General features: G+C 35.4%; 3 long non-coding RNA genes and 1 other non-coding gene across 5 annotated transcripts; 3 read left to right on the forward strand and 1 right to left on the reverse strand.

The window, feature by feature from the left end:
• Positions 1 to 16410: 16410 nt before the first annotated feature.
• LOC132682011 (uncharacterized) lies at positions 16411 to 190581 on the reverse strand. Its single transcript, XR_009611400.3, has 4 exons — positions 190429 to 190581; positions 180432 to 180547; positions 133594 to 134404; positions 16411 to 16569 (listed from the first exon to the last, which is right to left on the reverse strand). It is a non-coding gene; the product is annotated as an uncharacterized LOC132682011 (long non-coding RNA).
• Positions 21508 to 21615, forward strand: LOC132682491 (U6 spliceosomal RNA). The gene has a single exon (XR_009611680.2). It is a non-coding gene; the product is annotated as a U6 spliceosomal RNA (small nuclear RNA).
• On the forward strand, positions 143670 to 166689 carry LOC132682010 (uncharacterized). Of its 2 annotated transcripts, XR_009611399.2 has the most exons (4): positions 143670 to 143797; positions 147482 to 147634; positions 147706 to 147813; positions 166546 to 166689. It is a non-coding gene; the product is annotated as an uncharacterized LOC132682010 (long non-coding RNA). The 2 variants fall into 2 exon arrangements; XR_009611398.2 differs by having other exon boundaries at positions 147482 to 147813.
• A 124-nt stretch (positions 190582 to 190705) lies between the features above and the next one.
• LOC144615760 (uncharacterized) lies at positions 190706 to 210347 on the forward strand. The gene is made up of 3 exons (XR_013554367.1): positions 190706 to 190804; positions 197572 to 197630; positions 209739 to 210347. It is a non-coding gene; the product is annotated as an uncharacterized LOC144615760 (long non-coding RNA).
• Positions 210348 to 232449: the final 22102 nt, after the last annotated feature.

Here is a 232449-nt window from a genome sequence, read left to right on the forward strand (position 1 = left end):
TAGAAGTTCTGATTGTTTTCTGACTTGGTACAAACTAATGATTTACCAGATTAAAATGAAATATTACAATAGAGTCACTGAGGCAAACCTTCTGGTATCTCATTTGAGAGAATGTGGATGGTAGTTATTTTTTAAAAAATTCCATTGTATTGAACTAAAAGGTAAAATAATTGATATGTATATCTGACTGAAAACTGTCAACTTCTGGGGGTCAAGGTGGAGTCTTTGATTATCAGTGCCAGGAACAATCAATAATTTAAACAGCAGTACATAACTATAATTGGAATTTCCAGTTTTGTGAAAACTTAGCTTATTATGTAAAGAACTCACCTCTAAAATATTTACCCGTGTTTGTCTTTTTTGTTGAGTACTAAGCTATTTTGAACAAATAAATTTCAATCGTTCAAACATAATTCTGCATTTTATAAAATAGATACAGGATATAAAATGATGTTAGATTAGGGGCGCCTGGGTGGCTCAGTCGGTTAAGCGGCCGACTTCGGCTCAGGTCATGATCTTGCGGTCTGTGAGTTCGAGCCCCTCATCGGGCTCTGTGCTGACAGCTCAGAGCCTGGAGCCTGTTTCAATTCTGTGTCTCCCTCTCTGACCCTCCCCCGTTCATGCTCTGTCTCTCTCTGTGTCAAAAATAAGTAAACGTTAAAAAAAATTAAAAAATAAATAAATAAATAAAATGATGTTAGATCAAAGGCAAAAAATAATAGATGATTGGACAAATAAAGCTGGTGGTAAAAATACCAGCACATAAAAAAGTAATAGCTAAATGTAAGAAAAGTTTTCACTTAGGAGCTAGTGAAGGGACGTAACTTATTTTAGAATCATAATAATGTAATGTTAAGCAGTATTCTAGAATTATGAAAATAAATGACTCCAAAACTACACATTTTTCCAGAAACAAAAATCTTGCAATTATGTAATGTGTTTTACAAGCAACACTTAAATACAAGAATGACTAATGTAAGAGAAATATGTGGAAAGCAATTGTTCATAACAGACATTTAAAAACTGATGAAAATAATAATGATCAAGCATGAGAATTTTGGTACACAATTATTTTTAAGAAGAAAAAACAATGGCATTGTAAAAATGCAGTTTCGTTTTTTAAATAGGTTTTTCCAGAGGTATTCGCTTTGCTTCAGAAAAATCTAAGTGTGTGTGTCTGATAAAGAGAGATTATTCTAATTTAGGCAGGGATATTTGGTAATTTGTAGAAAGCAAAATACTTTCTGTTTAAATTATTGTTGAGAACTTAAAACAAACTGAGAACTTCAGCAAACACAAAGATGATACACAAGCTTTCATTTTGAACAACCAGTACTGTCTCATTATATACTTTGAGAATAGCTAAAGGAATACGGGTAAGATTTGTATAAAAACTATTGCAATTAATCTTGACATCTCTGGAATATTTTGAAAAGCACTGATACTCAAGCATGTCTGTGACTTGAAGAAGTTAAAAATAACTTTAGGTGTTTTTCACTATCCCATTGCTAACACATACACACAAACACACATACTTTCTTTTATTTCCACTGAGAGTGACCCAACAATGATTAAGTGGAAGAGAATAAGAAGGAAGTAAACATTTGGGGGTGAGAATTTTAATATGTAATAAATCATTTTATGTTTAAAGTAATAGCTACATGTATGTCCTGTATCATAATATAATTTTTCGCCAAGAGGAATTTATAGATTTGGAAGTTAGAGAAATTCCCCAAGGTAGGCATCCATCTATGGACATCTATAAACTTACACAGTCTTCCCATTATATCAGATTGCCTTACCATTAGCCTTACACTAAAAGAATAATTCGATTTTCTTTTTGTTTAACAATACTAACTTTTTTTAAAGTTATTTAAATTATTTTTAAATACACCCATTATATAAGCTCAAATCACAGAGTAATGGATTGTGTGAACTAAAAAGTGAAAAGCCCTATAATTCTATCATCATGAAATATATTTTAGAGAAAAGTTTTGACATTTTTTTACATATGTATGATTATATATTTGCATATTCACACACAGAGAATCACTATTTTTAAAACTCAGATTAAATTATAGTCTAACGTGTCTTGTTTTCTTAGTAAAACAATATATAAAGCACTTATCTCTAAGACACTGCATGCAGGAACAACTCATTCTTTCTTATCTTTAGTGATATCGTTGTAAGACTCAACAACAAGTGAAATCACCTGTCACTTTCTGTTGCTTGTTTTTTTGCTCGATTTTACTTACCTATCAAATCTATCAAGTGTAAGTACAAAATAGATTAGGTTTTACAAAGAGATACCATCCTATAACAACTACCAAACTCATGAGATAGAATGCTTTCAAAACTCAAAAAAGTTTCCTCTTGCTTTTTTGAGTCCTCTCCTCGTACTACTTGGCCTGTGATAACACTGCTCTACCACCTATCATTAAAATTTTGTCTTTCCTTGAATGCCTGATAAATGGTATTATATACCATATGGTCTTTTGTAATTGGCTTCTTTCACTTAGTACGATGTTTTTGAGATGTACCCATGTTTTTGGAGAATCAGTAATTTATTCCCTTAAATTTCTGAATGGTATTCCATTGTATGGGCAGTCTATACATTGGTTCTGTAGCATAAAAATTCCAGCTACTTTACAACTTTAACCCTAACAAAACTTGGTATTGTTAGTGTTTTTAATTGTAGTCATTCTAGCAAAAGTGTAGTGGTATTTCACTGTGGTTTCAATTTTTATTTTCCTAAAGATTAATGATTGGAGGAGCTTTTTAGTGATTATGCCTTCTACATATCTTCCGTAGAATGTCTTGTCAAACGTTCCCCTATTTATATTTATTGAATTGTTTTCCTTATTATTGATTTGTAGTTCTTTACATATTCTCGATACAACTCATTATCAAATATGTGTTTTTCAAATACATTCTTCCAATATGTGGCTGAATTTTTCATGTTCAAAACATTGTCTTTTGAAAAGAAAATAGTTTTTAATTTTTCTGAATTTCCATGTACACATTTATTTATTATCCAATTATACTGGTTAGGATTAGAAGTATTGTGTGTGGCTCTCTTCTCCCTTTTTCCAATCTTTAAGAGAATGTGTTCAGTTTTTCACTATTAAGAATGATGGTGGGTGCCCGAGTGGCTCAATCTGTTGAGCGTGGGACTTCGACTTAGGTCATGATCTCACGGTTTATGAGTTCAAACCCCAATGAGCCTCTCTGCACAGAGCCCTCTTTGGAACCTCTGTCTCCCTCTCTCTCTGCCCCTACCCTGCTTGTGCTCTCTCTCAAAAACAAACAAACAAACAAACAAACAAACAAACAGAATGATGTTAATTGTAAGCTTTTGTAGATGGTCTTTACTTGGTTGAGAAATTTCTTTTCTATTTTTAGGTAGCTGAAATTTTTAGTCAAAATGAATGAGGGGCACCTGGGTGGCTGAGTCAGTTAAGTGTCTGACTTTAGTTTCGGCTCAGGTTGTGGTCTCATGGTTCGCGAGTTCAAGCCTCACATCAGGCTCTGTGCTGATAGCTGCTTGGGATTCTCTCTCTCCTTCTCTGTCTGCCCCTCCTCCTCTTGCTTTCTTTGTCTTTCTCTATCAAAAATAAATAAAAACAATTTTTTTAAAGTAAAAGAAATGGATGAAATTTTTTCAAATGCTCTTTCTGCATCCACTGGGATGATTGTTTTGTTGTTGTTGTTTTGTTTTGTTTTTTAGTTTCCAGTTTTTTTGTGTGTAGCTTCATAATATAGCAGCAGAATGATGCCAGTCTTATGGATAGAATTGGGCATTGTTCTCTCATCTTTGAGATTTTGAAATGTTTTGTGTAAAATTGGTATGGTTTATTCCAAAATTTTGTAGAATTCACAAGTGAAGCTCTCTAGACATGTGCGTATTTAATAGATGGCATTCACTTCTTGAGTAATCTTTGTTAATTTGTATATTTTAGGGAATTCACCATTTTACCTAGTTTGTGGGATATATTGACATAAGTTTTTTATAATATACCATTACACTTTTAATACCTGTAGGATCTGCAGTGAAGTAATCTCTCTTATTCCTTACATGGCAATTTGTGTTTTGCCTGCCTGCCTACCATCTCTTTTGCTTTCATTCCTCCCTTCCTTCCTTCCTACCTTCCTTCTTTCCTTCCTTCCTTCCTTCCTTCCTTCCTTCTTTTCTTCCCATATCTTCTCCTCGTTCCCTCTTGTTTCATCTGTCTGGCCAGAGTTTTGTCAATTTTTTTTTTTTTTTGTAACTTTCAGAAAATTGTCTTTTGAATTCATTGATTTCTCTCTTTTCCTCTTTTCTATTTCTGATTTTCTGCTATTTTCATTATTTACTGCCTTCTCCTTGTTTTGGATTTAATTGGCACTTCTTTTTTAAGTATATTAAGATAGAAGCTTAGATAAGATGAGACCTTTCCTTGTTAATATATCTTTTCCAAAGCTCTGCTTTAGTTGCTTTTCATATACGATTAATTAATATAATATAGTTTTTAGTATAATTACAGAGTTCACAGAGATGTGCAATCATCGTATAATCTATGTTTAGAACGTTTCTTCACAGAAAGAAACCCCATACTCATTTGGAGTGACTCCACATTATCCATGTACCCCAGCTGTAAGCAACAGCTAATCTATTTCCTAATCCCTTTAGATTTGCGTATTCTGGAAATATCATGTAAATGTAACCATGTGAGTATGACTTCTTTAATTTTGCAAAATGTTTTCAATGTTCATCTGCATTTTAACCTATAACAATATCTCACTCCATTTTATTGCCAAATAATATTCCATCCTATGGTATACTCCAAAACTCCTTACAGTTGCTTTGTCTGCTCAGGCACCACTAGTCAGTTATGCCAGTCAGAAATCACTGGGCAATTTTCTGACAGATACTTGCCAAACTAATTGGTTCTCATCCATGGAGTATCGTGCTATGGCTGGAACTGGGTATCAGAGTTCAGAAAGGAAGTTACAACCAAACGAAAACTCTGATCATGCTTTTCGTCTGTAATAGTGGGTCTGTTGGTTACTTTAATTCATATATTGTCTGTATGAATAAGGATGGGTAAATTAGAGCTATACTCATCTTTCGTCATGTTAAGAAATTTTAAAATAATTATGGAACGTGTTACTGATCATGATTTGTTTTTACTTGTATTTTTCTGCTTCTTAGATGAATATATGCTCATTAGAAATATATATATTCATGTATATGTATTTTTTTGATCAAAAGTCACAACTTTATTTAAGGCTACCTCAACCTGTGTTTGCTAAATAGGGGAGATGTATTTTTTGTCCAGATGCCACTGAAATGTCAAGTTCTCTTGAAGCACGTAGAGTGTTGCATAACTAAAGAGTTAAAAATATTAAGTATGATATTTATTATAAACTTCTCACAATATGGATCTCTAAATGATTAATAAATAATTTTTACATCTGACTATTCCACTGAGAAAATCCAAAACTCAGAATTATTTTTATAATTGTCATGAGTCATGGTAAAAGTTTATCTTAAAAGATACTAGCTGCAATGGGTCTAAATGGCCTTAAAGGACATAATATCTAGTTGCAGTATACACATTGATTTGGGTCCCAATTCACACATACCACTATCAAAGGAACAAACAAATAAATGAATGGCTAAAAACATTTATGAGACACTCAAAGACATGTAGGTACATAAGGACTTACTGAGTAGTTGATAACATTAAGAAATGATTATTGATTTTCAGATGTGATAATAGTATTGTAGTTATGTAGTATTTTATAAAGTGTCCATGATTTTAGGAATCTATGTAAGAACTTTTATAGGTAAAATGCTGTGATGTCTAGTATTGCTTCAAATACTTTGAAATGGAAGAAGATTGGGTTATAGGTAAAACAAATTGACCATATATTAATTATAGAAAGGAGATGATGGGTATGTCCAGTTAGTTCTTTTATCCTCTCTATTTTTTTTAAAATATTTTTAAACATTTCCTAAGTAAACAGATATTTTTTAAAAAAAAAAAAAACATTTCTAAAAGTGTGAGGTTCAAATGAATATAATGTCAACATTTACCTATTAAGAGTTGAAATTCATAATGTTTGGGTGCCGGGGTGGCTCAGTCAGTTAAACATGACTCTTGGCTTTGGCTCAGGTCACAATCTCATGGTTCATGAGTCTGAGCCTCTCCGTGGACTCTGCACTGACAGTGCAGGGCCTGCTTGAGATTCCCTCCCCCACCCCCTCTCTCTCTATCTCAAAATAAATAAATAAACTTTAATAAAAATAAAATAAAATGGAGATTATGAAATTCCTAATGCTGGACAGAAAATATGTTCTAATTATATATGTACTATATAATCATATAAGCTATTCCTGAAGTCTGTATTATGAATAAATCTCCTATAGTGAATATATATATGTTTACTGAATCTGATCTGAATTCTACTCTTTAACTTCATTCTTAGTATATCCTTTAATTTACTATATATTGTTGACCCTTGAAAAACATGAGTTCAAAGTGTGTTGGCCCACTTATAGGTAGATTTTTTTCAATAAATACATTACAGAACTATGGATGTATTTTCTCTTCTTTATAACTTTCTTAATATATTTTCTCTAACTTACTTTATTGCAAAAATATTGTAATAATACATATAACATACAGAACATATGTTTATGGACTGTTTATGTTACCAGTAAGGCTTCTGGTCAACAGTAGGCTATTAGTAGTTAAGTGTGTAGGGAGTCAAAAGTTATAGGTAGGTTTTCAACCATGTTGGGGGTTGGTGCCCCTAACACCTGTGTTGTTCGAGGGTGAACAAAAACAGTAAGTGATCTACTGTGAGGGTAAAGAGAGATTGAAGTGAGTGTATTAATCCACTCTGTCCTGACTAGCACAAGAAACACAGTGTTTCTGAAGATTTCAGTGATCCAAATGATAAGCATAACTATCATACTTTTTAGCTGCAACTCACAGACAGGTAAGTGACAGTGAACATCATCCCTTCCCTATACGGCTGCTCTTTTAAAAGATCTACCATTGCCTGCCTGGCTCAGTCAGTAGAATAGGCAACTCTTGATCTCAGGGTCATGAGTTCAAGTCCCACATAGGGCATGGAGCCTACTTAAAAAATAACAATTAAATAAATAAAATAAAGATCTGCCATTACATGTCTCCTTCCTTAATATGTAATAATACCAGTCAATCAATCATTTGAAATAATTTGATTTACAAAACAGCAAACAGTGGGAACAAACTGCCAGAAGTATGGTCTGGTTACTTTGGAGCATTGTTTTTTTTGTTGTTGGATTTTTTTTTAAACTAATGTTGACTGTTTTGTGCATGAAAGAAAGACATTTCATGTACAACTAACAACTGAAAGTGCATCAATTTAACTATAGTGTTAAATTTTGTAGTTTTCTACCATATCTGAAACCTTTCAAAAATACAGTAAAAGCTTCTGCGAGTGTTCTGCAAGACGAGCAAACATTTCTAATAAATTTTAACTTGGTAAATGAGTGATGTCTTGCAATCTGAGTAGTGGGTGACCCTGAACATCACATGATCACAACTGAGCCAATGGTTCTTGAAATTCTCTTTGATATACAAGTTATTTGGATTATAAGCATATTTCTGGAATGAATTATGCTCATGAACCAAGGTTTTACTGTATAAGATTGTTTATTGAGTCTGTTGAGTGCAAACATTTGCTCCTGGGTCTGTTGAATCACAGGTCTTGGAGCATGTTGTATTTACTGTAAAAGAAAGCCTAGACTCCTCTGCTTTCAACTCTGAGTAGTACAGCTGTATTGTAGGGAGAGTTCTTAGTTTGCTGTTAGCAGTGTGGTGTGGGCAGTGGCACTTCTCCTGACAAACTCAATGTCATTAGGTACATAACTCTTAATTACAAAAAATCATCGTGGAGCTAAAAACCTATAGGGAAATTAAAAGATCTATAGCAGAAAACGCTGAGAGGGAGCTACTTTACACAAATTAAATTGACTTATGTTACCCAAACAGTCCTGATGATTTGGAAAGTCTGTCTTTTTAGCCTTGCAGACTAGTTGTAACTTTATAGTTCATTAGCTTACGAGGTATAGGCATGTCCAAACTCAAAAATGCAAAGAGCGACTGATTAAGAGATTGAAGAAAATCATGGTGGATTGACTTAATTTTAAGTAGACTGGATTTCTTGAAAAAAAAAAAAAAAAAAAAAACTTCACAAATGTACACACTTTCTCTTCCCAACTTGTTCTCAGATTTTCTTTGCCGTTCAAATTTCAAGTATTTTTGAATATTTAGAACTAAAATTTTCCCTCAACTCAAAGAATAAAGTTTATTTTTTAAAAAATTTATTTATTTGGGGAGAGAGAGAGAACAAGTGGAGGCAGGGCAGAGACAGAGGGAGAGAGAGAATCCCAAGCAGGTTCCTCATTGTCAGCTCAGAGCCTGACTCGGGGTTCAGACCCATAAACCGTGAAATCTCGACCTGAGCAGAAACCAAGAGTCGGACGCTTAACCAATGAGCCACCCAGGAACCCCAAAGAATTAAGTTTCTGTTTGACATCAAAAGAGTCCTGCAAATAATATTTTGTTTTAAAGTCAGAAAATAAAGTGAAAAGTTAGTAGTTTTTGAGATGCATTTTCTTCATGCTATCAAATTTAGTTTTATGGACCTGCATACAATTATAATACCATTCTTGATCACTTGCCACACTGGAGAGGGATGTATAAATCTAAGTGATAGTCTACTCTTTAAGAAAAAAGCACATATGTAGCACATTTATCCATGATAGGAAAATTGAACTATTAGGGGAAAGAGAGAAAAAGTGGTATGAGCCCTAGGGCTTAGGACAAGGAAGGGTATGAAAATTTAATTCTAAAAGTGTATAAGGGAAACATGAACGAAATAAATATGATTCAAGGTTTATGGAAAGAATAATTATGTATTTATGGGGCTCTGTGAAATTTGTGAACAGTCCTTTGCCAAGTGTTTTGGGCATTCAAGGGACCCACAATGGAAAGATGAGCTCCTGATATTAATAGGTAATAAAATATATATTTAAAAATACACTAGGTCACCTGAGTGGCTCAGTCAGTAAAGCTTCTGACTTCGGCTCAGGTCATGATCTGATGTCAGCTCTGAGCTGACAGCTCAGAGCCTGGAGCCGGCTTCGTATTCTGTGTCTCCCTGTCTCTCTGTCCTTCCCCACTCATGCCCTGTCTCTCTCTCTCTCTCTCTCTCTCTCTCAAAAATAAACATTAAAAAAATTTAAAAATACATAAATGACTGAAGTAGAAGAGTGAACTAGTTTTAAAAAGATGGATTCAAGTCCTGAAAAGTTCTAGGTCTTGGTCTTAAGAGTCAACTCCACCAAGCTACTTGTAGAAACTACTGGCACTACCCATCATTAAAAGAGAGAACATATGAGTGAATAGCATAACATAGTTGAGAATCAAGTTGTTTGCGAAAAGTGGTAGAGATGGGTTGGAAGTTTCCGGAAATGTCTGAAATGCTTTTCTTAGCAATGTCTACTCAGTGCCATAATCATTCTTAAAGTCCAGCTCAAGTATCACCATATCTGGCACCTGGGTTGCTCAGTCCGTTAAGCATCCGACTTCAGTTCAGGTCATGATCTCCCTGTTCGTGAGTTTGAGCCCCACTTCGGGCTCTGTGCTGACAGCTCAGAGCCTGGAGCCTGCTTCTGATTCTGTGTGTGTGTGTCTCTCTCTGCCCCTCCCCAGCTTGCACTCTGTTTCTCTTTCTCTTTCAAAAACAAATAAAACCTTAAAAAAATTATCACCACATCTATGAAGCATTTGCTTTTTCACCAGAGGCTTGTTTTTTGCTCACCCTTCAGTATTTCCATCACTCTTTTCCCCTTTGGGATACCATTCGTTCACATCTTTTCTTTGCCCTGGACTATGAACTCTTCAAGATTGGAAACATCTATTTAATCACCCCACAACAAATTCACACACATAATCAATAGCATATCTAGGAAAGACTAATTCCTAGCAACATAGATATTTGCCAAATGAATTTAAAAAATAAATAAATTGTATGTTTGAAAAATTTAACATTAAAAGATAAAGTCAAAGTTCAGGTTACTTATACCTGATTTTTATAGCTTACACAATTATGGAGTTTGGAGGCCTTCTCTTAATATTTCCCCCAAACATCCCTGCACCCCCGAGAATATTAGTTGCCCACCATAATTACAAATAGTAAAAATAGTGTATCCTTATCCATACTGTAAATTAATGCTATTCACCTGCAACTGAACAATGTGGAGAAAAATTAGAGTTAGGTGATTTCTTTTTTTTTTTTAATGTTTATTTATTTAGTTTGGAAGGGGATGGAGAGGGACAGAAGGAGTGGGAGAGAGAGAGGATTCCAAGTAGGCTCCATGCTGAGCTTGCCACAGGCTGGAGCTTAACCCCTGAGATCATGATGTGACCCGAAATCAAGAGTTGGACGCTTACCAACTGAGCCACCCAGGCGCCCCTAAGAGTTTGATAGTTTCTAAGACTGTTTGGATATGCACATAGTGACAGCCACATTACAAATTATGAGAGATAATAAAATGTTGAACTCTTTTTGTGTGTAGGAACTAAAGATTCCTTCAGTTAAAAGAAGTCCTGTATGATCTCTGACTCAACTCTCTTTACTAAGTGCACTTTTGAGATTAAGTTATATAAGTATTCATCTTTTTTTCTCACAATATTATAAATTCCTCAACAGCAGGAGATGTGTTTAATATGTACAACCACCACCTATGTTAGTATTATATACCCTAAATTCAATCATATTTTTTTTAAATTGTTGCCCCTTCTTTTTTCATGATTTCTAGTTGATTTGAAACAATGCTTATAAACTCAAATGGGTCTTTGGAGTCAAATCACATTCAGCTTCTCTAGGCCCATCAAGACCGACATTTAATAACATTTCTCTCATTTTCAACAAGGTCCTCTTACAAATATGCCCATTTTACGCATCACCTAGTTCCACTGCCATTTCCCTTTAGAAGTCTTTCTCACTGGTTTTCCTTACATTAAAACTCTATATATTTGCATTACTTGTACTAAAAAATGTAGAACATAATTTTTAGTATGTTCAGTTATCTGCCCTCATTATTGACCATATGAAACTATCATTCCTCCCCACAAAAAGCAGATACAAACTAAGAGCAGTACCCTCAGCATATAGATTGGCTACAACAGCTGACAAACAGGCTCTGGGAAGGTTTCGTAGAGGAGGTCAAAGCACATTACTATGGTAGAATCGCTGGCTGGGAAAGTTGATGCTAAAAACTATCTGTTAAGTCCTGTCTTCTTTCACTAGATCATAAGTACTTCAGGGACAAGGAGAACAAGGGCTATGTCTTTTTCATTTCCAGTCATCCACGAGTCACATAGTGCTTGCAATACAAAAGATGTAGAAGACAAATTTGTCGAATGAAACTGTTGAACTAAGAATAGGCAGGAGGTTGTAACATGAAGGGATTTGTCTGACATACAAAAGAGTGTGATTGAGCATGTACTGAGAGCCAGTGAAGAAAAGAGACTCACGAGAAAGGTGACAACATGGCACAGTGCTGCAGAAAATTAAAGTAAAAGGAAAATAAAAAAAGAACTGGATTTTGTCATTGCAGTTTGGGTGTATTGTTATGTGTTAATTGGCCACGTGTGTTTCCTAGTCTTTAAAATACGTGTTTATATTGCTCATCAATTTTCCTCCCCAGTCCTTTATACTGGTTTTATTGATTTGTGGAAATTCTCTAAGATACTCCTGTTACGAATCTTTTGTTGGTTTTGTCTATTTACATACCACTCCCAGTTTATAACCTATAACTTTGCTGTCTTTGAGTTTAATTTTAATATGGTCAAACTTATGACACCTTTCTTTCACATCTTACTCATGAAATTATTTCCTACAATAGGTCCAATAACTATTCACCTACATTTCCTAGCTGTTTTAAGCTATTGTTTTTGCCAGACAACACTTGATTTCATCTGGATTTGAAATTATTTATTTCTGTATCTCTATTTAAGTATCTTGGGAGTAAAATTATGGAGAGTAAAACTGAAGAAATCTATTAGTGTTTAATTAAAATAATGTTTAAGAAATACATAAACTTCATCTAAGGTAAATGAGGCTTGCACAATAAAGCAAATTCAAAATAAAAAGTGAAGTTCAGATTAACACCAACAGGTGTTTATAAGACATAACTGAAAGTAAACATTTGGTTCTTTGTATTATTTTGATCACAGAAACATATTTTCTGTACATTTGGAAGAAAATCAACTAGCCTGAGAGTTGTTACCTAGAAAGAAGTACACAGTTTCTAAGGATGATCTCTGCAGGCTAACTTGTGTTAAACTCAAGTTATAATCCCATTAATGACATGTAAATAAATGATGGAGGAATAAGACTAATTTGAGAGTGATTGTAGGCAGTTCTTTGATACAGATAGTCCCAGAAAGACTAGTTAAAAATGTAAGTGGAGGCAAAATAGGGATCTGGATATTTTGTAAATATGTATTTCTAAACATGAGTATTTTTGAAATTTTGGCAGATTCTCTAATACAATTGGTTTTTCTGTTGACTCTAGATAGATCAGTGATATTAATAAATCAAATAATTGTATATCAATTTTGTTTTATTTGCTTATCAATTAGTATGGATGCATGAGGAAAAACATGATGGGGAAAAGGCAAAGTTCACCGTCTGTCCTGAGTGAGGTTGGAGGTAGCTGGCCTGGATGGGGGAGAAGGAACCCACTTGGATGGCATGTGTCTTCGTTTGTTCTCCTGGCCATTCCCAGTCCAGAGGACAAGGATTGTTGCAAAGAGAAAAATTTTTCCTCTTTCTCTGTCTCCCTTTCTCAACCATCTCCAAATTCAAACTTTTACAGTACAACCGTCAGACTCAGGTGAGGATGAAGGTAAAAGGCAGGAACTATTAGAAAGAAAAGTGCCGTAAAGATCTGGTCTGTTTTTTGTTTTTGTTTTTTTGTTTGTTTGTTTGTTTTTGTGTTTTAATGCCTTTAATTTTTAATATTTATATTTTGATATAATATTGACTATAATTTCAAGTGTTTGTTCATTTAAGGGTAACCACTAGCATAACAGAAGGAGGCTTTCAAATGTAGAGGCAATGTAGGATACTGATTAAGACTGTGGTCTCTGAACCCTCTTGCACTGTTGGTGGGAATGCAAATTGGTGCAGCTGCTCTGGAAAGCAGTGTGGAGATTCCTCAGAAAATTAAAAATAGACCTACCCTATGACCCAGCAATAGCACTGCTAGGAATTTATCCAAGGGATACGGGAGTACTGATGCATAGGGGCACCTGTACCCCAATGTTTATAGCGGCACTCTCAACAATAGCCAAATTATGGAAAGAGCCTAAATGTCCATCAACTGATGAATGGATAAAGAAATTGTGGTTTATATACACAATGGAATACTACGTGGCAATGAGAAAAAATGAAATATGGCCTTTTGTAGCAACATGGATGGAACTGGAGAGTGTGATGCTAAGTGAAATAAGCCATACAGAGAAAGACAGATACCATATGGTTTCACTCTTATGTGGATCCTGAGAAACGTAACAGAAACCCATGGGGGAGGGGAAGGAAAAAAAAAAAAAAAAAAAAGAGGTTAGAGTGGGAGAGAGCCAAAGCATAAGAGACTGTTAAAAACTGAGAACAAACTGAGGGTTGATGGGGGGTGGGAGGGAGGGCAGGGTGGGTGATGGGTATTGAGGAGGGCACCTTTTGGGATGAGCACTGGGTGTTGTATGGAAACCAATTTGACAGTAAATTTCATATATTAAAAAATAAAAAAAAATAAAAAAAAATAAAGACTGTGGTCTCTGGAACCTCACTCTCTGATGAGGTAAGTAACTTGGACATGTTTGTGCAATGCCTTGCCTCAGGTTTCCTATCTGTATAATGTGGGTAATGACAGCCACCTCGTAGCATTATTGTGAACATCAAATGAGTTGATAAGTGCAAAGAACTCAGAACAGTGCTTGGCATTAACTAATAACTATTAGAATATCCAAACATATAACAGAATAACAAAAGGGAATGATTTGATCAATTAAACTAAAATAAAGAGAGGGGAAAGAAAGAAAAAAGATGATCACACTAATTTTAGTTAAGAAAGCAGGATGCAAACAAAATATTTTAATAAGAATGATAAATATTAATAGATTACATGTTCCTAATATTTATTTGTCTTTTGATTTATTATTTTCATAAATATTTTGTGAAATTTATATTAAGTATGAACATTTAAGCATTATGGTATAAAGGTGACCACATTACACAGAAAAATTTCTCATCATGGTGGAATTGTGGATTTAATGAAGGACACAGAATTGTGCTATCCAATATGGAAGGCACCAGTTATAAGTGGCTACTTAATTTTAAATTTAAGTGAGTTAAAATTGAAATAAAATTAATGATTTAAGTCCACAGTCCCACTTGCTACTTTCAAGGGCTCAAAAGACACATGGTTAGTGGCTATTGTATTGAACAGTGCAGATTTAGATCATTTCAATTATTGTAAAACATTCTAATGGAGAGGGCTGATATAAAAATAAACCATGACAAAAAGAAAATTTCACATACTGATATAGGCCTTGAAAGAAATAAGAAAGTGTGATATGATACAGAATGACTGGGAATTACAAAAACAGGGGCTGGCAACATGATAGAGGGCAAGATCATAGAACACTTTTGTGAAGAGAAAAATGTACAAGCTGAAACCTTAATGATTAGACCAAGCCAATGAATTTACCAGCCTATGGAATTTCTTTCTGGCAAAGGTAACACCATGCATAAATTTTAGGCATAGAACTTGGAGAAATTGAGAATAAAAAGGAGGCCCTTGAAAACATGGGCGTGATGAATGAGGACAAATATTGAGCCAATGAGGATAGACAAGTAGACAGAGAATAGATCAGGTGGGGCCAGATGGGCCAAGATAAGGGATTTGGATTTAATTCTAAGGGTGATGATTAGCCATTGAAAGCTTTTAAGCGATGGAGGTAAAACAAACAAATAAAAAAATGAACTTTACAACTGATTAAAAAAATTTTAAATACTCTATTGTTAAGAAATTTAAAAATAATGATCCAGCACCACTGAATATCATGTAATGGGTAAAGTACAAGACAAATGAATACAAAACTAAGAAGAAGACATAGGTAGCAATAGTGTTAAGATGAAGTAAAAATCAAGACAATAGAAAAAGATAAAAAGCAATCTTTTATAACGATTAATATACAATGTACAAACCATGAAGTATGCGTATGCCCTAAGATGTTCCACAGAAAGCATTACTGAGTATTGCAAAGATAACTCTTTGAATTACAAAAATTCAATATACTCATAGTCATGGTGAAGCACTTATTATGGGATGAACCCTGTCCCCCTTCCAAATTCATATGTTTAAGTTCAATGCTCAATACCTCAGAATTGTTACTGTATTTGGAGATAGGGTCTTTAAAGAGATTATTAAGTATGTGAGGTCATAACTATAGGCCCTAATATAATCTGACTGGTGTCCTTATGAAAAGAGGAGTTTAGGACACAGACACACAGAGAAAAGATCACATAAAGACACAAAGATGGCCATCTACAATCCAGGGAGAGAGGCTTCAAAAGAAATCAAGCCTGCTATAACCTTGATCTTGGACTTCTAACCTCCAGAATTGTGATAAGATAAATGTCTGTTTTTGAAGCCACTCAGTTTGTCAGTGCATTGTTTTGGCAGCCCAGGCAAACTAATGCCGTGCCTGAACATAGCTGAATTTTAAAGAAAATCAGGTGCTACCTTCCCCTAGATATCCTCCCCCAAATCATTAAGGCTACATATTGCAAATATATTTTTTAAAAATTAGAAGTTGTCAAAAAATATATGCCTTCTCAAAAGTCAACAATGACAAAAATCTTGACGTCTTTTTTAAATTAATAGTGGAAATGGTTATTTTTAAATAAATGAAGTATATATTTTAAGTTGTTCCTTCCCATTATTTCTTTGAATATACAGATTCTCAGAATAAAGACTGGTTATTACCACTTACATTGGAATTTGTTTTAATCCATATGAGTGCACCCCTTTCTCACCCACATCACTTAGTTCTTAAGCTGCCACAAATCTGTTTTAGAAAAGAGGAACATAATATATTTTCTTTTTTAGCAAAAAATTCGTGACAGACTTGATGCTAGGTATTTAAACCTATATTTCAATAATCTTATGAATATATGCATACACCCTCATTTTTACAAATTAAGCTTGGAAATACTAGATATTTTAAGCAAACCACTTACAATTGCTAAGATATAAATAAAAACAAAGCATGTATTATTCCAAAGCTCTTGTTTTTATTGAATTGTGATGCTGTCCCTGCTTTGGGTGCATTTAAGTAATAGTCAAAGGGTATTACTGAATTTTCTTAAATGGCATGTCTTCAGTTTAGAAGTCCACATGTAGATGGAATTAATGTCAAAAGGTCACGTAGGTCATCCTTCAGTCTGGACAGGAGTCTGTAAAAACCAATTCGCCAGAGATTCAGTATGAGGGAGTGGTGCCACCTTACATAAGAGATAACACACTCTGCTTCCATCCATTCATCTCTGTGAAAACATGCATGGTATCTTTTCCTAACAGAACCAAGTCATCCCAGACCGAATCTGATAACCTGACCTTTTATTGACACTTTAAATAAAGTACGTAAGTGAATTAGCCAAAAAAAGCAATAGAAAGTATCTTTACAACAGTCCAGAATTAAAAAAGAAAAAAAAAAAAGTCATTGAGAGGTCTGTCTTTACCATTCACTGAAATTTTAATTAAGATATGCATCCTCACTTGAACGATGCTCATTCACAGCTCAGGTGTCACTCGTACCAGTCCTAATTTACTCTTACTTGCCATTCATGTGATAAAAAGTATGATCACTATAAAGGAAAATAGGAAGGAAAAAAAAGCATACAAGATGAGTTCACCTTTTTGCTTTTCATGTGAGAAGAGCAAATGACTAAATCTGCAGTTGCCAAAATGTGCACATATTTGTTAGAGGAGCAGCTGGTAATGTTGTATACAAGCTGCTCTCCAGAAATTAATTGTGAATATTAAGAATAATCCTGACCTGGGTCACAGCTGAGCTGATTTATTTTTTTCTCCCAGACATTTATCAGGCCTGTCTTTTCTTCCATCGAACTGAAAAGCAGGATGTCTCAGAGTTCATGATAAAAAAGGCACCAATGTATTATGGACCTATACAAGTAGACATCTGTTTAAACTCCATGCTTTGGTCTTTTCTTGATTGTAGTATGCCAAATTATGAACACCATATGAAGCATAAAATTGTTCTGGCTCACCTTCCTGGTGCAGTTAATTTATGAGAAAAAGACTCATTTATGAAAATTTATGAAAAAGACTTTAAATATCATATTAAATAAAATTTAGTAGGATATATTCGAGTGGTATAAATAGGTCTAGTGATTTAGTGTATGAACAACAAAAAAACCTGTATGAAATATATTCGCTGACTATGGCAATAAAATCAATCCAAGAAAACTATTTCTAGGGACGTTTACCTAAATGTCTCTCTATTTTTGTTAATCTAATTTTTAAATCTTTATTTGTAATGAAGCAAGCTTTAGTACTTTTTCTAAATAATAGTAAATTTGTTAAAGGCATATAACTTTAATTTTGTTGTTTCTCTATGCAAACATACCATATATGTATGTTCACAATACAACCTTACTGACTTTCAAATTGTGAAATTCAGTGATATGTCAACATTGTCTTAATTTCATGTGTAAAATGGGAATATTTATGCCCAGCTGATAGAATCTTTGTGAAACCCAGTATAATATTTGTTATATATTTTGCATTTAAAAAACTCCATACAGTACAGATATTGGTATTAGGAGGTATTCAAGAATAATGTTTTAGAGCATGGCCATTGATTTCTTTAAACATATAAATCCTGCCCCATGATATTTTTTCTCCTATCAGTTTGCTCTCCAACTTCCTACAAAATTACTTAATGTTTATTCTCAATTTTACACATTCTCTGTTTATTCTCAGATTCTGAGTTCACAAATTTCCCCTCAGTTCAGCATACAGTGGTATCATTGTCACTATTTTTAAGATGGCATTACATGGGCTCTCTCCTTCAACCTTTTTCCATAAGTCCCCAGAAATATTTGTATTCTTACTCCGTTCATACTTCACTCCTACAATAATGGAAGATCCATCCCTGATCTTACTAAAGATCAATATTTCTACTTGAGTTATAACTTCCTCTGTTTTTTCTCTCTGATGACCCCGTATATTTGCATTAAAAATTTCAAATTCAGCTAATTTAAAAGTAATTCTCTCTAAGCCATAGTAAAATGACTGGTTGTAGCCATTAAACCTATAAAATGTATAAAATTAATCAATCATGAAAACCATGATAAGAATATTAAGACATTGACTATCAAGTGTAGTAATATAATAAACACAAATCAGACAGAGAATGGAAATAAGATGACATGTTAGTGCATATTTTTCTACACTTTTCTTGCTGAGATTTGCGGCCATAAAAAGTATCTAAAATTAAGAAAGTTAACAAACAAGAGGTAGTCTTGGAATAATTTTGTAAAGGGAACATGAGAAGCACTAAAAATAGTAATAATAATTAATATTAAGTGTTAATAGTTGTTAATAAATAAATATTGGGAAAAGAGAACTTGAAGAAGTATAAGGAAGTATTAGTAAACTAATTTGCTCATTTTTCATAGTGGAAAATAAAGAGCAAAATAGTGCAAGCAAAAGGCAATTCCTATATCAAAACAGGAACACAGTCTTCAAAAATAGCCAAAACACTTTTTAACTTCCCAAGTGAAAGATTAGTTATAGATGTTTGAGTCTGTCATCCACTGGGAAACCACACTACAATTAAAGTATATAAGTTCAGAAAGGAATAAACTCAAACAATGACAGAATAATAGAAGAAAGAGGCTGGGGAGGAAAAGAATCATTTTAATAAACTCATGGAAGATAGAAGACAAAGTAGATATATTTAGTTATGGATCTGCAGATAGTCATCTTGGAGTTAGGGGTCCCTAAATCCAATCACTGGAATCTTCCAAGGAGAAAGGAAAGGGAGATTCTGACAGAGAGATACACAGGAAGAAGGGTGCCCTGTGAAGGAGACAGATTGACATTATGCTGCCACAAATCAGGGAACATCTGGGGCTACCAGACATTGAAAAGATTGTTCCCTAGAGCCTTCAGAGGCAACATGGCCTGGCTGATACCTTGAATTCATATTGCTGTTTCCAGATCTGTGAGAAAACATTTCTCTTGTTTTAATCTACCCAGTTTTGTGGCAATTTGTTACGGCAAGCCAAGAAACTAATATATCCATGGTGTATAAATTCTCTTTCGGAAAAAGAAAAGAAAAAAAAAAATCCTCTCATGTTTCTTTTCCCTCTCTCCCCTTCCTACTTCCCATGGTGGTAGAAGCGAGGAGGTAGGTGCTGAGCATCAATGGGATAAATGACCAACTGGCAGATGGGATCTATTTCAATTCACGTTCTACAAAATGAGACCAACTTTGGCTGGCTCCACAATTTACTCTACTTCTTTGGTACGCTGCAAATTCACTCTTACATTCCCCAAGGGAATGCCTCATATCACTTTCTCTTCTCAAATCCTTTTTCCCCTTTTCGACACTTCCCTTTCATCCCAGGAGTTATCACACTGCCTTGAACAAGCAGAAGCAATCTGTATTCTTCCTCTCATTCTCTTCTCCTAGTTCAGTGAGGAGATTTGTCCTTGTTCCATGAAAACTTAGTCACTACAAATGTATACTGGATGTCATGCCCTTTTATTTTTGCAAGGACTTTTCCTCTTCAGCTAACCCATCACTGCATGGAATCATCAGACTCTCTACTTCCATTGTATCATCACTCGCAGTTCAGAAAATGCTCTTGTGTCTTTCATCCTTCAAACAAAGCAAAATATAAAAACATCAAAAATCTGCCTTCCCCCCACATCATTCTTCAACCACAGCCCATTTTTGCTATTCCTCTTCATAAGCAGTCTTCTCAAAACCCTTATCTTTTACTTCTGAATTCTCCTCAAAACCCTTTCCTCTTATTCCTGAAATCTCCTTTCTATTCACTCAGTCATCCTTCAATTCTCTCTTCTCAACTTTTCTAGATGCTTGTTATTTACCTCTCAGCCACAACAAACAGGATTAAATCCTCTTTCCTACTAGAAAGATATTTCTCTTTTGAATGAATGTCGACAATATATATCCTGATTTTTGTCCAATTACCTGATGCTCCTTCTCAGATATGTTTGAATTACTCTTCCTTCTCTATCCAAATGTGAGAGTTACTTTGGAATATTACTGTTTTTCTATCTCTTTTTTCTTCACAACTAATTCTACCCAAATGTAAACACCTAGTGCAAATTCATCATATCCTTACTCCAGAAACTCCTTTGTCAACTCCACTGGAAAATCTCACCATATCAAACTTAAATTTCTCAGAATATTTTCTGTAGAAAGGTCTCTGTTTGGTTCCTTATCATGAATTTCTAACATGCCAGAGTATAACTAGCATAGGTTTGTCACTCAATAAAATTATTTGCATGAAAAGGTGGTTTATATAATAAATACTAAATATGGACAGTAAAATGAGATTATATTTAGTAAGATTATTGGACAGGTTTTAATAGTCATTAATATGAGATATTACATAATGCTTAAATTTTAGTTCTGAGAAATTCTGGGTACTTATAAACTGATCACTAAAAACATTGTTTATTGACTCTTGAAATTGTTGATATGACTAGAGCCACTGTTTTTAGGCAACCGATTCACCACTTCTTGTATTCTTTTTGTATACCGTATATATTACTTGCTTGTTGTTTCTTACAATCTGACCTCAACTACACTCAGAAAGGTCTGTCTCTTGAATACTTCTCAAAATGATCTCTTCTCCTATGCTATTAGTCATTTATGAAAGACCCAAGTCCACTCTTACCACCAGTCAAGAATTAAGGGCCAAGTCAGAGATAAACTTTACTTCCAACTCAAATATTATCAAAGCATTAATTCCAAAATAAATTAACTCTTTCCCATCTATTTTATCATTTTCTAAATGTTAAACATTCTCAATAAAGTACTACAATCCATGATAAAAATAAAACATAGTCAAATGTAACAACCACTAAGTATTTCTTAAAGTTTGTTTAAGATCATTTTTCTTACCACCGCCTCTCTGTTTAAATGGTTTCTACTTACAGGTTTATAAATAGAGACATTAAATAACACCACAATATTGTAAAACATATTACAATGGCCAGATCATGTTATATTTATTACTCCACATTTAGCACTGGCCCTTCCACATAGCAAGCATAAAATAAAATAAATATCATCAGAAGTATTTTTTTATCCATTATCAAAAACAATGTTTGTGCTCGCTTCGGCAGCACATATACTAAAAATTGGAACGATACAGAGAAGATTAGCATGGCCCCTGCGCAAGGATGACACGCAAATTCATGAAGCGTTCCATATTTTTTTGTATGGAAACCAATTTGACAATAAATTTCATATATTAAAAAAATAAATAAATAAATAAAATAAATAAATATATTAAGAATAAAACAAAACAAAACAAAAACAATGTTTATCTTAAATGCCTGAGTATGACTGCTCTGCTATTATAATCGGCACTAAGCTTCTCAAAATAGACATTTCTTTCCATGTAAGTAAATATTTAGATGGTTACTTTAAAGCATTTGGCCCTAAGAAGGGCTGATAGTTCATCAGATCAAGAACCAGAGTCAACATTCCATGGGCCTTACCGACTTTCAATTTATTTGTATAATTCAAAGCAGCAAATAGCTTTATGTTGTGTGTGAGAGGAAAAAAAAAAATAAAGACTTGCATGGTATTGCTAAAATCTGTCAGGAGACCCATACATTAAGGATAGAAAGATTAATATCTTTTGTAAGCTGGGTTACTTACAGAGGGACAAGCTAGATGAATAAAAAGAACATAGGTTCTTATTTGTAGATTATGTATAAATCACATAAATGCTGCAAACTGATTTTTAAAGTAAATGTTAGTGACTCTCTGATTGCCTATGTGACCTGAAAAAAGACTATAAAAATAAAGTATTTTTAGGCCCCCAAATTTGCCCTATAATAGAACACACAGTGTCCATTCACTGAGGCCTACATATTCCTGACTAAAGGAGGCAAACAGAGTGCTGAGGAAAAGGCTGTCTCCTCAGATGCACACACACCCTGGCATACCTCAGGGCCATAAGCGTGGTGTCAACTCCTGAGAGATAGCACATAAAACTACCAAAACAGTCCTTTCATAGAACTGACATGAACTAAGCTCTCAACATAGTAAGGGCACATAAAGAGTAAGTAAATATAACAAATGTCTTGAATAATTTATTAATCATTTTAATAATGTTTTTTTCATCATTTACCATTTGCATATGTCCTCCATATATATAATTGCTCAGTAATACTGATGAATTCACTCAGGGACCTGTACCAACAAAGTAATCCAGGGCCTAAGATTACAAACCAAATGATTCCAGACATCATCCTGGTGCTTTATTTTCATGTTATTATGCTATTCAATATGCTGGACCCTGGTTGATAGTTCGGTATTTATTATTCAATAATCTCACAAGATACTGAAGGTATACAAATGCAGAGAGAAATGGTAGGTGTCCAAAATCTATTTAGTCTGCTCAATTTGTGATTATCTGTATGTGCTTTTAGGAATTTTAGGAATTTGGAAGTACCACAACTTTACTTGACCACGATTTGACATAATTGGTATTTAGGCTATCTCTGTTTAAGCCAGCCTTGATTTAAAAACTGTAGAGTTCTGGGGCGCCTGGATGGCTCAGTTAAGCGTCAGATTTCCGTTCAGGTCATGATGTCACAGTTCATGAGTTCGAGCCCCCTGTAGTGCTCTGTATTGACAGCGAGGAGCCTGGAGCTCATGCTTTCTTTTCATGCTCTGTCTCCTTCTCTCAAACATAAATAAACATTAAAAATTTTTTAGGGGTGCCTAGGTGGCTCAGTTGGTTGAGCGCCTGATAGCTGATAGTTGGCTACTGATAGCCCCCTTAGTTATTGATATATCTATCTTGGCCATTGTTGACTTCCTTTACATTTTTTTTTTTACATAAAGTTTATTTGTTTTGTATCTGTCTAATTTATTAATACACAGGAAGCTGGCACTTTTAGTGTTTTTGTTTCTAAACAGCAACTACAAAGACACAAAAAAGAAATCTGTTGAAAGTATCATTGAAAACTAGGACAGTTTTAATAATTAGAAGTTTCGGCTGAAGTCATAATTGGTTTATGTTTCATAATCCATCCATAATCTTAATCTTCCTAAAAAGAAACAAAGTATATTTCTGTATTAATGAAGTTTTTTTATTTTTTATGTTTATTAATACCTCATCTTATTTCATAAAAGACTATAGGTGGTTAAATGCACTCAGTTGTAAACCAAAGTAAGGCGTGAAGAAAGTATAAAACACCATTGTTCATGTGAGCATTGTAAAGTCCTGCTTAAATTCTTTAATCCATTCGATCCTAATAATAATACTCACCAACCTCCCCATGCTGAACTACAATCATTAATTATCATGTCCTTCTTTGTGGTTTTAAATGGAAAAATGGTTATCTTCTTAAATATTTGTAAAACTATAAACAAAGTGGCTTAAATACAGTATTAAGGCTATTCTTTGGCTCCTGAGGGTAAATGGATTATGGACTCAGAACAGCTATCACATTGTAAGTCGCAAATCCTGAGTTTTGGCTGCGGTTAAAATGTCCATTTGTGCTATTCACTAATTTCCCATATGAATAATGCATAGTAGGCTTCAGAAAATGAAAACAACGTTAATAATGGCAAGGGAGTGTCTGAATTCTGTCAGTCATCAAAAATCTTAATTATATCAGCACAGTACTCCATTATTACTGAAAAATATATCTGCTTCATCTATTTAGAATTTACAATAAATTAGTTTCTATTAATTAGTTATTATTTTAGAAAATTATGTGTTCCACTCCAAATAGATAACATGAACTGTGCATTTACATTGGAAAAATAATCATTAAAATATTAAAGCAGTTCAATTCACTTAGTCAAACAGTCTGAGTTTTCTATCATGGTGAATGAATGTGGTATATGTGTGGCATATGGTATGCGGTTTCAATATCAAATAGTTTACTATTAAACTAATATCATATTGGTTTTTTTTTATGCAACTAAAATTATTTGTCACCCTGGTTTTCTTCCCATACAGCCAGATTACAATCCTTGTATAGTTATATGGTTGAGGTGGATCAAAATAATTTTGTGTGTATAAACCCAATCCTAATCATGTTAGCTACTAATTAAATTAAATGTTCTGTTTAATTTAACCATTAGAGTGATGAAATACTTTTATCACTGATATTGTACCTATAAGATCTTTCTTTTTTTACATTCTTCAGCATAATATTTCTAAGTCTTCACATTAACAGTTAAAGAGCTATGAGCAATAATTAAATAGCTAATCACTATTGCAAAAGTGACAATGTGATATACTAAAATGTAATTATTGTATCTAGTGTTCACTTGAGGATCTATTTTGTATCTAGTTTTCTGTGGTTTCTTTTATCTATATTCATTCTCTTTGGTCTTGATGTCTTCTTCATGATTCTTCTCTGTATGTCTCTCTCCTTTAACTCTGGGTGTACATTTTTCTTTTCATATATCTATTGTTATCCCTTGACCATTCCCACAATCTATGTATACCTTTCCTTCGCTCATTCTCTGTCAATACTAGTTGTTAAATTTTATGCAAACAGCCAATGGATTAATAGAAATCTGTGGATACAATGACAATAATTAGGCCTATGGATTTTGAAGAAAAGGAGAGTAATCTAGCACAATCATCAATCATTTGCAATGTATAAATAACCCTGGCTTTTCTCCTGATGCCTTTTTTTTCCCCCAGTCACTTGCTATATCCTAATAGACTAATAGCTGGTTATTCCAAAAATACTTGAACTCAGCATATCAAAATTGAAACACTTTACTTCTCCATCCTATTCTTTATTACCTATACTTTTCTCTGATATCATTATACATATCCAGATACACAACTTCAGAGAATTTGGACCACCTTTAACTACTTTTTTGCTTTACTACATTTAATGGTCACCAAGATTTTAATATATCCTTCTTTCCTCCATTCCAATGGCACTGCCTTAGCTACACCAGCTCATCACTTGACTAAATTATCACACTTACATTTTCAATGTTAATTGCCTCCAATGTCTATGACTTTTCAATTTAGTCTTTACTCTAGCGTTATCATTCTAAAGTTTAGATCTTTAGCAGATGGCAGGCTCTTCTAAGTGTTTTGCATGTGTTTATATGTTTTAACCTTCAAAACATTTTACTTAACAAGTTGCTTGACATAAAAGACCTTTCCAGTTAGGCCAAACAATATTTTAAATTACTCTTTTTTTTTTTTTTTTTAATTATTGAGATGTAGCTGATACATAATATTGTGTAAGTTTAAGGAATACAATGGGTTGATTTGATATACTTATGTGGGGAATAAGCTTAGGAATTCCCTGAACTTGCACCTCTGGGTTAACAAGGCATAAAGAATTAGAAAGAACCAGGATGAACACACCAAAGAGTGGGTAAATGAGATTAGGTATTCAGGGCAGAAATGCCCTCCAATTTAGTACAATAGCAGAAAGCTGCTTTCACAGGAAGGAAGGACAAAAACAGGAAAACAGGACTTTAGATCTCAACAGAGCTAGTTGCCCAGAGGAGGGCTAATTAGCAAAAGAAAGGTGACTTGTTGACCCTGAGGTAGCATGCTCTGTCTTTCTTGTCCTTAGGCAAGTTTAGGCAAACAGAGGTGGCACCTCATGTCTGCTGTAAGCAACCTTCTGCCCAGCGCCAAAATTTTGTTTTGTATTGACTCAAACCCCCAACACCACATATCTTCAAGACCCCCTTTCCCCCAAGCCCAGGAGTTAATGTTCATGGCCTCATTGTCTCTTTGTGCATGTCCATCATGCTTGTAAGCCTTCTCATCCTAATACAAAAGGAGCAAGGACTCTTACACAGGGCTCTTGTCTCCTCCCTCTCTTGCATTTTAATCCTGTCTGCTCTCTTACTGGAAAAGAGAGAACTCCAGACCCAGAGTCTACGACACATTTATATATTGTAATATGATTAGCACCCTAGTGTTAGCTAACACCTCCCTCACATTATATAATTATCATCTTATTTTTATGGTGAGAACATTTAAGATTTAGTCTCATGGCAACTTTTGAGTATATTATAACAGAATGTTAACTATAAACACAATTCTGTACATTAGATCTCCAGAACTTATTCATCTTCTAACACAAGTGTGCACCCTTTAACCAACATCTCCCCATTCCCCACTCCCCACAACCATCACTGGTAACTACCATTCTATTCTGTTTCTATGAGTTGACCATTTCAATATTCCACATATAAGTGATATAATACAGTATTTGTCTTTCTCTGATTTATTTCATTTAGCATAATACCATCAAGTTCCATGTGGTTGCAAATGGCAGAATTTCCTTTTTTCCCATAGCTGAATAATATCTCATTGTATTTACATATATACAATGTGTACTTTATCCACTCATCTGTGACAAACACTTGGGTTGTTTTCATATCATGGCTATTGTGAATAATGCAATAATAAATATAAGAACAAAGATACATTTTTGATATCTTGTTTTTATTTCTTTTGGATATATACCCAGAAGTGGGATTGCTGGATCATATGGTAGTTCTATTTTTAATTTTTTGAGAAATCTTCACACTGTTTTCCACATTAACTATGCCAATTTACATTCCTACTAACAGTGCACAAAGGTTCCCTTTTCTCCACATCCTCACGAACACTTGTTATCTCTTGTCTTTTTTATTTTTCTGACTTCTAAATAGGATTGTTTGGGTTCTTTTCATTTTGTTTTGTTTTTAAGTTTTTGAGTTCTTTATATATTTTAGATATTAATCATTATCAGATACATTGTTTGCAAATATTTCCTCCTGTTCCATAGGTTGCCTTTTCATCTTGTTGATTGTTTCTTTGGCTGAGTAGGGTTTCTTAGTTTAATGTAGTTCATTGGTTTATTTTTCGCTTTTGTTGCTTGTGCTTTCTCTGTCATATCCAAAAAAATTGTTACCAAGACCAATGCCATGAAGCTTTTTCCCTAAGAGTTTTATGGTTTCAGATCTTATGCTTAAGCCTTTAATCAATTTCAAGTTAATTTTTGTGATTGGTATAAAATAAAGGTCCAATTTAATTTTTCTGTATGTGGTTATCTAGTTTTCCCAATACTATTTATTGAAGATACTGTTCTTTTCCCCATTATTATTCTTGGCTCTCTTGTCAGATATTGGTGACTATATACAACGGTTTATTTTTGGGCTCTTCATTCTGTTCCATTGGTCTATTTGTATATTTTATGCCAGTACCATACTGTTTTGACTACTATAGCTTTGTAGTATAGTTCAGGAAAATATGGAAATATGGAAGTCAGGAAATATGATGTCACTAGCTTTGTTTTTCTCTCTCAAAACTTTTTTTTGTCCATTCAGTGTCTTTTGTGGTTCCATACAAATTTTAGGATTATTTTTTATTTCTGTGAAAAATTCCATTTAAATTCTGATAGGTACTACACTGATCTGTTTGGGTAGTATGGATATTTTAACAATATTAATTTTTCCAATCCATTTACATGGGATATCTTTCCATTTGTTAGTGTCTCCTTCAATTTGTTTCATCAGAATCTTCTGGTTTTCATTGTATAGATCTTTTACTCCCTTGGCTAAATTTACTTATATGTATTCTACTGTTTTTCATATTATTATAAATGGAACTGGTTTTTAAATTTCCCTTTCCAATTGTTTGTTGTTAGTGTATAGAAATGCAGTGGCAAATAAAAACATTGGGTCATTAATTAAAAGCCTCCTAACAAGGAAAAACCCAGACCAGATGGTTTTACTAGTAAATTCTACCAAACCTTTAAAGAAGAGCTAATGCCAATTCTTCTCAAGCTCTTTCAAAATGTAAGGGTAGGGAACATTCCAAAACTCATTTTATGAGGCTAGACTTACCCTGATACCATGTTAGATAAGGACACTGGAAGAAAAGAAAACTACAGACCAATATCCTTGATCAATATAGATGCAAAAATTCCTTTTTTAAAGTAATTTCACTAAAAAACTTTTTCATTGTATTTATTTTAGAGGGATAGAGAAAGAGAGCACACCTGGGAGAGAGGGGCAGAAGGGGGGGGGGAGAGAGAGAGAGAGAGAGAGAGAGAGAGAGAGAATCTCATGCAGGCCCCACACTCAGTGTGGAGCCTGACACGTAGCTGATCCCATGATACTGGGATCATGACCTGTGCCAAATTCAAGAGTTGGACACATAAGCAATGGAGCCACCTAGGCACCCCTAGATGTAAAAATCTTAACACAGTATTAGAAAACCTAATTAAACAGTGTATTAAAAGAATCATATGCCATGATCAAGTAAGATTAATACCTGGGAAGCAAGGATGGCCCAAGATACACAAGTCAATAAATGAGATATACCACATTAAAAGGATAAAAGATAAAAATCATATTATCTTCATAGATGCAAAAAAAAAGCATTTGACAAATACAAAATTTATTCATAATAAAACCTTCAACAACTTGGTTATAGAAGAAACATACCTCAACATAATAAACACCATATGTGAAAAACCCACAGCTAGTATCAAAATGGTGAAACATTGAAAGATTTTCCTCTAAGATAAGGAACAAGACAAGGGTACCCAGTCTCACCACTTTTATTCAACAAAGACTTGAAGTCCTAGGTGGAACAATTAGACAAGATAAAGAAATAAAAGTCATCTAAATCAGAAAGGAAGAAGTAAAATTGTCTCTGTTTGCAGTTGACATGATTTTATATACAGAGTCTTAAAGACTCAACCAAAAAATTAATTATCAAATTATCAAATTGGAATTAATCATCAAATTCAGTAAAGTTGCAGGATATAAAATCAACATCCAGTGATTCTTAAGTGCTCAATTTAGCATATAGCAAGCTCCTAATAAATTCATGTTCAGATGATAATCATTTTGGATTTATGCTGATGGCAATCCAGAAATCTGTGATATAGTTTTGTTGCAGAACACTTTCATTTTTGTCTATAGAAATTTTTGTAATTTTTGCTCTATTAAAGGGTTACCATACATTCAGAAGAAGTAAAAAAATATATAATTGTTAAATTTTCTTACAATAAACTCTTAAATTTTGTAAGATGAAGTGTTTTAAATTATGCTAACTTCAGAGACTTTAAAAATATTATATCGTATTGATTATTTCACCATTTTATTTCAGACATATAGCCAACCATGATTGCCATGATGTTATTTCATCCAATGAAATATTTCTGAAATTATGGTGTTTTATATGTACATTAATGATTTTTGGCATCTTTATCTACGTGGATTTATATATTAATACTTTTTGAATCAACACATTTTTTGGTCAGACAAATTTGTTTTAAGTGTAAACCTGTTTATTATCATAAATAGTAAACGAGTATAATTTTATTATAAAAATATTTATATATGTAATATATAATTTTTATATATACTTACATACAAACATTATATACATATGAGCATTTACATATACATGTATATAATGTATAGGAATAGCTTGGTTTAGAAAAATTCTCTTATATTAACAATGATACATTCTGGACAGAAATTTAAAAATAAAACAACCATTTGAAAACATTGAAAAGTGACAAAATGCATATAGATACTATAGGAAATTTGGCCCATGAAATAGGACTCACACTGGGTAAGATTAAATTCTCTATGAAGATAATTTCTTGTTTATCCAGAGCTGGGTGCTTAGAATTAAAAATTGGGCTAAGGACTTGAATAGAAATTTCTACAAAGAAGGCATGCAAATGACCAACAGATATTTTAAAAGATGCTCAATGTCACTTATCGTCTTCAGAGAAATGTAAATCAAAACCACACTGAGAAATCATTTCACCCTTTTCAGGATGGCTATTATTAAAAAAAAAAAAAAAAGTATGATAAGTGTTGGCAAAGATGTGGAGAAATTGGAGCCCTTGCACACTGTTGGTGGAAATGCAAAATGACACAGCCATTGTGGAAAACAGTCCAAAGTTTTTTTCAATAAATTAAAAATATAACTGCTGTATTACTCAGCCATTCCACTTCTGGGTATTTATCCAAATAACTGAAATTAGGATCCGAAGAGATATTAGTTCTTCCATGTTCATTTCAGCACCATTTACAATAACCAATATATGGAAACAAGCAAAATGTCCATCAATGGATAAACAGTTAAAGAAAATGTGGTTTTATATTATATTCATAATGAAATATTATTCAGCCATTGAAAAGAAGGAAATTCTGCAATAAGCAACAACATGGGTGAACCTTGAAGATATTATATAAATGAAATAAGTCAGTCACAGAAAGACAAATACTGCATGCTTTCAGTTACATGAATTTTCTAAAGTTGTCAAATTCATAGAATCAAAGAGTGGAATCCTGGTGATTGCCAGGAGCTGAGGGAAAGGAGAAATGGGTATCTACTAATGAACAGGCATAAAGTTTCACTTAAGAAAAATGAATAACTTCCAAAGATCTGTACAACATTGTATCTATGGTCAAAAATAATATATTGCACTCAATTTCTTAAGAGGGTATGTTTTATATTAAGTGCTTTTATTATAATAAAATTAAAAAATGAAAGTAAATTGCCAGAATGGAAGAAAAGAAATTCAGTCCATCAATATGTACTTTAGTATTGAAGCACTTTATTAGAACGTAGCATGAAGAAACTTTCTGGGATGATGAAAGCATTCCATATGTAGGTAGAAGTGATGAATATACTTTATAAAGTCTACAAACTTTACCTTTAATATCTGTACATTCATTCTATGTAAATTCTGCCTCAAATAATATCTGTGTGTGTATATATATTTATTTATATTATATAACTATCTCTGTATGTGCAAAGAGGTGTATATATTATATATATGTTATATTTTTATACATAGGTGTAGATATACATGTAAATACAGATATATGTGAGTATAAATGCACTGCAAGGGCCTTCATTACCAATGTTCTTTCTTTCTTTTTTTTTAACCAATGTTCTTTATATGAATGTGTACATATGTGTGTATGTATGGTAGTGAAGTGGAATACAAATGTATGATGATGATCAAGACATTTATCCATAATCTTGACTGTGTAAGAACTTGGGTAATGATACTACCAGAGTACAAAGTTCATATACAGACCTCATGACAAAGACTGCATATCTCTGGGGATTTTGAACTTGGAATTAAGTCATTGAGTGAGACTTTGAATTCTACTCCCTGGAATAGGTAAATATGGTCTAGGAGTGAGAGGAAGCAAAAAGTTACCTGATGGACAGAAGAACAGACTGACAGAAACAGTACTGTCCAGTCACCAAATCTCTTTCCCTTTTTCTCTTGTGCATGCCATTAGAAAACAGTTCCCAGCAATTTTATTTTTAATTAGCTGGGGCCACATGGCTGAGATCTAACCAACGGAATATGCAGAGCCCTAATATTTCCCTGTGGCTCTCTATATTTTGTAGCTTTTCTTACTAGATGCAGATAATCTATTATAGATTCTGAGGCACAAGAAATGGCAAAGCCATACAATGGAAAAACTGTGAGCTTGGGGCACCTGGGTGGCTTAGTTGTTTAAGCATTTGACTCTTGATTTTGGCTCAGATCTTGCAGTTCGTGGGTTTTGGCCCCACATCGGGCTCTGCGCTGGTAGTGTGGAGCCTGCTTGGGATTCCCTCTCTCCCTCTCTCTCTTCTCCTGCCCTGCTCACTCTTGCTGTCTCTTTCTCAAAACAATTAAACTTTAAACAAACAAAAATTGTGAGTCTCTGAATGAATGACTGGTTGAATTGGTTATTCCAGTGATTTCTATGATCTACAGTAGACTATGAAGTCAATGAAAAATAGACATTTATTATTCATTTTGGAAGTTTATATACCAGTAACTATAAAAAAAGTAACTGATTTTATATTTTAGTTTTATCTTTGCCTTTTATTAGGATTCATACATTCCTAATAGAAGATATAATTCCTTGTTAAAAATTTTCTAGACTTTCAGGCATGAGAGAAAAAACATTATAATAAAAGTTATATACAAACATATATTTTTGGCTATATTTATATGTATATATAGTGGACCACATATATACATTATATCTGTAAACTCTGTATAGTTATGTTAAGATAAATATACTCATATATAATTTGTATTGTGCTCTTCATTGAAACAAATTAATATCAATTATTTATATATTGTGATATATATTTATATATTTATTTATTTCTCATAGATAATACTATCACATTTCTCTTATAAAATCAACATTTTACATATAAATCAATACTACCTGAAAAATCAAATAAATAATTGTTTTATGTTGAACAACAAATAGGGGGTCTATCACGGTGAATTTCCCATGGAAGACTGCGTCTTAGTGTCTATGTACAAACTTAGTCTATTTTTCTCAAATTTAAATGTATAAACTCTTACCAATTCCCCATACTCCAATTTCTATTATGTAAAAAATTCATCAAAAAGAGGTTTTACTACCACCACCATCACCATACAATTTCTAAGACAACAGTTTTCTTACTGCCCTGATGTTTTACATCAAAACTAAACTGAATTACTAATGCATGTTAACTATCATACTCTTCTGAGTTTATGAAACCACTTAGTGTCATCTCTATGGGAGCCCCAAGAATCCAAAGAAATTATAGGCATCCTACTTAGTGCCCTATGTAGTGACAGATAATTTTTTAATTAAAGAAGACTCTAATGTGACAACCTTACATTGCCACTCAAGTGGAAATGTATTCTCAGATAATATATGGAAGCTCCTTTGGGGCAAAGCATCAACCACAAAATTGCCTCTGTATCATCCTATGACTGCAGTCATGTGTGGGGTTATGGAATTTACCACCAGACACATGCGGCTATGAATGTTCCTTTGGTCATGGAAAGAAAATTATCTTGCAGTATGGTAAAAGTCTTAGGAGAAATAAGTATTGTGCCAGAGGTTTGATAAAGGTAGCAAAGTGGGAGCACCTGGGTGGCCCAGTCTGTTAAGCATCTGACTTCAACTCAGGTCATAATCTCATGGTTTCAGGAGTTCAAGCCCCACATCGGGCTCTGTGCACTAACCTTGCAGAGCCTGCTTGGGATTCTCTCTCTCTCTCTTTCTCTGCCCCTCCCCCACTCATGCTTTCTCTGTCTCTCTCAAAATAAATAAATAATAAAATAATAATAATTTTAAAAATGTAGCAAAGTGGTATTCTTGGTTCATTCTGTGAAAAAGCTCTTAGCCTTCTGAGACTCCTACCAATGCATTTTAATGAAAACTTCAGGGAACGTGTCGTATACACCACCTTCTACCATCACGGCAAGTAATGAAGTGTGTGAGTAGCCAAAATATCCATGTAACTGAAAAGAAAATGAGCACAAAATCCTAAAATTTCCATTTTAATTAGTTTTCTTGTATCATGCTGTTTGAAATATAGTGACCAAATTAGCTGATTTTGTTATCATATTCTAGCATGTATAAGAGGCCAACAACTGGAAGTATTTCAGAAGATTAAAGAAGAAAAATTTTATGTGTGAATATATATACAACTTATATTTGCTGTTGCCGTGAGCTACAGCCACTGAGATTCAGTCTGTGGTTGATTCTGACACAGTTTATGATAATAAAGTCTATGTTCCATTTCAAGCAGGAAAAAGCCAGTTCATGTAGATACTGGTCTCCAACAAAAATGCATAAATAAAGCTCTAGATTAAAGGAAAATACAATATTGGAATAAAAAAAGAGTATTTTCCACTGTCCATTTCAAAGGTGTTGGATTAATCTCAGGAAAATAATGAAGAAAACATAAGCATAGACTTTCATCAAAGTATTCTACAACTGTGGGGTCAGCATGGATAGCTAGAGTCAATTATTTTTAGGACAGAAAAGATATCAGATAATTAAAGAAAACAAAAAGAGATACATTTCAAATCAATTTTTAAAAATATCTTTCAAGTCCAAAATAGCTGTAAGAACAATAACATTTGTCTTTGTCCTACTCTTCCTCATTGCCTTTAACAGATTTCCTAACAGAAGAGTTAAATTTTTTTTCCAATTAAATGTTATGCTGAAGGACACCAGGTACATTCCATCACCCTTACCTTTACCCTAACCCTAACTCTAACACTAGCTATCCCTAACCTTAACACTAACCCTAATCTTAGAATTAAGAATGTGGGTTCCTGAATACACTATAAGAAGAGCAGAGAAACAGCCTGGCTATTATCGAGAAGAACCCAAACATATACAACTGGTAGTGTTTCTGAAAATGGACGTGAAGGCACAGATAAAAACAGAAGGAACAACTGAATATCTATTTTAAGAGTATTTAAAGCTTCAAATTGCCTTCTTGCCTCAGCTTGATTGATGACCGTCATGACTATTCTCATATATATATATATATATATATATATATATACACCTATACCTATATATATGTATATCAGGATATATGTGGTATATATGTATATCAGGATACATATATATAAGTATATATGAATATTCTGATATACATATATATAGGTATATATATATATATATACACACACACACACCTTATATATGTGTGTGTATGTGTGTGTATACATACATGTGGAATATTACTCAGCCATAAAAAATATTGCAATCTTACCATTTGCAAAGACATGGATAGAGCTAGATAGCAAGTATTAAGCAAAAAAAGTCAGAGAAAGACAAACACTATGATTTCACTCATATGTGGCATTTAAAAGACAAAACAAACAAGCAAAGGGGAAAAAATAAAGAAAGAGGGAGACAAACCAAGAAACAGACTCTTAACTATACAGAACAAATTGATAATTACCAGAAGGGAGGTCTGTGTGGGGAGGAGTTAAATAGGTCATGGGGATAAGAAGTGCACTTGTGATAAGCACCAGGTAATGTCCGGAAGTGTTGAATCACTATATTGTACACGTGAAACCAACATTACACTGTATATTAACTAACTAGAGTTTAAATAAAAACACTAAAAAAAAAAAAAAATAACTGCTATGCTGAGAAGTATTGAGATAGTTAAAGAAAAGAAATTGCAATTCACATTAAAAAAGTCGTTGTTCCTGGGTAATACTGCTTAAGTGAAAAGCACCACCTGAAATAAACCATAGGATTTGTTAAAAATCAGGGTACTTGGTTTTAATAGTCTATTCCTCCTAATCATCTCCAATTCAGAAAACTTCTAATTATTTTTTACACATACAGAACTATAGAAGATTACCTTCCCAGGTGCTTGGGTAGCTCAGTCGGTTAAGGGTACGATTTCAGCTCAGGTCATGATCTCACAGTTTGTGAGTTCGAGCCCTGCATTGAGCTCTGTGCTGACAGCTCAGGGCCTGAGGTGAGGCCTGCTTCAGATTCTGTTTCCCTCTCTCTCTGCCCCTCCCCCACTCATGCTCTGTCTCTCTCTCTCTCAAAAATAAACAAACATTAAAAAATTTATAATAAAAAATAAAAAAGATTACCTTCCAAACATATATTCTTAAGAAAACAGCCTATGCAAAGACATAAAAATATGAAATATGGTAAAGTAATATGTTAGCATTGTGACCTATATAAATATTTCAGATGAAGGGGAAATTATATTGGGATCCACGCTTCAGCACAGTGGCATATACCAGACTTAAATCATTTCCCAAACATTTTCTTATCATTCAGATTAAATCCAGAGTATGCTAGAAACTACATCACCCTGTATGCCACCCTGGCAGACTAAAGTGAAAAAACAGGTGACGTACTCAGATAAATGTGGCCCAGGAGGCTCTTTTAAATGAGAAAAAAGTTGGGTATTTGGTCTGTCTTATCCAAGAGACTGCAGATATCAATCAATCCCACGGAAGAATTGTACCATTCTCCTCCTGTCTAGGACAAGCTAGCTGTAAGTGCTACAACTGGCCTGGGACTTGCTGCTTTTTGGCTCAAAAGCTGGTAGAAAGTTTGAGCTTTTTCACACAGAGCCAAAAAAATCGATATGAACTACACAGCATAACTGCATAATATGTAAGACAGGGAATTAATAACTCACATACTCAACAGCTCTCGGTGATCCTCATTTCTGTCACTTGACGACCATCCAGGGCCTAACTTGAACATGAAAATGATAGTGAAAATGGTTCACAGTGGAGATCCCCTGATGCCAAGCACACAACATTTAGCACCACTCTTAACGTGTTTCTCTTTCTTTTTTTCTTTTTTTTTTTTTTTTTCCTTTCTGCTCCTCTTCCTCCTCCTCTTTCCAATTTTGGGTTAGGTGGAGGTACTCTCCGAAAGTATGAGTTTAAATTTAGGGAGCACATTAATCAAATGAACAAATCTAAGTCAAAGGAAAACATCACTATTATTTTAATAGATTATAAAATTACATTGCACAAAATTTTTCATGCATTCTCACATTAAAAAATAAAGTAAATCTGAAGTGGGAGAAAAAAATGTGTGTAAGGCAGTGCAACATCAGATTTTCACAGCAACATGTAATTTTATATGAAAGAGATAAATGCTGGTGGCATTCCTAGCATGCACAGTATATTTTGCCCCATTACATATTCATGATTTCAAAGTTAGCTGTTTGACAAGGTAATGAGTCCGTAATAGGCAATCTCTTTCTTTTCTTGAAACCACTATTTCAAGTCTCCACTGTTCTCCTTGAGATTACTTCTATTCAACATTTCCTACCCACTCTAAGCAGATGGCACTGCCTTTTTCTTTATAAAGGAAATAAGAGCTTCTTTGTGGGAATTCTCTCCACTTCTGTCTTAATCTGCATGTAAACCCATAATCCCATTTTTTTTATCTTCTGTGAATAATCTCACATCTGCATTCTTTCCAGGAATCTTGTTCCACAGACACCTCCTTCATATCATAAACCAATCACTCTTTTATCTTCTCCCTACTTAAAAGCATTCTGTCATTCCCCTTCTCTTTATACTAAATCTCTCACTATCTATGTGACTCACTTCTTTCATTTGTACCCAAGCTCCTCAAAAGAAGAGCTGATAATTAATTATCATATTTTCCCACCTTTTCTAAGCACTTAAATCTGATTTCTACATTGATTGGTGGATTGAATTTTTAAATATTTATTTTTAATTTTTTAATGTATATTTATTTAGAGAGAGAGAGAGAGAGAGAAACAGAGTGCAAGTGGGGGAAGGACAGAGGGAGGGAGACAGAATCTGAAGCAAGCTCTAGTCTCTGAGCCATCAGCACAGAGTTCACAATGCAGAGCTTGAACTCACAAACAGGATTATGACCTGAGGTGAAATCAGATGCCTAATCAATTGAGCCACCCAGGCGCTCCTATTTATTTATTTTTGAGAGAGAGAGTGAGAGCAAGAGTAAGGGGTGGGGATTGGAGCGCAGAGAAAGAGGGAGACAGAGAATCCCAAAAGGACTCCTCTAAGTCAGCACAAAGTGGGACTCAGGGTTCAAACTCACAAACCCTGAGACCATGACCTGAGCCGAAATCAAGATTCAGAAGCTTAACCAAGTGAACCACCCAGGCATCCTTGATTTCTAGATTTATACCTGAAAGAGCTTCTATCACGGTTGGCAGTGATATGGTAGTGCCGAAATTAATACGGTATTTTAGTTCATTCAACTGGACCATCTCTTTTTCTTGACCCTTAGGACATCACTTCTTTGTTGTATTTTCAATGCTTTTGCCTGACAAAGTGCCTGGCATCTAAATATTTGTGTTTTATTGCAGAGAGTGGAAGTGAAAGTGTCAGAGTAGACAATGTCCTGAATCTCTAGACATGAAGCTCTGCTAGGCTTTCACTGAAGATAATGGTAACAATATTTATTTCCAGGGCTACCTGGAAACCCTTCTCAGTGTAACAATATTTCAAGACCCACCAATTAAAAACCTGCATTTATGCATCCTCCCTGCTGAATCCCATCCATGCTTATTACTTTAATGACAATCTACAGCTATGACACCAATAATCACTCTCTCCTTCTTGACTCCAGATATACATATGATTTGTTTACTCTGTATTCCTCTGCACTTCAATGGGTTCCACCCATTCCCTCAAGCAAGAAATGTGGAAGTAACTTTTAGTTACTTTTAGTGATTTTTAGTGATTTTTCTCCTCTACATCTAAATCCCCATTTTCAAGTTGGCCAGCAAATCTAGTTGATATTCTCTCTTTTATATTTTACTTTTCTCTTTATCGTCACTACTATTGATCACCAACCATCAGCACCACACACCCACACTTCATATTTTTATACCAAAAAGTCATATTTTATACCAAAAGTCTATTAGTTACTAATATTCACTAGTACTGCCACCATCAAATACAATTTTTACATTGCTGTCAGCATAATATTCCTCAATGCCAATCTTATGACATATGCCTGATTAAAATCCTCAATGGCTCCTTATTCTGAACTGTAACTTTTTTTTTGCATGTACTGTATACCTATTTTTAACATATTTTCCCTATAATACGCTTTAAGAATATCATCTGACTCTGTGTAAAAAGAGAAATATGTTGTCATTTTTCTTTACCTCTTTGTTATCATCATGAAAATTTGGAAATGGTTGTTATACATAAACGATGAATTAAATGCATAGGGAATTCTTTTATAAGTGTGTATTTCTTCACAAAACCACATTAACTTTCATTTAACATTGTAAAGAAAAATACTGAGCCCAAATTGATTTTCTTAAATTATTTGTAACATGTTTTATCTAGATGCTTAAAATTTTAAATCTTCAAATTGAAAATTTGATTCCTTTCATGGCATATGTGGTCTGATTTTTTGTTTTTGTTTTTGCTTAACTGTAGTACACAATTTGTGTCTAGATTGTCAAGACACCTGTTTTTAACTCAATAAAAAAAAAATGTTTATATATTTTTGAGAGAAAGAGAGAGAGACAGAGCATGAGCAGGGGAGGGGCAGAGAGAGGGAGACACAGAATCTGAAACAGGCTCCAGGCTCTGAGATGTCAGCACAGAGCCCAATCGGGGCTCAAACTCAACAAGCCTTGAGATCATGACCTGAGCCAAAGTGGGACGCTTAACAGACTGAGCCACCCAGGCGCCCCTTAAATTATGTCTTTGATACTTGTTTCCTTTGTAGTTTTTATTTCTTCTTGAAGTAAATTTTATTTTAGTTTTCTCTTTCTTCCATATATATTCTCTGTACTTATTTTCATCATTTTCTGCATTACAGTACTCTAGTTTGATTTATTTATGATCAGTGTTCAATTTCCTATTTTCACTTCTGTTCTTATTTCTTCCAGTGTGGTATTAACTCTGCCACTGGATTTTTCGCTAATTTGCAATTCTTTATTTAGTTCAACCTTTTAATCTAACATTTTATCTTTGAAATGCATCTGTTCTGTATTTGTGTTTCACTTGTTTTATGTCTTAGTAATCACTTCTCTCTTTGTAGCAGCACTTTAATACACAATGCATGTCTTCTTGTTTTCAATTGTATATATGAGACACCTTTATAAAATTTCATTTTGCAACTTGCAAAATTATTTTTACAAATATGCCACCTCTTATGTCATCAGCACATAAAAACTTCATTTCTTCTTTCTGCAGTATTTTTCTTCAATGTCTTTTTATTTTTTATCACTTTAATAATTCTTAGATGATTGAAACTCCATTTAGTTGACTTTTGCCAAGACAATCTGTTTTTTTATAAACTAGTGCCATTACTCTCACTTCCTCAATGAGGAATTGCTTCCACTCTGCCCAGTTAACACTGTGTACTAGGAATAAAACCAATAATTATATAAGTTGAATATAAACTTTCTCTCATTATTTTTTGACATGCAGAATTAATGGACAACATGACAATTCAATCTTGGATTTTTGATGATATCATCAATTGGCTCTTCCTCTATCAGGCCAATCTTTTATTTAATTTGAGCTTCTGAAATGGACATATACAGAGAATAATAAATCATAGATTTATTCAATATCAATGCCACCTATGGTTGAGCATTTTTGGCACCATATCTACTTATGTCTCTTTCTACCTAAGTCATTATTTTACTGAGTGGAATGCACTCACGAAATATCTGAAAAATCATGTTATGTGTCTTTTATAGGATACACAATTATCTTTAAAATTTTTTTTAAATGTTTATTTATATTTTGAGACAGACAGAGAGAGAGACAGAGACAGAGACAGAGACAGAGACAGAGCACAAGCTGGAAAGGGTCAGAAAGAGACACAGTATCTGAAGCAGGCTTCAGGCTCCGAGCTGTTAGCACAGAGCCTGACACGGGGCTCAAACTCACAAGCTGTAGTCAGATGCTTAACCGACTGAGCCACCCCGGCGCCCTGTATGCACTATTATCTTAAAGTACATCTTTTTCTTTGTTTTCATAGATACTGTGGTAGAATATTGGGAAATGCTGTATCAAGAATGCCAATCAAACTCACTTTTTTTCTTCAGAAGAATTTGGTAATGCAAAGAATAAAAGAATCTCAATGCCATATATGAAATAGTTTACAAAGCTTTATGAAATTCCATGAGCTCGATCCAAAAACAAAAGCAGACAGTCATTCATTCAGCAAATGTTGTTTCATATTTTTGGCCAGATATTTATGTTTTCCCTTTAATCTTTTATTCATACATATTGACACTTTTGGGACCGAAGAGGAAAATGGTCTTTTAGTAAAAGCATAGAGCATCACCTTTCTCAGTAAAATTAAAGAAGTCTGCTAAATTCTAAAGACCGTGCAATGAAAGATGCCTAATGGGCAGGCAATTCATTTTAAGTTTATTTCAAATGTCTAAACTTTGTTTAGGTATGGCTTCAATATAAGTAGTAAAGTAAAACTATTGCCCCTTAAATATCTCTGTATGAAAGAAAAATTCAATACATTTTAAGTTCTAAAATTTGCAGAATATGACATCTTGCCACCTGCCCATAATCCTTTAAGTTAAGAGGATTCCTGTAAACTGAGATTAAAACAATAGTAGTCCTTACCTTATCATGTCGTTTTGTGGTTTCTTTTCATTGGTACAATGGAATAATTGTGTTCAACATGAATAATAAACCTGCCCTATGTGTTTTCAAACGTTTGCCATGCATTCAGTTTTGATTTTTCAATACTGTTTTTAGTTGCACCATTATCCAAGCTTGACTAAATATAATGTCTTTTGACACTAAAACTACAGGTAAGGTGTTGGTAATATAATTGTAATGCTAATACTTACACTACATGTATTGCTGTATTATAGTCAGTAATAAAAGCATGTTGAAGTGTTGTGAAAACTCCTCATGCCTGCATTATGTTATGATCTTTGATAACCTTTATTTCTAGATGAAAGTAGTTTACAATACTGTATCAGCTATAATGAGCACCAATAAACAAGCTGCTTTGCCAAGGGCGAATACAATTCCAAGCAATAAAATTGGATCTATGACACTGTATCTTCTATTCCTCATTTCAGATTCATTAACTATTATGGAGATCAATCTCTTTGACACAGTACATTTCTAACCACATTTATGCCAGAATATGTACTCATTAGCATGTTTGAACTCCAAAGCTAAAATGACAGGGTTTCCCCCTTGCTTTGTCACATTACACGTAATTTTAAAAGCAAGCCTTGAGCATTCTGACAAGCACACTGTTTAGGATACACTTTTTCTCTCTGTGCACATGCATACATTTATGCACATCCTGTACATTTTGTGATTTATGTTATATGAATGGAAAAAATGACATTATTTTTAAAACTTTTAAAAATTTAGGTAAAAGCAGTGCTCTTAATAAACTATCTTTAAATAGCAGTGTTTAGCAACATTAATATATTTTTATTTCCCAATCTAATTGTAAAGTAACTTGTACAAATGTGGATAGATAGATAGGTAGATATAGAATAAATTACTGGACTTATTGCCTAAAGGTGTTGCTATTGACAGCTTCTTGGAAAGGTCATTTATTAAAATTTATAAGGTTTCTTGTAAGTGCAGTCACCCAGTTATGATCTTTACAGCTCCAACATTATTTCCTTGACATAACATGTCACAATACATTTAATAATAAAGAACAAAGGAAGAATAAAATATCACCAAGGACATGTTGACATCGATCAAAAACTGTATTTCCCAGCAATTAAAACCACCAAATTTCATTTTTTCTCCCTCTATAGATTGTAGTAGAGTACTAAATGTCTGCTTTTAATACAAATATTAAATAGATAAACCAAAATGGTTCATATATCTTCCCAGACCTTCCTTATGATGGGATGAAGCTAATGTTTAACACTTCCTAAGAAAGGAATGGCAGTTGTGAGGGGGAGTAGGTAGTCAGATGTGACTTAAATACACGTGGGCAGTTAGGAGAAAAGGGACAAAAGAAAGGCTAGGTGACAAAAGCTTTTGTTTTGCAAACCAAGAAGGTTATTTGGCTTTTCATTCTAACAATAAAAATCCATATCAGTGATTTGATCTGGGAAGTGACATGGTGCTTTATTTAAAAAAAAAAAGAAAAAGAAAAAGAAAAAATCTGGCAACAGTGTATAGGGGCGGGGGATGCTGGCAAGGAGATTATTGAGGCAGCTGTTGCCTGATCTCAGAGATTGACTTTTAAGTGAAGTGAAAGTTAGGAAAAGATGCCTACTGTTAGATATTTTAAAAAGGGGAAAATTATCAAAGGATTTACATTTGATAATTTTGACACTTCTTGATACATATTGATACTTTTTATTGGAAATGTAGCAAGAACTTTAGACTTAAATTTATTCCTAGATCTGTGACATAATAGCTTCATCAGTATATCAAGTTAGAAACTCTGTCTTCATTTTTAATACTTAAGGTGGATTCTACTCATGCATTGTTTCTCTACTCTAGATCCAGCATTACATAATCAAAATTTGGGCCCCTGAGGGACTAATGGAACTCTACTGACTTGACCAGATACTATTGCTACTATTCAAAGAACTCCCCACTATTTGGTAGGATTCAGACCATGCAGGCAGTTATTCACTTGTTTTTCTATTGCACTGAATCTATTCAGTCAGATTGGAGTGGCATTGTCAGTGTGGTATAACTGTTTTATTTGTACATCTACTCACTTAACTCACATAATAACACTCCAAGTCATGTTGGTCAGCTATTCTCAATCCCTTATGAAGTTACCCTTCATAAGCACAAAGCCCAGATGTCCCTGTGAAGGGTAAACTAAGTTGGTGACCTGCTTCTCGTTAGGGATAGGAGAACTACAAGATGACAAGAGTAAACATTTCACTTTTAGGAGTGTCAGAAATAGAAGAGAAATTATTTAGTTCCAAGTTCCAACCAATACCTTTACTTTATCATTCTGCTGGTTCAGAGAAAGAAAGCCATGGTACTCGTTCATAAGTTTCAAAACCACGGCTTAAAGATGATCAGAAGGACAGAGGAATGGCTTTAGTTGAACAAAGACTATTCTGTCAGAAACAAAGTGAGAACAAAATGACTTGTAAATGTATAACACCAATTTCAGGCACGTAATAAATACTATAAATACTTCTGATTGGATAAAATAGAAATTATGGCTAAAATACAGTCTCCATCATCAAACCATGTAATAGTGGACATTGAGCATCACCAATGAAATATGGAAGTTGTTTCTTGGAGTTAGAAGATTACTTTACAATTAAATAATGCTCTGCCATTACAAAATGATTTTACAGAACCTTACTTTATTTGATTCCTCCCTGTTTCTTTAAAACAGATGATATCATTAACGATATTATTTTGAAAATAATAAAACTGAGTATCAAAAAGTGTTAATGAATTTGCTCTGGGTGTATGACTCACAAACATATTCATTGGTTTAAATCCTGGACCGTCGCTACTGAAATGACCCATCTATTAACAAGATGTCCACATGGGGTTGGAATTGGAACAGGCTGAAGAATCATTACAGTTGGGCAAAAATGCAGCTCAGGGCAATTAAGCAATTTGTCCAAGTTTATATATCAAGTTATTATCAAGTTCAGATTAGGATTTAATTTAACTGATTTCTACTTTCAGAGTAGCTTTAGGGCAAATAAAATAAAATGCTGCTTAATAAGTTAGTAACAACTTAGAATTCATTTAACTAAAAAACTATAGATATAGATAATTGCCTATCTATCTATCAATGTATCATCTACCTGATATGTGAATGACCAAGACAGTAAGTATAACAAGGGATATAAGAAGTATGCTAGTACCATCCTAATGTTTCAAAGTTGACCTCAAAGAAGGCAAAATGTTTCAAAGTTGACCTCAAAGAAGGCAAAATGTTTCATGTAAAATGTGCATTTTGCAACTGTTAGAAAGTACTTGGTTAGATAGTTAGCATGTGGCATTTATTGTATTAAATAATTAAGATAAACCTAGACAAAGAGTACCAGTTCTATATAAAATATTTAATTGCAAAATTAGATTACTTATACATGCCAAAATTTCAAAAATAAATAATGAAACCTGGCTTTGTTAGGAAGTTTTACAATTGACTAATAGGCTCATACAAGAAAGATCCAGAGATACCGGAGACCAAACAATAATTTACTTACAAAATCTCTGGTGAGTATTCTTGTCAGCAGAAACACCAACCATGTACAAGGTCATTATACTGTTTCCATTAGGTTAAATGCACCAATTAGTATTTTCTTTCAAATTGACCTACAGAGAAACAGAACTAGAAACTTTTAGCAAATTGGAGGTTTATAAGATTGTATTAAATGTCAAATGTCTTTTTCTACCTCCCTCCCTCCCCCCACCCCCACCCCATGTTCAGCTTCCAGTCATTTCCTCTTTGTTTTTGGTTTTGTTTCATTTTCTGGCAAATGAAACATCTTATCATTTCTGTTGAGGGGGTAATTTTTGCATCCCAGTTCTGATGTTTTATATGTGGTGGAGTATAAAGAGGATTTTCTTAATCAAACATTTCTGCCTTCTCTATCTTGCGCGTGATTTCTCCCCAAAGGTGGAAGTTGGGGGTGGGAAGGCAAAGGGCCTGAATTAGGACTTTGCAAGGAGAAGCCTTATGAGTGCTACCTGGTCCCACACTCTCTCTTTCCCTTATGAGTTTGCTGACCACAGAAAGCATGGAATCTAATCCTGGAGCTCAGTGTTATGCAATCCTTTCTTACATAGGAAAGCCATATTCCTAAATAAATCACTTCTAATTTATTGAACAACAAAACTCCTTATGCCCTGAAAAAAAACCAACAAACTACACCCATTCCAACCAGAGGCCCTTTATATTGCAGCTGCATGTGGAATGAATGCAACTCTATGTAGGCATTAAGTATCCTTCCACCTGATACTGAGCAAGGTAACAAATTGAGAAGAATGGATTTTGAACTTTGCTTTAAGTTTAAACAAATATTTTATGTTTTTTAACTTTACTTTTCCCTGGGAACTTATTAATGCGATAAAAATTAAGTTAGAGTTTTGGAATATTTTGTGTAATATCTACATGTTGACATTCAATCTTAATTTTAAGCTTTCAATGAGTTTATTCAACAGTGACACTAGGCATAATTTGGTATGGAGAACAAAATAGGAAATTAATTTCAACTTTGCATACAAACAGATCTAGGAGTTTCTTAATACACTGGTCTGATATTTCTCAGCATCTTCTTGGATCAAAGTATCTGCTAATGCAGTGGTTCCAGGAACAACCAAAGCAGTAGAAACTGACATTGCAAACTGGCTTTATGGAAGTGGTTTCAGGCCTGTCTTGATAGAATTTTAACCTCTTAAAAAGAAAATGGTAGTAACTTTGACTGACCACAACCTCAATACTTAAACACAAAATATCCTAAAAAATCATGCCTGAATAATGACATGAGTCATATGTGCCAATATTATCCTTGTTAGTAACACAGGTGATATTTTATGCAAATGTGATGTATTCCTGTCTTCTCAGTGTGTTGGAGTCATTGGTTAACAAGGCAAAGGAAAGATGCACTCAAAGTAAAACACTCTGTGTTCGTGTTTTTATTAAACTTATTAAACTTTTTATTCCAAACTAAAATAAAACTTTTAGGAAATTAGATTTAGTAAAATAACTAACTCCTAGATCCATTTACTCATGTCACCAAGGTCTAATATTTTGCCACATTTGTATTATTACCCTCTTGGTCTCTCTCTCTCTATCCCTTTATCCTTTTCTCATTCTGTGTGCATGCCTCTGTATAATAAAATACCTTTTCTATTTGTAATTAAAAAAATTTGGGGAGATACATACAGCCTGTGCATTTTTTTCTTATGTCTTGTCAAAGGAAAATTGCAGCAAAGTTAGACACATAGGAAGATTAAGCTACTGTAAAGGTTAGAGAAGTCAGAACTGAGACTGTTTTGATTTTGCCCCATTTGTCACAACATAGTTATTGATGTGATACATAGATATAGATAGTCAAATTCATATGCATGTGTGCCATTATGGATATGTGTAAAATCAATAAATCAGTTGACAAATCCAGTGGTATTTGCTCCTCCAGTTTAATGGAGAAATGTTCAAGGTATTTTTCTATGGAAAACCTTCAGAATATGTTCAGTAAAAAAGAGCAAAATCATCAGAAAATAAAAATGAAAATCTTTTAATGTGATGCAAATTACATGGAAAACAGATGATCCAGAGAGAAATGCCATCAAGTAGACCTTCATATGACAAGGCATATGATGGCATCACCAATCATCTGGATATTAATTTAAATTTACATTAATTCAATAGTAGATAGTGAACAAAAAGAACATTCGAGCTTTGCTGATGTTTTGAATGAAAATAAGAGCTGAAGAAAAAAGTTTGTGAATCAATGACCTGATTTCAATGGCTTGCCATATATCCTTAATAAATAAGACAAAGAACAGGTAAAAAAATAAGAATAAGAATAATAAAAGAAATTTCATGGGGTGCCCAAGTGGCTCAGTTGGTTAAGCATCTGACTCTTGATTTCAGCTCAGGTCATGATCTGGCAGTTTGTAAACTTGAGCCCAGCATCAGTTCTGTGCTAAGAGCAAGGAGCCTGCTTGGGATTCTCTGCCCACCCCCACTCTCCTTTTTTTCCTCTCTCTCTCTCAAAATAAAATAAACTTGAAAAAAAAAGTAATTTCATGATATGTACTTTATCCTATAGTAATAAAAGTTAAAAGGAAACTTAAAAGAAAACAAAAAAAAATTCATGAACCTTGGAGTCTTAGAATAAAAGATACGATTAGCAATAACAAATAATATTATATTGAATTTTCTACCTTATGTTCACAATTGCTTTTTAGAGTTGTAGTGAAGTAAAATGTAATAGTACTTTCTCTTTATATGCAACCTTCTAATATTCTGAAAATGTCTGGGTATATGTAAGAATAAACACCCTCAAGCCCTCCCAATTTTATAACAGCCTTAAAATAAGATATAATGGCTAAGAGCACTGATTGCCTACCATGCACCAGACACTGTGCAAAGACCTTTACTCACATTTTTCCATTTAAACCTTTCAGTAACTATGGCAAACACTACCATTTCCCCCATTTTTCAAATGAGGGAACAGAGAAATACAATTGTAGGTAACTTGCTTCAAGTTAGCAGTAGGGCAGACATTAAAACCTTAAACTATCTGGGGCGCCTGGGTGGCGCAGTCGGTTAAGCGTCCGACTTCAGCCAGGTCACGATCTCGCGGTCTGTGAGTTCGAGCCCCGCGTCAGGCTCTGGGCTGATGGCTCGGAGCCTGGAGCCTGTTTCAGATTCTGTGTCTCCCTCTCTCTCTGCCCCTCCCCCGTTCATGCTCTGTCTCTCTCTGTCCCAAAAATAAATAAAAAACGTTGAAAAAAAAAAAAATTTAAAAAAAAACCTTAAACTATCTGATTCCAGAGATCATTGAGATTAATCTCATTTTTATTTTTTTCCTCTGAATTTTTCACTTCTTGTAGGAGAATAGTTATGAAAAAGGAAAGGAAAAGAAAGGAAAGAAAAGCAAGGCAAGGCAAGAACATGCATGTTCTTGAGGTGCAAAATGAAAAGTTCTAAATTAGGTTAGAAGGCAATAAGAAATGGTTGATGATTTTGGATAAGTAAGTGAGGTGAGAAGAAATATGAGATCATTTATCAATTAGGATATATTAAAGAGAGATTGAGATTGGAAAGATGAATGAACAAGACAACTATTTTAATAATCTTATATACAACAAAAATTAAATAAAGATACTGATAATGGAAAAATTATAGATACAAACTGAACAAGAATTATGAGAGTAAATTTTAGAAGGGTTAGCAATTGATCCTGGGCAGTCGTCCAAATGGGGAAATCTTCCAAGAGGCAGATGAAATGTATAATTGGAGAGAGATATCAGTAAGGCTTAGAATCAGTTTTGTCTAAAAAAGGGTAATGAGGGGCGCCTGGGTGGCTCAGTCGGTTGAGCGCCGACTTCGGCTCAGGTCACGATCTCGCGGTTCGTGAGTTCGAGCCCCGCATCGGGCCTCTGTGCTGACAGCTCAGAGCCCGGAGCCTGTTTCAATTCTGTGTCTCCCTCTCTCTGACCCTCCCCCTTTCATGCTCTGTCTCTCCCTGTCTCAAAAATAAATAAACATTAAAAAAAAAAAAAATAAAAAAAAAAATAAAAAAGGGTAATGAGCATGGAATTGGGACATACAAAACAACAAACAACAAAATATTTATTTCAGTAAAAAGAGTAAAATAGAACAAAACCTTGGATAAAAATCATCATATATAGGAGATGAGCAGAGGAAATAAAGAAAAGTCAGTACAGGCTACAGAGAAAGAATATTACATTTGAGAAGAAAAGTAGACAAACAGGAAATTCATAAAAGACAAAAGGAGGAGCCAAAGAAGTGGGGAAGGTACAATGTAAAATTTAGAGACAGTTCAGAGAGAAATCATGTGGCTTCATTGCTTTAATGAGTCACTCATAGACTTTTAACAGAGGCAGATTATCAAATACATATATATTGGAGAGAGCCATAAACCAATGGCACAAAAATGCGTAAATGACTTTTTCTAAATTTGGAGCACATTGGAATTTAATTTTAAAAATGAAGACATTAAAAAATATTTGTGTTCATACTTTAATGGAAAAATAATCCACTGCTTACATTTGATGTTCTTGGGATCTTAAATCCACAAAGCAGAGTAGAGAGCTTCGTTTGGGCAGGGGTGGAAGGAATACTTCCCAAATATAAGAGTAGAGGGGTGCCTGGAAGGCTCAGTCAGTTAAGTATCTGGCTCTTGATTTCAGCTCAGGTCATTATCTCAGGGTTTCACAAGTTTGAGCCTTGCATAGGGCTCAGCACTGACAATGTGGAGACTGCCTGGGATTCTCTCTTCCCTCTCTCTTTGCCCCTCCCCAACTCTCGTGCATGAGCCCCCCTCCCCCAAGATAAATAAATAAACTGAAAAAAAGAATACAAGGGCAGAGAAGGCAGAAATAGGGGCATGAAAACATATTATTTTGAGATAGAGAAAAATGAGTTGAAGGAAATTGTATTGGCAACTTACATCCCAGGAAAATTAGGAGGTGAGAACACCTACAGAGTAGAAAAGGGGTTTTGAAGAAGAATGGAGCAGACTGTTTGAAAGTTCTGGAATCAATAAGTTCTCAAGAGATCAATACAAGATGAATTGGTGATTTATAGAGGATCAGAGAATGTAAATTATTATATGACTTCTCTGGGCTGCTCAGAAGCTATAATAAAAGAGAATAAAATGTGAAGGACACATTAGGAAAGACCAGGAATTAACCAGAAAAGAAAGAGAAGTTCTGTTTGGTGATACACTCGAGACTGTGAATTTACTGTTGAAATGGTTAACTATGAGTTAAAATTTGGTATGGAGGCAAGTGAAACTCACAACAGGAAATGACGAACTGAGTAAATGTTACGTGTTTGAACTTTTAAAGATATGGTAGGATGAAAAACTAAATTTATAGGAAAGACAAAAAAAGAAATAGTTTAAAAGATCAGGAGTTATATGACTGAGAAGAAACTTGATTTTGTGTTAGAAAATTTCAAATGGTAATATAGGCTCTATGACTATAATTAATCAAAGTACAATAATGGAAAAGTCAAAGGACTTAAAAATATAGGAAAACAATGAGTGTTAGAAGTGTGTTAGAAATGTCAAAAATGTGCCAGGTGAAGTTTTAAAGAATAATGATTTTAGAAAGAGAGAGTAAAGGAAAAGGTCCTAAAATACCAAAAATAATTTTGAAAAATAATAATAAAGTGGGAAGAATCCTTCTTTCTCATGTAAAGACTTAGTATAACTACTGTAACAAAGCTAATGTGGTATTGGCAGAGGGATTGATAAATGGATGAATAGAACAGAAAAGAGAACCCAGAAAATAGATTCAAACAAATATATCCAATTATTTTTTTAAAAAAACAAGCAAATGATTGACAGAGGAGGGGAACCCTTGTCAACAAATATTGTGGAACACTGAGGATTCATCAGCAAAAAAAAATAAACCCACCCTAAACCCCATATCCTATGTAAAAATAGATTTAAATGTAAAACATAAAACTATAAAACTTCTAGAACAGAATATAAGAGAAAATCTCTGGTATCTAAGACTAAGCAAAGAGTTTCTATATTTGATACCAAAAGCCTAATTCTTAAAGATGAATTGGTAAATTGGACTTCATCAAGATAAAATACTTTTTGCTCTATGAAAGATCTTGTGAAAAGGGTGAAAAGGCAAATGATAGACTGAGATAAAATACTACAAATCACATATCTGACAAAGGCTTTGTATACAAAATATATGAATAACTCTCAAAACCCAACAGACAAATCAATTAGAAATGGGGGAGGCAGGAACGCCTGGGTGACTCAGTGGTTAAGTAGCAGACTTAGGCTTAGGTCATGATCTCAAGTTGAGGAGCCCAGAATGTGCTTCAGATTCTGTGTCTCCCTCTCTCTCGGCCCCTCCCCCACTCACACTCTGTTTCTGTCTCTCTCTCTCAGAAATAAATAAATGTAAAAAAATGTAAAGGGGCGCCTGGGTGGCTCAGTCAGTTAAGCATCTGACTTCAGCTCAGGCCATGATCTCAGGGTTTGTGAGTTCGAGCCCCGCATCCTGCTCTGTGCTGATAGCTCAGAGCCTGGATCCTGTTTCAGATTCTGTGTCTCCCTCCCTCTCTCTCTCTCTCTCTCTCTCTCTCTCTCTCTCTCTCAAAATTAAATAAACAATAAGAAAATTTTTTAAATAAAAAAAAAAGAAATGGGGGAGGCAGATAAAAAACCATGCACATAGATTTCACTGAGGATATACAGATGGAAAATAAGCACATTTAAAGATGCTCAACATCATTAGCAATTAGAGAAATCGAAATTAAAACCATCATGAGATATAACTACATACTATCAGAATGGATAAAATAGAACATAGTAATTCCAAATGTGGGCAATGTTGTGGAGAAACTGGATCACTCATATATTACTAATGGAAAGGTAAAAATAGTACAATCACTCTAGCAGCTAGTATGACATCTAGTCTAGTTCATAGCAGTATCAGGAGATAAATGGTTACATGAATTACTCTATATCCATACCATGGAATATATTGAACAATTCAATTTTTTTTAACGTTTATTTATTTTTGAGACAGAGAGAGACAGAGCATGAGTGGGGGAGGGGCAGAGAGAGAGGGAGACACAGAATCTGAAGCAGGCTCCAGGCTCCGAGCTGTCAGCACAGAGCCCGACGCGGGGCTCGAACTCACGGACCGTGAGATCATGACCTGAGCTGAAGTCGGACACTGAACCGACCAAGCCACCCAGGCGCCCCTATATTGAACAATTCAAAGGAATGTACTGTCCATGCATGCGACAAATTGGATGAACCCTGAGTAAAAGTCAAACTCAAAAGGATACTTGTGGAATGATTCCATTTATGTAACATTAGCAAGATAACATAAGTATAGGGATGGATAACAGGTTAATGGGTAACAGGAAATGGTGGGGAGGTGGAGGGAATGGGTGTGGTTAAAGGGGGGTAACAAAAAGAGTCTTGTGAGTATCTTGATTGTGGTCACTGTAGTACATGAGCTAAACATGAGCTAAAATCAAATAGAGCTACACACACACACAAATGAGTGCATGTATAACTGATGAAATCTAAATCAGCTCCATAGATTACAGCAATATAAATTTCCTGGCTTTTATATCGTATTATAATTGTGTAAGAGGTTAATGGATGGATGGGAGAATGGTGCATGAGACTTCTCAGTGAATTTCTTTGCAGACTCCTGTGAGTCTACACATTTTTTCCTTCAAAATAAGAAGTTCAAACATAGCTTGTGAGAAAGAAATATTGCTAAATAATATGTTGGGAATTTTGGACAAAGCAGGTTTTTGGAAGTTGGAATTGCTTGTGAGGGAGAAGTTGGGTCGATTTTTTTAATGAGCAAGATAAATTTGGAAGAGTAGAGAGGGAATGAAGGAATTATTTAATAAAAGCAGTCGAGGAGTACCTGGGTGGCTCAGTCGGTTAAGTTTCCAACTTTGGCTCAGGTCATGATCTTGGTTCAGCCCTGCATCGCGCTCTGTGTTGACAGCTCAGAGCCTGGAGCCTGCTTCGGATTCTGTGTCTCCTTCTTTCTCTGCCCCTCCTGGCTCTCTCTCTCTCTCTCAAAATAAACATTAAATTGTTTTTTAAATAAATAAAAAATGAAAGCAGTCAATAATAGTTTTGAAGTATCTTGTTTGAAGTATGACTATGTTCATTTTTTGTTTCAGTGATAGGAATAAAGGACAACTTCCATCCTGGAAGGTAGTGATTTCAAGGGAAATTTAAAATAAAAATTATCAACATAAAGTTATATCTGTGGAAATAATGAGGATATGTAGAATGGATCTTGATAGTAACTTTAGACCTGAATATTAAATAATATGACACTTTAGTAAGCAAGTAAGTAGATTTGTGTTTCCTTATATCAATGTCCTTCAATTTGGTGAACTTTTTACTATTTAGTTCAAACTATCTAACAATCTAAAATGAAAGTACACTAAAACCTTGGATTGTGAGTAAATTGTTCTGAGTGTTCTGCAAGATGAGCAAACATTTCTAACAAATTTTAACTTGACAAACGAGCAATGTCTTGCAATATGAGTCATACATGATGCCGAATATCACATGACCACAACTGAGCCAATGGTTCTTCTCTCTCTCTCTCACTGCGGGATTGTGGGTGATCATCTCCCATGCTTGGATGCTCAGTCTCAGGCCATGGTGTTTGGCAGAAATCAGAGTGATTTTTCAGAATACTGGAAGGTGCCCACAACTGGCACTAGTGTATTTTTTGTCACTTTAGAGCACCTATGGACAGTCCTTTGCTTTTCCATTCAAGAGTAAGCCTAGGAATGCTTTGCTTCATTCTAGGTCAGACTGCCTGTAGAAATAGACCCTTTCCTCTGCTGCCTTATTGCCAGTTATATTAAATATAGCATATGACAAGAGTTTATTAATACTGTACCTTACTCAACATCTGTGCAAGCATATACAATGGCCCCCATGCAGAAAAAGATTCCACTGAGTCACAATTAGCAGTGATTCTGTTAGTGATAGTGAAAGTCATACTACACAGCAACCCTCCTCTCTCTTGTCTCCCTCACACTAGCCATGAAGGTTTTCCAAGGTTAAGTGCAGGTTAATTTATTTTTCTTTATATTTAGTATTTTCTTTATTATTTTGTATTATATTACAGTATGCAATCATTTTTATGACTATTTTTGGGTTATGGAATGAATCATTTGAGTTTCCATCATTTCTTATGGGGAAATTCTCTTTCACACACAACTGCTTTGGATTACAAGCATATTTCTGGAACAAACTATGCTCACAAACTAAGCTTTTACTGTATGTCCAAAACACTAACTCGAAAAGATATCTGTACTCAAATGTTCATTGCAGCATTATGTACAATATCCAAGATATGCAAACAACTTCAGTGTCTTGATGGATAAATGGATAAAGAAAATATGGCATGCATGTATATATATACGTGTGTGTGTGTGTGTGTGTGTATGACATAGAATATTGTTCAGCCATAAAAAAAGAGGGAAATCCTGCCATTTGTAACAACACACATGAACACATATTAACCTTGAGGGCATTATGCTAAGTAAACAAGTCAGACAGAGAAAGTCAAATACCGTATGATCTCACAGATAGGTGAAATCTACACAGAATTAAACAAAACACAACAAACTCAGATACAGAGAAGAGATTGGTGGTTGCCAGAGGCAGGGGGAGGGAGGTGGGCATAATGGCTAAAGGTGATCAAAAGGTACAAACTTCCAGTTACAAAATAAATAGGGGTGCCTGGTTGGCTCTGTCAGTTAAGCGTCAGACTTCGGCTTAGGTCATGATCTCATGGCTCATGAGTTCGAGCCCCACATTGGGATCTGTGCTTGAAGCTCAAAGCCTGGAGCCAGTTTTGGATTCTGAGTCTCTCCCTCTCTCTGCTCCTCCCCCTTTCGCACTCTGTCTCTCTCTCTCTCAAAAATAAGTAAACATTTAAAAAATTGAAAAAAAAATCATGGGTATGTAATGTACAGTATGGTGACTGTAGTTAATAATGCTATACTGTATATCTGAAAGTTGTCAGGAAAGTAAATCTTAAAATTTCTTATCACAAGGAAAATAAATTTTTAGCTCTGTATAATAGATGTTAGACTTATTGTGGTAATCATTTCACAATACAAACATCCATTGAATCATTATGTCATACACCTCAAACTAACATAAATCAATTATATCTCAATAAAAAAGTTTTAAAAAAAGTCCAGATTTTTCCTGTTTTCCTTGCAAGAAAATATTCAATATTATTTAGCTAATTAATTTGAATAAAACTGAATGTAACTAGAGGAGATTGTTATTATATGGTATGATTTTTTCATATTGTTCAATCAATGAAAATTTGTTAATAAGACATATGGAATTAAAGAAGACATAAAGATAATGAGGGACAATAACAATTATACTTTCTGACAATTGTAATCATATAAACTAAATATATAATGAATTATTTCAAATTAAACTATCTGATGACTGGTGGTTAGCTAACAGTGAAAAATTGAATATAGGTGCTTGTAGTTCAATATGTTAATTTTCTTGATTACATTGCTTTTCTAATAGAAATAACAAGTTATTAGGCAATTAATATAAGTGTAAAATGGTGTTAACTTCTAAACAAAACAGATGCTAAAATAAACATTGCAATTTATTTTATCAATCCTTATTTTTGCTTGTGAAGTTTTTTTTTAAATAAATAAACAGTGGGTTTTTCATTTAATGCACTTTTCTTAAAAGGAGTTTGTGGAAATCATCAAACTTTCACTTTTTGCTGCAAGATTATGCCTATCATTAGAAAGTTATTAGAATATTTTAGTAGACAAAAAAGCATGATATCGCCCATTTATTATAAAAAAAGCACTTTGCTAGATACACTCTTTTTCTGAATTACCAAGTGAAAAAAAGACAATTCAATTTGAATCATTTCAGAAATATCTTATTGTGATTGTATTGGGGGGGTGTGTATGAAGTACTGTTAAGATGAGCCCACCTTCATGGGTGAAGAAACAAGCATTTTATTATTTTTATAACAGAGAATTGTGTGTATCATGATAATGAGAAGTCATTTTAAAATCTTAGAATGTTTTATTCTTTGAAGATAAAGTGAGTGTATGTTAAAACACCTGTATTTAAAGGGTGGAATACATTGAATATAATTTGTCATTTGTGAAAATTATTGTTGGCATCTTTTTTAATTTCCCCAAGAGTATTTCTCAATTTATTACACACAAATTTCTTTATCAGTATAATGTTTTCAAATGATGTTAGTTACGCACAGAAGGTTGGATAGCTTTAATTAAATATGGAACAATGGTTTAATGAGAAAATGAGGGAAAAATCATAGAAATAGTGGATTTTCTGTACAGCATATACGTAACAACTAAAATTAGCTATTCATATTTTAGTCTTTGCTAGAGTCCTTATTAAGGTTTTTTTAAATCTATAATGTAAATTCAGTATTTCTATCTGAATTACAGTATAAAACAAGTTTCTAAGAGAAGGTAACTAATTTCATTTAAACTATTGGATCAGTCTGTCATCAATGACCTAAGTGAAGATTAACTCTTGTCTCATTCTTAATGGTGATTGTTAGTAAAAGAAAATTTAACCTTAGCTAATTGTAATTAAGAGAGTCACCAGAATTCCTTAAGAACATTTTACAGCATGCAAAAGATGAAGAAAATAGGGAAATACATAGATATATAAAGATTTATATGTATATTTCCAGAAAGATATGCACATATTTGTAAAACATCAGTTTATATGACATTTAAAATTATTTTAGATGATGGGACACATGTACATTTTTTTAATATCTAAAAAAATTTAATTTATTTAATATTACTGATGTGGTTTACCCCACAGTATAAGCTTTCCATTTCTTCTTCTAATCCAGGTAAAGTTTAAAAATCAATTTCAATTTTTCTGTGTTATGAAATACGTTTCATTCCCTTTGACTTTAATCCCTTCCATAGTTTCTTGGTGATATGAAGCACTCCCCCCACCCCCGCTATAAAATCCAATTTTTTACAACATACTGTCTAAACATTAAGAGTATACCCACACTAAGAGCTAATTCCAGGCAGGGTTTTCTTAGATGGAAATGAATAGCTCATTCAGTATTGTTTTTTGTGTTTTTTTTTTCAACCTGAGACATGTGTAACACTCCGGATTAGAGTTAATATTGCAATGGAGTTAATATTTACCTTGTTAAAATGTAACAAAAAGTAATGATAATGTAAACATGTATGAGTTCAGGGATCAAAACTCTGATAAAATCTCTCTGTCAATAATACCCTACCGCCATTCCATAGCCTATGATAAATTGAGAGCAAGACAGGAGAAGCAGGAAAAAAAAAGTTTATAGCCCTAGAAATTCAAGGAACTTGCAATCCTTTCCAAGCTGCTGGTTTTTATACAATCAAGTAAGGAATCAACAGATATCTTAATAATTTGCTATATATATATATATATATATATATATATATATATATATATACACACACACACATATGTATGTATACTCAGAAACATTTACACAGAATTGTTTTTTTGAAAGGAATTCCAGGTATAAATGATAACTGTTGGCACTTTGTAAAGTCTAGATATATTTTCAAATATTATTTCTTGTTCTGGAAATCTATTTGCTGTATTTTATGATATCTAATATCATTGATTATATACATAATTTTATATTGTTAAAAGCCTGTTTGTAATAGCATAATTTACTAAATCTTGTGTAAGGAAGAAACATAATATGTACATATAATATAAAGTTATTAGAAACAATAGCACCTTATTAAACTGCTCCTCTGAAATACATTTTCCAAACAATGCAAAACTTTTGCTACTAGTAAGAGTATATTAAAATTATTACAATATATTACAATACAGCCTTCCCTTTAAGCCATCTGTTTTCTAAACCATCTAAAACTTATCTTAACTACTGGTTAAACAGAAAGAACAAGTACACGTCCATAGCCAAACAAGCATTTCAATCATGCCTGTACATCAAAGAGATAAAATTAGATAACAGTCAGTGACTTTGTTATAGCAGTGTATTTCAATTTGTAAAAAAATAATCAAATATCACAATACATTTCAGGAAGAGAAGAGAAAATGAGAGAGAAATCCGTTGAGGAGCTAATATTGAGTGTTCACTAAAAGTAGCGATAGAAGTAAGCTAATGTAATCAAAGGCACTGGAAGACAAAAATTACCATTCTAGCTCCTTTCCTAACTGTTTTTGGAATCTCTGGCAAGCTATTTATATTCTGTAGCTTTCAATTTTCTTATTTATGAAATAAGAGGCTTGTCCTAGTTGGTTTCCAACAACTACTTAAAACATTGTCATTCTACCAAATAAAATGAAAACACAATTGGCTAGCCTTTCTGCTCCCCCAACTCCCTTGGAAGGAGGAACAAAACATAAAACAAGGGAAAAACCTGAAGCTAATCTGGAAACCAAAAGCAGGGTGCACTCCACATGTCATATATCGGGATTTCTGCCAGAGATAAGGCAGTTGCTCCCAGATTGAAAATAATACCCAAGTCAAGTCACAAGACATGCCTCTGACTTTTAGCAGAGCCTGGTTTCCTGGGGAATCAGAGGGAACTGACTAAAGAGCCCTAAGTTCCCCTCAGTTTGACTAAACTTCAGACAGACTTCTCTTAGACTGTTGGCCTTTGACCTCCGTTTTCTTAGAGCATTGATTTTAGAAGACTTCCAGTTATGAATTCTTTCTCTACCCCTTTAAGACACAAAACTTTCCCCAGGCTCTTGCTAGTTTTACAACCCAGCAATGTCTCCCCAAGGACCTGGGCAACACCCTTTTGAAATGCATTCATATATGCCTTACTATCTTCCAGTTTTTGTGGGAAGGTTAGGAGTCTAACTCAATTAAGTGACAATTAGGGGAAGCTTATGGCCCAATGGCATCCAACAACCCTCTTCCCCTAACATTCTACAACTCTTTTCCACTAGCTCACCCCAGAACTTAGACTCTCCTGACTTTTGTTTCAAGAGACTTGAGTTCAGTCTCTCTTCCCTCTTGTAAGTCTTGGGTAAAGCCTTCCTTGTCTGATTCACTCTGTTCAGCATTGCTTTTCTTTGAAATCTCTGACATAAAAAGTGGCCTTTCAACATTAATAATAGATACAATATAAAATATTTAATAATCAAATGATACTGAAATATATAGACAAAAACAACAATAACAAAAGTAAATACGCAAGGAAAGATTTTCAGAAACAATATTAGAGAAATGCATTAAGAAATCCCTCACAGTGTTTAGGCTGGAATAGCCAGAAGTAAAGGAGGATACAGAAAAGTTGTTCTTAAGCTATTTCAGGTTATGAATCCCTTTAAAATTCATATGAAAGTTGTACAATCCTTCCCCAAAGTATCACATATGTCCATAATAACAGAATTTGGTTCAGAGCAGTATATGGCAGAGAAGTGTATGAAACACCTAATGCTGTTGGCTAATTGTTACTGCTCCATAGTATATGAAAAATAATTTAACAAATATAAAAATAAATTGGCATAATAATATTTTTTAATGCCTCAGCACCACACTCTTGATTTCTGACACATCACATAAACGGAAAACAAACAAAAAAAAAAGGAGTTAAAATTTCCTAATATAGGGGTGACTGGGTGGCTTAGTTGGTTAAGTGTCTGACTTTGGCTCAAGTCATGATCTCATGGTTCAAGAGTTCGAGCCTCACGTCGGGCTCTATCCTGACAGCTGTTTCTCTGCCCCTCCCCCCCCCCTTTCTCAAAAATAAACAAACATTTAAAAAAATTCACAGTATGTGTTTGTGTGTGTATTATACTGGTGTATGTTATATGTATGTGTATATATATACTGTGATATTATATATACTCTTTCCAATTCCCTGAGACCAATTAAAAAAGTGATCAAATATTAGAAAAATAAAAATAAATGAAGAAAAAAAATTGCACAATACTTACCAAAATTAAAATATGAGAAACAAAGTTTCCTAACTCTCTTTTTAAAAACAGACAACAACAACAAAATCTGTAAGTTGAGAATTGTTAACACTTAAAATTAGGGAAAACAATATTAAATGTATAGGAGAGGGCAAAACTCTACAGAAAAGTAAAATTACAGCCTAAGTGTTTTCAATAATAAACAAGAAAGAAATAAAGTAAACATTAGACTAAACTTGTTAGAAATAAAATCCAAAACTTAAGAATAAACTCAAAATATGCATAGAGGGTAAACAATCAATCAATAAGTTAAAAATAATCTCTCTAATTAACAAAATCTAAAAATGGTGACAAGTGTAATCAAAAAGGAGAAAAACAAGATAAACATCAACAGTTTAAAGGAAAACATAGGAATATAACAAAGGAAATTTAAATTGCAGATAACTGATACATATACATCCTCACATTTGTAAATTTATTTTACTTTATTTTTTAAGTTTTTATTTATTTACTTTGAGAGAGAGAGAAAGCACAAGAGGGGGAGGGTAGAAAAGGGAGAGACAGGGGCACCTGGGTGGCTCAGTCGGTTAAGCGGCCGACTTCGGCTCAGGTCATGATCTCACAGTCCGTGAGTTCAAGCCCTGCATCAGGCTCTGTGCTGACAGCTCAGAGCCTGGAGCCTGTTTCAGATTCTGTGTCTCCCTCTCTCTCTGGCCCTCCCCCCGTTCATGCTCTGTCTCTCTCTGTCTCAAAAATAAATAAATGTTAAAAAAAAAAAAAAGAAAAGGGAGAGACAAAATCTTAAGCAGGTTCTGCACTGCCAGCACAGAGGCCAACATGGGGCTCAAACTCAGGAACCATGAGATCAAGAGTTGGATGCTCAACCTACTCAGCCACCAGGTGCCCCCACATTTGTAATTTTAAAAATACTGATTACGTGAAATGTTATCTATGACAAAAAATATTTTACACCTGTTCCAGAAGAGAGTACGAATGTTAACTAAGTCATCCCTACTAATTGCTGACTCATAACAGGGAAGGAGACAAGAAAGATAGTGGAGCTACCTTTGTTTGGCTTCCAGGGAAGTAAAGCCTTTGTTGTGACTCATTTACAAGTGAGCAGTTAAAAATGGGAGAGTCCTGGAAGGAAATGAAGGAAGCTGGACAGGATAGGAGGAGAAGCTAAACAAAATGCAGTTTCAGCTGAAGTCTAGCCTCAGCCTGATTCTGTTCCAAGAATGAATGGCACCTTGGAGTTATTTCCATTTGGTATAAGAGGGCCAATCTTTTTTCCTGTCAGCCATTGGCTCTAGAGAAGTTGTAACCTTCCAGGAATTTCCAGGTAAGGCTGTGCACATTGGTCCTGGGAAACCCTCCAGGGCTGAGTGCAGCTGTGACTCTCAGCAGCCAATCCAACCAGCCACTGAGGGATGCACACACCTGCACAGCAAAGGGGATCTGAGTAGAAACCAACAGCATCTACGACCGGCCTGCGCCAGAAGAGATGTTGTTAACATGTTTTTAGCAGCTATTTTAAAGTATCAGAATTATCAGGTAAAGTGTTTTTTATTTCTAAATTTCAAAATTTAACAAGCAAATATCATTTAGAATGAATATATTTTTACTACTTAATCTTAGGTGTGCTTTCTTTTAGAGTCAGAAGAGGTTAAAGGAATCCTGAAGAAGGATCATCTGAGCTTTAAAGACGGAGACTGGGAAAGTGTGAAGAAAAGCAGATGGGTTGAAAAGCAAAACAATTCATGTCACTGTGGCACCAATGACTAGAAATGAGTGAAGAAAAAGGATAGTTTTGATTATGAAAAAATGAAAGAACATTGCACCAAAGAACTTTCCAGATTGCAGAAACCAAGAGCAACATCTCTGCACTGCTCAAGGTTAAAGTAAATACTGTACTCTGAGTTTATCCATAGAGAAGAGAATCTAAATATGAGTAATTGAGGGCAATAAAAGTAACATTTTCTAAGTGGTGGGGGTAAAAAGAAAAAAAAAAATAAATGCTACTATCATAAAAGGACAAAAGACATTATCTGTTTGAAAGAAGCCTTGCCTAAGAGAGCAGGCTATATGATTCCATTATGAAGCTTTAGAACGAACAAAACTAACATATGGGAGAAAATGACACAGTGGTTTCATAGAGTGGATTGGAGGCAGGAACTTACTAGGTAGGGTCGTGAATAATCATTCAGAGCTAACAGCAACATTCCATGCTCTATGTAGGAACTTAAGTTATACAGGCTGCATGCATTATCCAGTTACATGTTGGTCAAAACTTAGCAAATTTGTCGGTTTTATTGTACATAAAATAGAATACAAACTCTTGTTAATCATGCACATAATGAAAGATTCAAGAGGAAGTATGTTAATGTCTCCAATTTTCTTTAAATTTCATCAAAAAATAAGATGCATTGTGGAGAGATAGAGGAACAGGTAAAGGGAAGTTTAAGCATGATTAAAGTGGAAGTAGAATCGTGGTGCTGGGTATGCAAGGGTTTGCAGTAAAATTCTCAACTTCTTTGTATGTTTGAAAATATTAATAAAGAAATGTTGAGAAAAATATGCTTGGAAATTGCTGAAAAACTCATTCCTAAATTAAAATTTTTTTAATGTTTGTTTTTTTTAATTTATTTTTGAGACAGAGAGACAGAGCATGAGCATGGGAGGGGCAGGGAGAGGGGGAGACACAGAATCTGAAGCAGGCTCCAGGCTCTGAGCTGTCAGCACAGAGCCCGACGCAGTGCTCGAACTCACTGAGTGTGCGATCATGACCTGAGCTGAAGTCGGATGCTCAACCGACTAGCCACCCAGGCACCCCACATTCCTAAATTTTTAAAGGGAATTTTAATCTTGGCTTAATTTTACATTCAAACATAATGTTTTGAAGAGAGAAGTGGTCATTCATCCTTGCCACATCATTTTCTAACAAGGGATGCTCAATTATTACACTAATGGATTTTTTAAAAAGAATCAGAATTCACCTATGGCTGATCTCTTTTAATGATTTAGAATATTACTAGAAGAAGAAATACATATTTAATCCTCAAGATGTTTGGCAAGTTGAACAAGGCAACTTGTGCACGTTAAGATGTCCCTCGGTGACAGCAGAACAATACAATATACTGAATTTGGCAGTTGTGAAAAGCAAACACCAGAAAGCTGATTTCATATGCTTTATTGTGTAATAGCTGAGCTTCAGAATTGGCTTCCTGCCATTTCTACAGTACTGGGAGTTAGACATACTCCAAATATCAGAAGGTATCATAATGTAGTGGAAAAGCTAAACTCCTTTATCACTAGAAAAAAAGAGTTCTTGAACTTTTACCCTGTCATCTAAGCTTTTTTTTTTTAATTCTTATTTTGAGAGGGAGAGAGACAGACAGAAAGAGTGGGGAAGCACCAGAGAGAGAGAAAGAGAGAGAGAGAGAGAGTGAGAGAGAGAGGGAGAGAGAGAATTCCAAGCAGGCTCAGCACTCTCAGCGCAGAGCCCGACATGGGGCTCGATATAAGGAACCGTGAGACAATGAAATCAAGAGTCGGTCACTTAACTGACTGAGCCACCCAGTCGCATCCATCTAAGCTTTTTGATCACCATGTTATTGATCTGTTAAAATGTGATTCACAATCTTTAATTTACATGGCCTTGTAAGTAATAAGTTAGAGTACATAAAGCTGTTGACACAGCATAGAGTTTGCTGTTTGCTTACTTCTCAATAGGTTTGCTTAGTTTTCCATTATATTAACATAAAGCAATAAAAACACACAAGGAATTAATAATTTAACCCAATATTACTTGACTAATATTTATCATAATGTTAATTAATTATAGTTTGAAAAATATACATGGACATTCCTATCTAATGATTTGAGACCTAAAGTTTGACAATGTTGTCTGTTATTCCCAATGTGGTTGCTTTGGGCAAATGGAGTTACATTTTCTGAAGATCTGACCCCATCTGAAAAACTACCATGGCAATACTTAGGAATGACAAATGACAATTTCAGCCCTTCCAAATTAAATCATAATTGACTTGATCATTATATATGAATATCATCAGGGCTTATGCCATGTCTCTCTCCTAATCTTCACAAAGGGAAAACACACACACACACACACACACACACACACACACACACACCAAATACAAAGAACAACGAACAAATGTAATAAAACACAGTGAAAAAATAATTGCTCTCAAAAGGTATTTCCAATTCAGCAAGTGTTAGTGAGGGTTTTTTTTTTCCTGTTTACCAAAGCCAAATTAAAGCACATTTTAAAGGAGACATAATTAAAAATTTATCAGCTTACATGTCCCTATTTTGGGCAAAAGACATAAAAGTGATAACCCAGTCAGCCAAGCAGTAAGAAAGTGTTTATTTGTGTAAGTGTGGAAGTAATATGATTCAGCCGCAGCTAATGTATTTAAAGTGCCTCGTGGTACTCATCTTTTCCTAATGTCAACACAAGTCAAATCTCTCAGTGACACATTTATCTCTTTCAGTAAGTCATATGCAATAGGACCAGTCTAAATTCAAAGAGTTATTTTGTTGCTTTACTAATTAAGGAGGAGAAATAAATGAAAATAGAACAATGAACGTAAATCTAGGCATAAAAATCGTTTTTCCCTAGATTAAAAGAAATAAAACATAAGTGGAAGTTAGGAGCTCTAATGGTGAAATACAGTCATTCCAAGCCAGGGAAGGAGAACACTCATGATTCTCAGCATGAGGCTCCACATTGATTTTACAAGGATTTTTCATCATGGCCAATTTTGTAGCATTCCAACCTTCTAAATCCATTATCAGAGTATTAAATATAATGGAATAACAATGAAGAAGGATAAATAGGTTCAAAATTATTCCGAGAATGTAAAATAACCCATGACTTCAAAAATAAAAATGGTCATAATAAAAAAAACTTAGGGGCGCCTGGGTGGCTAAGTCAGTTGAGCATCTGACTTTGGCTCAGCTCATGATCTCGCAGTTCGTGAGCTCCAGCCCTGCGTCGGGCTCTGTGCTGACACCTCAGATCCTGAAGCCTGCTTCGGATTCTGTGTCTCCCTCTCTCTGCCCCTTTCCAGCTCATGCTCTGTCTCTCTCTGTCTCTCAAAAAATGAATAAACGTTTAAAAAAATTTTTTTAATTTAAATAAGACCTGTTTTTTGTTTGTTTGTTTTGTTTTGTTTTGTTTTGTTTTTAGGTCTCATTTGTCATTTGCTCACTGTGCTCACTTCTTCACTATCATCCTTTTGGTCAGGAAGAAATTTCAAATTGGAATCAGTTTTCCTGTTGTTTCATTACCCACCACTACCCATTTGGCTGTGTTTATCTCAGCCAATAAACTTTCTTCTCACTTTGGAAGAATTACTTTTCATTTCAATGATCAGTACTGATGTTCTGCTTCAGCAATCCATTCTGATAGGCACATTGGGAACTTGGCATCAAGAACATCTGTCAAACTTCCACACATTTATAATCCAATGTCTAAATTTCTGACCTTGTATCCATATTTTTCTTTTTCTTCCTCATTCTTACTTCTCTTATATTTGATCTTTATCTTACCAAGAGCTCAAGTTCCTTTACTGCTGTTTCCTCTTGGCCTAGCAGCATCCTTGGCACAATTTCTTTCAATTATTGGTATAACAGCCATAGCCCTTATAACCACCTTCTCTCTAGAACCTTCAGTTTTGTCTTCATCTCTTCTCTTCCAGACACACATCCTGAAAACTATAGAACTTTAAATCTACTCTACTGACAAGTTTTTCCATTTCTAAAGTGGACAAGTATGTACTGCTAGATGAAATTATTAACATTGGCATGACTTGAAACCCATGGTTTTTAAACTCAACCAGAATATTAATGTTTATTAACCTCTTTTCTTACCTGGTCAGTCTTCGTCTCTCTGTCCACATCTGTCACCTCAGGTTCTCAACCTTACTACTTTGCTTCCTTCAAACAAACTATACCATTAATCAAGAGTTCTTTCAACTCCTTATTTCATTAACAGCTAATTAATTTATTCTGCATTTTTTCTTCCTTTCCCCTTCTGACTTATAGAAAAGAAAAAGGGTTTGTATTAGTCAGGGTTTTTCATAAAAACTGAACAAAAAGCATGTATGTATAGGGCTATATAAAATACGGATAAAGACAGAGAGAAAGATTTGTTATAAGGCATTGGCTCATGTGATTATGGAGGCTGAGAAGTCCCATAATCTGCTGTGTGCAAGCTGGAGACATAGGCAAGTTGATATTATAGTTCTGGTCTGAATCCAAAGGCCTGAGAACCAGTAGAGCTAATGGCATAAATTTCAATTCAAGTGCAGAGGCAGCTATCTCACCTCAAATGTATTCCTACAGAGAGTGAATTCTCCCATATCCCATCTTTTGTTCTATTTAGGCTACCACAGCATTGGATGAGGTCAACTCACATTGGGGAGGTCAGCTTTACCCAGTCTACTGATTCAGATGTTAATCTCATCCATAAATACCCTCACAGATACACCCAGATTAACGTTTGACCAAATGTCTGTGTACCTTGTGGTTCAGTCACCTTGACATTAAAATTAATCATCGTAAGTCCACCCTTTTTCAACTTGGAACTCCTACACATCTCCTTAAGCCACACTTCATCTTCAAATAAGACAATAACAGAGTAAAAATTCTACCTGAGACAACTATCTTGTGTACAACCAAAAATGCATTAATTTCTTCCCCCAAAAAGAAGGTGAAGTCCTTGAGTGATGTTTACTCTTCTCCTTCATATCCCATAACTTAAACTCTATGATGTAGAATTAACAATATTACATGATATGGGAATAAGGGAGGGAGGAAAACAAAATATCTTAATATATATAAATATATAGCTGCATATAAATAAATATATGGTTGTAGCTGCTAATTATAACTACCTTTTCCCATTACCCATTCTATATTCATTTTACCCTCAGAGAGCACGTCAGTTGGTTGTGGCTCTTGAACTTGTAGAGTGACCAAAACCTTCATTCCTAAAGGGTCTAGGTCATTAGTGGTACTGTCTAGACTGAGTTATTATAATTTTCAGTTGACCCGAATTACAAGGCATAGTAATACTGTCCAAACAGATCTCCTGTATCCTAGAAGTTATCTTCCTTATCTCCACTGAGAGTAGTAATCTGATTTCCTTTTGGTAGTCAAAATCACTCACCCCAGCCAGTGTGCAACTCCCTTTTTGCCTGTTGATGCAGAAGCATTAGGAGTCCAAAACGTCTAGGTGACCATCTTACTTTCCAGTTCAATGGAATCAATGTTGCATCTTTTGCTGGAAACATTATTTTCTTTGAAGATATTGAAGATAAAACTTCTGGACCAGGAGAGCATAAAGTTACTGGGACAGAAAGCACAAACTTTGCTGGTGGGTCACTAGGGGGAATAGTGGTGCCACTCCCATTTCTACCCCTTGATTGCTGGACTCATGAATCCTTGCTATGGGAGAAATAGCACCAAATGTTGGATGTTGATTCAGAGCACATAAAACTCTTGAAGAATGATGCCCTCAGCCCTGCAATGTGTTGTCACCTAGCTGACACCATAGCTAAAGCTTCAAAAGGCTGCCATTCTATCAAACCAACTGCTTCAGGATTGTGGGGAACCAGTGGGTTTGAATGCAGGAGCTTGAGCCCATTAGGTGATGAGAAGAATGGCTGAGGAAAGAGGCTGAATTGTATCCACAGAATTGGTCATTCTGTACCCTTGATTAGTAAAATCCTCTGCTGCCCTCACCCTTTGGTGAGCATTCATATAGGACACAAATATCTTCACATTTTTTGCCTACCCAGAGGAATCCATTCACATACTTCTTTCCCATATTTTCTGGTCACAGATTTTCCCATCATTTCCCCTCCAAATCCCTGACCATTGTGTCATTGGCCTGAACTCACAAATCAGTGTGTAATCACACATCTAGCCATTTCTCCATCTAATCAGGTGCACTGCTCAGAGTTCTGTTTACTGTAAGGATTTCCCTTTACCTCTGTCCTCCAAGGATATCCCTGAAAGAGACTATAGGGTTACATCTGTCCACTTTTGGGTGGCACCTGCATATTGCACAAAACCATCTGTAAACCAAGCCCAATTCTTCTCTTCTTCCATTAGGTGATCATAGGGAACCCCCCATGAAGTCATAGGTGCAAGTTAGGAGAGAGAGAGCACTATAGCAGGAGTGGAGACCATGCGCATATGGGCCACATCTTCATGTAACTTCATATGCCTTCAAGACCTGCTGGAGCCCATTCATGTATATAGCACTTCCATTTGACAATGGAGTACAGTTGTATATGCCCCATTGTATGGCTTGGTGGGTCTGATAATACCTAATTCATGATGGGCAGCTCAGATTACATAGTAACTTGGTTCAGTATCTACTAAGGCCCAGTAGAAAGCCACAGTTATTTCTCAAAATGAGAGTAGGTGTTCACAGAGGATAGGAGGGCCTTGCTATAAAATTCTAAGAGCTTGCACTATGGTTTATCTATAGAAGTCCACCAAAGGCTCCAAATAGCGTCCTTATCTGCCACTTTAAGTGCCATAGGAACTACTAGAGCAGGTTACACAGCAGCCTGGTCCTATTGCAGGGCCTTTTCCTATGCTGGTCACACTCTAAATTAGTAGGTTTTTGGGTCACTTAGTAAATAGGACAGAGTAACATACCCAAATGAGGAATATGTTATCTGTCTCCAAAATCCAACGAAGACCACTAAGTATTGTGCCTCTTTCTTTGATTGTAGGAGGATCATATACAACAACTTACCTTTTCCCTTAGAGGGGATCTCTCCACATGACACACATCACTACGCCCATGTAAGTTTTAGTGAAGTAGAAGGACCCTGAATTTTTGTTGGATTAAGTTCCTACCTTCTGAATGTCTTACCAACAAGTATACAGAAGTTGCTACTTCTTGCCTGCTACATAAAATCAACATAACATCATCAATGTAATGGACCAGTGAGATATCTTCTCAAAGGAAAAGGCAATAAATATCCCTATGTACTAAATTATGATATAAAGCTAGAGAGTTGATATAGGAATTGATATATCAAGATAGTTGATATAGGACAGTGAAGGTGTATTGTTAGCCTTGTTGACTGAAAGCAAACTGCTTCTGGTTGTCCTTATTAACACAGACAGAGAAAAAAAATCTTTTCACATCAACAGCTTCCTACCAGGACCTGGGGGTGTTTTCATTTACTCAAGCAATGAATCCATATCTAGTGCAACATCTGGAATTGGAGTCACCATCTGTTTAAGTGTATGATAGTCCACTGTCATTCTCTAAGATACATCTATCTTCTGCACAGGTAAAGTAAACGAGTTGAATGGGAATGTGATGAGAATCACCACCCCTGAATCCTCCAAGTTTCTGATGGTGGCATTAATTTCTATAATCTTACCAAGAATATGGTATTCCTTTTGGTTCACTATTTCCCTAGATAAAGGAAGTTCTACTGGCTTCCAGTTTGCTTTTTGTACCATAATAACTCTCACCTGACATATCAAAAAGCCAGTGTGTGGATTATGCATTCTGGAACTGAGGAAATAGCCAAAGGATGTTTCAGGGACCCACTGTGCCACTGTGAGATGGACTTGCACTAAAAGTCCATTGATCCTCTGACCTCCATAAGTATCTGCTCTGACTGGTATGCCCCAGTCACACATGTCTTTGGAAATTAGTGTCAGTTCAGAGCCAGTGTCCAGTAATCCCTGAAAGTTCTGATTATTCCCTTTTACCTAATGAAGAGTTACTTTTGTAAAAGACCATGAATTCCTTTGGGTAAGACTGGAAGAAAGATTAAGAGTATGTTTTGGGGAACCGCCCCTTCAATCAAGGGGTTCTGGATTTGTAAACTAGCTTAAGACTGGGAAATGACTGTGGGACTGTGACTGTCTGTTGTTATGATTCAGGTTAGACTTTTGGTCACTTGACCTAAAATCTTTCTGTTTATACAGATCAAATAAGAATTTAATAGACTATGCAGATCACATAAGAATCTAGCAGCTTCCCTATTTATTTTGCTTCTAGGAACACAATGATCAACTAGCCAACACTGTAAGTCTATGCAAGCCAGACTATTCTGATTGCTACTTTTACTCTTCTGTCCAAATGCCCCTTTTCTTTTGGTGGTTGAATACTACCACACAGTTCCTACCATCATAGGATCCAATGACTCCCACTGCATTTAGATTTCTCAATTCAGCTACCACAGTTCTCACTGTAAGGTCTGTCCTACCTACAGAGAAGAGTGATCACAGAGCTCTCCAAGGATGCTGGTGCTCCTCTCACAGATTTACTTCTCATAGTATTGGTGAAACATGTCTTCTGTATCCTCCTAGTGTGCACGAGTAGGTGTTAAATGATAAATCCACTTTAACCTTCTAATATTCCTAGAAATTCCTAGAGTTTTGAATCCCTTCCTCTACATTAAACCAGGGCAGGTCTGCCATTACCATTAGGCTCACTGTGGGCTACCTTTTGATCCATGTTTCAGCCAACCTTCCAAATAAACTATTAGAACACTTACTAACTGCTGAGTTACAACATTAAATGTAGAATCTCTGTTTAATGAGCTGAAATCAATAAATTCAATCTGATCCAACTTTATGTTTCTTTGAACATTATCCCTTACCCTTAGTATCCATTCTCACACGTGCTCTCTGGATTTCTACTTATATAAATTAGAAAACTCAAGTCGTTATTTATACTCAAGTAGTGTAGAATATCTCTTAATGGGTCACACTTTGTTCGTCACTATTAGAGGCCTGCTGGAACTGAATGTCTAGTTAAATGTCTAGAAAGAAAAAGAGGTAGTGGAAGTGGGTCATGAACCTCATCAATATTGTCTTACATGGCAACTGTCTCAGGGTGAGCTATTAGAGTTTCTTCAGGCAATGCAGAGTTAATCCTCCAGATAGATGTAGGGAAGCCACTTTCACTTGGGGTAGGGAGGTCTCTTGCACTGGAAAAGGAAACATTTGCAGCAATGTGGATGGAATTTAAGGGTGTTATGCTGAGTGAAATAGGTCAGTCAGAGAAAGACAGATATTATATGTTTTCACTCATATGTGGAACTTAAAACACTTAACAGAAGACCATGGGGAAAGAGAAGGAGAAAAAATAGTTACAAATAGAGAGGGAGGGAGGCAAACCATAAGAGACTCTTAAATACAGAGAACAAACTGAGGGTTATTGGGGGTGGGGGAGAGGGGAAAATGGGTGACCGGCATTGAGGAGGGCACTTGTTGGGATGAGCACTGGGTGTTGTATGTAAGCGATGAATCATGGGAATCTGCCCCCAAAACCAAGAGCACACACTGTATGCACTGTATGTTAGCCAACTTGACAATAAATTATATTAAAAAATAAATAAAATTTAAAAATAATAATAAAAGAATGTAAAAAAGAATTTAGGAGCTCAGTGTAACTAGCTTCATCAGAGTGTAACCATACATGCCCATCCCAACCTACAGAATCCCCTTCTATCTTAATCAATGCCCTCACTTAAACAGTAGGTCATTTATGAGGCTGGGAGTTCAATGTGCTTTGCAATTCAACCAGTTGCAGGATCAGACTCTGCATTCAATTTTTAGCAATCTCAGCCCTTCAGCTACAAGAGATATGTGTCTCCTTCAGGGCACACATGGAAGCTTTCAGATCATGTATGTGTGCTTGAGCTAGAAATCCAAATCACTAAGCTCATCCCTTTCTTTTACTGAGTTGTCCAGGGACATTAGGAGCAACCAGCCAACCTCATTATACTCATTAGTTTTGAAAAAATGGGAAGGTATCATCCAGCCCTTTGATTCTTAGAAGTGGTTGCTCAGTGGGAGTATTTATCTGAAATAAGGAATTGGGCCATATAACCCAGGAAAGCCTGTGGTATTATTCCCGTTAAGTCCAAAGGCCTGAGAAGCAAGAGAGCTGATGGTGTGGGTTCCAATTCAAGTGTGTAAGACTACTCTCCCTGCTCTAAAACAGTGAGGCAGGAAAGCAAATTCTCCCTTACTCTACCTCTCGTTCTATTCAAGCCTCCTTCAGTCTGGATAAGGCCCACCTACATTGGGCTGCTTTACTCAATCTACCAATTCAAGTACTAATTTCATCCAGAAATATCCTCACAGAAACACTTAGAATAATGTTTGACCAAAATTTTGGGCACTTCATGATGCAGTCAATTTGGCACACAAGATTAATCATCTCAGTGTTCCTCCTCCATCCAAGCATAAGCTCTTAAACTAATCCATGGATACATCTGTCCTTCCTCCTCCGGGACCTGGAACGCACACTTCTTTTCCCTCTGTCTTTAACATCTCAGTCTGACCTGTCTTCTATGACATTGCTTCCTCTGTTTTCAGTCTTTTTCTCTGGTCACTCTCCTATTTCATAGTTGTTTTCCTACCTTTTGAATTTTTATGGTTTCTAATATTAGAAATCAAATACATTTTGCTAAAGTATCAGATGACTCTATATAGAAACACTACTTGTGACACATAAGCCCACATGCAACATGCTTTTTTAGAGCTACAAAACTGTGATAAGACATATGGGATGATTGATAATACTCTGGGAGGTAGATGCAAGAGAGATACATAAGCATTTAATTAGACTCTTTATTGCAAACGGTGAGATCAATAGGTAAAAAGAGAAAGAAGAAATTTAAAGCATTTAAATTATAATTAAAAAACTGTTAAAAAAAACTTCTGGAAGGTGAGTTGAACTTAAAAAACAAAGAATATGAGTGACGCCACATAAAATAATAAAAAGTTGTCACCAAACATTCTCCTTACTTTTGTTTTAAATTATCACATCTATTAAAATAATTGGTGGTGTGGGGGTGAAATTTATACTAACAACTTTGGAAACTGTGTGCCTAAGTCAACAACTTAAAATTAAAGACCCTATGTCAACATTATACAGTGTTATGTTCAGTATAATTGAAGCTGTAAAGAATAATTATACCATGGCCTGAGATAGGTGTGAATAAGATTATAAATGTATAATAAGGAAAAAGTGCAATTATTCAGCAATACAAAATGTCTTCAATATCAACTATTCAGCTTGAACTCCTGAAAAGATTCTATTGTGATCTTGACTTCTTACTTTATCAGATTAATTCTAGAAACTCAACACTAAATATCAGGATCTGTTAATCTTTGCCAACAGAACATGCTGGCAAAACCTGCAGAGATGGTTGCTGTTATTGAGCATTTTTTGATACTAAAATTATTATGTTGAGCATTACAGAGATAGTTGGACTATAGGGTAAAGGCTGACTTGAAATTAAGTCACTGCTTATAATTTACATTTCGTTCAGTGGCAACTTGTAGTAATTGTTCAGTGACTCTCATAAATATCTGCCTCACTAGAATGTGTTATACTTTTCTTCCCTGGTACATTGACATTGTGAATAAGTTAGAGCCAATGAAAGCCCTTACTTCTTTTGACCCCTACTAAGAGTATCTAATTGGATTTTTCCCTTTATTTCATTTTCATAATGTGTTAGGCTTCCAGTTCTCACTTGCTCAGCATGAGCATCTCTGTGTTTCTAATCTTGCCCTGAAGAGACAATGGATCATTAGCTAATGACTGTAGTTGACTGTGATATTCACTCTAGAGTAACATAAGGTAATGAGGCCAGAGACTAAAAACAGAACATATAAAAAAGAATATACCTTCAACAAATATATAGCGCGAAACACTCTACAGGATGAAGCCATGTGGGTTTAAGTAACAAAAATGCATGAAATAGCCTTGTTGACATTAACAGTCAATGGAAGTTGAGATATGAAAACAAAATGGATTAAATCATTTTCAGAATTGAGGTTTCCAAGGAAACATTAAAAGGACAAATTCATTTTTTAAAATGATGCCCTTAAAATTATATTTATGTTTAAAAGACAAATGAGGAAATAAAAATGTATATGTTTTGTTATTTTTTAAAGGTTAGAGTTCTTGAACTTTCTATCTGGATGATTATAATTTGAAAACAGCAGGCGGATAAATAGTTTATTTAAAAAAGTCCTTTAGAACATACAAGCATACAATTCAAGAAGGGGTGCACATGAAGCAATTGCGTTCCTGCTTTATGTCCAAGTGACTACTGCTATTCAGGGATATGAACCATCTTCGTTTTTTAAGCACCAGGGAAGCTGGTTCATCTCACTGTTCTTCAATTTTATGAGACGTGTTTTTCACTTTCCTTCTGTTTTTATTTACTTCCTTTACTCAGTATCAGAAAGTAAGTTATGTACATTTGTAATCACTCGTTGCAATGTATAATTTTGAGATTTTATCACAAATCTGGAAGCTATAACTCTCCTGCAGTCTTCTTGTTTTTATTTTCATTTTTCTAAAGTCTCATTTTGCATCCTAAGCCACTTCTCATCATTTTAATTCTCAACAGCTCACATTCACACATAAATTGCTTTTCATGTACTAGGGTATCTGCAAGTTGGCACCTACGGTGAGCTGGTATATACAATATGAAAATTGAAGAAAACCCAGTGTAGCTTATCCACACTCATTTCTGAGACTTATTTGCATGCTTTGCCATATTGTGAAAGACAGAATTTTATTCCTAGAACACAGTTTATATACCTACCCACTTGCTCCAAGGAGGATCAGTGGTAGAAACAAGTGGCAAAGGAATTTAAATGTCAGATATGGAGAAGCATCTAAAGATGGTGAAGTATGTGGGTACTGAAATAAGAAGTTCCCTTTTTAACACAAGTGAAATCATTTTGAACTACCAATATAGACTATAATCAAACAGATAGATGGTGACAGGTAGATAGATAGATGATAGATAGATAAATAGATAGGTAGATATAAATAGAATAATAGGAACTCAGCATATAAATATTGAACTTGCTCGGACTCAGTTTTAGATGAGACCATAAATACAATTAATATTGAGTATAAACTATCAATTGACTAGCCTAGTTTTCTTGAAGATGAAGGTTAGCCCAAAACTAATTACTGACCCTCATCCACATGATAGGTGGGGAAAAAAAGGAAAAGGAAAAGAAAAGAAAAGACGCTTAAAAAAGAGAAGCTATTCTCCCAGTATTTCTTTGGAGAGATTGTGTCTTGAGGACACAGTGTTACAAAGTGGGTCGAGTGGAACTTCACTTAATGAGGAGAAGGGAAGAGCTTGTTATATCTCTTCTGGGAAAAAGGGACACAACAGACTTATGTTCCCCTCCCACCTGGGAAATCTAGAGAGAGAAGGAACAAGAATGCACTGAGGGGCTAGTTGATTTGGCAGGTGAGCAGAGAAGAGATGCTGTTATAGGAAATGGCATGTCCTCCTAGACTATGCAAAACTCAAGTGGATAGCTCTCACCAGACCGAGTATGTTTCATGTATCTGGCAGGCCCTGAAAGTGTAAAGCTTGCACACGATGCTATAAGGAGACAACTCACCTGTCACCCATAACTCCCTTCTCCCCCAGCTGCTTCAACTCTACTCTACTGGCCATAGGCTGCAGTTAAATGGATGAGGAGGTTTGAAAGAACAAGGGGAAGAATAACACTGGTCTTTCCTCCTGTAGGAGGCTAGCGAGTGGCATGTCCCAAAAGAGACAGGAACAGATCTCATTTTCAGTCGGGTGTGAGTTTTGATTACCATGAGAACTGGCAGGGTGTAACATCTGAGTGGAAAATGTGTTGTTCCTTAATACAACTATGAGACCTTTTATCATGGGGTAAGCCAAAAAGCAGAGGACTGACTGCGTTTTTAACCAAGGGTAAAGGAAGTATCATTTTTTTAAAGACATTTTTAAAAGACAACAGGAAAGAAAAATAAAGATGTTTACTGGTTAGACCCATGAATTGTGAGTGCCCAACACCATTACCGTGTACAACCCATTTGTGCTTTCAGCAACAAAAATGTAGAAATATGTACATTCAGAGGACATAAAATTTACAGGGGTCCATTATACTCAAGGGCACAATGAAAGAACTATCGCTTTATTGCTCAAATCTTATCTCTAACTCAGCCTTCACTCTCTAAATGGTGGACAGCACATTCCAGTCAATGTAATGCACTTCCTCACCCCAAGTGAGTATTGTTTCAGGCAATTCAGAATATATAATTCAGACTTTTAAAGGTAAATAGTCCCTTCTCAATCCTTTCTGCTTTGTGTGCCTTTTTCCTTGGGCTGATTTCAGTTCCTAGGAATTGAGTAGTGGGCTTGTTTGTTCTGGCTGTATTTGATGAAGTGCAGCTCACTTCTTCTCATCTTTGGGTGCATGCTTCTCACCCCCCTGCACCTACTGCTGAGGCATCTGCATGAACTAATGTCCTCTCCAGAGACCAGCTCTAAGCATCTGGCGTTCTCGCTTATTTTGTGAGTTCCCTTCAGGGTTGCATGTGTGCTGGTCCAACTCCCGGCCAAGCTCCACACCTCGATCTGTGAGACATAAGAATTCTCTGAGCGCTCTCCTCTCCATGCCAGGGCCACACGGGGTGGAGATTTGGGAGGGAAGGTCTCTCAGGCCCCCTCCAGCTGTCAGTGCTCCTACGATGAAATCCAAGTGTGGGTGAGGGGAGATGTCCATGACTTCCTTCTCTAAATCTAGGCAGAAAACTGGACACAGGTCTCAAAGTTACCCAGGGTCTCCTTGGACCCCACCTGAGGTTTCATGTTTAGAATGGGACAAAACAAATGGTTTTGTTCTTAGGTAGTCACACTAAGGGATTGCCACATGCCATTCAAGTACATTTCGGTTTCTAATCAAATCCAAATAAAAGATATGTAGCAATGATTTCTGCATGAAAGACAACATGAAATTCTATTTTAAAGTAACAAAGTAGTAAAAAGTCACACAAATCATTCAATATTTGAATATATATTCAAATATTATATATATTTGAATATTGAATATATAATTTAAGTACATTATCAAGGAGTTTAAAGTCTGCTGTAGAAAATTATGCCTGTGTATAAATGCATTCACAGATATGCATGTAATGTTACTTTAGAGAAATATGTCCTTCTGGGCACTTGAGTGACTCAGTCGGTTAAGAGTCTGACTCTTGGTTTCAGTTCAGGTCATGATCTCATGGTTTGTCATTTCAAGCCCTGCATCAGGCTCTGCTCTGCCAGGGAGGAGCCTGCTTGGGATTTTCTCTCTCCCTCTCTCTCTGTCTCTGTCTCTCAAAATAAATAAATAAACTTTAAAATTTTAAATAAAAAGGAAAATACGTCTTTAATATATCTTGCTGAATGGTCATTTCTTTCTATATGTAAGTAGGAAGTTCTGTGATTCCTATTATACATATATACATATGTACGTATATATGTATGTATTTGTATATACATGTATATATGTATATTCATATTGATTTCATATGATAGTAACCAATAAACAGATTAAATTCAGTAAAACTAAAACTCCACCACTGAGATGTAAATAAAATATTACAGCAAATGCAAGGAAAAACTACAGTCACAAAACTGACATTTTAATGAGAGGTATTTTTTTTTTTTTTTTTTTGGTTTGCAAACAACATAAAACATTAAGCAACAAATAAATCAAAATAAGTATTAACTGCTTTAATTGTGGGCATGTGTATGCGCTACATATGTATGTGTCAGTCATTTATATATGTATGTAAAATTATGGCCTATTCTACATGCAATCATAGTCAACCATATTACGGTGACAGTGCCTCTATTCTCAGCCTACTTCTGTTCCTGGATCCCACATTTTCTCCAACTCTCTATCCTGTCAGTTGATTATCTTCTCTTTTCCAGTACTGTGGAATATCTAGCTTCCTTGGCCTAGTTTTTTATTCAAACTCAAAAGCAAGGATATGGGTACACAGATCCAATATGTGCAACTGACATGGAATCTTGGAGATGGGAGATGAGCTACTGAAGAAAACATGACCAGCAACAGCTGTATAGTCCATTGTCTCAACATGAGGGAAAGAAAGAATGTAATTGGATCAAACCTCCTTGTAAACTTGCTAATGGCAGACTTCTTGGTGAACCAACTAATGATAGTTACTGTCAGAGACTCTTTAGCTACGAAAGGTTTTTAAAGAGATGTATCTGGTTTCTCTAGGATTGCTTAAATTTTGAATATGAGAGTTTAGAAGACATAGTTCCAGGAAAAAGTCAAGCTATACTACATGTAAAAAAAAATTCAAGCTGTGTTACTATGTGACATGTTAACTATGTAACTATCCGAGTACAAAATGAAGATACTTCAGGAATAAAACAACTTCTGATGTGTGAAATCCAGCCCCATATAACACTTAGAAGCCTAATATGTTTATCTGAACAGAGAACGTCCTACTGTGGCAATAAAAGACCACTGAAGTGTACCAGTGGGTAGTCTCAAACCTTCCTTTTTTCACATGTGTCTCATAGTTATGATTAGCGAAATGATTAGGAAAGTTTGGTACTGAGTAGGATAGCTGATTCATGTGAATCTGACTTGTCAATTTGATTCTTTCTGTTTTCTCAAATATCTAACTCACTTTTACTTTTCAAATATAGAAGCTATTACACAATTCGATCTCTGTGCAGATAGCATGGTTTTAAAAAAAGTCATTATAGTGTTGATTTAGATAAGATGCGATTACTTCTACCGAATAAAGAAGCTTATAAAATTTTGCAAAAGTTGAAAAGGAATGGGTTTTGCTGAGCACCTATAGAGCAGTCACACTACTCAGCAATTGTTGCATTTTGGGCTTCCCCCAGACTTTATTTCAAGAAATTTCAAGCCTACTGAAAGTTAACAGAATAGTCAATGAACACATCTATCCTTCACCTGGACTCACTAGTTGTTAACATTTTACCATTTCTCACTTATTTCTTTGCATAAATATATAATTTATTTTGCTGATCCATTTAAAAGTAAAATTTTCAGATTTTATGATGCTTTACCCCTAAGTATTTCAGCATGTATTTCCTAAAGCCATTGTTTTATACAGCCTCATTGTGATTATGATACCCAAAGAAATTTTAAACATTTATTTAATTATATCACCTAACTTAGAATTTATCCTGAAATGTCCCCCAATTTCCCAATACCTATTTTTAGTTTCGACTGGTAAATTTTTGAGGATTTTCTCACGTAGAGGCAACAGATACCTAATTCAAATGAACTAAAGTATAAAAAACAGGATAGATTTCAGGCATAGCATGATCTAGGTGTTCAATACTATCATCCAACATGTCTCTCTCTGTGTGTATATGTGTGTGTTTGTGTGTGTGTGTGTGTCTGTCTGTCTATCTCTCTCTCCCTTCCTGCCTCCCCTTCACCTTTCCATTTTACTCTTTTTTCTCTTCATGTCATTCTCAGATGGGATTTCTGTATGTTGAGCAAATATAGCTGAAATCATTCTTAAAGTTTGGAGTTCGAAAGCAAAGAATGCTTCTCATCTAACAATTCCAGAAATCATCTCAAGGATTTATTTTTACTGGCCAGTTCTACCTTTGGATCCTAAGTTCATTTCTGAAATGATCATGTTGTTCATTCCCGAGGCACAAGTTCATACTTTGAGTCAAAGGTAAAGTTAACTAAGCATATGGCATGGGACTGAGTGGGAAAAGAGTAGTTGTCCCAAAGAGAAAAACCTTCGGATCAATTTAAAAAACAATTGGAGGTATCAATACAGCCTTGAGCTGAGAATTGAGAGATGAACAAATGTTCCAAGCCAAGAAGCTCACACCACGCTGTAGGGGAGATGAACACATAAACAAATGCACACAGGAGCGCCTGGCTGGCTCAGTTTAGGTGCCCTACTTCAGCTCAGGTCATGATCTCACGGTTCATGGGTTCGAGCCCCACATTGGGCTCTCTGCTGACAGCTCCAAGCCTGGAGCCTGCTTCAGATTCTGTGTCTCCCTCTCTCTCTGCCCCTCTCCTGCTCATACTCTGTCTCTCTGTCTCTCAAAAATAAATAAACATTAAAAAAATTTTAAAATAAACACACACAGTAGTGCATACCAAGTGCACAGCGTGCAAAATGACATCTCAGCACAGAAATATTCACTTAGATGCTTCTTTTCAGTCCAAAATATCTACCTTCATGTGTATCATACTTAGTTCTGTTCTTCCTTCAAACAAAATGTAACTATATAATTACCACTTATTTTGGTTTATTTGGGAATTATTTTTTGGAGTAAGTGGCTGAAAGCCTCCAGAATAAGCTGTCTCCGGGTTAAAGGGTAAAAAGTCTTTTACTTCAATTTTATTTTTGAACACCTATTATTTCCAGCCATTCTACTAAGCATTGAACAAAAGATGGCCCTTGCTTTCAAGAAGCTTAAAGTTCAGGTGAGGCTGCGACAGAAGATTGCCTCAGTTGTGATGCCTTCCCTCGTTTATGGGTCGAAGAGCTAATTCTTCCACTTGACTTCCCCCATTTCTCATTTCCTGTCAATGCCCTGCATGTTCTTTGTATCTATTTTGTTCTGACTTTTGTGTGACATGTGTCTTCTGGGCTCCTGGCTGTCTACCGAAGTTCTGTCCTGATCACTTTGCTGACCCCAATTCTTCATGTATGTACGCTGCTCTGCTTTCCTAAACCCACTGGTTTTTGACTCCCTAGCATGAACACTTTTGTGTGATAATGTTCGTAGAGGCTCAAAGCAGAACTAATAAATGTCTTATTTTACACCTTCACAGCAATAACAACAAATTGAAAAGTAATATTATAATGCCCCTAAATACTAATTGTAACATTTCATCTATGTTAGACAATCGATTCTAGATATAATTGTTGTTCTGTCTAAATTTGGCTGATAAACCCATTATTTCAAAAATTATCATTTTTAAAGTTTTTATTGCTAGAGGTGACTTTTTTTGTCACTTTCATATATATGTCAATATTTATTTCATTGTTTGACAGTTTCATATATATATCAATGCCCAACTCTATTAGTTTCCTTGGAATAAATTATTAGAATGAAATTGATAAAATGGGATAAAATTAATAAAAATATTAAAGGTTGTTCTACTAATAATGGCAACTTGCTCTCCCAAAATGTAGGCTAATTTTCATTCTCACCAGTAGCATTTGGAAATATCCTATTCCTGACCCCTCGTTATTTTGTGATCATTTGTTTCGATCCTTTAAATGTTGAAAGGCAAAGATATGTTAACTATTTTTAATTTACAATTATTTTATTAACAGCAATAGTGAATATTTATAGATACATTGAATATGTATTTGAATTTTGTCCTATAGTAAATGTTTCTTGTTACTTTTGTCTCAACTATATATTAGGATGTTAGTGTTAATTTTACTAGTTTATATCTATACTGAGTAACATATAAATACTATCTATACTCTAACTACTATCTAATCTATTAACATATGTATATTAAATACTTCTCCATTTTACTTTGTTGACTTTTAAGTATATCATTTTGTTTAATTTTTTGGTTTAAACATAAATATATAAATCTACTGATGGTTCTAATTCCTCTTCATATCATGGTATGCTACTCATAAGAAGCATACTAATATTTTTGCATCAAACAAAAACTTAGGCACATGATGTACATGTATGTACAAATACTTCAGAAAATAATGGAAATAATTTTGATGTATGCTAAAAGTTGTTTGGATTTACCATAACTATAGCTAATGACAGACATAGAGAAGAACAAAAAAACGATGTTTCAGGACTGTAGATGTAAACTACCTCCCCTTTTAATCTAATATTAAATATTCTTATTCTGGCCAAATTGAATGACTAGAATGCTTATGTAATGTAGATGCTCACATCATTTTGAAAAAATTTACTCATTAGAATGTGAAGTTACAATTGGGCTGATATTTCTTTCATAAGTCTTTTCAATTATCTTGTGTCCTTAGCCATTAAAATCTCTTTCACCACAATCGCCCCCTGATAATTTTAAATTAGCCAGTATTATCTATGTTATTGGCATGTTAACACTGATTAGGTGGATACCTGTGGTTGTTTTCTGACTGCCAATTCAGCCATGAAATCCCATAAACAGAGTTATCAAACAGTAAGGGACTAGGAGGGCCTGGGAACTACTTTGTACTTCTAAGCACCCAACTTAGTGGTTTCCCGTGCACCTTTTAGGCCCAGTGGGATAGCTAATATATAATTAATGAGGTTGGTGACCAAAAGACACTTCTTTCCCTTAAAACTGACATTTTTATGTAAATATAAATATAACATAAAACTGTATTCCTGAATTATTGTTGGCCTTAGACCTGTCAGATTCTATTCAACTTAGCTTCATGGCAGGTAGCCACCTGTAAATTTGAATTTCATAATTTGTACTGTCCATCTCTGCTCACTCTGAGTACTAAAAGGGAAACAAGAGCAAGTGTGAAAAGAGAATCTCAGTAAATCTCAAACTTCACTAGATAAGAAGAAGAAAAATGAGGTAACCAAAATTATATTGGAGAAAATTAATGGCAGAGGAGAGCACATGAGGACAGACAAATCCCCAGGTTTCTGATGTGAAGCTTAGAGCAGGGAGTAGAAGTTGTAGAAAAGGGGAGGGCAAGGATTCTGTCAGGTAACTGAGGCCTGGACAGGTAAAGGCTATGAAGCGAGGACCTTATCCAAAGTGTGGAGAATCTTACGTATATTATTTCAGTGACTGAAAACATCAGTCCTGGTATAACAGATTGTTCTTCAGGCCAAATTGACACATTATCCTCATTGTACATCATAGAAATAGCGATATAGGTATAGGTAATCATCCAGTTGAAAGTTTAAAAAAAAAAAAGAAACATTTTTCATACATACATACAGGCTTTGGTGTAATGCCACAGAACAATTTCTCAAGAAGGCTTTGTAGAGCAGTCTTTGAAAATACCTCCAGTAATAACTAATGTATTTAGAAAACCAAATTTGCATCAAAGGAGACATTTGTTTACTATAAACTCTCCTCATGATACACTCTTAGCTGTCACCGTCTTTGTTGTCAAAGAGTCTTTGAAGTGCCAATTGTTAACAGCCAGAAGCTTTCAGGCTTTGGAAATCTGCTTTAGTGTTTCTTACCAACTGTGCTCCTTCTGAAAGATCAAAGGACCTCTTCACATAGAGAGCAAATATATTTTATATGTTAAGAAATCTATTTAGCTTGTAGCTGGTTTATTCCACAACTATTATCTAATAAGAAAAGCTATAAACTACATAAATATCAGAGTGCTCATGAAAAACGGGAAACTATATTAAGGAGAGAAATTCCAAGTATTCTTGTCCTTTGAAGAAAAATGAAACATAAATGAACACATATACAAGGTTATCAGAGATAAGAAATTGAGCTTAACTTTGATTTGGAGTGGAATTTTAAAATTGTAAAAATAGTATGCATTTAAAAACACAAAGTAGAACTCAAAATTACTTTCACTCATTAAAATGCAATCAAGATTTTGGTAGCTTTTATTGGAATGTCACTCAGGATATGTCACCTCTAAAACTATACAAGATCACTAAATGGATTTTTGCACAGATTTTAGGTACATGCTCAAGTTCATTTTCAAACACAGATTTTGGCTTCACAGTACTGACAGGAAATGTGGCTTTCATGGTTTCCTGTAGGTTGTTCAAGCTGCAAACTGTTCCAGGAGTTACCATATGTGTTGGCATCTCTCTCTAATCCAGTTTTGAAGGACAAATTAAATCTAATGTAGAACCTCTGAATATGAGATTATAGTGTCTCATAGAATAAGATAAAATAAATGAAATGAAATGAAATGAAATAAAATAAAATAAAATAAAATAGAACAAAATAAAATAACAAAGAAATTCAACAGAGCCTATTGTAGCCTCCAAAGCTAAGGAGAGACACCCAGAAAGAGACAGGGAGAGAAGCAGAGCGAATCTTAAATTCTTGATTTCCTGGATTAATAACCGTGAAATTTTGGGAATATATGAGAGTAAATATCATAATTCAATAATAGGGCAGCAACTCCAATTTCAACCATGCTTTGTTTTCTTAAACGCTGCACCATTTTACCTGTGTATTTGAGGGTGGTTAGTATGAACCGTGCTTTTTTTTATATCAATGATCATATATTCCTACATGGAAGCCCTAGATCAAGGAATATGAAACTTACTTCATTTTTATGCTTTATCTGTGGAACTTAAAATACTTTTTTTCTAAAACAATTTCAAAATCTCTGAAGAAATTCCAAAGTAATAAAGATTAAAATCCATATTGTATACCAACCATGGAACTATGTCAAATGCAGAATAAGGTCTAAATATGAATCAGCAAGACATTATTAGGCATTCAAATATGGATGAGATACTGACCTATACTATTTAACATCCACCTCCCTGCAATTCTCCTTAAATAAACAATGCTACTGTGTTGGTAATCTAAGGAAGGCAGATTAAGAGGCAGAGTGAGTCATTAATTAAGCTGAAAGGAATGTAAAACACAAGGGAACTACCAAGACACTCTAATAGCTAATCAACTGTTAAATTCTCAGTTTCTGTGTGATGAAAAGTGCTATGCTTGCCCCTCCCTTTCTCCTTGTTCTACTTCTTTGACTTTGACTCACTGCTTCTCCACATCCTAGACTAATAAAATAAAACACTGAAATCAAAATTTTTAAATCAAATCATTATAAAGGTCTGCCATTACAAAATCCCCAACATTTTTAATGCTTAGAAGCCATTTAGAGTATATATTTGACTAAGACAACAGAATTCTGAACATTTAAAAGAGAAAATTCATTGCTAATCTTATGTTTTCACTATCATCATCTTCCTAATTATACTTCTTACTTTATCATTCTTACTTGCTTTTTAGGAGATCCCCATAAAAGAATATAACCAATTTATCAAAATTTGACAAAATGATTTCAAGTTGAAAAGTACAGATCTGAATCTTCATTCAAATCCAGGCTTTTTAAATGTAACAGCTCTACATTTATAATTTTGTTTTTCCCTATTTAAAAGAGAAAAAAAATTACAATCAGTCCTGATTTAAAGTTTATATATAATAATATACTTAAGCAGTCTTTGGCAGGCTGTATTACTTTTCACAATTATTGAATGTTTCTGTGGTAATGTTTACTTCTTCTCCCCATGACACCAAGCCAATGCCATAGATTTGCTTATGTCTGTGGTAGTTGAGCAGAAATGCTGTGTATTACATTGGGCAGAAGTTTTGAGAAGCATCATGTAGTTTTCCATGATACCTCTTGTTTCTCTCTTCCACAAGATTGAGAATATTTCAGACAGAGGCGGGCCATCAGCTGGGTACCAGAGTGAAGGTGGTGCTAAGCAGAGTTGCAGCCAACTTACAGTGGACATATGACATGAGCAAGGAATAAGCCTTTGATTTTCTAAGATGGTGAGATTTTGGAGTTGGTATTGTGCCATAAGATAGGCTATTCTGAAAGATACATGCACTTAGTACCAACCTGGTACACAGTAAGCATGTAAGCATGGCAACTTTGGTTATTACTAACAAGGAACTTTAATAATCGGAATATTTCTTTCTCTGATATTTCATGACAAGGAAGTGCACCTAAAATAAAAAGGTATTGTCCAAATTACAGAAATCTGTAAAAACAAACAAGAGTTAATTCTAGGGTATGACAAAGATTCTTTGACCAAACTTGGATCAGATTTCTCTGAACCCTCTCCCTAGTAAGACTCATCCTTGTTACTTCCTTGTAGAATCTACTTTTAACAAAACTCTTGCTAAGTGAGTTTAGCAAGAATTCTCCATTCCTGATATCTGATCAAATCCTTTATCCCTACAATCCCCTAGGTGATATCTAATCACTCTGGACTGCCTTCAGCAAGATTTCTGTTAGGTTAGATTCACCGGAATCCACCCCCATGCCCAGATTTGAAGTCTCTTCTTAGTAATTTCCCATTCACTAATGTCCCCAGTCCTTTCCCCAGCCTCCTTGCTTTTTGACTGTAAATGCCCCCTGGTTCTGGTTGTATTTGGAACTGAGCCGATTTATATTCTGGAGTCTCTCTTCCCCTACTATAATACTTTTTTTTTTCCCCATGAAATCTATTCTCACTGCTTTAACTTCTATCTGGCTCTGATTTTCTTTAACAGATATATGGTGAATTCAGCATAGATAAATCCTAATATCAGACAGTAAATTTTGTAGCTGAACAGGACTTACCATTTGATTTTAAGCACTTTGCCTACTTCATTTTAGCAAGAGAAACTGATACCCCATGAAGTGAGGGATTGTCCTAATATCCCTCAACTATTAAATAAACACAGATCTAAGGGTTGCCTGGAAAGCTTAATTGGTTAACCCTCCCACTCTTGGTTTTGGCTCAGCTTATGATCTCATGGGTCATCGGGCTCTGAGCTGGCAGCACAGAGAGATTCTCTCTCCCTCTCTCTCCGCCCCTCCCTCACGACTGCTCTCTCATGCACGCCCCCTCAAAATAAATAAATAAACATTTAAAACAAACAAACAAAAACAAAAAGCCACACACACAAAAAGCCACAGATCTAGAATGAAGGTCAAATTATTTTTAGATGCAAAATGTTAGCACTGACCCACAACTAAGATATAACACTATTCACATATTTGATAGTAAAGGGGAGAAGGAGGGAGCATCAAATGCTACATATTTATGAATCATTAAGAAAAGATTATTTTTTAAATATCTACTTTCTAAGGTAGGGGTGTGGAAAAGACATTTTGGAAAGACATAGCTAATACAGATGCATTTTTGTACCTATGGAACCTTTTTTCAATGTGATTCATAAAATATGACATAATGTGTGGCTACATAACTACACATGTGAAGAAATTCAGGAGAAACAGGAAGTACATGAGGTGTTTCCGTTTTCTCCATAAACAAAACCTTGTTGAAGTCTGTCGCTGGTGTTAGGCCCTGGGTCTCATTGGAAAGATGAGACCCATGATGAACATTTGAGGTGTAGATGCAGCAACTTAATGTAAAATTATTTTCTCACTCAAAGCAAAAGGGAAGCAGGAAGTATACATTATTACACATAAATCATCGATTTAATGGCAACAGAAAACTGAGAAAACAGCAAAGACTAGATAGTTTAAAATTCCATTCCAGAACACACATGGAGAGCTGCGAAGATGATGTAAAATCAGTATTTGTGTGTGTGTGTGTGTGTGTGTGTGTGTGTGTGTGTATCGCACGCCCAGACAAATGGCGGAACACTCAGATGGCATGAGAACGAATAATTGCTTGGGGATAAAGAAGCCAGCAAAATTGGAGTGACAAGACTGAAGTACTGAGGAGCCTCAACTGGAGTATTGGCTGGTTCTGCCATGAGAATACTGTTTTGTCTGTGTCTGGTTGACATTTTTTATCCAAGATATTTATCAAAATGCTTAAAGACAGCTTATAAAGACAGTGGTGTGACTGTTTATATAGTTTCTTGCTAAAAATTTTGTCATTTCATAGAATTCAGTCTGTGATTGACTTCTATTGTAATACATTACCTGATAATAAACTTATGGATTAGGAGACAGAGATGGTAATGAAAACTGCTATAATAGATAAACCTCCAAATTTTAGTGGGTAGACACAACAGAGCTTTATTTGCAACCAAGAGCAATGGAGTTTGTACCATCTTCAATATGTGGCTTCCAAGGTTGCCATGGATACTAAACATCAAAGAAGAAGAGTTAGAATAGATCAATTTGGTCCATGCTTCATGGACCAAACATAGTGACATGACCCCAGAGAGAATCAAAGACAATAGAAATATTGTCCCTGCTGGACAAGACCACATATCACAAAGAAAAGCAAAATCCTTATTAAGATGTATCTCTGCATTGGTCCACTCCGCTGATTACCAAATATCCTTGTAGTTCCTTCTTCTGGCAGCCCCATAATACTCTCTCTTCCTCAAAAGGAAGCTTTACTTAAGACCATCTATCCTGTTTCCATTTGTGCAAGTATAGGAGGCCAAAACTCGTTTTAACAATCATTGGAGTCTTGAATAAACAGTCTTATGATTTCTGTTGTAATATAATTTCCTAGAAAACTTAGTTGTATTATTCTTAATTTTCTTCCTATTAATATAATGTGCCACTATGACCCTGAAAGTTCTTTTTGAGAAATACCTCTCAAGATTTATATATATTCCATTGCTTTCTCAACCTTAATATCTTTCTTATGAGAGAATGGTGGCTATTTTGAGATCATCTAAAACAATAGGTGGAAAAAAAAAACATGTTTTCTTTGTTTGAGAAAGTATATCTCTCCTTAATTTTTAAGCATGATTTTACAGGGTACAGAATTCTAGATTAGTGTTTTTGTTTTTGTTTTTGTTTTCTCTCACTATTTTAAATACTTCATTCTACTCTCTTTTTTGCCTGCGTGGCTTACAAGGAAAAATCAGATGTTATTCTTACTTGTGTTCCTTTACAGGTAAAGTGGTTTTTTTCCCTCTGGTTTCTTTCTTTTTCTTTTATTTTCTATAGTTTGGAAATGATTTGCCTCCATGCAGGTTTTGGACACTTTTTGGTTTATTGTTTGTTTTGTATTTTGGGGGGCATTTATTCTGCTTGTTGTTCTTTGAGCTTCCAGGACCTGTATTGGTATCTGACGGTAACTTTGGAAAACTCTCAGTCATTATTGTCTCAAATGTTTCTTCTGCTCCTTTCTTTTTGCCTTCTCCTTCTGACATTCCCACAATACATATGCTATAATTTTTGTAGTTGTCCCATAGTTCTTGGATATGGTTCTTTTTTTTTTTTTTTTGTCTTTGTTCTGTTTGCTCTTCAGTTTTCTGTGTTTTGAGCTGTGCTTTTTGCCCTCTTGACAGTCAAACATGATGTTCTGGGCAAAAGGAATTGCCGTAAATAGTGGCAAAGTGTGTGGGGGAGGATCAGGGTTCTACAGTCTGATGTCTAGGTCTCAGTCTTGTAGTCAGCCTGTGCCTCTAGACTGTGAACTTCAGAAGTGTTTCTCGGTATTTTTTTTCCACTATGGTAAAACAGCATTGCTAGAATGAACTGAAGTTGGTTATTTCCCTTCACCCAGGTAAGTTAGGCTTTGATAATACCCAGGTAGGTTACATTCTGCTTAATTATTTCTCCCAAGGGCAGAACTTGTTAAAAACAGACTGGTCTGACATATTTAACAATGGTTTCTTTCCACTTCCCCCTGACAGAAGCAGAATATTTTTCTTAAATATTTCCTGTGGGAATCTAGTCGTGCTCCTCGAGGTAAATCTCACAGTATTGTTGGGACCCTTATGACTCGGTTTCCGTGTAGTTTTTAACTTTCAGAGTTGTCCACGCTAGGCCTCCATATTTGGTCAGTTACAGTTCAAATTTCCCTGTCATGATTCTGCTTGGTATCTGATGGTAACAAACAAATTTGTTGTTTGAACAACAAGCAGAATGTTGGGAGAAGTGGTTTACCCTGTGTCCTCCCCTTTCTCATTGATCCAAGAAGAGTTGTTTCAGCTTGTTCATTATTTTAGTTGTTGTTAGGATGGACTGGTGACTTCCAAGCTTCCACATGTGGATCCCAAAAAAGGAAATCAAGAATCATCACATTCATTTAAAAATTTTTGCCACAAGACTGAGTCCTACTGGGCCTTGTAGCTTTCATACTCATAATTGACTCTGGAGATTAGAATTACTGAATACTGGAATTTCCCATTTTGCAAGTCTCCAAATTTCTGGGTAGTTTTCTATTTTGATTTATTTTGGCTTGCAAACCAGCTGATCTTTTCTTAAGCACATCTCTTTTTTCAAACATTTTGCTAAATACTACCAGTAACAATCAACAGACACTGATTTCCTGCTTTTCAATTATTCCAAAAGAGATTTGGTCTCAGTAGACACATTCTGCTTCCCAAGTAATCTTGGTCAGCTTTCCCAAATATTTTGCCACTAGATAACATGGGGCAGTTTTTGGAAATAGCAGTATCCCAGTTAAGTGACAAATTAATATAATTAAGATAATTTGATGAAACAAATATGCCCTAAAACTTCAGTGGTTTGTTACAATGGTTGGTATTTGCTATTGTAAATATCAATTGGTGTGGTGGTAAAGACAAAGCAGTGGTGGGACGCATGGGTGGCTCAGTCAGTTAAGCATCCAACTTCAGCATAGGTCATGATCTCACTATTCCCAAGTTCAAGTCCCACATCAGGCTCTTTGCTGACAGCTCAGAGCCTGGAGCCTGCTTTGGATTCTGTGTCTCCCTCTCTCTCTCTGCCCCTTCCCAACTCATGTTCTGGCTCTTTTTCTCTGTCAAAAATAAGCATTATTATTTTTTTTTTAAAGAAAGCAAGCAGTGGCTTTGTTCAGTATAGTCATTCAGGGACCCAATATGGCAGAAAATATGCTATCTTCCATGTGTAGCTCACAAAATCATCCTGAGTTTCAATATACAGCTGGCATTTAGAAGAAGAGAAAAGAAGAGGAATCACATTTGGTTCAGTCTTAACAACAGCAGATTTTATTTCTGCCCACAATTTATTGTCCTAGATACACTCCCATGGCCCCCAGGAAATACTAGGAGATAGGAAATGTAGATCAGTATAATTTTCTACTAGGGAAAGAGAGCACAGATCTTTGTTCTATAGCCAGATATTGTCCCCCAAATCTCTTCTGATCTCTTACTGTCAGAGGTTACTGATATTAGCCAAAAATACCAGATAATTTCTAATCAGTCAAAGACGAAGCTAAAGGGAAGCTAAATGCTTCAAGTGAATGCTGTGTGTTCTTACTATGTGGGCCTGACAAATGGCAAGACACAGTTGCCTAAATGCTTTCTCTGTCATTAAACAAGGGAAATATAAGAGTGGTAATGAGTCACACAGTATATAAGATAAAAACGACACATTGCTTAGAAGCACAACTCTTTCTAAATCTGAGTTCAGAGTGAAATTTTATCATAAGACTTCATACAGAATGCTCTTATGGTAAATAGGAGCTCCATTGCTTTTTTTTATACTGCCCCTCAGTGCTGGTCTTCTGTAAAATAATAATAACAATAATGATGATAATAATAATAATAATAATAATAATAATAATAATAATAAAACATTGAAAAATGCAGTAATAGAAATGTTTTTCTTCTGGCTTTGTTCAATGGTAGACATTCAACCACCTACAGTTAGAATGTAGATCTCTCAGGAATCCTCCATCCATTTTAGTTTTTCAACTTAATGTTATTAGTGGCAGTAATTTTGAGGTGACCACTCTGAGAAAGGACTGAATTACAGGCAGCCTGTCTACTTTTAAGCTGACTCTTAAAAGTCAGTTGAGTAGGGAGAGAACTACCATTTTCTTTTGGAGATTGAGGATTCTAAAATAGAGATCATTTGAATAGAAAATGCACTTTTGCATCAAGCTGAGTCAAAGAAATGCCATAATTAAAATAAATGTTTTCCAAAATTTGCTACTGTCTTCCATCCACAAAGAATAGATAAATAAGGGCCCAATACTCGTTTCCAGGGAGACTGGTAATAAAATTATTAGGCTGAAAAAAATCTCCAAGTATGTGTTATCAAGACTTACAGAAAACTATTGTTGATACTGGATTCTTGCCATTTTTGTCCATTGATTCTTCTAATTCACCAAGTCATAGAAATGTAAAATATTTGAAAATAGCAAGAGTTTTTAAATGTCCATGAATTGAGCCATAAGCTCTTTCACAGTCCAAATAAAACCATCTTTTAACACTGGTGAAACATTTAAAGGAATTGTTTGAAAAATATAGTCCTATATAACTAAAGAGCTGATTTTCTCCATGGCTGTTTTTCATTTTGTTAATTAAATATTAGAGAACATATTTCAAAGTGATGGCATTGACTATTTACTCTATAATTACATAGCAGAGGAAATTGCCTATTTAGGTTTTTGGTAGATGGTGACAGAAAAAAACATTATCATTATATAAGATTATATGTAAAACTACATATATATATATATATACATATGTATATATAATTTTATATTTTATATATATCTTTTATCACGTTAAACAAGAAAGCGAGGCAATAAGCAAAACTGGGAGAAGCTGCTGGGCAGAAGAAAAGTGTAAAGCCTTGTGGATGGCTGGGAATAGAATCCATGATCTGCATGTTGGAAATTATTACTTGATTCAACCTGGGACTCTTCATCCTGATTCTGAATATTCTGGAAGATTTTAGGTACAGTTCAGTAAAATTGTCATGTCAATATTAAGTTCTTAGAGTTTAGCCTATTAATGATTTTTGTACAATAAGTCACAGGGCATGAAAAGTCAATAAGAACTGTCAATGGCCTTATGCTTTTCTTGATAGATTTCTGCACTAGGTGACATGGAGAATAAAAATGGTCAATAGCTGAAACTGGCAAAACTCTCTGTAAGCTGTCCTTAGAACACTTCCCTAAAATGTCCTCGCAAATTGTCAAAAAAGAAAGAACTAGATGTAGACTAGACCAGATATATAGATGATATAGGTATATAGATATATAAATTCATTTTGTTTTTGCATTTGTTCATTCAGAAAAAATATTATTGAATTGAGTCCCAACAATATCTATCCACTCTAATAGGACCTGATATGTGTCAGTGTAGAACCATCTCTTGGGAAGACAACTAAAATAGCCATTTGGCTTAGCTGGTCCCCATTTGAACTCTCTAAATGTTTTCCATATGAAAATTAGAATGAGCTTTTAATAGTTAAACCAGATTCTGTCGTTTCCACCCCAAAGCCTTCCAATGATTTCCTGTCATAATTCAGACTAAAATCCAAAGCTGTAGCCATGGCCAGCATAGACCTTACATGATCTGACCACTTTCTACTTCTCTGCCTTCATCTCAGACCACTCTTTCTGACTCACTCTGCTTTAATGACATTGATCTTGCAGTTCTTAATATTTTCCAAACACATTCTTTTGTTAAGACCTTCAAAAGTGTAGTTCTTTGCCTGGAACTCTCTTCCCACATATCTTTGCATTCCATCATTTCATTCTGATTTTTGCCCTGGTGTCATCATTCTTGTGATCTTTCCCTCGCATTTCCCTGAGATAACAGAAACCCATTCTTTTCATTAGTCTTCATCCCCATACTCTTCTTCACTTTTCCAGAGCACTTACCACTGAATGGAGTTACATACATACATACATATTTCTTCTTTTCTGTTTCTTCTCTAGAACTACATTCCATGAGGGTAGGAACATCATCAGCCTTGTTTCCTGAGGAATCTGTAATTCCTACATCTCTGTCTAGAACTTAGTAAAAACTCATTTTTTTTTTTTTTTTGGTTGACCGATTGAATGAATGAATAAATGAAAATACAAAATGAACTGTCTAGTAGCAGTGGATAGAAATTAAATAAATGTGGGGCGCCTGGTGGCTCGGTTAAACATCCGACCCTGGATTTCATTCAACTCAGGTCATGATCTCACAGTTCGTGGGATCAAGCCCTGCATCTGGCTCTGTGCTGACAGCATGAAGCCTGCTGGGTATTCTTCCTCTTTCTCTCTCTCTCTCCCCCACCCTGCCCCCCCACTCCTCCCACCCCTCCCCTGCTTCTGCATGCGTACAAAAGTGCTCCCTCTCTCTCTAAAAATAAATAAACCTTAAAAAAATAAAATAAATGCCTAATGCATTAAAAAATAAATAAACGATAATATGACTAAATTTATAATTATTGAACATTACAAATGTTATACAAGTTAAAGAAATTATAATGAAGGAGGTCTGATTTATTTTATCATAAAATGTAAGGAGGAGATATTTAAATAGGAATTTGAAGAATGAATGTGAATTATTCAAGATGAGGGAATGAAGAGCATGCCAGGAAGTCACAGAAGCCTATGCAGAAGCTCTGAGTCTGGGAAAAATTTTGTTTAGGGAAGATTTTTAATGAATAGGTTAATGATTTGTGGAAAGATTAGGTTGTCAATGAAAAATAAAATGAAACTGAAGCCCACTATATTGTCAAAATAGCAAATAGTAAGAAAAGAAACTTTAGTTTTACATTCTATCAAACTATAATGTATTCCACATAAATATCTGCTGATGAGTTAGAGGACATAAACTAAAATTATATGTGGCTTCATCCTAAATGGAGTTTTAGCTTTTTTTGAGGGAGTTCATTGCCCAGTATTATTTACAGTTGAACCTTAATGCAGGGATAAGGGGCACCAGCCCCCTGCACCGTAGAAAATCCATGTGTAGCTTTTGACTCCCCCAAAACTTAACTACTAATAGCCTACTGTAGACCAGAGGCCTTAAAATAACATAAGCAGTCAATAACACATATATTCCATGTTAAATGTACTATATACTGTTTTCTTAGAATATAGTAAGCTAGAGAAAAGAAAATTTTATTAAGAAAATCATAAGGAAGAGAATATATATTTACAATGCTATACTGTAATAAATCCACATGACTGGATCCACCCAATTCAAACCTGTGTTGTTCAAGGGTCAACTGTGTTTGTGTGTATTTGTATGTGTGTGTGTGCATGTATACATATGGTATATGTATAATTTTTCTAATTGCTATGTGCCTACCATAAAATATTTGGAAAATGTTAGAAAAGCATAACGAGTGGATATTTTCTATAACTCATAATCAATTTATAATCACTGTTCAGTTAACATTTTGTATAAATCATTTCACTCTTTTTATGTAATTGTTTCAAATATCTATTGATACAATTATGCAAAACTATAAATATGCAAAAAAATATATATTACAGAATTCTATAAATTATTTCTATATGTTGAGGCCTAATTTTTATTTCAGTATGTTGCCAACATTTATTATATGAAAATATTTCACATGAAACAAAATATAATGACTATAATATCCTTTTATATTGTATCATACATCATAACTTTAACCCGTCTTTTCTTAAAGATTTGCCAGTTTTTATTTTCTCTATATCAAGCATAGGAAAATTGTGCTCAACAGTTATTTCTGAATGTATTAATTAAATTTATAATAAACTTTCTGTGTACATAGCTGATGATATCTTTAGGGAAAAACTTGGAAGCAATGAAACCAAATACATGAACAATGTAAAAACATTCGCTATAGACTTTCTCCTATACAGTAAGTTTTCATAATAAAGTAGACTATAAGTCTACTTTAAAGTTAAGCACTATAATTACTATTTAACACACAAACATAGCCTAGATCCTGTAATCATCAGAAACTAACATTGTCACAAAACAATTGCCCGCAGCATATATTGTGTATAGTAACCATTTGGGAGAAAGAGTATTAAGATCTTAAGAATGAGTATTAATTGCCTTGCCAATGATAATACTGGTGATGATAGGAAATGATAGGTTTGAATAAAAATGAAAATGTTTTTAAACTGAGGATTTGTTCAGTGGTGTTCAGAATTATAAAGAGAAATATACAATAAATATAGAAAATACATTTATTGTTGAAATTCCTAGAAGAAAAATAACTGTGCTCGTTATATTGTATTATAAAAAAAATAATAGTTTCACTGGAGAGAAAGTGGTTAGGAACTAAAAAGTCCTAAACTCTATTTATTAACCTCTTTTTACCCAATTGCTCTTTTTACATGGGAGTTTTTCATAAAAGGAAATTTCTTAGAAAAATGAGATTGTGTTATAAAAAAGCACTGTACTTATTTCCAAATTGACCTTCTAAACAGGGGAACTAAACTATAGTCTTACTAGCAGTACTGAGATGGGTGATTTATCTGCTCTCTTTGCTTATTCAAATAATAACATTTAAAAATATTAAATAATGAAAATATCTCAGTGATCTAATTTGTATTTTTTTTGCTAATGCCCAACATCTTTTTTTCTTTTTATATATTGTCCTTTGTTATCTGGGCTTTTGTAAATAAATTGTTCCATTAATAAAATATTATCCATTTTTGTGTTCATTTGTTCCTTTTTAAAATGAATCCTTTTATCTACCTCTATTACATAAACAGAAAAAATAAGAAAAGCTAGATAACTAATTATTTGTTATTGCTAAAAATCTGGAAGCATCCAATGTAAATAGTGTAGATAAAAACACAGTTTTATAGAATATGTGATTGACTTTGGATTAAGATTAGTTAGATGATAAACACATACTCTATAGCAATGTTAAGTTACAATAATGTTATGTGTATGGATATGTGTTTCTTCAGATTCAAACATGATTAAAAATGCATACTCTATGGATGCCTGGATGGTTCAGTCCTTTAAGCGACCAACTCTTGAATTCAGCTCAGGTCATGTTCCCAGGGTTGTGGGATCCAGCCCTACATCAGGCTCGGAACTGAGCCTGAAGCCTGCTTGGGATTCTCTCTCTCCCTCTCTCTCTCTCTGCACCTCCTCCCCACACATGCACACATGCCCTTGCTCTGTCTCTCTAAAATTTAAAAAAGAATTTTTTGAAAAATGCATACTGTAGCAATTACAGTGAGCAATTCTCTCCTATTAGCTCTGGTATTATCCATTAAGATTTGTTCCTTTTGCATTTGTGTATCTTTGCAAGAAAAACAAAAGGAAAAAAAAAGTTTCTTTTTTCAATGCAGTGACTTCATTTTAATGGCTCTAAAACATCAATGGCCACAACTATTTTTTCTCATTAATTGCATGTTCATATTAGTCTACAGTAACATAAATACATTTATAGACTCATTAGCTGTTGACTCATGCTTACTTTTCCCCATTCTTTCAACAGCAAGTCAAATTTCCAATTATTAAAATTCCTGGGTCTCTACAATCTTTTATTTTGTTTTTTTCTTTTTTATGTCTTTTTTCCCCACAATATCTTTCCCATGTACCACAGGTGATAAATTTCCCATTGAAATAAGTGACTTACACATACTTATCAGTACCTGAAAAAAATACATAGCTTATTTTGCAATACTGAACAGTAGTGTGAAATCTTGTAATTGTAATACTAAACTGTACTATGAAACCTTACTTTTGTAACATGTATGAAAAGAGTTTATACAGTGTGAGTGTGTGTGTGTGTGTGTGTGTGTGTGTGTAGCGATATTAAACAGAAACACGTTTTGATAGGATATTTACTGAGGGTGACAAAACACAATGTGGATAATTAATGGTTCCTAATAAAATAAAGAAAATATCCTAAGCAATGCACATATGCTTCAGACTCACGGAGAGATTCATAATTGTGTCTTAGCTGGAGGTACAGTCAAATTATGCTGGATGATTACATTCTTTTCATGCTGTATTTATACTTAGATAACAACAATTTGAAATACACACTAAAAAGAAAACGAACATGATTTCTAAAAAGTTATAATAGAAGAAAAGCCGACCTATGTTTTTCAAGGTGAGGGCTTAGGAAGAGCAAGGGTTTATCTCATACAACAAGCAGCACTTTGGCATTGCTGTTCTGACCCAGTTCCCACTAGTTCCTGAACAGGCCCTGGTTGGATGCCAGGTGTAAAAATGTCACTGAATGACAATAGGACAACCTAAAGCCCAAAGGGTTCTTTAAGGCATAGAAAAAAATGACTTAAACAAATGAAACAAAACCTAGCTCACAAAATCATTTTCTTAAAAAGAAGTTACAAAGTAGAATTATTAAGATCTCTTTTGGAGCACTGTTCCTCTCCAGCCTGAGATCCATAACTGACTCAATCCACTCTCCCCTTCTATTCCCTCAGCCCTACACATCTTTCTGCCTTGAGAGACAAGAACAACTTCTCAAGTCCTATAGAAGCTTCTCTTGTTTGACTGGAATTTTTTTTTTGGGGGGGGAGGTGTGGGGGTGGAGGCACTGCTGATGAGATTACTCGGAAAAGAAGTTTCATTGAGGAATAACTAGTAGACAATAAACTGCACATACTTATATGTTTTCTTTTTTTAATTTTTATTTAAATTCTAGTTAGTTAACATATAGTATAATATTGGTTTCAGGAGTAGAATTTAGTGATTCATCACTTACATATGACATCCTGTGTTCAACACAAGTGCCTCCTTAATACCCATCACACATTTAACACATCCTCCACTCCCCTCCCCTGCAGCCACCCTCAGTTTGTTCTCCATAGTTAAGAGTCTCTTATGGTTGCTTCCCTCTCTTTTTTCCCCCTTCCCCTATGTTCATTTATTTTGTTTCTTAAATTCCACATATGAGTGAAACCATATGGTATTTGTCTTTCTCTGACTTATTTTGCTTAGCATAAAACTTTCTAGCCCCATCCATGTCATTGCAAATAGCAAAATTTCATTCTTTTTGATGGCCGAGTAATATTCCATTATATATATATATATCTCACATATTCTTTATCCATTCATCAGTCAGTGGACACTTGGCCCTTTCCATAATTTAGCTATTATTAATAATTCTGCTATAAACATCGTGGTACCTTTGCCTCCTTTAAATCAGTATTTTTGTATGCTTGGGTAAATACTTAGTGGTTCAATTGCTGGGTCAGAGGGTAGAAATCACATATTTAAAGTGTATATGGTTTGAAATACATATTTTTATCCATGAAACCATCACCACAATTAAGATAATGAATAGTTCAATAACTCATAAATTCTCCTTTATAATTCCCCTCCACCCAGCATTCTCCCAACCATATCCTATGGCAATCACTTACATGAGTTCTGTCCCTATAGATTAGTAAACATTTTTTATAATTTAAATAAATGGAACTGTACAGTATCAGTTCTTTGTGTGTGTGTGTTTGTTTCCCTCAACGTAATTGATATAGATTCATCTATGTTGTAATGTATATTTATATTCCTTTTTATTGCAGAATGGTATTCCATTGTACAGATATAACATAGTTCTTTACCCATTGGTGGACATTTCAGTTACTTCTAGTTTGGGGCTACTACAAATAAAGGTGTTTTTCTTTTTCAGCTTTACTGAAGTATAATTGACACATAAAACTGAAAAAAATTTAAAGTGTTTATCTACCCAAAGGAAATGAAAACACTATATCAAAGAGATGTCTGCAATTTCATGTTCATTGCAGCATTATTCACATTAACCAAGAAAGATATGGGAAGGACCTAAGTTTCTGTCAACTGATGAATGGATAAAGGAGATGTGATATGTGTATATATATACACACACCATGAGACATTATTCAACTATTAGAAAGAAGGATATATATATATGTATATATATATATATATATATATATATATATGCACACACACACATATATATGTATATGTATATGATATATAATATCACACACACACACACACACACACACACACACACAATGGGATATTATTCAATTATTAGAAAGAAAGAAATCCTACCATTTGTGACAACATGGATGAACCCGGAGCCCATTATGCTAGGTAAAATAAGCCAGATAGAGGATGACGAATACTGCATGGTATCACTTATATGTGGAAACTTAAAAAAAAGTTAAACTCAACGAAACAGAGGACAAAACCCTAAATGCACCAGTCTTTGTATGGATATATAGAATGATAGGATCATGGAGTAGCTAGCTGTACATGAACTTTTTGGGCAATTTCTAAACTGGCTTTCAAGCAGTTTATATCATGATTCTGGTCAACGGTTTAGGAGACTTCTAGCTTCTCCACACCCTTTCTAACACATTGCATGGTTAATGTTTTTAATTTTAGCTACTCTAATAGTTGTGTGTTGGAATTTTATTTTGGATTTAATTAGTATACTCATAATCACTAGCAATGCTGAATAGTGTTTCATGTGCTTATCTGTATACCTTCTTTGGTGAAGTATTGGTCCAATTTTTTGCCCATTTTTAATGGAGTTGTTTCTTACTGAGTTTTGAAAGAATTTATATGTTTTGGATACAAATACTTATCAAATGTAAGAATTGCAAATAGTGTCTGTTAGTTTGTGGTGTGTTTTATCATTCTCTTTCAAAGAAGAGAACCTCTTAATTTGTTTGAAGGCTCATTTATCATTTTTTTTTTCTTTTCAGGCATGCTTTTGGTATTGTATCTAAGAAATCTTTGTACATCCCCAAGTCATAAAATGTTTTTTGCTATATTTTCTTTATTTTCATTCAGATTTATAATGAAGTTTGAGTCTTTGTGCATGAATTTAATTAATTTTAATTTTTGTAGAAGATATCCAATTGTTTCAGAATCATTTGTTGAAAGTTACATCCTTTTTCCCCTACATTGCCTTTGCACCTTTTCCAAAACTCCATTGTTCTTATTTTGTGTGTCTATTTTTCGGACCTTCTTTTCGTTTCAATGACCTATTTGTTTGACATCAAAGCTGCATTGTCTTTATTACTGCTACTTTAAAATAATTCCTAAGACCAGGTAGTTATCTAAATGTGTTTTTTTTTTTTTATTTTTTAGGCTGTATCATGACCTCTGTTTCCATGAAATTTTAGAATCAGTTTATCGATTTCTAAAAGAAAAAAAAAAACTCCTAGGATTTGTTTGGTATTGCATTAAATCTATATTTCAATTTAGAAAGACTTGACATCCTAGCAATAATGAATTTTCTGAATTATGAATGTGCTATAATCCTCCAATATATAGTTCATCTTTAATTTCTTTCAGCAGCATTTTATAGTTCTAAGTGTAAAAGGCTTGCCAATATGTTGTCATTTCCCCTTAAATGGTTCATATTTTGACACTATTTAAATGGTATTATTATTTTAATTTCTAATTGTTTGTTATAGACATGAAATTGACTTTTTATATTGATTTTGTGCCCAGCATCTTTGATAAATTCACTGGTCTCTAGCAGCTTTCTTTAGATACTAGAAACCATCATTTTCTACATAAAAGACTATATTATCTGTAAATAAAGACAGGTGTACTACTGCCTTTATAGTCAGTATGAGTTTGGTTTTTTTTTTCTGTTTGTTTTTTGTTGCTGTTGTTGTTTTTAATTTTACTTGCCTACTCCAATGGGTAGAAACATCAGATTTGAAATGATGAGTGGGTATCCTTGCCTTGTTTTCTTTTGTTTTGTTTTAATTAGCCAAAAAGCATTCATTCTTTTCCCATTAGGGAAAATATATATTGACTTACATAAATACTTTTTATCACGTTGAAAAAGTTTCCCTCAATTTATGGTTTGTTGAGAGTGTTTTTAAAATCAGGAATGGATGTTGGATTTGCCATTTTTATTCTTTCTACATCTACTGAAAATACCTTGGTTTTCCTTTTTTGGTTTGCTAATGTGGTGAATTACACTAATTGGTTTTCAAATCTCAAACTAATCATGTATTCTTGAGATGAACCACTTTTGGCCTTCTAATTAATTTCCTGTGGCTGTTGTAATAAATTACCTGAAACTAGATAGTCCAAGACAATAGAGATTTATTCTCTGAAATTTGGGTGGCCAGAAATTCAAATTAGTTTCACTCGCCCAAAATCATTATGTTGACTTGGATTTGCTTCCTCTGGAGGCTCCAGGGGAGAATCCATTTCTTGCCTCTTGCAGTTTGTTATGGAGGCTGCTGTCCCTTGTTTTGTAGCTGCATCATGCCAAACATTCCAATCTCTGATTCCTTAGTAGTGTCCTCTTTTTTTCTGTTACATCTTGCTTTGCCTTTTGTTTACAAAGATACTTATGATTGCCTTTAGGACCCACCCAGATATAATCCAAGATAATCTTACCATCTTAATTTAACCATGACTATAAATTTGTTTTGCCATACAAAGTAATGCTCAGTAGTCCCATAATTTAGGACATGGATATGTTTTGAGGAGACATTTTCCAGCTTGCCTTAGTCCACTCTCTGAACCCTAACAATTCATGTTCAACCCAATTGCAAAATACATTAACCTCAATCCCAACATCTTCAAAGTCTCAAATTATTACAGCATCAACTAAAATCCAAAATCTCATCTGAATACCATCACTCTAGAAGTCCAAAATCTCATCATCTAATTCAAGTATGGGCAACATTTTGGGTAATATCCATCTGGTGGCAAAACCCCTTTCTATCTATAGACCTATCAATCTAGAAAACAAGTTAGTTGCTTCCAAAATACAATGATGAAGCAGGCATAGGATAACAGCCATAGATTTTCCATTTCAAAAGGAAGAAAATGGAAGGGAAAATATGATTTCTAAGAAATTAAAAAATCTAGTAAGATTAATTCTATTAGGTCTCAAGGCCTAGAAATAGGACTCAGTGGCTCAATATTCTACTTTCTGCACATAAGACTTTAGGCTCTGCACTTATGGCTCTGGCTTCTGAGTCAATTCTTCCTTTTTCTTGAAAGGTACAGTGTATTTACAAATGAATAGTTTTATTTGACTATTTCTGATAGAACTTGGGAAGTCTGACAGACAGCCATATGGGCTAATAAACTCGAACTACCTTTGAACTGGATCTGGCTAGCACTGGCTCTAGAGAGCCTCTTGTCAAATAGTCAGGAATTTGGCAAGCCCATTGTTAAATCATTCATAGTTTGAAATCGATCATGTCTGGAGTTTTTATAACACAGAAGTTGGCAAATAACACAAATCAAAACTTTTTTTTTATTCTTTCAAGGGAGGTAGTTTACTAATGTACCAGCAGATATACTATAATGTGTGTAAGCAATTTATCTAATTCTAACCACAGCAAAATAAAATAGATCACATTAGTGAGATAAAAATCATATAGAAAGTTTCACAAGCTGGTGGACAATTTATGTGGCCCTTACACGGAGAAAAGGCATGGAGGACACAGTGGTCCTTGAAGTCACTTGTTTTGGTTAGCTGACCTAGAAATACAAAATTGTATGCTGGCATTCTGGTGGCAACTACAAAAACATTTATCATATGCCATCTAACAAGTAATTTAACATGGGAAATATAACAGCATTTATTCCTTGAAGCTTTCTCATTTTATTTTTTCAAGTGTTTGTTTGGATAATGAAAACATGCTTTTTAAACGCCATTGCTCAAATAAAAACCTAATTAAAATATGTAGTGTGATGCCAGAATTGTTCATTAATTAAATCAATCATTTCTTCAGTTAGTGACAGAGATTAAAAAAAATGTCCTGTGAGCATAGAAGAGAATCTTAGGCACACATGATAAAGAACTTCCACAAGGAACCAGTATTACTGATGAGATAACAGTGAATGTATAAGAAATAATTCAAGAAGATTATAAAACATACTATCAAGAAGTGAAAAAAGGAAGCCCAAACCAAATCTAAGAGTACAGAGGGTTTAGTGAGTTATATATAGATGTGCCATCATTGTTGAAAAATAGCGATCATTTTGGGCTTGAAGGTGTTTGACTGCTGTAATTTAGTGGCTGTTCTCAAAATTAGAAATTGCCAAAATAAGTGATACCAAACGTTTTGTAAACATGACCCATATGTGAAACATGCTGGCTAGAACCTCATGTACAAGTCCTTTTGAGAAATGCTATTTTTTTCCTACAGAAAAAGATATCTCAAAAGATCTTTCATAATTAATATATTCATCTTATAATTTTTAAAGTTATTTTTATGTTCTGTTGTTAAGTTTTCTATTATATGGCTGATGTAGATTTTCTGTTAGCAAACAGCATTTTTCCCTTGCTTATTTCCATAATAAATGAGAAGTCAGAAATGCCACTCACTTTTCTAGATTCAGAATTGCTGTGTAGCAAAGTTCAGGCCAACAACATCCCAGTGGAAGTCCATTTTGAGGCTTGAGAAGATACTCATTTGCTTCGTATAAATGGAAGAAGTGCTCAGTTTTTCCGTTCCTCCTGCCTCAAAAGCAGATGTGATTCTAGACCTTTGGGAGTCTATCATGAACAGCAGCAAAACATTTAAGGACAACAAGCCAATGTAAGCAGAGGAGAAAAACAGAAATAAACTAGGTCTTTGATGGCAATATTGAGCTTCTGAACAAGCCCCAGATTACCTTCATCAAGAATCCTTCGGGGCGCCTGGGTGGCGCAGTCGGTTAAGCGTCCAACTTCAGCCAGGTCACGATCTCGCGGTCCGTGAGTTCGAGCCCCGCGTCAGGCTCTGGGCTGATGGCTCGGAGCCTGGAGCCTGTTTCCGATTCTGTGTCTCCCTCTCTCTCTGCCCCTCCCCCGTTCATGCTCTGTCTCTCTCTGTCCCAAAAATAAAAAAAAAAAAAAAAAAAAAAAAGTTGAAAAAAAAAATTAAAAAAAAAAAAAAAAAAAAAAAGAATCCTTCTTGGGGCGCCTGGGTGGCTCAGTTGGTTGAGCTGAGCATCCAACTTCAGCTCAGGTCATGAGTTTGAGCCCCACATTGTGCTCACTGCTGTCAATGCACAGCCCACTTCATATCCTCTGTCCCCCTCTCTCTTTGACCCCATCCCGATCACTCTCTCTCTCTTTCTCAAATATGAATAAGCATTTAAAAACAAAAAAAAAGATAAGGAAAAAGAATCCTTAAGTAACTCTATGGCTTAAGGTACCATTGTCTGAGTCTTCTGTTCTTCCAACTGTAGCATTTCAAACTGAACAGTAATTATAGATTGTTATGCTTTGAGACATAGAGGGTGGTAAATATATCTTTAAAAAAAGCCTCATGATTCTAGTGTCCCCTTTCCTCAATCCTCTAAATTTCTTACCCTCCCTCAAAGCCAAGCTTTGGGAAAGGGTGGTTTATGTACTCTCTACTTTCCCACTTCTCACTCTTTCTACTCACTCCAATCTGGCTTACTTCTCCATATATCCTTTGGAATATGTCCTCATCTTTTGCACCTCAGTGAAGTATTCAAATATTTGATTATGTACTCATTTTTTAAGATTTATTTATTTATTTATTTATGAGAAAGCGAGAAAGAGAGAGAGCATGCATGCACAAGTGGTGGAGGAGCAGAGAGAGAAAGAGAGAGAGAATCCTAAGCAGGCTCCATCCATGGGGCTCAAACTCAATGAACTGTGAGATCATGACCTGATGCTTAACTGACTGAGCCACACAGGAACCCCATACTCATTTCTGGGAGAGTTTTCTCTTTTACAATATATGACATCCTATCTCACTGTTTGTTTGTTTTTTCTTTCACTTTTTTAAATTGCTCTTGTGCTAAAACTGAAATCTTAATATTGATGTTCCTCAAAGTTTGGCCCCAATACTTTCCTCTTTGTTCTTTATATTCTTCCCCTAAGTGATAACATACTTTCTTTGGCTATAAAAATAGCAATACACTAATGACCCATAAATTTATATCTTAAGTATCTTAAGCCCAGACATTTTCTCTGAGCTTCAGTCATATGTATCTAATCATTCATTTGATGTTTCTTTAAATTTTTTTTAAATGTTTTTATTTATTTTTGAAGGAGAGAGAGAGACAGACAGAGCATGAGCAGGGGAGGAGCAGAGAGAAAGGAAGACACAGGATCAGAAGCAGGCTCCAGGCTCTGAGCTGTCAGCACAGAGCCCAATGCGGGGCTCTAACCCACAAAGTGTGAGATCATGACCTGAGCTGAAGCCGGATGCTCAAATGACTGGGCCACCTAGGCACCCCTCATTCTATGTTTCTGCTTGACCAGCTCCCACTCTTTCAGTAATTAAGTTTTCATAAGTTGTCTTACAATTGCCGCATCTATTCCTTCCACATTCTTTTCTGTTTTATAAAACGTACCTTTATCCAATGTCCAGTTATTTGTTCAAGCTTGAAATCTGAGGTTCCTGATTCCTCCCTTTATCACAAACTTTCTATTAAGTTTATCATTAATTTTTGTGGAATTTACCAATCACTATTCTCTGGGTTACATTACTGTAGTGGCCTCTTAACATGTTTCCCTCTTTCAACCATGGTTAGCATCCAATTTATCTTCTTTTATATAGAAATCAGAAGGATTTTTTTTATTAAAAAAAAAAAAAAAAAGAAAGAACATTCAATCAGTTACTCCATAGCTTCAACTCTTTCATAGCTTCACATTATGTTTGGGATAAAATCCAAACATTACTCCATGGCTTATGAGGCCCTGAATGTTTGCATTAATCTGCCAAAGCAAATTTCCCCATTGTTACAAATAATTTTCCCCATTGTGCACTAAACACCTAACTGCTCAGAGAATTAGCTCCTGCTGTTTATTTTCCTTATAATATTTTCTTTGGGTGGCTGGCCCCAAGTATTAACTTAAATTCTTCATAGATGTTTTTCTCTGTTTAAAATTGACTTCCCTTCCATTCTCTATTCCAGCAGTTTATTACTTTATTTATTTCTGGTACACTTATTACTATTAATGGGATATATACTATTAATGGGATATATACTATTAATGGGATATAATAAGTACACTTATTACTATTAATGGGATGTATATAAAGTATATATAAAATATATATAAGTAGATATATAAAGTATATATATAGTATACAGTATATATAAAGTATATATACTTTACTTGTAATTTATTCACCAGTGCTATTTTTACTGCTACCACAAGGCATGGCAGAAAATAACCATTTATTTAATAAATAATCATTGAATAACTATTATGTGCTAGGCACAGTTAGAGGTGTTGGTTATAAGATAGAGAATAAGTTACCCACTGTTGTTAATTTTGTGCTTTGATTTTGAGAACTTCTTGCTAGAGTGCACTCAAATAAGACCTCTGTGTCACTTATATCTCAATAAAGCTGGGGGGGGGGGTTGGATAAGGCCTCTATGAGAAGATAAATTTTAAAAACAAAATTCTAGGGGAAACTGGGTGGCTCAGTTGGTTAAGAGTCTGACTTCAGCTCAGGTCATGATCTCATGGTTCATGAGTTCGAGCCCTGTCCGGCTCTGCACTGACAGCTCAGAGCCTAGAACCTGTTTCAGATTCTGTGTCTGGCTCTCTCTGCCCCTCCCCTGCTTGTACTCTGTCTTTCTTTCCAAGATAAATAAACATTAAAAAAATAAAATAAAATAAAATAAAAATTTTAGGGGAAGAATATTCAAGATGATACAAAATACAACTCTAAGTTACATGTTCAAGAGACAAAAATGGCTATGGCTAGAAATGATATTGTCAAGAGCAGTTTACAGATGATATTGTGGAATTAGGCAGAGGGCCACTTGCTTAGTGGTTATGGAAAAGTTTATGCAGGGAGTTGCACTGATTGGAGGGATGGAAGAAAGGAAGGAGAGAAAGAAGGAGGGAGCAAGTGGGTGAGGAAAGAAGGAAAGACGATAGTGGCAGTGCTGCTTATATCACCTGCTGATTGAGAATATGGCTAAAAGCTAGTGAAGGGCCTCCTGCTGCGGCCTCACATAAAGTGATTTCATAGTGTCCTGTAATTTCATTGAATCTGCTGCTTCGTGTTAATTGACATCTGACCAACCAGAAATTTCTAAACCCTGACAGTCACTTCTAACATCCTCATAGGATTCTGGAGTTGCATTTTACTAAATGTTTCAGCTAAATGAGTTCGTGAATATTCTCTCTACCTGATGATTACCTTCTCATCTCTCTTTGGGAAGAGGTCAATGTCAGACAGGTCTGAAAGGAGGGACACAGAGGCTCTGCTTGCCAGAGAGGCAGGGTTAGGATGTACCATCACGTCCAGAAGCAAAACCTGCAGGAATGCTTGCAAACCCATGGACACCAGAGATGAGGCAGGCTTAGAAAGTTCATCCTTTTGCCAGAAACCCCATGACCCCCTCCCTACTGTGTCATTTCAGCCTAAGTTAACAGAAACATCCTTTAATAGAGATTTTTGACCAACTGGGCTCTCCTATTCCCGAACATGCTGGTAACTACTTACTCTCCCATTAAAGTTCTTATCTCATTAAAGACTAGTAATTTGAGAACCAATTTTCATTTTAGGCCACTAACATACCAGTCAGTAATTTGCAAATAGGTAATCTGTTTGCTAATTCTTTAAAATGTGCTTTTTTTTTTTTTTTGGCAATCTAGACTATACATATTTCACCTTAATTGCTTTGCTAGTGAAAAATATTATATTCTTTTTAAAACTTTCTGACAAGGATAGAGGCCAAGGTTGAGGCTTAGTTAAGAAGAGAGCTTGAAGGGAGACACCTGGGTGGCTCAGTTGGTGAAGGGGCCAACTTCAGCTCAGGTCATGATGATCTCAGGGTTTGTGGGTTTGAGCCCCATATGGGGCTCCACACTGTTAGTGCAGAGGCTGCTTAGGATTCTCTCTTTCTTCCTCTCTTTCTCTGCCCCTCACTCACACTTTCTTTCTCTTTCTCTCAAAATAAATAAATAAACTTAAAAAAAAAATACAAGGACCTAAAGGAACATAACTAAAGTTTGGTCAGAGAGCATCTTATCATTTTGTTGCTGGGCGAATTGGGGAGACCCCTGATCCTGAGGCCTTGACTCCACCCATCCCAAAGATGTCGCTGAAGGCTCTTGGTATTGTCATCAGAAAGAATTCAAAGACAGACACAACACAGCAGATGAGCAAAACAAGCAGGAATGTTCATTAAAGCCAAAATAGACTCAAAATGTGAGAGTAGGAAAGAGAGTCCGAGAGTGAGAAAAAGAGATTAAGAGAACTATGCACCTTGGAGTTTTTATCTTTTATTAAGACAGTTGTTAAGTAGGGGGTGGAATATTCATTACCTGGGGCAGGCATTTCTTGGAAGCAGGGTTTTGGTGCCTCCCTTATTTGGTCAGTGGTTTGCAGCCTACTTGGTCCACTATCTTGGTCCTATCTGGTTTGACCGGGCTTCTTATGGCTCTGTTTTAGAGTGCTGGCAGGACAGACTTCTGACTTTCCCCACAGATGGCCATTACTTCTTTTTTGCTGGCCTCCAGGCAACCTGGTAGAACCTAACTAACATCCTCTAATGAATTCATCACAAGAATAATAGAATTTTATAGATGGAGAGGAGCTTAGAAATAACCTGAATCAACCCATCCTCTTTATAGAGGAAAATGCTGAACATTCATATGCAGCTGCTTGCCCAAAGTCACCTGACTGTTGGAATACATGAAACAATGACTTAGCCCTATGCTTTTGCCTTTACACTATTGTTGTCTCTTATTAGATTATTTAATATATAAGAAATTAGATACTCTAAACACAGAATGGCACAACATATAATAGATGAAATTGGCTCTAAAACTCCCAATAAAAATTGACATTATTTGTTTTAGATTGCTCTTCTCTCATCCATTTATCCTCAGTTAAAAAAAAAACTATATCCAGGTTTACTAACAAATAGCATATTTGTTGTTTAAATTGGTGTTGACTGGATAGTTATGCAGGATCTTTAAATGTCAAATGGGAGTCTGTGGAAATAGATTGGAATTCCAATCTCCCTACTAAAGGTCTTCTATGGAGCTGTAAATGGAAAACAGTGTGTGAGAACATTGTTTTAGCACCTGTTTTATTGCCTGCACTTGATGTAATTAGTGTATTTAAAGACAGCCCTATTGGTTACACCATATGGTTTGTAATCATTAGTATAATAATAGATGTACCATTTAAAATGGGGCTCAACAACTGAGTGCTATTGTTCCATTATGCCAGCCTAATAGGGGGTTCTCACAGAATTGACTGAATCCCAATTTTGAATCTGACACATTTAGGTTCTCTCAGAGAAGAAATTTCACGTGGTAAAAAGCAAGTTTGTCTACTGTTATTTGATTTAGAGATTAGTAAATATTTTATGCTTCCTTTGACATGTCTGACCCTAAAATAAGGATATTTTAAATAAACTATTATGAATGATGACAATGAATCTCATTACCATTTTCAAATGTGAAGATGTGCTACCTTCTGGTTTACTAACACTGGATTCCCATTGTGAAAGTTTAATTAGCTTTTTACTCACACTAATTTCAGTTGTTATTAAAATAAGAAACTTATTCATTATGTAAAATTTTAGCAGGAAATAACAAAAAGTGGCACGGGTCCTTATAAACTGAGGAAATAGTCCGTTTAAAACAACCTCGAAAACATCCCGTGTTTACAGGTTGCTCCTAAGTGACAACACCTAAAAGTTAATCAGTGATTCTATCTTCTCACTTCTCACTTAGTAGAAGCTACAAGAGGTGACAAACAAAACAAGAATCCCATTGGAGATAAGACTGGAAGCAAAATAAGAAGACACTGATTTCCAGTGCTGTTAACCAATACTTTCATGTGCATATATACACATTTTTAGATGTATGCATGTAAAGAATCCACAGTCGTGACTACATATTATATGGGTATTTTCAAGTATAAATTTAAATTTGAATACATACTTCTTATTTCTTCACCAAAAAGACTAATCTCCATGCTGAAATTCCAAATTTGATGTAAAAATGAAAAAAATACATGCTCAAAAAACAAAGCCTAAATGCCTATTTTCCTCTAACATATAAAATGAGTTCATGTAATTATAATTTCTAAACTAAATACACCAATATTGTTCTCTCTCTTTTTTTTTATATGAGGATCTCTTTGATTTTTTTTTTTTAACGTTCATTTATTTTTGAGACAGGGAGAGACAACATGAAAGGGGGAGGGTCAGAGAGAGAGGGAGACACAGAATCTGAAGTAGGCTCCAGGCTCTGAGCTGTCAGCACAGAACCCGATGCGGGGCTCGAACTCACGGACCATGAGATCATGACCTGAGCCGAAGTCGGCCGCTTAACCGACTGAGCCACCCAGGTGCCCCTCTTTGATTTTTTTTTAACATTTACTCATTTTTGAGAGACAGAGAAACACAGCACAAGCTGGGGAGGGCCAGAGAGAGAGGGAGACACAGAACCCCAAGCAGGCTCTAGGCTCTGAGCTGACAGCCTGATGTGGTGCTCAAACTCACAAACCTGCAAAATCTTAACTTGAGCCTAAGTTGGATGCTTAGCCGACTGAGCCACCCAGGTGCCCCTACATGAGAATCTCTTTGAAAGTAATAAAGATAACAAAATATTTGGGATTCCACTGCCCCATGGTGCCAGATACATATTGAACTTTTTCTAATCAAAGGAACTGCATGACCTTAGTACCACTATCCCTTGCCTTGCCTGCCATCTACCCCCTACCTATGAGGCTTTGCATTTCTCTCATCTATCTACTTCATGTCTCTGGAGGCCAATGTTTTCACATTGTATTTGCCAATTAATGCAGCTTGATTTACTATCCATGATGCAGCAGTCCCTTGCTCTGACTTATGTCTTCTCTGAACCATTTCCATTTGCAGCTGTTTCGCTCTTAGGTATGCCCTTGTCATTTGTCTTTAGACAACACTTCAACCACTAATAGGATGCCGGTCACATATATTAAAAACAGATCTATGCCTCCCAATAATTTCTCTGCTTAGGCAGACATCTCCAGTTGTTCCAACTGCTCCCTTTCAACTATTTTACCATTTCTCACTCTGAGCTTCACTACTCTTAGCTCATTTATGTAGGCATATTGTGGAAGGCTTGGTCTATAAGATACTAATATTCTATAAACTTCATACAACTTTGGTAGAATTAGCCACAATGAGAGCCATCTATTGCACAAAGTGCTTCCATAGTTTCCTTCATGCCTTATTATACCCTCCAATTCAGTTTCTTTACCCACAATTCTCTCTTTTACTTTTGTGTCCACTGTGCCACTTAATCTGCTCTCCATTCCACTACATGTATGTACAGAAGGGCACTACATTTTACAACAGCAATGGCTGTCAGGAATTTTCTATGTACCTCAGCTGATGTAAATATAGATGAGATGTGAAGATGGACAGGCATTTGCTAGCTTCACGAAGTTAGCTTCTACTAAGGACCAGCTAGGATATCCTGTCTGAGGGGCAGTGTTAAATGTCTAGTCTTATAGGGGAATGATTAAATAAATGTGGAAATTTAAACTAAATGGAATACTACACAGATGCTAAAATAATGAATATATATATATATATATATATATATATATATATATATATACATATAAGTTAAAAATGAAAAATAATGTAAATTTAAAACCTAACAGTTAAATATTAAAATATATTTTAAAATATTGGACAAAATGTGGTTTTAAATAAAAATCTTTAATATTTATATAGTTTTTCTTAGATTGAAGGTTAACTTACACCTAATAAAATACAGTTTTTAAACTGGTTAGATGAGATATAGCAAATATATTCATTGTATAAGCACATGCCAATTAAGTATAGAACATTTCCATCAAATCTGTAAGTTCCCTTGTAGCCTTTCAAGTCAACTACCACCATGTCCGGATCAAACCACTACACCAATTTCTAGAATTTTTGCCTGTACTAAGACTTCTAATAACTAGAATTATATTCTCTTCTCTTTGGTCTCTGGATTATTTTGCTCAACAAATTTTTTTTTTAAATTTTTTTTTAACATTTATTTATTTTTGAGACAGAGAGAGACAGAGCATGAACAGGGGAGGGTCAGAGAGAGGGAGACACAGAATCCAAAACAGGCTCCAGGCTCTGAGCTGTCAGCACAGAGCCCGATGCAGGGCTCGAACTCACAGCCCTCATGGGCCGCGAGATCATGACCTGAGCTGAAGTCGGCCGCTTAACCGACTGAGCCACCCAGGCACCCCTCAACAAATTTTTAAGAATCGTTAATGTTATTGGTTTACCAATAACTGGGTATGGGATTGCTGGGTAATCTCCCATGACTTTGGCTTTATCACAATTTAAATGTCTATTCATAGCCACTTGGTTTTTTTTCAGTTTGAGGCTATTAAGTATTAGCTGCTCTGACCATTTCTTCACAAATAATTTTTGTTGACAGTTTTTATTTCTCTAGGAAAAATACCTACAAGTGTAATTGTTCTGTCATAGAGTCAGTGAAGGACAAAATTTCTAAGAAATTACCAAATTGTTTTCTAAACTAGTTGTTTTGTTTTGTTTTATTCTTATCAGCAAATATATAATATTTTAGTTGTTCTACATCCTTACTAACTCTTGAAGTTGTCACTCTTGAATTTTTCTCCATTCAGTGAGGAACAAAGAGAAACTACAAACTAGTACTCATAATGTTTAAGCTGTTTATATGGTATTTGGAAAGCAGAAATGTTAATGTGGATGAAGCCCAATTTATTTATTTTTCTTTTACTGTTAATCACTTTTATGTCCTAGAAATCTTTGCCTACCCAAAAGTAAAAAAATATTGCCCTAGTTGTTGTTTTTTATGAAAAGCCTTATTGTTTAAGCCTTCTCATTGAAGTTTATCACCCATTGTAAATTAATGTGTGTAAATAACATGCAGGTTTATCAATATTCATATGGATATCTAGTTGGTCCAGCATCATTTGTTGAAATAATATCTTTCTCAATTGAATTGTCTTGTACCTTTCTCAAAAATCATTTGGCTGTATATTGTTTACATTTTGGGGGGCTCTTTTCTGTTGTATTATATTTCCACTTCCTGTTTATTGATGTTTATGCCAATTCTTCACAGTGTTGATTACAGTAGATTTTAAAATGAGGTAATATAAATCTTCTAATTTTGTGGCTCTTTTTCAAGATTAGTTTGGTTCTTCTATTATCCTTGTTTCATTATATAACTTTTAAAATATGCTTATCAAAATGTTATGCTTTATAAAGTTCAAGTCAGCATATAATTGGACCTTACCTATTTATCCAATATGGTAAGATTTCATTTTAATTGGCATCTTTAGTCCATTACATTCAATACAACTACTGATATGTCAGGCTTTTTGTTTAACACATCTATTACTGTTTTCCTTTGTTCCTCATTTCCTGTCTTGCATTAGTTGAGTATTTTTATTCTTCTATTCAATCTTCTGTATGAGGTTTTAGCAATACCTCTTTACTTCCTTCAAGTTCCTCTTCATATCTCAGATTACTTTTATATGTTTTGACCCGTAAGAAATTTACAACACTACATTTCCATTTATACTCCTTTTCTAGCCTTTGTGCCATTTTTAAATAATTCATATGTGTATCTCCAATACCCTGCCTTTATTTTTGCTTAAAATAGTTTTATAAATTTAATAAGAGAGAGAAAATAGCCTATTATATTTAGTATTGGCTTACAATCTTATGTAGTTCTTTCTTTCTCTCTATAAATCCAAATTTCCATCATATCATTTCCATAAATATAGGAAGGACTTAATGAAGAATCTAATTTTTTCATTTCTTTTTTAATGTAGAGATGCTGATGGCAAATTCTCTCTGTTTTCATATGCTTGGAAATGCCTTATTTTGCTTTGATTTTTGATGCCGTTTTCCCCAAACACTTTAAATATGCTATTCCACTGTGTTCTAGCTTCTTGTTCCTAAAAAGGGGTCAGCTATCTTTAATTGTCATTAAGTCACTCTTACAGTTATTTCCCCAAACATCCAGTTCTTTTTCCTTGCTGCTTTGATTTTGTTGTTGTTGTTGTTGTTGTTGTTGTTATTTTTGTGTTTTTAGCAGTTTGGACAGCATGGGCCTATGTGTTTTTCTTTTTCTTGTTTTGGTTTTTGTTTTGGTTTTTGTATTTTGGTGCCCTATTCTCTCTCTGCTCTATCTCACAGGGCACTGCCTTTCCTCATTTACTTTTTAAAATAAACTTATTTCAGAATATTTTTAGATTTACAGAAGAGCTACAAAGGCAGCACAGAGTGTTCCTGTACACCTCGCCCCATTTCCCCATTGCTAACATCTTACTTTTGTACACTTTTCAATATTGACTTATCAGTTAAAGTCCACACTTTACCTAGATTTTCTTACTTTTAAATGAATGTCTTTTTTCTCCTCCAGAATTCCATGCAAGGAATCACAGTATAGTTAAGTCTTCAGCCTCCTAGACTTCTCTAAGACTATGAGAGCTTCCAGGCTTTCCTTGTTGTTGATGCCTTAGACAGTTTTAAGAGCAGTGGTCAGATTTTTATATCCCCCAATTGGGGTTTCCTGTTGTTTTCTTATTTTCAGACTAGGGTTATGAATTTTGGGAGAAAGACCACAAAGGTGAAGTGCCACTCTCATTGTATTACATGAAAGATACATGTGATATATATGTACTTATCATGTGGCTGATAATGTTAACCTTGTTCACCATTCTCCTCACGCCCTGCTGGTACTATACTCTTTGGCTGAAAGTCATTACATTAAGTATTCATCTCAATAGTGTGAAGTTATACTCTACCACCTTTAGTGTAGAATCATTTGTTTTCATCTTTCTGTTTTAATGCAGATAACACCCATTGATCTGTTTTCAGGTTATTACTAATTGTTTCTTCTGCTGTGTCCAGGCTGCTATTAATGCATATAAAATGTTTTTAATTGCAGGTATTGTATTTTCAGTTCTACAATTTCCATTTGGTTCTTTTTGGCAGTTTTCAAATCTCTCTTGAAATTGATCATGACTTCACACACTGTATCTTTATTTCTTCTCACAGACTCTTCAATATATATTTCACTCTTGGCCTGATAATTTTTCATAACTATGGTTTATATTTTTTGCCTGCCTAATAATTTTTCTTGTGCTCTGGGCATTGCATATCATGCATTTTGTATTTGTCTCTTAATACTACTAAGGGTTTTCTCAGGCGACTAGTTAAAATATTAGCAGATCACTTTAAAATTACATTTTTTCTTTTTTTTTAATGTTTATTTTTGAGAGGGAGAGAGAGTGCGAGCGGGCACAGAGAAAGAGGGGACACAGAATGTGAAGCAGGCTCCAGGCTCCGAGCTGTCAGCATAGAACCTGACATGGGGCTTGAACCCACGAGCCATGCGATCATGACATAAGCCAAAGTCGGACGCTCAACGGACTGAGCCATCCAAGCGTCCTTACATTTTTTTTCTTTTAGTCCTTGGCCAAATCCCTTAGTATTTGAAGATGATCTTTATCTTAAAGGCAGAACTTTTGCTGTTTTCATGGTAAACCTAAGTTCTTTGTGAAGTCACTTGTACTTGGTGATACTGAATGTCTTCTCTGATTTAGCAGCAATTGAAATAGCAGCCCCGCTCTGCTCATCTCTCCCTGTACTGTCTGGAGCCCTGCCCATTCATGACCATTTCAGTGTTCACCCAAGCATTTGGGAAGAGTTATAGAAAGATCTGGGGCCTTCATCATCTCTGGCTCACTCATTTCATGGAGTCCCACTTTATACTTTCTTTCGCATCCCTGACTTACGTTTTGATTACTAGGTCAATATGATTTCCTTTTATGGTTAAAATCAGATTTAGTGAACTGTTCAAACTTGGGAGTTTCCTCAGGAACAAAGTCACTATTTTATCAAGTGAAGTGAGTTGCTTTTTGTTGTTGTTGTTGCTGTTGTTGTTTTGCTTGTTGTTCATGGTTAAATTAGTTCAGCTTCTGCCTGATTTTGGTCACTTTCGAAGACCTCAGAACTATTATTTTTTAAAATATGTGTGCCAATATTTGCAACTGTCATAGTAGGAGGATTAGTCCAATAAAAGCTATTCTGTCATATTTGGAAATAGAAGTCTGTACCTTTATTTTTTTTTCTTATAGAAAGCTTTAATTGGATAATTGTTTTCTACAACCCATTTTTGTGTTTAGTTTACAAATATATAAACTATTAAAGCCAATTTTCAATTAAGCATTATATCACTTGTTTACATTTGGGGAAACTGAGGCTCTAATATATGAAATTACTTGCCAATAAGTAACATCAGATATTAAATGCCAGAGATAGAATCATATGCGGACTTATTACATTCCAAACATTACATTTGCAAAAAGTATAAAAAGAAGACAAAGAAAAATTTGAGGAGTAAGTAACATAATTATAAAGCTAATGTTACTATATACATTTAATAAATTAAGAAAAATGAATTCACAATGAAAGCTATTTAAATGAGCTATTAAAAATTATGATTTTTCCAAATCAAAAATATTTTAAATGACTGTCATATATGTTAGACTTCAATTTTCTTAACTGATTCAATGAATGTATAATTATTCATTTTTGGAAAATTAGCTACCATGTATTTTGAAAAATGCAAATGATTTCATAGAAGAAAAGCTCCATATTTTTTATAAAAATTATCACCAAAAATAGTATTTTATAAAGATAAAGAGCATTTTGTTTCAATGTAATGATAAATTTCTTGGCCATATACTTAAAACCATGATCAGAACACAAGTGTGAAAAACAGGTATCCATAAAATATACTATAAAACATGTGAAGTGTATATTTAGCTATCAGAAGTACAAGAAAAAATTGTGTACAAATCAGGAAAAGTTTAAGTTACATATATATATATATATATATATATATATATATATATACACATATATATATTAAATGATCTATGAAAGGGCCAGACTCTGCCACTGATTATCTGTGTGAACTAGATCAATTACCTTAACCTTTCTGATCCTCAATGATTCATATGGAAACAAGTACAATGAGAAAATAAGTTATAGTGTTTACAATCTAGAGTGAAAATGGACAGGCAATTATAACAGTAGATGAAAAGAATGGCATAATGTTTACTCTAGGGTCAGAAAAACCTACCCAGAGTAAATGACATCTAAACTGATGTTGAAAAATGTATATGAATTAGCCAAACAAACAAGAAGAAAAGAGTATTATGTGCAACAGGTCACAAGAAAAATACAGTAGTGTGTTTCGAAATTGAAAGACATTTAACCTGCTGCAGTATATAGTGCAAAGGAGGTAGAGGTAAGATATGAGGCTAAAGAGAATCAGTAGCCAGACCTACATGAAATGCAAAATCCTGAACAGACTTTGTTTACAATATAAAGTGTATCCTAAATGCAATTGGATAACACTGATGGCATTAATCAGAGGTAGCACAAGATTAGATTTAACTTTAAAAATATAATTTTGACTACCATGTAGAAAATATATTGGGATCAGGGGAAAAATATGTTGCTTTATTATTTAAATAATATACGTAATTCTCTCAACCAAGCAACTATAACCGATCAACCGGAAATAAGTAAAATTCCCTTCATGATCCCATTTACTTGTTCTAAATCAGTTTATTAAAATTTAACAAGATGTAGCCTCTGCTCAAGTCAATCACATGAGCCCTGTCCATTGACAAATTCAATATATATAGGTGCTTAACTGACCTCTCTTTTTTTCTAAAAATTGGTTATTTAGTTATTTTTGCTGCTCAATTGTAAGCGTTTCTTATATATTTTGGATATTAACCCCTTACTGGCTATGTGGTTCGCAAATATTTTCTTCCATTCTATAGTCGCCTTTCATTTGGTTGTTTCCTTTGCTGTGAAGACATTTTTAGTTTGACATAGCCCTGCTTTTTTGTTTTCACTTTTGTTGCCTATGCTTTTGGTGTAAAATCCATAAAACCATTACCAAAGCCAATGTCAAGGAACTTTTGTTTTCTACAAGTTTTAGAGATTCATATCTTATTTTAAAGTCTCTAATCCATTTGGAGTTGATTTTTATGTATGAATGATAAGGGTCCAATTTCACTCTTTTGCATGATCCAGTGGTACTCTATTGAATATTCAGTTTATGCTAATTTACATGAATATGCAAACCATGGCAATCCAATATTGGATATGAAGTTCTCCAAACACCATTTATTGAAAAGATAATTGCATTCTTGGTGGCTTTCTAAAAAATTAGTTGGCCACAGATGTGTGTTTTTCTGGGCTGTCTGTTATGTTCTACTGATCTATGTGTCTGGTTTTTTGTTTTATTTTGTTTTTAAATGTTTATTTTTCAGAGAGCATATGTGAGCAGGGGAGGGCAGAGAAAGAGAGGGACAGAGGATCCGAAGCAGGCTTCACATTGACAGCAGAGAGCTCAACGGGGGGCTCAAACTCATGAACCCACCAACCCATGAACCAAGAGATCATGGCCTGAGCCAAAGTCTGATGATTAACAGACTGAGCCACCGGGCACCCCTATGTGTCTGTTTTTAGGCCAATACCTTATTGGTTAAATTAATTCCTAAGTATTTAATTATTTTAAATTATATTGTAAATAGCACTGTTTTCTTAGTTGTTTTTTTTTTTTTTTTTTTAAGAAAGTTTGTTATTACCATTTGGAAGTGCAACTTATTTTTGTGGGTTGATTTGTATCTTGAACTTTTCCTAAGTTCACTTAATAATTAGTTCTAATAGGCATTTTTTTCCCAGTCTTTGGGGTTTTCAGTATATAAGATAATGTCATCTGCAAACAGAGACAATTTTTCTTCTTTCTTTCCAATTTGAATCCTTGTTTTTTTTTTCCCCTTCCTTGATTTTTCTGGCCTGAATTTCCAGTATTGTGTTAAAGAGAAGTGATAAGATTGTACGCCTCTGTACTGTTTCTGTTTATACAGAAACAAGTTTTCAGCTTTTTACTGTTGAGTATAGTAACAGCAGTGGGCTTGCCATATATGCCTTTTATTATGTTGAGATATGTTCCCTCTACACCTAGTTTATTGAGAATTTTTATCATGAATGGATGTTGAGTTTTGCCAAATGCTTTTTTCCACATTTATTGAGATAATCATATGATTTTTATCTTTCATTTCATTGATCTTCCCTACTTCTTTTCAGTCTTTCCTTCTATTTGCTGAGAAGGACCTACTTGCCCTTTATTCTCTGTGCCTTATCTGGGTTGGGTTTTGGAGTGTAAAGGCTACATGAGGGCTTCACAGATTTAGCAGCAAACTTCTTAGTAATAAGAGGAAAGAGATCTTGTGCTCTGTTAAGCAATGAATAGTCTTGGTCTATTTTAGGCGAGGCTGGGGTTTCTCTGACATGAAAATTTCATCAAAAACCCAACCAATGTCTAGTCTGTTTGCTGTTTAGAAGTTCCACAGGAAAATCTGGCATTCAACCCTTTTGTAAAATATTTGTTTTACATTTTTAGTATCTGTATTTATTGATAATATCATAAATGTACACACAAGGTTTTGGGTGCAGAATCGATTATTATTTGCTTTAATATAAGTAATAAGTATGTGGTTCTTCTGTGCCCAAATTCTTACCCTGAGGCAATGAAAACCAGCTATCACTTTCCCTGTGTGGGTTTTATTGTAGGCACAGAACACCAATAAAATGAATCTAGGTGTTTACGTAAGAGAAAGGGTCAATTGTTCTCTCTCCCTAACTGAGAATCTTCCTGGAAACACAAATAGGGAAAACTCAGAGCTATTATTGTAAATCTTTGGATTATAAGCAAATTTTTCCTAAAGAAAGATAGACAAGTATGTCCCGCTCTGTAATCTATAGTGTCTCATAGTCCCAAATCTTATCACTTCTTGAAATCTTTCTCTAAGGAAATCTCTCTGGGGTTCCCATTTGCTAATGAGTCATAAAGTTCCAGGAAGCCCAGGCCCTAAGTTTCAGTAAAATGTGCTCCAAAAACTCTCAGTGTGCAGAAGCATAAAACATATTCTCTCTACAGGCTCACAGGTTTTAATCTTGAACATCATTATTTTCTATTATTTGCTTGTATATTTTGCTTATCCATCTAGTCTCCAAAAAAAGTGTAGCTACATTAAGACCTTTAAAGCAATAGGTTTGAATGCAAAGCTAACACAGCTACCACTTTCATTTGCAAAAGACTTATGACCTTTATATGATTGGATGTCATTGTATCTTCCAAAGCCTGTGACTGTACCTCCACCCAGAACAACACTTTTAATTTAAGAAACCAATAAGTTTTACAGCCTTTAGAATTCCAAAATACACAATATTCAGTCAACTTATTTTGTATGCTATAAGTAGGATTCTCTTAGTTTATCCATCTTTATTGAAAACCTTCTGGCTTCAGTCTGATTTTATCTAACTCATAGATTTTTACTGATAAAGAAGTGCAAACCTACACCAAATTTCATTATTTCTTCAATTATTGCTCTTAACCATAGGTATAGGGCAAGATTCCAAGGTATAGAAAGTTATCTGTAGAATGTTTTATCGCAGATTGTTAAAGCTTCCCAGATTTTTGGCCTATAATCTCCCAAAGCCTCAAATCCTTTATTTAGCCAAATTGAATTTTTAGTGTTTTTTTTTTTTTTTTTTTTTTTAACTTAAGCACTTTACTTGCAAACACAAAGTAAAGTGCCAGCTAAGATTAGGTTTGGATTAGAGTAATAGAGACTTAGAGACAGTAATATAAACATGCCAGCCAGGAAAGTAGTTCAAGGCTGGCATGGTGACTCCATAAGGTTATCTTCAGACACTACTTCCCTCTTTTTCTTTTTGGTGAGCCATCCATGACCTTCATCCTCCTGGCCACCTGCTCGGCTAAGATGGATGCTGATACTTCAGGCACTTTATTGATATTCAAAAAAAGCAGAAATGAGGAAGAAAAGACAAAGGATTCATTCTTTCTGTAATACAGAGGTTAGCTATATTTCATTGGCCTTCATAGACACTTGTCATGCCTACATTCCAGAAGATTGGTAAATGTGTTCCTATAACAGTTTGCATTATAAACCTGAAAAAAAAATTAAGGCTCCCTCATTGAGTAGAAAGAAAAGAATTCAGCAGTCTGCTATAATGAAATAAATTCCCCAAGTCCTATGGAATCCCAGAACTCTCTTCCATGTCTTTTCTTCACATCAGTCTCCATTAATAAGTGCAAGAATTTAATGAATTATGTACTTAGTTAGGAACCTGAATTTATAGTCTCAATACTACAATGTTTTAAATGGGATTTACTCCCCAAATTCATTTTGCTTATTTGGTTATTCATTTATAGTCAGTTCCAAATTTAGGCTAGATAATTCCATTTCAGAAATATTACCCATAGAGGATATTTAAAAGTCTTGACACTGAATGGAAATACAATAAAAAGAAAAGAATAATGAAGAAAAAAGGTACAAGGACTGAAGCTTGATTATTTAAAGGTCAAGAAAATGAGAGTTCAGGAGAGTGAGAATGATAGTCAAGTAAAAGGAACATGGAGAATATGACTCCTCAAAACAAAGTGAAAAATGTGTTCAAAGTAGCATTCAAATGTGTTAACTGGTGTTGAGAGGACAAAAGGTAAGTACTGAGAATTTACTAGTGGGTTTGACAAATGTGGTAATTACCCTGACAAAAGATTGTTTTAGTAGAATGTTATGGACAAACTTACCTCTTTTAGCCACTAGTTGCTCAAGGAAAAACGGGAAGAAGCAAAGCAGATAGTGGATATAGACAAAATTTTATATTAAAGGAGAGGAGAGAAGAAATATTATCTGGAAAGCAATGTGAAATCAAGAGACAGGTTTATGACTTTCTACTCCTTCTTAGGATGTATTATAGTTAAGGAGATTGGTCACACAGACAGGAAAGCTCAGTGAAAACAAGGAGACTGCTGGAACCCTGTTCTTGTGAAGACTGGGCACACTGGGGGAGCAGTGGATGGAAATATATAGTTCATCTACAAAAGATGATTAGATTCAGGTACCAAGACATCAAAAACCATACAGTGCCAAGTATACCTAATAGGTCACTGTCAGTTTCCTCGGGCTGCTATATCAAATTACCACATTTTGGTGGTTTACAACAAGTGAAATTTATTCTCTCACACTTCTGGAGGCTGGAAGTCTGAAATCCAGGTATTAGAACAGCTGTGCTCCCCATGAAGGCTCTAGGGAAGAATCCTTCCTGGAAGAATACTTCCTTGCCTCTGCCTAGCTTCTTACAGGCCCCCAGCAATCTTCCGTTTGTGGCTGCATCACTTTATAATCTTTGCCTCCATATAGTCTTTGTTTCTGTGTATCCTTTTCTCTGTTATGAGAGCACTGACATTAGATTTAGGGCCCAGACTAAACCTCACTTTCATTATATCTGCAAAGACCCTATATACAAATAAGGTCATGTCTGAAGTTCAGAGTAAGACATGAATTTGGAGAAACATTGTTCAATCCACTCAGGTACTTATAACCAACTATCATCTTTACCATTGTTTTGATAAAAGATGTTTTCTCCATATCAAATTTGATTTAAAAAAAAGGTATCTGCCAGGCCCAGGTAGGATGTATGTAAGGAAATAATATTCATTCCTTGGAGCTAACATCTTGCCAGTTATATTAATTATAGGAGTTACATGAGAAAGATTGTCTTTTAATTTTTGTGAGTTTAGGAGTAAATAGCAATTGCCAACAATAGAAATGGAGCAAATTTTATGAAATTCATGAGCCTGATACAATTGAATAGATCATTCAGACTTGGCTTATTCTTGGTACAAAATCCAGTGAAATAATTTCAGTAGTGAGGCACATTGAAATGTCCTCTTTAGATGACATATTTTTCCAACCAATATATATCAACCAGGATAAATAAAGTAATAAGAATTCTTTGCAAATTATATTTTCAATAATAGGTAATACATACAAGACACCCACACATACTATATGTTATATGATGTATGATGTATAATATAGAATATACAATACATACATGTAAATTAAATGCATTTAAACAAAAAATTTTTTACATTTATTTTTGAGACAGAGAGAGACAGAGCATGAGCAGGGGAGGGGCAGAGAGAGAGGGAGACACAGAATCCAAAGTAGGCTCCAGGCTCTGAACTGTCAGCGCAGAGTCTGATGCAGGGCTCGACTGAGCCACCCAGGTGCCCCTAAATTAAATGCATTTATACAAAGATTTGAAAAAATCAAATATCTGTTAATTTTTATAACCCTTTAACTAACAGCAAATACCTCCAGTAATTTATCACAAAAAAACTATGACAAACTACATAGCTAACATTAAACGTACACTATTTTATTAGAGTTAAAGCTCAGAGCAATTGCCCATTAACCAAGATCATCTCATATTTTCTTTGCTAGGAGTGATCTCCCCTTCCTTATATAGAAAATACAACCCATTTTGTAAATATATAATATTAAATATACTCTAATATTTATTTTTTGCAATCTTTTATAACATTTTCAATATATTATTTAGACTATTCACATGCAGTAATAAGGCGGGAAGATCTAGAGAATAGTGTTTTGTATTTAATGTATCCCTTTAGTTCCCAATGCTCTACAGACATATAGCAAATAATAACAAAAACAAAAACAAAACAAACAATAAAATTCTTATTTCTAAAAGTGTTAGGAAGGGAGTAAATCACTTAACAAACCTACCTAATATCCAATATAATGTACTATATTTCACTGAACTCAGAAATGGTCTATCTACTTCTGTAATATCAAGATAGTAATAATGCATATGGCTCAGATTGACATACTACTTGTTAAACTAATTTAATGTAAATTAATGAAACAAGATACCCCTCTAAGCTATTAAATAACCTGGAATAATTAATTACGGGGGAAAACTGCTTAAATATGTTAACATAAATTCCCTTTCAGGAATGTTTTGAAACTGAAACGTAGGACTTAGTTGGGGCTACTTGTCAAGAAACCAATATATTAGAGATTTTACTGCTAATAATATTTTTAATTAGTTGACATAAATGTTTCTTTGAGAATTCTAAAAATAAATACATATACTGAAAGATTAAAAGGAAACATATTGTAGTCAGTAAAATCAGGCAACGAGCCTAAAAGAGATATAATGTGCTTTTCCTCACCATTTGCTTTGCTCTTATTATGTAGTCAATTTAGTCAGAGATACATAGGGTGTTTGTTTGCAGCAGGATAGTTTGTTCTTTCCACCAAATAGTATGTTTTATTCTTTCCACAGCGTTATTGACACTTTGAAGACAGAGAGAGATGCAGATTGTATGGGCCAAAAGACAAGAGCAAGAACTCTGGGATACACTACATTCTTTTAAAGGGCAACTTTTTCTTACTTCTCAATCTCTATCTCCTTAAAGCCAGGGAATTCTTTCTCTACCAGCCAATGAATTATCTTGACTGAGACCACTTCTGGCATTTTCTCAGGTACCCGCAGTGCTCATTCTGGCTCTACTATATCCCACAGTGAGGGCAGATGGCTCCAAAAAATTGACTAATGCAGACAGCAGTGGTCTCTTTTGACACGTTGTGAATGGGTGATATTTCAGACCAAAAATAATGCTTTTTCTTTTCCCAATCTCAAATGTGAGGAGTTCTTATCAAGTGTTCTTCGCAGAGAATGATATCTTACCCTTCTCAGAAATTCTGCCTCTTTTCAGAATTGGTGATGTTATGCAGAGGAAAAAAACTCGTTTGAGCACTATATCCTCAGGATACAAAGAGGCTACAAAGACAAGGTACAGGGAAGTAATTATATGTTAAAATCTGCATTTGTATTCATATGGTGTATGGATCAAGGGTATGACAACTTTCAGTAGTTAAAAAGCAAATAAGCTAGGAAAAAAATACTTTTCCTGAAGAAAACTAAGTCCTGAAAAACTAAAATGTGCTGTATGATTCTCCACCTTGAAAGTGTGTATCAATAGCAGTATAATTGACACAAATTAACTTTGACAGGTAGCTCAAAGAATGCTTAAAAATACACTCTTCTGCTTTCATAGAGTGTACTAGGGTGTGCATACAATCACAATAAAATAATCTCTAAACTGCATCCCATTTATTTCTTTAATCTCCAAAATTCACTGTGGGACAAAGAGATTAAGGAATGTCACATCTATGCAGACATGGTATGGCAAAAGCAGAGTTATATAGTTAGTATTTATGAGACAAGTTGGGGAGAGCAAATGAGGTTGAAGATTGTATTATTTCAAAATAAACTCACAGAAAAAGACTCCAAGAAGTCAGACAAAACAAATATCTAAGGCCTGTTCTTCAATAGCTCTCTATGTATTTGAATTTGAGAAAATAAATTATACACACACATGCACACACACACACACATTCTTTGGTAAGAAAATAGTCTAATTTCTCTTTTATTTTCACATTTTAAAAAGTCTACATTTTATAGAATAATTTAAAGAATATCCAAAGGCATAGCCTGAACTGTGTTCAGATTGTGTAAGTGTTGTATCCCTCAGAAGCATGAGCATTGTTCAGAGCCTCTGTATTTAAATATAATTCAAATAAATGATTAAGAAAGAGTTACACAATAATTATCATAAGTAACACACCTCAGAAGTCTGCATCCCTGTATGAGAGAGATGTCTTTTGAAAGATGGTTATCAAGCTCAAACAAAATATATTCAAGAAGTACACTTTTGAGTTACTACATCGGAGAAATTTATACTATTTAAACCTATATTTTCAAGAAAAGTGTCAGGCCTTTGAGATCACAGTAAATTAGTTGAATGAATAAAAAAAGCCCATTCTTCTGATAAGTGGACTTTAGAAATAAATGAACCTTACTTAAGACTTAATTCAACACTTCTTTAAAAAAAATATATTTATCTTGAGAGAGAGAATATGTGAGCATGAGCTGGGGAGGGGCAGAGAGAGAAAATCCCAAGCAGGCTCAGCACTGACAGTGCAAAGCCCAATGCTGGGCTGGATCTCACAAACCCTGAGATGATGGCCTGAGGGGAAATCAAGAGATGCTTAACCGAACTGAGACACCCAGGTGCCCCAAATTCAACACTCTAATTGAATTAACTTTGAGATGAAGCAGTAAGTAATTGGGACCCTCTGAAAATCAGTGAAGAAAGATGAGAAGTACTAAAATAGAGGTCAGTTGCTGATCCACAAACTTCTGTTGAGATAAACTCCTGAGATCTACCCCCATACATCAACATTCTACCTGCCCATTACCATTCAAGCCCCCACTACTCCCTAATGAGAGCTGAAGAGACTTGAAGATAGTCAATACAGCAGAGCCTGAATGCAGAAGGAATGATTAACTATCTGACACATAAATCCAGCTACATCTTGGGAGACATTAAATTTTGCAAATTCTCACCAAGGTGCTCCTCCCTTATACTCTTTTACAGCACCACCATCATCCCCAAAAATTTCCTCTTTTAAAAGTCTGAGAATTAGGACTTCTCAGTTATGTCTATTTCCCATACTACCAATTTGAATCCAATATTTGAAACTTTGTAAGTAGTCTATTAATATTTCATTCTTATAAACAATGTTGCTATAAAATTTTTTGTACAAGTAATTTTATGTTACTATGAAAAGTTTCATTAGGATATATAAAGAACATATATCCTATTTCCTGGGACTTGCAGCATCATAGGGCATATGTTGGCAATTTAATAGATAAAGCAAAATTGTCTTTTCAAAGTAGTAGTACAAAACCATATGCTTACCAATAGAGTTTGTGATTCCCCAATGCTCAGGATAATTATCAGTACTGTTTTAACTTTTTACTGTTTGGTCAATCAAATGGATGGAAAATTAGAAATTTTAAGAAGTCATAAAGTGTCTATGCATATAATCCTCCCCCAAAAAGCTCTTACACATTTGTAACAATTTTCACATAGATAAGCTATGTAAGCTTTTTGAATGGCTTGTTACTTATTTTGTGCTCTTCATTTATCTATACTGTGTCTATGAATATATAGGGAGAGATATATGTATACATGTAATATTTTATATTTGAACTAAAACTAACTTGATAATTATTTATATCCCCCAGGTAGTCCAGTTCTTACATATTATCTAAAACAAACTCAATACATATCTCTTAATCAAGATATCAACTCAGAAGTCCTGACACAAATATTACTTTCAATTTCATGAAAATCTACAGAAATTTGTTTATGTTTTTCCAAGATAAATAAAAGGTTCAGGAATAAATTCATCCCACAAGAAATTTAAACATGTAAGTGACAACACAAGACTATTTTTATGGTATGTTGGTCAAATATAATAATAGCTTAAACTTTTTGTAGGTAGGTATCACAATTTGCAAAGCATATTTGCATAAATTTTTAACTATAATGACACTTAAGCCTCTGAGTTAACAGAAGGCATTAATGTTTCCACTTTACAGCAAAGGAAACTGAATTTCAGGCAGGTTGAGTTTCAGAATTCTGAAGTTCATAAATGTTAGTCTATCATCTACCTCTATCTTTCTCTTTCTTTCTTTTTCTTTCTTTTCTCTCTTTCCTTTCTTTTTCTTTCTTTCTCTTTTTTCTTTCTTTCTTTCTTTTTTTCTTTTTCTTCTTTCTTTTCTTTCTTCTTTCTTTCTTTCTTTCTTTCTTTCTTTCTTTCTTTCTTATTGAGATACAGTTTATATACCATAAAATACACCCCTTTGATTTGTACAATTCACTGTTTTTAGAATATTCACAGAGTTGTGAATTCATCATCATTACCTAACTTTAAAACACTTTCATCAACCAAAAAAGAAATCCCATGCCCATCAGCAGTTATTCCCTATTCCCACCACAACTAGTCCCTGGAAAACATTAATTAGTTAGGGGGTGTGTTGTTTAATGTCCACTATGAGTTTCCTGAATTTCTTTTTCTTACAGATTTCCTACCTAGTTATGTTTTTGTCAGAGAACATACTTTGTATAATTTCGATCTTTGTATAATTATTTGGGCTTGTTGTATGGCCTAACATATGGTCTATTCTGGAGAATGTTTCATGTACTCTCGAGATGAATGTGTATTCTGTTGTTGACTGATGCATTATAGACACCTATCATGTTAAGTTAGTTGATAGTGTTGTTCAAGCCTTCTCTTTCCTTATTTACCTTTTGTCTAGTTATTTTTCCATTATTGGAAGAGGTGTATTGAATTCTTCAACTATTATTGTTGAATGATATCTTTCTCATTTCAATTGTCAGGTTTTGATTCGTGAATTTAGGGGTTGTATTGATAAGTGAATATGTCTTTATAATTATTATATTTTAGGATGGATTGATTTTTATTACTATAAACTGTCCTTCTTTAGCTCTAGTAACAATTTTTTGTATTAAAGTCTACTTTCCCTGATATTGGCACAGCAACTCATGCTTTATTTTCATTACTGTTTCCATGGTTAGTTCTTTTTTCCAACCATTCACTGTTTGTTCTGTTTTGTTTTGTTTTTTAATTTATCTTAAATGTCTTAATTTACCCTTCCTGTTTGAAAGATAGTTTTGCTCTATACAAACATTTTGGTTGATAGTCCTTTTATTTCAGCACTTTGAATAGTTATCTCACTGCCTCTGGCTTTTGTAATTTCTGATGATAAGTCAGTGTATATTCTTACTGGAGATACCTTTTGATAAATTGTTTACCACTTGCTGCCTTTAAGATTCTGTCTTTGTTTTTGGCTATTGAGAGTTTATGATGTGGGTAGTTATGGATCTCTTTGAGTTTTTTACTTGAAGTTTATTGAGCTTCTTGGATGTGTAGATTAATGGTTTCCATTAAATTTAAGAAGTTTTGGGCCACTATTTCTTTAAATATTCTGTCCACATTTTTGTCTCTCTTCCTTCTGAAGCTCCCATTATGATGTACATACATTTAGTCATGCTTCACTTTTCTTGAGGGTTATGTGCATTTTTTTTTCTTTTTTCTGTTTTTTTCTTTTATGCGGATTCTTACGCTTTTGTTATGCAGGTTTTCAGACTGAATAACAAAAATTAAACTATCTTCAAGTATTCTAAATGTTTTTCTGTCATTTCAAATCTACTTTTCAACTCCAGAATATCTATTTCATAAGATTTTTATCTCTATAGATATTCTCTATTTATCATGCCATAGTATTCTACCTAATGTAATTATTTAGATATGGTTTCCTTTAATTATTTGAACACACTTATAGTACTGATTTAAAATATTTGTCTAGCAAATCCAACATCCGAGTTTCCTCAATGTCAGTTTCTATTGACTGCACTTTTTTTTTTCTGGATCATCATACTTTTCTATTTAAGTTCTCATAATTTTTTTTTTCTGTTAAACACTGGACATTTTAAACAAAATAATCTGACAGTTCTGGAGATCACATTTTACCCTATCCAAGGTTAGCTGTTTTTCCCATTTGTTAATTTTATTTGTTTGTTTATTGCCTTTTGCAGACTCATTTTCTACAGTGTGTTCTTGTTTTAGGGTGACCACTACAGTCCCTGCTCAGTTAGCTTACTTGTCCACTAATGATTGGACAGTTTCTTTTACATTCCCGGAACCGGTAAGTCTCCCACTGTGTGCTGAGGGGTTCTGTGTGTGTGTTGGAGCATATTTTCAATGCTCAGGCAGGCAGTTTACAACCCTGCCTTAGCCATGACTTTCTGCTTGCACGAGTCAGTGGTAAGCAGCTCTGGCATTCTCCAGTCTTGCCCAAGAATATGAACAGCCCTGCACTTGTACATGGCCTTATATATCCTTGGATTGAACTGGAACTTTTCAAAGCCTTCTATGGATATTTCATTTCCAAGATTTTCCTTTTATGATTTTGACCAGGAGATGGTTAAATGCTTGTCCCTACTGGTTGTGCAGTGTCAGGCACACACTGCAGTGTTAAGCAATTTCTACCGATTGTTTTTCTTACAAATGCCCTGGGGATAGATTTTCTTCACTTCACCTCAAAGAATGAAAAACCTTGTGAATGGGGCTTTTCCAGGGGATTGCCAGACACATCAAATAGTGACAAATTTAGAGGATTAGGCTTTTGGGGGAACTCCAAAACATTCTGTCCATTTAGGGGTTGCCAGGCTGCTGGTTTTAACAGGTATCATGTTTCTCAGGCTGCAGGTTTTATGAGGCTGCCACAGAGTCCCTGGGGAGCAGGGGAGATGGCAGTAGGGAGAACATGAATGCCATAGCACTTAAATTCTTACCCTAATTTAACTGTTTTTTCTTAGATAGATTGTCCAAGAATTGTTGCAAACTTTTGGTTAAATAAGTGAGTTTTGGAAATGTTAATTTTCACTATTTTTGCCAGTGTTGTCATTGCTTTTATTGAGGTACAGACATTCACACATCTTGATTTCACCATTCTCGAACTACTTCGTGCCAACACTCTAACTTTTTATTTTTAATCCAACTTTAAAGTTTTTTGCTATATCACATCAATATGGAAAAATGTCAGTAAGATGGGTTGGGGAAACTGGAATAATACATACGGAGAGAAAACTAAATGTGCTTGAGAAAGTCATTGTGTTCTGGAAATAGCATATTGCATGGGAATTAAACTATCTTTGGTTCAAATTTCAGTTATTAACTCTAAGACTTTGAAATTTTCTTTGTAATAATTGACGCACATAGGTTTTCTCTTACCTAATGGGGTTAGTAATACCTTCTAAAAAATGCTGCAAACCTTAAATAATGTGTATTGGAACTTTCATTTTTGATTTGTCAAATAAATAAACTGATTAATACTAAGATATGATGGAACAATTTGTCATTAGAATCTTAAAAAGAACTCTGTTTTCTGCATCGAGATTCTATATTTCTTAAAATGGAAGACTTTGACTCACTTCAGCAGGCTTTAGTAAAAATAGGAGAGGCAAAGGATCAAAGGCTTTAATTTATACGGTAATCTGTTTTTTTTCAGCCAAATATTTTCATCCATAAAATATTTATTTAAAGATGTTAATATAAAAATTAATATTCACCTATTGTTAATTAAAATACTAAAAACCTTCAGGATTTTGTAAAGTTCTATAAGCTCAGAGACAGAAAAATGACTTATCCTGATATTTCCAATCTGAGCTTTTCTGAATCTGCTTATGGATTCTTTGATATTGATGTGACTTGTCTAGAAGCTGGACTTCAAAGAGAAACCAATGTCATTAGGAAAAAAAAATAATTTTTTCCTTCTTCCCCCCATCTTATGATCAGGTAAACTTTAAACTTAACTCTGAAAAAAAAAAAAGTGTGTTTGAACTATTTTTCTTTCTCTTTAAAGAAAGATTGAAGAAAGACTTCAAAGAACCTGTCACAAAAGGCATCATACCTTGGGTTGAAGGTATGATTTCTATAGACCTCAGTTCAGCCCTCAGGATACATATAGATCTATCTCCGAATGGATACAGGACTGCCTTAGATCTAATCATTTCTTAAAAGTAAAGTAGACTTGCAAAGACAGGATATAGAAAGTAGAATTTAAAGAACCCAGTGCCACTACACAGACTATCAATATTGATTTAAATTGTGTTCCTTCTATGAAACATAACCTCAGTGTCTCATTTGTATTCATTTTCTGCCTTAAAAAAAAATCTCTAGAGAAGCCAGAGTCTCTGTTGCAATTTGGACAATACCAGGAAATTTACTTAATTCATTTTGGTTCTGAATTACCAAGCTCAGGAAGAAAGGGATGAGGAAAGAAGAGATAAAGAGAAAAAATACCCATAAAATTACCCAGCAACCTATAGAGATTTGTTAAAATATCTGGGCATTTTTGAACAACTTAAAGTATCCAGATCTCCATTATGTGAAATGTTTTGTTTGGGAATCTCTCATTTAAAAAAATGTTCATTTATTTATTTTGAGAGAGAGAGAGAGAGAGAGAGAGAGAGAGAACACAGGGGAGAGGCAAAGAGAGAGGGAGAGAGAGAATGCCAGCAGGCTTCACACTGTCACCTCATACACCAACGCGAGGCTCCAACTCAGGGACCAAGACATTATGACCTGAGCTGGAATCTAGAGTCAGATGCTTACCCAACTGAGCCACCAAGGCATCCCAGGAATCTGTCACTTTTAAAACTAGCATTCAAGATTTGGCCTGTTAGACTGCAGATAGCTATTAGACTGCATTTTTATTCACTTCCTCTTTTTTAGTTAGAAATTTGATCTTATCACAAACCAGCTCCTCTGGCATATAGATGCCTCATCCTAGTCTGACCATCTGTTGCTCAATCCATAGCAATAGCCATCACTCAAAATACACCCAAATGTTCCAAATGTTTTCAATTTTTTTAAATGTAAAAATGTGTAAAAATGTTGTAAGAAGGAAAAATACATTCCTGCATCTCTGTATCTTCTTTTTTTTTTTTTTTTTTTTTAAATTTTTTTTTTCAACGTTTTTTATTTATTTTTGGGACAGAGAGAGACAGAGCATGAACGGGGGAGGGGCAGAGAGAGAGGGAGACACAGAATCGGAAACAGGCTCCAGGCTCCGAGCCATCAGCCCAGAGCCTGACGCGGGGCTCGAACTCACGGACCGCGAGATCGTGACCTGGCTGAAGTCGGATGCTTAACCGACTGCGCCACCCAGGCGCCCCTGTATCTTCTTTACCAATACTTGTCTAATTCAGCCAATAACTATCTGTAGCAAGTCAAACTTTCCACAACCAGTTCCTTCTCTCATTCTTTCTACTCCTGTGAAAGGCAAACAAGGGCTCACTCATCCTAATAAATAAATCCTAAAGAATGAGTGTCAAGAACTCATCGCTTATCTCAATAGTATACACTATAGACGCATGGAGTACTATCCATCTTGTTTGCACTCTTGGTCATAGTTTAACACACACTGATGGGATTTCATCATCAAAACCATCAGTAACATTAACAGAATTTTTGCCACAAACAACAGTAAATACCTGGGGCTTTAATACAGATTTACAGTAAGTAATCCAAAGACACAGTAAGTTTAGAAATCAGAGAGCAAATGGTATCACCTACATGAATTAAAATGGGAACGACAGCTATGAAAAGGACAAGACAAAAATAGGTCGCCTTTAAAGAACGTGTTTGGGCAAAGTGATTCTTAACCTGGATATTAAAAGAAAGGGAAGGCTAAATAGTTGTTAATAACGACATTAATAATAAATTAAGCTGGGAAGACTTAGAAACTGTGCACTAGGAAAGGTAGACTCATTTTTCTTAAAAGTCTGGGGAGGAGCCAAGCTGGCCGAACAGCATGGAAGTTTTTTCATGTCCATGAAATACAGCCATATCAACACTAAACCATCCTGCACACCTAGAAAACTGATCTGGGGATTAACACAACAATCTGCACAGCCTGAACCACAGAATTCAGCAAGTACGCGACGCAGTGAGGTGAACTGGGGGAGAGAGAAGCCGTGGAGGGCAGGGAGCCACTTTTGCATGTGGAGAGAGGATGGAGACGAGGGGAGAGTACGGGAAAAGCAGCCCCCACCTCAAAGCAGCTGGAGAGAAAGTGGAAGAGTGGAAACAGGTTCAGGGACTGAACTAAAAAGGGAAAAAGGAGAAAGAAGGTTTAAAATCCATTAAGACTCTATAAAGAGGGAAGTGCAGAGTCTGAAACTCCGCAGCTCGTTACCTGGTGGAGCACTGGTGAGAAGGGCGAATCCCCAGAAGCACAGTGAAGTCCAGGGTCTTTAGGCCACACGGAGGAGGCGGTACCCCTGCTGGGAGGACACCTGGTAAAGGCTGTGTGGATCCCCCAAAGTCAAAGGCCCCAGAGGACCTGGGGAGAACAACCATATTCACTGGTGCTGGAACAAGGTTGCTGGGGGTGAAGCCTGGTGCCAGATGTGTGTTGTGATTTTCCATATCCCTGAAACACCGCTGCTACAGGATCATGTGAACTTTTTCTGGGGCGGCCTGGCATCCAGCTGCAGTCTCTGGGTGTTGGCAGCAGCATGATCCCACGAACATACCTGGGTGCGGCCAGCACCTGGCCATTGCTCAGTGAGACCCTCCCCAGAGGGCAGAATGGGTCAATGCCGCAGTTCCTCAGAAATAAGGGGTCAGAAAAAACAGCCATATCTGAGATAAAACTCTAGAGTAAGGTGCTGCCTGGAGCTTGGTCACAGACCATGTAAAAGCAGGGAGTGGACATAAGGTGAAGACAAAGGACGGGTGCATGATTGCTGATCAGGGAGAAGAGAGTTCCGATTCTAGAGACTGCATAGCTGGGTGACGCCATTACACTAAGCCCTGTGTAACTGGGCCAGTCTCACTCTTCAGGAACATGAGTCTCTCCTCTTGCTTAGTTTATGGACTATCAAGCACTTCATAGTCTGACATCTAGGGGAAAACGAAGTAATTTCTGTCATATTTCAGTCTGTTCGCAGGTCCATCTATTCAAATTTTTTTTCTTTTTCTCTTTTTTCATTTCTTTTCTTTTTCTAGAATACAGAAAGAAAAACTTTATTTTTATTTTCAATTTTTCTTAAAAATATTTTCTTTAATTTTTTCTACTATATTTTTTTACTTTTGTGTAAATTTTCTCAAATTGTATTTTACTTACATCATTTCATTTTATTCTACTTCAGTGTATTCATTTTTCATTTTTTCAAATTTTCAAATGATTTCCTTTTTTTTTCTTTCCCCTTTTTTCACTAATCTATCATGCCCTTTTTTCACTAATCTATCACTAATCTTTCAACACCCAGACCAAAACACACCTAGGATCTAGCATCATTTGATTATTTTGTGTGTTTGTTTTTAATTTTTTAATCTTAATATTTTTTTAATTTTCATTTTTTTTACCTCATTAATTCGTTTTCTCCTTTCAAAATGATGAAATGAAGGAATTCACCCCAAGAGAAATAGCAGGAAGAAACGACAGCCAGGGACTTAATTAACACAGATACAAGCAAGATGTCTGAAACAGTTTAGAATCACGGTAATAAGAATACTAGCTGGAGTCGAAAATAGATTAGAATCTCTTTCTGTGGATTAAAGAAGTAAAAGCTAGTCAGGATGAAATAAAAAGTTATAACTGAGCTTCAAACTCGAATGGATGCCATGGTGGCAAGGATGGATGAGGCAGAACAGGAAATCAGTGATAAAGAGGACAAACTTACGGAGAATAATGAAACAAAAAAAAAGAGGGAGACTAAGGCAAAAGAGCACGATTTAAGAATTAGAGAAATCAGTGACTCATTAAAAAGGAACAACATCAGAATCACAGGGGTCCCAGAAGAGGAAGAGAGAGAAATAGGGGTAGAAGGGATATGTGAGCAAATCATAGCAGAAAACTTTCCTAACCTGGGGAAAGACACAGGCATCAAAATCCAGGAAGCACAGAGAACCCCCATTAGATTCAACAAAAACCAACCATCAGCAAGGCATATCATAGTCAAATTCACAAAATACTCAAGCAAGGAAAGAATCATGAAAGCAGCAAGGGAAAAAAAAGTCCTTACCCTATAAGGGAAGACAGATCAGGTTCAGAGCAGACTTATCCAGAGAAACTTGGCAGGCCAGAAAGGAGTGGCAGGATATATACAATATGCTGAATCAGAAAAATATGCAACCAAGAATTTTTTATCCAGCAAGCCTGTCATTCAAAATAGAAGGAGAGATTAAAAGGTTCCCAGACAAATAAAAATCAAAGGAGTTCTTGACCAATAAACCAGCCCTGCAAGAAATTTTAAGGGGGACTCTCTGAGGGGAGAAAAGACTAAATAAATAAATAAATAAATAAATACCAAAAGCAACAAAGACTAGAAAGACCAGAGAACACCACCAGAAACTCGAACTCTTCAAGTAACATAATGGTAATAAATTCATATCTTTCAGTACTCACTCTAACCATCATTGGACTCACTGCTCCAATCAAAAGACATAGGGTAACAGAATGTATAAGAAAACAAGATCCATCTGTATTCTGTTTACAAGAGACTCACTTTAGACCTAAAGACACCTTCAGATTGAAAGTAAGGGGATGGAGAACCATCTTTCATGATAATGATCAACAAAAGAAAGCCAGAGTAGCCATACTTATATCAGACAATCTAGACTTTAAAATAAAGACTGTATCAAGAGATGCAGAAGGGCATTATATCATAATTAAGGGGTCTATTCACCATGAAGACCTAACAATTGTAAACATTTATGTGCCAAATGTGAAAGCACCCAAATGCATAAATCAATTAATCACAGGGGCGCCTGGGTGGCGCAGTCGGTTAAGCGTCCGACTTCAGCCAGGTCACGATCTCGCGGTCTGTGAGTTCGCGGTCCATGAGTTCGAGCCCCGTGTCGGGCTCCGGGCTGATGGCTCAGAGCCTGGAGCCTGTTTCCGATTCTGTGTCTCCCTCTCTCTGCCCCTCCCCCGTTCGTGCTCTGTCTGTCTCTCTCTGTCCCAAAAATAAATAAAAAACGTTGAAAAAAATTAAAAAAAAAAAAATCAATTAATCACAAACATAAAGAAACTCATTGATAATAATACCATAACAGTAGGGGATTTCAACACCACACTCACAGCAATGGACAGATTATCTAATTAAAAAATCAACAAGGAGACAATGGCTTTGAATGACACATTGGACCAGATGGACTTATCAAATATATTCAGAACATTTCATCCTAGAGCAGCAGAATATACATTCTTCTCCAGTGCATATGGAACGTTCTCCAGAATATACCACATACAGGGACACAAATCAGCCATCAACAAGTACAAAAGGATCAAGATCATACCATGCATATTTTCAGACCACAACGCTATGAAACTCAAAATAAACCACAAGAAAAAATTTGGAAAGGTAACAAATACTTGGAGACTAAAGAACATCCTACTAAAGAATGAATGGGCTAACCAAGAAGTTAAAAAAAAAGTAAGAAGTTCATGGAAGCCAATGAAAATGATAACACCACAACCCAAAACCTCTGGGACGCAGCAAAGGCAGTCATAAGAGGAAAGTATATAGCAATCCAGGACTTCCTAAAGAAGGAAGAAAGATCTCAGATACATAACCTAACCTTACACCTTAAAGAGCTGGAAAAAGAACAGCAAATAAAATCCAAAACCAGCAGAAGACAATAAATAATAAAGAATAGAGCAGAAATTAATGCTATCGAAACCAGCCAAACAAACAAACAAACAAAAAAAAAACAATAGAACAGATCAATGAAACCAGAAGCTGGTTCCTTGAAAGAATTAACAAAATTGATAAACCACTATCCAGTTTGATAAAAAAAAAGTACCCAAGTAAATAAAATTGAGAATGAAAGAGGAGAGATCACAACCAACACAGCAGAAATAAAAACAATAATAAGAGAGTATTATGAGCAGTTATATACCAATAAAATGGGAAATCTGGAAGAAATGGACAAATTCCTCGAAACATATACACTACCAAAACTGAAACAGGAAGAAATAGAAAATTTGAACAGACCCATAACTAGTAAAGAAATCGAATTAGTAATCAAAAATCTCCCAAAAAACAAGAGTGCAGGGCCAGATGGCTTTCCAGGGGAATTCTACCAAACATTTAAGGAAGATTTAACACCTATTCTCTTGAAGCTGTTCCAAAAAACAGAAATGGAAGGAAAACTTCTAAACTCTTTCTATGAACCCAGCATTACCTTAATTCCAAAACCAGACAGAGACCCCACTAAAAAGGAGAACTATAGACCAATTTTCCTGATGAACATGGATGCAAAAATCCTCAACAAGATATTTGCCAACTGGATCCAACAATACATTAAACAAATTGTTCACCACGACCAAGTGGGATTTATACCCGGGATGTAGGGCTGGTTCATTATCCACAAAACAATCAGTGTGATTCATCACATCAATAAAAGAAAGAACAAGAACTATATGATCCTCTCAATAGATGCAGAGAAAGCATTTGACACAATACAGCATCCTTTCTTGACAAAAACCCTCAAAAAATTAGGGACAGAAGGATCATACCTTGAGATCATAAAAGCCATATATGAAAGACCCAACACTAATGTCATCCTCAATGGGGAAAAATTGAGAGCTTTCCCCCTAAAGTCAGGAACAAGACAGGGGTGTCCACTCTCACCACTGTTATTCAACATAGCATTGGAAGTCTTAGCCTCTGCAATCAGTCAACACAAAGAAATAAAAGGCACCCAAATAGGTCAGGAGGAGGTCAAACTTTCACTCTTTGCAGATGACATGATACTCTATATGGAAAACCCAAAATATTCCACCACAAAACTGCTAGAACTGATTCATGAATTCAGCAAAGTTGCAGGATATAAAATCAATGCACAGAAATCTGTTGCATTCCTATACACCAATAATGAAGCAACAGAAAGAGAAATCAAGGAATCAATCCCATTTACAATTGCACCAAAAAACCATAAAATACCGAGGAATAGATCTAACAAAAGAGGTGAAAAATCTATACACTGAAAACTACAGGAAGCTTATGAAAGAAGTTGAAGAAGACACAAAAAAATGGAAAAATATTTCATGCACCTGCATAGGAAGAACAAATATTGTTAAAATGTCAATACTACCCCAAACAATCTACATATTCAATTAAATCCCTATCAAAATAACACCACATTCTTCACAGAGCTAGAACAAACAATCCTAAAATTTGTACGGAACCAGAAAAGACCCTGAAGAGCCAAAGGATTCTTTAAAAAGAAACCAAAGCTGGAGGCATCACAATCCCGGACTTCAAGCTGTATTACAAAGTTGTAATCATCAAGACAGTCTGGTGCTGGCACAAAAACAGACATTCAGATCAATGGAACAGAATAGAGAACACAGAAATGGACCCACAAACATATGGCCAACTAATCTTTGACAAAGCGGGAAAGAATATCCAATGGAATAAAGAAAGCCTCTTCAGCAAGTGGTGCTGGGAAAACTGAACAGCGACATGTAGAAGAATGAACCTGGACCACTTTCTTACATCATACACAAAAATAAAGTAAAAATGGATGAAACACCTCAATGTAAGATAGGAAGCCATCAAAATACTCGAGGAGAAAGCAGGCAAAAACCTCTTCGATCTTGGAAACTTCTTACTCGACACATCTCCACATATAAGGAAGACAAAAGCAAAAATGAATTACTGGGACCTCATCAAAATAAAAAGCTTCTGCACAGCGAAAGAAACAATCAGCAAAACTAAAAGGCAGCCTACAGAATGGGAGAAAATATTCACAAACAACATACCAGATAAAGGTTTGTCCAAAATCTATAAAGAACTTATCAAACTCAGCACCCCAAAAACAAATAATCCAGTGAAGAAATGGGCAAAAGACATGAATAGACACTTCTCCAAGGAAGACATCCAGATGGCCAACCGACACATGAAAAAATGCTCAACATCACTCATCATCAGGGAAATACAAATCAAAACCACAATGAGATACCACATCACACCTGTCAGAATGGCTAACATTAACAATTCAGGCAACAACAGATGTTGGTGAGGATGCAGAGAAATAGGATCTCTTCTGCACTGCTGGTGGGAATGCAAGCTGGTGCGGCCACTCTGGAAAAAAGTATGGAGCAATCAGAAAGAATGAAATGTTGACATTTGCAACTGTGTGTGGAACTAGAGGGTATTATGCTAAGCAAAATTAGTCAGAGAAAGACAAATATCATATGACTTCACTCACAGAACAGGTGAACATAAGGGAAGGGAAGCAAAAATAGTATAAAAACAAGGAGTGGACAAAACATAAAAAACTCTTAAATACAGAGAATAAACAGAGGGTTTCTGGAGGGTTTGTGGGAGGGGGGATGGGCTAAATGCATAAAAGGCATTAAGAAATCTACTTCTGAAATCACTGTTGCATTATATGCTAACTAATTTGGATGTAAATTTAAAAAAAAAGTCTGGCTAATGCCTGGGTTGCATTATAAACTATACTAAAGCTTGATTCAAAATTCTCTCCTTCTGCATAATTGATTTTCCTTACTAACTCAAAACATGTGAGTCTGAAGATGTCTCTCTCCTTTTCCCCTTCCTCCCCATAATTTTCCAATGTCACTCTTTTATGTCATCACACTTTAGAAATTACACTTCTTATAAAATTCCTCTTTAAAAGAGTTCTAGGATTTAAAAATCTAGTATTAAGGATGTGTTAGAATCCAAGCAACAAATGAAATTACCAACATTTTCTTTTATAATGAGGGCTCTATGTGAAATTAATATATATGATGCAGTGTAAAAACTTATGAGTTTATACTGTACCAAAACCTATTAAGAAACACATTCAAGCTAATTTTACACCTTTTAGTCAATGTTCTAAATAATTTTGTATAGTTGTCACAAGTAGTTTCAATATAGGTGGCCAATTCTCTCTATCCAGCTTCAAGTGGTATATAACAAAAATTGTTACATTTAGATTAATATTGACCTAAATTGCTTTTCTCATGGTGTTCTGTTTTTTGTTTAGTTGTGTTTTGGGCACATTTCCAGTTACCATTTGTCAAAGGTCCTGGCTCAGCAGGTTGATGTAGAAAAATCCAACACCTATAGCTTCCCAGACTTTCCTAATAAAGTGGCATATCTTTGTCAATTTCTCTATCTCAACACAAAATTCATTTCTTCATAGCTTCTATGACTATCTGAAATAATCTCATTTATTTCTTTGCATTATGGCAGGAACTGTTCTGCTTTTCCATTCATGTGTCCCCATATAAAGTACATAGCTTATAGTAACTTTTTAATGAATATGCTTTGAATTAATTAACAATGAGTGAATGAATGAATGAATGAATGAGTGGATAGATGGAGAATGAGTCAATGAATCAACCAAATTTAATTAAAATGAATTTCTATTATAGTAAATTAGGAAGTAAGACGCAGCTTAACTTTCAACATAATCTTATACAAAATGTTGACTTGTGGCTTAATAACATTTGCCAAATCACAACATTTCAATAAATCATTCCTCCATTCCCTGTTGCATGCCATGATCTACGGACTCATGTTTAATTTATTTCATTTTCTTCCAGCCGCATCTGTATGATCTAGTCCACTTTGTATCACTTCTGTTTATACCACTGTTGCCCATGGATGTTTCTCTGTTCTTTGTTCATTCACAGCTACAGAATTGAAAACAATAATCACATAAGCTCATTTCTTGTAAAAGTCCACATGTTATTGTCCTTATCTTTAGCTTGGGTTTTGCAGAGTATGGCTTAGTTGATGCCAGTTTCTTTAAAAATGTATTTTGTACTGTTCTATTATGGTCAAAAGCAATGCACAGAAAAAAAAAAAAGCATAGATTGAAATAGATTCAAAAAGGGAGAGGATTGAGAGAAATATGTTACAAAGATCACAATCCCTTGGTCCTATATCTCATTCACATTTTCTTTACTTATATTCAGACTTGCTCCTTCTGTTTTTCCATTCTCTTCCATATTAATTCCTTTCCCTGTATTTATATACCAGTTTCCCCCTCTGGCCTGTTAATAGAATGCTCAACAGTGTTACAAAGTTGTATCTTAGTAGCTCAAAGGAATCCATTAATTTCTCTGAGGACTTATTTTACTCTCAGGAAGCAACATAGGTTCCCAGAAGATGTGTGATTAAAAAAACAAAACAAAAATCCTGGTTTTTTTTATTAAACCATATTTTTCTCCAATAGTATAAATGATTATAATTAAAAACCATAACTTTTGAGCCATGAAAATAACACTAATCTATATTTTCCATTAAACTTTGCTTAACCTTGCATTCAAGGAACCATAGCTTTTAAGCAATGCTAGATCATAAGGCCTGCCATATCCATATAGCTGTAGGGACTTATAAAGTTGTACATTATCTCCTCGCAACACATTCGTCTCTAACATACATTTAGAGAATCTAATGAAAATGAGATCAAGTTCACAGATAACTACCAATTAAAAAGAAATGAAAATTAAAATTATCCCCAGATTTGTAATCTTCTCAGAAAGAATTCATGGTATGGTGGACTGGGGCAAACAATTTTCTTATTTTTCCAATAAAGGATACCTTGGATGGGATTCTGAATTAGACGATGTAAAGTTTAAGCAAATATCAACCTTTCTATGATATATATGACTATGTAAGCCAATCAATGTTTTAGTGTTAAAACATTAAATTCCTGGGCTACTGAATCCAAAATAGAGTTATTTTTTGTCTGTACAGAGCAATGTTTTGGAGGAGAACATGTTGAATCTTATTCAAAAGGGTTAGACCACATGACAACCTCATCTTCATCATTTGGCTTATTAGGTCCAGAATATAAAATATTTCATTAATATGTTTGCAGAATATGCAGTAAAAGAAAACAGTCATAAACACATACACATAAAGAAACAGTTGTGCAGCTGGTGAATGTATTAATGCAGAGTCATGAAAGATCAAGGGCCACATTTCTATTATGTGCTTGTGTGTGGGAAGGCAGAACTAAAATTAAATTCCAATATTGTGCCCTAAGTTCTTTATTTATGAGAGCCATGTAAGATGACCTAACTATAGTATTCATCACCATTTGTGATACATAATTATTTTTTTTTTCATTCCTTCAACAAAGTTCTTATAAGTTCCTTTATAATGTTATTCTTTCCAGGTACTTTTCTAGATGTTCACGATACATCAGTAGACAAAAGAATAATTAAAAAAGTACCTGATGTTATAGAATTTATAATTCAGTAGGATCAGACAGATAAAAAATTAAATATACATATTTTCTATCTATATATACAAATGTCTTTTATCCGTATTGTGCATGTATGTATGTTGAACACATGCTTGTGTTTATGCTATATTAGAAGATGATGAGTGTTGTGGGAGGGATGTGTGGCAATTTTAAGTTGTGGCCAGGGAATGTATCACTGAGAATTTGACATTTGAACAAACATTTTAAGGAAGTGAGCGCATGAACCATGTGGGTATATAGGGTAAAACGTTTCAGGCACTTGAAAGAGAGCATGCTTTGAGCAATTCAGCATTGGTCTAATAGGGACTACATAAGTGAAGGAAAGAGTGATGGCAAATAAGATTTATCAAGATCGAGAGGGTCAGTCCACATAGAAATTTGTAGGGCAATGTAAAGACTTAACTTTGAGCTAAAAAAACATTTTAAAGTTGAACAGAACAGTGATATAATAGGTCATACTATTCAGAAGAACACTGTTTTTGTTTATTTGTTTGCATTTTTGTTTGTTTCTGTTTGTAGAATATATAGGAAACGGTGGAAGCAGGGAGACTAGAAGACAAATTGAAATAATGTCTGTGAAATGTGATGATGATGTGGAGCAAAGTGGTTGTAATGGAGATACCAAGATGCAGTTGATTCTGAATATTGTCTGAAAACAAAGATGTCAGGATAGACATATAGACGTGAGAAAAAAAGAAGAGTCAAGAATGCCACTCAGACATTTGGAATAAGCAACTGGAAGAATGGAAAATATTGTAGTTACAGCAGGTCTGGGAAAAGAATGCCCAGAGTTTATTAGTGGACATGTTAAATTTTAAATATCTGAGTGAAGATACTGAGTTTATAATTTGATATATGAATTCAGACAATTTGAGATAAATCTGAACAAGATATTTGGATATAAAGAAGGTATTTAATTTCAAGGCCTAACATGAGATCTTAACATTAGCATGTAAATGAAAAAGAAAAGAGTTACCAGGATACAACAATGGAGAATTCCAAGACCCAGAAATAAGGAGTATAAACCGGTTCCACACAAGAGCCTGGGAAGAGGTAAACCACCTTATAGGAGTAATATCAGAAAAAGGAATTTTCCAGAAATGTATGCAGTATTGAATTGAGAAGTACTGAATGATTCAATACGTGAAATATTGCAGGTAAAGCAACATCCATTAAGACCAATCCATAGGGGGTCGCCTGGGTGGCTCAGTCGGTTAAGCGTCCAACTTCGGCTCAGGTCATGATCTCGCAGTCCGTGAGTTTGAGCCCCACATCGGGCTCTGTGTTGACAGCTCAGAGCCTGGAGCCTGTTTCAGATTCTGTGTCTCCCTCTCTCTCTGACCCTCCCCCATTGATGTTCTGTCTCTCTCTGTCTCAAAAATAAATAAACGTTAAACTTTTTTTTTTAAAAAAGACCAATCCATTGGGCGTGGAACCTACTTACTCTACTAGCAAATGAGAGCCACTTGCATGATTTTTTTTTTTTCACATTGTGTTCATTAACATCATGTTAGAAGCTTGAAATCGGCCATGGCCAGAGTGTTTTATACCACAAAAATCTGCAGACTCAGAACTAGAGAATTTTTCTCCCACTGAAAGTCATCATCAACATCAACCAGCACACCACAGACAAAGACATGATTTTGGGATTCAGTAATGTGTAGGTCCACTGGAGATCATGACATGCATTTTCAGAAGAGCAGTGAGGGGGAAAGCTTCAGTGAAGTGGTTGAGGAAAGAAAGGAATCACAACCAGTGAGTATGCATAACTCTTTTCAAGGAAAGTTTACATAAAAAGGCAATAGCTACAGCAATATTTTTGAAAGACTGAAAGATTTTGGTTTGTTTGTTTTGTGTTTTTAAAGAGGGATCTATAGCATTAGTGAATGCCAATGGGATTGATCCAAGAGGTAGAGGAGGGAAATGACAATGAAGGGAGGGAAAAATGGATGGAGCTGTAACCTTGTGAAAGGGGAGGGATGTAGTGCTCAAGTGGAGGAGTTGTTTTTCCAGAAGAGTACAGACTTTTCTTCCCTGGAAATAGGTGGGAACACAGAACATATGGTTTATATATGCATGGTGAGAAAAATACCATTTGTGATTGCTTCTTTTCTCAGAAGCGAAATCGTCAGCTGGAAGTGAGAATGGGGCAGAAGGTAGTTGGAGTTATGAGGTGAAAGGACAAGATGGGAAACTGCAGGCTAATGAAAGCCTAGGGACATGTAGGAGGTCTCCCTTGCAGCACTAAGGGCTCACTTGACGCTAACAGTCAAGACATTAAAATAAAGCTGCGGGGCACCTGGGTGGCTCAGTTGGTTAAGCACCTGACTCTTGGTTTGGTTCAGGTCTTAATCTCATGGTTCATGGGTCTGAACCCCACATTAGGCTCTGCACTGCCCTGCCAGCATGAAGCCTGCTTAGGATTCTCTCTCTCCCTCTCTCACTGTCCCTCCCCTGCTAGCTCTCTCTCTCTCACTCACTCTCTCTCTCTGTCTCTCTCTGTCTCTCTCTGTCTCTCTCTCTCTCTCTCAATAAATAAATAACTAAACTAAACTAAACTACACTAAAGCCGGTAAACAGGACTGTGATTTTCTTGAGCAACAGTTAACATCAGGAGTAGGCAGAGAACTGGCTCTTGCAATGGATAAGTATGAAAGGAAGCATAGTTGTGATGAGGGAATTGATACTGAAAAACATGAAATTATGAACTGTGGAACTGAGGCCTGTTATGGATGGAAAGGAGTACATGGAGGGGATGAGAAGCATTCAAAGGAAAAAGGCTTAGGTAGAGTAAAAAAATAGTAGCTTTGCAGCCCTGTGAAGGGTAAGCTGGGATAGACAAAAGGTGTAAAAAAGTCAGATTCATAGAACTGAACCTATGAAAGTTGTTAGGGAAAAGGAGGTCTAGTTACTGAAAGATCACATTGTTTAAAAAAGCATGTATGTGGTTTTTACAAACACCGAGAATAATGACAGAGAGGGCTTTCAGTTAAATTATAATTAGTAAGAGTCTGAAATCTACAGAGATTTCTAGGTAACTAAACCCACAATGAGATACCATTTCACACCCACCAAAATGAGTACAGTAGAAAAAGAGTGAAAAACAGACTCTTAAATACAGAACAAACTGGTGGTTGCAAGGGAAGGGGGCTGCGTTAAATAAATGAAGAGAATGAAGAGGTGCAAACTTCCAGTTATAAATAAGTCAGGGAGATAAAAAGTACAGCATAGGGAATACAGTCAATAATATTGTAATAACTTTGTATGGTGACAGATGGTGACAACACTTACGGTGAGCACTGCATCATGTATAGAACTGTTGAATCACTATGTTGTACACCTGAAACTAATATAACACTGTATGCCAACTATACTTCAATAATAAAAAAAAGTGATCATAACACATGTTGACATGAAGAAATGGATTGCTTATGGAAACGGAAAATGATACAACCCCTTTGAAAAAGAGTTTGGTGTTTTTTTAAAAATATTAAACATAAATTTACTGTATTATCAAGTGATTCCACTCCTAGGTTCCCACATAAGAGAAATAAAAAAATATATATGTCTGCATAAAGACTTGAAAGCAAATGTAGATAGGAGAATTACTCATAATAGCCAATAAATGTAACCAAATGCCCATAAACTGGTGAATTGTTCAGGAAAGTGAGCTCATCTAAACAATGGAATACTATTTTGCAATAAAAAGGAATGGCATCCTGACATGCTACAAAATGTATAAACCTGAAGAACATTATGCTAATTGTAAGAATACACACAGAAAATATCACATATTTTATCATTCCATTTATAAGAAATGTTTAGAAAATTCAAATCTATAGCAACAGAAAATAGATTAGTGGTTGACTAAGGCTGGGATTGGAAAGGAAAGGAGATTATAGCTATTAATCATCAGGAAGGATCTTATTGGAGTGATAAAAAATTTTCTAAAACTGGATTATGGTAGGGGTGCCTGGGTGGCTCTGTGGGTTAAGCTTCCGGCTTCGGCTCAGGTCGTGATCTCGAGGTCCATGAATTCTAGTCCCATGTCGGGCTCTGTGCTGACAACTCAGAGGAAGCTGGAACTGCTTCCTATTCTGTGTCTCCCTATCTCTCTGCACCTTCCCTGCTCATGCTCGGTCTCTCTCTCTTTCTCTCTCTCTCTCAAAAAATAAACATTAAAAAATTTTAAAAATCATAAAAAGATAAAACTGTATTATGGTAACGGTTGCATAACAGAATATTTACTAAGTGATTACTAAAATCCTTGAATTGTACACTTAAAACGAATAAATTTTATAGTATGAAAATTATATATCAATTATTTGTTTCAAAAAAGATAGCTAAGTGGTTTTTAAAAAGGAAGGATAGCAGTTGATTTTATTTGGTGACTTGAGATTCAAGGCTGATTTTTTGTTTTTTTTCTGGGCTGGAAAGGGGAGGCAAGGAGAAAGGGATTCTTTACCCTACTTCTAGCCCTATGCTGTGGGAGGAAAAAAATCAGTTCCCACTTGAAAGAATCAGCATCCTCAAGGTAGGGGTAAAAGAATAAGAGAGTATAGAGCACAGAGAAGGGGTTCAGAGTATAATGAATTTTGCTATTGACTAAGGGTGTTTCTAAGGGCACAGGAGAAGTGCTTTAAGAGCTCAGACAGAATGAAAAATGGGTTAGCAAGGAGGTATGGACAGAGCTCTGAGGAGGTGAGAACTGGAAGACCCTGTGAGCCCTGGTTTACCTTGGTAATTGATATCAACCAAGACAAAAGGCAGCACGAAGCATGAAGGCTCTGAGATTTTACCCTGCTTGCAACCTTATAAGTTAGACTGCCGCTGTTTTGTAGATTCTGGCCAAAGACAGATTGCTGTCAGAAACAAAGGACTTCATTACTCACAGTCCAGCGAGCAGCATGAACTTTGTGTCCTGGAAGTCCCTGGGAGTGATAAAGAGTGATCTGGGGGCAGCCGTGCATGCAGTATATTCCTATCACAGATAAGTAACACCAGGCTTAAGGAGACCGAATGTTTTATATTTGGCTACAAGGTAACCTGTCTGGTCTTTCCTCAGGAAAAGACATTACATTGAACTCTACCCTGGACAAAAAATGGATCTGCTTTCTGCTCCAAGAAGTAATTATTTCCATTGTTCAAGACTGTTTGCCATGTAAGCAATCTTGTAAGTATAGTTTATAACAAATGCTATCCGTGACTCTACTCACAAGATGTTTAGCAATGCAAAAGGGTTATGGACAATCTTCCAACAAAGGGCATCTGTCTATCATGATAGACAGATGACTGTTGGCCAGGTATAGGGATTGGTAAGGAGTTTTGGCTAAGATCACACAATGGTTTGGGGCCCCCTTTTTACTCTGAGATGTATGGAAGTTAGAGCAGAGATCTTTTTGGAAATAACTGGAGCTCTGAAGCTCTCTGCACTGCCTACAGGTTACGAGTTTAACCACTTCTTATATTAATGTAAAAACTCTAAAGTATGATTAGGTTATTTCTCAGAAATGTTCCCTTTCTCTCCCTCAGTTCCATGGGAAATGAAACTTCCTCACTTCTGTGATGATGCATTAGGCTTATGATTTTCTGTAACACAAATGGGATGTTAGTAGACCTGTCACAAGGAGATATTTGAAACGTGCTTGCACAATTGTTCTTTTACAGCTTCTACCATTTTGGTGGGAAGAACATGAGAAAGCCCACTGAGGACAGACACCTCCCAGAGGCAGAAGTGAGTTTAGATGAGATCAGCAGAGCCCCCAGGTTAGTTAGGCTAGATCAGCCAGCTGCATGTAAATCTGCAGATGTGAGAATAAATGTTTGTTGTTTTTTTAATGTTTATTTTTGAGAGAGAGAGAGAGAGAGAGAGAGAGAGAGAGAGAGAGCGCATGTGCACCTGTACACATGAGCAAGGGAGAGGCAGAGAGAGAGTGAGACAGAGGATCTGAAGCAGGCTCCCCACTGACAGCAGAGCACCTGATGCAGGGCTTGAACTTGAGAACTGTGACATCATGACCCAAGCCAAAGTTGAACTCTTAACCAGCAGAGATAATCAGATGCTCCAATGATTGTTTTGGGGTTTTTTTAGCCATTGAATTTAGGGATTTTTGTTTGTCTGTTTGTTTGCTTATTTGGTAATTACTAACTGATATACTGCTTGAATACAGAAAAAAATAATTTGAAGTAGAGGTAGACATTTTCGGAATATGGAATACCAAAGAAAGTTTATCGTGGCATGACAGAAGTGTATGTGTGTTTTCATATGTGATAAGGAGTCTGAGAGTAGGCATTCTGGGAAGGATCTAGTGACCTATGTATATACATACATTCAGTGACCCAGTTTCTTTTTATTTTTTTTAAAGAAACTTTTTTTCTTCACTTTTATATTTATTCAGTTATTTATTTTTGAGGGGGAAGGGGAGAGACAGAGAGAGAGAGAGAGAGACAGAACAAATGGGGGAGGAGCAGAGAGAGAGAGAGGGGAAGAGAGAATCCCAAGCAGGCTCCACGCTATCCGACTCAGGGCTCAAGCCACAAACCATGAGATCATGACTGGAGCCAAAATCAAGAGTCAGACGCTTAACTGGCTGAGACACCCAGGTGCCAGGACCCAGGTTCTTTCCATTTTTCCATCCTTAGCATTCTCCAAATTGTTGCAAATTGGCAAAGGGCTACATCACAGCTTGTTATATTACATTGTTACCTAGCTTTTTTAATGATAATATCTAACATTATTTAAGAATCATGTTAATAATTATATGATAATAATAATAAAAAGTAAAGCTGTGATTATTAGGCTTAATGACCTGGTAAATTGATTCATGGTCATAATTGCAATTTCATGTACAGCTTGCTCTTGAATCACAAAACCCTTGATTTAGCAACTATCTGCATGACGAAAGGGATATTTTAGGAATCAAGAGTCTGGATTCTTCGTTTCTATTTTTATTTTTTGAGTCAAATAATTATTAAATTTGAAATAAGAATTTGATTAAGAAGTCTTGTTTTTGTAAACTATAGAATGATTTATTAATATTCATATCTACTACCACATCATGTAGATAGTGATCAACTAGAACTTCTACAAATAAAAAGTATATAAACAAATATATCTAGTGTCCTGTGTATGAATTGGAAATGATTTCCAAAGCATTGGGTTTTCTTTAGTGATTTGTATAGTTTATAATAGTAATATTTTTATCATCTCTTACCTAGTGGAAATCTAAAATGAAAAGCAGCAATATCTCTTCTGTATTTTATATGAACAAATCATCAAATCAAATATTCACTTGTGGAAATGAAATAAAGAAAGAAAATCAAATGTCATGTTAGACATGTAATTAGGATCTCATTTAAACTTCATAAAAGCCCTGTAAGTTTAGCATTATTCCATTTTTAATCTGAGAACTGGGTGGATCATAATTGTTATAACTTAGCCATGGTCATAGCTCTAATAAAAAAATACACATTTTTCAATATTGATCTCTGAATTAAAACCCATTTTATTTAAAGTTTCTCTATTTTTTTTTAAATTTTAATGTTTATTTTTTTTTTTTGAGAGAGAGATAGAGACAGAGCATGAATGAGGGAAGAGCAGAGAGAGAGAGGGAGACACAGAATTCAAAGCAGGCTCTGAGCTGTCAGCAGAGAGCCCTATGTGGGGCTTGAACTCACGAACTATGAGATCATGGCATGAGCCGAAGTCAGACACCCAACCAACTGAGCCACCCAGGCACCTCTAAAGTTTCTGTTTTCTACATCAAATATACAGACTAGTTACGCTACAATTTTTGCAAAATCATCACTTGCCTTACCCAAAAAATGGTAAATTGAGAAAAGAGGAATTAGAAAGGTATTAAAAATAAACATAAGCATATTTATTAACATTATTATTGATGTCGCTCTAGTGATAAAAGCTAAAATAATCATTGCATATGTACAATTATGGAATTTATTCCTTTAAAAAAAAGTTTACTTACTTATTTTGAAAGAAAGATCGAGGGAGCAAGCAAGTGCAGTGGCAGAGAGAGGAGAGAGGGAGAGAGAGAGAATCCCAAGCACACTCCACATTGTCAGCATGTAGCCTGATGCGGGGCTTGAACGCATGAACTGTGAGACCCTGATCTGAGCCAAAATCAAGTGTCAGACACTCAAATGACTGAGCCACCCAGGCACCTGTGCCATTTATTCTTTTTTTGTTTATCATGCATCTAAATATATATTATTTTATATTTTAAAATGTTAAAAATAGGTAATTTATTCTCTTGCATTTAAAATTTTTGTGATTGAAATCACATTATCTGAAAAGAACCAACAATAATGGTGCTTGGGATAAAATTTCTAGTTAGAAGATGGAAATAAGGTAAAAACAAGAGTGTGTGTGTGTGTGTGTGTGTGTGTGTGTGTGTTTGTGAGAGAGAGGGAGAGAGAGACACAGAGAGGGATGACATTCAGGTAAGTTTGGCAAAGATCTAAATTACTAGGCCAGGATATCACATTTTGATATTATGCCATACTTTTGCAACTTGATATTTCAATTAATTTATCTCTCATAGAAACTAAATAGAGTAAATGATCTAGATTAAATTATCAAAGTAACAATTTATTATAAAAGTTAAAATAGATTTTTGTGATTAATTTATTTCACATAGAATAATATCCCCAAGTTTCATCCATGTTGTAGTATGTGACAGGATTTCTTTTTTAATATGGCTGAATAATATTCTATGTATATATATATATATATATATATATATATATATATATACATTGTGTGTATATACAATATTCTCTCTATATATATACATATTGTGTGTGTTGTGTATGTGTGTATCACAATTCCTTTATCCATTAATGGACATTTAGGTTGCTTCCACATTTTGGCTATTATGAATAATGCTACAATGAACATGGGTGTTCTAGGAGAATATATTTTAACAATGCAGGATCATTCTGATATATCAAATGAGTAACAGAATAACTTGTAAATCGCTAGGAATCTGGTAAACTTCTCTTAGCCATCATTTCTGAAATAAACAAAGTTGGTGAATATTGATTTTTCTAAAGCTTTGTGTAAACAGGGAATGCTAGAGTTTTTAGGAGTCTCTCTGCCAGTATAAAATGCCAATTTGGTATCAAAACATGATTCAATATTATTTTAATATGAAATTCTATTACATATTTCAATATGAAAAAGAATATTAACTATCACTATACAATGTACTTTGTAGGTAATGTCAGCGGAGGGAAATGGAGAATATAAGACATCTATATAAAATAAATCATTTACTAATCTTAATTTTTGGATTGAATATTTTAAATTTATTCATACATATTCAAGAACTGTATTTCCATAACGTCATCATGGGCTAGAAGCATAGATTAGGCATGGAGAAGTTTAACATCACTTTAGATATATCTCTAACTCTAATGTAATTATGAAAACATTAGTTCCCTAAATAATCATCTTGGAACATACTTGTTTTCAGTATGTTAAATGTACAATGCACCTCACCTTTTTGGTACTTGAACTACCCTATTTTGTCAGCACTGTACCTAGCTGACACTTAAGAAGCTGTTTTTGAGCCTCTTGAAGGTTCGGGTGAAATGGCTCATGATAACCTTAAACCAATTCTCAGTGAACCCTATAAATTCTTGGGTTATGGCAGAACATAATTTCTGTTCAAAGAGACGTTAAAAGGACTAAGAGCTTGAAGTGAACATGACCTTCCCAAAAGGGTAAGTAAATACAACAATTGCAAATGTGCAGCATCTTGAAGAACAGACCTGTGTCTGTTAGATTTCGGTGTTTGTAAGGCTGTGAAAATTTGCATCATGAATGAATAAGGAAGGATACTGCAAAAAGAAATAGTAGACACTGAGCATTGCAAAGAGAAACAGACATGTACAACTGAGTAGTGAAAAAAATACATGTTCATAAGAGCAGGAAGATTTAAATCACTTCTATGATAAACTCTTTCGCCCTCCCAAATCAGGTTCACAGGAGAAACTCAGTTCTTGACGTTTTATTGTTTCACTGCTACTCTTTTTCCAAAATCAATGTCTTTTTTTTTAAGTTGTATTTATTTATTTTGAGAGAGAAAGAGAAAGAGAGAATCCCAAGCAGACTCTGCACTACACTGCTAACACAGAGCCCCGTGCGGGGCTTGAACTCACAAACTGTGAGATCATGACCTGATCAGAAATCAACAGTCGGATGGACCCTTAAGCGACTGAGACACCCAGGAGCCCCAAACTCAGTGTCTTTTAAAGCATCTGAACTGATAAGGAATAGGGAAGCCCTTTTTATGTGTATGTGTCCAACTTAATGGACAATACATTATCTGAAATGCAAGAAAATCTCGCAAGTTTAAAAACAGATGTTCTGTGACTGACTAGTTGCTTTGCGAGTGAAGAAACAGCAAAGGCCTTATACCGACCTCTTAGTAACAATTCTTTTGTGATCTTACTTCAGTAAGCCGGCACTGAGATCGAGTCATTATGATAATACAGGAAAAGCCACCTTTTAAAATATTCTCTCCATCAGCTTATTTCTTGAAGTATTTACCTTCAGCCTCTAAAAATACTTGCCTGAGCTATTTGAATTTCCCTAGTCTACAAACATCACCTTCAGTTTCATTTAATAATAGGCATAAAATCCACATAATAATGTTTAAATTGCTGTAGAATAATAGTAAAACAAGGAAAAAAGTACTGAGATAATGAGATACATACAACTTCTATTACATATGACCTACCACTAAGCATGTGTAAATCCATACAGTTTGTAAAGCAGGGAATCAGTGCAAAATTCTACACTTTTCCTAGAGCATCAATAATGAATTTCACTAAAGATGATGGAAGACCAAAGGCACCCTTTAAGATTTATATCTCCTCCTTTATTATATTTAAGGGTCTCTCTCTACTGTATACCTGGGTGCCCTTCTCCCACATCATTGGTTTTTATTCCTACGGGTCTTAGACTCCATCGTTGATGAAACAAAGTTCCTTGCAGTCCTGTTTTCTTGCTCCAGGAATAATTTCTAAGAATCAGCCTTTTGAAATTCCTAATTAAAATAGTAAGATGTGGTTTCACTGTAGTTATGAAGAAAATTTGGAGTATCTTGTGCTGAATATTATCTATCTCTTTGGGTTTGATATTTTTCAATGTTAGCTTAATGAGGGAAGGGTAGAGTCAGAAAAGAATTAATAATTTATAATAATCCATAACATAAATTGTTCTTCTTAGTTCTACTTTTGTCACTTTTAATACCTAAGGGAATGTGTATTATTTCCAATCCAGTTATACTTGGAGAGTGAAGCTGTTCCAGGGTTGAAAAAAAATGATCATTAATATCCTGGGGATCCATGCTTACTTCATTTTTATTTAAACTAACATTGAAGTCTAACATTTATTATGGAGCCACTGAGAATCTGGAAAACTCCATCTGAAATATCAGCCATAGAAATTTTTATAACGAACTGTAAAGGGTACCTCAATGTCTGTTTCAAAACTGATTTGATGAATACAGAAAAGGTCAAGCTAAAAATAACTAGACTGAATCAGTTATAAGTGTAGTAACATATGCATCATTTAATAACGAACTCTAAATTTGCACCACAGTTTAAGGAGTATCATGAATGCTAATTCTGACAGCAAAGGGTTATGAACTACCTGTCGACTTGTGCCCGACACAAGGTCAGGCAGTTTTGAGCTAATGAAACCCCAATGTACCAGAAGGTGAATGACTGGCATGAGTGGGCTAGTGGGAAGAAACTGCTGTAGCACAGTGGCACATCCAGAATGACACGGTGTCCTGAAACAGAAGCGACTGTGATCCCATCTGTTTATAAAGTCTAACTGCTTAACTTAAAACCTCCCTATGTAGGCAACATATTTCCTAGGAGATTTTTTTTTATATCCACAAACATTCAGATGTTATACGTACTAAGCATTGTCAGGTTCTCCTTATGTATGTGGTTAGCTACTTCTAAAAGGTTTTATTAAATATTTTTGACACGTTGAACAACAATGAAGACTCTCATGTGGGGACTCTAGCCTGGATAATCAGTTTCACCCAAGAGCTGATTCAAAATTTCTGAGTGTGTGATGATGTCCATGAAGATTTGTTTTAAAAACTTTGTGCCCACGATAGTTATCAAATGGAAATATAATTTATGCTTGTTAAAATTCAGGAAATCAAAGGAAGCCCTAAGCACTAAAATTCTGATAAGGCTAATGTTGTTAATGTGAACATACTTTAAATTATCTGTAAATGTACATTCTATCAAGTCTGCACTTTTATCATATTCCCCAACCATTTGAAACCCATGAAAACAAATCAGTTTTCCATTTGTCTCTCTTTTGAAGATGTCTCTACAGCCCTAAAGTGTTTCTCCTCCTTATATAGTTGGTTTTTAATTGTATCACAGGAATAAAAGATAAACAACATTAAAAAAAAGAGAGAAGTGATTTCTAGAAAAAGTCTAATTCCAGGAAGCAATATTATGAAAGAAAGAAAAAAGATGACGTAAAACACGTGCACACCCACGTGCATGTGCACACATATGCACACACTAACATGAGTGAATATTTGGGATGTGCAAGTGTGTGCTTGTGTGTGTGTGCACGTGCATGTGTGTGCACGTGTTTTACTTCATCCTTTTTCTTTCTTTCATAGTATTGCTTCCTGGAATGAGACTTTTTTCTAAAAGTCACTTCTTTTTTCTGTCTTTAAATTCTTTTTCTAGCATGTACTTCACATTATTAGTTTCTTACTCCTTTAGGAAATCTTGATAATATTGGTATGGCATAACACCATCAGAGTTTGGTAAAGTTTTTATCTTCTTAGCCAAGGAATGACCAAAGAAGGACTAGGTTTAGTTAGGATGTGGAAAATTGGAAGAAAACTACAAAATTATCAATTCTTATATAAATCTCTATGTTCTTTCTTCTAGTGCCCCCACTATAATCATAACAATAAATTACAACAATCCTTATATTGATAACTGAGCGTATTTCCAGTTTACCAAAAGAAAGCATCAAAAGTAATTTTCATTAGTGTGTGGGACAAAGTTTACAGCTTATAACTAAGGAAGACTGTTTGGCACTAGTAATAAAATGTGGAATAAAAACCAAGTATCGATTGATTCTCACAGAAATTATGGTTCTGTTAGATTTAAAGGAAATAATCATGTGAATAAAAACTTAGACATATTTAAATATGTAATTTAAAAAGGTGTTAATCAACTGATTGCATGACTTATTATAAAATTATGAAGTGACCTACTTCCTATAAAAGGTAGGGCAAAGGGGAGCAGAAAGCATGATTCTATCAGAGTGTGACTGAGAAAAATGACCTAGTTTGGAGGATCAGGAAATGCATCCAAAATAAACAGGAATTTAGCTTCTGTCTAAAGCAAAAGAAGGAGGTCACAAATCAAGGGGGTGTCCTAAAATTAACCTTCTTGAGGAAGGAGTGAGTGCATGCAAGAGCTCCACGTTGATGAGGGCAAGGGCATGTTCCAGAAACTGAAGGATGGCCAGTATGGGAGAGAAAAAGAAAGCAACTGGAAGATACTGGAAAAGCTGGAAAGGTTCATGCTAAGAAGGGGTCCTGCCAGTCAGTGTAAGGATGTTGTGCTTTACCTGACGTCCAATGGAAAATGTTAGCAAGTTAGAGCTATGTAAGTCAAAGTTAGACCCAAACGTGTCTGGATAGAAAAGAGACTTCTTAAACACATAAGCTGGAGTGGATGGTGGGAAGGAACACCAGACTGAGATAAGGCTGTTTGGGATGGTTGAGACGAGGCAAGAGAGAAAAGTAACAGAATACACAGACGAGGTTGGTCTAACTTTTTAAATGAGAAACAATAGCTATTAATGAAAACAACAGGGCTGTTTGGGGGAAATTGTGAAACCAGAAGTCATATTAGAGTGTGTTGTCTGGTGAATGGGAGGAAAAGGAAAGAACACAATTGCAGAAGATACAAAAGAATCAGGGCATTCAGGAAGAATGAATACACCAGAAGGAAAACCAAATTCAGTGCTCCAAATTCTGACCCTTTTCTTGGAACTTTAAATTATAAAGAGTGTTTCCTATCAAACACATGCCACATGAATATTTTTACATTTATGCATTTGAACCATTATTTTCTTACAGTTTCCTTCAGATACATCCCAAGAAATGAAATTGTAGCATTGATCAATTTAAAAAATTTTAATACCAATTTTCAAATGTCCTTCCGAAATGATATCCAAATCTAGACAATCAATAGTAATGTATTCAGATCACCAACTTCACACACTTTTACTTATTAATATGAATTTTGCTAATCTGAAAAGATATAAAGCTGTTGCAGTGTTCTTTTTTTATTTATTTTTTTGTGTTTTATTTATTGTTGAGAGAGAGAGAGAGATAGAGTGCTAGTGAGGGAGGGGCAGAGAGAGAGGGAGACACAGAATCCGAAGCAGGAGTTCCAGGCTCTGAGCCCTCAGCATAGGGGACAACACAGGGCTTGAACCCATGAACTGTGGGATCATGACCTGAGCCAAAGTTGGACATTTAACCGACTGAGCCACCCAGGCACCCAATTGCAGTGTTCTCTTAAATTGCATTTATTTGATTAGTACTATGACTAAAGAGTATTTCCTGTATTTATATGCCATATTTGCTCATTCCTTTTAATGACAGTTACTACGGATTCCTTCATTCTTTTTTTAATGTTTATTTATTTATTTTGAGAGACATGAGTGGGGGAGGGGCAGTGAGAGAGGGAGAAAGAGGATTCCAAGCAGACTTCATGCTCAACACGGAGCCCACAGGGCCCAGTCTCACAACTAACCGTGAGATCATGCACTGAGCTGAAATCAAGACGCTGATGCTTAACTGACTCAGCCACTCAGCCACCCCTGATTCATTCACTCTCACTATGACTTGGTGATCTTGACAGCATCCACCTCATGATGGCCAGATCCACTGCACAGGCACTTGCTGTTCCTTCTCCCAGGCACCTGTTCCATTCTAATAGCTGTTGTGTTTTTGTTTTTGTTTTTGTTTTTTAATGGTGTATGAGTCTCTGTTGCAGATAACTAGAAAAAAACTTTCTGCATTATCAGGCAGTGGCTTTAAACAGCAAACAGTGGATCAGATGAAGATTGGCAAATTATCTTTTGGATAAAGAATGGAAAGTTTTCCATTTGAGCAAATAGCCACTTGATGCACATATACCACAAAGTAGAGTCATCAGTAAATGTGCTTGGTCTTATTTTCCTGAATATTGTAATGTTTTATTTTCTCTTTTTCTTGTTTTGGATCATTCTTGATCTTCTACTAAGTATGAATCACTGCTGGATGATATCTTTATAATACTAAAAAGCTAGTGTATAACCTCTTATAGTTTTGTAGTAATATACTTTGAAGTTGCACATGCATTCTGTGTATGAATAAGGCCCTCCCCAAGATGTCCCTGTGCTCATTATATTTCCAGTAAATTAACTATACAGATTTCTAAATGGATTGAAATTCTCATTAAAAAAATTTAAGTTCAAAGTAAATTTCAGATATGTGTATCAAAGACAAAGTTGCTTTCTGCATCCCCATGTTTAGTCAGGATATTGAATTTTAATTAAACTCAACGAAATGCCACTAGTCCTTGTGCTTATGCTTTGATTTTTGGTATTGTTAAACTGCCACACTGACATCTAAGAAAAAATATGCGATGATTTTGAAAATCTTGTCGAACAACCCTGAAATTATTTCTTTCACTTCTTTCCAATATTGAGAACATTTTCTTCCGGTTGTACATGACACCACACTTATGAGCACACTTCCATTCTAATGATGAGAATGTTTCATTTTCAGGCCAAAAGACAATGGGTATGATTATACATTCTTCCATGAATTAAATCATAATGGAATTAAATCGTGTTTGTAGGTTTGATATCTTGCTATTGTGACTTATGAAAGTAAAGACCAACCTCACATATTTATTACATATGTATAATGCAGATCAATTTGGCAGTGTTTTTACTCATTTATTTCTTAGCACTTACACACCTCAAATAAAATCTTTCCTCAAACTCAAGCTTATGAATTCTATAAAAAAGAGCCACTTTGGTTGGACTGGAAAAGGAAGTATGGAAACTGTCTTACTAGGGCCCTTTTGCTTTTGTATTATCTATTTTTTCCACAATTGCCACTCCTGAAGATACATCCCCAAAGCCCCTAAAACAAAACCAAAAAAATAAATAAGAATAAAACAATATGAAACTACTATATTGAGGCACAGATAATGAGATAGCATTTGGACAGAGATCGGATGCAAAGAAAATAAACTATAGCCTATAAGAAATGAAATATTTTCAACTTTCAATCATATATTCCATATAAATATGCAAGAAATCCTAAATGGCAAAAATTGAGAACAGATCTATGTTACATAAATGATACTGCACTCTTAGTATGTAAAAATATTATAAAATAATTATGGTGTTAGTAATTTCCCTTATAACCTTATGTATCAGTTCAAGGTCTTAAACCTCTTAAAAGAGGCAGACATCAGGATATAGAACTCAATGTTCAAGACACTTACTGATAGAAGGCCTAGGAACAATAGAGGGGCAAGAAGGAAGAAGTAGGTGAGGGAACATTTAGACCATGAGGCCAGCCTGACTCTTATAAAAGGAGAAGGGGGAGGAAGGAGGTTTGGGGGTCCAGACTGCAGTATAACTTTGAGGAAGTCTTAGCAAGGGCCCAAAGCAAGGAATATCTGTAATGTCGAGTACTACATTGGACATTCATTGTCTGGGCCCAGAATGGTTTTGCTTTGGCATGAGTGCTGTGACAGATCCAAGGGTATGCAGCAGCTGCCTGGCATCTACCCACTTGCAGCAAATTGTCTTTTTTTTTTTTTAAGTATATTTATTTTGAGAGAAACAGAGAGAGTGAGTGCAAGTGGAAGGAGGGGCAGAGAGAGGGAGACAATCCCAAGGAGGTTCCATGCAGTCTGCACAGAGCCTGATATGGGGCTCTGACCCATGAAACTGAGATCATGACCTGAGCCGGAATCAAGAGTTAGACACTTGGGGCGCCTGGGTGGCTCAACAGGTTAAGCGTCCGACTTCGGCTCAGATCATGGTCTCACAGTCTGTGAGTTCGGTCCCTGCTTAGGGCTCTTGGCTGACAGCTCAGAGCCTGGAGCCTACTTTAGATTCTGTGCCTCCCTCTCTCTCTGCCCTTGCCCCACTCCATCTCCTCTCTTCCTCTCTCTCTCTCTCTCTCTCTGTCTCCCTCAAAGATAAATAAAAACATTAAAAAATAAAAAAAAAAATAAAAAGAGTTTGACACTTATCTGCTGAGCCACCCAGGTGCCCTGCAACAAACTATCTTGAAAGGAGATTGGAGCAGTGTACCTCCACAGCTTCTTCCCTTGATAATTACATAATAAAAACAGGATCATCTTGAAGCAGCAGTTGTGAGGCTCAAAGAGCTTGCTTATCTTTATGTGGATTGTATCTCTCAATATTTACTATTAAAATTTAAAAAGGAATTTTTAAAAATATTTGTTTAAAAAACAATAATACAGTCATTACATTACCATAAATAATACATTTTTATGTAAAACATTTCCAAACCTAATTAATTAATTGATCAGAAAAGTGGCATTGTTTCACTTTAACAAAAAAAAAAAGACATTTCTAATGTCTCCTTTGATGTAACACAGATGTATCCTCATACCAGGTTCTGCATACAATCTGTTGTGAAATGCCATTTCAGGTTTTGTAATTGGCAAAAATTAAGGCTCAGACAGATATGTAAATTAGAAAAAGGAGGACTCCAAGGACCACATGAAAGAGTCACTAGGAACCTCCATGCACACTTTGAGAAGCATTGATTAAAGCATTAAATACATCTTATACATTAAGTAAAACAATACATTTAATTTATAAAAGTTATCTTGCAAGGGCGCCTGAGTGGCTCAGTCGGTTAAGCAGCCAACTTCAGCTCAGGTCACGATCTCGAGGTCCATGTATTTGAGCCCCGCATCAGACTCCATGCTGACAGCTCAGAGCCTGGAGCCTGCTTCAGAATCTGTGTCCGCCCCTCCCCTGCTCGTGCTCTGTCTCGCTCTGTCTCTCAAAAATAAATAAATGTTAAAAAAAATTTTTTTTAAGTTATCTTGCAGACATAGAGTATGTTCACGCAAAGTGTAAGACCCAAATAAAAAGTCACTGACAGTATGAATCTTCTTCAATTCTTGCACCTAAAAATATTCTCCAATATACAACACCTCCAACACAACATGCAAAATTATTTTGGTTTTAATTGTCTCTATCTTTAAAAAGTCTGACCTTCCTTCTTCATTTTCCAAAGTACCTAGTGCAATGCCTTGTGCATAATAGGATTTTGGTAGTTTTAAATAAACTTTCAACATTGATATTTCTTACATTATATTTGGCATCAAGGTATCATTATCAACCTATGTGGTTACATGTTGTGAACTATATGCTATCTTTTATTTTAAGTTTATTTATTTATTTTTGAGAGAGACAGAGAGAGTGTAAGCAGAGGAGGGGCAGAGAGAGAAAGGGAGACACAGAATCTGAAGCAGGCTCCAGGATCTGAGCTGTCAGCTCAGAGCCTGACTCGGGGCTCAAACCCACGAACTGTGAGATAAGGACCTGAGCCAAACTCCAACGCTCAGCTGATTGAGCCACTCAGGCACCCTTACATGCCATCTTTAAAATAATTATTTCTCTTGAATTAAAAGATAAATAGGCATGAAGCACTTTAACAACAGCTGTGGAAGCTCTGATTGATGATACATTCTTCCTTATTTGCTTTTCTTATTAAGGCTACAACGGTAAGCAGTGACTTCTGATTTTATTGCTTAACTGTTGTAATCATCAGCCATTACCTATAACCTGATTTTTCTTTATGTTAATTATATGACACTATTTTATATACATGAAATTACATGAATTGCTTTTTTTCATGTTTCCATTTTACTGAATAGTTTAACACAGAATAGTGCCCTGAATTAGTGCCCTCTGAAGATAATTCTGTCTTGGAGAAACCACCCTTCCCTTCATGAACTCCACCATAGTTTGTTAAGATAATGAGTATCTATGGAAAGGATGGTGATAACCCTATGCCAGTGCTATCCAACATAACTATAATGTGAGTCACATATAATTTTAACTATCCTAGAAGCCACATTAAACAGAGAAACCAGAAAAAAATAATTTTAATAACACTACATTTAATCCAATATAGCTAAGATATTGTCAACATGTAATCAGTAAAAAATGTAACCAATATAAAAATTATTAATGAGGGGCGCCTGGGTGGCTCAGTCAGTTGAGTAGACTTTGGCTCAGGTGATGATTTCACGGTTCATGAGTTCCAGACCCGTGTGTCAGGCTCTCTGTTGTCAGCACAGAGCCTGCTTCAGACCCTCTGTCTCCCTTTCTTGCTGCCCCTGCCCTGCTCTCTTTCTTTCTCTCAAAAATAAACAACCTTTAAAAAAATTATTAATGAGGGGTGCCTGGGTGACTCAGTCAGTTAAGCATCTGACTTCGTCTCAGGTCATGATCTCACAGCTGTGGGTTCAAGCCCCGCATCAGGCTCTGTGCTGACAGCTCGGAGCCTGGAGTCTGCTTTGGATCCTGTGTCACCCTCTCTCTCTCTCTGCCCCTCCCCCGTTCATGCTCTGGTTCTCTCTCTCTCTCTCAAGAATAAATAAACATTAAAAATTTTTTTAAAAATTATTAATGAGCCAATAAATAATTAGTACTGTACTAACTGTACATTTTACACTTATAACACAACTTAATTTGTACATGAAATTTTCATTGGAAATACTTTATATGTATTTAGATATCATAAAATCGACGGTGACAAAGTAGATTCAAATGTTAAAGTTGTTCCTCAAATATTTAAAAGTTTCCAACAATCAAACTGAGTGGAGGATCAGTTTTAAAATTTAAATAAAAATCTTTGCAAAACATCTGTCTAATAAGGGGGTTAATATTCAAAGTATATAAAGTACTCTTAAAACTGAATAGCAAAAAAACAAAAAACCAAATAGAAATAGACAAACAGACAAATAGAAAAAGACAAGTACTGTATGTGGAATCTAAAAAAGCTGAACTCACAGAAACAGAATGGTGGTTGCTGGGAGCAGGGGTTTGGGGGATTGGGCAGATGTTGGTTAAAGGGTACAAACCTCCTGTTATAAGATGAATAAGTTCTGGGATGTAATGCATAGCATGGTGACTCTAGTTAATAATACTGTATTATATTTGAAAGTTACTAAGAGAGTAGATCTTAAATGTTCTCACTACAAAAAAATAAATACAATGCTAATTATGTGAGGTGATAAAGGCATAAACTAATCATATTGTGATCCTAATTTTGTGATATGTGTATGTATTAAATCCTCACACTGTATACCTTAAAGTTACACGGTGTTATTTGTCAACTATATCTCAATAAAGCTAGGGAAAATTGCATTCAAGTTACTTAAAATAAAAAATCAGGTTATCAGTCACATTAGCTACATCTAAATTAGGCACATGTGGCTAATGACTACTGAATTGGACAGTACTTCTCAATACATAACTTAAATCATTTTAGTGTTTACAGATTTATCAGTGTGTGTTATGGCATTTGAATAAACACTGTCTTCAGTACGAAGCCAGTAATTCTTCTGAATTTTGTAACATATTTAAATACTTTAAAAAACGCACTGTAAAAAAACCCACATTATTATTTTACATAAACATTTGGTATTATATCTTTGAGTAAAAACATACTTCCCATTTTAACTGTAAAATATCTTCCCCTTAAGCAAGTACTATTTTCCTGAGCCAATGAGAAAGGAAAAGAATGGCAGCTTTTCCGAAGACATAATTATATCAACCAAACCAGTCGGTGGAATGACAGATGATAGTTGTATCTGGATACCATTTTTCCACATGTTCATCCAGTGTGAATTTCATATATTATAGAAAGGTTTGATGATGTTGTGAAAATACTGGTGTAGTAAGGGGCCAAAACTATAAATCTTAACATAAGTTATATTATAACCATAATTATAAGTATTATTACTTTAATATTTAATAGATTAGTGTGTTCTCCTTCAGCTTGGATGTTTCAATAAAGAAAATCCACTTGGAAACCTTAAAATTTCCAATGTCACTGATAACACTTCCTTTTGAAAATATGGTTTCTTAATGTCACTTTTAATGCTTCCACTGCATATACTTTAGTATATAGACAGATACATGATAGATATTTGGAAAATAGGTTGTGCACTGCTACTATATTGATATATATAGCATTGTACTGTAGAATTACATGGTCCAATATAGTAGCCACTAGCTACATGTAGTTTTAAACACTTGAAATGAGGCTTGTCTGAATTGAGATGTACTGTAAGGATAAAATGCACGCTGGATTTCAACTAGTTAGTATGAAAAAATGAATTTATGATATACATAAATATTTTTATTGTTCACTTTTGGAATGATAATGTATTATTCCACTTGATTATTTTTACTTTTTAAAATGTGACTCCTAGAAAATTTAAAATTATTTATGGCTCCCATTACATTTCTTTTGGACAGTGCTGCTCTGGATTATTAAAAATACACTTTAAAATTCTTTGGACACCTCCTATTATTTCCACAATATTAGAACACACTTATTACATATATAGGGAGACATATATGTAATGTAACATATTTAAATACTTTAAAGAACATAGAGTTTAAATAAACACATTGATATTATTTGTAAACATTTGATATAATGTCTGAGTAAGAATATTTTGTTTGGGGGTCCCTAGGGGGCTCAGTTGGTTAAGCATCCAACCTTTGGCTCAGGTCATGATCTCAAGGGTCGTGAGTTCAAGCCCCGCATGGGGCTCCACACTGACAGTGCGGGCCTGCATGGGATTCTCTCTCTTCTCTCTGACATTCCCTCGCAAAATAAATAAACTTTTTAAAAAATGTATATATTTTCTGTTTGATCTGGGAAGAATTTTCTGTATACACAAGATTTAAATACTTTCTGAAGGGTAATGTGAACTTCTATTTTTGTATCAATCACAGACATGCCTCCAAGTTAAGATTCTTGCCTTTATTCCAAATATAACATATGTAACATGAAGCAAACCCAATAAATGAGAAGCAAGTACTTACCCTTTAGGATAATTAGTGTAATTTCCCTTATTCTGCTTCTGAAAACCAAGGGACATTTTGTGTTTTCAGTAGATAATACAGAAAACGATGTCATGTATATCATCCATATCTGTGGAATTAGCTTCAAATATCAGCAGTGTTAAAGTAATAAAATACATGTTCTTAGAATCTGAGACAGAAAGTAATTTAAAAGTTTCTAATGTGTCCCCAGTCTTCTTAAATCTTCTAGAGATTTTTTTCTACTTTTCATTATAATAAGCCATGTTGCAGGAGCACAGATTTTAGCTGTGATTGCATTTTTGAAAAGTAAAACCAAAAGAATGTCTACATTAATTAAAGATACTATTATGACTGTGACTAGTATCTTATTAGGATGTTAAAACTAAGGGATGTTAGCATTCACAGAGGAATGTAATACCAACTTAAATGATGAGAAAGTGGAGACGCCATTTCTTTACACAAATATTAAGAACTAACTATGTGTTAGGTATGCACTATGATGACAAAATATTATCCTTGGCTACAAGGAGATTACAGTTTATTGGAGAAACAAAATGTAAGTTGAAAAACACAGTGCATGGTAATAAGTGCTGTCATAGGAAAGATCAGGTTGCTACAGAAGCACACAATGAACACGTGCAAAACAAGCTGGCTCAAGATGGGAGGAAGGAAAAGGACTCATGAGGCATTCTACCAGAGAGGCTACTGGGAAGGGTAGGTGTTAGCAGACATGTATATTTGAAACAAACCGTCAGAGAGGAGGATTGTGAAGCCATTAGCATCTGAGCCCTACAGCCCCTGGATGAGCCAGGAGATCTTGGAAATGTGATTAAAGTTTGGTGTGTTCTGGTAACCCCGAGGGCTCTTTTGAGTGGTCACTTCAGGGCCTGTCGCATATGCCTTAGGTGGGTATTTAGGATGTGGGTGGAGTAATTTATACCATGCCTCATTCAACTTTTGCTTATTTTTCCTTCTTCATTCTTGTCACTTGGCAAAAAAGGATGTGCCCTATTCTAGTGCCTGAGAATCAAAATCTGAATGTGCTTCCTCCCTGATTTCTCCCAGGGCCAATCTAAAGTAATTGGTGTTAACTTTGAGCTCATGTTGCTCTCATCTCACATATAGATTATGTATAATAATTGTAACTGAGAGAAGAGTTACTATATTCAAACACTACATTAGCTGTTTCACTCCTATTTTATTCAATTCTATCATCCCGTAAGTAGCAACAGAGTCCCCATTTACAGAGGGGGAAACTGAGGAATACAGCGACTCTCTCATGCTCATACAGCTCGTGAATGGTGAAGTCAGGACTCTGAAATATAAATCTTGAGGAACACGATGTCTCTTTTGGCCAGCATATTTGTGATGTTGTTATAATATATATTACAGAGAATTTATAGGTATGTGTGCATGTATTCTATCATTCTACATCCCTGTGTAGATAAATAGATCTCCATAAGTTTGCAAAGTTTGCTTGAGAAAAGAAAATATGTCTATTTCTTTGATTTTCTCCCAACTGTCTTCGGATTCCCAAGGCATTTACTGACTGAATTTCAAGAAAAGCCCACTAAAATTGAATCCAGAAAACAAAAATAAGATAGAAATCCTTTTGTACCTTAAAGATAATATTAACTATAAATAACATGAAGTATTCTAATGAAAAAGACTAAATAAATCTACTTTCATTTTGAGAAACCAGACAGAAAATGGTATGTCATTGCACTCTATGGAGGAGAACTAAAATAAAGAAACAAATGAAGATTACAAAAGCAACAGACTTTTACCTGGAGAGAGAAAATTCTGCACTAAATATTAAAACTCACATGTAGAAACTCATGACCTGAATCTTGTCATCAATCTCCTGCCCATGCACACCATTTACTTTAAATCTGCTGGCGACCAAAATCTGTATTTTAAGAATAATCACCTATTCTAGTATCTATTCTAGCAATAGGTTCTCTGTGGTTTTAAATGAGATCATTCATGCAATGCGAAAGAAAGTTGTGAATAAATGAGGAGACCTTACATGCTGCTTGTAGTTTGCTGAAGAACGGACAAATCTGCAAGTGCCTTTAAGTGAATCAAATAGATTGTTCTTGTTGCTCCATAGGTTAAGGGAACAAATCAAGGTTGTTGACATCCCTGTCATTGAGATATACAATAGATACAAATGACTTTGAGTTGCCTACGGCATTTAACTCAAATTGTTAGTACTTTACTAGTTAATAATAAGAATTTAGTAAGGCAGAGATTCTGAAGACAAATAAAATAATGTTGATGATTGTTCCTACGGACAGCTCAAGAAAAATGTGCTATTAGTGATTTTAGCATAGCTGTTATTCATTCATAATGACTGGTATATTTCCATTTTAAATCTCCAGACATTATGCTGGGAGCTCTGTTCAAGTACAACAGGAACTCTGCCTAGCAATTTCTGATGGCCATTGCAGAAAATGACTTAGTAATGCCTCCTGACCTGTAGAGCCACTTTAGTTTGTTTTTCAACCTCCACCTCCTCCTCTCATAAGGTCAAGATGTATGTGATTTGTGATACTTGGATCTTCCCACCAGAGATGCTTAAATTTGAAGCCTTGAACTATCTTATTATATGGGATAGCCGTACCCAGCCTATCAAAACCTGTTCCTGGAATGCACATCCCATTCCGGCTGTGTATACAAGATTTGGCTGTTTGTACTGAATTAACTACTTGTTTTTTTGTTTTTCAATGTAGACACAAAAGCAGAAACTAAATCCTTATCTAAACTCGCTGTACCAGAAATATAGTTTTAGAGAAAAAATAGGCATTAGTTATAATGTAGTGTGACACATTTGACACACAGATGAGGGCAGCAATGCCTGAAGATGTTAAGTAATTTTAAAGTTCTATCTCAACATAATGACAGAGAAAGTACGAGAAAAGTATCTTCTGCTTTCCAGCATGAAATTTTTTTCACCGTTGAAGTATTGTTATATAGACCACAGCTATTGTCAAGGCATCTCCATGTGGTCACAAGTCACTGAAAGCTCTGCCTTATTTACACAAACACGATCTGGTCCTCCAAGTGTCTTTCCCCTTTGCATTGACTTATAACATCTGCATCTTGGGTCACATGATACTTGCTGCAGTGTTGAATGTTGCTTCTTTAGCCATATTTGTAGCAATAATCATGTTCCAGATGTAAACGAAAAACTAGCTAGACACTTCACTGCATTCAAGGGCATAGGATTCTGGAAAAAGCTTCTATAAAACTGGATACCAAAGCCAGCACCTCCAGGTGTAGCCTCTTTGTCATCCAAGGGCTTGGAAGTCCCCAAACCAGCACCCAAGCCTGGAAATGGCTTTGAACCTGGGAGGATGGATTAATGGAATATCAGGGATCCAGTGAGGTATCAGAAAAGTTCTGTGACTTACAACTATTCCATTTCCTTCTGGGGACTTCATGTTTTTCTCTTAGCAAATGAGAATAATTACCCATTTCCATCCAGCCCTGTATTCTGAGAATACTTTTGCTGAGCTCATATCTCTGTTTCCTGTTTGTTTACCTAAGGCTTTACTCCTGTCCCAGCACATCTCTGCCTGGAAATGCAATGCAGAGTAATCTCTATATGAATGTACGTGAATTATTGCATTAGTGAAGGTGACTGAGGTCAATCTATGTAATGGTAACAGAACAGTAGTTGTAATAGTAATAGCCAAAAATCAACACAATAATCACCAATTGTTTGACAGGGTCTGTATGCTAAACTATCACATTCCTTATAAAGACCTAAGAACTGACAAAAGGCAAAGTGATATGTTACTCCAAGGTATCAGGATTAGGTTCAGCTATGTATGAAGGTAAATCCAAGTTAGCCATGGCCTAAACACATAACATTTTCTTATTTCGTATACTATGGTCAGAGATCAGCAATCAGGGGCTTATATAAGTTTCACAAAGTTGTAAGCAACTCGACTCACTACAACTTTTGGTTTCACTGTTCTGCTATGGTGAAATTCTGTAAAGCACAAAATAGCTACTAGAGCTTCAGCTACTATATCCACACTCCAGCCAGGAGGAAGCATGAAGGACAGCAAATTTTACTCGGTATTTTTACTTTTTTAGAAACTAGTCTTGTGACCAAAATCTCTCTAAGGGTTGTTGAGAATCCAAGTTGACATATACTTGACTAACATTTGGGGACTTTAGTGAGGTATAGATAGCAGAGTCTGCCTTGCCATCTGAAATTTTACTGATGACAGACATTGACAGGAAGCATCACAAGGCCAGAATATGGAGATTTTCAGCAATGTGAGATGAAAACACTTCTTTGAAGAGAAAACAGTCTATGATAAAACCAGAGATCTGCCAGCCTGAAAGCTGCCCACTCTATTACTTCATTGAAGATGTTTGCCATCGAATCATGTAGGCAAGAACTGGCTGAATCCCAGTGAGGGATTATGGCACTGTGAAATCAGTAAATTATTACATTGTATAAGCTTTAGTTGCATGCATTCTTTTCTAATCTTGGATGTATACCCATGATTGTGACTCAAAGCTTATACAGGGTATCACCTCTAAGCATGAAATGTCCTTCCTCACATACTCTTGTTGTCTCCTACCCAGAAGTCCTCAAACTGAAATACTCTATTACTACAAACATCAGTCAACCCCATCCAGAACCAAATATTCAGTAATGGACACATAGGTAAAGAAGCATGCAGGAATAAACAACAGCTTAATTTTGATCTAACAAGTATATCAAGACGCATTGTCATTTTTCTTGGAGGGTAAGTTCCCAGAATATTGTTGCTGTATGGACTTTTGCAATACTTACTCCCAAAACATCAACCTCAGGCAGGTTTCCAGACACTTATTTCTAGACTAGCCGCATCAGAATTGCCTATGGTGCTTTGGGAAACAGATTCTTAGACACCAAAAGAAACATATTAAGTATGAATGGGCAGTAAAGAGATATAGGACCAGAAGATTCTATTTTATACTTGAAAATATTGGGGAAAACATGTAAATCAAAGAACCAAAGAATGGTTAAAAATAAATACCTACAGATAGCTTTTAGTTCAGAAGATAGCTAAACATGAGTAATAATCTGAGTAATGTGAAATGGTTAGCTTGGTGTTGTAGTACTGAGCAGAGAAATTGGAGTAATAGGCCAGGGTACATTTCTTACTTCTTTGTGAGAGCTTCATCGAATATTCCCTCCCCCTTTATTTTGTCATGGTACTAGAATATCATGCTTTTAAAAACTGCTTTTATTTATCTGACAACCAACATATTTCTCCAATTCCTCTTTGATCATTAATCAAATATTTTATGGTGTATGGTATGACACAGCACGATAGTACATTTATATTTCAGCTTGAGATAGCTTTAATAAATCATAAGGATGGATATATTATGTTGGTAGTTGTATAAATTATGCAAATTTTCTCTATACCAGAAATCAAAAAAATATATGGAAATAGAACAAAATTTTTAAAAAGAAAATCTAAGTGAGCAATTATTTTTCCTAGACAATCGGCACATATATTTGACTACTATTTACCAACAAATGAAAATTTTACAACAAATTGTAACTTAAAGGAGTCATGAAAAATGTACACATCTTGCTTCAGTTTCCTCTTTTTATGCCAGCTATTTGTGTTCCTGATTACAGAGAAAGACACAATGCTTTGGATGTATGATTCAGTCAACAAATTTTACTAGGTTCTGTTAATGAGCTAAACATTGTGCTATATTCTGAATACACAAGGAAGTAGGACATGGCTTAACTGAATGGACAGGGAAAAAAAACTCTAAATAAATAATGATGAAACTTTTCTTGGGGCTACAATAAAGTAATGGGTAAAGCGCACTGTGCGCGGGAGAAAAAAAAGGAATAACTGTGCCTGAGAGCATTTAGAAAAACTAATCAGAGGATTGGAGTGTGGTTTGAAAAAAATTCAGCTGGTGTTAATCAGAAGGAGAGGGAGCAAGGACATGTAAGAGGGGATGGCAAGGGGCATTGGGTATACGCAGGAACAAGGTGTACTTGGTGGGCTAACCATTTGTTTTGACTAGATTTTAAGCTGCAAGGGAGACCTATACTTCCGGGAAAAAAAAAAATGAGTTTTAAAGGACAGAAATTATCCTTTAGCCTGAAAAAAACTAAAAGAAAGGACAAAATATATAAAGAAACCCACTATTTTTATGGCGCTAAACATAAGGCAACAAAGTACACTGATGCCTGAGAGACCTAAAACAAATGTGGTGAGATTCAATGTTGCAATTTATAATCCCAGACTGTGGTGCTGTGGTGGAGTCCCTCCCTAAAGCATGGGTGGAGGCCTTCTCAGAATAAAGGCAGGCGATGTGCAACCTGACCCAAACAACTCCTATGCACGTATGCATAACTCTGACACCACTCTGTAACTTGGACTGTGTCTAATTAGACTATATGTGTCACCATACATGGGAAACAAAGAGGTAGAAATTGCATAAAAGGCTACACCCCACTGTGCTTGGGGCTCAGCCTTTTGGGGGGGTCTTAGCCCGCGACCCCGGGGCCAAACGAGTAAAGCTGCTTCCTGGGAAGAAGAGCCTCCGTGTCCCATCTCTCTGCGCGAGAATCCTGCTACAGTGCAGGAGGAGCAATCCAAGCAGAGCCCCACTGGTTCCAGGAATACAAGGGTGGAGCTGCCAGTCTGGTGAGACCTAAGAGGCTGCAATACCACAAAGGAGAGAGCTTCATACATAGAGAAATCCTGAGATCTTTAGAGTTCCCTTTGAGGATTCAGCACAGCACTGAACACCCTAGGCATAACAGTAAATTGTCTGAGGTTGGTGGTGGGGGGGCAGGGAGGGAGGCAAGGAGAATACTGTAAGGATTAGAGATCACAATTCTGGCACTCACACAGGACTGTGTAATAGTGTTTATTCCCTCTGGCCAGAATGGAAAACCTTGTAATTCTCAGGGCAATGTGTAATCAGACTTATATTGCTTAAACAGTGAGGAAAATTGGTCCTAGACCAAAACCCATTCTCTTAAGTAACAAAGCTTAAAAGAAAGACTCAAAAGGATCAAACTTTTCCAAGTAACTTGGAAACAAAGAAACAAAGTAAAATCCATATTGCTAGCATCCAATCAGAACTTAGAAGGCATGCAAAGAAGGCAACTATTATCCATAATGAGGAAAAAAAAAATCAGTGAATTGATACTGACTCAGAATTGACTTGGTGATCAAAAAGACTGAAATCTTGCCATTTGCAGCAATGTGGATGGAACCAGAGTATACTACGCTAAGCTAAAGAAGTCAGTCAGAGAAAGAAAAATACCATATGATTTCACTCATATGTGGAGTTTAAAAAACAAAACAGATGAACATAGGGGAAGGGAAGGAAAAAATAAGAAAAAGAAGAGGAAAACCATAAGAGACTCTTAAATGTAGAGAACAAACAGTTGCTGGAGGGCTGTTGGGTGGAGGGATGGGCTAAATGGGTGATGGGCATTAAGGAGGGCACTTGATGGGATGGGCACTGGGTGTTATATGTAAGTGATGAATCACTTAATTCTACTTCTGAAACCAATACTACACCATATTAACTAACTTGAATTAAAAAAGAAGAAGAAGAAGAATTGACATTACAAGGAAGAAGACCTTCCTCTGCCCTGTGGTCCTTCTAGCTGGACTTAGAATTAAATTGATATGAGACAGATTAACAGGAGAAAATCAAATTTAACAGACGTATGCATGGGAATCCACACAGACGTGAAATTCAAAAGACAGTTACGACACAAAAGCATTTATGAGCTAAGGAGAGGGGTAAGATCTGAGGATACAAAGAGAATGAACCATTGGAAGGAAGATGAAAGGCGATCTTTTGAAAAACAAAGGTTGTCCTATTATGCAGGTAAGTTTCTTAGGTAAAGTGGAGTCTCTGTTAATAGCTCTCTTCCCTATACCAGCTTTTCTTTCCAACATAAATTTAGGCAGCTATAGGGGAGGTAGAGAGCTTTCTCTACACCTGCTGGGTTTTACTTTCAGCTCAAAGTAATCTTTGTGTCAAAGTGGCACATTTTGGGGCGTCTCATCCTGCACCCTTCAACACAGATGATAGGACTAGTAGACAAGGACATTAACTCAGTTATTGTAACTATTTCACATGTTCTAGAAGCTGGAGGAAAGACTGAATATGTTCAGTTGTGATGTGGAAGGTATAAAAACTTCCAAATTAAAATTCTAGGTCTGAAAGCTACACTATCTGGAATGAAAAATATACTGGCTAGAATTTGCAGTTGAATTGACACAGCAGAAAGAAAAACTAGTGAAACTGGTCATATTAATAGACCCTATCCAAAATAAAGCATAGAGGGAAAAATGTGTTAATAAATAAAACAGAGCTTTTAGTGAGCTGTGGGACAACTTCAAGGAGCACACTTGAAAGGAATCAGGGCAAACAGAAAATACATTTTAAGAAATAAAGGCTGAAAAGAAACCAAATTAATAAAAACTATAAAACCACTGATTCAAGAAGCTGTATGAATCCTGATCACAAGATACATGAAGAAAAATACAGTTACATCATAAGATTGCTTTAAATCAGCAATTATATATATATATATATATATATATATATATATATATATATATATATATATAAAATCTTTAAAACAGCCAGAGAGGGGGGAAAAACACATTTATACACAAAGGGACAAAGATGAGGGTGAGAACATATTTCATATTTCTCATTAAAAACACTATGAGCTAGAAGATAGTGGAGCAACATGTTTAAAGTATGGAAAGGTCAAAAAAAAACTAACAAACAAAATTAAAAAAACAAAACAAAACTGTCAATCTAAGGATATATTTTTATTCAGGGGAGAAAAATAGACATTCTAAAACATTCAAAAACTGAAAAAAATTAGCATGCCTGCACAACAAGAATGTACCAGCAAGTCCTTCAAACAGAAGCAAAATTAAAGCAGACACAGTTCTAGATCGACACAAAGGAATAGAGAGCACTGGAGACTATAACAACATTCACCAATGAAGTTTTTCCTTATTACTAAAATCTACTTGAGACAGCCAGCTGTGTAAAGTATAAATGGCTATAATATACTGGGTACTATATAATATATGTTGAAATAAAATACATGACAATAAGAGCACCATAGTTGGGAGGGCAAAAATATATTGATTGATGTAGGAAAGAGTGTAATATCATGTGAAGGGGGATTGTGATAAAGTATGTGTGTATACTATAAGTCTTAAAGCAACTACTAAAATAATACAACAGGGAATTATAATGGATAGACCAACAAAGGCAATAAAATGAGATTAAAAAGTATGTTTAAAAAAAAGGCAGAAAAAGATAAACAAGTGAATAAACCACAGGTACAAAAAATAGAAAACGGGCACCTGGGTGGCTTAGTCGGTTAAGTGTCTGACATAGGCTCAGGTCATGATCTTGCGGTTTGTGGGTTTGAGCCCTGCGTGGGCTCTGTGCTGACAGCTCAGAGACTGGAGCCTGCTTCGGATTCTGTGTCTTCCTCTCTCTTTGCCCCTCCTCTGCTCATGCTCTCTCAACAATAAATAAAGGTTTTAAAAAATTTTTAAATAAAAAAAAACTAGAAAACATAATTCCATTGTATGTTATTCTGGAAAAATCTATTTTAAATCAAAAGGTACCTATAAGTTTATGTTAATAACTAAAACCTAACTTGAAACCCAAGTGCCCATCAATAAATGAATGAGGCAAAATATGATACATCCATATGATGGAATATTATTTAGCAAAGAAACAAATTTTGTTTAAATGTTTATTTATTTTGAGAGAAAGAGAGAAAGAAAGAGCATGCACATGTGTAAGCAGGGGAGGGGCAGAGAGAGAGAGAGAAATCCAATCAGGCTCTGTGCTGTCAACACAGTGTCTCATGCAGGGCTCGATCCCATGAACCATGAGATCACGACCTGAGCTGAAATCAAGAGAGTTCAATGCTTAACCGACTGAGCCACCCAGGCACTCCACAAGAACAAATTTTTGATGCACACAAGAAGAGCAATGAATCTTAAAATTGTTTGGTAAAAGAACCCAAGCAAAGTGTATGATGTCAGTTTTATAAAATTCTGGAAAGGTCAATGCATCTATAATGATTGACATTGGGCCAGTGATCAGAGACAGAAAAGTGGAGGAAAAAGAGAGGGAGAGGGAAACTTTTGAGGGTGATGGATATGTTCCCTATTTTGATTATAACAATAGCTGAGCAGGTGCATACATAAATCAAAAATCATCAATTGTTATACTTAAAATGTGTGCAGTTTATTGTATGTCATTTATACCTCAGTACAGCTTCTTTTTAAAAGAAGATGGAGATAAACCTAAAGGTGTAGACTGTGGAAAGGTTGTGAAGGAACCTTGAATACTTTGGAGTTTTAGTTTTATTCTTTAGGTCATATATTTCAAACTGGGAAGGCAAGTAGGCCTGGCTGTAGGCGCCCCATTGTTGTTTTAATTGGATCAGCATTGCCTTTTACATGTAGTGATAAGATTGTTTTCAATAAGAAATTCTGCAGTTACAAAAGCAGTTGTGAAAGCGATTACCTTGTTAATGGGGGTGAGCAGAGCCAACACTGCATGAATTTGAGAATGGTGGCAGTCTATTAATTTCTCCATTTCTTCTTTTTCTACTATTTGCTCCATAATTCTTTACTAAGACAACCAGGAAAAATGAATCTCAAGGGCTCTGCTCCCCTAAACATTATTCCTTATTCTTTTAAAGGAAATTGATCTTTTAATTTATGTTTTTATTATTCCTAAGACTTGTGAGGGCTCGTCATTTATGATTTTTTTTCTTACCTTGATGTCCACCAGAGTGTCTATCTATGCAAGTATTACACAGAGATGTTTTAATAAATTGAATAAAATTAAATTTATCATCCTAGAGAAGGGAATACATCATTATAAATTCATCCTGAGATTAAATACTATATATTATATTTTTAAAAAATGTTTTAAGTTTATTTATTTGAGCGAGCAAGGGAGGGGCAGAGAGAGGAAAAGAGAGAATCCCAAGCAGGCTCTGTGACAGCACAGAGTCCAATGAGGGGCTCAAACTCATGAATTGTGAGATCATGACCTGAGATGAAAGCAAGAGTCTGAAACCGACTGAGCCTAATACAGTATATACATGTGCCCCACTATATATTATTTTTTTTTAAAAGAATAGATGTGCTTAGAGTGGGCTGGAGATATATAGAGTGAGGGATAAATGAAATAGAAAGGGTAGAAAAAAGTATAGAATTAACTTATGTTCTTATCAAATTTGTTAAATGTTAACCCTATTTTCAATTATTTTCCATTTCATAGAATGTAGAGAAGAAATTAAATTTTTTTGCACTGTAATAATATCCAAATCTCATTATATTAACACATTTAACCCACACAATAGTCTTTTAATCTATCCCTTATTAGTCTTCCTTCAGAGATAACTAACTTGAAACTTTAAGCAGTAAATATATTTACCAAAGATCATAAAGCCAGAAAAATAGGCTGGGTTAGGATATGAGCTTACATGTACATAATTTCTTCTTTCTTCTAGATCAACATTTGCAAAACTTGGTTTCCCGGGTCATTGCTAACTAGATAATTACAATGAGTTTCCCCGCAATAAGGGTTGCACTTTTAAATTAGTTTGGGGGGGGGGGAAGCTGAAAAGTAAATTGGGTGTTTGCATATTAAAGGCTCAGTTCACTCCTAAAGAAAAAGAAACCTGCTTATACTTGTTTAACTCAGCATTCCATAAACTTATTTGATAACAGTGTCCTTTATAAGACATCATTTAATATAGGATGGATTATTCATTTTCTGCAGCACACAGGTTGAGAAATATTGGTACTGTAATATTTCAGCATATATGTTTGTAAATCACCCATATAAACAGTTGGGTACTTAATGTTCCAAATGACAAGATAATTGGTATTACTTATGTGTAAGTGAAGCTCAAACTACTAATTTTAAGGTATAGAGCTTTCGAACTTTTGAAAAACACTCCTAAATCATTTCTTCTTAAACCAGGAGAAAATACATCACAGAGCACAAATAAGGTAACATTTCCAGTAGAAAGAAGTGGTTAAGAGAAGCCAACAGTTACTAAGAAGTCAAACCAAACACAATAAAAATGTTGTAGAGCATTTAGGATATTTCAATGGCATAGCAATGGTCTGAATGGAGATTTTAAGGGAAGTGAAGCAGTAGAGACAATGAACAATACATTTGCCAAGTCTGAAAGGGAAAAACAGATGGTCCAAGAAGGATTTCATTTCTAAGATGGGAAGATTTAGGGATGTCTATTAACAGAAAAAGGGTCCAGCAGAGAGGTAAAGATTAGACATAGAAGATTTAGGAATGCCTGGGTGGCCCAGTCAGTGGAGTGCTTGCTCTTGATTTTGGCTCAGGTCATGATCTCTCAGTTCATGAGATTGAGCCCCACATTGTGTTCTGTAATGACAGCTTGAAGCCTGCTTGGGATTCTCTCTCTCCTTCTCTCTCTGCCCCTCCCCTGTTCATACTCTCTCTTTCTCTTAAAATAAATGAATGAACATGAAAAAAAAGCTTCAAGATGTAGAAGATTAAAAAAAAAAAACCTCTAGTAAAGGTCATGAATGAGTTGAATGTAAATTGGATGAATCCACACGTGGCTGGGAGATTATACATGAAAACATGATTTTTGGAGATTTAGCAAAAAAAAGCAAAAATCCCAATATTGATCACACCTCTATTTGATAATTTATCCTAAAGAAGTAATTCAATGGACTGAGGTTCTTGCACAAATAACTTTGTCACATTGTAATTTACAATAACTGAATATACATTCTTTAATTTCCAAGTGATTTTTTGATAAGGAGTGAATTACTCAACTGTGTTTTTGTACTTTGTTTAATGCACAATTTATTGGCATTAAGTAGTACTAAACAATCAACATTTTAGATACCCTAAATACTCAATTATATTCAAACTAGAAATATGATTATATACTATTCAGAACTTGATACTGAAATCAGTTTTAAATAGAGCTAACATCATGGATTTAAATTAGATATTTTATCCTTTCATTCTTACTCTAATTCTGATTGTTATTGTCATTTTATTTTATTATTTTTTTAAATGTTTATTTTTGAGACAGAAAGACAGAGCTTCAGTGGGGGAGGGGCAGAGAGCGAGGGAGACACAGAATCCGAAGCAGGTTCCAGGCTCTGAGCTGTCAGCACAGAGCATGACGCAGGGCTGGAACCCACAAACCGTGAGATCATGACCTGAGCCGAAGTCAGACACTTAACGGACTGAGCCACCCAGGCGCCCCTGTTATTCTCATTTTAATTCTTACTTATGTCTTTACAGATCTGTCCTGACAAAGCACAATAACTTTACCCATTTATCCTCATCCTAGGAATTCAAGTTAAAAATATAGCCATCTCATATCTGCGAAGGTTATAGGATCTAGATGATCTGTCTATTCTTTATCAGGAGAGGGCATTCCAACCACATTTGTTCATAAACTACTTGGGCTGAGTTCGTTGGCCATTAAGCCAATAGTTTTACCTTCTTACATGGGATTTGCTGCCTTTTTTATATTAAAGTTCACCTTCATATTTTGAAATCTGATGTTCTACATCAAAATGTTTGTTTTTAAGTTTTACATGGCCAAAAGTACCTGATCTTTGGTTCTGTCATTATGATATATGGACCTAGCTTATAGGTGTAATTGGAAATTTGTGTACGTCTTATCAGTATCTCATTATAATTAGTAGGGTCATCTGGAGGTTTTATGTACACGGAGATGAAGGATACAGTCTGCATTGTTAGTACTTTCCTTAGGCCAGTTGGCTAATCCATCATTTTGGAACATATAGTTAAGTTAACCACCCTCTCTCAGTGTGGTTATTGATTGCGAATATCAATTCCTCCTCCATTATCCCCTCCCCCAACAATAAAAATAGTCTTTACCCCCTCACCATGATTTGTCTGCCTAGGAAACATTTACAAATAATCTATTCAGCTAATTCTACGCATACATTATTGTGGATCCCAGCCAGGATTCTAGCTTTTCAAGATGTATTTTACATTCTAAATTTCATCTGAAGTAATGCTTAGTCCCAAACAATGATATAATGGATGAAAATTTTAAGTAGAAGAAAATCTTTTTGGGCAGGAAGCATTTTTAATCTGAAATCATGCCATAACAACAATAACCTACTGTATGTGTATGTAATCAAAATAATGATCATTATTTATGGGGAAAAAGTAAAGCAAAAAAATATTGTATTCGAACTGTAGACTTGTCCTCTATTTTCTTAATTTTGAATAAAGAGTTACATCAGGAAATTGACTGACTAGGTTTGACTTTGTTTTTGTTTTAACTGATAAATGTTGTGATAAGTTTTACAAGACCATGAAATTGTATTGTTGCCAAATGGCATGCTTATGCAAATTCTCCAGAAGCCTTTTTTCCAATGATAATTATAGTTTCCATGTCGTAAGTACCTATTATGTGGCAGGCACTGTGGATAGACTATCTAATTAATTTTTCAGACAACCCCATGAGAAAGGTATTACTATCCCCACATGCAGATGAGAAAACTGAAGATAAGAGAGGTTAAGTAATTTGAAAAAGGCCATTCAGCTAAGTGCCAAAGCCAATATTAAAAGGAAGGTACCTTTGAGTCCAAAGTTGGTAGGGTTGCTTTCTTATATTTTTCTGCCTCTGTATTTTTAATTTTTTTTTCTGTCTTTTAAGTCAAAGAGAGATAGGAAGAGGATATGAAGATGAGCATGTTAGCTTTTGGAGATACTTAAAGGCTAGAGTAAAACACATACGCACACACATACGTACTCTAAATGTTGAATTGAAAATATATGCATATCTTTTCTATGTGTTTGTGTATGTGTTTACGTATCGACATACATGTGTAGATAAAAATTATTAAATGTTGGATTTTTAAATGATGATAACTACTTTGAATCAACCATTAAAATATTTACAGCTGAATCTAGGTGTTTACTTGACTATATACTGTTTTGCTTGGACAAAAGTAGATATCTCACAATGCCACAAGAGTGTTTAATGTTTCACTAAAGAAACTAATATATTTTTGAAACAGTGTTGCAGAATTTTATTTTTGATTATAGATCTGTCTGATATTCAGAAACCTTTTTCAGTGTTCTCACTTTGTTCTTTGTTGTAACAAGAGTTCATAAAAAACATATGCTTTACAAAGTGCTGATTAGATCAAGTTGTGTGAAATGGGTAACACCTCAGAAGACAGTACCATATTAGACATCAAAATAACTTCAAAAATTTGGAGAAGTCGCCATAAACAAACAGAATAAAATGATGTTTGCTGACGAGGAAGTAAAAAACAAGAAAAATAAACTGAAAATCATGTATGATTAGTTACTTGTGCCTCTACAGCAGGAAAAATAAGTCCTCAAGATGCCGCTAATGTAATGTGGCCACTACAAAAGTGTGTGCAGACCTTGTGCATATTAACAAGGGCATTTGGGGTGCAGGGTGAAGGTAGTGTCCTTGCAATCTCAGTTACCTGTCAGAGATGACCTCTTCCTAGCTCCTGGTGATGATTGTACTGACACCAACACAGGACTCTCCACTGTGAAAATTCCATGGAAACACAGTTCAGCAGAATATCATTACTTCTCTCTATTATTAGCAAATGGAATTTGAAATTATTTTATGATTCTAACCTTGGTGGCTGAAAAAAAAGAAAGGAAACAGAAAGCTCTCTTTTGCCATCATGTAAATGTTAGTAATCATATTAATGATGCTAATAGTAGCCACACTTAATACAAACATTATTCATTACAAAATAAAAGGATCACCTCAGTAAACTTCAGCTGAGGTTTCAAGAGAGTCATTTCCTAATGTCACAATCTGGTAGGTGTTGGTGTTGGGACTCAACACAGAGGTGTTTGGTCTACAGCGCCTACATCTCAAATTTCTCCTTCTGCCACTGGCTTCTCGAAAAGCTCCTCAAATCCATTCTTTCTGTGGCAGAGAAACTCGAGTTACCTGGCTTCCTTCAGTTAAGATCTTTTGGACCTTGGGGCCCTCTACTGTTCCCAAGTGACTCTCTCCTGCTGCTTTATACTCTCCATCCCAGCTCCTCTGTGTACGTTCTGCCTTCCACTGGTGTCTTCCTCCTATTGGAATACGTCCCTAAAATTGCAGGAGAGATTTGCTTCTGCCCACTAGATTTGTACCCTCCCGCAAAACTGAGGAGGGAAACTATCCCTTCTGCCACTGGGTTTTTCCTCCTTCTTACCATTCTCCTTCATCCTGATACTATGTCACCTTTTCATAAAAAAATATTTTGTCTTTTTTTTTTCCTGAAATGACTTATTTTAACCAATAAATAAAAGTATATGCTTAAGAAATCAAAGAACCCAAGAATTACATGGAAAACCAAATTCTTAAAGTCTTGGGAAGTGATGGCACTGGATAAAAAATTAAATATAAGATCTAAAGGGCAAAGATACAGAGGGCAAATAAATAAATATGGATGGTGATGGCTGATTCTATTTGCATTGAGGATATGCAGGACATAAAAAGCTAAAATTAATTAGTGCCTGAAGCTTGGCTGGATGCTAGGGAGAAAACCAAAGCTCTTGCCTTCACAGAGTCTGGGAGGATCCAACATCAGTGAGAAGTAATTAGAATGAAGAGTAACAAATACTACGACAATGGCCAGCAGAGAATAATAATGGTGCCTATGGAGGGACATCTATTTATCCTCAGGGATTATAGGGGAAAATTCCTTTGATAAATGATATTTGAGTCAAATATTTTGCTGAACAACTTCAAAAACCATGGAGCTGATCCATCTGGCTCACCGATCTCTTAGTTATTTGGCTTCTTCATGACTGATGGTAAAAATACAAAGCTTGAAAAACTCTTGATTGTGATATGAAGAAGTTAGAGTAGGAAATATAAAGATTATTAATAATAATTATAATGATGATAATGATAAGGTGTTTGAAAGTTCTAACTTCAGTCCAGCATTATCTTTCTGCATGACTCAATAACTACAAATGGCTCTTGAGTACTATCTGGATAAGAGTAAAAAATTGAATACTCTCTCTAAGGCTGCTTATCCTTCCATTAGGAAAACGGGTTTTGAAAAACCAGAAGGATTTCTCCTCTTCCTCCTCTTCTCTCCTATGCATGACACTTATGCACCACCCTTGATCTCATTACTGGAAACTTCTTTCCCCCTAACATAAGCCTATGGTTCCAAATTGAGATCAATAGCTCAGGCATCTTTTTAATGCTGTAGGTCTGTAGTTCCAATCGCCTCTTCCACATCTCTAAGGCATATCTCCCACAAACTGAGCATGTTCAAAACTGTATGAATCATTGCTCTGTCCTCAAACCCATTTGATTCATGCCTCTTTTCACTCCCAATATGCCATCAAGGACAGCTATTATTTGTGTTTCTTTTAAACAGCTGTTGATGACTGGCTTTATCCAGTATCACCTTTTTCCCCCCTTTAGTTTCACTGGTCTTTCAATTTCATGAACACATCATTGTTATCATTCTTTTTTTCCAGGCCCCACAAACATGCTTTTACTCCAAAACTTTTTCTGCCCAAACTATTCCTTACACCTATGAATTCCTATTCAGTCCTCAAGTCTGTTTAGACATCACGTGTCCCAAAAAGTTTTCACTGATACCCAGAGTTTGTATTAGAATTGCATTTCCATCCATTCATTTAAAAATATTTATCAACCTCATATATGTTCTAGGTGCTGTTAACTTCTTAATGAGTGTCATAAGGACAGCACACAAAAAGGACAGGTCTGGAAAGTAGAAGAATGTCCATAAGACATGCCAAATAAGTATTTGTAGGATGAATAGTTAGGTTACCAAGAAATTAGCCAGGCTGAGAAGACAAGTGAGAGCATTTTAAGCAGAGATGACAATATGAGTAAATTACAAAAATATAACATGTTTGAGGGTGGAGAACTGGCTGTGTAGTTTAATAAGCAGCAGATGGGCTTCTTCATGGATAAAGAGAAGTTTATAGCAAGCATACTCTATACTTATCAAGTACATTGATTGAACAAGAGGAAGAGAGTTGGGGCAGTAACTAGAAAGCTATCTGAAAATAAGGAGTGGTAGCTTTACATTTTTTTCTGCAAAATTTTGAGAGATATCCAATTTGGAGGGGACTATACATTAAATGCAAGAAAAAGAGGATTTAATTCATGAAGAAAATCACAATTGTGGCAAGAAGGGAAGGAAACTAGAGCCTGGACAGAAGGGCCAGGAACAGAAGAAGGAAAATGTTGATGAAACTAGAGGAAAATTAAGGATTTTGTCATTATTTTTATTGGTTGCCTGAAAATAAGGACACAGAAAATTACTTTTTCAGAAATTTCAATATCTCTATGAAGAAAACATTGTTGTTGGCTAAGAGTTGGAAAGGAAAACATAAGGAGAATGATAAAATTTTGGAATAGCCAAGACAGGAAAGAGAATGAGGCTGGAACTTGAAATAAGTGGAGAAATCTCTATTGTGCCAGTCGATCCTGGAGTGACTCTTTCCACTTTAAACCCCACCACCATATATCAAGAGCTTCCTGGGGGTAATACAGATGTTTCAGTGGTGGGACCATCCAATCAAGTTCAAAAGATACCTTTATCAGAGCCCATAACTGTTCACCTTAGTCCTTTCTCTGAAAACCTTGCCTTTCTTTTACGCGACACTGCTCTTATAAATCCCCTGGGAAGAGATCTACTTTCTAAATTAGGAGATGTTGAATTGGTCTCTCAAAATCTGACTCCTAGATTAGATTTACAAGAAACTCCATTAGCCAATCCAGATTTAGTAATCTATATTGATGGCTCTTATGCCAAAAATTCTGAAGGGAAATATCAAGCTGCACGTGCTGTAACTACTAAATGTGAATTATGAGAAAATTTAACACAGCTCAGCCTGCAGAATTATTTGCCATCACTCGAGCATGTGAATTAGCAAAAGGCAAAGCTCCAAGTATTTACACCGACAGCAGGTATGCTTTCAGCGTGGTCTGTGACTTTGGTACACTCTGGAAACAGAAAGGATTTTAAACACCAAGTGGCACACCTCTAAAAAAAAAACGAATCTCAGGTTGCTGATCTCCTCTGTGCACTGCTATTACCTTCACAAAATGCTACAATTAAAACTGAGGCTCGTACCCACTGGTCAGACCCCGAATATCAGGGAAATGCTATGGATGACTTTCATGAGAAGGCTGCTATTCAAGAAATACTTGATGCGTCAAAATTCTGTAATTTAACTGAACTTCATAAGGGGTTCCTGGGTGGCTCAGCTGGTTAAGCATTCGACTTTGGCTCAGGTCATGATCTCATGGTTCATGGGTTTGAGCCCCGTGTCAGGTTCTGTGCTGACAGCTCAGAGCCTGGAACCTGCTTGGGATTCTGCATCTCCCTCTGCCCCTCCTCTGTCCCTCCTCTGTCCTTGCTTTGTCTTTGTCTCTTTCTCTCTCTCTCAAAAATAAACATTAAAAAATTTAACTGAACTTCATAAGATAGATCAAATCAGGTTCCTCCTGACAACTTGTATAACAGATGAAAAATTGTGTCAGATATTGAAAAACAAAATGGCACCAAGAAGGATGCAGAATGAAAAAAAAAAAAAAAGGCCAAATGGCTGTCTGTTGCTTCCTGAATCTCTCGAATTGCCACTCTTATGAGCATTTCACAAGACAACCCACCATGGAATTAACAATATGACTCAAATTATAAAAATATTCGTGAGATGATTGTTTTAAACTGGCACAACAGGTTTATAATCAACGTTTAACCTGTCAGCTACAAACCACAAATAAAAGTATGAAAGCAACTCCAGGGGTTGCTCTCTTACCATCAGAACCACTTGAACATTTGCCATTGGAATTCATTCAGTTGCCTCCTAACAGAAGATATCGGCATGTACTTGTAATGGTGTGTCTGTTTTCTAGATGGATAGAAGCTTTCCCTGTCAGAAAGCTGATGCTGCTACTGTAGCAAAGAAATTATTAGAAAATGTTTTCCCACTATGGGGAACTCCAGGCAAAATTTCAAGTGTTCAATGAACTCACGTTACTGAACAGGACATAAAACAGTTCAACGGGGTTATTCAGACATTGTGGCACTATCATTGTCCCTGTCATCTTCAGTCTTCAGGGAAAGCTGAACATACTAATGGTATTTTGAAACTGAAATTAGCAAAATTGACTGAAAACACTGAATTATCATGGCCTAAAATGCTCCTGTTACCCCTTATGACTTTAAGGTCAACACCTTTTGGGAAACATGCACTGACACTGTATGAAATCATCACTGGGTGACCCTTGCCACTGACGACAGAACCCCCTACATAACCTGCCTTTGTGAATTCTGATATGACCCAATACTGTAAAGCACTAATACAATATTCAAAAGTTTATTTTCAACAGGTCAAGGAGGCTTTCAGAGATCCTCCACCTGTTGGGGACTTTATACCCTGCACACTGGAACCTGGAGACTAGCTGCTCTGGAAAAGACATCAGTGAAAAATAGCACTTGAGCCTTGATGGGAAGGGCCCTACCAGGTGTTTTTGTTTGTTTGTTTTTTACTTGTCACACAGAAGTTAAATTACAGGGGTCATATGACCTTGTCCATGTCTCTCAATTAAACAGAGCTTCCTTGGACACTGGACTTGCCACCTCACAGGTGACTTGACATTAAAAAAAAAAAAAAAAAAAGTTTTACCCTGAATCAAACAATAGCACAATTCAGGCAGCATCTGCCTAAGATCATGGAACAAGATTCTGCAGAATTCTTCTTTCATTTCTAGGACTGAATTTTATAAAAATTATTGTGTTATTATCGTTATGCCAAGTAACTCAAAATGTTTAAACTTATGTTTCTCTTTTCATTAAGAATTCTTTACACCTAGACTGAACACTCACTGAAGTCCACCATTCAATGAATAGCTTTTTTACCAGTCAAAATGATAGTTGGTCATTTAAATGTTCAAGAAGACTCCCAATTAATACTATAGCCAGCTCCTAAACATGTTTGGATGACTAATTCAGGAATATGGCTTTCTGGAAAGGCCTGTTGTACTTCTCCTGGCCATTCAACTTTATGGCTGACTAATCTGGTATTGGAAAGAAGCCTTAGAGGTCAAGGCATGGACAATAACCACTGTCAACTTCATTGCTGGTAACCTGTCCCTGTAGAGAACCTTAATGGTACTGAACCTGATTTGGGGCATGTTCCAGACTCACTCTGTAATCAAACCCCTTGGTTTGACTCAGATAAAGGAGACCAGATTCCTATATATAATGACACAGATTTACAGTTAGATAATGATAAAACATTTAATTAAACTGTCTAAGAAATTACTGAAGCTGTACACTGGTTCAGTGAAAAAAAAAAAAAAAAACAGTAGGTAAATAGAATGTCTCCATAATGCCTCTAATACATAAAGTAAATAACAGTTTCAATTACTGGAGAGACCAATATTCAGGGTACGTTTAGAAAAAAAAACAACAATCACTTATCAACAATATGATACATGGACTGATTAACCAAATTGATAGAAATGCTGTTTTTTAATTTTGTCCCAGTTCACATTTAAACCACAGCTATTTAAAAGGGGAGTGTGCTGATGCCTACATGACAAAGAATAACCATGATGTCTACCTTTCCTGGATTGGTGGGTCATGGGATCCACCCTAACCCTCTCTCTTGACAATACGGGTTTATTAAAAAACAAAAACAAAAGAAACAAAACACAAACAAACAGAACCGAGAAACCAAAAAAACAAAAAAAACAAAAAAAAACCCAACAATACTGGGTTATTGACCCTTGGGAGTAAGATATCCAAAGTTCTCCTACCCAAATGGACCCTGTAGTTTAGATTATCTTGCACACCAGATGACTAAGAGATGACTCCTTGAATGCTGGCTAGATTCTAAATTTTGGATTACTTGTACCTACAGTGACTCCTCACAAGTGAGAGTCTCATGAGCTTCCAAATCCTGGTATTCAAAAAAGCTCTGGTCTCCCTACGTTTGTCAGAAGGCTTTTTCTTCATTTAGGAGTTAATGAATTAGAAAAAAAAAACGCCTATTATTATTTTTCTAACTATCGAAAAAAAACTTTAATGATACCCTCAATACTCTTCAAGCAGTACACACTCAAAGAAATGGTTTATCTTCAGTGGTACTGTGACACAGGAGAGTCCTTGATATCCTTACTGCTCAACAAAGAGATACCTGTGCCATAATTGGTGAAAAATGTTTCTATGTTGACAAATCAGGAATTGTTACTCAAAATCTAAAGGACCTTAAAGACCAGAGAAAAATTTTTCATCAGATAAGTGATACCTCTTCCAAAGACTGGTTCATTTTGTTTAGCCTTGGCTCCTGATAATCTCTGGTCTGGGAAATTTTTTTAATCCTTGGCGAGTGCTCTCCTTATACTCATTGTATTAACCTCTCCAGTGCTTTGTGTACTCTGGAGGGTTTTAAATGCCTGTCGGTAGCCACTTCCACACCAGATGGTATCTATCCATAAGGACCAGGCAACTGCATGAAGTCCGCATTAACTACACAAATGATGAAGACGGTGACTACATGGCCCTCCAGCCTGGGCCTCCGACTGATCAGATGGAAACAGCTAATATGTCAGTCTTCAGCCTGACCACATCAAGTATGGCAACTGAGAACAATGCTACCGGTTGATCATGCACTCAGCCTGCTGAGAACTTGACCAAAAGGGGAAAATTGTTAAAATTAAATACAAACGAAGAGCACACTTAAACATTTCCTAAGCAGACAAAACCAGTTAGTCAGACAAGTGAAGCTTAATTTAGCTTATTTTGCAAGACAAATGAAGTTAACTTGACCTGGGTCTCTTCTTGCTTATGCCTCTGAAACATAAGCGTTGTAACTTAAATAGTCCCCCAAAATTGATATGAAGTAACCACTAACCAATTCCCTTTCAATTTAGAAAATTCTAATATTGTAACCAATTGCCGTAAAAAATAAACTCTCACTGCCTTCACACTATAAAAGCTGCCTTATAACAATATACCTGTGAGCCTCAACCATGTTTTGGTTTGCATGCTCCCAGTCTGCCAACTGTCATTTTGGTATGTACACAATCAACTTGTACTAATTCCTGCTTATGTGATTCGTTGGTTTTGTTTCTGTCTATTATGAACTTTGGACAGGGAATAATAAATTCCCTGAGTTTAGGACTCAGAAAATAGATGATTACAAATGATTCCTAAATTTCTCTTCCATCATCACTTTTGTTATTGGCAGGGCTTTTACAGTCTTCTGTGGTCTATTTTAGTGATTGGTGCAAATGGAAACTATACAAATGCTTTCATAGAAGTCTGAGCTAAATTAAAGCTAACACATGCATGATCAAAAAGGAGAGTTAATGCGAAAAGTGTAGTGTAGATTCCATCTATCTTCCTTTCTAAAAGTGGCAGAAAGTACTATAAGGTAATGCATTTGTGGTCAGAATTCTATTAGTCCATTAAACATGAGTCATAGTTTTCTTTCAGCACATCTTAATTTTCAACCCAAATATTTTTCTGAAAGCTAGGTATGTGTTTTGAAGAAAATGAAGTTTGTTTTATTCATGGTTGGGAGATTTACATGTACTATATGATTGACACAGAAAGAAATATTATGTTGAACAATTTTATGGCAGACATGCCCAAGGCAATTCAGATGGGAGAATTAATAACAACACAAGCAAAAGAAATTCCTTATTAAAATTTTGTTAAATGGGAGTATAATTCATTAAAGATTATATCATTATAAAAATCCATCATGCCAGTGGGGACTTCTATGGCCTTGCTTGGTAAATTTTACATGATTTTTATGTCCTGAAATTGTGTAAAGTTAAACTTACTTGTGCCCTCAAATGTTAAGATTTTTTATGGAGCACCAAAATAACTAACACAAAGTCTTATAACCATGTTGAATTCCTCAGGCATTCTAACATTTCAAAGAAAAAAAATAAAATCATATTCAAAGTTCTTTACAAAGCATTCCTCTGATAATAAGATGAACGTATTTGCACTAGGAAATTTGGAATATAAATGCAACCTCTTGATTTCAATTGTAGTTTCTCCTATATCTTAATATGCATGTTTTTCCATAGTTGACATCTTACCAAATGTAGCAAATATGAATTTTACATTCATGGGAACTCAAGTGTGAAATAATTGTATATACATATTTTTTATTTCTTTCTAACAGACTTTCACTTCTAACTCTAGCCTCTATTCTGCCTGATGACAGAAAGCTTATATAGTTATTTCAGGCTGATACTTGGTCCCTTTTAGGTAAGACAAGTCAATTTCTTTTTCAATAGGCTAGCATCTAACTTCCCTTGGCCTTCCAAACTATTGGTCTGGTGAGAACTAGGGAGGGTGTCCATATTCTCTCTGGAAAACTATTAAGATATAACCCATTCCGTGTTAGGTCTTGTTTCACCAGGGGAGAGAGATTCTATGAATTTTATAATATAGTACATCATACCCATTCCATTTTAAACTGAATAGGAAAAACAACTCATTGCTTCTCGATCCCAGTTCAAGAGACTTTCCATAAGATGGCCCCAGATACATACAAAGTGGTACTCTAGTAAGCCTTGTCCACTGTATTCTTCCTTGTTGGAAGGTAAGACGGTAATATGGAGGTAATATGGAGACATTGCTAGTAATTGATGCCCTCTTTTAACTTCAGATGGTGCATGCTACATACAGACAATAGCCTCAGGTATGCTGCCCCTGAGAGTTTCAGCCTGAATAGCTAGCTACCTTCTACTTTCTGATTACAAAACTTAAAATTTTGGCCACTTCATTGGGGATACATATCTTCTTTATGGAATAATTCTGGTGTTTCTAGCTATCTATCTTCTTGGCCCAGTTTCATGTCTTTACTTCTTTCTACCACTTTAAGGCTCCTTCTTCTCCAGCCCAGAAGTTGATCAAGTCTGAAATGAGGAATTTGAGTTTTTCCATTATTTACTATTAATTGCACAAAATCTACATTTGGCTTCCTTCAGGGTTTAGCTACTTTCATTTTTAAAACACTCATGGTATCAATTCAAAAATCACAGCTTTCAAAAAAATGTGACCCTGCTATATCTGTAAAGACTATTTTATGTTATCTTTTGAGATATTGCATGCTTTTAATTCAATGAGAGAATAAGCTCAAGAAATGGTTTTGATAGTGAAGGTACAATGAGGTCATTTGGGTAGAAACAAAAATAGCAGTTAGTATTTTCAATATATATTAAGCATATGTAAGATTTCACATCTGCTTTTCCTCGCTTGACATTATAAGATGAAAAATCCCTCATATTATTATCATGTCTCTTTAAATACATTCGTAAGATATTTTTGAAATAATAACTGAATCAGGCACCCCTTTTGCACCACTTCATATTCTTTCTGCCTCAACTGCACTTGTTTCCCAAATGTAAGGGTTCTAATAAACTTTATAAAAGCACAAACTCACAGTGCCTCACATGATGCTCTCACCCTGTGCCTGCCATTCTCAGGCTTCTCTATTTATGATAATGACAGACTCTACTTGGCACTCATGATAGGAGTGGACATAGTACAATATCGAAGCTGGATTGCCCACCAATGCAGTGGCAATGAGGACTTAATTGCTGGTGGTCAGTGAGGTTGTGATAAGCTTTGACATGCAGTGACATCATAATTACTGTGCTTTTGCCTGAGGTTAATTACGATGGCTTGCAGGTGACAGAGGAAGCATCATGAAAGGTAACCGTGGTGATTAAATGATATGGAGACAGTGGCATTTATAAATTGTGCTCTATGCTTATGACTGCATTAGAATATGATGGTCAGGAAAGCCAACTACTAAGGTAAGATATTCTGTGAAAAAAGGGCAATTTGGAAGGAGACACTTCCAAATTGCCTCATTTCTTGCAGGCACAGGCCAAACTGCTTAAAACTGAACCCATTATTTACAAAGCTACAAAGAGCCTCAAAAGAAACTTAATATATAGCCTTGAAAAACCTCCAATGTCTAAGTCAGGGCTCTAATGGAGGGGGAAAAAAGTAGATCCAGGAGATTTCGATCCTTCATATAGGACTATTTGACTGGCTGAGCCCAAAACTCATGTGCTCTTCAAATCATCTGAACCTCTCAAGCCAGGAAGAACACTTCACCTTGAGTGACCTCTCTTCTTCCAAAGGCATGACCTCACTGGAGATTTTTTGTTCTGCTCAGATTCTACATTTCTACCCTTAGTGTTTCTGGTTTCATGACAAGGGTAAGGTCTTTGCAGAATCAGAGCTCTGAGAGAAAGAGCCCACATGTTGAAGGAATTTCAGGACCTAACCAAAATGTATCATCAGTAACCCTGTAAATATATTTGGGATTGGATCACGAAGCCATTGCACCACGAGACAAAGAATTTAAGGCCTGATAGAAGTTTTATGAATGTGGGAGCATGTAAACAGGATTCAGAATCTAGAGGTCTGGCATGGAGACCTAAATTGGTCTTAATGTATTTTTGAATGGCTCTCTGAAACCTCGGAGGGGCAATGAACCATGGTGAACTGGGAGAGAGATCCAGATATTTTTGGCAAATTATAAGGTGTACAGGAAGTCTAAAAAATATAAGAATATTAGAATTGAGGGTGCCTGGCTGGCTCAGTTGGTAGAGCATGCAACTCTTGATCTCGGGGTCATGAGTTCAAGCTCCATGTTGGGCATAGAGCTTATGTTAAAAAATAAAGCATATCAGAATTGATTTTTTATGAAAGATCCCATTTGAATAGGCACCATATGAATATGTTCTCTTGTGAGGATTCAGAATATATCCCTGGAGAAATCCGGTATCGAGTATACTAATGGAGGGAATGGAGGAGCTGGCATTTTTGAGAAGCACTGTGGTAACTGACCTTGGTAACCTGGAGTTACCTATAGTAGAGGGTAGAAAGCAAAAACAAAAACACCTTAGCATCCCTATCACTTAACTATCAGAGACAAAGGATCCATGATTGCTATAATAGGCATTAAAGCCACAATGACAATCAGTGTCTACATCCACACAGATCTGCGGCAGTGGCTAATAGATCATGGTATTACTGGGGTCAAGATAGATGAAAGACCAAATAGTTGGTACTCAACTTGTCTAATAAAATACAACTGATAGCTGGTGAGTAGAGGTTGATGTCAGTTTCTTTAATGGACAATTGAAGCCCCTCACTAGTTCATTGTCACAGAGTCCTTGAAGCAAAAAGCAGTAAATTCAGAAAGTGACGTGAGGCTTAGGGTAAGATCAGAGTAAGGTTTCGCTGGGTAAAGGAAAATGTCTGGATTATTTAATAACAGGAACAGATTCTGAGCTGACACTGAGAAATAATATAGGTTATGATTAATGCTTCTTGTATGGCTACTAAATAATAATGTGTTAGCAGAAATCTTCTTTAACAACAAAAACACTATTGAATTTAGTTATTTAGTCAACGGTGACAATTTGATTGGTACTATCAATATATGTCACGTCCTTTCAAATGAACAAAATACCAAGAAGCACTGGTATAAAGATTACAGAGTTTTGTCCAATATGGGATCTACTGAAAACGCTTTAGGCTCAAATACAGATAATTTTTTGAATTGAACATACTCAGCACTTTAAATTCATCTAGCTGGAACTTTAAGTATGATTTTATTTATGTTGAAATGAAATACTTGCTTCATTTCAGTACAGAGATTAATGTGTTTTCAGTTCAATTATTTTTCTATGTAGAAAGGATTTATACATATTATTTACCTACATAACACTGTTTAATATGTGATAGACTACCACCTAAATGCAATGCATATATGGTATTATACATACAGTGTTATAAATACAGATTAGACATTCTCATCACATTACCCATCTTTTAAAAGTCTCAGTATAACAACATTTGCTCTAGAGCTACATCGAAAATTTCATGCAGATAGACTATGATAAGTGAGACAGCTACATTTCAAAAGAGATTCATAATGAAGTTATTAGAAAGATGGACAAGAGGATTTTAGGCACAAAAAGTCAACAACATATTTTATCTAGTATATAATATGTTTGTTAGATAGATGCTAGATATGAGCAGTGGAAGAAATGTTCTGAGGAAACTTCATCCCTTGACCTGAAAAATTAGAGTCCCATGTCCTGGAAGGGGGAAGGGTAGAGTAGGCACTAAATTAGACATAAGCTGGAGGCAAGGATGGTGATAAATGGGTATCACCTTAGAATCCTGAGAGCACAACATCCTTGTGGCTTCCAAGACATGAGGGCTGACAGACCAAGAGCACAGTGGCAGAGTACACCGTCTCCTCTTTCACCTCTTGCCCCAGGGTAACCCCTAGACTCATTGTAATGGATTTGCATGGGGGTTATTACCCACCCTCCATGGAGGAAGGTGGCCATGATGGTTCTGGTATAAACTTTGTAGAGCCAAAAACTCTCCCTCCCCACCTGTAGGAGGAGTGCCCCCAAATGATTGGAAGTAGCCTCCATTAGAGACCACTCTGTCTGTGACACAAGACCCTGCTCATATAAAAGGAAAGAACCCTCTGGGGCTGTCTGCTCTCCCACCTTGTGGGAAAAAAATTTTTTTAAATATTTTTATTTATTTTTGAGCGAGAGAGAGAGACAGAGCATGAGCAGGGGAGGGGCATAGAGAGAGGGAGACACAGAATCTGAAGCAGGCTCCAAGCTCTGAGTGGTCAGCACAGAGCCTGACACGGGGCTCAAACTTGTGGAACATGAGATCGTGACCTGAACTGAAGTCACACTTAGCTCACTGAGCCACGCAGGTGGCCCTGTACTGTCTTTAATAAAACTCTTTTAACTTTGGGAAGCAATCTCTAACTCCTTACTGCGTGAGTGCCAAGAGCGAAGGCACACCCTTGTTTACGTAATAATTTTATTTTTCCTTTGAAAATATCTCCTTCAGTAGCAATATTTTTACTTATTAAAAACAAACAAGTTTTAAATAGGTGTTTTTGCAGCTTTAACTTAAGATTGTATAATTAATCATGTTGTTGAGAATATCAGAAATTTAAAAATAATAGTTTCTAGAAGTTACAAGTATCAATATATTCTTTAGCTCAGATGGAAGACATAAAGGCGTTTTTCCTCTTTGCTTAATTTAACTTATTTCTTAAAACACTTATTTTCCATTGAACAAGATATTTTACTTTGTTTATTATTTTAAAAACTCAAGTTCATCACTGCAAGCAGTAATAACATTTTGAGAAAGGAATTAACAATTTAACACTTTTAGCTCCTCTTACTACAAAGTAGTTTTTCCATAGAGATGTACATGCAACTTTGCCAACATAGTACATTCCTCAATTCCATAGGCTTTCCCTTGAATCTACTAGTTTCCTAAAATGGAACATGGGCAATGCTTTCGAAGACAAATAGTTCTTTTCCCAAATGGCCCCAAGATGAATTTTGTGAATTAATCATTCAGTAAACAAATATTTACTCACCATCTTCTAAGTATTAGAAAAGCAACTTAGAGTGTAACAGACCAAACTGCTGATTTCAAGAAGTTCATATGTCTTTTAAATAATCTATTAAGACACAGTACTGGGGCTCCTGGGTGGATCAGTCTGTGGAGCGTATGACTTCGGGCTCAGATCATGATCTCACGGTTCAGTTCGTGAGTTTGAGCCCCATCTTGGACTCTGTGCTGACAGCTCAGAGCCTGGAGCCTGCTTTGGATTCTGTGTCTCCCTGCTCTCTCTGACCCTTCCCTGCTTGCACTCTCTCTCTCTCTCTCTCAAAAATAAATAAACACTAAAAAAATTTTTAAAGACATAGTGCTAAGTACTATATGCTAATATAGATATATGCTGATAAAAGATAAAATGTAATGTGAAAGAGGGTAACTTGAGTAGCTGCTCTAAAAAGAACAATTACAAATGTCCTGAAAGGTGAGACCACTCCATGTGTTTAAGCACAGAAAAGCCAGGGTGGAGTACAGTGAATGAGAGGCCGGGAGAGAGGTGAGAGAGATACTCTTCACCAATAACACTTTGGGTTTTATTTTAAGTATGATGAAGATCGGCTGGAGAGTTTTAAATTGAAGGGTGGCATGATAAATTCAATCTACAGAAAGAGCAGAGGGACTAGAAGAGGGGAAATAAGAGTCATTAGCTCTCTTTGCATTTCATTAAGCCTTAAATGCTAGTTAGTTATCCAACTGTCTTAGTCTGTTCAGGCTGCTACACCAAAATAACAACAGGGTAGCTTATCAATAGCATAAATTTATGTCCCACAGTTTTGGAAGTTGAAAGTCTAAGCTCAGAGCACCAGTATTGCCTGGTGAGGGGTCCCTTCCAGGTTACAGACTTTTCCTTGTGTTCTCACGTAGTAGAAGGGGCAAGGGACTTTCCTTGGGCCTTTTTAATAAGGATACTAATCCCATTTCCTTAAGATCTAATCACCTCCCAAAGGCTCCAGCTCCTGATATCCTCACTGTGGGCATCAGTTGTTGTTTTGTTTTGTTTTTTAAATTCATTTATTTATTTTGAGAGAGAGAGAGCAGGGAGGGGTGTAGGGAGGGAGACAGAGAATCCCAAGCAGGCTCCACATTGTTAGCACAGAGCCTGACTGCTGGGCTTGATCTCATGAACCGTGAGATCATGACCTGAGCTGAAACCAAGAGTCGGACTTTTAACTCACCAAGCCACTGTGGCGCCCCTTGGACATTAGGTTTTAACATATAAATTTTGGGAGGACACAAACATTCAGACCATTGCATACTAGAAATGTTCAAATGGTAGGACTAACCTATGGAGAATAATATAACTGATTAGTAAAAATGGAGCAAAAGGTCATGATTAATTAGGAGTAGTGGTAAGTGCTCCTGAACCAATTGCATTTTGCTCAGAAAATATTATCAGTGAAGCTTTGACCTGAAAGTCCCATAAGACTCTCTGAACACTTTACTTAGTTCTAACTGTGGAGAACAAAGAGCCTCAAGGCATTTCATATTTGTGCTTTGCTTGTGAATGAAAATTATACTCACCTCTAAGTGTATTGAATGCCCAACAGAACTTCCCCAAAGATGTGGAACATAATGTAAGTGGTGAAGCCAGATAATAAGGTTGTGAACCAGATTCTTTACAAACCAAGGCTCCAAGAAATTGAATAACTCTCTTTGGTCCTAGGGAAATGCTGATACATTATGAGAGGAGTCTGAAGGATATTTAATGTACTTACTCTTGTTATAGAAATCCTTGACAAATTTGAAAGCCAGTATTTTTTGAAAATTGTATAGACGAATAAAAGATTGGTAAAAATATTATACAGATTTATATTTGAAATGAAAAATCAGAAGCCATAGTTGCATATTTCTAAAATATGGATAATGACAGCAGTATTTTAAATCAAGTAACAGAAAACAACAAATATACCCTGGTCCCCCCACCCCATCAAATATTTATAGAAATTAATCATAGAAATGTAGATTTGATATGTTTTGATCATCCCTAGAATTTATCATGTAATTAAATTGATTTCAACATATTTAATTCATGCAATATCATATATATGAAGGAAATTTAAAAAAAGATATGCTTTCTTAATTGATGGCATTAAGCTGAAGGATATTTTGAACTCTAAAATGGTAAGCAGTTCCAAATCAGAGCACTCTATAGTAAAAATGTGCTGTTGATGCCCATTTGTATGCCTGTTTTGTTGGCTTCATAAGGTGTTTCTCTTGAATTTACAATTGCCAACTTACTTATTTATAACTTTTCCATGCCTTTTAAAGCAATGTGCTACCCCACGAGGTTTGCTGTTTTTAAGCGCAGGTAGATTAAATGTTAAATTAGTCCATCACTAACTATAAAAGAGAATCATACTCACAGTACACGATGTCTTAAGGTCAAAAGCCAGGCACTATGAGACATTTTCAGAAAGATGAGAAACTTTTTCTGTTTATGTTAAAGCTCTTGGGTATCATTTCATGTATTCTACAGGTTTCAATAAAGATGGTGTGTGAGTTACCTGTATGGGTTACCTGTGTGAGTTACTGAAGTAAACATTTTTTTTTTTTTTTTTTTTTTATGATTTGATACAAAGATCTTTCTTACGGTTTATCTGTAGTTCTATGTTTACCATTCTTATGCCATTGTGAGTCTATATATCCTTTATTTCATCGCTCCCTTGGTGCTGCAGCTTATTTTTCAAGTTAAATAAAAACACTAGCAAAGAAACAAAGAAAGTGCTGTAATCTTCTGACCCTCATGCTGACAGTTCCATATATTTTGAAGTAAATAAAGATATGGAATCAGGATTATGAAACAAGCATGCACTTCAGAGAGATGTTTCATAAATTTATTGCTTGACTGTGTAGCACAACTGTCATAGTTTTTGATGGACAAGGACATATATCTGGAAAATGAAACAAAGATAGTGGCTCACTGTAATTCAAAGATAATAACTACCAGAAGACACAATTGTTCAGCAAATGTGAGATTATTGGTTTCCTAGGGATTTATTAATTTGATGTATTTTAATCCGTGCCTGCTGTAAAAGAAGAATATTGTCACTCAGATGATGGGGTCTCACTCATTTTGTAAATCGTTCTGATCATCTTTTTCATTTATATCTAGAATTCATCTGCAGTCGGAAAAGGCCTCTGCCACACAGCAGTCAGTCACCTACAATGAATGTAAGAGCCCACGTCCAGGCTTCAAATGTCACCACATTGCCATCTTACTGTGAATGACTGAAATTTACTTCCCGTTGTTAGTGGTGCTGAAAATTGCCATGGGTTTCTACAGTGTATAATGTATTGTCTAAACCGAAAACATTTCCCAGATTGAATTGACCTTTTAGAAAACAGCACTTTCATCCTCAAAATGCAGGACTGTTGCAATATTTTATTTAAAAAGGTTATTTAGTTATAAAACTTGGAGAAAGGGTAAGGAATTAGAACTGAGTCTATCTCTCCATATAATGTATTGCTGTGAAAAACCACAAAACAAAGACCACTGATTGCTGACCCACCCAAATGCTACTGAGAATAGTGCACTGGGAAAACCACATATTTCCTGTACCAACAGAAAAAAGCAATATAAGGAGTGAATGCCTTTTTTATTCTGTACTTTTAATTAGTTCATCATTTTGTTATCAAAGGGGGAGTGGAACACTGTCAAGCCTGTTGGACTACTCTAAACAGAACACAAGTCTTAGAAAACTTATCCACAAAGCAGGGTACTTCCTCATGGTCCTAACGTGAGAGAGAGGGAGAGACAGAGAGACAGAGAGGCAGAGAGAGACAGAGAGAGAGAGAAGGCATAATAAAAAACACATAGGAAGAACTATTAAGAATGTGTCAAAAACAATTATTTCACTAGATGGACAAATAAGTAAAGAAGTTTGGCTAACCCAAGTAATTTAAATGAATCCAATTGTATGTGGTTTCCAAAAGAATTTTTAAAACATTTTAAATGCACTGAATATTTTAATATTGTTTAACTTGTTTTAACAAGTTAAACTGTTATTAAATGCCTTTGAATATTCAGAGGATACTTGAGAACTTCTTAGTACTTTAGTACATTTTAATAAACTTTTGATATTTTATAAACATTTTATAAACATAATGTACTTAGTACATTTTTATAAACATAACTGATATTGATCATCATAGTGCTAAAATTCCATTGTATTTCATTAGAGTTTCGATTTCAATCTTTTCAAAAGAATGAAAACACTCCCCTGCCTCATTCTTTGGATTGCATTTTGTTTGATCCTGTGCCCTACAGTGTCATGAATGCATTTGCATGACTATTAGGACTCTGGCTGTTATCCCTTTAGAGGCAAGAGTACACAATACCAATGCAAAATTGGTTATAATGCATATTGTTGATGTTTTTTGGAGGTCATATTACAATATCTTTTTTTTTAAGTTTACTTGTTTATTTTTGGGGGAGGGGGAGGGGCAAAGAGAAGGAGAAAATCCCAACCAGGCCCTGCACTGTCAGCATGGAGCCCGATCCGGGCCTCAAACTCAGAACCGTGAGATCATGACCTGAACCAAAATCAAGAGTGGGAGGCTTAACCGACTGAGCCACCCGGGGGGGCCCCTGGAAGTCATATTACAATATCTATCTAAATTCAATTGGATATATCATTTGAGATAGGCCTTCCACTTATCGAGATTTATTCTACGGAAGTATTCACATGCAAAAAAGATTTGTGTACTAATAAGTTTATTGTAGCACCATATGATTTTAATGGTACCTTCGTGCTATTTAATACTATGGAGCCATTACAAAATAATCAGGTAGATTTATGGATGTTTACATAAAATATTTCTAAGATATAGCCTAAAAATATGTATTAAGATCTATTTTACATCCATTCCATGGAATACCACTCAGCAATAAGGAGGAATGAACTATTGATGTACACCACAACGTGGAGGAATCTTAAAATAAGTAGCTGAGTGAAAGAAGCCAGGCACAAAAAGAGCGTATACAGCATGATTCATTTGTAGAAATGTACGGAAATGTTAATCATTAACATTTATAATGAAAGAAAGTAGAGCAGCAGTTCTGTAGGGTAGTGGGTTGAGGCATTGTAAAGGTTACAAGAAAACTTTTGAGGCTGCTAGAGATGTTCATTTTCCTGATTGTGGTGTGCATATAGGTTAAGACTGAGCAAATCGTACTCTCTAAATGTGTGTGATCTATTGTACTTCAATTAAACCTCAGTAAGACTGAAAGCACAATCACATTAAGAAACCTAACACTTTAGGATGTTTAGCTGTAGATGCTTTCCCAGCTCCATTCCAGGAGAGGAGTCTTTGTCACTAAGGAAGCATATACGAAGGAATCTATTGGGTTTGGAAAATCGTATCGTGAACCTTATGCATCCTTTAGTTAACTAGAAACTATAAATGATGGTTCAAAGCTTGATCTTGCCTGATAAAATGCATATAGTCAGATCTTGGTGGTAGGAGAGTTACTTATTTAGATCTATGGCTTACTCAGCCGCACAAGATAGGTTATCCTACATTGCTGTAGGAGAGCATGAACATGAATGGGATCTTACTTGGGAAAGCAAGCCCTTAGCTGGAATAGATGGTGTCAATAGTCCTTTTATCAAATGGGGCGGATGTGGTTAGATTATAAAATAGCTTCATAAGTCCCATCAAAGAAATATTTGAATTTGATTATTGTTTGATGAGGCCCCTGAGTTCCCTAGATGTATTTACTAACTACAGGTCCTGTCTTTCTAATACTATCAAACTATTCTGTGGCTTTCAAACTTTTTTTTTAAAGCAATAGACCCTTTAATCAAGTGAAATCTCATTCAAAAGATTCACCTCAACCACTGCCTCTGCAATAGATAAATGCAGAATCTTATGACCATATGTTTATTTTTAAGGTTATATTTTTAATCCTTATAATGAATAATACAACTAGAGAATAATGGCCACATAGGGCCACACAGGATTCACGGACTATTGTTGCTGATATGTCAGTCATTTCTATATCTTGTTTGAATTGCAGTTTTGAGAAAGCTGATTCATAGAGATAAGTGGTATTTTTTTTATCAGCACTCATTGAAAACTGAATATATTTTTCAATTAAACTGGTCTAGATGCTTGAGAAAATAGTAACACATGCTTGCTTCTAAGTAATTAAATCATTAATACCGAACAACTGATTTCATTATTTACCAGAAAAGTCAGACAAAAAGCACCAAAAATTTACAGTCATTGTTAAAATTATCCAATATGAGTGACACAATTCAATGGGCTGTACTTTTATGTGTTATTGCACAACTTTTACTCCATGGTAAGCACACGTAAAGCAGACACAGCTGAGCCTTGCTTAACATTTAACAGTGGTGCATGCATGTTGTAACTGTATTTTTACTTATATAATATTATGAGTTTATTCAAAAAAACCTATTGAAATTGAGAAAGAAAAAAAAGTTGGATCAGAACAGAGTGACAAACTCAATAACCAGCGAAGCAACAAGAAGTTCAAATACACTAATCCAGATGGTAGAAAAGCTGTGGTAGACAGAATTCTAAGATAACCTCCAATAATCCATGCCCTTGTATAATCTACTTTCCTGAGTATAGATAGAAACTTTCAATTACTTTTAACCAATAGAATATAGCAAAGATAATGGACTATCAGTGTCACACTTATGATACATCAAATTGAAAAGGTTACAGGATATGAGTGGATATCTTTGTGGATATGGGTAATGTCTGACTAATTGACTTTAAGGCAATCAAAAAATTATCCTTGGTGGGCCTGACCCAATCAGGTGAAGAGATCAGAATGCAGACTCTCCTGACAGTTTTGAAGAAAAAAAGCCATCATAAGATATCCATCAGCAAGGACTAAGTTCTGCTAACAGCACATGAGCTTGGAAGATGATCTTGAGTGTCACATGAAACCCTAGCCCCATCAGCACCTTGAATTCTAACAAGACCAGAGGGCCATTTGAGCCTTGCTCAGACTCCTGATCTACAGATGTTGTGTGATGATACGATAGGTTTAAACTACGAAACATGTAATAATTTGTTATCCATCCAGCAATAGAAAAAATATGTATGTAGACACTGAAATATAGATATTCATATAGATATCAAATATGGGCTTATGCCAAAAAAACATTTCCTTTTTGCAAAAAGAATAATAGTACATGTTTATGTATATATCCATATAAATCTAATATAATGGTCCTCCAACATATTGCTAGAAGAATAAAAATTCTTATAAATTTATAGGATGAGAGATTACATTATTAGATTACTAAAATGACCAGAATAACCTCCTTTGGAGGATGATTGACAAAGCCAGTTGTGTGATATTTAATTTGCATTATAATCAGTGCTTTTTTACAGAGTTTCAATGAAACTTATAGATCATTCTGTGTATGTATTCTCATAAATTCTCTTTTTCCCATTCTCACCCTCCCTGAAACATATACACACACATATGCATGCACACACACATACACGTGCACACACACACACATTAATTAAATCTTCAGAGGAAAGTGTGAGATAGATGATGATGATGATGATGATGATGATGATGATTCGCTCCAATTTTTTTTTTTTCAGTCACAGAGTTGAATCACTGACATTTAGGCAACTGCCTGAGATCACAGAACATGGAATAGCTGGTATTTAAAGCCAATCAAATACCATATGATCTCACTATATGTGGAATTCAAGAAACAAAACAAACCAGCAAAGGGGAAAAAGAAAGAGAAAGAGAGAGAGAGAGAGAGAGAGAGAGAGAGAGAGAGGCAAACCAAGAAGCTGACTCTAAACTATAGAGAACACACTGATGGTTACCAGAGGGGAGGGTCCGGAGGTGGGGGGGGGGGCGGGATAGGTGACGGGGATTAGGGAGTGCACTTGCTGAGGGAGCACCAAATGTCTTATGGAAGTGTTGAATCACTATATTGTACAGGTGAAACTAACATCACACTGTTAACTAACTGGAGTTTAAATAAACAGTAAAATGATAATAATAATAATAATAATAATAATAATAAAGCCAAACATTCTGCCTTCAAAGTAAAATAAATCTTTATGATTCATACTATTTTTACCTTCTGAATAAACATTTAAAATGTTGAAGAATTTGAAAGTTAATTGTGTTCTAACACATTTAATAAAGTGGATGATGGTGAGTACAATTGTTTTAGTCTAAACTTACATTGTAAACTCTAAAGAGTCCGATTTTCTTGACTCCCTTTTAAATTCATACTAACTACAAATGATAATTGATATTCTGGCCCAGTGTTGTCTCTCTAGGTTTACACTTGGCAAACACAGAATTGAAGACTTGACTGCAAGAAAAAAGAGCAGAGAATAGATCCCTTGTTGGCCTAACACTTGATCTATACTTAATTTTATACTTAAATTTGCTATGCCTCTCAAAAAAAACATACTGCCCAAAGCACCCCTCATCGTAAAAGCTTTTCAATAGAATTTAGTGGTCCCTAAAAGTCAGCAAATGAAAGCATTAAGACCAACCATGCTTCTCCAATAACATGCTCTTCTTTTAGCCTTTTCCCTATATTGAGGTTGTTTGAAACTGAACCACATAAAACACCAAATGTCATCGTGGTGGATACAGAAAGAGAGAGAGAGAAATTAAAATGATCTATTATAAGATCATTTAAAAGCTCTTGTATGGCAAGGGACAGAATACCACTGTCCCTTGACATACAAGATGTGAGAGAGAGGAGTAAGAGAGTTACATTTCCAATTATCTCATTCTATTCTATTCCAGTACTCAAATCCTAACCCTGTCCTTATTTCTGGATACAAGTGAAGGAATTTCTGCATACAATTTTCACAGAGGACATGATAGGTTTTTGAAAAGATTCCATGATATGATAGGTTTGGAAGTCTTTTTTCCTAAATAATTATTTCCTAAATAAATGAAATCACATGGTGGGAAATAATCATATCCAAAACACTTTAGAAATCAAAAGGCACATCAGAGAATACGATTAATTAACTCTTTCAAGCCATTGGTTACCCTGTCACTGTTGAAGTGTTCCAAACAGCATAATCATCTACTCATGTTTCCTTTAGGGACTTGAAAATCAGAGAAGCATTAGTAAATTGAAAGGAAAACAAATTGATAATGATGAAGTACAGCACAAAAAAAAATGATGAAATGTTAAAAACTAGAGGGCAGTTTCTGTTTTATTCCATACACACAAAAAGGAATTTAAAGTGAAAATTCTAAGTGTTTGGAATCACACTTGACATCCCGTTTACTTCACAAGATGTTATTGTATGTTATATTGTTCAAGACTGCTTATATGCAAAAATCTTTTAAGTACATCTTTGTTAGGCACACTGTTTTGGGTGTTGATGCTTTTATGAGTGTAGGTGTTATCTCTCAACAATTTTAAAGCTTTCTAAGGGCAGGGAAAATGGTCTCTGTATCTGTGGTTATCCCAGTACCCTGCACAGGGCTTTGCATACAGAGAAGCTTAATCATTAAGTATGTACCTGTTATTGGCTGGCTTACGTTTATCTTCTATATCCACTTGATCTTCCATAGGCACAACATCTGATAACTGGCCTAGCACCTTTATGTTTCAGGAAATTTCAATGCTTAGTATACAGTTCCATCAACTCATAAAAAAGCATTCACATTAAACCAGAACGAGGTATGAACACTTGAATCCTTCCAGTCTGCACTCTCGTGCTTCTGGAGAAATGCTTCTAATCTAAGCTTCTCCAGCAGAGCCCAGGACTCATGTCCAACACCAGCAATATACCCTCTTCCAGACTGTCATGCTCTGCAGTTACCATTAATTTATTTCAAGGCCACACAATCGTTACTGCTGCAGACAACAAGGTGCCCATCTTACCGGATAAAAAAAACCTTCTAACTTAGTGTAAAGAGTGTGTTTGTATTACTGACAAAAAATAATTTCCATTAATGCATCATTTTAACTTGTTTTAATATTTTTATTTCAAAATTACAGAAATTATTTAAAAAGGAATACACACTATCGAATAATTGCAAAGTTAGAAAAATTTTCATAAAGACCACTACCTTTTTCTACTTTATTTCAGTCTCCTTTTAAATTAGGAGTACGCTAAATCTTAAAGAGAGAAGTGCAGGATGAATATCATTCTGCCTTTCTAGAATCAGATGTAAATCTCTAAACCATAATATTAAGAAGAAAGCTATTTTATAAAAAGTTTCAGTGGGGCATACCAAAGTAACATTTAGTTTTCTAAAATTACAAGGATAAATGGGACAAATTTGCATTTCATACAAGAGACACGAAAAAGCAGGGCATTCTGTTGTCTTTTATTCTTCCCACTTTACCCTGAGATATGCCGGCACTTTATTTATGTATTTATTTAATATTTTTTAAAGCTGAAAGACAGCAGTATGAATAAATTTTAAAAAATACAGCAGCCAATGAATTTTATTATAAGGAAGAATTATTTCTGTTTTCTAGAGCTTTTTAAAAAGGTTAGTTAATATTTACAAAGCAAGAGTTTAATGAATTATAGATAACAGGAGAACAGCAATTTAAGTGAAAAAGACCACCAGTTTAGGAGGAACAAGTTCAAGATGAAGCCTCATTCTAGATCAGATAAATAAGCCCAATGGTTAAGTATTCAAAAAGATTGTTGCCTTCATTCCCTTAGAAAATATTTTAATACTCCTATTATTTTCTAAGTCCCAGCCAATCTCTTTTCTAGTATAACATGAATAAAATTTTTCCTTGCTAATTTTACTTCCATTAAATTAAATGCATTCTATCCTTCCTTTCTGCTTCAAAGAATCATTGACACCTCTATTAGATGATAAAAGAACTAAGTTGTGCTACTCAAATTTTCACCAACTCTTATTTCTCTCTTATTGGAATTGTAAAAACTCAAATGTTTCTAAAGGAGAAAAAAATACAGTACTTATAATATTTTGGCAGATCAACATTACTAGAATCTATTATTATAATTTTACCACTTGGACCATACCTTGTATCATCCTCAATGCTCTATACAGCTCTGAATAAATGTTCTTATCTCATCTCTGCTCTTCTACCTGTGACCTAGATGGAACTCTCAAATCCCTTATTCTTTCCTAAATTTACATCTGCCTCCTATCCTAATTTTTGACTCTCTCTAGGATGTGGGAAACCTGACAGTGAATCATTTAGTGTCCCTTCAGGGGAATCTCAGACAAGTCTTAAGGAGTCAGGTGGAGATGTACTGCAATAGAGGAGCAAATAATAATATTTAATAATGTACGACTGGGATAGTAAGATAATATTTGAACATAAAGTGACTGGGGGGGCAGTCTATCTAAACCATGAATTAACATTTTCCATATCCTCTTCCTGTGTTTATTTTCAGGTTGGCAGAAGCTTCATTATGGAATTGTAGGGTTTTTTTTCTTATTGTTTGATGTAATGTTTTATGAAAACATTACTTTGTAATCAGACTCACAGCTGCATACTATTAATTTATGTAACAAGTAAACATAAGACTATCAAAGCCAAAAATAAATTTATGTATCATATTTAATTGATTTCTTCTGAAACTTACCTATAGCCCTTTAAATTAATAATCCAGATATTAGACCTTCATATCATATTCTAAGACTGAATCAAATGAAGATTTCATTTCACCTCTTTCTCTTACTTCAACATACTCTCTACAAGCCTGTTTCCCAACCTGTGGAATAAGCAAGATAAGATGACAGTTCCCTCTGGAGTGTATCAACACACGCCAGAGCAATAAAAACTCTGATAGCAAAGATTAAGGTTTCTGACCCCAATTGTGGCATCTTAGCTTTTTAGAGAGCCACTGGAGAATGGCTTTGAACCTGCCCTCACTATCTCGCTCTCTCTCCTCGGTGCACACGGCGTTCCACAAACATTTTGAAACTACAAAATCTCTCTTTCAGAATGGAGCTCTAGGGATGATTTAAATCTTTTGACCCACTGGCAAATTTCTCCATCCTGGAGGATTAATTGACCGTTCAATCGATAAAGTTTTGAAGACTTGAGGGAAAGTAACAGATGTCCATATGGAGCACATAGAGAGCATATTAAAGGGAAAAATGTAGGTTCTTATTTAAAAGAGGTTACAATTGAATCATGGAAATAAATGATACATACAATCAGAATAGATATGATCATATTAAGAATTAACCGACTGTTAACATATTCATCAATTTCCTGTTGAATTTAAGATACTATGTTAGGTACAAAGGTGGATTAGGCAGAGAGCCTTCTTCCATGGATCTTTGCATTAGAAATAGGATATGGATAATCATGTACAGCATAGAATATAGTCAATGCTAAGTGGCATAAAAAAGGTATGAGAGGCACATAGCCAGCTCAGTCAGTAGAGCATGCAACTCTTGATCTCAGGGTCATGAGTTCAATGCCCATGTAGGGTACTTAGTTAAAAAAAAAAGTAAGAATTGGTATCATGGAAGATCACAAGAAAAAACAATTATTTTCACAAAGAAAAATCAAGCAAGGCTTCCTAGAGAGAGTAGAATTTGAACAAGATTTGAAGAACTGAAAGAACTTAACTATGGGATATGGATAAAGAAAAGTCCACTCACAAAGAGAAAACCAAAATGTGGTAGGAATAAAAAGGGCTTGAATGGCAAGAGTTTTATCTTAATTCTGCAGAACAGGATTTCCAAAACCGTTGTGTAGAAGAACAATCAATGTCCGTTGACATGAAAATGGATATTCCCTCACAAATAAATAGAGGATTCTCTAGAAGAATTACATTGTGAAAGATCAAATACTCTGTAGATCAAGAGATCAACAGGGCTAGGGAACATGGAGCAAAAAGTATTATGATGACCACTACGACCACTGCCACCACCACCATGGTTGTCCCTCCTAAGCAGAAGCTGAATCCAGTGGGCTGTGAGGGTGAGACACTGCTGGGTTACAAGTAAGAAAGAAGCCTGAGTGATGCTGTATCTTGGAAAGGTAACCAGCAGCATTTCATATAAAAACCAGAGTAGATTGGGTGATTTTTTTTTTCTAAAATAGAGGCTGCATCGTGTCATTTTTCTGATTACTACTTTGCAGTGGCTTCTCAACTCAGAGTAGACCAAAATCCTTATTCTGACCTTTAAGGGTCTAGGTCTAATCTATACTATCTACTGATCTTTGTCACCTGTTCTCTTTTTCACTGTCTCTCTTTCTCTCAAAAATTCTGCTCCACCCACACTACTCTTTTAACACAGAGAGCACACTTATACTCTGCCCTGCTATTCCTGTTCCAAGCAACACCATCTCTCAGATTTATGCATGTCTCACTCCCTCATTTCCCTCAAGTGTCTGCTCTAATTCCCTTTAACTTTATTATAAATAACCACTCCATGGTAACTTTCATTCAACTTTCAATCCTCCTACCCTGCTCAATTTGTATTTACCACTTTTACCACCCTAGACTATATACTATACATCCATGTACTCTACATTTGTTTATGTATTTGCTGTGTTTCCTCCACTAGACTGGCTGTCCCAAGAAAAAAGAGACAGAGCAGCTTATGCATTCCCAGTACCTAGACTAGTGCCAGGCATGTAGTAGTTACTCAATAAATAGGTATAGAAAGAAGCAAATGGAGAGAAAACTAGAGGTGTGGAGACTGGTTAGAAAGTGTTTTGTAATAGTGAATGTGAAAGACAGTAAGGGCTAAAACTTGGGAACAGAGTAGACAGGAGAAATTAACACTTAACTCCAGTTATTTCAGGCATGGATCATAGTGGAAAGGGATGGGCTGTGAAGGCAGGTGGTTTTTGGTTCACATCCTAGACTCCCAACTTAGTAGTTGTGTGGCCATATGCAAAATGCTTCATCTCTCTGCACCTCAATGTTCTCCCCAATGGAAAAGGGAAAATGCCCCCTTTTCAAATTGCTATAAGTTATACAGATACTGAATGTTTAAAGTATGGCCTTGGTGATAGCAGTGAGATCTTCCAGTGCCAAATATTTCAACTTATTTTAAAAATAGGATTAGACGGTTTATCTGTATGGAGTCTCCACATGGAGATTTTTTTAATACTATTTTTAAATTAAAAAAAAATTTTTAAGTTTATTTAATTTTGAGAGAGAGACAGAGAGAGAGAAAGAGAAAGAGAGAGAAAGAGAGAGAGGAGGGCAGAGAGAGAGGGAAAGAGAGAATCCCAAGCAGGCTCCACACTATCAGCACAGAGCCTGATGTGGGGCTTGAACTCACAAACCGTGAGACCATGACCTGAGTGGAAATCAAGAATTGGATGCTTAACCGACTGAGCCACCCAGATGCCCCTCCACAGGGAGATTTTAAGTTGTGCAAAATAATGCATACCCTTTATAACTTTTCTACTGTACAATATTCTTAGTATGGCCCTGTTGCCATTTTTCACAGGATACTGAAAATAATGTAATAATAAAAACTCCCATTTCTTGGGGCGCTTGGGTGGCTCAGTTAGTTAAGCATCCAACTTCAGCTCAGATCATGATCTCACAGTTCTTGAGTTTAAGCCCCACATCAGGCTCTCTGCTGTCAGCAAAGAGCCCACTTTGGATCCTCTGTCCCCCTCTCTCTCTGCCCCTCCCCTGTTTGTATTCTCTCTCTCCAAAATAAACATTAAAAAAACTCCTCTTATTTCTTGAATATGCATGATCTGATTTTAATACTGACCAAACATTATGAAGTATATTTATATCTAATATGTTTACTATATTAAAAAGCAGGCTCAGAGTGACAAAGTAATTTGTCCATGGTCACACAGCATATAAACAAAAGAAGTGAAATTCCAATTAAAAACTTTTTGGAAAACAAATTCATCTCATGCTGTTCATGCTATTTTTATATACCTACTATGCCACTTTATAGTTCCCAAATTGATAGCATTTCCCCCGAGTGAGGTCTATCTCTGTCTTATAATAAGTTCTCAAAACTACAGCTTTCCCTTTGCTTACCACATTTTATACCACATACCTAAAATGGTTATTCATGTTGCCTCTTTCTTTGCAGACTTCTAATGACTGCCTACTACACTTTGATCCAAAAATAAATGTTAGATTATGACCTTTGAGTGTTTACTCCAAATTGTCATTTCTCCTTCTTATTTACCGTCTAAGTTTATGACCCTTGACGCACAGCTCTCCAAACGTTTCTGCAGCTCAGAATCAGTGGCTCTCAAAATGCAGAAGGGCTTAAGTAAAGAAGCATAAATTAACATAACTGGAAGATTTTTTAACTCAAATTTCCAACCTATTTCTTCACAGACATTCCCAGGCCTCGGGCTTCAAGTATGAGTATTTTGGAAACCTCTCCAGCGACTTGGATATACTCCTCACTGCACACCTCATGGCTAGAAGGGACCATCTGGGAGAGGAAGGTTTTTTAGTTTTCTCCTCGGTATCATCTGTGCCTAGCATGATACCCATGTGGTGGTAGCATGAAAGCAAATGATGTCCTCTTTCGCTTGGCAAGAGAGAAACAGAAGAGAGAGAAAGGAAACAAAGCTCTCACCTGTAAGACAGGAAGACTCATTAATGGATGAATTAGAACTAGACTTGAGTCTAAAAGAAAATTTTATGTGCATATACAACTTCAGAAGGGGGGATAGTTTTCTAGGAAATAGCACGCGCAAAATACATACAGATTGAGATAACTATTCCATAAAGAATAGGGAAGAAATTCGTGTGATGGAAAAGTTAACAACACATGTACATTTTATTAATTTAAATAGGCATGTTGGTACCAAGTATAGCTTTTCTGCCATTCCTTTTTCTAGTTCAGATGTAGCATCATGAGATTTGAAGCTGGATGATTCTACATTCTAAATGTTTACAAGCTAAAACACTTTAAAGAAATTCACACTTTTCATGCTACAGTGTATTGATTTCTATCTCAATGAAAGGTAAAACTAACTATTTACTAACTATCTTCTTGCACAAAGCTGATCTTTCTTGTCTTTAGATGATTCTGTATGTTTTGTCTGTCTGAATTGGCTCCCACTCACCTGGTCTCTTACTACAGAATTCAGCAAAGGCTTTACCTCCTCAGTAATTTGCCCCTGATCACTGTACCTTGGGTTAAAAGTCTCTTATACTCTAATAGCATCACATTATTTACCCCCATTACACTAAATTATATATTGTATTGCAATTATATATTGTAAAGCAATTGCCAGTTCACTTATGTGCCTCAGCCATTAAGCAATACTCTACTTGAGCTTAAGACATTGGTTTTATTAAATTTGAATCACTCATTTTACTACTCAATGCATAGTACTTTCAATTGCAGGCACCAATTTTGAGGAGAGCTCAGTATCCGTAGTTTAAAAATCAAACCTAAAATCTTGTTGCCATGGGTTAAAGATAATGGGAATCTTGCTGAAGGAAAATTGTGGGAAATTAGTCCCACTCTGTTAAATAGAGATGTGAGAGAGACATCTCTCTGATGTAGCCATCTGCTTTGATAAAGGAGTTGAGAACATTCTTGAATATATTTTTTAGAGATATAAGAAATAGAATATACAAACAAAATTTTAACGTTCATTCTCAATTTCTATTTAGATATATTTTAATGTTAGCTTTTTTTTCAAGGAGCTAAATGTTTTTTTTCTTTTCTTATCATAAAACATACATATTCATCTAAATTTATTCAATGTTTATTAAGAAGATATTATGCAGATCGATTGTGAGAGCGCTCATCTTCAGATGAACAATTCTTCCATGTTACAAAGGATCCAGAAACTCATGAAACAAATTTATACAAATTATTTGAGATAAAATTTGTCTCAAAAAGAAAATACATTTTTTTCACTTAGTTTAAGAAACAAAACAAGATCAATGAGCCACACGGATACATCATCCTGAGTGTCTCTGAAGGGTGATATGCAAGTTACACACAATGCATTGCTGTCTTTAGGCTTAGTGTTTATTTCTTGACATTTTTCTTTCTGAACAGTTTTAGTTCCCTATTTAATAATACTATTGGAGCCTGTTACAGCATATGGATGTTGAATTAAGTTTGTCTTATTATGGCATCTAATTTGATACAGAGACTTTAAATAAACTTTTATTTATTTTATCAGAGAAAAAGAGGTATAATACAGAGCCTCCCCAGCCACCAAGCCCACCTCCAAGGAAATACTGCGGATTAGTACTCACTTGGTTAAAGTCAATTACAGGGGCAGCAGTTTATATGCAGGAAAGTGCCAAGCTCTAATAAAGGCACTTCCTAGGTATGATAATTATAAAATTAGATGAAAACATTTATTAGGTTCACAGCAAATCCTTTATGAAACAGAAGATACTGGTGCTGAAACACAGCCAGATTTGGTAACAGCATGCAAACAACCTTCAGAGTCAAAAATCATTCAAAAATGTCTAATCCCATAACTGTATCAAAGCTGGCAGGTGCTCACTACACAGAACATTAATTTGGGAGATTTAGAGGGGATTTTAAAGATAACCTTCTGTGCCAAATATGTTAAGAGCAATGTGTCTCAGGATAAAAATACTGAATATTTCATAATCTGTAAGAAGGATGAAGATACAAAATGTGAGCGAGAGGGTATTTTCAACCCCTGAGTAAATTATACAGTGTTCATTAGGCTTCTCTGTTTATACTGGTGGCGGGGATCTGTGCAAGAGCATGCAAATAAAATCACAATTGTTTCGGTTTGTATATAATAAAATCACAATAATCAGAAGGGTGGATCACAACCTGAAGGTGTTTTGTGTACAACAGTAAAAGCACAGTCCTAAGAAGTAGTAAGGAACATCTTTGATAAGGACTTTGAAGGGCAATGTTGGTAAAATCCTCTGTTCTTGCATCCTGAGTTTCTCGGCAGTGCATTAAGCTGAGTCCTGTCCTAGCAAGCTTCCCAGTGCTGTGCAAGCCAATTTAAGGATCTTATGTGAAGCCTCCAACACTTACCTGTGTCTTCCAGTGAGTTCTGAATCACTACCTTAATCAACTAAAATTCAGCAAGGGATGAGGTTTATAGAAGAGCGAGAATATATACTGAACCAGAATAAATGACCAAAATACATTTGATCTCACAAAGAAATGTCAAAAGTGACATTAATCTGATTTAAAGTTATAAGGCTTTGTGGATCAAAGGGGTAATGATTTTCTAAAATTATATTATCCTTTAATATGTATTCTTGGTTACATGAGCTTGAAACACCAGATTAAAAATGTCACACAGGAAGCCTGCTCAAGAAGGAAGACCTAGGGACAATATAACATTGATTAGTGTTCCATGAAAAAGGAGCTAATAGTTTAGAAAATATGTCATGTTGCTTTTTTTAAATGTGGACAAAATACTGTCTCATCAGAAGGACATTAGAAAGAACATGATTACATAAATCAAAGACATTGATAGAAAAGGTGTATATGTAACTTTAGTGCTTATTAATCTTCTAATGTTCCCAAAGTAGACCAAGGTGAGTGAGTGCGTCCAAAAAAAGTAATCTTTTTATTTAATCAGGCTAATTTGGACTCACTTCTGTGATGTACAATCAATCATATATAAGGTCTTATTTCTATGTCAGCTTTACTTTCTTCCTTTTAAGCCTACGAAGTTTGATCAATTTCTTCAGCCACGTCTTTGTTAATATTTTCAATTCCATTTTCAATTTCCATTTTTGAACCCACCTAACAAACCAAAGCTGAAGCAATCCAACAGACTGATTTCTTTGTTCCTATACCTGGGCAGTTGAATTCAACTGGAGAAAATCACAAAATCCTCAGAAAATTGCCTCTATAAATTAATGTTCTCTGAGCTCAATAGGACCATTTACCCTGCTCACCAATTCTGTGTTCTGATAAGGTTTTTCTCCATTTTCCATAATATCTAATCAAACCATTTCTTACCTCCTCAAATGCCCTACCCTAATACCTTCCCACTCATTCTCAGCAGAAAATCTTGTCTCCCACTTCGTAGAAATATGAAAACACTCAGATAAGAACTCCTTCAAATTCCTGACACCCCATCTGCAAAAGTGATGATGAATTATAACTTCTTTCTCTCGTGATGATAGTAAATGTCTCATTTGACTGAAGCTAACTCCTCCACTTGTTCTCTGGATCTCATAAATGCTACCTCAAGAATTTCATTGGTTATTAGACATTATCCTATTTGTCCCCATAAGTTCTCTCTTTATCTACTTGTGTTTTTTGAGAAATCCTCATGTCTTTTCTATTTGTTCTTATACTTCAAGCCTTCTCTAGTTTTATTTCCCTCTCTATTCCCTGGCATTGCCAAGATTCTTGAAAAAGACATCCAAATCCCTATATCTGCTCCCTCTTTTTCCATTTATTGTTCAGATCATGGCAATATCTATCTCATGTCTTAGTCTTCCACTGAACAAGCTTTCAGAAAGATGATTACTGAATTTTTGTTGCAATGAATTCTGAATTTTCATTTGTTATCCAGGGAGTGTTTAATATTGTAAACCATAACCTCCTCATTGAAACCCCAAATATCCTTAGCTTTCTGAATGTGAAGCTCTTCTGGTTCTTCTCCTATCCCCTTCCTTGATTGCTCCTTCTCAGCCTCCCTACGGATTTGTCTTGGATGAACTCCTCTATTCACATGCCATGCTAACCTGTGTGCTGATGGCTACCTTGACAGAGTCTCTGCACCTGTTACTCATTCAGACCACCTGACTCACTGAACACACTTGTAGCATGGAGTTCTGTATGCTCCCCTATGAAAAGACAAAAGTGGAATGTCTAGATTCATTTCCAATCAGGGATCTTCATTTCATTATCTCCCACAAAATAAATTTGTATGCAAGCCTGAAGCCTAAGATTCCTCTGGCAGTATGATTAGAGAGATATTTTGTAGTATTTATCTTGTCTTTGTAAGGTTTGAGTGATAAGCAAAAACTTAAATACTGAAGGCAAAAGTTTAAAATACAAGAAAATACAGGAGAATGACTTCATGATCTCCTGTCAGGGAAGATAATTGAAAGATCTGTTTTAAACTAGGAACATACATTTAAACACTTGTAACTGGAAAAGGTAAGTATCTAGAATTTATAAACTTGTTGAATATATAAGCAAAATAGACCTATCAGGCAAAACATAAAAACATCTTTGAGAGAAAAGACAGGGTAAGATTCAATTGAAGTTTTGAAAGATGGGAGAGGTTTTGGAACAGGCAGAATAATCACTCAAAAACACCCATTCATAATCCCTGAAACCTATGAAAATATTACCTCACATGGCAAAGGGCCTTTGCGGATGTGATTAAGTAAAAGATCCGGAAATCAGACATTATTCCGGATTATTCATGTGTACTCAATGTAATCAGAACCCTTAAGAGTGGAAGAGGAAAGCAAAAGAGAGAATCAGAGGAAAGTATGAATCTGGAAAAAAGGCACAGAGGCACACAGGTACACAGGTGCGTTGGCCTAAAAATAGAGCATAGGGAAATGAGCAAAGCAATGCATGTGACCTTTAAGGTCTGGAAAAGGCAAAGGGACAGATTCTCCCCTTGAGCCTCCAGAAGGAACATGATCCTGACAACACCTTGATTTTAGTCCAGTTAAGACCCAGTTTGGGTTTCTAACATTCAGAGCTTAAAGATAATAAAATCGAATGGTTTTAAGCCAGTAAGTTTGTGGTCATTTATTATAGCAGCAAAAGAAACATCCATCTCTTTAGATCTAAATTACCTTGGGGAACTTCTGGAAAGACAAAGAGAAAAAATTACAACAAATGCTGCTGCCATCACCGTCATCACCACCATCACCACCACCACCACTTAATTTTGCGGTTAGCTGTGCAGACATTTTGCAAAAATTGGCCACATAAATTTTGTATTTAAATTCAGAAAATAAATTCACAGGGCCAGACACATTGTTCCTTGTTGACAAATAAGGAAACTCTGATAAGTTAAGAGAATTGTCAATTATTAGAAGCCACACTGCTGGTTAACTTGTATGTGGCTAAAATTATTTAATAATAAAAATGAATTTTCATTGTGAGATCACTAGAGATATGATGATGTGCTTAATCCATAATTCATTTATAATAGATACATACATTATTATGCATATATTATGTGCTATAATTAATATTGGTTTGAATATAATTATATATATAAACATATAATTTTATTGAAGGGCTCCTATATGTTGAGCCAACATTTACATAAAAAATTAATCACAGGTAAAAATTCCTCAAAAAGATGGGTCCTAAGTAAAATTCGCAATTAACTCTATAGGACTAGTCTTCAAACTAGAACCACTGCAGTAAGAGGAAAAGAGGAATTTGCAAATAGTTTTTATTCAACTTATTTTATTTTATTTTATTTTATTTTATTTTTAATGTTTATTTATTTTTGAGACAGAGAGAGACAGAGCATGAATGGGGGAGGGGCAGAGAGAGAGGGAGACACAGAATCGGAAGCAGGCTCCAGGCTCTGAGCCATCAGCCCAGAGCCTGACGCGGGGCTCGAACTCATGAACCGTGAGATCATGACCTGAGCTGAAGTCGGATGCTCAACCGACTGAGCCACCCAGGCGCCCCTATTTTTTTAATTTTATTTATTTATTTTTTAAAGACAGCAAGAAAGCATGTAAGTGTGAGCAGGGGAGGGGCAGAGCAAAAGGGAGGGAGAATCCCAAGCAGGCTGCAGGCTCCATGCTCATCACGGAACCCAATGTGGGGCTTGATCCCACAAACCATAAGATCATGACCTGAGCCGAAATCAAGACTCAGAGGCTTACCTGACTGAGCCACGCAGGTGCCCCTTACTCAACCTATTTTAGACATGTATTGAATTATACATGAATATCAGTTTAGTAATTTGAACTGGAACACTATGGAGCAGGGAGTGTAATCCAGGTATCTGAAATACATGTCTCATTTTTGCATCAGACTCAATCACTATTTTTATTTTGTTCCCCATACAAGTGAAATTTTACTGAAGTAACAGAAGGAGTAAGAATAAGATTGAGTGAGAGCGGGGCAGGAAGGAGGAAGGGAGGGAAGGAGGAAGGGAGGGAAGGAGAAAGAGAGAGACAGAGAAAGAGAGAGACAGAGAGAGCCCATATGTGCACTTGTGTGAGCCTAAGAGGGTGAGTTTGGATTGAGGGAAGAAAAACATGGCAACTTCAAGGAGAAAAAAGTTAAGCTATTGGCAATTATTTCTCTATTGCAACATTTATTTTTTAGGTTTATAAATATGTCAAATCAAGCAACTGAAGAAAATGGTTTACAAATGCGTAACTCTAAAAAAAAAATTAAGATCAAAAGGAGATCAAAGACAGCATTAAAAAGATTAGGTTTAAAATGGTGGATGGAGATCAGCTCTCCATTTCACTGTTATTTAGAATCAATTGAGGTCCAATTTCAACCGAACACAGAAACATGAATTGAGTTTAATGGGATGTATGGAAAAAAAATTTGCCTCAAATACTCTAACAAAAAGATTCCAAGAAAGCAGAAATGCCTATAATGGTGTTAGTGCTGTATGCTTCAAAACTGGAATTGTATGGTAAAAGAGAAAGTATATAAAGAAACAAAAGTCAGGTTGGTACTCAGAGCTTTGGTGCAAGATCTTCTGTATCATCAAGCCCTAACTTTCAGCCCACCAGTTGTCAGTTTAAAAAGCACACAATCAAATCATGTCTCTACAGATAACACCCGTCAGAAACAAAAATGATAAATTCACCTGAAAGGTACAGGTGAAGTTTAATAATAAATATGGAAAATGCATGTTTTCTTGTATTTGCTTTTAAAGAAGCTGGCAAATAGTTACAAACTTTTACAAAAATAGACTTGATCTAAATTCAACACATCTTCAGCTTTCTAAAAGTTCACATGCTCTGTGTTTATTCACCTATTCTAAACTTGTTTTTTTTTCTTGCACATGCTTGACTGAGTGCTTATGAATTTTTAAGCAGTCAGGATCAAATAAACATTGAAAAGTAAATAAAGGCATTTCTAATACCATCAAGGTGTTATGGTGGATTTGCATGCCAACAAAAGTCCATGAAGAAAATGTATTCTCATCAAATAAGACCCTTTCACAATCCTACTCTCCTCTAGAAGCTTACATTTCATAATTAAAGGCTAGAACTTTCCTGTTGTTGATTTTATAGTATGTGTAATAGAAGTCAGTCCACCTATTCATGTTCCTGGATATTAATAGACTAAACACTTTTAAGTATAGCACATGACATTTGGACGTTACTGTTTTGGCACAGCGACAATTTTGCCTTGCAATTATTCTGTTCAGACCTTGAAAAATTAAGAATTTTATACTTTTTTTTAATTGCCTTGTCATATACATAATAGACATCTTCACTCCATTCCTGAGTCTCCCCTAACTACAAGTTAATATGTCTCTAACTCAGAACTACTGAGACCAAGGATGCAATGAGAATCTTTGATTACATATGGTGTGGAGAGATGCTGGCAAAGAGTTTGAGAAGAAGCAGGGTGTAAGAAATAGGGCAAGGCTTGGAGATACTGTGAAGTTTAGGGATGTGCAGTTTCTATCTGATGTAATTCATAAGAACAGTTCCTTTACATTTTTTTTTTTTTACCAACCATTTTGTTACAGCTGCATCAAAACAGCTGCTTCTGTTAGAGACCATCAAAAAACAGATGGTACCCTCAAAAGGTAATTAAGGAGAGTTTAAGGAAGGAGCTTTCACATGTATGCAGGCAGGGTTAAGGGAAAGACTTGGCCTGCTGGAACATTCCAGAAGGAGCAGCCATGCAAATCTGTGACCACCACAGCTCTGAACTCAGAGAGTGCAGCTATAGCTGAGTTCTGAATCCATCTGGTTAAAAGGTAAGGGAACTCATTTGGATCTATAGATAGAAGGACACTTCCAGGAGCAAAGAGAGTAGTGGAGAGCAATGGAGAGTGGATCTGGAATGGAAAATAAGAATACCTAAGCATAGTTCTTACTTCTGCCCCCCAGGATACACATTCCTTTGTCTTATATTAGTTACATTATACCTGGTTGGTGTCAGTGTAATCACAATCCTACCCAAAACCTAAACTGAAATACTGGCTGACGTCGGTATACTCTTTTACGTGATAGAAACAGGGGGAAAACAGGCAGAATGAGGGTATATACAAATAATCAGTGGAAAACACTGATTATCTTTTTAGCAAAAATAAATTAATTAATAAATAAAAGGTTGGTGCTCTCATTCTTGTTTTTTGTGTTTTGTGTTTCTTTTTTATTTATTATTGACAGAGAGAGAGACACAGAGCATGAGTGGGGGGGGGGGGCAGAGAAAGAGGGTGACACAGAATCCGAAAGAGGCTCCAGGCTCTGAGCTGTCAGAACAGAGCCAGACACGGGGCTCGAACCCACGGACAGCGAGATTGTGACCCAAGCAGAAGTTGGATGCTCAACCGGCTGAGCCACCCAGGAGCCCCTGTTTTCAATGTGCGAAATCAGATAGTACCAGGATCACGATGGGCTGTTTGGATGCCATCATCACATAGTTGCCCATGGTCTGGCGTTCATGCTCTGTCAAGGCCCCATAGTAAGCACAGAGCTGCTTTTCAAGCATGGAATATCATCTCCTGAGAAGGACGTGGCCCTATTCCAAAGACTGAGACATCTGCACTGTGATTACCATATTGAGACTTGTCAGAGGTTCTGTAATATCCATATATTCCAGAAACTTCCAGTACATAAAACTCAAGTGACAGGCCAGTTTGCCTGTAGCTTGGATTTGCTAAAGAAAGACCTTATACAGATACTTTCTGGACCCTTTCAAAAACAATGTTAAGTGTGTTCTCTTAGTAACTGCAACAGCTTCTATATTCAAGGAAATATATTATTTTCACCAGATAAAGGTATCAGATTGTTTTAAGATGTTTTTGAACAATGTGTTTTTTTTTCTTTACGTCCACCTCTCTTCCTCTCTACCCTCTCAGTTGTTTGTTTATTATTTTCCCAACTCTTTCCTGCAAGAAAGGACCCAGCTCATTTCCATCCAAACGTGGGCAAACCGAGGTCGCCAATACAGTTTGAGAAATAAGAGAAATCTGCTCATTCATGCAAGATAATTATTTCTTTTGCTTTCTTCTCTCAACTATAACTTCAATGAGGCTGAAAGCTGTGCTTCTTCAGGAAGTGACTCTATTTTAGAATTTCATTTTACATCGTGAAGTTCTACACCACAGAATCTTGATAAAGTACTTTGAGAAACTCTTTGTGGAGGAGCAATTTTAGCAGAGGTAAATTCACATTAAGTTTTCTGCAACAATTAGAGCAATATGATTGGCAGGCCTAGGATGATACGATGTCTATTTTATGCACTGCGGCTTGGATAAAAATGGTCGGGTATGCAATAAGGAGAAGTAGGGGTTATGCTGTGGAAATTTACTTCACCAATTTGAATATTTATCTTATTGTAGGCGTCCTAGGAGATTTCAAGTTTAACTCAACATATGGTCTGTAAATTTTAAATTAAATTTATTTTATAAATTTGACACAATAGGAGTTAAGCTCAAATGAAGGATATAAGCATATGGTGGATTTTCCACTAATTGAGAGCCTTACACCATGAGAAGTAAGTAGAAGAGGGGTTTGGTAGCTTTAGTTTCATTTTTGTGACTATATATAACTGAACAGATTACTTTTATTCTTTGTCGGTTGTTATTCTAAAGCATAGGTGAAAAAAACATTTTTTTTTTACTAAAGCACATTTAAGGAAATACTGGCCCATTAAAACAATTTCAATTTTTATATATGCATTTATTTTCATACATAATTATATGCATATATGCACTCGAGTATTCATAAATACACATATTTCTGCTCAGCCAACAGTTATTCCTCTTTTTCTACTGCTTTATTGAGGTATAATTGATAAACAAAATTTTAAGATATTTAAAGTGTACGACATGATGATATGTACACATTGTGAGCTATTCTCTTTTAACGAAACAGTACATTTCCAAATGGTAGGAATCTCTAAACTCAGGACATCATTGGAGGGAGGCATTTTTCAACCTTCCACACACCTTCTACTATCCCTGCAATCCTCTCTACCCTAGCTCTTGCTCCCATCACACCTCTAAAATCACCCTGAATAAATGCACCGAGGATCTGAATCACCTAAATGCACAAATGTTTTTAGTCCTAAATCCTTCCCAGCATCTGAATCAGTTGCCAACTCTTTGCAAGAATTTTCTTCTTCAACGATTTTCCTTAGCTTCATTGACACTATTCTCTCATGATTCACTGGTTCCACTTTCCCTTTACCCAGTCTTTTTTTTTTTTAATTTTTTTTTTTTTTTAACGTTTATTTTTGAGACAGGGAGAGACAGAGCATGAACGGGGGAGGGGCAGAGAGGGAGACACAGAACCGGAAGCAGGCTCCAGACTCTGAGCCATCAGCCCAGAGCCCGACGCGGGGCTCGAACTCACGGTCCATGATATCGTGACCTGAGCTGAAGTCGGACACTCAACTGACTGAGCCACCCAGGTGCCCCCCCCCCCCAGTCTTTTTACTTACTCATATTTAAACAAAGAACACATTTCTCAGACCTGATTCTCACTCGTTGACACAATGAATGCATATTTCTCCTGTCCTGCCACTTTCTACCTAATTGTTCTGAGAAATGTAGACATAAGCATTAAGCTGAATGGTTTATTTGTTGTAAATTAAACATTGAGTAGAATGATTTAGGGCCATGAGCTTTCCAAATGGCACAAAAATCTTTATTTCTGCTTGGTGAAGTGACAAAGACAGGAAATGTTAAATATCCTGCTGTCCTCTGTCCTAGCCTCTTCACTTTTGGCTACGTCCAGGCTCCTTCCTGATTTTGTTAATACAAGTAAGGCCACTGCATCAAGAAGGAGCTCCAGACAAAAATCTACCAGGTTCCTGAATGTCATCGCCACCACACAGAATGTAAACCTCCAAAAGAACTGTTTCTGAAGTTGCCCATAAATCTCTTCTTTTCTCCACTAATTTCCTATGATTTCTCACTGGGACCTGTGAGAGGAGAGTGAGTTCCTCTCTCAGTGTTTTTTTTGTTGTTGTTGTTTTGTTTTTTTGGTTTCAATATAGTATCATTTTCATTTCTAGTCTAAAGGTGTTGGGTGTGAGACAAACTTTTCTTCTGTTTCTATGGCTGAAATGGGATTTTTCTTCTTTACTGGGAAAAATACTTTTGGTATTTTAACATACATCTTGGAATAAGAAAGCTGGATACCTCTGTTCAAGCAGACACTATTTTGGAAATAATACCACACACTAGGATTTTTTTATTTTTTGATATGTGACTTTTGCCTTTTTTTTCAATCTGCATGCAGAAGGAAATTAAGGGTATCTCTACGATCAAGTGTATGACTTTTTATCATCAGTTCTTAAATGTGATTTACAGGTTCTCTCTTCTACATGAGTATAGTCTAGGATGAAACATCTCCCCTCAAATATTTCAGAAAATGTTTTGAGATCCACAGGGGAAGTAGTCTCTATGATTCCTACATGAAAAAAAATTGTAATATTCATTTGGGAATCAATAAAATATGCATTTTGTAAACAAAGAGAAACAGAAAATATACATTTTAAAATATATATTTTAAAAATAATGAGTTACCAGAAAAAAGATAAAATGTAATACACACACACACACACACACACACACACACACACACATATATATATATATATGTACATTTGAAAAGAGAGTCGCAGTATTTTTATAGAGATATTTTTTATGTTAGAGTAAGTGAAATAAAATTATTTTTACGGGGGTACTGATTTCCCTCATTACTGCCTGATATGGAAGTTATAGAAAAATATTATTTGATAAGCTGAATCATCTATTCCTATTTCTGCAGATACATTGTAGTTCTCAAGTTTATTATACAGAAGTAAAAAAATGGCTCTCAGAGAAATAGCACCTTTTTGCAACCGAAAAAAAAAATCACTTTGTGTTGGAAACTGGTATTTCCATTCTAGGAAACTTAATCCAACTGGCTGTATGTGTGAAATAATGAGCCCAAGAGTCAACAGACATCTTTTTTTTTTTTTTTTTCTTCCCAATAGCAAAGGTCACAAGCCTTTGGTTGTACACACTGGAACTGTTCAAACTTGAGGGTACATGAGCCTCATTTAAGAAGTCTGTCTGTGTGACAGCTACTGTGTCTCCATTAGTCAGAGTATAGCTCATTTCAAGGGTGAGGGTAGCACGTTCAAATGCTGAATTTAAACAAGAATCTTAAGAAATATAATGTTATGGGCAATTGCAAAATGACACTTGGCCATTTCAAGTAACGTCCCAGTATAGTTCGACCTCAAGGGTGTATAGTCACTTTAGACATGTTAAATATATTTTCCCCTCAAATTCTGGGGAAACTAATTAAATTATGCATTTATATAGCCATGGAAATATTGTGATAGTTATTTTTGTGTGTGGGTGTGACTGGGTCACAGGTGCACAGATTAAAAGATTATTTCTGACTGTGTCCGTGAGGGTGTTTCTGGATGAGATTAACATTCAAACAGGTGAACTCAGTAATGTTTCCCCAGTGTGGGTGGGCATGATTCCTTCCTCCCTGCCTGGGACATTAATCTTCTGCTCCTGGACTTGGATTAATAGCCTTGGTTGCCATAGTCCTCAGGCCTTTGTTCGAGAATTACACTATTGGCTTTCTTGGACCTCCAGTTTGCAGACAGCAGATTATAGGAATTCTCAGCCTCCACAAAAGTAATACGATAGTCTTGGGGCCATTGCTGAGAATACTGCCACCATCAAGGAGTTGAAAGATGCATGTGTGGTGATTCCCACCATCTCCTCATTCAACTCTCCTAACTGGCTTGTGTAGAAGACAGATGGATTTTGGAGACTGGCATTGGATTATTGTAAACTAAACCAGGTGGAGACTCAAATTGCAGCTTCTATACAGATGTGGTTTAATTGCTTAAGCAAATTACCACATCCCCTGGTACATACTATGCAGTTATTGATCTGAAAAGTGCCTTTTTCTCCACGCTGTCTATAAGGTCTGCCAGAAGCAGTTTGTTTTTAGCTGGCAAGGCCAGCAATATACCTTCACTGTCTTACCTTGGGGTTAGATCAAATCACTAGCCCTTTGTCATACTTTAGTCGGCAAGGATTCTCATCACCTTGCTCTTCCACAGGATGTCACCCTGGTCCATTACCTTGCTGACTGGGCTTAGTGAGAGAGAAGTAGTAACTATGCTAGACTTAGTAGTGATATATTTGCATATCAAAGGGTGAGAAGTAAATCCAACAAAAGTTCAGAGAACTTTCACCTCAGGAGCCCTGTGGTATGGGTCATATTGACATATATCTTCTAAAATGAAGGATAAGTTGTTGGACCTGGTCCCTCCTACAACCAAAAAGGATCTCTACATTTTGGAGGCAACATATTCCTCATTTGGGTGTGTTACCCTGGCCCATTTACTAAGGACCTGAACATCTGCTAGTTTTGAAGGGGGCCCACAAAGAGAAGGCACTGCAACAAAACAAGATTTTCTGTAGCTTAGCCCATAAGATCCAACACACTCATGGTGCTTTAAAAGAGCCTAAATGTCCATCAACTTTTGAATGGATAAAGAAATTGTGGTTTATGTACACCATGGAGTACTACATGGCAATGAGAAAGAACGAACTATTGCCCTTTGTAGCAACGTGGATGGAACTGTAGAGTGTGATGCTAAGTGAAATAAGCCATACAGAGAAAGACAGATACCATATGGTTTCACTCTTATGTGGATCCTGAGAAACTTAACAGAAACCCATGGGGGAGGGGAAGGAAAAAAAAAAAAAAAGAGGTTAGAGTGGGAGAGAGCCAAAGCATAAGAGACTCTTAAAAACTGAGAACAAACTGAGGGTTGATGGGGGGTGGGAGGGAGGGGAGGGTGGGTGATGGGTATTGAGGAGGGCACCTTTTGGGATGAGCACTGGGTGTTGTATGGAAACCAATTTGACAATAAATTTCATATATTGAAAAAAAAAGAGTCAGTTGCAGATAGTCATGTTTTTTAAACTTTTGGCAAACTGTTTTAAGTGCACTGTAGCATAGGACTTTAGGATTTTGAAACAAAGCCCTGTCATCCTCAGCAAAAAACTATTCTCCTTTTGAGGAACAGCCTTTGCCTTCTACTGGCCTTAGTAGAGACTGAATGCTTAAGCATGGGCCACCACATTACCATGAGAAGTCCCTTCACCACACAGTATGTGCTGCCACAGAGCTCATGGAATTCGTTGGTCTATGTTCCACTCCCCCATCCTGAAGCAGCAACATTGCTTTCCCTATGAATTTATGTTCTGCTGGCCCCAAATCCTTAGTCCCAGAGGGAGGAATTCTTCTACTAGGAGACACAATGATTCTGTTCAACTAAAAGTTAAGACTGCCACACAGCCAGTTTGAGTTTCTCACGCCTCTGAATCAACAGGCAGAGAAGGAAGTTGCAGTGCTCACTGGGGTGACTGATTCTGACTACCAAGGAAAATTGTACTACTACTCCCCAGCGGAGGTAGGGAAGAGAATATTTGGAATACAAGAGATTCCTTAGGGCATCTCTTAGTATTACCACGCCCTGCAATTAAGCTCATTGGAAAGTTATAGCAACTCAATCCAAGGCAATACTTCTAAATGGCTCAGATTCTTCAGGAATGAAAGTTTGGGTCACCATACCGGGTGAAGAATCAAGACTTGCTGAGGTGCTTGTTGAAGTCAAAGGGAATACAGAGTGTGTAGTGGAAGAAGGTAGTTGTCGACACCAGCTCTGAGCACGTGACCACTAAAGATTAGTGTTTTCCTTCTCTCTTAGTTTTTTATTATGTGACATGGGATACATGAGATGTACTGACTTTTTTTTAAATTTTTTTTAATGTTTTTTATTTATTTTTGAGACAGAGAGAGAGAGCATGAGCAGGGGAGGGGCAGAGAGAGAGGGAGACACAGAATCTGATGCAGGCTCCAGGCTCTGAGCTGTCAGCACAGAGCCTGACACGGGGCTGGAACTCATGACTGTGAGATCGTGACCTGAGCTGAAGTCGGACGCCCAACCGACTGAGCCACCCAGGTGCCCCTTAACTTTTTATCATTGCAATTAATTGCTGTTAATTTTACATTGCATTATTTAACTTAAGGAATATCAAATTCAGTAAACATCACTCAAGGATTTACCTCCTCTTCTAGGGAAGGGGTTATTTCACTGTTGGTTAACACTGGATAGTTGGAATGTGGTAGGCAGAATTATAACCTTGTTATTTTATTTATTTGGAAAAAAGTATGGTTTAAGGGGATTCATATGAGTTCCAGGTTGACAAGGGGTGGACTTATGAGAGTTAATTTTATTTGTCTATGTGACTAGGCCACAGTGTGTCCAAATTAAACATTATTTCTGGATGTGTCTGTGAGGGTATTTCTATTATGATTGGTGATGATTTATGATTATGATTGGTAGACTCAGTAAATTATCCTCCCCCAAATAGTGGGCATCATCTAATCCAATGATGGCCTGAAGAGGACAAAAAGTGGATGAAGGATTTACCCCCTCCTTGCCCTCCTGCCTGATTGAACTGGGACATCAGCCTTCTCCTATCCTTGGACTAGACTATTAGATTTGTTTCTCTGAAGAACCCGGATTCATAAAATATGCAAGAACATTATACTTTTAAGGCTAGCCTAATAATATAAATAGGTAAAAAAATTAAATAGTACTATGGTGCATTTCATGGGAAATTAATAAGATCTCCTGCTTACGGTCATGTACCTGCCCAGCCCCTGACTCCATCATCACTATTGACTTGCCTGTTATTTCAAATTTAACAATTTCAGATCTATTTCTTTGAATCCATTGGTACACCTCTAGCATGATTATTAAAATACAAATGTAGCAATCTGCGATACTTCTCTTAGTAATTATTACCCTGGGAGTAATTACAAAGGGCAGCAACCTCAGAGCAACTTAGAGTTATGGGAGCAGAGGAGTTTGATAGAAATGCTGAGTGTGTGGACTGCAAACTTTGTCTCTATCAACATTTTCCTGGAGACCTGACTCTAATTGTTAAAAATCTGCAAAAGCCATGTCACAAAATGATGAAAAGTGTTCATTCTAGGACCAAATTACCAAATTACCAAGGTTTGAATCTGGGCTAAAACCATTTCTACTTGTGTGAATTTGGATTTGTTACTTAAATTCTTTCTCACCGTTTCCTCATTTGTAAAATGTGGATGATACTTTACAGGGTTATTTTAAATATTGACTATATTAATAAGCAAAAAAAAAATATAACAGTACACAGCCATTTTAATGAAGAAGTGTTAGCAAGTTTCAAAAAGTAGTGAATATGGTGGATGTTTAGTAATATGTACATGGCTTTAGCTACATATGGCTTAGACCGAAATTTGCCAAGAACATAAAACCTTTATATGTATATTTATTTATTTGTAGTAGTACTTTCTGCAAATGCATTCCTAGTAATAATTTTTCTGGCTAGTTTTACCTATGTTTATAAATTTGAAACTTCTATATACATAAAAAAAATCTATGAATACTTACCAAATTATGTTTAAGTGTGCCATTTTAAGATCTCACTATGATTTGAACTCCACAGACTTGTATAAATGTGGGCATATGTTCCCATCCCTTTATGACATATTAAACATTTTTAATTTAAATTTAACAGTTTTCAATTAATTTAGCTCTTATATTTTCATGAAGCTTTCATCTACTTAGAGATAAAACATGTACTCTACATATGTTTAATTATTTCAAATTCCAAGAAATGCATAAATTTTATGGCACCATAAAATGTACTTTTAATAGTTTTTATTATTTAATTATACTGCTCTGTATAACTGAGAAGAAATAAAGCCAACAAGAATAAAAAATTTTCTATCACTTCTCAACCATGTAGGTTTTAATTTTTACTCTTCATCCAAGTGCCATATCATAATTTTATTTTTAAAAAAATTCAATAATACACTTACAATTGTTATCTACAATTACTCCAAGGCATTTCTGAAATTGGTGGTGGTTACATGTAGAGTATATTATTAATAATTTTTGATAAAGTTGCCATATTCTATGTTGGTTAATGAGGTTTACGGCTACTTTTTGCGTTTATAACAAATCTTTTTCTTCTATGAAATACCATAAGTAATTGTAATGGATAATTTATCATGTACATTTATTTCATATTACTTTGCTTAGATTACTATGTTTATACTGTGTTTTATACTTTGACTACTTTTACTATATCTATTTTACCATATTGTATTTATATATGCATTCCATATTTACCCCAGTTTTTTCTTGTATTTCATGACTGAATTGTCATATAAATTATCCTCAGATTTAAAGATTTTTCTTTCTGTAATCAGTATTTCTATATCTAATATGTAAGCCTATGTTTTTCAAGATCCTAAGCTAAGGTTAGGTGAGGAAGTGGAGCCATGTTGGGGTGCAGACAAATGGGTTGGGGCCAGTTAACCACTTAACTGTCACAACCAAGAAGCTGTGAGGAAGACTAGTTAGGCACTAATTTTTCTATTAGGGATATGAGTAAACAGACACAAAACAATTTAATAATTTATAAATTTCATTCATGGCCTGCTTGGATAATCCAGGATAAGCACCTCTTTTTAATAGCCTTAACTTAATCACATTTTGCCATGTACAATAATATTCACAAGTCCTAGGTATGAATCTAAAAAATCTCTTTTTGTGGGCCATCAATCAGCCCACTACATGGAATGACCCCATCAATCAGAAGAGACATTACATAGGGGAAGAAAATCTAGCAATATGTTGTCTGTAAACAATTCACTGAACCAAAAAGGATACAAAATTCTGAAACTAAATTGTTATAGACACAACAGGTAAATATAAGCCCCCAAATAACTCAATATAGAAATTTTAATATCAAATGATACATTATTTAAATTAAAAGTATCACAAGTAGTAATACTTTAAATACATGTAAATAGAAAATGGATTCAGAAATTACAACTTTATGGGGCGCCTGGGTGGCTCAGTTGGTTGAGCGACCGACTTCAGCTCAGGTCATGATCTCATGATTCGGTTCGTGAGTTTGAGCCCTGCATCGGGCTCTGTGCTGACAGCTCAGAGCCTGGAGCCTGCTTCAGATTCTGTTTCCCTCTCCGTCTCTGCCTCTCCTGCACTCTTGCTCTCTCTCTGTCTCTCACAAATGAATAAATGTTAAAACAAATTAAAAAAAAAGAAGTTACAACAACTTTAAATTGTTAATATATAGCCCCCAATTTTATAAATACACAACTAAAAAGTTGGAGAGGGAAAAAGAACAAACCATTATAGTTTTAAATTCACCTCTCACAAAGAAATATGCCAATCACATAATAAAAAGAAAATCTATATACAAATATAATAATGTGATTAATATGCTTGAAACCAAAAAAAAAAAAGGAACAGAGAAACTTTTTTAACTTGAACTAGTGTGTAAATTAAAAATTAATAACAAACGTGATTTTTTTCTTTTCCTTTTGTGGGAAGAGCATTTAACATAAGATCTACTTCTTTTACAAATTTTTAAGTATGTGTAATATAGTATTATTAACCGTAGGCCCTATTTTGTACAGATCTCCAGAATTTATTTATCTTGTAAAACTGAAACATTGTATCTTTTGATCTACATTTCATTTTCCCCTCTGTCCAGCCCTTACTAACTACCATCATACTCTCTGCTTCTATGTGTTTGTCTACATGATTTAAAAAAAAATTTGTTTATGTTTATTTATTTTTGAGAGCGAGAGAGACAGAGCATGAGGTGGGGAGGGACAGAGAGACAGGGAGACACAGAATCTGAAGCAGGCTCCAGGCTCTGAGCTGTCAGCACAGAGCAGGATGTAGGACTCAAACTCACGGACTGTGAGACCATGACCTGAGCCGAGGTCAGATGTTTAACTGACTAAGCCACCCACCCAGGAGCCCCTTTTCTAACATGATTCTTAATGGAAACCTGCTAGAAATATTTCCCATGACATCTGAAACAAGGTAAGAATTCTTACTATTGCCATTACTAATAAACATAGGATTAAAACTTATAGTCAGCAAAATTATCTTTTTAATAAGATATAATAGTTATAAGGATTGGTATAAAAAGTCAAAGTGCTGTTATTTGCAGATGATATGATTATCTACATGGAAAATTCAACTAGATCAAGAGACATTTATAGAACTATGAGAAAATTTAGCGAATAGTCTATATGCAAGACTAACTCACAAAGCCATCTGTGTTTTTCTATACCATCAACAGTCAATTAAGAATATAACAGAAAATGAGATATTATTCATGAGAAGAAAAGACAATACAGATGGATAACATTTCTTACCAAATACTAAGGCAAAACGACAATGCCATGCTTTAAGCAAAATGGTGAAACTGACTGGCATAGGAGCTTACAAGTGAGAGAGAGGCAGAGGGAGATATTTTACACAGATGCATAGAAGAGAAAGTGATATAAACATGGATTGAAGAGAGATGTGGCCATGAGCCAAGGAAAGCTATAAGAGGAAGGAATGGATGATCCCCTAAAGCCACCAGAAGGAGTGTGGCCCTACTGACACCTTGATGTCTTTCATGTTACTTTGAGAAATAATTTGTGAAGTGAGCCCCAGCACCTTTGAAGAGCTTTTTGCTATCTCTTTTCTGTAGGCCAGAAATTACAGTGGGATCTGACTGCCAGTGAACAGTGATCCTTATATGAAATGGGGATAACTGACGCCAGGGTGGCAGGGGACCAGGGGCAGAACTCAATCACCAGAGACAAGGTGGGTCTGGTTACCAGAATGGACAGTGAAGTCAAAGCAGTAACCAGAATAATTGAGAGATAAGGAGTCTATAAAATTCTTGCTTAACAAAATGTAATGGAAAAGGTCTAAACTGAGTAACCTGAATCACTGAAATAGAGAACGATGTTCCCTCAAACAATACCCAGATGTGAACCAGTTTATAGACCCAGAACTACTTAAATGAAGAGAAGGCCAGCTTCCTTTGAGAAAGAATCCAGCTACCCTGCTCAAAATGGATACCCTTCATCTTTCTCCCAGCCTTCTCGTAGGTTTACTACAAACTGGGGAAAAGGATATCCAGATTTTTCTGAGAATTACTGGATATGGGCTCTGAAGTGATACTAATTCCAGGAGATCCATGTCATTGTGGTTGATTATTCAGAGTAAAGTTTATGGAGATCAAGTGATGAATGGAGTTTTAACTCAGTTTCCTCTTACGCTGGGTCCACTGGATCCTCAAGCCCATCCTATGGTTATTTCTCAAGTTCCAGAATGTATAATTGGAATGAACTTACTTAACAACTGCCAGAATCCACACATTGGCCCCTTTACCTGCAAAGTGAGGACTGCTGTGGTAGTGCCATGTGGGAACCACTAGAACTGCTTTTTTGGGGGGATAAATAGTAAACCAAAGCTATATCACATTTATGGAAGTGTTTCAGAAGTTAATGCCACCATTGAGGACTTGAAAGATGAAGAGGTGCTGATACCCACCATATCCCTATTCCAATTACTTTATTTGTCCTGTGCAGAAAACAGATGGATCCTGTAGAATGACAGTGGAGTTTTATAAAATTAACCAAATGGTGACTCCAATTGCAGCTGCTATTCCAGATGTGACTTCATTGCTTCAGCAAATTAACACATCCCCTGGTACCTGGTATGAAGCCATTGATCTGGCGAATGTGTTTTCCTTGATGTATGGTGCTGAAGAGCACAAGAAGCAGTTTGCTCTTTGGTAGCAAGGCCAGCAGTATACCGCCATTGTCCTCCTTCAAGGGTATCTCCAGGCCTGTGTAATAATTTAGTCTGTAGGGAGTCTGATTGTTTTTCCCGTCCCCAAGATATTATACCAGTCTGTTGTATTGATGATACTATGCTGATTAGGCATAATGAGCAAGAAGCAGCAACTACTCTAGACTTATAACATCTGCATGTTAAAAGGTGAGAAATAAATTCCACAAAAATTCAGGGGACTCTCACCTTCGTAAAATTTCCCGGAGGCCTGCGGTGTGGGGCATTGTGAGATCTCTTCTAAGGTGAAGCATAAGTTGCTGCATCTGTTCCCCTTCTATAAGAAAAAAAAGAGGCAGTGGCTAGTAGGCCTCTTTGAATATTGGAGGAAACATATTCCTCATTTGGGTGTTATATTCTGAGCCAGTTAGCAAGTGGCCTGAAAGTCTGCTCGTTTTGATTGGGACCCAGTACAAGACAAGGCTGTGTAACAGGACCAGGCTGCCATGCAAGATGCTCTGCCGTCAGGCTGTAAGAGTCAGCAGACACTGAAGATCAGATTACTAACACATTTATAAAGAAGTGCTCATCCCCACTAATAATTAAAGTAATGCAAATAAGAAGGCAATAGGATACCACTTTATGGACACAGACTTGGCAAGGAAGGGAAGGTCAGATAACAAGTTTTGCTAAGGATGGGGGGAAAAGAACTATGACTATCTTGCAGTGAGGAGTGAAGCATAGTGGGGCGCCTGGGTGGCTCAGTCAGTTAAGCATCTCACTCCTGATTTTAGCTCACTCTTGATCCCAGGGTCATAGGATAGAACCATGTTGGGCTCTGTGTTGACTGTGGAGCCTGCTTAAGATTCTTTCTTTTGCTCTTTTTCCCCCTTTCCCCAACTTGTGCACTCTCTCTCTAAAATAAAAAAATAAAATAAAATAAATGAGTGAGGCATACTTAGACAATCATCTATCTAGAAGGAACTGTGTAATTATTCAAGTTAACTATACCTATGACTATACCTATTCAAGTTAACTAAAACCTATGACTACCCTATTATGGGTATCTGTCCTAAAAACATATTTGTACTGGTCTGTAAAAAGTGTATTTGCACAGTTATTGCATCACTCTTTCCGGTCAAAGGGGTTGGAGACAACCTAGCCTCCTATCATTAAGGGAACTAGAGAATCAAATGTAAAGGATGCAGTGTT

Source organism: Panthera onca, chromosome A1 (assembly GCF_046562875.1).
Source record: "Panthera onca isolate mPanOnc1 chromosome A1, mPanOnc1 haplotype 2, whole genome shotgun sequence".
Lineage (NCBI taxonomy): Eukaryota > Metazoa > Chordata > Mammalia > Carnivora > Felidae > Panthera > Panthera onca.